Source organism: Scyliorhinus torazame, chromosome 1 (genome assembly GCF_047496885.1).
Source record: "Scyliorhinus torazame isolate Kashiwa2021f chromosome 1, sScyTor2.1, whole genome shotgun sequence".
Lineage (NCBI taxonomy): Eukaryota > Metazoa > Chordata > Chondrichthyes > Carcharhiniformes > Scyliorhinidae > Scyliorhinus > Scyliorhinus torazame.
In genome coordinates this window covers 325908772-326197129 of record NC_092707.1, presented here as the reverse complement: position 1 = coordinate 326197129, position 288358 = coordinate 325908772, and the positions used below count along the sequence as shown (strand labels likewise).

Sequence of the window (288358 nt, the reverse complement as noted above, 5' to 3'; positions counted from 1 at the left end):
AGGGCGTGGAATGCCCTGCCTGCAACAGTAGTGGACTCGCCAACACTAAGGGCATTCAAATGGTCATTGGATAGACACATGGACGATAAGGGAATAGTGTATATGGGCTTTAGAGAGGTTTCATAGGTCGGCGCAACATCGAGGGCCGAAGGGCCTGTACTGTGCTGTAATGTTCTATGCTCTATGCTCGATCTTCAAATTTGCTGATGTCACCACCGTAGTGGGTCGGATTTCAAACAATGACGAGACAGAGTATAGGAATGAGATAGAGAATCTGGTGAACTGGTGCAACGACAATAATCTCTCCCTCAATGTCAACAAAACAAAGGAGATTATCATCGACTTTAGGAAGCGTAGTGGAGAACATGCCCCTGTCTACATCAATGGGAATGAAGTAGAAAGGGTCGAAAGCTTCAGGTTTTTAGGTGTATAGATCACCAACAGCCTGTCCTGGTCCCCCCATGCCGACACTATAGTTAAGAAAGCCCAGCAACGACTCTACTTTCTCATAAGACTGAGGAAATTTGGCATGTCTGCTACGACCCTCACCAACTTCTACAGATGCACCATAGAAAGTATTCTTTCTGGTTGTATCACAGCTTGGTATGGAGCCTGTTCTACCCAAGACCGCAGGAAACTACAAAAGGTCGTCAATGTAGCCCAGTCCATCACGCAAACCAGCCTCCCATCCATTGACTCTATCTATAATTCCCGCTGCCTCAGAAAGGCAGCCAGCATAATTAAGGACCCCACGCACCCTGGACAGACTCTCTTCCACCACCTTCTGTCAGGAAAAAGATACTAAAGTTTGAGGTCACGTACCAACTGACTCACGAACAGCTTCTTCCCTACTGCCATCAGACTTTTGAATGGACCTACCTCGTATTAAGTTGATTCTTTCTCTACACCTTGCTATAACTATAACATTATATTCTGCAGTCTCTCCTTCCTTCCTTATGTACGGTATTCATTGTTTGTACAGCATGCAAGTAGCAATACTTTTCACTGTATACTAATACATGTGACAATAATAAATCAAATCAAATCACAGAGGAATTGGGCTTTTAAAGAGTGGTTCCTGTTGCAGTTAATGTACCTGTCCAATTTCTTCATGGGTGTACTGACCACCATGTGCATCCAGTTAGTCACACCCAGCAGCTGGGGAAAGCCTGCAACCGAGGCAAATCCTGTCACCCCCTATGTCTGTGGAAGCACGTATCTGAAATGAGATAAGTTGCCCCAGCCTGGCATTAAGGACATTGCTGACTTGATGGATGCTCCTGCATGATGCTGACTGTGTAATCCCACAGAGATCGGCTGCAGAGCCCTGGGACAACCTGCTAGCGAGAAAACTGAGGGTCTGTGCCACCTCCAAGATCAAGGTTTTGACTCTGGAGTCAACTTGGCTGCAGTAGGATGCAAAGCTGAGCCACCAGCTCTTGGGACAGATGCAGCCTCCCTAATTTTGCCTCTCGGTCATGTTCAGTTGGGCTATCCTGTTCCTGAAAACCCTTTCATTGAATGACGCCTTCTTGCGGGCTCTCAGCGCCCTGGTTCCTCCTGCCCTCGGACTCCTGCATGTGGAGAATGAAGCATTTCAGTCTGCTCCATCTATGCCTGTGTGTACCGAAGGTGGCCTGATGCAGCACCCAAGACAAAATGAAGATTTGTAAATGGAACAACTGAATGCTGAAGGGTCTGACACTGCAATGGAGGTCAGTCTTTGGCAGGTCTGTAGCTGTGCTGCATGTGGCCTGCAGAACCTCCTCTTTGCACTCTCCCCTGCCTGACATAGGATCACTTGGCCTGTAGGCAGGCTTTGCGGCATTAAAGTTGAGAAATAAGCTGGAAAATACTATGAGGCCGAACCCAATCGGGACTGGCAAACTGAACATGGTACCACCGCTTGTTTGAAAGGCAAAAATCCCAGTTACTCGTGAGTTCGGTCTGTATTTTTGAAGGTATATTATGAGACCAGGAGGAAATTCTGGTCCATTTTTTAAAGGGGGTAGTGACATCTTCCAATCACAGCACTGTCGTAACACACCTTACTGAGCACAGATACAATGCATGTTATGATATTTAGTGATATAATGGTGGCAAAAGCATTTTACATTCATTTTAAGCTCTTAGCGCCTCCAATGCATGGTCCGTAGCTCCACACAGGTGGTGTAAAACCCAACAGCTGCTATGTATGCCCGTTTTCATGAAAATTAACAATCTTACCAGGCTCTCAATCAGCCAACAACACTATCAGTTACCCCCTTCAGAAGAACAGGCAGGTTCTGGGGCCTTCTCCAGAAAATGTCCAAGGGCAGAAACACTGCTTGGGATTCGGGCCTGCCCTTTCTATGGCCATTTGTTCCCCAGTCCTGCCTCAATTTGGTGCAGATTTGGACCATGAAAATCCGGCCCAAAATTATCCAATGGTATGTACATAGGTAAGCGAGTGGGCAAAGATGTGGGGGAATGGGAGGTTATCCATCTACAACTGTTTCAACAATGACTTTCCCTCCAAGAAATGGAGATATCTGCTGATGGCTGCATTATGTTTAATCCCATTTGTGAATCCTCAGGTATTGAAGCAGTCCATGTCCATATGCAGCAAGACCTGAGCAACATTCAGATTAATAATAATATTCATGCCGCACAAATGCCAGACAATGACCATCTCAAACAAGAGAGAAATCAACAATCTCCTTCGGCTTGGGAGAGCTTGACTGCCTTTGAGAGCCAGGTTGAGCAGACCACACTGTGGCTACTGAATATGCGCTCGGACATACACTCCATCACACTAGACAGAGGTACAGTGTAGTACTGACTAGGTGAGAGAGGGGTGAGGCACTTTCCACTTGCCCCTTTGCCTCAAGGAGTTAGGGGGATGCCACTAGGCATCCACTGAGAGGAGGAATACCAGCAAGACACCCTGGGGACTTCCACATCCCCTCACAAGTGACCAAATTGCTTCCAGCAGGTAAGCCTGAAGAGCTTGCTCCTGCACCTGTGCAGGAGACCCCCCTCAATGCAAATTGGCCCTAAAGTGCCCTCTCCACTGCCAATTGGCCTCAAAGAGATGTAAGTGCATTCCAATCACTCAAGCATCGGATTTCACTGCACTTACCTCTCTTTGATGTGGCTAATGTTTATAAACAATGGGGTTTCACCATTTAGGGCACTGAACTGTGAAGCAGTACCAATGGATAAAAGCTGCAGATGGTTTGTAGAAACTGCCAATCACAGACCATTACTGGAAAGCCATGAATGGCTTGCAGCTAACGGATCTGCGGGAACCAGACTCAAGTCATGGCTACTCTCCTTTGAGGAATGGACATATGGAGCTGCAAGGTAAGTGTTGCAGCTATAATGCTTTCCACTGCCCCTGTCTGGACTGCTCTCCAGCTTCCAGACAGGACAAGAATCTCTGTGTGTGTGGGGGTCTGTGTGTTGAGAGGATTCCTTTAGGCAGTGGGTCCCTGTGGGGACTCCCCTATTACTGGGGTCCTTAGGGTTGTCCCCTATTACTGGGGTCCCTAGGGGTGGTTCACCTATTACTGGGGTTCCTGAGGGAATCCCCCCATTACATGGATGCCTGTGGATGTCCCCTATTACAGGAGTCCCTGGGGACTCTCCTATTACAGTGGTCCCTGGGGGGCCCCCATTACAAGGGTCACTGGGGGTGGTCCACCTATTACAGATGTTCTTGAGAAGGTTCCCTATTACAGGGGTCCCTGGGGGAGGGTCTAAGTATTACAGGTGTCTTTGTGGGGAGTCCCCCATTACAGGGTTTGCTGTGGTGGGTCCCCCTATTACAGGTTTCCCTGTGGGAGTCCCCCTATTACAAGGGTCCCTGAGGTGGGCTCTGATCGAGGAGGTGTGGGAAGGCAGTGCATTGTTAGGGGTGGTGAATGGCCCTCGGAAGGCTTGGATGGTCTCTACCAGCGTGGCTCTGACGTGGTTGAACTCGACCAGGCCCACCGCGAGGTCCATCACATCAGGGTCATGCTGGTAAAAATCACGAATGATTGCCGCCCACATGATTCCTGTCCGCGGGGACTGGAGAACCCCGAGGGGCCGGAGCATAGGGCGCCGGTTCCGCTAATTGAATGCAAATGGGTCACAAAGAACTATTTACATTTGTACATCCCCTGCCAGCGTGCATCGTGGACCCGGTTTGGAGCATCGCATTCGGGTTGGCACCCGATGGTGATTCTGATTGTCCCCCAATGCCCAATTCTGGGTCCCATCGGGGAACACATTCCAGGCGCCCCGGGTTGGAGAATCCCGCCCATGATTTCCCATCAGTTTCCGATGATAAGGTTCCAGCGAGATGCCATTTATTATTTCACCTTATCAGTAGTGTAATTACTGATCATCCCAACATAATGACGTTTAAGCCTTGGCAATTATTCTTCAATGTGTGGCTTAGGCACGTATTAGACAACCCATTTACTCACATGCTTTTGAGCCCTCTGAAAATGCTGTCTGTTAGCAGCCACATCACTGCATATCCTGCTGGTGTCCTAATGTGAGATGTGAAGAGGATGCTAAGAGGCCGCAAGGCAGGTTAGACAGTCTATGTGAGTGGCCAGAAACCTGGTAGATGGAGGATGAGTCTCGAAAGTGGGAGGGCTCCACTGTGGTCAGAACAACAGAAAGGCAGTCTTTCCTAGCTATTGTGACAATGGTAAGGGCTGATGGCGAAACAGGCCTGGGTGTCCTCCTTCATGAGTAACTGTCAATTAACATGCAGATTTAGCCAGCAATTATGGAGGCATCTAGAAAGTTGCCTTTATTGCAAGAGGAAGTGAGTACAGGATTAAATAAGTCTGGTTGCAGTTGTCTGGAGGCTTGTGAGGCCACACTTGGAGTACTATGTGTCCTGTTTCCTGTTGGTCTCCTCACTTAGGCAAGACTTCCCATAAAGGAATGACAACCAAAGTTCACCAGAATGATTCCAGGGACTGTGGGATTGTCCTATGAGGTGTGAGAGTGAGAGGATTTGGCCTGTATTCTCCACAGTGCGGGAGAATGAGAGGCAATCTCAGTACAGCATTAAGACCACTTCCAGGGCTCTACAGGGTGAGAGGATATTCCCCCTGGCTGGGGTGTTCAGAGCCAGGCGGCACGGTCTCAGAATAAGAGGTAGGCCATTGACGACTGTGATTTGCATGTATTTTTTCACTCGGAAGGTGTTGAGTGTCTCCATTGGGTCAACCGTCATTTATTATCCTCAACTGATAAATTAGTTTTCTGGGTAATAACAATGCCAGTGGAGATGGAGACAATGACGGAAATTGGTGATGAGCTTGAAGATCAGCTCTGTTTTCAGTGAATGATAGAGCAGACTCAAGGGGCCAAATGGCCTATTCATGCTGCTCTTTACTATGCCCCGATGTCTGCTTGACACAATTCTCTGCAAAGCAACATCTCCATTTGGAGCAGGTGTCGGGTCACATAAGTGCATCCCTGCTGAAAGTAGACTGGATGTGGCTTTCTGTGCAGCATGCAGATGGGCTTGCTGGAGCCAAGGGAGCCAACCTCCTTTATCCTTCCAGGTACCCGAGGCTGCAGCAGTATGCAGTGTCATGCAGGTGCTGCCGTGTGCATTTGGCCGAAGTGGAATATGTTTCAATATAGACTGACCAATGTAAAGTATCACACTGCCAGTGGAGCTAACATGAAACCATTTATTTCAGCCAACAGAACACAACTAGATTGGGGATGACCAAACTCAGGTGGGTGTGGGGGCAACGGACCATCACGAACTCCACTGGTGCAACATCCATCGTGGCAAGTGGTTTTATGCACCTCCGGGTGCTCCAGTTTCCTCCTGCAGTCCAAAGATGTGCAGGTTAGGTATATTGGCCATGATAAAAATTACCCCTTAGTGTTCAAAAGGTTATGTGGGGTTGTTGGGTTACGGGGATCGGGTGGGTTGTGAGCCTAATTATGGTGTTCTTTGAGAGGGTCGGTGTAGACTTTTAGAGTACCCAATTATTTTATTATCCAATTAAGGGGCAATTTAGCATGACCAATCCACCTAACCTGCACATCTTTGGGTTGTGGGGGTGAAACCCACGCAGACACGGGGAGAATGTGCAAATTCCACATGGGCAGTGACCCAGAGCCGGGATTCGAACCCGGGTCCTCAGCGCCGTAGTCCCAGTACTAACCAATGTGCCACGTGCCGGCCTAGGGTCGGTGCAGACGTGATGGGCCGAATGGTATCCATTTGCACTGTAGTGATGCTATGATTCTATGACAGAAGAAAAGAAAAGTCGCCAGGCAAGTGTCCAGGATCCAGCCGTCAGGTTCTTTATGCCAGCTTAAATGTTTGCTGGGGTAATTGTTGGTGCGCCTGACATTGGGGGCATTGCTGGGCTATTCATTCAATGTCCATGTCGCTGCCGGGCCACCAGACGTAGCTCTGGGCGAGCATCTTCATTTTAGACACTCCCTGGTGTCCATTATGGAAGTCTAGTAAAAGCGATGCTTCTCCACTCTCGGGGACCACCACATGGGTGCCCCATAAGGGCACGCCGTCTTCGATGCTTAGTTCTTACATCTTCCCTGGGTAAGCTTCAGTTCCTTGGGCAGAGCCCGGGGCTGGGCCCTATATGGCACCATGTGCCTGACATGGGAGAGCTGTGGGTCGGTCTGGTGCCAGCCGAGATGCGGGATGCTGTGGTCGGTATGAGTCTATGAAATGGAGGGCAGCTATTACCTCATCAGCCCTGGTGGGAGTAGATGGCTTAGTGGGCACTGGTTGGTGGCTCAAAGTGTCCTCATGAAGTATGTGTGTTCCGGAGCGGTGTTCCACTACATAGCCATATGCTGCCAGTAATAATGCCCAGCGGGGGGAGGCTATGGGAGGAATCATACAGCCCTCCTTGAAGAGTTCCAGAAGGAGCTTGTGGTCCATCAGGACGGTGAAGTTGTGCCTGTAGACGTATTGGTGGAATTTTCCTACGCTGAATACCATGGCCAGTCCTTCCTCCACTTGCGCGCACTCTTGCTCTGTGACGGCCAATGTCCTAGATACAAATGCGGTAGGTTGCTCGGAGCCATCTTCCATGACATGGGCTAGGACGGTCCCAACACCATAAGAAGGGTAAAAATGCGTAAGCAATCTCGAAGAGAAAAGCTGCTGTTTTACTCTGGCAAACGCTGCTTGTTGCTCGGCATCCCATGCCCAGAGTTGTCCTTTCTTTAGTAGTTTATGGAGGGAGCCAATGTTGTGGCTAATCCTGGGAGGAACTTTCCATAATAATTGGCCAGCCCAGGAAAGCCCAACATTCCATTGCCCCCCTGCCGACACCAGGGCTTGGTGGATAGCCTGGACCTTTTCCCCCATCAGGGGGATTAAATCAATAGCACTAAACGACATAGGGTCAGATGATGTGGAGTCTGTGTGGGTAGAGTTGAGGAACCAGAAAGGCAAAAAAACCATAATGGGAGTTATGTACAGGCCTCCTAACAGTGGTCAGGACCGGGGGCACAAAATGCACCACAAAATAGAAAGGGCATGTCAGAAAGGCAAGGTCACAGTGATCATGGGGGACTTCAATAGGTGGACTGGGTAAATAATGTTGCCAGTGGACCCAAAGAAAGGGAATTCATTGAATGTTTACAGGAGGGCTTTTTGGAACAGCTTGTGATGGAGCCCACGAGGGAACAGGCCATTCTGGACTTAGTGTTATGTAATGAGCCAGACTTGATAAAAGATCATAAAGTAAGGTAACACTTAGGTGGCAGTGATCATAATATGGTAGAATTCAGTCTGCAATTTGAAAGAAAGAAGGTAGAATCAGATGTAAAGGTGTTACAGTTACATAAAGGTAACTACAGGGGCATGAGGGAGGAACTGACAAAAATCGACTGGGAGCAGAGCCTAGTGGGAAAGACAGTAGAACAGCAATGGCAGGAGTTTCTGGGAGTAATTGAGGACACAGTAAGAGGTTCATCCCAAAGAAAAGAAAGGTTATCAGAGGTGGGATTAGGCAGCCATGGCTGACAAAGGAAGTCAGGGAATGCATCAAAGCAAAAGAGAAAGCCTATAATGTGGCAAAGAGTAGTAGGAAGTCAGAAGATTGGGAAGGCTACAAAAACAAACAGAGGATAACAAATAGAGAAATAAGGAAAGAGAGGATCAAATATGAAGGTAGGCTAGCCAGTAACATTAGGAATGATAGTAAAAGTTTCTTTAAATACATTAAAAACAAACGGGAGGCAAAAGTAGACATTGGGCCTCTCCAAAATGATGCTGGTAATCTAGTGATGGGAGACAAGGAAATAGCTGAGGAACTAAATAAGTACTTTGCGTCAGTCTTCACAGTAGAAGACATGAGTAATATCCCAACAATTCAGGAGAGTCAGGGGGCAGAGTTGAATATGGTAGCCATCACAAAGGAGAAAGTGCTAGAGAAACTAAGAGATCTAAAAATTGATAAATCTCCGGGCCCAGATGGGCTACATCCTAGAGTTCTAAAGGAGATAGCTGAAGAAATAGTGGAGGCGTTAGTTATGATCTTTCAAAAGTCACTGGAGTCAGGGAAAGTCCCAGAGGATTGGAAAATCACTGTTGTAACCCCCCTGTTCAAGAAGGGAACAAGAAAAAAGATGGAACATTATAGGCCAATTAGCCTAACCTTGGTTGTTGGCAAGATTCTAGAATCCATCATTAAGGATGAGATTTCTAAATTCTTGGAAGTGCAGGGTCAGATTAGGACAAGTCAGCATGGATTTAGTAAGGGGAGTTCATGCCTGACAAACCTGTTCGAGTTCTTTGAAGAGATAACAAATAGTTTAGACCAAGGAGAGCCAATGGATGTTACCGATCTTGACTTCCAAAAGGCCTTTGATAAGGTGCCTCACGGGAGACTGCTGAGTAAAATAAAGGCTCATGGTATTCGAGGCAAGGTACTAACATGGATTGACGATTGGCTGTCAGGCAGAAGGCAGAGAGTTGGGATAAAAGGTTCTTTTTCGGAATGGCAACCGGTGACGAGTGGTGTCCCGCAGGTTTCAGTGTTGGGGCCACAGCTGTTCTCTTTATATATTAACGATCTAGATGATGGGACTGGGGGCATTCTGGCTAAGTTTGCCGATGGTACAAAGATAGGTGGAGGGGCAGGTAGTATTAAGGAGGTGTGGAGGCTGCAGAAAGATTTAGACAGTTTAGGAGAGTGGTCCAAGAAATGGCTGATGAAATTCAACGTGGGCAAGTGCGAGGTCTTGCACTTTGGAAAAAAGAATAGAGGCATGGACTATTTTCTAAACGGTGACAAAATTCATAATGCTGAAGTGCAAAGGGACTTGGGAGTCCTAGTCCAGGATTCTCTAAAGGTAAACTTGCAGGTTGAGTCCGTAATTAAGAAAGCAAATGCAATGTTGTCATTTATCTCAAGAGGCTTGGAATATAAAAGCAGGGATGTACTTCTGAAGCTTTATAAAGCACTAGTTAGGTCCCATTTAGGATACTGTGAGCAATTTTGGGCCCCACACCTCAGGAAGGACATACTGGCACTGGAGCGGGTCCAGCGGAGATTCACATGGATGATCCCAGGAATGGTAGGCCTAACATACGATGAACGTCTGAGGTTCCTGGGATTATATTCATTGGAGTTTAGGAGGTTGAGGGGAGATCTAATAGAAACTTACAAGATAATGAATGGCTTAGATAGGGTGGACGTGGGGAAGTTGTTTCCATTAGCAGGGAAGTTTAAGACCCGGGGGCACAGCCTGAGAATAAAAGGGAGTCACTTTAGAACAGAGATGAGGAGAAATTTCTTCAGCCAGAGAGTGGTGGGTCTGTGGAATTCATTGCCACAGAGGGCGGTGGAGGCCGGGACGTTGAGTGTCTTTAAGACAGAAGTTGATAAATTCTTGATTTCTCGAGGAATTAAGGGCTATGGAGAGAGAGCGGGTATATGGAGTTGAAATCAGCCATGATTGAATGGTGGAGTGGACTCGATGGGCCGAATGGCCTTACTTCCGCTCCCAAGTCTTATGGTCTTATGATCAGGTGCAGACCGTGGAGGTCCACGCGGTACCCGAGGCACAACACCTCGGCTCCACGCTTCTCTCGGTGGAGACAGACGCCAGACTCCTCAAAGTGTTATAGCACTTCTGTCAAGTTGAGGAGGTGCTCCTAGTCAAATGACCGGTTATCAACATGTCGTCCAAGTAGACCACCAAGTGTGGTAACCCCCACGATATGTTCTCCGTGATCCTCTGAAATGCTGAGGAGACCTCGAACAGTAGCTGGGTATAATCATAGAGTCCCCGGTTCATGTTGATGGTGACGAATCCTCTTGACTAGGGGGCCAGGACCGGCTGGAGATATACATGAGTCATATGAGTCATATGAGCCAGGGGTAGCACGGTAGCATTGTGGTTAGCACAATTGCTTCACAGCTCCAGGGTCCCAGGTTCGATTCCCGGCTTGGGTCACTGTCTGTGCGGAGTCTGCACGTTCTCCCCATGTGTGCGTGGGTTTCCTCTGGGTGCTCCGGTTTCCTCCCACAGTCCAAAGATGTGTGGGTGAGGTGGATTGGCCATGCTAAATTGTCCTTAGTGTCCAAAAATTGCCCTTAGTGTTGGGTGGGGTAACTGGGTAATGGGGATAGGGTGGAGATGTGGGCTTGGGTAGGGTGCTCTTTCCTAGAGCCAGTGCAGACTCGATGGGCCGACTGGCCTCCTTTTGCACTGTAAATTCTATAATATCTAGCTTGGTGAATGTAAGTCCACCGCTGAGCGTGGCAACAGATCCTCGATCCTGTGGTCTGGAGAATGGTTTACTGTCACTTTATAATCCCCACAGAGATGCCCGACGTATCAGGCTTCATTACAGGTACAACTGGAGCTGCCCAGTCGGAAAAATGTACTGGTCTTATGATCCCCAGGTTCTCCATGCAGTCTAACTCCGCATCTACCTTTGCATGCAAGGCGTAAGGAATAGGGTGGGCGCGGAAATAGCGTGACTGGGCCATGGGATCTACGCTTATTTGGGCTTTGGCCTCCTGATGGTTCCCAAATCTTCCTGTAATATGTTCGGAAATCTGGCCAATATGACTTCAGGGCCATGTGGGTGCATTTGGCAAACCCTCTGCCAGTTTAAGCAGAGGTGCCGGAGCCAGTCGCACCCCAACAGGCTGGGCCCATTCCCATATATAATAACCGGTGGTAAATTTGCTGTTTCGCTGCCGTATTCAATGAGGATAGTGGTCATGCGCCCAATTTCGAGAGCTCCCACGTGTAGATCACTAACCTTGCGTTGGCATCCTGGAGAGTCAGTGGGTGAATCCTGGATCGTATACGGTTGAGGGTGTGTCGACTACTGACAGACACGGTAGCCCCCGTATCGAGTTCCATGAGGGTCGGTGGCCATTCACCTGGAGTGAGATTTGGATGGGTGCAATACTTGGTGCTGCCACACAATGTATTTGTCGTAACTGATTGTCATTGTTCTCCACATAGTGGATCCTGTCATGGGTGGGGTGGTCACACATGGCAGCTGGGTGGGTGGGAGGCTCCTCACCGGGCCTTCTGTGCCCCGGATGTCTGTGTCCCACTGCTATTGCTGCAGGCTGGTAATTATACTCCCAGTCCTCCTGGCCAGGGGAAAAGGTTCGGCGATGTTCCCGGAGCCTGTTCTGGATTCTCGCCCCTTGCCTGTAGGTGTCCTAATCTTGGGGAATGGGTTCTTCGGCCCTAATGGGCTGTGCATGGGGCCTGTTTTGGCACCTTAAACTGAGCACCACCATCCCTGGATTTATTGGACCTTGTTTGGCGCTTTCCCGGGATACCGTTATTTCCACGGCTCTTTGAAGATCTAAATGAGCTTCAGCTATGAGTTTTCTTTGCCTGTCTGCATAGCGGATCCCACATACTAACCGGTCACGTAGTGCTTCACCCAGGGTCTGAGACTCACAGGTCTCAGCTAGCTTTGAGGTGAGCCAGAAATTTGCTGATACCTTCACCTTGAGCCTGGGTGGCCGTGTGGATCTGGAAACAGTGCACTATTAGTGGCGGCGTCGTGTTGATATATATCCCCTACCAAAGCTACCAGGGAGGCGAACATCGGGTATCCAGAGGGTACGGGTGGGTTAGGCGTTTTAGAATGCTGTACCTTCCTCCTCTGCCCAAAAGCTGTCAGCAAGGCTACAGTTTGGCGCTTGTCGCCAATAATCAAGTTCGTGCGGAAGAAGAATTGCAACCTCTCTATATACTGTGCCCAGTCATCTGTACCTGCATTGAGTGGATCTAACTTCCCGATATATGGCAGGGTGATGGCTTTCCATGGGACCTGACAAGTGCTAGATGAGGTAGACCGGGTGCCCAGCAACTGGTGTCGATGGCAGCTCTACTGAATCCTCTTTGCCAGTGTTAGATCCGAGGTAAGCAGCCATGCATAAGCCGTAGGTTAGAGCACAAAGAGATTTATTATTACTTACAATCAATTCCCTGGAGGGTCTCCTTCCCCGAAATGCACCCAGGTATTTGTATACTAGAGGGGCTACACCTGTTAAAGGAAAGTCTCGCCCCTTTACCGGGGATGTTCATATTCGCTGGATGACATGGGAAACCTGATGGTTCCTATCCCATAACCTCCACTGGGGTTATAACAAGGCCCAAGACTGGGTCTGGTGTGGTTAATCCTCCCAGCTAGGATTGTACTGGGAGCGATATGCTGTGTTATGCAGACCTTTGTAAACAGTGTGCATAAATCTATGTTCACTTACCGCCATTAAAGATTTGTTTGGTCTCACATACGAGCTGAATATTCAGTGAGTGAAAACCTTTCCCATTGATGATGCCAGGAAACCCTTAATGCCACATGTGTGCAGTAAATAACCATGAATTTGCAGGAATCCTGTGATTGCAACAAAACCCAACACTCTGGCTGCCTGACTCTCAGGCGCCAAACAGAACTTCATAAAATGATGTACTGTTTTCAAGACGTCTCTTCCCACGCACACTTGTACACGGCAGACTGGGATATCTTGCGCAAGTCCCCAGTGGATCCCTGGAAGAAGTTTATGGCCGCTGTCACCTTTAGAGCCACTGGCATGGGATTGCCTTCCAGGCCTTGTGGATGTAGTTCTTCATTGAGTAGCTGGCAGATGTCATTGACCACATCCCGGGACATCCTAAGATACCTCCGGCATTGTGTCTGGCTCATCCACAGGTAACTGCAATATATAAGATCTTGTGCCAATGGTCACCGTCATATTGGCTGCTGGTTGCCAGCATCCTACGTATCTTGAGATGCTGCTGCTGCGTCTTGTTGCTCTGATCATTGCTGCTCATAGTCTTGGCCCATCCTGTGCCGGTTCCTCCCTTGCTGGAGTATAGCCAGTGGAAGGACAGGGTTATTCAGTACCGTCTTCATGAAGGCCTGAAGTGATCTCTGATCCATTGCATAGTCTTTGCAGCTTTCCCTCCTCCTGTCATCTACCAAGCTCCTCTCATCATCCTTCATCAACACCACGGGCGGGATTTTCCCGCAATTGGCAGGATGGCCCGACGCCGGCGCCAAGAACGGCGCAAACCACTCCGGCATTGGGCCAACCGGAAGTTGCGGAATCCCTCCGCACTTCCGGGGCTAGGCTGGTGCCGGAGGGGTTGGCACCGCGCCATCCGGCGCCGAAGCGAGTTGGCACATGCGCAGAACCATCGGCGTGGTTCCGCGCATGCGCAGACCGGCCGCAGTGTTCCTGTGCATGCGCAGGGGGGTTCTTCTCCGCGCCGGCCATGGCGGAGCCCTACAGAGGCCGACGCGGGAGGAAGGAATGCCCCCTCGGCACAGGCCCGCCCACAGATCAGTGGGCCCTGATCGCAGGCCAGGCCACCGTGCCCCCCCCCATGGGCCGGATTCCCCCGCGCCCCCCCGAGGACTCCACTAGATGGCCTACCAGCCAGTTCCTGCCATGTGGGACCACGTCCATTTCACGCCGGCGGGACTGGCCAGGAACCGATGGCTGCTCAGCCCATCGAGGCCCGGAGAATTGCCGGGGTGGGGGTCACTGCCACGGCCTCCGACCGACATGGTGTAAACCCCGCCCCCGCCTGAAAACCGGCGCCGGAGAATACAGCAGCCGGCGTCGGAGCGGCTGGGCAGGATTCACGCCGCCCCCAGGGGATTCTCTGACCTGGTGGGGGGTCGGAGAATCCCGTCCCACATTCTCATTCATCACCCCCACTTTTAACTTTGACCCTAATTTTATCAGTGTTGAAATGTCTGGTCTCCCTCTTGAATCCATACCCGTCAAAGTGCCCATGCCCCTCCAGACCTTGACTCCTCCTCTTCTCAAGGCCATCTGTACCCTGCCATTCCATGACCCTTCATGAGACCATCCAATACCCTCCCATGACCCTGCAACTACAACCCTACCAGATTCAGCTCTCCCCACTGCCTCATGTCACTGTTGCTCTGTTTTCCAATACCTTCATCGAAAATTTCAAAGACCAAACTTGGACATCAGCAACCAGACTCTTTAGGTACATCTCTCTCCCACACTCACTTCCGAGAAAGCCTCTCTCCCACCCAACAACAGGACAAAGGCATTCACAACATGCTTGCCCTCCCATCCTGTCCCAGACAGTCTGTCTTCCATTCCTGGACACCCTCCTGCTCTGCCATTGATGGTCTGCCTTCCTTCCCTGGACATCGTCCTGCCCTTCCCTGGACAGTCTGCCTTCCTGCCCTGGACACCCTCCCACCCTATCCCGCCGATCCGTGCACCTTTGCCTGTCCCAAGTTTCACCCTTCTCTATTGATCCTGCCCCCCTCAATGAGTCTCCTTGAGCCTTGCTCAGTAGTCTCCATCCTCCATGGTCACCGTCTGTGCCTTTTGACACCCAAACTCAATCGTTGTCTACCATAGGTGAACACTCCTGAAAGCAGACAAGATAGAGACTACTCACTCCAAAGTCCAGGAAAGTGGCTACCTACCACTTCTATATAGCCATGAAGGTGCGTTTTCCACGCTCACGGGTAACTTAATTGGGGGGGGGGGAACTTAATTTGGGCAAGGTGAGGGAGAAGCAGTGGCGTAGTGGTATTGACACTGGACTAGTAATCCATCGACCCAGAGTAATGCTCTGGGGACCCAGGTTTGAATCCCACCCCACGCCAGGTGGTGAAATTTGAATTCAATAATAATCTGGAACCAATGATGGCCATAAAACTATTGTCGATTGTCATAAAAACCCATCTCTCCTTCTCTCTACATTGTGGCAGGACAGCTGAGTTTCACAGCTGAGTGAAATGCCACAAGATCACTCAGTCACCTTGTAAAGACTGGTTTTGTTTTGACTGAAAGATTCCACGGTCCATTCTCGGCTTCTGTGTAAATTATAGTGAATAAAAATCCCTTCCTTCCGCAAGAAGTAGATTTTGATTCAGCAATTGAGGTGTAATGGAAAATGTGAGACAGGTCGGGGTTTTCGAACCACTCAAGGATTTTGGTCAGTGTGGGGTGTTGTTGGTTTTCTGAGAAATAGACTGGTTGTATTGGTTAGTAAATAGCTTGTGCTAGCTTCAACCTGACATAATATATCAATGCAATCAACTAAAGACAGGGAAAGGTTCATAAGTGTGGGCTTGGTTCACACAATCGCTACCTTGCTTTAAAATAAACAGACCAACAATAGGGAAAAGGAAAGTTTGACTCAGATAGATTAGGGGTGTGGTGTTGTGTGCTCTGAGGTACAGATGAACCAACACGGTTGCGATTGGTACAACGCAGTTTTATTCCAACTTGTTATTTACAGATCTGTCTTGGTACTCAGCACGTGGTGACTGAGTGAGTGTCTTGTTAATCAGGTCCTGTCCTTGTCCTTGTCTCCAGATGGACTGTCCATCAGGTGTCGTGTTTCTTGTCTTATACTGTGTCTGCCCTTGTCTGTGATTGGCTGTCGTGTTATGTGTGCTAATTGGTCTGTTGGTCTGTCTATCATGATGTGTGTGTTTGAATATCATGACAAGGGGGATGAAAGTATGTAACATCACTAATTACTTGTCCAGCATTTTGAGCAAATAAGTAATACAGTTAGGTTCCCTGAGGCACCAAAGACTATCGATGCGATCTTCCCAAAAGGGAACAAAGTCCCTAAGAGAGCACGTTTAGCTGTGTGTTTCCCGGCGCTCGCAGTACCGAGAAACACATGGCTATTCAACGTGACTTGCTTTGAATAAGGGACCTGAATGGGGAATGCGCGGCCGAGGCAGCATATAGCCCCGTTTTTTACAATGGGGAGTTCCGCTCAACTCACACGCTGAGTAACCCCGGCCCGATCGCGCACGCATGTGCAAAAATGCCAGCTTGCACCTTAGCAGTGCCAACCTGACACCCTGGTAGTGCTACCCTGGCACTTTGGCAGTGCCAGGATGCCCAGGTGCCACCAGCAGTGCCAGTGCACCACCCTGCCCAGAGAGCATGCAGCTGGGGACTTGCGATCCCTTTAGATACCCCCACGAGTGCTGTTCTGTCTGGTCCCTCTTTGTGGGGACCGGTACCAAACGACGCTTGCCTGAGGCCCACGAGGCGAAGGGATTGAATCCCAAAGCTTACTGCCTCGCTCTACTATGCAGATTTGCCAAAACGTGATCCTGCCCACAATGGACTGGCATTCGCCTTGCAACGTCTCGCGAGATTGCATTGGATCTTGCAAGGCGTTGCAACCTGGGTAGATCCTGGGAACGTGGTCTCCCAGCCATGGTGGGATGCATTTACAGTGTGGCTGGAGGATCGCACCCTGGGGCGGCACACTGTAGCACAGCGGTTAGCGCTGTTGCTTCACAGCGTCAGTGTCCCAGGTTCGATTCTCGCTTGGATCACTGTCTGTGAAGAGTCTGCACGTTCTCCCCGTGTCTGTGTATGTTTACTCCGGGTGCTTCGGTTTCTTCCCACAAGTCCCAAAAGACCTGGGGCTGGATTCTGCGCCACATTTCCATTTCACCCCGCCAGCGGGATGCTCCATTACGCCGGCTGGTCAATGGGGTTTCCCATTGTGGGGTAGCTCCACGCCGTCGGGATACCCCCGGGCTGCCAGCAAAACGGAGCATCCCGTCGGTGGAGAATCCAGCCCGTATTTGCTAGGTAATTTGGACATTCTGAATTCTTCCCCTGTGTACCCGAACAGGAGCCGGGAGATAGTGACTAGGGGATTTTCACAGCAACTTCATTGCAGTGTTAATGTAAGCCTGCTTATGGCAATAATAAAGATTATTATTATTATTGCTTTATGATCGATAGAAGAATTAATTGCCATTTTTGTTAGTTCCTTGTTTTTAGTTACTGAAATGGTCAGATAATGGAGTTAATATTTGTTGGTCATGTAAAAATCAATGGAATAGATTGCTTCTAAAACCACAATTACTTCTTATGGCCTCTGTGCTCTTTGGGAGAATATTGATAGTATGGATTCAAATGTGCTTTATCACATTTCCGACTGTGAATGTTGGATTAATTGGCCTGTGATATACTGGTTTTGTAACCCCTAACCATTAATTTTAGTGGACGGACAATCCTGCAGGACTACTGATCGCTTCACTTGAAATTCTGATTTTGCGTTTCTGTTGTGAGGGACTGAAACCCACATTGTGGGCGTCATTCTCCGACCCCCCCAGCGGGTCGGAGAACGGCCGTTGGCCGCGGTGAATCCCGCCCCCGCCGGTTGCCGAAGTTTCCGATGGGAGAAAAGTCGGCGGGGCGTTAATGGCGCCGCTGACGTCGGAGAATGTCACGGGTGGGCGCAAGGCAGCCGATTTTGGGCCTGCCGATATTCTCCCGTCCGGATGGGCCGAAGTCTAGTCGACATGAAGACGGGTCACGTCGACGTAAATCAAACCTCCTTTTAATCGGCGTAAACCTGTGCTCCAGGTTTACGCCGACCAACGTGGAGGTGGGTGACGGCCTGGGGGGTGGTTAGAGTGGGCTGGGCTCCGGGGGAGTGCCGGGAGGGGGGGTCCGTGCCGGGGAGGAGGATGGGGGGCCCGTGCCGGGGAGGAGGATGGGGGGGTCCATGCCGGGGAGGGCCGGGGAGGAGGATGGGGGGGGTCCGTGCCGGGGAGGAGGATGGGGTCCGTGCCGGGGAGCAAGATGGGGGGCCCGTGCCGGGGTGGAGGATGGGGGGGGTCCGTGCCGGGGAGAGCCGGGGAGGAGGATGGGGGGGGTCCGTGCCGGGGAGGGGATGGGGGGGTGTCCGTGCCGGGGAGGACGATGGGGGGTCCGTGCCGGGGAGGGCCGGGGAGGAGGATGGGGGGGTCCGTGCCGGGGAGTGGGATGGGGGGGGGTCCGTGCCGGGGAGGAGGATGGGGGGGGTCCGTGCCGGGGAGGGGGATGGGGGGGGGTCCGTGCCGGGGAGGAGGCTGGGGTCCGTGCCGGGGAGGAGGATGGGGGGCCCGTGCCGGGGAGGAGGATGGGGTCCGTGCCGGGGAGGAGGATGGGGGGCCCGTGCCGGGGAGGAGGATGGGGTCCGTGCCGGGGAGGAGGATGGGGTCCATGCTGGGGAGGAGGATGGGGGGGTCCGTGCCGGGGAGGGCCGGGGAGGAGGATGGGGCGGTCCGTGCCGGGGAGGGGGATGGGGGGGGTCTGTGCCGGGGAGGAGGATGGGGGGGTCCGTGCCGGGTAGGGGGATGGGGGGGTCCGTGCCGGGGAGGAGGATGGGGGGGTCCGTGCCGGGGAGGAGGATGGGGTCCGTGCCGGGGAGAAGGATGGGGGGGGTCCGTGCCGGGGAGGAGGATGGGGGGCCCGTGCCGGGGAGGAGGATGGGGTCCGTGCCGGGGAGGAGGATGGGGGGCCCGTGCCGGGGTGGAGGATGGGGGGGTCCGTGCCGGGGAGAGCCGGGGAGGAGGATGGGGGGGGTCCGTGCCGGGGAGGGGATGGGGGGGGGTCCGTGCCGGGGAGGAGGATGGGGGGCCCGTGCCGGGGAGGAGGATGGGGTCCGTGCCGGGGAGGAGGATGGGGGTCCCGTGCATGGGAGGAGGATGGGGGGGTCCATGCCGGGGAGGGCCGGGGAGGAGGATGGGGGGGTCCGTGCCGGGGAGGAGGATGGGGTCCGTGCCGGGGAGCAGGATGGGGGGTCCGTGCCGGGGTGGAGGATGGGGGGGTCCGTGCCGGGGAGAGCCGGGGAGGAGGATGGGGGGGGGTCCGTGCCGGGGAGGGGATGGGGGGGGGGTCCGTGCCGGGGAGGACGATGGGGGGTCCGTGCCGGGGAGGGCCGGGGAGGAGGATGGGGGGGTCCGTGCCGGGGAGTGGGATGGGGGGGGGTCCGTGCCGGGGAGGAGGATGGGGGGGGTCCGTGCCGGGGAGGGGGATGGGGGGGGGTCCGTGCCGGGGAGGAGGCTGGGGTCCGTGCCGGGGAGGAGGATGGGGGGCCCGTGCCGGGGAGGAGGATGGGGTCCGTGCCGGGGAGGAGGATGGGGGGCCCGTGCCGGGGAGGAGGATGGGGTCCGTGCCGGGGAGGAGGATGGGGTCCGTGCCGGGGAGCAGGATGGGGGGCCCGTGCCGGGGAGGAGGATGGGGGGCCCGTGCCGGGGAGGAGGATGGGGTCCGTGCCGGGGAGGAGGATGGGGGGCCCGTGCCGGGGAGGAGGATGGGGTCCGTACCGGGGAGGAGGATGGGGTCCGTGCCGGGGAGCAGGATGGGGGGCCCGTGCCGGGGTGGAGGATGGGGGGGGTCCGTGCCGGGGAGAGCCGGGGAGGAGGATGGGGGGGGTCCGTGCCGGGGAGGGGATGGGGGGGGGGTCCGTGCCGGGGAGGACGATGGGGGGTCCGTGCCGGGGAGGGCCGGGGAGGAGGATGGGGGGGTCCGTGCCGGGGAGTGGGATGGGGGGGGGGTCCGTGCCGGGGAGGAGGATGGGGGGGGTCCGTGCCGGGGAGGGGGATGGGGGGGGGTCCGTGCCGGGGAGGAGGCTGGGGTCCGTGCCGGGGAGGAGGATGGGGGGCCCGTGCCGGGGAGGAGGATGGGGTCCGTGCCGGGGAGGAGGATGGGGGGCCCGTGCCGGGGAGGAGGATGGGGTCCGCGCCGGGGAGGAGAATGGGGTCCATGCCGGGGAGGAGGATGGGGGGGTCCGTGCCGGGGAGGGCCGGGGAGGAGGATGGGGCGGTCCGTGCCGGGGAGGGGGATGGGGGGGGTCCGTGCCGGGGAGGAGGATGGGGGGGTCCGTACCGGGTAGGGGGATGGGAGGGTCCGTGCCGGGGAGGAGGATGGGGGGGTCCGTGCCGGGGAGAAGGATGGGGGGGGTCCGTGCCGGGGAGGAGGATGGGGGGCCCGTGCCGGGGAGGAGGATGGGGTCCGTGCCGGGGAGGAGGATGGGGGGCCCGTGCATGGGAGGAGGATGGGGGGGTCCGTGCCGGGGAGGGCCGGGGAGGAGGATGGGGCAGTCCGTGCCGGGGAGGGGGATGGGGGGGGTGGGGTCTGTGCCGGGGAGGAGGATGGGGTGGGTCCGTGCCGGGGAGGGGGATGGGGGGGGGTCCGTGCCGGGGAGGAGGATGGGGGGGGTCCGTGCCGGGGAGGGGGATGGGGGGGGTCCGTGCCGGGGAGGAGGATGGGGGGCCCGTGCCGGGGAGGAGGATGGGGTCCGTGCCGGGGAGGAGGATGGGGTCCGTGCCGGGGAGGAGGATGGGGGGCCCGTGCCGGGGAGGAGGATGGGGGGCCCGTGCCGGGGTGGAGGATGGGGTCCGTGCCGGGGAGGAGGATGGGGGGGCTCCGTGCCGCGGAGGGCCGGGGAGGAAGATGGGGGGGGTCCGTGCCGGGGAGGAGAATGGGGGGGGTCCGTGCCGGGGAGGAGGATGGGGTTCGTGCCGGGGATGTGGATGGGGGGGTCCGTGCCGGGGAGGAGGATGGGGGGGTCCGTGCCGGGGAGGGCGATCGGGGGGGTCCGTGCCGGGGAGGAGGATGGGGGGGTCCGTGCCGGGGAGGAGGATGGGGGGGTCCGTGCCAGGGAGGGGGATGGGGTGGGAATCCGTGCCGGGGAGGAGGATGGGGGGCCTGTGCCGGGGAGGAGGATGGGGTCCGTGCCGGGGAGGAGGATGGGGGGCCCCTGCCGGGGAGGAGGATGGGGGGGTCCGTGCCGGGGAGGAGGATGGGGGGCCTGTGCCGGGGAGGAGGATGGGGTCCGTGCCGGGGAGGAGGATGGGGGGCCCCTGCCGGGGAGGAGGATGGGGGGCCCGTGACGGGGTGGAGGACGGGGTCCGTGCCGGGGAGGAGGATGGGGGGGGGGGGGGGGGTCCGTGCCGGGGAGGGCCGGGGAGGAGGATGGGGGGGGGTCCGTCCCGGGGAGGGGGATGGGGGGGGTCCGTGCCGGGGAGGAGAATGGGGGGGTCCGTGCCGGGGAGGAGGATGGGGGGCCCGTGCCGGGGAGGAGGATGGGGGGGTCCGTGCTGGCGGGGGGGATGGGGGGTAGGTCCGTGCCGGGGAGGAGGATGGGATCCGTGCTGGGGAGGGGGGGGTGCGAGGGCAAGTGAGTTGGTCCACCTGGCCAGGTGCCAGCCTCCAACAGTTGGACCCATGCGGTCCATGCCACCTGGCTGGGGGGAGGAGGGCGTATGGGCAATGATGACATGCTGGCACACCTGTCACCGCGTGGCACTGGCGGGGGACACCCTCTCCCCGTGTCCGTCAAGGTTACGGTGGCCCTGAACCTTTATGCAACGGGGTCATTCCAGGCACCGAGTGGGGACCTGTCCGGCATATCGCAGACATCGGTGCACCGGTGCATCCGGGCACTGACAGACGCCCTATATGCCATGGCGCACCGCTACATCCGCTTCCCTGTGGACCGCGCCAGCCAAGATGCCCAGGCCGTGGGCTTCTCTGCCGTGGCCGGGTTCCCCATGGTCCAGGGCGCGATTGATGGAATGCACGTCGCCGTGCGGCAACCTGCAGATAACAGGGCCGTGTTCACCAATAGGAAGGGGACCTATTCGATGAACATACAGGTGGTCTGCGACCACCGCATGATGATCCTGCACGTCTGCGCCCGTTACCCGGGCAGTGTACACAACTCATACGTGTTGTCGCGGTCATCCATCACCGGCATGTACGAGGGACGCCATCCCCGGCTGAGGGGCTGGTTGCTGGGCGACAGGGGCTACCCATTGCGATCGTGGCTGATGACGCCTATACGGAGGCCACACAATGAGGCGGAGAACAATGATGCCCATGTAGCGACAAGGGGAGTGATCGAGAGGTGCTTTGGCGTGCTGAAGATGTGTTTCAAGTGCCTGGACCTCTCTGGGGGCGCCCTCCAGTATCGGTCAGATAGGGTCGGCCGCATCATTGTGGTGTGCTGCGTCCTGCACAACATAGCCCAGCAAAGGGGCGATGTGCCACAGGCAGAGGAGGGCGGAGTGGAGGAGCAGCAGGAAGAGGCGCAGTCCTCCCCAGATGAGGGGGATGGGGGCAATGGTCAGGGCAGACGGGCTAGACACAGGCGGGTGGCTGTCCACCGTTACCGGCTGGCCCAGCGGGCATGGGACAGGCTGATAGCCGCCCGCTTCACTGACTAGATGGGCGTGGGAATCGGGCAGTACGGCCACAGACCGCACACCATGGCAACAGCCCACCACCCACACCCCCACCCATCCACCCATCCAGCACCCTCACCCCCCTCCCCAACCCCACCCACCCCACCCGCATGCACACCCCCCCCTATTGCCGATCCACCTGCGGCACAGCGGCCGGGCTCACACAGTTGCGGGTGGACGCGTGTCTATTGCGGGCCATGGAGGATGATGACAACCCGCCCTGCGATGAGCTCCTGGCTCCACATCGTTGGACTATGTCTGACCCATGGCCACAGTACCACCATCCACCCGGACCATCCCTGCATGCGGCTGTGACACTGCAGCGCACGGTCCCGTCCTCTGCCCGGGGGGATGTTGATGGCGGCCCAGGTGGATGGGGCAGACTCACCAGGGGCTGAGGTAAGTCCACCCCTCACACACACACTTGCGCTCAGCGTACATGACACCCCCGCACACTTTGGACAGAGCACAAAGGCAGCTTCTGTAGGTGTAACATTGACTTTAATAACCAAAGGAGTTCATGCACGTGCCCTAGCCCCTAAAACTCATCTGTGCCCTGCACCCGTGCCAACTTACTCAGTGTCTAATTGTTTGGCCTTACGGGCCCTTTGACGACGTCTATGTCTACAGGCTATCAGCCTGTCCCGTGCCCACTGGGCCAGCCGGTAACGCACAGCAGAACTGGAGGTGGACTCCTGTGATTCCTGCCCTCTGACACGGGATCCCTTTGGCGGCCGTTTCCTGGGGCGTCCTGGCCTAGATGGGCCAGGCTGCGGCCCGGGCGACTGGGATGGCGAGCTGCCAGCCTGTCCTGCCCGTTGCCCACCCGATGCACCTGGGACGGAAGGGGGGGAGTCCGAGGTGTTGCGGTGTTCCGTGACCTATCCTACAGGGGACCCGGGACGGACCACACCACCTCCTCCTCCCTTGGGGTGCCCGATGGCCCCCAGGCCTCTACATGGGTGGGGGATGCGAACGGACTGGCCATCCGACGCCCCCCTGACATCTGGCGCTGCCAGTCCTGGAGGCCCGTGCTGGTATCGACAGGGGTCTGCAGGTTTGCAGCCATGGAGCCCAGGGGATTGGCAAACGCTGTCTGTGACTGTGCGACGCCGGCTCGCATATGGCCAATGGCACCGATGCCCTCAGCGATGGCCTGCTGAGACTGGGCTATGGCCTGCTGAGACTGGGCCATGGGCTGCTGAGACTGGGCTATGGCCTGCTGAGACTGGGCTATGGCCTGCTGAGACTGGGCTATGGCCTGCTGAGACTGGGCCACGGCCTGCTGAGACTGGGCCATGGTGTTGAGCGCCTCTGCCATCTGGTGCTGGCACTGGCTCATGGCCTCCTGTGAGAGGGCAGCCATGTCCTGGGCCACAGACGCCGCCTGCACGGAAAGCCCCAGGCCTCGCAAACCGTTCCCCATGTCTGACACCGTCGCACCCATTGCCTCCACCACGGATGCCACCCGTGCGGTGTCGGCCTGGGTGGCACGTATGACCGGCACCACTCCCAGCTCCTGGACGCGGGTGGACTCCTCCACCTGCGACTGCAGCCGCCGCAAGCCGGCCGTCACCCTGTTCGCTCGTCTCCGGGTCGGTGGTTGCATCGGATCTATGGGTGGGTGTGGTAACTCCAGGAACCCGGGATCCATCTGGACGGCAGATGTTCGCTTGGGCTGGGCTGCCCTCCGACCGCCCGGCCCCTCTGCTGCTCCTACCTCCACCTGCTGTACCGGGACGGCTGTGTTGTGCGCACCAGTGAGTGTACCAGACGCCTCATCACTAAAGTGCCCAACCGAGGTGACTGTTTCTGTGATGGTGGAGGGTGTTGGTGACAGCAGTGGCGTTGTGTCGTGCTCTTCGTCCCACTCTGAGTCCATGGCACTTTGGGGTGGGGGTTCGTCTCCACCCATCCACTCTGAGTCACTGTCCGGTATTTTGTCTTCCTGGGTAGTGCTGTCCCGGGTAGGGGTGTCCCGGGTAGGGGTGTCCTTGGTAGGGGTGTCCTGGGTAGTGGTGTCCTGGCTCGGCTGTGACGGGGGCCTGTGGCTGCCCCTCTCATCGCTGGGTGGCACACGCCTGCGTCGTCGCACCCGCACGTGACCCCCGTCGTTTCCCTGTTGCTCCAGGTCTCTCCGTCTCCCGTGGTCTCCAAGGGACATACTGCGGGCGTCGCATGCCGGAGGGTCCGGGTCTCTCCGTCTCCCGTGGTGTGCGAGGGGCATCCTGCGGGCGTCGCATGCCGGAGGGTCCGGGTCTCTCCGTCTCCTGTGGTCTCCGAGGGGCATCCTGCGGGCGGTCTGCATCTGCGGGGATGGGTGCCTCGACGTTTGGTCCTGCGATACACAATGAAGCATGCATGGTTAGACATCAGGCAGTGATCAGGTGATATGGGGGAGGGGGATATAGGGGAGGGGGATATGGGGACGGGCTGTCGGTGGCTCACTTGCTAGTACGCCCCCGACCTCTGCATCAGCAACCTCCCGGTCGTCAGGTCCGCCAGCCAGTTCCAAGGCCCTTTCCTCGTGTTCGGTCAGTGGCCTCTCATCAGCGGGCCCTCCTCCAGTCCTCACATGCTCCCTGGTGTTGTGTGCGCGCTTTCTCCTGTGGCGGGGGGGTGGAGGGTGGTGGCAGGGGTAAAAGGCAACAGTGTTAGACAGGTATATGAATGCACGCCATCGGTTGCGCGTGTATTGCAGAGGTTAAGGTTAGGGCTGGATTCACTTGGGGATATGGGGGATATGAGGGAAGTGGATATGGGGGAGGGGGGATATGGGGGAGGGGGGATATGGGGGATACATGGAAGGGGGGATATGGGGGAGGGGGATATGGGGGATATGGGGGAGGGGGGATATGGGGGAGGGGGGATAGGGGGGATATGGGGAGGGGGAATATGGGGGCTATGGGGGAGGGTGGATATAGGGGAGGGGGGATATGGGGGATATGGGGGAGGGTGGTTATGGGGGAGGGAGGATATGGGGGATATGGGGGAGGGGGGTTATGGGGGAGGGGATATGGGGATATGGGGGAGAGGGGATATGGGGGAGGGGGGATATGGGGGAGTGGGGCTATGGGGGAGGGGGGATATGGGGGAGGGGGATATGGGGGATATGGGGAGGGGGGATATGGGGGAGAGGGGGGTATGGGGGAGGGGGGATATGGGGAGGGGGGATATGGGGGATATGGGGAGGGGGGATATGGGGGATGGGGATATGGGGAGGGGGGATATGGGGGATATGGAGAGGGGGGATATGGGGGAGGGGGGATATGCGGTAGGGGGGATATGGGGGTTATGGGGTATATGGGGGAGGGGGGATATGGGGGTGAGGGGATATGGGGAGGGGGGATATGGGGGAGGGGGGATATGGGGGATATGGGGAGGGGGGATATGGGGGAGGGGGGATATGGGGGAGGGGGAATATGGGGGAGGGGGGATATGGGGGATATGGGGAGGGGGATATGGGGGAGGGGGGTATGGGGGATGGGGGATATGGATATCGGGCAGGGGGTGGAGGCTCATCCTGCCTGATCTGACGAGGTCATTCACCTTCTTGTGGCACTGGGTGCCTGTCCGTGGTGTCTTGGCCGCAGCGGTGACGGCCTCTGCCACCTCCCTCTACCGACGCCGGCTGTGGCGTGGGGCAACTCTGCGGCCGTGCCCGGGATACAGGGCCTCCCTCCTCTGCTCCACTGCGTCCAGGAACGCCTCCACATCCCGTGACTGGAACCTCAGGGCTGAGCGGCAGCCGGCTATCCGGTCAGGTGTTCCGGTCGGGTATTCCGGTCGGGTTGGGGCGAGCAGCGCGTCCTTATGAGCCGTCACGCCGTGCGGCGTGTATGACGCTGCACGGCATGAACCACGTGAGCAAGTGCGGATCCCGTCACGTCGCTGCTAGCCCATTTCGGGCCGGAGACTTCGCGACGATTTTTGCGGCGTGACGCAAGTCGGATTTGCGCCGTTTTTTGCGCCAATCGGCGGACTTTGCGCCGATAACGGAGAATTTTGCCCTGTGTCAAATATGTATAAATATGTTTTTATGATTCACGATGACTGCCGAATTAATAGTACAGTTTCATACCATGAACACACAACTGATTCAACCCCCCAGAATCCCCATACAGCAAAGTTCTCACCCTCTTCTCATTCCCCCATTCAAGACCTGTGCCTTGGCAGTTGCAACTTGGCACCTTGCCGTCTGAGGGGTGGCAGAGTGGTAAGTACCTGTCCAACACTTGCTGCCAGTGTCACAAGGGGGGTCCTTCATGGGAGGTGGGGCCAGGAGGGATTGTGTTGGGCTGGAGGGGCTGAGTTTGAGGCTCTTCCCTGTGATGTATCTCCTTTGGCTGCTCCCCCACCTGCAGCCTTTAAGATCATTAACCAGTAACTCAGGATGTGAAAGTTTATGTTTTCCCATACTAAAGTGAAAATATGCTCATCTGTACCCCTATGTCATTTTGACAGTCACTCATTGTCCGGGATTCTCTGTTCTGGAGGCAAAATGCTCCCACCAATGCACTGGTCTCCGCTGGCACTGGAAGTGATGTCCAGTTCCGAATCTCTCTCCTTAACCATGTAAATGTGCATGGAGAAGAGCTCGCTGGAGTCTGCCGGGATCCCGGTATCGGGCCGCCATTTTGAACGGGCAGACAGATCCCGAAGTCTGGCGGTCAGCCTCTCAGTACCTCATAAGCACAAATCCCCAATAATAAAGTGAAAATGTTCTCATCGTCACCCCGAAAGCCTTTCAAAATTCTGTCAGTGTGCCAAGTTTAAAGGTGTGTGAGATGAAGGTGAAAGTTATGCCTTTAAAGTGGTGGAAACTTTTCATTGGCTTATGAAGTATTGAAGGCACAGTGTATGGCTAGGAGGCTGAATGATTTGAACTGGATTGGTCACACTGAAATTCACACTCCATTGCCTGCTAAAAGCATCGTGATGGACAGCTCACTGGAGCTGCAAAGCGATGAATTAGATTGTTTATTTTTATAGCTCTGCGGGGATCCATTATGTCAGAGTAGCAGCTGTTTCTGTAACTACAATTGTTTTGATGTGGAGATGCCGGTGTTGGACAAGGGTGGGCACAGTAAGAAGTCTTACAACACCAGGTTAAAGTCCAACAGATTTGTTTAAAATCACTAGCTTTCGGAGCACAGGAGCAGTGCTCCGAAAGCTAATGATTTTAAACAAACCTGTTGGACTTTAACCTGGTGTTGTAAGACTTCTTACGATTTTTTTAATGAATCTGTCTCTTTGTTCTCAAGTGCTTTGTAGAAAGTGGAAGAGCAGCCCCCACAGCTTTTCTTTCCTCGACAACAAAGAGGTAACTGGCTAACTGTTTCATGGGTTTAAAGGCTGCAGATGGGGAGAGCAGCCAAAGAAGCCCCATCCCAGGGAAGAGCCCCGACCTGTGTCTCTCCAGCCCAGCATAAGACCCTCTGACCCCAACCTCCCAGGAAGGACACCTCTTGGCACCCTTGGGGCTGTTGTTGGGATGGTACTTACCACCTTGCCACCCCTTGGATTAGAAGCTGTCAGGTTGGCACTGCCAAGGGCTGGGGCCTGAAAGGGGGGAATGGGTGGTGGTGCTGAAGGGGGGGGGGGGGGGTCAGGCGGTGGTGAGGTGGGGAAATGAGGGGGCCTGAAGGGGGATCCTGGGGGGGGTGAGATGGGGGAAATAAGGGGGGCTGAAGGAGTGGTCGAGGGGGGTGAGGCGGGAGAATAAGGGGGGTCTGAAGGAGGTGTCTGGAGGGATGAAGGTGGGGCTGAAGGGGGGCCTGAAGGGACTGAATGAGGGTTCTGAGGAGGAGTCTTTACCAGCCATTAAGGTGGGATGGTGACCTGCCTACGATCCGGGATGGGAAGTGGTCACTGCAGCTGCTATGGAAATTGGAGCGTCCTTTAAAAATGGTACTCTGATCTCAGAGGTGCAAGGTTAGGTCCCACCCGGTGCAGCATGGATCCCGGTGGACCACTGATTAGCATGGAAAAGGCAATTTCGACAAAAGGTTTTTCCAAGTGCCTTTGAATGGCACATCAACATTGTTCTCAGCGCCAATGGAAATCACTCTGGTTTTCCCCCTGGTGGAGCACTTTGTTGTGGAATGGGCAATCCTGCCCTTATTCTCTGATATTATGATAAGAAGTGGTCTTAACAGTTGATTTTAGTAGCCTTAGTGTTGGGCTTGGTTTAAGATATATTGACAAGAGAATGTGACTTTATTTATGGCTTCCCTGTATCTGGAAGGAAATGTGCATTTGTTTGTCATGGACTGTAAAGTTCTGGAATTTATGACCCATATATCATGGGCTGTTGCAAAGGTGGGGTGACAGGAGATGAATTGCGTCCGAAAACCAATTGGAGCAGTGAATTTGGACCATCTCCAAAAAGGAAGGGGGAATGGGAGACTGGGGGATAAAAGTTGTGAAATCATAATTTTCGTTGTTTCATGACACCATGGCTCCTGGGGCTGACTCTTCTGGACACAGACCAACATCACTTCAAAGATAAAGACAAAGAAGAGGGACATCGTCTGTGCTGATATCACCAATCATTCCTGGGATCTTGAGAGATGAGAAACTTCTATGTTGTCTTCATTGTTTGCTATTAAGTATATGTAAATTCTTGCTTGATTCATAAATACCAGCTATTTGTACCTTGCAGGTCAAGCACAAGTGAGGATCCTAATGTTAGAAATTAAAAATTTGGACCTTAGAGTCTTTAATTCGGAGGGTTTTATGCGTCAAAACCCTCAACCTTACACTGTTCTGCATCAATTGCATTTAAATGTTTTAATAGCAACTTTGTTCTTTTAACCCTCAGGTTGTCTTTGTTTTCCCCAGCACTGCTTCTGTTTAACTGCATCTAACTGCTTGAGATGTGTGACTTCTCTACTTCTATTATCTGTTTAATCTAATAAATAATAATCTTTATTAGTGTCACAAGTAGGCTTACATTAACACTACAATGAAATTACTGTGAAAGTCCACTAGTCGCCACACGACGGTGCCTGTTCGGGTACACTGAGGGAGATTTCAGAATGTCCAATTCATCGAACAAGCACTTCTTTCAGAACTTGTGGGAGGAAACCGGAGCACCCGGAGGAAACCCACGCAGACAATGTGCAGACTCCGCACAGACAGTGACCCACGCTGGGAATCGAACTCGGGTCCCTGGCTCTATGAAGCAATAGTGCTAACCACTGTGCTACCGTGCCGCCCAACATTTTGCAGCTCTGCACATATTTATTGCTTTCTCCTGCATGAGATCCACTTCTTCCAAAAGCCATTCTTTCAGAGAATCATTTTCAATCTTGCAAACAATTCTATCTTGGATTCTACTTTGGATAAGTGATTTTTCAAGCTCTCCAAATTCGTTCATTTTCTCAGCTCAGTTACGTACTGACTAATGTTGTCACTCCCTTGCATGCACATAAAAAATCTTTCACATGTGGGGCGTCATTCTCCGACCCCCCGCCGGGTCGGAGAATGACCGTTGGCCGCCGTGAATCCCGCCCCCGCCCCCGCCGAAGTCTCCGAAGGGAGAAAAGTCGGCGGTGCGTTAATGGCGCCGCTGCCGCGGAGAATGTCACGGGTCTGCGCAAGGCAGCCAATTTTCGGCCTGCCGATATTCTCCCTTCCGGATGGGCCGAAGTCCCGTCGACGTGATGACCGTTCACGTCGACGTGAATCAAACCTCCTTTTCATCGGCGTGACCCGGTGCTCCAGGCTCACGCCGACCAGCGAGGAGGTGAGTGACGGCCTGGGGGGTTGGCTGTGGGCAGGAAATGGCGTGGCCGCAGACTGATTGCCTGAGGAGAGGTGTGTCTCGGCTTGTGTGTGTGTGCGGCGGGGGGGGGGGGGGGGGGGGGGGCGGTGGTTAGAGTAGGCTGGGCTCCGGGGGAGTGCCGGGAGGGGGTCCGTGCCGGGGTGGAGGTTGGGGGTTGTGGAGGGGGTCCGTGCCGGGGTGGAGGTTGGGGGGGGGGTCCGTGCTGGGGTGGAGGTTGGGGGTTGGGGAGGGGGTCCGTGCCGGGGTGGAGGTTGGGGAGGGGGTCCGTGCCGGGGTGGAGGTTGGGGGTTGTGGAGGGGGTCCGTGCCGGGGTGGAGGTTGGGGAGGGGGTCCGTGCCGGGGTGGAGTTTGGGGAGGGGGTCCGTGCCGGGGTGGAGGTTGGGGGTTGTGGAGGGGGTCCGTGCCGGGGTGGAGGTTGGGGGGGGGTCCGTGCTGGGGTGGAGGTTGGGGGTTGGGGAGGGGGTCCGTGCCGGGGTGGAGGTTGGGGGTTGGGGAGGGGGTCCGTGCCGGGGTGGAGGTTGGGGAGGGGGTCCGTGCCGGGGTGGAGGTTGGGGAGGGGGTCCGTGCCGGGGTGGAGGTTGGGGGTTGTGGAGGGGGTCCGTGCCGGGGTGGAAGTTGGGGGGGGTCCGTGCTAGGGTGGAGGTTGGGGAGGGGGTCCGTGCCGGGGTGGAGGTTGGGGGTTGGGGAGGGGGTCCGTGCCGGGGTGGAGGTTGGGGGGGGGTCCGTGCTGGGGTGGAGGTTGGGGGTTGGGGAGGGGGTCCGTGCCGGGGTGGAGGTTGGGGAGGGGGTCCGTGCCGGGGTGGAGTTTGGGGAGGGGGTCCGTGCCGGGGTGGAGGTTGGGGGTTGTGGAGGGGGTCCGTGCCGGGGTGGAGGTTGGGGAGGGGGTCCGTGCCGGGGTGGGTGATGGGAGGGCAAATGAGTTGGTCCACCTGGCCAGGTGCCAGCCTCCAACAGTTGGACCCATGCGGTCCATGCCACCTGGCTGGGGGGAGGAGGGGATATGGGCAATGATGACATGTCGTCGTTCCCCTCCCCCCCACCAGGCCGTCATGTTTTCAGACCATCCAGCGATGTTGGCCGCCGTGGTGGCAGCCGCTCATGTCTATGTTGCCCTGGATGAGGAGGAGGAGGAGGAGGAGGAGGAGGAGGAGCGTGCCAGAGAGGCGGCGCAGGCTGCCGCAGAGGGGCAGGCGGCAGCCGCCCAGGCTGGAGGGACACCTGACCGACAGGACGAGGAGGGGGAGGAGGACGTCGCGGCCCCACGGCAACGGAGGCACCCGAGGGCGCCCCGTGTGTACCGGCCCCGGCAGTCATACCAGGACCTCACGGACCGGGAATGCAGGAGGAGACTCCGGATTAGCCGGGAAACCGTGGCACACATCTGCCACCTGCTGGCACACCTGTCACCGCGTGGCACTGGCGGGGGACACCCTCTCCCCATGTCCATCAAGGTTACGGTGGCCCTGAACTTTTATGCAACGGGGTCATTCCAGGCACCGAGTGGGGACCTGTCCGGCATATCGCAGACATCGGTGCATCGGTGCATCCGGGCAGTGACAGATGCCCTTTATGCCATGGCGCACCGCTACATCCGCTTCCCCGTGGACCGGGCCAGCCAAGATGCCCGGGCCGTGGGCTTCTCTGCCGTTGCCGGGTTTCCCATGGTCCAGGGCGCGATCGATGGGATGCACGTCGCCGTGCGGCCACCTGCAGATAACAGGGCCGTGTTTACTAATAGGAAGGGGACCTATTCGATGAACATACAGGTGGTCTGCGACCACCGCATGATGATCCTGCACGTCTGCGCCCGTCACCCAGGCAGTGTACACGACCTCATTCGTGTTGTCGCGGTCATCCATCCCCGGCATGTACGAGGGACGCCATCCCCGGCTGAGGGGCTGGTTGCTGGGCGACAGGGGCTACCCATTGCGATCGTGGCTGATGACGCCTACACGGAGGCCACGCAATGAGGCGGAGAACCGCTACAATGATGCCCATGTAGCGACAAGGGGAGTGATCGAGAGGTGCTTTGGCGTGCTGAAGATGCGTTTCAGGTGCCTGGACCTCTCTGGGGGCGCCCTCCAGTATCGGTCAGATAGGGTCGGCCGCATCATTGTGGTGTGCTGCGTCCTGCACAACATAGCCCAGCAGAGGGGCGATGTGCCGCAGGCAGAGGAGGGCGGAGTGGAGGAGCAGCAGGAAGAGGCCCAGTCCTCCCCAGATGAGGGGGATGGGGGCAATGGTCAGGGCAGACGGGGTAGACACAGACGGGTGGCTGTCCACCATTACCGGCTGGCCCAGCGGGCATGGGACAGACTGATAGACGCCCCGCTTCACTGACTAGATGGGCGTGGGAATCGGGTAGTATGGCCACAGACCGCACACCATGACAACAGCCGACCACCCACACCCCCCACCCATCCACCCACCCAGCACCCTCACCCCCCTCCCCAACCCCACACACCCCACCCGCATGCACACCACCACCCCACTCCCAATTGCCGATCCACCGGCGGCACAACGGGCCGGGCTCACCCAGTTGCGGGTGGACGCGTGTCTATCGCAGGCCATGGAGAATGATGACAACCCGCCTCCGATGAGCTCCTGGCTCTACATCGTTGGACTATGTCTGACCCATGGCCACAGTACCACCATCCACCCGGACCATCCCTGCATGCGGCTGTGACACTGCAGCGCACGGTCCCGTCCTCTGCCCGGGGGATGTTGATGGCGGCCCAGGGGGAAGGGGGCAGACTCACCTGGGGCTGAGGTAAGACCACCCCTCACACACACACTTGCGCTCAACGTACATGACACCCCCGCACACTTTGGACAGAGCACAAAGGCAGCTTCGGTAGGTGTAACATTGACTTTAATAACCAAAGGAGTTCATGCACGTGCCCGAGCGCCTAAAACTCAACTGTGCCCTGCACCCGTGCCAACTTACTCAGTGTCTAATTGTTTGGCCTTACGGGCCCTTTGACTACGTCTACGTGGTTCCCCAGACTGTACAGCAGAACTGGAGGTGGACTCCTGTGATTCCTGCCCTCTGACACTGGATCCCTTTGGCGGCCGTTTCCTGGGGCGTCCTGGCCTAGATGGGCCAGGCTGCGGCCCGGGCGACTGGGATGGCGAGCTGCCAGCCTGTCCTGCCCGTTGCCCACCCGATGCACCTGGGACGGAAGGGGGGGAGTCCGAGGTGTCGCAGTGTACCGGGACCACCCCTACAGAGGGAGCCGGGACGGACCACACCACCTCCTCCTCCCTCGGGGTGCCCGATGGCCCCCAGGCCTCTACATGGGTGGGGGATGCGAACGGACTGGCCATCCGACGCGCCCCCGACATCTGGCGCTGCCAGTCCTGGAGGCCCGTGCTGGTATCGACAGGGGTCTGCAGGTTTGCAGCCATGGAGCCCAGGGGGTTGTCGAACCCTGTCTGCGACAGTGCGACGCCAGCTCGCACATGGCCACTGGCGCCGATGCCCTCAGCGATGGCCTGCTGAGACTGGGCCATGGCCTGCAGAGACTGGGCCATGGCCTGCAGAGACTGGGCTATGGCCTGCTGAGACTGGGCCATGGCCTGCTGAGACTGGGCTATGGCGTTGAGCGCCTCTGCCATCTGGCGCTGGCACTGGCTCATGGCCTCCTGTGAGAGGGCAGCCATTTCCTGGGCCACAGACGCCGCCTGCACGGAAGGCCCCAGGCCTCGCAAACCGTTCCCCATGTCTGACACCGTCGCACCCATTGCCTCCACCGCGGACGCCACCCGTGCGGTGTCAGCCTGGGTGGCACGCATGACCGGGACCACTCCCAGCTCCTGGACGCGGGTGGACTCCTCCACCTGCGACCGCAGCCGCCGCAAGCCACCCGTCACCCTATTCGCTCGTCTCCGTGTCGGTGGTTGCATCGGATCTATGTGTGGGTGTGGTAACTGCAGGAACCCGGGATCCATCTGGGCGGCAGATGTTCGCTTGGCCTGGGCTGCCCTCCGACCGCCCGGTCCCTCTGCTGCTCCTACCTCCACCTGCTGTACCGGGACGGCTGTGTTGTGCGCACCAGTGAGTGTACCAGACGCCTCATCACTAAAGTGCCCAACCGTGGTGAGTGTTTCTGCGATGGTGGAGGGTGTTGGTGACAGCAGTGGCGTTGTGTCGTGCTCTTCGTCCCACTCTGAGTCCATGGCACTTTGGGGTGGGGGTTCGTCTCCACCCATCCACTCTGAGTCACTGTCCGGTATTTCGTCTTCCCGGGTAGGGGTGTCCTGGGTAGTGCTGTCCCGGGTAGTGCTGTCCCGGGTAGTGCTGTCCCGGGTAGTGCTGTCCCGGGTAGTGGTGTCCCGGGTAGGGGTGTCCTGGGTAGTGGTGTCCCGGGTAGGGGTGTCCTGGATAGTGGTGTCCTGGGTAGTGGTGTCCTGGCTCGGATGTGACGGGGGCGTGTGGCTGCCCCCCTCATCGCTGGGTGGTCGCTCCCGCACGTGACGGGGGTGTCGTCTCCCTGTTGCTCCAGGTCTCTCCGTCTCCCGTGGTCTCCGAGGGGCATCCTGCGGGCGTCGCATGCTGGAGGGTTCGGGTCTCTCCGTCTCCCGTGGTCTCCGAGGGGCATCCTGCGGGCGTCGCATGCTGGAGGGTTCGGGTCTCTTCGTCTCCCGTGGTCTCCGAGGGGTATCCTGCGGGCGTCGCATGCTGGAGGGTTCGGGTCTCTCCGTCTCCCGTGGTCTCCGAGGGGCATCCTGCGGGCGTCGCATGCTGGAGGGTTCGGGTCTCTCCGTCTCCCGTGGTCTCCGAGGGGCATCCTGCGGGCGTCGCATGCTGGAGGGTGCGGGTCTCTCCGTCTCCCGTGGTCTCCGAGGGGCATCCTGCGGGCGGTCTGCATCTGCGGGGATGGGTGCCTGGACGTATGGTCCTGCGATACACAATGAAGCATGCATGGTTAGACATCAGGCAGTGATCAGGTGATACGGGAGAGGGGGATATAGGGGAGGGGGGATATGGGGACGGGCTGTTGGTGGCTCACTTGATCGTGGGGCCCCGACCTCTGCATCAGCAACCTCCCGGTCCTCAGGTCCGCCAGCCAGTTCCAGGGCCCTTTCCTCGTGTACGGTCAGTGGCCTCTCATCAGCGGGCCCTCCTCCAGTCCTCACATGCTCCCTATTGTTGTGTGCGCGCTTCTCCTGGGGGGGGGGGGGTGGTGGCAGGGGTAAAAGGCAACAGTGTTAGGCAGGTATATGAATGCACGCCATCGGTTGCGCGTGCATTGCAGAGGTTAAGGTTAGGGCTGGATTCACTTGGGGATATGGGGGATATGGGGGAGGGGGGGATATGGGGGAGGGGGGATATGGGGGATATGGGGGAGGGGGGATATGGGGGAGGGGGGATATGGGGGATATGGGGGAGGGGGGATATGTGGGAGGGGGATATGGGGAGGGGGGGATATGGGGAATATGGGGGAGGGGGGATATGGGGGAGGGGGGAATATGGGGGATATGGGGAGGGGGGATATGGGGGAGGGGGGATATGGGGGAGGGGGGAATATGGGGGATATGGGGGAGGGGGGATATGGGGGAGGGGGGATATGGGGGATATGGGGGAGGGGGGATATGTGGGAGGGGGAATATGGGGGAGGGGGGGATATGGGGAATATGGGGGAGGGGGGATATGGGGGATATGGGGGAGGGGGGATATGGGGGAGGGGGGAATATGGGGGATATGGGGGAGGGGGGATATGGGGGATATGGGGGAAGGGGGGATATGGGGAGGGGGGATATGGGGGATATGGGGGAGGGGGGATATTGGGGAGGGGGGATATGGGGGAGGGGGGATATGGGGGAGGGGGGATATGGGGGATATGGGGGAGGAGGGGATATGGGGGAGGGGGGGATATGGGGGAGGGGGGGATTTGGGGGAGAGGGGATATGGGGGATATGGGGGACGCTCACCCTGCCTGCTCTGACGAGGTCGTTCACCTTCTTGTGGCACTGGGTGCCTGTCCGTGGTGTTAGGGCCACAGCGGTGACGGCCTCTGCCACCTCCCTCCACAGACGCCGGCTGTGGCGTGGGGCAACTCTGCGGCCGTGCCCGGGATACAGGGCGTCCCTCCTCTGCTCCACCGCATCCAGGAGCGCCTCCACATCGCGTGACTCGAACCTCGGGGCTGAGCGACGGCCAGCCATCAAGTCGGGTGTTGCGGTCGGCTGTTCCGGTCGGGTGGGGGGGAGCTGCGCGGCCTTATGAGCCGTCACGCCGTGCAGCGCGTATGACGCTGCACGGCGTGAACCACTGCGCAAGCGCGGATCCCGTTACGTCGCTGCTAGCCCATTTCGGGCCGCAGACTATCGGCCCATTTTTATGACGTGACGCAAGTGGGATTTGCGCCGTTTTTTGCGCCGATCGGCGGAGTTTCCGCCGATAACGGAGAATTTCGCCCGTGATATTTTTCTTCAGACTGCAGTACCTTTGAATTTTTCCATTATTCTTTTGTCATTTTGTTTCTCATCATTTTCAAATGTGAAAGTGTTATAAACTTCTAGGGTGGGGTATAGGCAATCAGGGGTGATGGTGATAGTGGCTGGCACAAGTCCATGGTTTCAATGTTTAACAGGGAAAAATATTTCCATTCTTTTCGGCTCCACAGTTAGGTAGATGTTTTTTTAGAAACGTAATTTTTTGGTGGCACTGGTATTTAAATCTATGCTTTTTCATTCCTCCCTAAATGTAGTATCTTAAACTTCTTAAATTATATCTATTACCTGTTGATTGTTTCACCAATCTATGTTCTCCTGAAGTATATTACAGTCCGCCTCAATGTTTGCCAATGCTGTACTTAAATGTAATCAACAAATTTCAAAGTTTTGCTTCCGGGCCCAAATCCAAATCACCTGCATGTATCGAGAACAAAGATAGACCCAGTAGATGACAACTAAAACTGGGGATTTCAGAAGGTCAGAATTAGATGAATGCAGCCGGGTTGCAGGGCTGGAGGAGATCACACAGAAAGGGAGGGGTGAGGCCATGGAGGGATTTGAAAACATGGATTAGAATTTAAAAATGGAGGTGTTGTTTAAATGGGTGCCAATGTAGGTCAGCAACACAAGGGTAATAGGTTAATGGGACTTGGTGCGAGGAAGGGCATGGACTGCAGTTTTGGATAACCACAAGTTTATGAAGGGTAAAATATGGGAGGATGTCCAGGAGTGTATTGAATCAGTGAAGTCTTAGAGATAACAAAATCATGGAAGAGGGTTTCAGCATTAGATCATCAGAGGCAGAAACAGAGTCAGGGAATGGAATTAGGTGGTATTAGCAATGCTGTGGATATGCAGTACAAAGCAAATCATAGAGAACACAGAGCAAAAATTAACCAAGAAGATAGCAGGGCTGAAAATCTGTATTCGTATGAAGAAAGTAGATATTGAGACTCTTCATTGGAGCAGAGAAGGTTGAGAGGAGATTTAATTAAGATTTTCTTGAAATAAAATTATGAAATATTTCATAAAACAAATAGGGAAGATTATTTCCTGTGGAAGGAACTCAGTATCATATGGTTATCAATTTTAAATTGTCACCCAGATTGGGGACCAAAGTTGGAGGATTTGTTTATGACAAGGAGTTGTTGATCACTGAATACTTTTCCAGATTTGTTGACAGGGACCATTGCATCTTTTAAAGGAAGACTGGACAAATATTTGAAGTGGTCCCACAGGGCAATGGAGTAAACAGGGTTCAAGGGATTAGTTTTCCATTTTCCTAGTGATGAACCAGCACCAATTGTACAGAATTCCATCAAAATACGTAGAATATGTAGGACAGAAATGGGCCTTTCAACACAATGAATCTGCACTGGGGTTTCTACCCTGCCTGAACATCGTTCTATCCTTATAACACTTATTGACATAACCATCGATTGCTTTTTCTCTTATATGTTTATTTAGCTTCCCTTGAAATACAGCAATACGATTGTCTGTGTTAGCACGTTTCATATGCTCAACACTCTCTGGCTAAAGAAGTTTGTGCTGAGTTCTCTTTTTTGTTTCTTGGTGGTCATGCATTGATTGTGACCTCTAGTTTCTTCTTTTTCACAAGTAGAAAGACTCTGTGTCCATATTATCAAAACCTTCATCATTTCCAATACCTCTATTAGATCATCCCCTCAGCCTCCTTTTCTTCCCATAGAAAAGAAGAACAGCCTGTTTGTTCTTTCCTGATTTGTTTCACCTTGATGTTCTCATATGATCTATGTCAGTCTTATTTCCACATTCTCCAGAGCCTCAATTTCCCTTTTGAATATGGCGACAAGAAGTGTAAAAGGGCGACAAATGTGAAGTAATCAAGGTTCATATGATAGACCAAACATTTCCTTTTATTTTACAAGATCAATGGTCCAGTTTGTCCAGTTCCACAGGATTCTTATAACTTGTGCTGGGTGTCTCACAAGCTGATAGCTCATGACACTCCCGTACAAATTCTCAAAGTTGGAACGTTGTGCTTGTTGGGTTTGAAGTGCTGACAGGTACTGAATTCAGGTACTTAATTTAGGTACTTTCTTCCTTCTTATCTCTATTAGGCGGGATATCACCCTCCGAGCTCTTAAATTGACAGAATAGGAACATGTGCCCACATTGGGTACATGGGCAATAGATATGTGGGCAGTAACATGACCACTGGTGTCCTACTGCTGCGCAGAGCATTCAGCATGTTACTGACAGAATGAACCTAAATGACAGATGTGATAAGGTTGTAAACAAAATTTGGGATTCTCCGTTGGCTGACACGGAAATCGCGAAACGCAATTGGGCAGAGAATAGGTTCCGACGCCATAATCGCTGCGTGTGCCAATTTGACGCCAAATCGCAATTCTCCGTCACCTCGACAAAGTCATCAATATGGCCCGAAACACATGTACAGTAAACACCCTTTGCATGTCATTAGCGGGCCCGACCCGGTATTCTCCGGGTGTTCCGCGATTCTTCGTCTCCAATGGACCGAATTCCCGACAGTGTTTCACATACGCTTTTAAAAATCATGAAACCGATAGCGTGGCTGATTAGGAAGAGAGAGGAGGCAGGACACAGAAAGGGACGACTGTGGGCTGCCGGGCCGGACATTGGCAGGGCTTGCTGTGGTGGGGGTCCCTGCCAGGGCCGGGGGGGGGGGGGGGGGCGGGGGGGTGGGGGGGGGGGGTTGACGGGAGAAATGGGCCATGTGGCAGGGGTGTCTCCATGGGACTTGGACGGTGCCCCGACATGGACCGCCATTGCTGCAGCCTGCAAGGCAGCCATTTTGCTGCGTACCCCATGGACCACCCACCTTGCCCCCTGACACCAGCCTTAAGGATTCCCCCACCCCCCTCCCCCATCTCCGCACCCCACCCTCCAACATACCACCCAACCAGCCGTAACCCGGCAGCGGGGCATCAGGCGGCCCACCCAAGTGAAATGGCCACTGTAGCCCCAACGGGGGCGGTGGAGTGTACCCCTGGAAAGGGCAGTGCCAACTGATGGTAGCCCTGGCATCAGTGACAGGAGTCAGGGCCAGAGATCCCCACGGTACTGGCCACTGATGGGTCCAAGGGTGCAGGGATGGGGGCGTGGGGGGTGCATGCGGATGCGGAGCCCCAAGTGCCAACAGGGGTTACCATGTATCCCGGTGGACCTGGTTGGGCACGGGGGTATGCACCATGCTAACATGTTGGCCTTTCACCCCCTGCAGACAATAGATATTGGAATTTAACCAGAAATGGTGGCCTTCCTGCTGGTCGCCGCAGCCCTGGGGAATGCCCTGCATCTGTACGAGCTGGCGCTAATCGAGGACGAGGAAGCTGCAGCAGCAGAACAGGACGCATCCATTGAGGATGGAGAGCGAGCCGTCCAACATGCTGAGGAGGAGGAGGTGACTAGAAGGCGCCGCATGAGGCCTCAGTGTTCCGGCAGTGCCTCTCATTCGAAGGCCTGCCAGACTGGGCATGCCATTGACGACTCAGGTTGAGCAGGGAGACAGTGCGACATATCTGCCAGATCTTGGCACACCTGGCACTTCGGGGGTATGGGGGAGGACACCCGCTCCTGGTGGCCGTCAAGGTGACTGTCGCCTGAACGTTTGCGCAACATGGTCCTTCCAGGCACCAAGTGCGGATCTGTCCGGGATCTCACAGGTCTCGCTGCACAGGTGCACTGCGCCATCACGGTGGCCCTATATGCCCAGGCGGCATACATTCACTTCAACATGGACCGAGCCCACCAGGATTCCCGGGCAGCGGGATTCTCCGCCAACGCCGGGATATTCCGGGTCCAGGGGGTGATTGACGGGATACATGTCATCCTACGAGCACCTGCAGATTACAGGCCGTTCTACACAAACCGTGGGGTGCGCAGCAAAATGGCTGCCTTGCAGGCTGCGGTAATGGTGGTCCGTGCCGGGGCAAGAACGTGCAACTGATATGTGACCATCAGCTGCGCATCATGCAGGTCTGCGCACCTGATTCCCGGATTGTGTGCATGACGCCTTCACCCTGGCACGCTCGACCAATCAAGTCTGCTCTTCTGCCAGTCAGCCAATACTCTATCCACGCCAGTATCTTACCCTTTGGATTTCGGCGGGAGCGGTGCGCAAGTGATTTCTGGGAGGTAAGTTTCTCCTTTAAAAACACTTACTTTCACAGGAGCAGGCCATTGGATTTCGGCGGGAGCGGTGCGCAAGTGATTTCTGGGAGGTAGGTTTCTCCTTTAAAAACACTTACCTTCACAGGAGCAGGCCATTGGATTTCGGCGGGAGCGGTGCGCAAGTGATTTCTGGGAGGTAAGTTTCTCCTTTAAAAAACACTTCTTTTCTGTTTTATTTTTTTCGACCCGCGGACTTCTGGGAAGGCCCCCCCCCCCCTCCCCAACCAATAAATTCTGGTGGAGAGGAAACCCGAGACACTACACGTGTAGTGTCTCCCACCCACCCTCCTCCTCTAACCTAATAATAAAATCCATTGGTGTGAGGTAAGTGCCATATTATATTATTATTAGCATTATTATATTATATTATTAGCATTGCGCAGGTCAAGGAGACACAGCCGGAGTGAGAGAGATACTGCACCAAACTACCAAATTCTCACTGTCTGTAAGGTAACCAGGAAAGGTAAGTGGTTAATCTAATTGTGCTGTTTTTCAGTTAAAAGTGCAGGGTAGTGTCTGATTGGCTGAAGCTGCCCCCACCATAAACTTAAATTAAACTAATTAATTAATTAGTGATGGCTGGTCAGGTGATGTGCTTGAGCTGCTTGATGTGGGAGCTGGCAGATCCCATTGCGAGCTGCAGCGGCTACATCTGCAGTAAGTGTTGGCTGCTCGAAGAGCTCCGGCTCAGAGTTGATGATCTGGAGTCTGAGCTTCAAACACTGAGGCACATCTGGGAGGGGGAGACTTACCTGGACACTGTGTTTCAGGAGGCAGTCACACCTGTCAGAGTAAGTAGTTTAAATCCTGCCAGTGGCCAGGGACAGCAGGGTGTGACTGGAAGTCAGGCAGGTAAAGGGAACCAGCAGTCAGGAACTCAGGAGCCTCAGCCCTTGACCCTGTCCAACAGGTATGAGGCACTTGCTCCCTGTGTGGATGGTGAACAGGGTTGCAGGAAGGATGAGTCAGCTGACCAAGGCAGCATGGTTCAGCAGGCCATTCAAGGGGAGGGAGTAAATAGGCAAGTTGTAGTTGTTGGGGATTCTATTATCGGGGGATAGATAGTATCCTTTGTGAGCAGGATAAAGAGTCCCGCATGGTATGTTGCCTGCCCGGTGCTCGGGTGCGGGACATCTCTGACCGGCTTGAAAGGATACTGGAGAGGGAGGGGGAGGATCCAGTTGTTGTGGTCCATGTCGGTACCAACAACATAGGCAAGTCTAGGAAAGAGGACCTGTTTAGAGATTATAAAGAGCTAGGATTCAAATTAAAAAACAGGTCCTCAAGGGTCATAATCTCTGGATTACTGCCCGAGCCACGTGCAAATTGGCATAGGGAGGCAAGAATAAGGGAAGTTAACACGTGGCTGAAAGAGTGGTGTGGGAATGAGGGGTTCCTTTTCATGGGACACTGGCATCAGTTTTGAGACAGGGGGGACCTATACCGTTGGGATGGTCTCCACCTGAACCGAGCTGGGACCAGTGTTCTGGCGAAAAGAGTAAATAGGGTGGTCAATAGGACTTTAAACTAAAGATTGGGGGGGAAGGGAAAGTCAGGGAACCAAGAGGTGAAGTAATCAGCGGGGAGCGTAGCTGCTTAGGAATTTAAAAAAAACACGAACAGACAAAACTCAAGAGTGGTTACGATTGTCCCCATCCCACAAAATATGACACAGTGTATGGAAAGGCTCGGTAAACCAAGGTCCACCACACTAAGAAAACAAAAAGGGACGGTCAATAGAGAATTAAAGGTGTTATATTTAAATGCGCGCAGTGTACGGAACAAGGTAGATGAGCTTGTGGCCCAGATTGTGACTGGCAGGTATGATGTGGTAGGCATCACAGAGATATGGTTGCAGGGGGTTCAGGACTGGCATTTAAACATCCAGGGATTCACAACCTATTGAAAAGACAGAGAGGTGGGCAGAGGGGGCGGGGTTGCCTTGTTAATTAGAAATGAAATTAAATCAATAGCACTAAACGACATAGGGTCGGATGATGTGGAGTCTGTGTGGGTAGAGTTGAGGAACCACAAAGGCAAAAAAACCATAATGGGAGTTATGTACAGGCCTCCTAACAGTGGTCAGGACCAGGGGCACAAAATGCACCACAAAATAGAAAGTGCATGTCAGAAAGGCAAGGTCACAGTGATCATGGGGGACTTTAATATGCAGGTGGACTGGGTAAATAATACTGCCAGTGGACCCAAGGAAAGGGAATTCATTGAATGTTTACAGGAGGGCTTTTTGGAACAGCTTGTGATGGAGCCCACGAGGGAACAGGCCATTCTGGACTTCGTGTTGTGTAATGAGCCAGACTTGATTAAAGATCTTAAAGTAAGGGAGCACTTAGGAGGCAGTGATCATAATATGGTCGAATTCAATCTCCAATTTGAAAGAAAGAAGGTAGAATCAGATGTAAAGGTGTTACAGTTAAATAAAGGTAACTACAGGGGCATGAGGGAGGAACTGACGAAAATCGACTGGGAGCAGAGCCTAGTGGGAAAGACAGTAGAACAGCAATGGCAGGAGTTTCTGGGAGTAATTGAGGACACAGTACAGAGATTCATCCCAAAGAAAAGAAAGGTTATCAGAGGGGGGATTCGGCAGCCATGGCTGACAAAGGAAGTTAGGGAATGCATCAAAGCAAAAGAGAAAGCCTATAATGTGGCAAAGAGTAGTGGGAAGTCAGAAGATTGGGAAGGCTACAAAAACAAACAGAGGATAACAAAGGGAGAGATAAGGAAAGAGAGGATCAAATTTGAAGGTAGGCTAGCCAGTAACATTAGGAATGAAAGTAAAAGTTTCTTTAAATATATTAAAAACAAACGAGAGGCAAAAGTTGACATTGGGCCGCTCCAAAATGACGCTGGTAATTTTGTGATGGGAGACAAGGAAATAGCTGAGGAACTGAATAAGTACTTTGCATCAGTCTTCACAGTAGAAGACATGAGTAATATCCCAACAATTCCGGAGAGTCAGGGGGCAGAGTTGAATATGGTAGCCATCACAAAGGAGAAAGTGCTAGAGAAACTAAGAGGTCTAAAAATTGATAAATCTCCGGGCCCAGGTGGGCTACATCCTAGAGTTCTAAAGGAAATAGCTGAAGAAATAGTGGAGGCGTTGGTTATGATCTTTCAAAAGTCACTGGAGTCAGGGAAAGTGCCAGAGGATTGGAAAATCGCTGTTGTAACCCCCCTGTTCAAGAAGGGAACAAGGAAAAAGATGGAAAATTATAGGCCAATTAGCCTAACCTCGGTTGTTGGCAAGATTCTAGAATCCATTGTTAAGGATGAGATTTCTAAATTCTTGGAAGTGCAGGGTCGGATTAGGACAAGTCAGCATGGATTTAGTAAGGGGAGGTCGTGCCTGACAAACCTGTTAGAGTTCTTTGAACAGATAACAAATAGGTTAGACCAAGGAGAGCCAATGGATGTTATCTATCTTGACTTCCAAAAGGCCTTTGATAAGGTGCCTCACGGGAGACTGCTGAGTAAAATAAGGGCCCATGGTATTCGAGGCAAGGTACTAACATGGATTGACGATTGGCTGTCAGGCAGAAGGCAGAGAGTTGGGATAAAAGGTTCTTTTTCGGAATGGCAACCGGTGACGAGTGGTGTCCCGCAGGGTTCAGTGTTGGGGCCACAGCTGTTCTCTTTACATATTAACGATCTAGATGACGGGACTGAGGGCATTCTGGCTAAGTTTGCCGATGATACAAAGATAGGTGGAGGGGCAGGTAGTATTGAGGAGGTGGGGAGGCTGCAGAAAGATTTAGACAGTTTAGGAGAGTGGTCCAAGAAATGGCTGATGAAATTCAACGTGGGCAAGTGCGAGGTCTTGCACTTTGGAAAAAAGAATAGAGGCGTGGACTATTTTCTAAACGGTGACAAAATTCATAATGCTGAAGTGCAAAGGGGCTTGGGAGACCTAGTCCAGGGTTCTCTAAAGGTAAACTTGCAGGTTGAGTCCATAATTAAGAAAGCAAATGCAATGTTGTCATTCATCTCAAGAGGCTTAGAATATAAAAGCAGGGATGTACTTCTGAAGCTTTATAAAGCATTAGTTCGGCCCCATTTAGAATACTGTGAGCAATTTTGGGCCCCACACCTCAGGAAGGACATACTGGCACTGGAGCGGGTCCAGCGGAGATTCACACGGATGATCCCAGGAATGGTAGGCCTAACATACGATGAACGTCTGAGGATCCTGGGATTATATTCATTGGAGTTCAGGAGGTTGAGGGGAGATCTAATAGAAACTTACAAGATAATGAATGGCTTAGATAGGGTGGATGTAGGGAAGTTGTTTCCATTAGCAGGGGAGACTAGGACCCGGGGGGCACAGCCTTAGAATAAAAGGGAGTCACTTTAGAACAGAGATGAGGATAAATTCCTTCAGCCAGAGAGTGGTGGGTCTGTGGAATTCATTGCCACAGAGGGCGGTGGAGGCCGGGACGTTGAGTGTCTTTAAGACAGAAGTTGATAAATTCTTGATTTCTCGAGGAATTAAGGGCTATGGAGAGAGAGCGGGTAAATGGAGTTGAAATCAGCCATGATTGAATGGTGGAGTGGACTCGATGGGCCGAATGGCCTTACTTCCGCTCCTATGTCTTATGGTCTTAACATCTTGGGCTCTTAACGTATTTATCAGCCTCTTATGCGGCACCTTGTCAAAGGCCTCCTGGAAATCTTAATAGATTATGTCTTCTGGTTTTCCTTTATCCAATTTTCTTGTTATCTCCTCAAAGAATTCTAATAGATTTTTCAGACACGGCCTTCCCTTGACAAAGCTGTGCTGACTCAGTCCTATTTTATCACGCACTTGCAAGTACTGCACAATCTCATCTTCAATAATGGACTCTAAAATCTTACCAATGGCTGAAGTCAGGCTAACCAGCTGTTATGGGCCAAGGTTTAGAAAACTACAAAGTATATTGTGTCGTTCACCTGACATATAAGGTTTGTTGAATTTGGCTAGGATGAACAGAAGAGCCTGCCTTTCAGGTGTTATTCAACAGACTTCATAGGTGCTTTTAATCAAAAAATGAAGCTTTATTCTAAGAACTTAGTTAACATTTGTATTAACATACACAGCAAGAATTTTTTATCAATTACGAACATAAAAAACCACACACAGCTACAGTAACCTATGTATAACCCTGAATGAATTCCCCCTTAACTGTTCCAATTCAATTACAAAATCCAAGTAAAACCAGAAACACCTTTTCAAAGGCGTGGCCTAGCACACAACATTCTCACTGGTACAAGACTTGTTATTGATACTCTGTTCTCCTTTTCAAACAGCAGATTTGAATTCCTTCCAGAAAGCAATTATCTTTTTTAAATTACCAAGTAGTCTGGAAACAGCTTTTAAAATGAAGATAGAGAAAAACACTTCTTTTAACCTGTGCAGGTCAAACCAGTCCAAATTCAAAGTGAAAATAAAACTCACAGAGCCACAGCCCAGTTCCACCCACACAATGACATCACTGAAGCCATGTTCACATTCACAAAGACTGGGAACCTCATTTCAATGTACTTTAAATATTATGAATGCGCCTATCCATCACATGACCCCCTCACTAAATATTCATACACGTTTACAACAGGTTTGGCAAAATGATAATCTGTTGAGGGGATCCCTCTGGGGGCACAAAGGTAAGTATTGCTCCCGGGGAGAGTGGGATATGCCCAGGCACTGCCCCCTGGCACAAGTTGGCACAGCCAGGTTGGTACGTCAGTGGTGGTGATGGGGGAGCCCTGATAATTGTCTCAGAGAGGTGCAGGGAGACCCCCTGATGCCTCTATGATGGGGGCTTGGGGCTGTTAGGTTTAATTGCTGATCTTTCTGGAACCCGGTGCTGGCACTCTGAGGTCCTGACCCACCAGGGTGATGGTGTAAACCCCACCCACTCATTTTCTTTCTTTAAAGAGGCTCAAGATCTGGAGAGAAAACTTGTCTGTGCTACTGGAGAGTGACACATCAGTTTTGCGTCTGGGCCTGACATTTTGCCAAATTCTGGTAAGGTTCTGCCCAATGTTTCAAATCCACATGACAAAGAAGATTCATATGACCTGAGGCGTTAGCTCTGTTTCTCTGCAGGTGCTGCCAGACCTGCTGAAAATTTCCAGCATCTTGTCCACCTTGTGTGTAGGAACAGTGACACAGCATACAAGTAATTTCATGCCTTACATGGACTTGGTGACAAAAGGTGTCATGTTTGTGTGAGGTAACGGATCTTTCCCTTTACCAACACGAAACATGCTGGTTTGAGGGTCAAGAAAGTGTAAGTTTGGCCGCTCTTTTCCATGCTACATTCCATCCCAGTACACAGTATACTGCACCTGAGTCACACAACTTTTAGAAAATCTTGTAAAATAGGTTCAGAACGGATGTGATCCACCCACGGAAAATTCTGCAAAATTAGCGAAAGTAGACGTTGCGCTGTGCAAAGTTAATGGCTGAATATCCTTGAGTGTTAACTTCTTTGAAGCTGTTCCCATTCTGCCATTGTAATTTTGACAGAAACCCTGTTTATGAAGGTAAATCAGTGTTCTCCGTAGATTAGAGCAAGAGAATGAGGCAATCTCATTAAATTCACCCTCCATTATCATCACAGCAGCCTTCACAGCCTAGCCTCCCCCAACATATCGCTCCAGCAGGACTGGGGCCGATGTCCCCTTCTCCAAAATGGGGGCATTAATGCTGATTGCATGGCCCTAACAATGTGCCGGCTGCGATGATCTAACTGAGCGTTATCTAAGGATTGCAGCTTGGACTTTCATGGGACATGTACTACACCATTCCGTGCATTTGATGACTGAACAACTGCTGATGCTCAGTGCGAAGGATGTTAGATGGGGGTGAGTCAATTGTTTGGCGCTGTTTTTATAATACAGTGGCAGTGATTGTTAAGTGTACATATTAGGCAGTACATTTTGAATGCACATTCATATGCAGTGCATTTTCGTTGTGCCGTTTTGAGCAATTGCCAACCACCCGTTTCAATTTGATGAATGTCTGTCTTCATTACAATTATCTCCAGCTGCACCCTGTTGCTATGCCACCTAATATATAAGAGTTTTATTTTACTGTACATGCCACTGAAACTCTGCAGACATTCATATCTGCCAAGTGTTGCTATAAAAAGGATGTTAACATGAATCACGTGACTACATAGACTAGTGTAGTGTGACATCATGGTTTACTGTAAGTGTTGAAGAGGAATTCATAGTCAACATCAAGTTGTGCGAAGAAGTCAAGTTACCAGAATATTCCCTTTTGTAATTCTACTTCTACAAACAGTCATAAGAGCAGTGAAATGTTTAATAAGAGGCCTATAAGTAGAAATTGTTCAAAGCAATTGTTTGCTACATTCTTACATCATTAAACCATGCTTTTTAACTGACTCCAACTGTGTTTCTAGTTATGGATGGAAAGCATTTTATATATGGAGCCCCTGCAGGCAAAGATAAAATGGCCAAAAAAGGTAATGTCACAGAAATCCTCCAAAAAGGACATGTATTGCCTTTGATATGTGGTTCCTCAGCAACAACGGCCATATTAAGTGGTATGATGTTACTGAGAGTGTACACTGAGTATAACCCCATGCCTATTTGTTTGATTTAATTATCTTAATTAATTCTTTCCACATGTTTTTGCTTCTTAATTGTTGTAAATTCTGTCATGGGACTATTTACGACGTCTGATCATCTCCAAAGTAGTTCTCTTTTTGTCTGAAGGGATGGCTATGTATTGCTGCGGTGCTTATGTTATTACTTGAACTTTATTCCAAGTTTCACCCACACGATTTCACCCTATATTTGGGCAGCACGGTAGCATGGTGGTTGGCACAATTACTTCACAGCTCCAGGGTCCCAGGTTCGATTCCCGGCTTGGGTCATTGTCTGTGCGGAGTCTGCACGTTCTCCCCGTGTGTGCGTGGGTTTTCTCCGGGTGCCCCAGTTTCCTCCCACAGTCCAAAGATGTGCAGGTTAGGTGGATTGGCCATGCTAAATTGCCCATAGTGTCTAAAATTGCCCTTAGAGTTGGGTGGGGTTACTGGGTTATGGGGATAGGGTGGAGGTGTGGACCTTGGGTGGGGTGCTCTTTCCAAGAGCCGGTGCAGACTCGATAGGCCGAATGGCCTCCTTCTGCACTGTAAATTCTATGATTCTATGGTGAGGTGCAGTAGAAGGAATATCTTTATAAGTGATTGTTACTCCAGTCCTAATAGTTGTAATACTGTTTCCTTGCTATGTTCAATACATTTGCTAAGTGGATACAACAAAAACTGAAGTGGTTTGAAATGTTTCCATATGCAAAGTATATTCCAGCAGCAAAGTCATGAATCTTGAAATTACTGCCAAAGATTCGACACGAATGTCTCAAACTTACCTTGCCTCTGTTTTAATAAAAGTTTTAAATGGGCTACTTGCATTACAATTGGAAAGGGAGAAATATGATGGAGCATCAAGTGTCCATGCAACCACCCTTACACCAGCTTCCGGGCTATCATGGTTTTATAAATTTGTCTGTTGCAAACTGTCTTTTTACTTAAACTTGTAAAATCTGCAAATCTAGTCCTGCACTGTGAATGATGCATTCCTCTTTTATGCACTTCCTCATATCCCATTTCTTGGGTGAAATTCTCCCGAAACGGCGCGATGTCTGCCGACTGGCGCCCAAAACGGCGCCAATCAGACGGGCATCGTGCCGCCCCAAAGGTGCGGAATGCTCTGCATCTTTGGGGCCGAGCCCCAACACTGAGGGGCTAGGCCGACGCCGGAGGAATTTCCGCCCCGCCAGCTGGCGGAAACGGCCTTTGTTGCCCCGCCAGCTGGCGCGGAAATGACATCTCCGGGCGGCGCATGCACGGGAGCGGCAGCGGCCGCTGACAGTTTCCCACGCATGCGCAGTGGAGGGAGTCTCTTCCGCCTCCGCCATGGTGGAGACCGTGGCGGAGGCGGAAGGGAAAAAGTGCCTCCACGGCACAGGCCCGCCGGCGGATCGGTGGGCCCCGATCGCGGGCCAGGCCACCGTGGGGGCACCCCCCGGGGCCAGATCGCCCCGCGCTCCCCCCAGGACCCCGGAGCCCCCCCACGCCGCCTTGTCCCGCCGTTCAAAAGGTGGTTTAATCCACGCTGGCGGGACAGGCAATTTATCGGCGGGACTTCGGCCCATCCGGGCCGGAGAATCGAGCCAACCGGCGCGGCCCGATTCCCGCCCCCGCCAAATATCCGGTGCCGGAGACTTCGGCAACCGGCGGGGGCGGGATTCATGGCAGCCCCCGGCGATTCTCCAACCCGGCGGGGGGTCGGAGAATCTCGCCCCTTGTTCTGTTCCTTCACCTCAAAGTTATAAATACAACACCCTCCACACAATTACTAGTCAGGGTCAAGGCCACCTCATCGAGAAGAAATTATGTTAATGTACAGCTTTCTATCAGAAAAATATATCTCCAACCTCCCCTACCCTTGACATCAAGACAGTATTTGACCATTGTGGCATCAAGGGACCCTACTGAAATAATGGGAATCAGGGGAAAACTCTCTATATTGGCTGGAGTCATACCTAGCACAAAGAAAATTGATTATGGATTTTGGAGGTCAATCGTCTCAATCCTACGACATTGCGGCAAGAGTTCCTCATGGCAGTGTCCTCAGTCCAACCATTTTAGCTGCTTCATTAGTGAACTTCCCTCTATCATAAGATCAGAAGAACAGATGGTCTCTGATGATTGCACAGAGCTTGGATCCATTAACAACCCCTCAAATAATGAAGTAGTCCATGCCTGGATGCATCAAACCCTCAACAACATGCAGGCTTAAACCAATAAGTGCCAGGGAACATTTGTGCCCTACAAGAGCCAGGCAATGACCATCTCCGACAAAAGAGTGTCTAACCATCTTCCCTTGACAATAAATAGCATCATACTCTAATCGCCCATTATTCACAACCTGAGGATCACCATTGACCAGAAACCTAACTGGAGCAGGCACATAAATACTGGAGCTACAAGAGCAGGCCAGAAGCTGGGTATTTTGTGGTGAATAATTCACCTGCCCTTCATCGTCTGCAAGTTAGGTATTTGATAGAACCCTCTCCGTTTTCTTGGATGAGTCCAATTCTAACACCACTCAAGAAGCTCGATGCCATCCAGAACAAAGCGACCAGCTTGATTGGCACCCCCTCGAGTACTTTAATCATTCACTCTCTCCACCTCTGGTGCCCCCTGGCTGCAGTGTGCACCACGTACATGATGGTCTGCAGCAACTTGTCAGGCTTCTTCTGCAGCACCTCCCATCTGCTGCCTTTATCACTTATAATGACAAAGGCAGCATCATCTGTAAGTTCCCTCTGTGTAACACACCATGTTGACTTGGATAATATCACCATTCCTTCATCAGCACGAGGTCAAAATCAAAATACTCACTCCCTATAAGCATTATGGGAATAAAAAAGGCACTTAATTTCTAACGAACATACATCTTTAACCTTCCTACCCAAATACACTCATCATATATAGCGTGACGAAAGATTGTCACAATAAAAAATTGAATGTGAACTCACATTTGTCTCTTTCTCGTGCCATGGTAACGATGGATTATTAAACACTCCAGTGAGAGAATAGGTTAATTACAAACCACAATAAACAAACAAGATGATTAATTTTACAAATAATATTTGAATGAGTGGAATAATATTTGCACTGAATTTAAATCTGTTTCAGAATTTAAAATATACTACTTCGTGTGGTTTTAGGGGAACAATCTTCCCCAGTCAGTTTGATTAGGTCTTATTTTCATTCCCAAATGATCACAGGGGTGATTTTCCCCAGAAGTGACTTAGGACTGGATTCTCCATTCTGTAAGTGCTCCTACTTTGTGAATCGGGAGGTGATGAGGCTGTCCCGTCTGTGGCAGCCTGTCGTGCCAGCTCGGCTTCCATACTTGTATCCTCCAGGAAACCATCATCATCCTCCTCATCAGGTGAGGTCTGCTGCTTTTCCTCCTCCTCAGGCATGTCGCCCCACTGCTGCTGTGAAGGATGCAACAGGCCACCACGCTGCTCGAGCCCCTCTGAGGGCTATGCAGGACCGCCCCCCCCCATGGCAGTCTAGGCATTGGAAACACATCTTGAGCACACCGATGCACCGCTCGATGACGCCCCTGTTTGCTGCTTGAACGTCGTCATAATGAGTCTCCGAACAGGCATCATTAGCCACGACCACAGAGGGTAACCCTTGTCGCTCACTAGCCAACCCCTCACCCGAGGGAGCACGTCGAAGATGCTGGAAACAAAGAGTGCGCCAGGATTTGTGCGTTGTGCACGCTGCATGTAAATCGAGCACAGACATGCATGATGGTCACACACCATCTGCACATTCATGGAGTGCAAGTCCTTTTTTTTGATGAAGGGCATTCCACGTCGACCGGTGGTCGGAGGGCGAAGTGTGTGTCATCGATCATCGCCTGGACATGCCAGTGATGGTGGCAAATCCTGCTGCCCAGGCATCTTGTTGAGCTTGGACCCAAGTTGAAGGTGATTAAGTCCAATGCTTGGGGTATCCATGAAAGCGCGGATGAGCCTGTATGTGGATATTTGTGAGATCCCACACAGGTTTCCTTCGAGCCCTGGAATAAGCTAGAGACATAAAGGTTCAGGGCAACCATCACTTTACTGGCCATGGGAGCTGGTCCGGTTTCCTGGCTGGGGGTGGGGTGAATGGGGTCTCGGGCGCAGTGGACAGGTTGGGTTTGGAGACATCTGATCCTCAGGGGTGGGTTAACTAATAGTGTCACTCTTGAGGCTTTAACTTTGAGAGTGTCTGTGTGCGAGGGAGGGTTCCTGTCAGCAGTCTCAACAGCCTGGAGCCTGTAGATGCAACTGGGGGGGGGGGATTTAAATGATATATAGAAGTAATGGGGGTCACAGTCAGTGCACCCAAATCCCGAAGGGGACTCCCTGAATCCATGCACTTGCCACCAAGTCATTCCCCGCTACTCGCTGAGGTCCAGGCACACGCACCCCCAGCAAACGCAAAACGGTTTCTTAGCTTCTTGCTCCCTCTCAACGGCCATGGTGCCTGGGTCCCGCTCATGAATCCTTGCATCAATTCAAACCCGTGTGACTCCCAGCTGAGAGGGCTAGAGCATCGGGCTTGCAGCACACTAATGAGGTTAAAATCCATGCAAATCACAGACCTGTTTGGTGTCGCTGGCGGGGGGAGGGGCGTGTAGCTTTCTGCTTCCACCGATGGGGGGGGTGTAGATCGCTGTCTCCGCCAGCGGGGGGCGTGTAGATCGCTGCATGCACCGATGGGATGCGTGTAGCTCACTGCCTGCACTGGTGGGGGCGTGTAGCTCGCTGTCTCCGCCAGCGGGGGGCGTGTAGATCGCTGCATGTACCGATGGGGGTGGGGGGGTGTAGATCGCTGCCTCCGCCATCGGGGGGCATGTAGATCGCTGCATGCACCGATGGTATGCGTGTAGCTCACTGCCTGCACTGGTGGGGGTGTGTAGCTCACTGCCTCAGCCAGGGGGGGGGCGTGTAGATCGCTGCATGCACTGATGGGGGGGTGGAGATCGCTGTCTCCGCCAGCGGGGGGCGTGTAGATCGCTGCATGCACCGATGGGGGGGGGGGTGTAGATCGCTGCCTCCGCCATCGGGGGGCGTGTAGATCGCTGCATGCACCGATGGTATGCGTGTAGCTCACTGCCTGCACTGGTGGGGGTGTGTAGCTCGCTGCCTCAGCCAGCGGGGGGCATGTAGCTCGCTGTCTCCGCCAGCGGGGGGCATGTAGCTTGCTGTCTCCGCCAATGGGGGGCATGCAGCTCGCTGCATCCGCTGATGGAGTTTGTGTAGCTCGCTGCCTCTGCCAGTGGCGAGTGTGTAGCTAGCTGCCTCCATCGAGACGGAGGTATGCCGCTGTGGGGAACGGGCCGGGTGTGGGGTGTGGGCGCGTGGCTGGCCGAGGAGGGGTCATGGCTAGTCGGCGGGGGAGGGGGGCGGGTAGCCCCCTGATCCGGCTGATAACCTGGAATGTAAGGGGACTGAATGGGCCAGTTAAGCGGGCCCGTGTGTTCGCGCACCTGAAGGGGCTCAAGGCGGATGTGGTTATGCTCCAGGAGACACACCTGAAGGTGGCAGACCAGGTAAGACTGAGGAAAGGGTGGGTAGGTCAGGTGTTTCACTCGGGGCTAGATGCAAAAAATCGAGGGGTGGCGATCTTGGTGGGAAAGAAGGTGTCATTCGAGGCGTCGAGCGTTGTGGCAGATACGTAATGGTAAGTGGTAAGCTGCAGGGAGAGAGGGTGGTACTGGTCAATGTGTATGCTCCGAACTGGGACGATGCGGGTTTTATGCGGCGTATGTTGGGTCGGATCCCAGACTTGAAAGTGGGGGGGGCCTGATAATGGGGGGAGACTTTAACACGGTGTTGGATCCGGCACTGGGTCGCTCCAGGTCTAGGACGGGTAGGGTGTTGAGGGGATTTATGGACCAAATGGGAGGGGTGGACCCTTGGAGATTTGCAAGGCTGGGGGCTAGGGAATTTTCATTCTTCTCACATGTCCTTGGGCGACATTCTCCGACCCCCCCGCCGGGTCGGAGAATCGCCGGGGGCTGGCGTGAATCCCGCCCCCGCCGGTTGCCGAAGTCTCCGGCACCGGAGATTCGGCGGGGGCGGGAATCGCTTGGTCCTCAGTGGGTAACTATTATTCTCCACGCCCATCCTGGGGTGCTCCTTGAAGAGGCCAGGGTTGATCAAATGCCCCAGGATGTAGGTATTGTACACACTCCACGGGAAGCGGGCATACACTGGTGATCGCACATGAGCTGTATGTTGAGGGAGTGGAACCCATTTCTGTTAACATAGGGTACTCCCAGATGGTCTGGTTAGCGCAGGGTAACATGCGTGGCATCTAACACCCCCTGGACCTGGGGCATCTCGGCAATGTTGGAGAAACCTGCAGCCTGTGCATCTTGCCCGGCATGGTCCATGTCAAAGATGGTGTAGTTTTAACCCCGGGCATAAAGGGCATCCGTGACCTGCCAGATGTTCCTGTGGGCTGTGGCCTGCATGATGCCACACAGATCCCCGCTCTAGACCTGCAAGGATCCTGAGGCGTAAAGGTTCAGAGCTGCTGTGACCTTGACGGCCACCAGGAGAGGGTGCCCTCCTCCTCCATGTAGAACCAAGTCCGTGAGGACATGGCACAGATGCCGCACTGTCTCCTCATCCGTCATCTATTCGAATGACCAGCGATGCCTGTACACCCTGGGCCATTGCGGGACTCCCCCTCTGGCTCCCTCCCTGGCTAATGGGTGGCTGGATCCTCAGGGTGTGGAACGGGGTCCGGCACATATTCTGCTGCCTCGATCATCTGCTGACGTTGCTGATGCCACCATCTCCATGGTCTATCTGCCAAGGCTACCAACAGCACCGCAAGGGCAAGTTCTGGGTCCAAAATCTCTGCCTTAGTGTGGTGGTATGTATTAGGGGTAATGTGGTACCTGTGAAGCCGAGAGGCTATTGGCTGTCAGGTCCCGGGTCCTGGTTGGATCTGCCGACTTCTGGCTCCGCTCTGAAGGCGGAGTATAAGAGCCTGAGCTTCTCCCCGCAGCCTTATTCTGTTGCTGAGCCGCTGGGGACAAGTCTCGCTTAATAAAGCCTAGATCGGCTTCATCACTTCTCGTCTCGCGTAAGTCATTGTGCGCTACAATTTATTAAGCAAGCTTAAAAGACTATGGAACTCCGGATCGCCCTGGAATGCCTGCGGATCAGCCCCCACGCAGCGAACTCGGCAGCAGTATTCAAACACTGGCAAGCATGCTTTGAAGGCTACCTCCGAACGGCCCCCGGCCGGATCGCAGAAGAGCAGAAAATGCAGGTCCTGCATTCGAGGGTAAGCCCGGAAATTTACTCTCTAATCGAAGACGCAGAGGATTTCCCAACGGCGCTCGCATTGTTGAAGGGAATCTACGTTCGGCCCGTGAACCAGGTCTACGCGCGCCACCAACTCGCGACGAGACAGCAAAGTCCCGGAGAATCGCTAGAGGAATTCTACGTCGCGCTGCTAATTTTGGGACGAGGCTGCAGCTGCCCGACCGTGAATGCGATCGAACACACGGACCTGCTAATTCGTGATGCATTTGTGGCAGGTATGAACTCTCCCCAAATTCGCCAAAGACTTTTAGAAAGAGAGTCGCTAGGACTCTCAGAGGCACGGGCCCTTGCAGCCTCTCTTGATGTGGCCTCACAAAACGCCCGCGCCTACGGCCCCGACCGCGCGGCAGCCCCTTGGGCTCCGTGGACCCCCGTCGCGACCAACTCCCCGGCACCCCCCCTCGAAGGCTTGTGCGGTTAAAGCGCCAGACCATCCCGCGGGGGCCCGCTGCTATTTCTGCAGACAAGCGAAACACCCCTGGCAGCTGTAAAAGCTGCGGCAAAAAGGGACATTACGCGGCAGTGTGCTGGTCCCGGGGGGTCGCCGCAATCCCCGGAGAAGAACGGGGCCAGCACATCCCAAACACCCCCCAATCCCCCCAGTGCCCCATGTGCGACCCGCGGGCGCCGCCATTTTGGGTCCCGGGCACCACAAGGGGAGGATGGGCGCCGCCATCCTGTGACCCCCCAGCCACGTGCGATTCATGGGGGCGGCCATTTTGTCCACCCCCGACCACGTGCGACCCATGGGGCGGCCATTTTGTCCACCCCCGGCCACCTGCGATTCATGGACGCCATCATCTAAGTTGACAACAAAGGACCCCAGCATCGACGGCTCCACGGGGTCCGAAGAAGACGCCGCGACACTACTACCATGACTGGCTTCGGTGACACTGGATCAATCACGGCCCCGGACGCTCCAGACAACGACAACAATGGTGCTGGTCAACGGATACGAGACGCCATGCCTGATCGACTCCGGGAGCACGTAATGTTTTATTCACCCAGACACGGTAAGACGCTGTTTTCTGACCATCTATCCAAGCACGCAAAAGATTTCCCTAGCTGCAGGATCCCATTCCGTAGAGATCAAAGGGTTCTGCATCGCAAACCTAACGGTGCAAGGGAGGGAGTTTAAGAACTGCAGGCTCTACGTCCTGCCCCAACTCTGCGCGCCCACATTACTGGGATTAGACTTCAAATGTAACCTTCAGAGCCTAACATTCCAATTCGGCGGCCCAATACCCCCACTCACTATCTGCAGCCTCGCAACTCTCAAAGTTGAACCGCCGTCCTTGTTTGCAAACCTCACCCCAGATTGCAAACCCGTCGCCACTAGGAGCAGATGGTACAGCGCCCAGGACCGGATATTTATTTGGTCTGAAGTCCAGCGGTTGCTGAAGGAAGGCATAATCCAGGCCAGCAATAGTCCCTGGAGAGCCCAGGTGGTAGTCGTAAAGACCGGGGAGAAGCAAAGGATGGTCATAGACTATAGTCAGACCATCAACAGGTACACGCAGCTAGATGCGTACCCTCTCCCCCGCATATCCGACATGGTCAATCGGATTGCCCAGTATAAGGTTTTTTCCACCGTGGACCTCAAGTCCGCCTACCACCAGCTCCCCATCCGCCCAGGTGACCGCAAGTACACTGCCTTCGAGGCAGACGGGTGTCTATACCACTTCCTAAGGGTCCCATTTGGCATCACGAACAGGGTCTCGGTCTTCCAACGGGAGATGGACCAAATGGTTGACTAGCACGGGTTGCAGGCCACGTTCCCGTATCTCGACAACGTAACCATCTGCGGCCACAATCAGCAGGACCACGACGCCAACCTCCAAAAGTTCCTCCAGACCGCTAACGCCCTGAACCTCACATATAACGAGGTAAAATGCGTTTTTAGCACAAACCGTTTGGCCATCCTGGGATACCGAGTGCGCAATGGAATAATAGGCCCCAACCCCGAACGCATGCGCCCCCTTATGGAATTTCCCCTCCCCCACTGCTCCAAAGCCCTGAAACGCTGCCTGGGCTTCTTTTCATATTACGCCCAGTAGGTCCCCCAGTACGCAGACAAGGCCCGCCCGCTAATACAGTCCACTACCTTCCCCCTGTCGACAGACGCTCGCCAGGCCTTCAGCCGCATCAAAGCGGATATCGCAAAGGCCACGATGCGCGCCATCGACGAGTCCCTCCCCTTCCAGGTCGAGAGTGACGCATCCGATGTAGCTCTGGCGGCCACCCTTAACCAAGCGGGCAGACCCGTGACCTTTTTCTCCCGGACCCACCACGCCTCAGAAATCCGCCACTCCTCAGTGGAAAAGGAAGCCCAAGCCATAGTGGAAGCTGTGCGACATTGGAGGCATTACCTGGCCGGCAGGAGATTCACTCTCCTCACCGACCAACGGTCGGTAGCCTTCATGTTCGATAATGCATAGCGGGGCAAAATTAAGAATGACAAGATCTTAAGGTGGAGGATCGAGCTCTCCACCTTCAATTATGAGATCTTGTATCGTCCTGGAAAGCTGAACGAGCCGTCCGATGCCCTATCCCGCGGCACATGTGCCAACGCACAAATAAACCGCCTCCAAGCCCTCCACGAGCACCTCTGCCACCCGGGGGGGTCACTCAATTCTACCATTTCGTAAAGTCCCGCAACCTCCCCTGCTCTGTGGAGGAGGTCCGTACAGTCACCAGGAACTGCCACATCTGCGCAGAGTGCAAACTGCACTTTTTCAGGCCAGATAGAGCGCACCTGATCAAGGCTTCCCGCCCCTTTGAACGCCTCAGTTTGGATTTCAAAGGGCCCCTCCCCTCCACCGACCGCAACGCATACTTCCTGAACGTGGTGGACGAATACTCCCGTTTCCCCTTCGCCATCCCCTGCCCAGACATGACAGCGGCCACAGTCATTAAAGCCCTTGGCACCATATTCACACTGTTCGGTTGCCCTGCGTATATCCATAGCGACAGGGGGTCCTCCTTCATGAGTGACGAGCTGCGCCAGTTCCTGCTCAGCAAGGGCATAGCCTCGAGCAGGACGACCAGCTACAACCCCCGAGGGAACGGGCAAGTAGAGAGGGAGAACGGCACGGTCTGGAAGACCGTCCTACTGGGCCTACGGTCCAGGGATCTCCCAGTTTCCCGGTGGCAGGAGGTCCTCCCGGACGCTCTCCACTCCATCCGGTCGCTGCTGTGTACCACCACTAACCAAACGCCTCATGAGCGCCTCCTTGTCTTCCCCAGGAAGTCCTCCTCCGGAACGTCGCTGCCGACCTGGCTGGCGGCCCCAGGACCCATCTTGCTCCGGAAACATGTACGAGCACACAAATCGGACCCGTTGGTCGAGAGGGTTCACCTTCTCCACGCGAACCTGCAGTACGCCTATGTGGCGTACCCCAACGGCCGACAGCACACGGTCTCCATGCGGGACCTGGCGCCCGCCGGCAACACACACACCCCCCCGACACCGATCACCCCCTCCCTGCCATCGGTGCGCCCCGCGACCACCCCCTTCCCGGGGGGATCGGTCCTCCTCCCGTGCCCGCCCAGGAACAAACAGCGAAACGCTCCCGGAGATGACAACGCCCGAGCAAGCACCTGCACCACCACCGGGGCTGAGGCGATCAACGAGGAAGACCAGACCGCCCGCTAGACTCGTGGAATCCGCGTGACACCAAGAAAAGCAAGAATGTTGTTGTAACAAAAAAAATTTTTTTTGCTCATATTGTAAATAGTTCTCACAAACTTGTACCCAGTGTAGGGCTAAAGCTGTATTAACAGTCCGAAATTTGTTCCAGGGCCAGCCTTGTAAACCCTTACCACCATGCGAACCACCACCCCGCCGGGTTCTTTTTTAACAAGGGGTGAATATGGTGGTATGTATTCGGGGTAATGCGGTACCTGTGAAGCCGAGAGGCTATTGGCTGTCAGGTCCCGGGTCCTGGTTGGATCTGCCGACTTCTGGCTCAGCCCTGAAGGCGGAGTATAAGAGCCCGAGCTTCTCCCCGCAGCCTTATTCTGTTGCTGAGCTGCTGAGGACAAGTCTCGCTTAATAAAGCCTAGATCGACTTCATCACTTCTTGTCTCGCGTAAGTCATTGTGCGCTACACTTAGCATTTAACATCTGCAATGCACTGGGAGAGGGTGTTAGACTGGTATACAGTTGTGGCTCATACTCCGGGACCCTCCATTCGCCCATCGATCCCCCCCTCCCCCAATCGGAAGGCTCTGCCCACATACACCTGGCCGCTGCGGGACCCCCTCACCAGACCCCAGACCCTGAATGCTGGGCACCCTCTCTGTGACACTGTCCCCTAGCTGTGTCCCATCCCCTGGGTGTTCGGGTGCCGGAGGGTGGCGACTACGGGATTTTCACAGTAAATTCATTGCAATGTTAATGTAAGTCTACATGTGACAATAATAAAGATTATTTCTTATTATTTATTTATGTTGGCTGCTGCGTGTGTGGTGTAGCCTCCTGAAATGTCCAGGCATCGCAGTCTGATTGGGATGCTAGGCAATGACTCCCACATGCCACATGGCCCGTCCACCCACAGGAATCCACTTGGGATGTGTGCAGTGCTCACTTAACCAGATTGCTAATTCCCTACTAGCATTAGCCTCAGGCGCATGGCCTTGGCCTCGGCAGTCAGTGGGGGTTATGGTGGCTACTGAGGCAGACAAGCATGGACAAGGGTTGCCCCCGGAATGGGTACACATGATTCAGGGGTTGGCATGGTGATGACATGAGCGGTTGCCCCACGGTTGGCCCCCCAGCGCCTCCCCCCATGGCACGCCACTCCTGCGGAGGGTCCCATGGCAACCCACTCCTGCGGAGGGACCCCCCACCCCCCCCAGATGAGGATCCCCCACCCCCAGTGACAAGTCCAGTGCCCCGGGGCTCTTTGCCTGTGAGCAAAGATGGCTACCCACCTCATCGGCTATTCCGCCAGGTTCACATTTTTCAAAAGGAGTACTAATCGGTGCCAGCGTGAGCACTTATAATAATAATAATCACTTATTGTCACAAGTAGGCTTCAGTGAAGTTACTGTGAAAAGCCCCTAGTCGCCACATTCCGGCACCTGTTCAGGGAGGCTGGAACGGGAATTGAAGCCGCGCGGCTGGTTTTGTTCTGCATTACAAGGCAGCTGTCTTAGCCCACTGTGCTAAACCAGCCCCATGCCGTGGAGGCTGCTCAATGATGGGAGGCCATTGGATAAGGAGTGGCTCTCCTTAATTAGGACCGAGACCCTGACTTTTCCTACGGGAGTGGGAAGGTTACATCGCAAACATTTTGGCGCCTGGTGCGGTTCTCATTTTCTGCCTCTCCCACTATTCACATGCGTCGTTTCGCTCGAGCGAGAACGCAATGAGGCCGGAGAATTGCGCCTATAGAATTCATTTTGGAGTGGGGCACTAAAGGCACCGGCAAGACCGGCTCCCCAGAGATCAGGGTGTTTTTACAGGGTGCCCTAATTTCAAAGTTGAATTTAAGGTCCCCCACAACCCCCACCCATGGACTTTATCACCCCCGCAGACATGGGCCACACCCACAACACTTGACATTGAGCTGTCTGAAGTTTGTTCTTATAAAACAACAACCTCATTGTTAAACAGTTAATTATTTCCACTAGAATGCATGGGGAGCAAGTCAGTGCTTGAACAAATGTTTCTGCAAATGAGTATTGCCATTAATAGAGTGTCTGTTAACTGAAAAATTACTTGAAAATCTCTATCTAGGAGATGTATTGCCTTGAGCAGTATAATAGATCATTGCACCATGCAATGCCTTGAGACTGGGAGAAGAACAAGGGTTTCAGCTGTCTTTTTTTCAAATGCAGGATAATGTTTTTGCACGGTGCTGATGTCCTGAAAATACATTTGATAAAGTGATATAACAGCATCTATAAGCTATGCTCCCTGCATTTTCATTAACGTTCCATTGATCAGGTTTCTGATGGAACTTTGATGTCTTGTTCCACTCTCTTGACCCCAGCATCTGACTTGTACTTATTGCCATTATTGTCAGATGGGAAAAGCAAAATCATCAATGCCATTGAGATTGCTCCAGTGTCCCCTTGGAGACTGGAACAAGTGACAGTCAAAAAAATTGATACAATTACAAAAGTGCGCAGCCGATGGTAAATTTTTTAAAAATGAGTTTGTAACATAGAAACTGGAGATGTCCATTCAACCCTTTGGGTGCGATTCATATAATTGGGAACAAAGGGCATGATCCAACGGCGATGCTGCACCCGAACAGCAGCTCGCCGCGGCGAAGCGTGGCAGATAATAACCGGGAGACCACACTTCCAGTGTCTACCCGGCTTGCAACGCCTCGCAAGATCCAACGCGATCTCGGGAGACGCTGCGATGTAAATCTTGCCCATTGTGAGTGGGATCACCTTTTGGCAAATCTGTATACTAGAGTGAGACAGCTAGTCCCGCAGTGCCGAGAAACACATGGCGACTCGCATTGTATGAGGGGCTTCAGAGGGGAATGTGCAGCCGAGGCCCCACATAGCCCCGTTTTGTACAGTAGCACCCCTGCTCTCCGAGGCCCCCGACCCTCCCAGCCCAAACTCACTATGGAAGGGTCGCCCCCCCCCCACCCCCATCCCCCACAGCGCACTCTCCCCAATACCCACGCAAGGCCCGCACGGCCCAATCGCACGCGTGCAAAGAAATGTGAGCTTGGCACCTTGGCAGTGCCAACCTGGCATGCTGGCAGTGCCCCCCGAGCACCCTGGCAGCACCTAGCTGGCATCCAGGTGGCACTCCCAGTGTGCCAGGCTGGCACTGGTATGGTGCCTAGGTGGCACCAGGAGTACCAGGGCACCACCTTGCCCAAAGGGAATGCAGCTGGGGCCTGTAAGACCATAACACAGGAGCAGAATTAGGCCACTCGGCCCATCAAGTCAGCTCCATCATTCAATCATAGTTGATATTTTACTCATCCCCATTCGCCCGACTTCTCCCCATAATCCCTGATCCCCTTATTAATCAAGAACCTATTTATCTCTGTCTTAAAGACATTCAGTGATTTGACCTCCACAGCCTTTTGTGGCAAAGAGTTCAACAGATTCACCACCCTCTGGCTGAAGAAATTCCTCCTCATCTCTGTTTTAAAGGATCGTCCCTTTAGTCTGAGATTGTGTCCTCTAGTTTTTCCTACAGTTGGAAACATCCTCGCCACATCCACTCTATCCAGGCCTCGCAGTATACTGTAAGTTTCAATAAGATCTCCCCTCATCCTTCTAAACTCCAACGACTGCAGAGACAGAGTCCTCAACCATTCCTCACACAACAAGCTCTTTATTCCAGGGATCATTCTTGTGAACCTCCTCATTCCAAGGACAGCACATCCTTCCTTTGATACGGGGGCCAAAACTGCTCACAATATTCCAAATGGGGCCTGACCAGAGCCTTATAAAGCCTCAGACGTACATCCCTGGTCTTGTATTCTAGCCCTCTCGACATGAATGCTAACATTGCATTCCAAACTGTCGACTGAACCTGCACGGTAACATTCAGAGAATTGTGAACAAGGACTCCCAAGTCTCTTTGTGCTTCTGATTTCCTGAGCATTTCCCCATTTAGAAAATAGTCCATGCCTCCAGTTCTCCTTCCAAAGTGCATAACCTCACACTTTTCCACATTGTATTCCATCTTCCACTGCATTGCCCACTCTCCTAGCCTGTCCAAGTCCTTCTGCAGCCCGCTTGTTCCCTCAATACTACCTGTCCCTCTACAGATCTTTGTATCATCTGCAAACTTAGCAACAGTGCCTTCAGTTCCTCCTTCCAGATCATTAATGTATATTGTGAAAAGTAGTGGCCCCAGCACAGACCCCTGAGGCACACCACTAGTAACCGGCTGCCATCCTGAAAAAGACCCCTTTATCCCAACTCTCTGCCTTCTGCCAGTCAGCGAATCCTCTATCCATGCCAGGATCTTACCCTTAACACCATGGGCTCTTAACTTATTTAACAGTCTTCTATGCGGCACCTTGTCAAAGGCCTTCTGGAAATCTAAGTAAACCATGTCCACTGGTTCTCCTTTGTCTGACTTCCTTGTTAATCCCTCAAAGAACTCTAACAGATTTTTCAGACATGACCTACCCTCGACGAAGCCGTGCTGACTCAGTCCTATTTTATCATGCACTTCCAAGCACTCTGCAATTTCATCTTTAATAATAAATTCAAAATTCTTACCAATGACCGAAGTCAGGCTAATCGGCCTATAATTTCCCGACTTCTGCCTCCTTGCCTTCTTAAGCAGTGGTGTTACATTAGCCGCTTTCCAGTCCTCTGGGACCCTCCCTGCCTCCAGTGATTCCTGAAAGATCCCCACCAATGCCTCCACAATCTCCTCAGCTATTTATTTTAGAAACCTGGGGTGTAGTCCATCCGGTCCAGGTGAGTTATCCACCTTCAGACCTTTCAGTTTCCCCAGAACCTTCTCTTTAGTGACGGTCACTGCACTCACCTCTGCCCCCTGATTCTCTCTGGCATCCCACTGGTGTCTTCCACCGTGAAGACTGATGCAAAGTAACTATTCAGTTCCTGTGCCATTTCTTTGTTTCCTATTATTACTTCTCCAGCCACATTTTCCAGTGATCCAATGTCTATTTTTGCCTCTCTCTTACCTTTTATATATTGAAAAAAACTCTTCCGATCTTTTGATATTACCAGCTAGTTTGCACTGATATTTCATCTTCTCCCCCTTATTGTTTTTTTAGTTGTCTTCTACTTGTTTTTAAAGGCTTCCCAGTCTTCTGGCATCCCACTAATCCTCACCACTTAGTATGCTTTTTCTTTAGCTTTTATGCATCCCTTGACTTCCCTCGTCAGCCATGGATGCCTTGTCCTCCCCTTAACATGTTTCCTCCTCCTTGGAATGAATTTCTGTTGTGCATCCCGAATAACCCCCCAAAACCTTGCTGTTCCACTGTCTTCCCTGCTAGTACCCTTTTCTAATCAACCCTACCCAGCACCTCCCTCATGTCTTTGTAGTTACCCTTATTTAATTGTAATACCGTTACATCTGATTGTAGCTTCTCCCTCTCAAACTGCAGGGTAAATTCTATCATATTGTGGTCACTGCTCCCTAAGGGTTGCTTCACCATAAGTTCCCTAATCAAGTCTGCCTCATTACACATCACCAAATCCAGGATTGCCTGTTGGTAGTAGGCTCTGTCACAAGCCCTCCCCCGATCCTCCGCCCCGATGGGCCGACTTCCCGACGGCATCGGTCGCATGTCCTCTCAATTTTAGTAAACCTGGCGTAACAACCCGTGGACTGTGTCCAGCACCGCACAGTTGTGGGGGGGGGAGCCGCCCAGCTGGCAGGGGGGGGAGGGCTTCGGCGGGGGCTGGGGGACTGGTGGGGGGTGCCAAGGTGGGTTAGTGGATGGGCAGTTTTTGTCAGGATGGGTGCAAGCACGGCCGCCGACATGTCATACGGTACGGCCGCCGTAGGCTGCCGCTGTGTGCATACGCAACCACGGACCCGACTATTCTGCGTCCGTATCGGCAGGTAAAGCCGGGGGCTTTATGTGGTGTGGCTACTAGCCCCCCACTGGGCGGAGCATCGGTGCAGGGGTGGCGTCGAATTTTTGGTCATAAGACTAGACGCATCTTCCGGACATAGCTGCAGAGTCGGAGAATCCAGCCCTTAGTCTCAGGAATGGAGAATCCAGATCTTGGTGTTGTCTCTCACTATTGGGCAATTTGCCAGTTAAATACTTATAGATGTCACAGGATGACTATAAAAATATAAACTCCACATCTTGCAAAAAGTATTTTGGTAGTTTTTGAGAGATCATGCTGCGCACACACACGTATCCCTTAACAACAACTGCATGTTTTGGCCCAAGAGGTTTCTTTGTTCAAATTCAGTACCACTTAGCAGCTTTTGTCTATCCCATGTCTATTGTTCAAAGGTGACTCCAGACTTTCAGGGCGGGATTTTCTGGCCATTCATGCTGATGGGATCTTCTGGTCCTGTCAATGCTGGCGCTCCGCCGTGGAGGATACAAACAGCAGGAAACCCGATTGACAGCTGGGTCTGTCAATCGGGTGGGATTGACTGGTGGGACTGGTAGATACTGCTGCTGTCCAATAGCGGGCCATCTCTGCCACCGCAGCACACGTGTGCGGGGGAAGGGGGAGGAAGGAGAGAAAATCCCGCCCACACCTTCAAACCATTTGGATTTCAAAGCAAATGCGGAACAATTCAAGGGAAATTTGAAAATAGTTTGACAAGAGAGAGAAATATACTTCCTGTGTTCATTTTGAAAAGACTAAGGAGTGACATTTTATGAATATAAAGTAGTTTCTACCATGAAACCATCAAGCACTCAGCCTTCAAATACACTGATATACTAGATGGCTAGATTCAATGAAAGTGGTATGGGGGGAGGGGGTGGGCCGGGGGCCATGTCATATTTAACAAACAGTTTTATGGGGTGACCATGTTCTTGTTTCCTGCACTTCGGGCCATGTATCCAAGCTGTGATTTTAAACCATGTTATTTTAACTCACTTCCCATGATACCTTAACTCTCTGACATCACGCTGATCTGTTTATATTATAATAATGGGTCTGGGACTCTGAGCACGGTGGCATGCTGTGCTTTTAGTGTTAATTAATTAATCATTATGCCGGCTTGAAAATCACTTAAGGCTTGTTGAAGTAATTCTATTTGTCTTTCAAAGACACATATTCATCTACTTTCGACAATTTTGCCACAAATCTTGCATTGTTTCTTTTAGATTTTTTCAAAAATCTGCATGGAAAAGACTGGAAAATGTCCGCGAACATGAAGAAAATCACTTTCTTGGCCATTCTGGGATTGAGCGCTGGATGGGTCAAAATCTCCTTCAACAAGACTAAAGCTATTATTTTCAGCTTCTGTCAGCAGTTACGTGGCTTTGGTTCTGACTCCATCGACTTCCCTGACTGCCCTCCCAGGCCAAATGCAGTTAAGAGGACTGCAAAATGTTTTTCAGCATTATGCTTACTTTCTATGTTACTATCTGGATTGTCAGCAAGGCATTCTTGCACTTCCAGAACATGACCCCCCCCCCCACTCCTGAAATCCCAATTCACATTTTCAGTATTTTGAGAATTGACTTCGACCATGCTGTCCTCGTTGTCCTCACCATGTCTACCTTGCACAAATTTTAGATAATCCAAAATTCTGCAGCCCAACTTTTCTCCTACTCTAAGACTCAACATCCTTTGACAAAGAATCATCCAGACTCGAAATGTTTGCTCCCTTTTCTCTCCACAGATGCTGTCAGTCCTGTTGAGATTGTCCAGTGTTTTCTGTTTTTATTTCAGATTACAGCAATCGCAGTAATTTGCTTTTATCAACATCCTTGCCTTTGCTAAGCTCTGCTGGCTCTTTATGCCTGAATGAGTAAACTTTGATATTTTTATACTTACCGTAAAATCCTTTCATTGAGTCACTCCAGCTACCTGAGTGTTGTAGCCACCTGAGTTGGCCACTTCCTGACTTAAAATGGAGAACCGCAAAGGCTGAAGGGAAATTCAGCCAACACAGGCAAAAACTAGCAGGTGCAAGATTACTGTGTATTAGACTTGCAGAAACCCAGACAGCATCGATACAAGCAGCCATCTGCATCGTAATGTAGCAGCCATCTACATAGTAATGAGCGATCCTCGGGAACAATCGAAACATTTTGAGGTAAACAGGGCTAAGCCAGACTCCTCGACGGCAGCAGGAGCCAACACAAAAGAGGTTAACGGACACTTAAAGACCGCCCAACGATCAGGGAACAGCTCCAGTATTGGAGAAATCGAACCAAGCGATTGGAACAAAGTCCAATCACTTGAAATCAGGTACGGGGTCCGCCCCGAAGGGCGGGAAGCCCCTGGGGTCTATAAAGTAAGGCCCCCAAGTTCAAATCGTTCTTCTTGACAGGGCCACTCAGCAACGCGAAGCAACCCCTGAGAGTGAACTGTCCGGCGGCCTCCAAGAAAGTAAGTCGCAAGTCAACGCTAGCTACGAGATAGGCGCTCCTAGCTACCAGTCCATACCAGCTTTTGAATCCCGCAGGCTCAGAACCTGAACGAAAGGCCATTTGTTCCCCTGATATGGTGGGCCAGTCCGAAACTAAATATAGGCCTGTTAGTTATAGAAATAGCCTAGAAAGTAGAGTTTATGCATGAGTAGCGATTTACTGTGTATAATAAATGTGTATTGATTTGAATCTTACTAATTGGTGTGTTGAGTTGTTGATCATTACTTGAACTTGAACCTCGTGGCGGTATCATAAAGATACCTGGCGACTCTAGAGCAAAGGTTATAAAACAGAGCCAATTGAACCAACCAAATGTTAGCAACATATTACTGGCGGCATCCTGACGGGACCCGATCTAGAAGTGGCTTAACCATTCCGGGAGAACCCAAAATTTGAATTAGAAATCCAATTGGGAACAGAAAAACCACAAGTGTTCAAGCAGTTCTGATCAATCCTCATAAATCGGAAGTGTGTTAATGCATGCGTAACTAACAGGGTTATAAGGTAAACTGATAGATTTTTGTTGTGACAAAACTGTCGGGAGTTTGTATTCCGGAAAATAGCGAAAGCCGTACCCGTAATTACAGCACCGCCTTAATACCCCTTGTTCCAAATTTCAAGAGAAGCATTCAGATAAGAAAGATAGCAATGCAGGCAATGCAACGCCTCATGAACCCCGAAGAATTCGTGGTCGCAGCGACCAGCAGTAGAGTAGGACAGTGTCCCATTTGGGAAGAGGAAATCAGAAAGTACCTCAAAGGGAAAGGATGGCCCCTTTGGAGCGAATTCTGTGAAAATGAGGAAACAGGTCCCGGGAGTATAGGACATACTTGGTGGGAGAACCTGAGCAAGATTCACAAGAAGAGCTTAGGAAAAGCTCGCAAGCCGATGGCAATCGTGTCCTGTTTGGCACAATTGCGAGGCACAGAGGAGGTCGTTAGGATGCTCCGAAAAGAGATAGAAGGCATACATCGAATGAGCAAGGTTGATGTCAGTGAGGTAGAGAAAGAGAACCTAGAATTAAGAAGGAGGTCAGCAGCAAAAGACGGAGAGGTGGATGATGCCAAGTTGACACACCAGTCTTGTCTGGCACACCTAAGCAGCTTCCAATCCCAGTACGAAAAGGCCTATCAGGACATGCAACGTGCAGTCCTGGTACGAGAGGCAACCGAGAGGCATTGCAGAGGCAGTGTAGTGACCTGAAGGCATCGTTAAGAGCACTCCATGCTGCCACCACAGAGCAAAGACAAAGCTCATTAGACCCCGCAAAGTGCCGGAAGCAGATTGCAGAACTGCAATCTCTGCTTTCAGTTCAAAAAGGATTCCAGGAAACCTTTGGATCACAGCTGGATGAGGAAGACGGCCCTGATTGGGAAGAATTGAGTGAGACAGCGCAGAGATATGTTCAAGGAACATGTGCGCTGGGAAAGCCCCAGAAGAGAAAAGCACCCCAACCCCCCACAGAGCAGATAGTTCAGGCTCCAATGAACCCAGTCAGCACCCACCGCACAGCCACATCGGACAACACGGAATTCCTGTACACCACCCCCTTAACAGTGACCCAATTACGGGACGCATGCGATAAAATCAAACCGTTCCCCCCCACCTCAGACCCCCACCACTTCTTTGCCAGAGTAAAACAGCAGGCTACCATGTACGGCCTGGATGAGCGAGAGCAAGTAAAGCTCACAGTTTTGAGTTTAGACCCTTCGGTCGTAGCAGCCCTTCCCGACCCACAGAATGTAGGAGGAGGCACCCTTGCAGAGATGCATACCGTGATCCTAGACGCGATCGGGTATAACAGGGGTGACCCCGTAGAAGGCCTCAATAAGTGCAGGCAAAAGAAAACCGAGCACCCCACAGCGTTTGCTGGATGCTTGTGGATCCATTTCGTCTCAGTTTTCGGAGACTTAGACCACGCCTCTTTGTCCCCAGACAACATGGCCAAATGGACCCGCACCCTTATCTCCCATGCCACAGAAACAGGACAAAAAGCTTGTGCCAATTATGATCCCTCAGAGGAGGCTCATAATGAGAAAAGGGTCGTAAAAAGATTGTCCCGCACCTGGGAGCAGTCTGTACAAAACAAACCCGCAGTTAGGAAACCCGAGGAACAGCAGGCAGAAGCAGACATCCAAGCGGTGAAAACGCACCAGAACCCCGCATGGGTGAACGAAGGCAGGAACAGCCCCCCACAAAAGCCACAGGAGTGTTACAACTGTGGCCATTTAGGACACTTTGCAAGAGAATGCAATGCCCCACAAAAGCCATAGAGAGCCCAGCAGGCAGGCACTCTGAATAAGAATAGGACAGAGCCCACACATAGTGTGAGCACCCGTTCAGATCAGACGGACCTGAACGGAATGGACTGACGGTGTTCGGGCACCCCTAGTTGGGTCTGCGACACCCTTTGGGATAGGTGCGGCCGGCCAGTAGTTGCAGCAAAGATACAGGGACAGCCCATCGGGTTTCTCTGGGACACAGGAGGTTCCGCACCACAATCCTCCACCATGTTTTAAAAGGACACGTGGCCCACTACAGCCACCATCACCCTCAGCGGCTTTACAGGCCACTCACAGCAGGGACACATCACAGCCCCTGTACCCATTCAAATCGGCAATATCACCACCAAGCACCCCATAGTTTTAGTCGACCTGCCCCACACAGCAGAACACATTTTAGGAATCGATTTTATGAATTCCCACAACCTGTCCTTTGATCCAGTCAAGCAATGTGTTTGGAAAATGGCAAAATCCGCAAGAGCCCCCGCAACGCTCACCATAGGAGAATATGCAAACAAAATTAGCGCAGTAGGCGAATTTTGGTTTGACCCGACCACGATTAGCACGGACAAGCAGGTTAGGGCAGTTCTGCAGAAGCACAGGACAGCATTTGCGGCCCACAAACACGACTGTGGCCGGATGACTGGTTCCGTTCAAATCACAGGACCAGACCCTAGACCCCAAAAGCAATACGGATTTCCCCAAGAGGCAGAGGGAGAAATCGCAAAAGTTATTGACAGCTTATTAGAGCAGGGCGTACTCAGATCAGTAGCCTCCACTAATAATGCCCCGATTTGGACAGTGAGAATGCCCGATGGATCATGGTGACTGACCATCGATTACCGGGAACTCAACAAAGTCACCCCCGCAGCAGCCCCCACGGTAGCCACAAGTCCCGAGACCATGCTCAAACAGGGACTCAACTCACAATACTTTACGGTTTTGGACATCAGTAATGGATTCTGGTCAATTCCATTGGCAAAGGCGTGCCAATACAAATTTGCCTTCATTTTTAAAAATCAGCAGTACCCGTGGTCATGCCTTCCACAAGGATTCCACAACTCCCTCTCCATTTTCCACCGACAGCTGGCTAATGGTTTGTCAAAATTCTCTCGCCCCGAATGTCTGGTCCAGTATGTGGACGACCTATTACTGCAGACAGACACCAAGGCAGAGCACATCGAGCTTCTGGCTGAACTCCTGGAACACCTACAGAAAATTGGTTGTCAAGTCAACCCCAACAAAGCCCAGATTTTGGAAAACAAGGTGATATATTTGGGTACAATTATCACGCACGGTAAACGTGAGATCGAGCATAAAAGGATTGACTCGATTGCCAAATTGCCCCTTCCCCAGAACTTTTCAGCCCTCCGGTCGTTTTTAGGACTGGTTGGCTACTGCCGAAACCATATTGATGGTTTCGCCAGCAAGGCAGCACCCCTCTCAGACCTCCTAAAGAAAGGAGCCCCCTGGGAATGGCTTCTGCAGCATACGGATGCTGTGGACTCTTTGAAAAGAGCACTCATAGCAGTCCCCGCACTACAAGTTCCAGACCCGCTCTCCCCCTATGCGATAGAGGTAGCAAGCACAGACCACACCCTTTCGGCCGTGCTCCTTCAGGAACGGCACGAACAGTTAAGGCCCGCGGCTTATGCCTCCAGATGCTGTGGAGCAGGGATTTTTAGCCTGTGAAAGGCACCTGCTCGCAGCTTTCTGGGCAGTGCAGTATTTTTCTTACATAGCCAGACTAAACCCCATCACAATCCTCACAGAACACACCCCCACCCAACTTTTACTTGACGGACGACTCAAGGACGGTACAGTTAGTCAAATAAGAGCAGCCAGATGAACCCTTCTTTTGCGGGGACGGGACATCACTGTTAAAAGGACCAAGACCCACACTTTCTTAGCAGATAACCTTTGTAAGGTTTTCGGGCAATTCGGCCCTTTTTGGACTGCCCAAGAATAAAACCCAGAGACTATAAACTGACTTTTCAGCCAAGAGAACGTAACCAGATTTCCCAGCAGGCTTGATCCGCTGAGCTGAGTAGGGGCATAGGTATTTACAAAGCCCCCCCTAGGAGCTACAAGGAAGAAGGAGCCAGACAACGAGATAAGATTAACACACAGACAAAGGGGCACAGGAATACACAGGGGGCCTGCCTGCAAGCAGAACAATGGGATGGTCATAGCCCCATGCAGATGTAAATGACTTGGCCTCCACCAGAGTAGAATCCAATTAACACCCCATCAACATAGCAAGGTGAGAATAGCAGCCATCTCCGGAGCAGCTGGAAGACCTCTTGAAAATCTTCACAAGAGAGCTTAACCTTGTTATCCCAAAAAGCAGACTGTCTGGGCTCAGTACATTGCGCTGTAAAAGCCCCTTGAAGATAAGCGGTAGAAAAAACCAAGTTGGAGGCGGACCTGGGGGAGATACTCCAATCTTGACAGAAGCCACCGGCAGGAACTCACTGGGAGGAGGGGGCGGAGTCGGCGCCAAATTCAAATCGCGGACGGTAGAAAAAACCAAGTTGGAGGCGGACCTGGGGGAGATACTCCAATCTTGACAGAAGCCACCGGCAGGAACTCACTGGGAGGAGGGGGCGGAGTCGGCGCCAAATTCAAATCGCGGCAGGTCTGCCTGGCTGGAAGGAGCGGACCTGCGAGGAATACCCGGAAGCAAACAGCTCTGACCGGCTCAAAGGGGGCGGGACCAGCGGGAACTTTAAACTTGGACTGATACAACGCAAAGGAGGAGGAAAACCCGGAAGTCGACAGCTCTGACCGGCTCAAAGGGGGCGGGACCAGCGGGAACTTTAAACCTTACCAATTCAATGCAAAAGGGGCTGGCCGAACACAGGAAAGGGCCAGGTAAAACAATATAAAAGGGGCTGTGTTTCGATTGAGGGTCTCTTGGCTCGACCTCTCCACCTTTGACTTGACCTCTGCAGCCTGTGACCGTAAGTACCCTGCAGCAGCTTGCAAAACTCCCTTGACTTTGATAGTGGTTGAGGCTCTGGGGAAGGGGACTTGATTTGTGTTCTGTGTCATTGCTAAAACTGTGTAACAATAAGATTTTTCGTTGTGTCCGTTATAGTACTTTCTGAATAGACTTAGTTTGTGTTAGAGTTTAAAATTTTATTATAATTTCTTCTGTTTGATGATTTTGACCTGGGTTTTGCAATAAACCTTGATTTGCTGATAATTGGAGTCGTTTAAATTCTTCAATCTCTCACCAGCGATCTCTGACCAAGTCATTGTTAAAATATTCCTCACCTTAATTCCGGGTTCAAGAATCTAGGGTCATCTTGAGCGATTCACTCAGGACAGGCTGCTGGTTAGGTAATAAACAGCAGTGTCCTATTCTCTCTCTTGGGAAAGCTACTCCAGCGAAGTAGGAACCGGGTGGGTGTTGCACCACCGGCAAGAGAGAGAATCACCTGGGCATTGGTAGGGGTCTGGAGATCTGTGTGATATAAGCCTCAGGCTTCCGGTTAGGGATAAACGGCAGGCTTGATTCAGTGCTCTCTTCAGTGGAGGTGTCCCAGTGCGGCATCCCCTGGCCTCTGAAGTTTCAGTGCCAGCTGGAGAGAGACACACACAGATACTCAAACCCCAGATATCGGCCCAGTAGTGGAGTAGCAGAGATGGCACCCTCTACACCTTCAGTACTCAGGCACCCCTCATGAATGTGAAATCATCTCACCACACCACAACACAGGCCCCTTTATTGCGAAAACACCCCCCAGAAAGATAGGTGATCCAATCCAGAGCCCCAAGCACACAGACACGTGCAAACCCATAAGAATATATGTGGATGGATCTTCCACAATATTAGAAGGGAAGCGCATAACAGGATGCGGCATTTATGTCGAGGACGCGCAGGGACGCGCCCTAGAAGAAATAGCAATAAAACTTCCAGGACACTTAGGCGCACAGGCGGCAGAACTAGCAGCTGTGGCGTACATTGTAGAACACCCAGATTCCTTCCCCAGCCCAGCAGACATATACTCGGACAGCCTCTATGTCTGCAATAGCCTTACAGAATTCCTACCCCTGTGGAAAGCAAGAGGATTTGTTTCCGCAGACGGAAAACCCCTCCCCTCAGCCCCATTGCTCCGTCACATTTTAGAACAAGCACAGGGCAGGACTTTTGGAATAGTTAAAGTTCGGAGTCACCATCGTTCCTCCCCCCCGGAAATGTAAAAGCCGACGCACTGGCAAAAGCAGGTTCCAGGCACGGATATTTTTGGACACCCCCCCGAAAGCGCACCAGTGAATGAAGTTCAGGTCTCGCAGATTAATATCGAGGATTTAGTACAGGCCCAGAAGCAGGACAGCAATCTCAGGGAGATTTTAAAAGGAAAATTTAGGGCACCTTACGATAGATTTAAAAATGCTCTGACCACACATGACGGTGTGGTGTTAAAAGACACCCTTTATGTGGTTCCTGAACAGGACAGGAATCAGCTCATTTGTTTGTTGCATGACAGTCATGGACATCAGGGAATTGATCCCACTACAGCCCACCTCAGGCAGCTCTGTTGGTGGCCAAGTTTAAAAGAAGATGTAACTCACTACGTTGAGAATTGCCTTATCTGTGCCCAGAACAATCCGGACAGATACGCAAAGAAAGCTCAACTTAGTCACACCCGCCCCGTTAATGGCCCCTGGACTAACCTCCAGATTGATTTTATAGGACCATTGCCCCCTTGCAGGAATTGTTATAAGTATGTACTCGTTGTGATAGACACGTATACGAAATGGGTAGAAGCATTCCCATCCATAACGAACACGGCAAAGACCACAGCCAAGATTCTAACCCACCACATCTTTATGAGATGGGGACTCCCCCGCAGCATTGAATCCGACCAAGGTTCCCATTTTACGGGACGTGTCATGAAGAACGTCCTCACGATATTTGACATTACCCAAAAATTCCACATCGCATACCAGCCTCAGTCAAATGGTATCGCGGAGCGCATGAATCGGGCCCTAAAAGCTACCCTCCGAAAAATGGTCCAGCAAAACAACACCACTTGGGATTCAGTCCTCCCTTTTGCGCTGATGGTTTTGCAAAATACAGTTTCAATATCTACAGGTTACACCCCACACACTCTCATGACCGGACGCCCCATGAAAGGCACTGAATTTTTATCGGGATTAGATTTGACCAGCCCCGAAGTGATGGCCCTCACACACGAGAAAGCAGTAGAACAACTGGTAGAGAATGTAAAAACGGCTCACCTAGCAGCCGCGGTATGATTAGGCACACAAAAGAAACAGAGCAAGGCCTGTTTCGATAAGATAGTACATGCGACTGAGTTCAGTGTGGGACAGCAAGTCATGCTCTCCATATACAACCCCAGCACATTTCTGTCACCTAAATATTCGGGTCCGTACTCCATTGCGGACAAAGTAAGCCCCTCCGTGTACAAAATTAAGTACCCCAACGGAAAGACTGTGTGGTTCCATATCAACCAGCTTAAGGCATATGGTCACAGTCGAAGCACACACACCACGTCATGCTCGATGCAGCAGACCACGCCCCACCCACAGCCAACGTAACCCTACCGCCCCCAACACGTCCAGCCACGGACTCAACCTCGACTCCACCCCCCAACTCTGGACTCCGCCCCAGAACGCCCACAGACAGTAGCAGCAGCGACAGCGACTGTGACTCAGACAATAGCCACAGCACACCTCCCTACTATCCCCAGGCAACAGGACCCACACCCAGCGAATCTGACCACGATTCGAGTGATCTCTTCCTCATCACATTCCTCAATAAGCCCCACCAAAGACCACTGCCTTATGATTACGACCTCGACTCCGTCCCCACAGAACTAGACACCACCTTTTGGCACCGCGACAACTCATACCGGCTCGTCCGGAATGACGAGATGGACCCATATGCAGCCCTATCAGCCCTGATACATTCCAGAGTATGGCATCCAGAGATTCCAGAGTATGGGAGAAGATGATGACTTTGAGTCTGACTGCCAAAGCGAGAACCCCTTTGCGACCCTGTTCGCAACTGATAACTGAGGTGTTCATATGATGTTTTAAAAAGGAACTGCTTGGGAGAAAACGGTGTCCTTTCTGATGGAACCTGCAGCATGTTTAATGTTGTTTGTAGTGGTAGTGTTAAATGTTGTACGTAAGATCGGAAACATTTTTTCCACGGCCCCACGCCACCATCCTTCTGACGCCCACTGGCAGTCAGACAAACTAGTTTGTCCTGGACGCTAGTTCAGAGAAACTAGTTTGTCCACAGAAACGTGTTAATGTCCCAGAACTTGTCTGTCAACAGAAAAACAGACCCTCATTCGTAACTGCTCTTCTGGTTCGAAGGTAGAACCAATACAGCAACCCCCACGATGACTACATTTTTGCCCGTTCTTGTCGGTTGCTCAGGCAGTGGAGAAACGGCTTGAGACCCACCCTGCCTGGGAACTCCCCCCTCTGGTCAGCTACGCTCGGGTAGAGCACACACGGCATTGGTCGCCGTCCTACCCGGGGATTCCACCCAAATCTTACGCACCTCATTTCGGCACTTTTCGGTCAAAAAGTTTTGTTTTGTTTTCAGGTGACCCTTAGGTTGCCAACCCTATGCTATTTACATCCTCAAACATTTGGATGGTAAATCGCCCACCCTGCGAGACGGCTCGCACTGTTTCAGTATTTTTAAGTGTGTCTTGTCCGGAATACTCGGTTTAAAAAAAAAATGAGGGAGTCACACATGGTGACAAATTGTAAAGGGAGAATTTGCACTGAAGGACAAACATACCAACAGACGAGATATTAAACCAAGATAGTAACAGACACTATGCTTGATCCCACAGAACCCTAGAAGCTCCAGGAAAAGAGACAAAACGAAGAGAAGAGAAGAGAAAGAAGAAGAACCATGAGGACATCCTCCATGTTGCTCATCACCCGAATGAACATTTGGTTGCGCGCGATCGCGGGCCCCCTGACCCAACCCCCCCCCCCCAGCCGTTAATGCGTTAATGATTCACTTCCCCATAGCACCCAGAGCCCAGTCACAAGCGACATCACACCATCTTGGTGTGACAGGTTTATAATCTGGTACTCCCTGTTCTACTTAATAGAATCCCTACTAGTATTGGCGATACTCTGCTGCATCGTGCAGACTATTCATCTGAGGAAATGGTGAAGGAGAGCCCACCGCGCTCGCACCCCGGTATATAGGATAAGATCCCCTATTTTCGGATATGACCAGACCTCCGACCCCTGCGATCTATAATAAAGAACATTCGTTTGCGTTCTTTTTGTGAATAAAGAAATGTGTTTCATGAGCGATTGTACAATCCTGAGCTTGACTACCAAGCCAGGAAAAATGTGAATAATGCTGCTATGATTTTGTTTGTATCATTGAGGAAGTTAGTATGATTGAATGTTTGAGTGAGTGTAGTTTATTGAGGATAGTTAGAGGTACCGTTTTTCTTATTTTGTAATGCAGTCCCTGTTTTGACATAGCGCCACTTAGAATGTTAGTTAAAATTGCATAGTTATGGTCAGTGTAGAGGCCATAGAAGAATGCTCGCCGGGTCAGGGAATGAAGACAACGCAGTTATGTGATCCTTCACGCTTCGCGTTAGGATCACAAGAGGGAGTGTAGCCACCTGAGTTGGCCACTTCCCGACTTAAAATGGAGAACCGCAAAGGCTGAAGGGAAATTCAGCCAACACAGGCAAAGACTAGCAGGTGCAAGCTTACTGTGTATTAGACTCTGCAGAAACCCAGACAGCATCGATACAAGCAGCCACCTGCACAGTAATGTAGCAGCCAGCTACATTGTAATGAGCGATCCCCGGGAACAATCGAAACATTTTGAGGTAAACAAGGCCAAGCCAGACTCCTCAGCACCAGCAGGAGCCAACACAAAAGAGGTTAACGGACACTTAAAGACCGCCCAACGATTAGGGAACAGCTCCAGTATTGGAGAAATCGAACCAAGCGATTGGAACAAAGTCCAATCACTTGAAACCAGGTACGAGGTTCGCCCCGAAGGGCAGGAAGCCCCTGGGGACTATAAAGTAAAGCCCCCAAGTTCAAATCGTTCTTCTTGACAGGGTCACTCAGCAACGCGAAGCAACCCCTGAGAGTGAACTGTCCGGCAGTCTCCAAGAAAGTAAGTCTCAAATCAACACTCGCTACGAGATAGGCGCTCCTAGCTACCAGTCCATACCAGCTTTTGAATCCCGCAGACTCAGAACCCGAACGAAAGGCCATTTGTTCCCCTGACCTGGAGGGCCAGTCCGAAGCTAAGTATAGACCTGTTAGTTATAGAAATAGCCTAGAAAGTAGAGTTTTTGCATGAGTAGTGATTTACTATGTATAATAAATGTGTTTTGATTTGAATCTTACTAATTGGCGTGTTGAGTTATTGATCAGTACTTGAACTTGAACCTCGTGGCGGTATCATAAAGATACCTGGCGACGCTAGAGCAAAGGTTATAAAACAGAGCCAGTTGAACCAACCAAAAGTTAGCAACAGTGTCATTTCCAGCCATGCGTTCCTCCCTATGCTCCCTCGCCTCTTGTGCTAGATTATTGCTTGCTCCCCATTTCCACCACCGCAAGCCAGCCTTTCAGTCACCAAAGTTTGCACCCAAGCCACTCTCTCTTGATGATTCCTCATTGTCTTTAAAAGCTTCCTAGAAAGCCTTCACTTCAATGTTGCCAGCATACAAGCCTCCACTTTAAATTATGTTCCCCTTCCTATGTGTGACACCTTTCCACCTCTTTAAGTGTACCTTTTATTTAATAAAGTATGCTTTTTGTTGTTTTATAGTTGATTTCCTTTGGAAAATGTTAAAATTTTTAAGTAGTGTAAACCTAATTTAAGTAAGCTGATGAGTTCAATTTGGTGTGGAGTGTATCATTTAAAAAAATATTCTTCTTGCATTACGATTTTAGACCAGACCCTACCAGTGACTAAGATAGTGGCCCGAAACCCCAATATTTGAGTTTATTTTGTAAGAATTAGGGAAAGAATGATTCTGTCCAGCAATGATTGCATGAGAAAATAGGGGATTTGGTAGTTCAAAACAAAACTTCATTATGAATACAATGTTAAACTCTTTAACTTCACACCCAAAAAGAACATGCTTACAATTACCCCTTAAACAATCCTATTCAATTCCCCATTAAACAACAAGATAAGGAACATACAGCTCTCAATCCATATTAAAATCAGCAGGGCACAGAATAATACTTGTTTTGCAGAACAGATTTGGGCCCCGGTTAGAACCCCTTCAGACTCTGGCTGAATATCTTCAAATAGCTGCTTCAACTGGGTTGTTTCAGCCTCTTTCTTGTCTTCAGAGAAGACTGCTCTGCTTTACCTATTATTACACGTTTTTTAAAACTATCCTACTGAGAAAGAAAACTGCCGTTCCTTGTGGTCAAAACAAGGGATGCCAAATCAGACTTCAACTCTTCTCCCCAAAAGCTTTTTCAAAAATATCTCTCTCCCTTAGCTCCACCTAGCACTGACATCATCTCCCCAAGCTAAAAAACAAATTCACTTTCCAGCGACTGAAAGCACATTGACTCCCAGGGATTGTCCCCAGTCAAAACATAGTGCATTAGCGCAGACTGAAAAACACATTCCTCTGTCAATTTCACCTTTTGGCTGCTAAAAGTTCCCAGGACCTGCAAAACAGAATCTCTTTTTTGAAACAGGGCCACACGCGAACCCCAGGTTTCTAACCCTGAAATTGCCCAATACATTTTTTATAATCCTATTTTCTGAAAATCCTCCTATCGTCAGACTTGCACTGTGTCAATATACAGGCTGCCACATGCATATCTTAACAACTAGCTGATCGTAAAAATACTTCTAATCCACTATATATTCTGAATTGAATTAAAATGCCTCATTTATGTCTTTAAATTCCATGAGTTTTAATTCAGGTAAACCACAACTGACTACAATCGTGTTAAGGTTTATTATGGTGAGAGTTAGAAGGTGGCCTTGTGACTCAGTGGGTAGCGTGCCTGCCTCTGAGCCAGAAGCTCCAGGTTCGAATCCCATCCCAGGACTTGGTGGCCAAGGAAGGTGCATTCATAACATGGTCAAACAGGTTCAGTGTCAACTTACAAACTCTCCCAAACATGCCAATGGCTGGCGGTAAGAGCAGGAGGGACTCCTGCTATATTAGGCCTTGGTGATAGACTGGTAACCCAGCTATGGAAACAGTCAAAAGTCTGCATTAGTGCACCATTAGGTGTAGGAAGAGAATTGGAATAGTAAGAGTTAATTACTTACATGCACCCATATATTGAAAATATTAATAATACAAAATTATTTGCATCAAATTTCTCCAGCGCAAAGAAGCGATGTGTGAGCTGGGGGCTAAGCATTAAGATTCCACACCATCATTTAAATAATTTTGTGGCAGTCCCAGCATCCAGGCAACATCATGCTGGAAGCACAACAGGGTTATGGGGATTGATTGCCTAGTGCAAGCAACTCTTGACATATTGTTGACCAGCATTTGAAATTGTGCTCTCTTCTCCTGAAGGAAATTGAGCGCAGAAAGGCCCCACGGTTCTCAAGAATAGAAAAGGATCTGTGGCTAAACCGTGGTTTACAAAGAAGAGGCAGACAAGTTAGCAAGAAAAAGCAACATACCTGAGGATTGGGAAGAGTTTAAACTACAGCAAAGGCAGACCAAGGGATTGATTAAGAAGGGGAAAATACAATGTGAAAATATGCCAGTATTAGTGGGGGGGGGGGGACGACAGATATAAGGGGGGGGGACAGATATAAAAACTGACTGTAAAGGTTTCTATCGGTATGTACCCATCCTATCCATGTATTTGTCGAGCTGCCTTTTGAATGCCGTTAATGTATACAACAGGGAACAAAGAAATGGCTGAGGAACTATATTTGTACTTTGCTTCTGTCTTCACAAAGGAAGACATGAATCATGTACTGGAGGTTCTGAGAAACACAAGTTTTAGTGAGCAGCTGCAGGAAATTAGTATTAGTAAAGAAATGGTTTTAGGGAAATGAATGAGATTGAAGGCAACAAATCTTTAGGGCCTGATAATCTTCATCCCAGAGTACTTAAGGAAGTAGCCCGAGAAACAGTAGATCCATGGTGGTCATTTTCCAAAATTCTTTGGGCTCTGGAATGGTTCTTACAGATTGGAGGGTAGCGAATGTAACCCTGCGATTGAAAAGGGAGATAAAACAGGGAACCAGTGAGCCAAACGTCAGTAGTAAAGAAGTTGCTGGGGTCCGTTATCAAGGATTTCATAGCACACCATTTGGAAAGCAGTGGTGTAATCAGACAAAGCCAGCATGGATTTATGGAAGGGAAATCATGCTTGACAAATCTATTGGAATTCTTTGAAGATGTAACTAGTAAAGTTGACCAGGGAGATCCAGTGGATATGGTTTATTTAGACTTTCAGAAGTCTTTCGATAAGGTCTCACATAGCAGAATTCTATGTAAAGTTAAATCACATGGAATTGTGGGTAGTGGCCTGAGATGGATAGAAAGTTGGTTAGCAGACAGGAAGCAGAAAGTTAGAATAAATAGGTATTTTTCCGATTGGCAGGCAGTGACTAGTGGGGTACCGCTAGCCTGTGTTGGATCCCAACTGTTCACATTATATATTAATGATTTGGACGAGGAAACTAAATGTAGTATTTCCAAATTTGCAGATGATACAAAGTTGGGTGGGAGGATGAACTGTGAGGAGGATTCAGAGATCTTCAGCAGGATTTGGACAGGCTGAGTGAGTGGGCATATGCATGGCAGATGCAGTATGACGTGGATAAATGTGAGGTTATCCACTTTGGTAACAAAAGTAGGAAAGCAGATTATTATTTGAATTGGATATAAATTGAGAGTGGTGGACACTCAGCGAGACCTTGGTGTCCTCATGCATCAGTCGCTGAAAGTAAGCGCACAGATGCAGCAAGAAGTAAAGAAAGCAAATGGTATGTTGACCTTCATAGCGAGAGGATTTGAGCATAGGAATAGGGATGTTTTACTAGAATTGTATAGGGCGTTGGTGATGCCACACCTGGAGTACTGTGTGCTGTTTTGGTCTCCTTATCTGAGGAAGAATGTTCTTGCTGTGGAGGGAGTACATCAAAGGTTTACCAGGCTGATTCCTGGGATAGCGGGACTGTCATATGAGGAGAGACTAAATCAGTTAGGATTATATTTATTGGAGTTTAGAAAAATGAAGGGAGATCTGATAGAAACTTATAAAATTCTAACAGGATTAGACAGGGTAGATTCAGAAAGAATGTTCCCGCTGGTGGGGAGTCCAGAACGAGGGGTCATGGTTTGAAGATAAGAGGTAAACCTTTTAGGGCTGAGTGAGCAGAAAATTCTTCACCCAGAGAGTGGTGAATCGGTGGAATTCACTGTTACAAAAAGAAGTTGAGACCAAAACATTATGTAATTTCAAGAAGGAATTAGATATAGCTCTTCGGGCTAAAGGGATCAAGAGGGTAAGGCGGGATCAGGGTATTGAACTCGATGATCAGCCATGATCATAATGAATGGCGAAGCAGGCTCGAAGGGCAAATGACCTCCTCCTGCTTCTATTTTCTATGTATGTTTCTAGGTAAATTGGATGCCCTGATGCAGGAGGTTTGCAATGGAATGTGACACCACTTGGGGGAGAGGGTCACACAGTAAGAAAGAATGCCATTTTCAGTTCTGTTATGGGGCACTGCCCTGGTTGCCATAAAATCCAGTCTTCATGAACCTTCTGCACATTGTGCGAAAGATGCTTTGGAACCACTTTCACATATACAATGCAGGTGGCCCAAAGGTATTATTCCACATACTTAAGCATGACCAATCATATGTATTGATTTTTGCACTCGAGAGATTTGTTAATCTAACTGTGCAGTCATACCACTCACGCCCTCCAGGTTGATAAATTGGAAAGGATTCCTAATGTAAATGTAATTACTTGACAAGAGCAAGAATACATTTGACCAAATACAATCACAATGTACATGATAAGAAGTCTTACAACACCAGATTAAAGTCCAACAGGTTTGTTTCGAATGACTAGCTTTCGGAGCGCTGTTCCTTCCTCAGAGGAAGGAGCCGTGCTCCGAAAGCTAGTCATTCGAAACAAACCTGTTGGACTTTAATCTGGTGTTGTAAGACTTCTTACTGTGCTCACCCCAGTCCAATGCCGGCATCTCCACACAATGTACATGGACTGTGGTTCTGACTGAGCAGGCTGTGACATAGAGCTCTCACTGCAATGCTAATTTCCTTTTTAATAGCTTACTCAGTTTACATACAGCTGTTTGGCTGATGATCTTCCTTTCAGAAAATAAGGTAAGATGTGTTTTGGGGTGGGGTGGGGGGGATGGTTGAGGGATGTGGTGCTGGGGGTTTTGTTCTTTCAGTATGGGCCTGACTCTGTCTGGGTGTGTGCAACAGTAGTGCAAATAAGGAAAGAGGAATTACGTAACACTTCGGCTAAATTTTGGACGTGTTACCCTGGTTATGTTTACTGACGTGTCAGTGCCGACTTTATTCCACTCACACATGGAAAAAGTGCATGCCTGTGGTTAACCTTTATTATAGAAATGAAACCACTTCCGTTTCTATGCTCTGAACACTTAACGAGAATGTACATTTGTGTTGGTGATGCCTATACTGAACTTTGTGAGCCGCTCAGTCTGTCAAGAGAGTGATGGCCTACTGATCAAAAGCAAACATCATCCTCCCACGTTCATGTCTGAGAGTTAGTTATTGAGGAAATTTAAAATAATTTTAAAAAGCTTTCTTACATTTTCCTACTTAAAAATACTTAAAGTATCAATTCCAGGTGGTGCCACTTCCAACTATTCAGACACAAGTGGCAGGATTTTCGTCCCATCAGGATGACCAGGTAGCCCTTTAATAAAATTGTCCAGAATCTGATTCCAGGATTCTCAACCCCATTCCCAGGGTTTCAGATTGCCAGGAGGGCCTTTTAAGGGTGTGGGATTGTTGGGGTCAAAGTCCTGCACCCTGCACTTCCGAGCTGGCCAGCTCCATTGCGGGGATGGGCATTTCCTAGTCCACTGCAATTTTCCTGGAGTTGGGCCAGGTTTTCAAAGAGCTGTGCTTTGTAGCACATCAGAGGTGTGGTGAACCATAGTCTAAATAAGGGGACCTTTTGAAGGGTAAGTTCAAAAGGTCCTCCTCGTGCCCCCATGCCAAGGTCTTCTTCTAGGGAAGTCCCTCAGCATTGAGGATGACTTGGTGGCGAAGTGGCACAGTGGTTAACACTTCTGCCTCTCAGTGCCAGGGATCCGGCCTCAATTCCAGCCTTGGGTAACTGTCTGTGTGGAGTTTGCACATTCTCCCCGTGTCTGCATGGGTTTCCTCCGGGTGCTCCGGTTTCCTCCCACAGTCCAAAGATATGCAGGTTAGGTGGATTGGCCATGATAAATTGCCCCTTCGTGTCCAGAGATGTGCAAGTTAGGTTAAGGGGTTATTGGGATAGGGCGGGGACATGGGCTTGGGTGAAGTGCTGTCAGAGGATCGGGGCAGACTCGATGGGCCAAATGGCCTCCTTCTGCACTGTAAGTATTTTATGATTCTGACTTGCTTCCACTCCGGGGAGGTGGGTTCTGCAATGGTTGAAAAGTCTGATCCTTCGTCTGCAGACTTTGCCACAGGGCTGGCAGGTGGTGCTTCATGAGGTGGGTGGGTGTGAAGCTCTGGATTCTGTGCTCTCCTTCCGCTGTTTGTGCTTGGCCTCCATGTGCTCCACGCTTTGACACTCAAGGTGATTGGAGCCTTAGTCGATGCTTCTTCTTCAGTTTATGTGTTCCAAGGCAAGCGATTCCCACGTGTCGATGGGAGTGTCCTTGCAACATTTCCTCTTCCCTCCCAGTGATTGTTTGCCATTTTGGAGCTCGGGGTAGATCACTTGTTTTGGGATTCTTGTTTCGGGCATGCGGGAAATGTGGCCACATATCGCAGCTGGTCAAGTGTGACCAGTGCCTCGATACTGGGGATATTGGCCTGGGAGAGGACGTCACATTGGTACTCCTATCCTGCCAGTGGATTTTCAGGATTTTGTAGAGGCAGCGTTGGATTTATCTCTCCAAGGATTTGAGGTGCCTGCTGTACATTGTCCCTGTTTCTGATGCAAATAGCAGGGTGAGGACCACGGCTGCTCTGTAGACCATGAGCTTGGTGCTGGGTTTGAGGTCTCAGTCTTTGAATACTCTGTTCCTCAGGTGTCCGAAGACTGCATATTGGAGTCAATGTTGGATTTCATCGTCAATGTCTGCTTGAACCGAGAGGCGGCTCTCTAGGTATGGGAAGTGATCCACATTGTTCAAGGGCTCACCGTGAATCTTGGGGGGCAGTTTTGTGTGGTAGAGCGGACTGGTATAGAACCTTTGTTTTCCGGTTGTTTAATCAGAGGCCGATTCTCTCATACGTCTCGTGAATGTGTCGACTATAGTTTATAGTTTGGCCTCTGGGTGTGCGCACACACAGGTGTCATCTGCATCCTGCATCTCCATGACAGAGGTTGGGGTGGTCCTGGTTCTGGCATGGAGGCATCAGAGATTGGACAGTTTCCTTCTTGTCCGGTAGGTTAGCTCCACTCCAGCGGGGAGCTTCAGGGTGACGGGATGTAGTGTTGCTACAAGAAAGTTGGAGAGGAGTGTTGATGTGATGATGCAGCTCTATTTAACCTCTGTGGTGGCTCTATTGTTGAGGATCATGGCTTGCATGTCATCATGGAGCAGGCGGAGAATGGTGACAATATCCTATGGGCAGCCGATTTGAGGAGGATGATCCACAGTCCCTCAAGTTTGACAGAGCCGAAGGCCTTTGAGAGATCGAAGAAGGCCATGTGCACAGGTTTATGCTGCTTCTGCACTTTTCCTAGATTTGCCACGTGCTGAAAATCACTTCCATTGAGCCACTTGATGGGCGGAAGCCACACTGAGACTCACAGAGGAGTTCTTCAGCCATTAGGTGGAGGCGATTGAGGAGTATCCTCGAGATGATCATTCCCGTGGTGGAGAGTAGGGAAATCCCGCTGTAATTTCCTCAGTCAGACCTGTGTCCTTTCTTGATGATGGTCACTACCTGATGTCAATACATCTCTGAGGGCATCCAACATGGCCTCTTCCTTTCAGGCAAGGGTCATGAGGTTGTGGGTTCCTGTCAAGAGTGCATCTCTGCCACATTTCAGAACTTCTGCGGGAACTCCATCTGTGGGAATTCCATCTGCACCAGAGGCCTAGTTGTTCTTCAGCTGTCGGATAGATTGTTTGACCTCAGGGTGAGCTGGGGTTGCGCTGAGATGGTGGCAGGCAGCCTATTGCAGGATGTTGTCGAGGGCACTTGCATCGAAGGCTGTGTCCCATTTGAGGAGGTCATCGAAGTGCTCTCTCCAGCAGGGGTTGACTGCCTCTCTGTCTTTGAAGAGCACCTCTCCGTTTTTGGCTCTCTGTGGGATGGGGCTTTGGGTACTCGGACCGTAGATGATTTTGATTGTACTGAAGAAGCCGCACACATCATGGTTGTCAGCGAGTTGCTGAGTTTCCTGCGCGCTTTCCAACCACCATCTGTTCTTTAGGTCGCAGGTTCTTTGTTGCACCTCAGACTTCAGTTTCATGTAGGTTTGTTTCCTCTTGTTCGATTTTTGGTGGAGCTGCCAGTTCAGGAACACTTTGCGTTTGCGATCAAGGAGGCCCAGGGCTGGATTCTCCAGTCACCGACACTGAAATCGCGTATGGTGATCGGCCGGAGAATCAAAGTTGCCAACCAAATCGGGGGCAGCGCATCGCGAAAGCGGCGCTGCCCCCTCCAAAGCGGCGTACTCTCCGAATACGACGCGCGATGTATCGACGGCCTCAGGACGTTGCCTGACGCTCCCGACCAGCCGAGTTCCCGACAGTATGGGTCTCTCATGGTCTCACCCGTCGGGAACTCAGCGTGGCGGCTGCGGACTCAGTCCAGCGCCGCCACAGTCGCGCGAGGACCGATCCGCGGGCAGGGGGGACTTTACCATGGGCTGGGCACTGTTGAGGGGTGAGCCGGGGCACGTAGTCCGGTCAAAGGCCATGTTGCACGGTGCAACCGCTGCAGGCTGCCAGCATGCGCATGCGCAGCCATGGACCCTGCAATTCTCCGGGCCATATCGGCGGCTCGAGCAAGGTGCTCTACGCTGCCGGCATGCTAACCCCCAGCTACACGGATGATCGGCTGCCGTTTTGTGCTGAATTTTCAGGCGTAAAACGCCACTGTTCCCACGCCGGCGTGAGGGCATAGCCTCACAATCGGGGAATCCAGCCCCCTGTATCTCCTGATCGTTCTCATTGAACCAGTCTTGGCTTTTCCTGGTTGAGAGCCCGAGCGTCTCCTCGCAGATAATAATAATAATAATCTTTTAATGGCACAAGTAGGCTTACATTAATACTGCAATGAAGTTACTGTGAAAATCGCCTAGTTGCCACACTCTGGGGCCTGTTCGGGTATACAGAGGGAGAATTCAGAATGTCCAAATTACTTAACAGCAAGTCTTTTGGGATTTGTGGGAGGAAACCAGAGCACCCGAAGGAAACCCACGCAAATACGGGGAGAACGTGCAGACGGTGTCCCAAGCCGGGAATCAGACCTGGGACCCTAGCGCTGTGAAACAACAGTGCTAATTACTGTGCCACCGTGCCACACCAGTGCTGACTGTCGTGGCTTTTAAGGCAGACCAGGCGCTGTGGGCATTCCATGGCTCTGGCGCGTTGGTCATCGTCAGATTAACTGTGAGCAGCCGACTGATTAGCTCTTTCTCCTCAGGGTCTTTGAGTCCAGCGACATCGAATCTCCTGCGGCAGAGTTTCTTCTGCCTGTGTCAGATTGGGGCCAGGGTGATGGAGATGGTAGAGCGGATTAGTCGGTAGCCAGTCCAGCAGTCGTCGGTTCCAATCGTGGCGTGGGTGATGCGGACATCTTTGCAATCCCTTGCCTGGACGATGATATGGTCTGGTATCCCCCCACTTTATCCGTGTGGAGTTTGCACAGTCTCACCGTGTCTGCGTTGCTCTCACCCCCACAAACCAAAGATGTGCAGGATTGCCCCCAAATTGGATACATTTTTAAAAAGCACAATTCAAAAGGCTGCCTTTGTGTGCTTCCTGATGGTGAAGTCTGCAATTGGTTGCATGCATGTGGCTCTACAGTCCTCTCTGTGATTGCGGAGTGAACCCACCATTGTAAGGGCTATCACTGAGTCACTGTGCAGTTGGTGTGTAGCCAGACAGGAAACGTATCTTGTTAAATGCTCTCTACCCTGGCACCATCCATAATGTTTTCATGCTGTGACAGTCAGCAATTCCCATTATCTTCAGGCCTCCATTGGTGTGAGGTAAGTACCATATTTTATTATTATTATTTATTTATTTTTTCTAATTTAATTTAGTTGTTAGCCAGATCTTGGTAGAAAGTTAGAGGGGTGGCAGGGAAGGGAGTGCAATGTTCCTCCTGCAGGATGTTTGAGGTGAGGGATGCCGTTAGTGTCCCTGCTGATTTTACATGCAGGAAGTGCTGCCATCTCCAGCTCCTCCAAGACCGAGTTAGGGAACTGGAGCTGGAGTTGGAAGAACTTCGGATCATTCGGGAGGCAGAGGGGGTCATAGATAGCAGCTTTAGGGAATTAGTTACACCAAAGATTGGAGATAGATGACTAACTGTAAGAGGGACTGGGAAGAAGCAGTCAGTGCAGGGATCCCCTGCGGTCGTTCCCCTGAGAAACAAGTATACCGCTTTGGATACTTGTGGGGGGGGGGACTTACCAGGGGTAAGCCATGGGGTACGGGCCTCTGGCACGGAGTCTGTCCCTGTTGCTCAGAAGGGAAGGGGGGAGAGGAGCAGAGCATTAGTAATTGGGGACTCGATAGTCAGGGGCACAGATAGGAGATTTTGTGGGAGCGTGAGAGACTCACGTTTGGTATGTTGCCTCCCAGGTACAAGGGTATGTGATGTCTCGGATCGTGTTTTCCGGGTCCTTAAGGGGGAGGGGGAGCAGCCTCAAGTCGTGGTCCACATTGGCACTAACGACATAGGTAGGAAAGGGGACAAGGATGTCAGGCAGGCTTTCAGGGAGCTAGGATGGAAGCTCAGAACTAGAACAAACAGAGTTGTTATCTCTGGGTTGTTGCCCGTGCCACGTGATAGTGAGATGAGGAATAGGGAGAGAGAGCAATTAAACACGTGGCTACAGGGATGGTGCAGGCGGGAGGGATTCAGATTTCTGGATAACTGGGGCTCTTTCTGGGGAAGGTGGGACCTCTACAGACAGGATGGTCTACATCTGAACCTGAGGGGCACAAATATCCTCGGGGGGAGATTTGTTAGTGCTCTTTGGGGGGGTTTAAACTAATGCAGCAGGGGCGTGGGAACCTGGATTGTAGTTTTAGGGTAAGGGAGAATGAGAGTATAGAGGTCAGGAGCACAGATTTGACGTCGCAGGAGGGGGCCAGTGTTCAGGTAGGTGGTTTAAAGTGTGTCTATTTCAATGCCAGGAGTATACGAAATAAGGTAGGGGAACTGGCAGCATGGGTTGGTACCTGGGACTTCGATGTTGTGGCCATTTCGGAGACATGGATAGAGCAGGGACAGGAATGGATGTTGCAGGTTCCGGGGTTTAAGTGTTTTAGTAAGCTCAGAGAAAGAGGCAAAAGAGGGGGAGGTGTGGCGCTGCTAGTCAAGAGCAGTATTACAGTGGCGGAGAGGATGCTAGATGGGGACTCATCTTCCGGGGTAGTATGGGCTGAGGTTAGAAACAGGAAAGGAGAGGTCACCCTGTTGGGAGTTTTCTATAGGCCTCCAAATAGTTCTAGGGTTGTAGAGGAAAGGATGGCGAGGATGATCCTGGATAATATCATGATATTCAAACACACACATCATGATAGACACACCAACAGACAAATCAGAACACACAACACCACAACCAATCACAGAAAGATATAAAAGCACAAACACGACAACTGATGGTCAGTATTAGCTGGAGAGGAGGACCAGGACAGACCTGCTACACGACACACTCAGGGAGACAGCACGTGCAGAGTATCCAGAACGAACTGTAGATAAGAGTTAAAATAAAAATAGAGTTGTACCACATACAACTGTGTTGGCTCATCTGTGCACCAGAGAACCCAACACCACATGGTACAGGAGTGGATCGATACCTGCCGGCATACCTCAGTGTACAGAGACAACCAGCAGTGCCCAGGCAAAATGATAGAGCTCCCGGTTCCGCAGCCGCTCCAGTGCCACGGCGATCTCCGCGAAAACTGGCGGCGATTCCGGCAAGTGTTCGAATTGTTCCTGGTGGCAGCTGAACTCCAAGACCTGGATGATAGCGAAAAAATTGAATTTCTCCTCACCATCGCCGGTGCAAGGGCAAGAGAAATATTCACAAGGTTCAGGTTCTTCAGGAGGCAGCAAAGGTACGATTACCAGGCAGTCCTGGACAAATTCTCCAAGTACTGTGAAGAAAACGCAATCCAATCGGCAAGTAAAGGTAAGAAAAGTGGCAGTACGCACCTCGTGGCCGGGATCCCGGAGCCCGAATTCCTAGAGGCCGAAATCCTGGGCCTGAGAGAGGGCTGGGTCGAGGTCAGCGGCCATCTTGCTAAAGGTATCACGCTAGCACAGTTGCGCGAGCAGTGCGCAGAACCGGAAGTTTCGTTTGCGCATGCGCGAGATGCTGCGCATGCGCAGTCAAGAAAACGGCCATCGGTAAAGGAACAGCAATCTGAGCATGCGCAGTCGCTTCCTACGTGCTACATACCGAGCGTCAGGATGTCAGAGGCCCCAGACCGCACCAATTTAAAGGGGAAACGACCCAAATCCAATTTAAAAGGGAAACGTCCCAAATCATAAAAACAAAAATCTGTTAAAGCTGTAAAACAACCTTCCCTCACCTGGAATGACAGCACATTGCCGCAAATTGACCCAGGAGATGAATTTGACCTCCGAAGAACCCTCCGACAAGCAGTTACCTACGCACAAGCCGATGATTCCGACCTCGAATACTTCGATGATGATCTTTACAGTGTTTCCGGACCTCGCGAGCCCAATGGTCCTATACGACTATGACTCGGACGAACCTTTCGTGTTGCACATTGGCGGCCCCCACATTGAATCCGACGCAGATGCGGATTCATTTTTCGGATTTGAGGATCTTCAACCCAGCAGATATGACGTCCCAACTTATCAGTACCGGATGATGCTGCAGCCTGAAATTAACAGACAGGGAGTGGTGCAAGCACACGGAGAGCGCCCTGCTGCCACACAGAGCGTGGTCCACGGCCCGCTCAACGTTCCCGACTCTATGAAAGAAGACATGCAAGACTCCAGAGCGCAGTCCTTGCATGAACCAGAAGTGACTCCAGTGTCACAAGCCTCCACAGAGAGCTCGTGGACAGACTCCACAATTGCAGAAACGCAAGACTCCAATGTGCGGTCCTTGCAGGAACAAGACCATGAGGGTCTAGCAACCTCTCCTGACCAACCAGCGGCAGACGATGCAAGTCTGCCATGCTCACGTGAACAGCAAGAAGGCTATAACAGCCTACCATGCTCCACTACACAGCAGCATGACCATGACGGTCTCTCATACTACAATGAAGGGCACAGCGCTGAAGACTGTTCCAGCCTAACTGAAGACAAGCCAAAGGAGTCGCCTCTTCCAAGCCCGAAGAAAAAAGGTTTATGCGCTGACCTTCAGGATCATTATAGCCGAACAGAGATTAATAATGCTGCACGGTCACAGAAGGATGCTGAGGATTTGCTAAAGAAATTAATTGAATGTTTAACTTGCAAGGAGCAGACTGAGAATTGCCAGTGTTTTAGTACGGATCGAAAAAATGGACAAGACATTGATCCTCAGGTAATGGAAATAACACAACCTGAATCATATCTACAGCAGGGACACATGTCTCCCTTCAACACAACGCCGCAAAGTCCCAACTTCGAAGACCAGCAGTTAGTCAGTAATGACTCTTCAAACCTTGAGGGGAACATTAATTGCATTGAACCTATACACGCTCCACTGATAAATGAGCAGAACATTGGAGCAAGAATCCCGAGGACACCGACATCGAGTAGCCAGATAACGAATTTAAAACCCGCAGCAGTTTCAAGTGAACCAAGTGTGCTTTCCACTAATGGTGAAGATGCAGATAAGGTCGACCCGATTATCCATTGTACCACACTAACCCCAGTGATTAAGCAGTTATGTATGGGGAGTATAATGTGGGCAATTGAGAACAGTAAAAGAGAGACTGTGACCATGCCAGTCCCAGCAAAATCAGACCCAGAGACCATGAAGGCATGTACATTAGACAAAGATACATATGAGGTACCTGAGAAGAAAAGTGAAACGGAATGTTCTTTGGAAAATAGTACAATGTCGATAGAAACATTGGATCCTATATTCGAGACCATACATATGGGAGAATTTGGGGGTAATAAACAAGGTTCTGCAATGTCTGGGGGAAGATTTAAAATTCCAAAGAAGAAAAGCCCAAATGAAGGACAACGGCAGACAATGACAGTCCACCGACATGGTGTGCACCACCAGATGAAAACTCTGACAATTTACCCAACCCTAGTGAACAGCAAGCTGCTAATGAGGATCTATCCACGGGATGTGAGACGAGTGACGACAGCATCCCACTTCCCATGCAAAAGGTGCAAGGTGACAGACCTCGCCTAGTGCGTACCGTGGCACTCGGCGATCACGGTGGGGCCACTGATGACTGCGGTGGCGGCGCACCGCTTCCACCCTCGATGGCTCGAGCCTCTCCACTGGTCGGTGCATTCCTGCATGTTCCGACTCAAGAAGTGCAGCTTCAGGGAATCTCGGCTGCCTCCAGTGAACCTGTTGGGACTCCGGACGGGGAGCATCGACGGAAGGCAGACCGGACTCCAGATGGGGAGCAGCCAAGCGCCGACTCTGATTCGCGCACGCCAGACCTTGCTCCGGACGGGCGGTGTCGCGGCCTCGGTGATGGCACGCTCAGGGTGACGGCGGATGCCACGGCAACAGGGAATGGATCGCGTGGCAGTCCCACTGGGTCGGCAGTGGCGACCAGCACCGGCGGTCCAAGACGGACACACCAATTCGCGCCATCGCCAGACGTTGATGCGAGCAACAATTCTCTCTCCAAGGCGACATGCTTCGACGTTTCTCTGTGGAGTCGCCCTTCCGGCACAGCAGGTGGCCGGAACCAGCGTGCACGGTCTCGGCCAACTTCCACATCTGGCACAGTCATCGCCTTGCATGATATGAGTGATGGTGCTTCTTCGATGGCAACGACCCATCGGCTACAAGATGCCGTCCACCACAAACATAAAAAGAAAAAAGACTCCACCTTGTTCCTGGCATGCAGGGCGGATTGATTGGTGCGTAGGCGCAATTAGCGAGCTTTGCGCCGCCTTCCACGCTCGCAACTGAACCGTACGCACACGCCGGATCCTCCACTGGTTCCCAAGGATGACTTTGTGGAGATGCCACGGATCATGCCCCTTCCATCGCCACCAGAACCAAACCACAGCCAAGGCAACACTAACAAAGATGTTGAATGTTATATTTGCACGAATGAAAAACCAAGCACTGCACGAAGTACAACAAATGGTAAAGTAGAGACTTCGGCAACAGCATCACCTCCAACAGTCCAAGGTGAACCAGTGTGACCCCAAATCTCCACAGCTGAACCGGCTTGAGGACCAGCCTATTCTTGAGGCGGTCACCCATTAGACTGGACTTATAACGCTGTTCATACGTTCAAAAAGTCAAACACTTCTGTATTATAACCTGTTGTTGTTTATCATTCCAGATATTGTCTGACCGGACCACTGTTCAAGTTTTTTTTTCTCGCATTCATGTTTTGTTATGGTACAACCTTGTTAGTGTGACGCACCCGACATCGCCCCATGTAAATAGTTACGTCATATACACACACTGTACACAACACACACACACACTCTTAGATGCACTCACGACACGATTATATTTATAACCACGTAGGCACATGTCTTTGTAAAAAGGGGGGATATCATGATATTCAAACACACACATCATGATAGACACACCAACAGACAAATCAGAACACACAACACCACAACCAATCACAGAAAGATATAAAAGCACAAACACGACACCTGGTGGTCAGTATTAGCTGGAGAGGAGGACCAGGACAGACCTGCTACACGACACACTCAGGGAGACAGCACGTGCAGAGTATCCAGAACGAACTGTAGATAAGAGTTAAAATAAAAATAGAGTTGTACCACATACAACTGTGTTGGCTCATCTGTACACCAGAGAACCCAACACCACAGATAAGAGCGAAAGTAACAGGGTAGTTATTATGGGAGACTTTAACTTTCCAAATATTGACTGGAAAAGATATAGTTCGAGTACATTAGATGGGTCGTTTTTTGTACAGTGTGTGCAGGAGGGTTTCCTGACACAATATGTTGACAGGCCAACAATAGGCGAGGCCACGATGGATTTGGTTTTGGGTAATGAATCAGGCCAGGTGTTGGATTTGGAGGTAGGAGAGCACTTTGGGGACAGTGACCACAATTCGTTGACGTTTACGTTAATGATGGAAAGGGATAAGTATACACCGCAGGGCAAGAGTTATAGCTGGGGGAAGGGCGATTATGATGCCATTAGACGTGACTTGGGGGGGATAAGGTGGAGAAGTAGGCTGCAAGTGTTGGGCACACTAGATAAGTGGAGCTTGTTCAAGGATCAACTACTGCGTGTTCTTGATAAGTATGTACCGGTCAGGCAGGGAGGAAGGCGTAGAGCGAGGGAACCGTGGTTTACCAAAGAAGTGGAATCTCTTGTTAAGAGGAAGAAGGAGGCCTATGTGAAGATGAGGTGTGAAGTTTCAGTTGGGGCGATGGATAGTTACAAGGTAGCAAGGAAGGATCTAAAGAGAGAGCTAAGACGAGCAAGGAGGGGACATGAGAAGTATTTGGCAGGTAGGATCAATGAAAACCCAAAATCTTTCTATAGGTATGTCAGGAATAAGCGAATGACTAGGGATAGAGTAGGACCAGTCAAGGACAGGGATGGGAAGTTGTGCGTGGAGTCTGAAGAGATACTAAATGAATATTTTTCGTCAGTATTCACTCTGGAAAAAGATAATGTTGTGGAGGAGAATGCTGAGACCCAGGCTATTAGAATAGATGGCATTGAGGTACGTAGGGCAGAGGTGTTGGCAATTCTGGACAGGCTGAAAACAGATAAGTCCCCGGGGCCTGATGGGATTTATCCTAGGATTCTCTGGGAAGCCAGGGAAGAGATTGCTGGACCTTTGGCTTTGATTTTTATGTCATCATTGGCTACAGGAATAGTGCCAGAGGACTGGAGGACAAGCAAATGTGGTCCCTTTGTTCAAAAAGGAGAGCAGAGACAACCCCGGCAACTATAGACCGGTGAGCCTCACGTCTGTAGTGGGTAAAGTCTTGGAGGGGATTATAAGAGACAAGATTTACAATCATCTAGATAGGAATAATATGATCAGGAATAGTCAGCATGGCTTTGTGAAGGGTAGGTCATGCCTCACAAACCTTATCGAGTTCTTTGAGAAGGTGACTGAACAGGTAGACGAGGGTAGAGCAGTTGATGTGGTGTATATGGATTTCAGTAAAGCGTTTGATAAGGTTCCCCATGGTAGGCTATTGCAGAAAATACGGAGGCTGGAGATTGAGGGAGATTTAGAGATGTGGATCAGAAATTGGCTAGCTGAAAGAAGACTGGTGGTTAATGGGAAATGTTCAGAATGGAGTTCAGTTACAAGTGGCGTACCACAAGGATCTGTTCTGGGGCCGTTGCTGTTTGTCATTTTTATCAATGACCTAGAGGAGGGCGCAGAAGGGTGGGTGAGTAAATTTGCAGACGATACTAAAGTCGGTGATGTTGTCGACAGTGTGGAAGGATGTAGCAGGTTACAGAGGGATATAGATAAGCTGCAGAGCTGGGCTGAGAGGTGGCAAATGGTCTTTAATGTAGAGAAGTGTGAGGTGATTCACTTTGGAAGGAATAACAGGAATGCGGAATATTTGGCTAATGGTAAAGTTCTTGGAAGCGTGGATGAGCAGAGGGATCTAGGTGTCCATGTACATAGATCCCTGAAAGTTGCCACCCAGGTTGATAGGGTTGTGAAGAAGGCCTATGGAGTGTTGGCCTTTATTGGTAGAGGGATTGAGTTCCGGAGTCAGGAGGTCATGTTGCAGCTGTACAAAACTCTGGTACGGCCGCATTTGGAGTATTGCGTACAGTTCTGGTCACCGCATTATAGGAAGGACGTGGAAGCTTTGGAGCGGGTGCAGAGGAGATTTACCAGGATGTTGCCTGGTATGGAGGGAAAATCTTATGAGGAAAGGCTGATGGACTTGAGGTTGTTTTCGTTGGAGAGAAGAAGGTTAAGAGGAGACTTAATAGAGGCATACAAAATGATCAGGGGGTTAGATAGGGTGGACAGTGAGAGCCTTCTCCCGCGGATGGAAATGGCTGGCACGAGGGGACATAGCTTTAAACTGAGGGGTAATAGATATAGGACAGAGGTCAGAGGTAGGTTCTTTACACAAAGAGTAGTGAGGCCGTGGAATGCCCTACCTGCAACAGTAGTGAACTCGCCAACATTGAGGGCATTTAAAAGTTTATTGGATAAACATATGGATGATAATGGCATAGTGTAGGTTAGATGGCTTTTGTTTCGGTGCAACATCGTGGGCCGAAGGGCCTGTACTGCGCTGTATCGTTCTATGTTCTATGTTCTAAAGCAGAAATGGTTGCTCAACTTCAAAGGACTACACCCTCCACATGTGACTCATGATTCTATTCTGCCATTCCGCCACGCAGAGTCATAGGACCTTCAGTGAAATCCATGGAGGTACCTGCAACACCATTGAGTCACTCATTTAGTTCCTGAGCTGCTTATATTCCTCAGCAAGGATCTCTATCTGCAGCACACTTAATCATTGTCTTTGTGCTTGTGGTGGATATGCTACATCATCCACAAACTGAAAATTATGAGGTCCTGGTCACCATCTCCTGGGACTTGGGGCTGCCTTGGGAGTTGGAAAAGGAGAAGGAAGAAGCAAGGAGACCTTGTGGAATTGGAATGAGGAGGAGAGACTGCGTAGTGAGGCTTTGCTTCAGTTAAAAGGATCTTCCCCACCCATGGCATGGATCCACCATCCCTTTACATTACATCTATTTTACACTCCTCATCACAAAATCCCCTTGCCTTATATTGCTTAATAATGACCAACAGCCAAAGCCTTCGCCCAACAAGTTTATTCAACAGTAAATCAATAATACAAGAAAGCCTAGGAGTAATAACCCTGCATTCTGTCATGTTGGTGCCTGCTGTACAACCCCTGTGTTGTCCACTCCAATGGCTGCAGCATTGCTGTTGAAGGTGGTTGCTTTTCACTGTGGGAACTGCAGATTGTCTTGCAGGACACTCTTGATCAGCTATGCATCTGAAAGGCCCAGTTATATCTGCACCACCTTGGCATGGTAAACACACTGGACTGGCTGACTGAGCGGCAACAGCAAGAGAGCTGGCAAGTGGGCAGTGGTGGGAGCACAAATGCAGTTATTCTGAAATAGGTGTTGTGCTCCACAGAGGCACTGCCATTCCACAGAGCGACACCTCAGCAATCCTAGTTATCTCCTGGTGCACAGATTGCTCTACTGCTGTGACAATCTGCCTGCCCCGTTGAACACTGAAATCCACATTCACGAAGGCAGCTGCTTGTGCCTTGATGGCAGTAGCCTGAATCTGCATACTGTTACAACTTGAATTCATTTGAACGAAGATTTATGGAGTTCACTTGTTTGCAATAAACCCCCCAGTTGTAAATCCCACCAGGTTCCAAGACATGGCTGGAAAGAACGCTGATGATGCATTCAGAAAGTTTATTCATCATTAAAAAGGTAACAAGTCAGAAAGATAAAAATCAAAGTGTTAATCAACAGTAATTAGCAGTTGTTAACAGTAAGAGGAGGAAACGTAACTTGAACAATTGAACAGACTTCTCACCATCCTTCTCAGACCAGGACGGGAAGTGATGACACCAATAACATGTAACGCCAACAACTCTCAACACCTCTCCCTAAACACCCCTCTCTACAAATATGGCTTCTCGAGACACCTTTTTTTTAATATATGAAGATTTTGAAAGCCCACCTTAGTCATTTGTTGGCGAATAGCCAATTGGTCGATAACTTGTCAATAATGAAATAAGAGTTACCTCATTGATTTTTAGCAAATTATACACGCTGTCTCAACTTTAGGACAATGCTTCTTCTTAAGCGATATCTCTTATCTTTGAGGTGGCCTAAGTGTCGACCAATAATTGGTTAACATAGCTGTCTGTTATTTAAAGTTGAGAATAGGAGCCTATTCATTCCTTCCATCAAAGTCAAACAAGTCATCTATTCTTTTTTCTTTGTCCATCTGGGAAGGGTATGTCTTATAATTCTCATGGTATTTTAAGGATTTGAGTTAATATTCAAGTCTTAATATTGCTTATACAATTATAAAAATTGTAAACTTATGTGTTCCAGATTACATTATCAAACATATCTATTCATGAATTACTTATTCTTTAATTGTCTCACATTTAAAGTTGTCTACTTAACTAATGTGGCTGATTTCCAATATTGTAGGTTTAGGTTTTTTTAATGGCTTTTGTCAATTTAGCAAAAAACGCTCAGTAACATATTAATTAAAACTACAAAATTATAGTCACAATAAAACTATTGATTTTCTACCAACATTACCAGTAGCCAGGGATTTCATGTCCTCTGTCTGAGTTTCACTTGTGACACTGATACATTTGGAGACCTCCACCTGTGCAACAGTGGAAGCTGAGAAAGCAGCCAGCAAAGACCTTACCATGGGTCAGTCTGGCAGTGCTGATCTGGTATTGCTCATTTCTTCCATGATGGAAAGGTGGGGCTCCAAGCTTTGCACAATGCCCTCTGTCACGTTGGATTGAGAATTCTCCATGCTCCAAGCCAGTGACTGGGGCCTATCTGATAGGCCTGTCAATACACCAAGCACCTCCATGTGCATGCCCATCAGTGTTTCTTTTATAACCCGCTCAAATGAGCTCTTCATCTGTGTCCTGGGTTGCACAACTGGTCCATGACCTTTCACTCCACAGAGTTTGCACACATGCCTACTTCTCCACTTGACCTATTACAGCTCATTCAGTGCCTACTGCAGAGGGCACGTTGGCACAGAAATTGAATTTGGGGCTGTGCAGGAAGGGGTAGAAGCGAGGTGGGTAGGTGAATCTTGTGGCTTACCTCATTTCCAATGGGCTTGGGCATTCCTTACACTCAAAAATTAGGGTGAATTTGTTCACCACCTGTTTATACCTTGAATTTAAATAACATATTTTAATAAACCACACAGAAGCATTTCTTGTTACATTGGTGTAAAGTGATCAATTTCTTAGTTAACTCAAAAATATTAAAAGCTTTAAAAATGATGGTTCCTCATAATCTATTATTGATTTAGATATTTCAAGTCTAATCTAACTGTACAAAAAATTGTGGAGTGTTCTCCTGGATGATTTATTTCAATGAACAATATAAACCAAGTACAAAGTCTTACAACACCAGGTTAAAGTCCAACAGGTTTGTTTCGATGTCACTAGCTTTCGGAGCGCTGCTCCTTCCTCAGGTGAATGAAGAGAATATAAACCAAAGCATTGGATTTGGCATCAGCCAGGTTATTTTTTATCTTGTTAAACTGATGCTGCACACATAGTTTTTGTTATAGTTGTCTTTGTTTCATTTCAATATGTTGACATTTCATTCTGTCCCTGTGAGAGCTGGCCCCACTTACCTCTTATTTTATGCTGTCTCTTTGTCTTCTTGACCCTCATTTCCATGGAATGATGAGTTTTAAAATATTAAATTCTGCACACATCTTAATTCCAGGCGATTCTGGGGTGAATTCTCTGCCGGAGGGATTCTCCATTCCGCTGGCAGCGTATCCCCGCCTGTGAGTTTCCCGGGGGTGTGGGGTGGCCACAATGGGAAATCTCATTGGCCAGTGGCGGGAACGGAGAATCCCGCTGCCGGCGATGGTACGCCATCGAGGAACACGCGGCTGGGGAGAGATACTAGCCATGTACACTTGCAGCTCACGTGAATAGGAGAGGCATAAAGAAAATCACAGCTGGTGGAACTCTGGAAAGGCACAGTGGGATATCAGAATCTCAGTTAGTTGAGCTTGGGGAGCTGATGTGATGTAATTGTAGTTCATTGCTCAATGTAGATGCTCGTCAAAAGTGTTTCAAGATCAATGTTGCAAGAGTGTCCTCTGTAGAATATAGAAGGCTAAGGGGATATTTGAAAGGAGTGTTTGGGTTTAGATAGTGTAAGAAAGATAAAATGCTCCCACTGGCCAAAGTATTGAAATAAGGGGGCACAGAATTCAGGTGACTGGCAAACTAAAGCAGAGGTGACATGATAAAATTGTGTATGCAACGAGTGGTTCGGGTTTGGAACGCACTGTCAGATAGGATGGCAGGTATAGATTTAATACTAGTCTTCAAAATGGAATTGGATAAATACTTGAGGAGGGAAAAATGTAAGTACATTCTTTGCCCATCCCTCCTGGCTTAGATGAAGCATGCATAATGGGCAGCACGGTAGCACTGTGGATAGCACAATTGCTTCACAGCTCCAGGGTCCCAGGTTCGATTCCGGCTTGGGTCACTGTCTGTGCGGAGTCTGCACGTCCTCCCCGTGTGTGCGTGGGTTTCCTCCGGGTGCTCCGATTTCCTCCCACAGTCCAAAGATGTGCAGGTTAGGTAGATTGGCCATGATAAATTGCCCTTAGTGGCCAAAATTGCCCTTAGTATTGGGATTGTTACTGGGTTATGGGGTTAGGGTGGAGGTGTTTACCTTGGGTAGCGTGCTCTTTCCAAGAGCCGGTGCAGACTCGATGGGCCGAATGGCCTCCTTCTGCACTGTAAATTCTATGATAATCTATGATAATGTGCAACTATGAACAGCTACCTGCATGGATTCTGGAATAAACCAACAGTATTTAAGAGTTAACATTCTCCATAGGATCACATGAAATTACATCACGGACACATAACCTTCTTATAAGGTCTCACATTTGCAACACCATCATTAACGTTTCAGAGGTCAGAACCAAAAGCGAGGGCAGCAAGCTGGTGCATTGGTTGACATTGCTGACTCACGGCACAAAGGACCCGGATATGCCCCGGTGCACTGTCTGTGTGGAGTTTGCACATTCTCCCCATGTCTACGTGGGTCTCACCCCCTGATATGCCATCAATAAACACACGATGAGTGATGAGTGTAACTGAGGCTTTAATACTCTAAACAGCAAGGCTCCTGCCTCTGGATTCGAACTGGGTCTGGAGGCGGAGACTTGCCACCTTTATACATAAGCCCGAGGGGAAGAGCCACAGGCGGAGCCAGCCTGGACAAGCCCAGACATGTACAACACAACACAATGCCATACAATACAATACAGTGGTTTGCCACATTCACCCCCTGTTTAAAAAAAGAGTCCAGCGGGGGTGAAGTGGTCTTAAAGGTCACGTCTGTCGGGGGCTTTGACCTTCCGCCGTGATAGCCTCAGTCCCGGCTGTAGTGTGGGCACCGGTGTTGAGACCTGCGCATCCGGGAGCGTGTTGTCTTCTTCTTCACCCAGATGTTGAGTCGGTGAAGGGGGGGGGGGGGGGTGGTGTATGGGCAGAGGTGGTGGTGATTGTCGCCGATGGGCCTGCAGGTGCTAGTTTGGGAGGCTGCGGAGCGGTCCCAAGATGGCGGCCCCCATGAGTCGTGTGTGGCGGGTGGCATCGGCGATGGCGTCCAAGATGGTGGCCCTCATGGGTCGCGCATGGTGGGTGGCAGCGGTAATGGCGTCCAAGATGGTCCCCATGGGTCGTGCATGGTGGTTGGAGGATGCGTTAAAGATGGCGGCCCCCATGGGTTGCATGTGGCGGCCGAAATTGAAGATGGCAGTGAAGATGGCAGCGCCCACGGGTCGCACATGGCGGGTGGCGCGGCAGCTGGGCGCGGCCCCGACAGGCAGCAGGCAATGTTGCTGGGCCTAGAAGATTTAGGGGGAGATCAGGCCTGGCAGGCTTTTGCAAAGTGGTCCTTCCTCCCACCCCATTGCAAGTTGTGTTCCGTGCCGGGCAGCGTTGTCTGGGGTGATTACTCTGGCCGCAAAAGTAGCATCTCGGGCCTCCGGCGTTGGCGGGCCGCTGCACGGCACAGACTTGCGTCGCACCCGGGTCAGTTGATGGCTGTGCCCACAAGGCCCACGAGGGTGCCGCGCGGTCAGAGGTGTAGGCCCCCATGTTCTGGGAGGCCACCTGCAGCGAGTTGGAGAGTTGCACTGTCTCTGGGAGGCCGAATGTCCCCCCTTCTCGTAATCGCTGGCGGATACAGTTTGATTTCATGTCCGCGACAGAAGCGTCCCTGATCAGTAGCTCCGCGTGCTGGGTAGCCGATATCGCCCGGCAGTCACAGTTCCGGCAGAGTATACGCAAGGCACGCAGGAGTTCTGCAAGTGATTCCCAGGGCGTTGCCGTCTCGTGGCGAGGAGGTGCCTAGCATACACCTCATTAACGGATTTCATGTATTGTCCCTTCAGCAGCGTTACTGCTTCCGTGTACGAGGGGGCGTCCCTGATGAGGACAAAGACTCTTGGGCTCACCCGTGCGTGGAGGATCTGCTTCTTCTGGAGGTCTGTGAAGTCTTCGGTGAAGGATGCGGGATGCGCTTCGAAGCAGCTTAGCCAGTGTTCAAAAGTCTCTGTGGCGTTGGCTGCCTGTGGGTCTAGCTCCAAGCGATCAGGCTTGAGTAATAAGTTCATCTTTAGAAGTTTAGTGTATTTTATCAAATGCCATCAATAAACACATGATGAGTGATGAACGTAACTGAGGCTTTAATACACTAAACAGCAAGCTTCCGGCCTCTTGACCCGAACTGGGTCGGAGGCGGAGACTTGCCACCTTTATACATAAGTCCGAGGGGAAGAGCCACATGCGGAGCCAGCCTGGACAAGCCCAGGCATGTACAACACAACACAATGCCATACAATACAACACAGTGGTTTACCACACCCCCACACCTCAAAGATGTGCAGGGTAGGTGGATTGGCCACGCTAAATTGCCCCTTAATTGGAAAAAAAAAGAATTGGGTACTTTAAATTTATTTTTAAAAAAGAACCAAAAGTTGATCCCTGCCCTTCTGACTGCCCTTCTACACAAACATTACCCATGGCAACCAATTAAGGATGTTGCCTCCAGGGACCTGCTCGGCTTCACCTGTTTTCAGGAGCGCTGTCAGTAAGATCCCCGCGACATCTCCGACCTGTCCGTAAATGGTGAAGTAAGTGATTGCTGCTCGGCAGGTAACTACTTCCCTTGTTCAGCTGCCTCTGGCAAAATTGGCCAGAAGCCCAGTGGCTGACCTGCTGTGACATTCTCAAAATTTCCCCCATCATCTGCTCCCCAAACTGCCAATCCACAGCTGGTGAGATTCTGCCCTTGATGGCCAAAGTCACTTTTACAATCACTGGCAGTGCCGTCCTTGCCCATTGCTATGGCTGCAGGTTTTTCTGGAAGTGCCAGACTTCAGTGAGCACCTCCTCTGTGAAACATCAAAATCACACACATGGGGTAGGTGATCTGTGCCCCAAAGTCCCTGTGTGAATATAGCCCTCCCCCAAATGTCCTTCACTATCTCAAATCTTCCTCAGGCAATTTGTCCATCTCTGTGCCACCTAAGTTTAATCTCCCTGTCACGCTGGAGGTCAGGGTGTATGGAAACTACAGAAACCAATGACTGGGAGCACATGATCTGAGCAGAATGCTTGAAGCGAGAATAAAACCCCTCACTCTGTATCGCACCACTCACTTTGGACTCCACCAACCATAAATAACCATGCAATGGGGAGAATCTTTTTGTTTTAATTCACTGATTAGCTTACTTTAATCTTAATTGTTTTAATTGGTGACGTACGCATTGTCATTGTGCTTATGATTCACTGTAATCAACATCAAAATAAACGTTTTGTTGGATCTAATATTGGGTCACAACATTATTATGGAAAAAACGACACTCCTGTCCAGCAGCACCCTGGTTTGGTGAGTAAATCTTCTTGAGTGTATTTATTACAATGCAGATAATTCCTTTATCTGCAGCAGTAATTTAATATCTCCCTATCATGACATGCAGTGCAGGACTGTGATTCGACTGTCATTCCCGGAGCTTACCTCAGCAACTTTAACCTAATTTTTAATGATTTGTGTTGTTTACTGCACTTGGCTTTTCATTTATTCTCTGGCCTCAGCTATCATCACCAATCATTGAGATTTATTTCACTCATTAGATAGTGATTCTTGTTTACTGAAGTGACTTATAATCCAAGACACTCTGTTTTGTCGTTCTTGTTTGGAAACAACTCGCTTATCTTCTGGTTCAAATTCTATTCATTTCTGTGTTGAATATTCTCAATGACCTAATATCCATGGTTCTGCTTTGATGGGCCGAATGGCCTCTTTCTGCACTGTACGGATTCTATGATTCTGGAAAATTCCAAAAGATTCAATAAGAATTTTTTTCTTACCTCAGCTGCGAACAGCCAATCCTTTTTTTTCTGATTTGTGACCACTAGTTCTTGACTAGTCAGCCAGGGCAAACATCCTCCCAGCATCTGCCCTGTCAATTCCTTAGGGACCTTTCTTGTTTCAATTTGATCAGCTCTCATTCTTTTAAATTCTCAAGAATTTGGGGTCTAGTATTTACAATAAAATATTTATTTATTATGTTCAAGTATTTCATAAGTAAAATTATGATTCCATATTTTATATATAAATCATGTAATTAAAAATAAAAGTTAACGGAATAAAAGTTTTTTTTTAAGAAACGGCTGCTGATCTGGGTTTCTGAAATGTGGAATTTGTCTGTTTATAAATGATCCTTCTCCACCTTTCTTTGTTCAATTCTTCCTATTCCATCTGCTTTCACTGGCTGAGTGGCCTGCTCATACCATTCTAACTGGCTGGTAAGTTTGGCCTGAGGTGACTTCTCTTACATTGCTTCTCTCTCCAATTGGAAAATCACTCAACCTCAGTTTCAGTATCTTTTCTGAAAGTTATAGATTTGCTAGAAATGAAATCATGGCCGGGATTCTCCGAGCCCGCGCTGGGTCGGAGAATCGCTGTTGACGCTGAAAATTCCCGCCATGCCACCCCCAACGCCGGGACGCGATTCTCTGGCGACCGGAGAATCGGCGCCAGTCGTGCATGCGCGGTCGACGCGGCACCGATCGGGGGCTGTTGAAGGCGGCTCCCCCGGCGATTCTCTGCAGTCGACTGGCCGAGTTCCCGCCGAGTTCCACCGCCGTGGTTCACATATGGTACCACCCGGCGGGAGCTCGGACCCGTGGCCATGATAGCTGTCCTGGTGGGGTGGCGGGGGATCAGACACCGGGGGGGCCTCCACGATGGGCAGGCCCGTGATCGGGGTCTATCGATGGCGGGCCCGGGCGATCTGGGGGGGGGGGGTGGACTACGTTCTTCCGCGCGGGCCCGCTGTGTCGCTACGCCATGTAACGTGGTGCTGGCACTAAAAGACCATCACGCGCCTGCGCAGACCCGCACCGGCAGTGCAGGGCCGCTGGGCCAAGAGGCCCGTTGACGCCGCCGTGAAATACTCCAGTGTTTACTCCGGCATCAACATTTCGCCGGGATTTTGGAGAATCCCGGCCCATGAATCTGACCCACATTCCTAACAAAGTGTTATGTTTGGGTGCCACGTATTAAGGTTAAAATGTGTTTGTTTTCTGTTCTTTTTCCCCTTGTTTAAGAATAACAAACCTTTACATTTATCAATAAATGATTTGAGGACGTCGCATGGGCTGGAGGTGGGCCTAAAAAAGGGGATGGCTGATCGGCGGAGGGGGGAGGCCCCCCAACTTGGCTGATCATCTGGAATGTTCGAGGGTTAAATGGGCCGGTAAAAAGGGCACATGTGTTTGTGCATCTTAGGGGATTGAAGGCGGATGTGGTAATGTTGCAGGAGACACACCTTAGAGTAACTGACCAGATTAGATTGAGGAAAGGCTGGGTCAGTCAGGTCTTTCACTCGGGACTAGACTCAAAGACTAGAGGGGTCACAATCCTGATCAATAAGCGGGTGGTGTTTCAGGCGGGTAGAATAGTTTCAGATGTGGGAGGTCAGTACATTATCGTCAGTGGGATGCTAGAGGGGGTGCAGGTGGTATTAGTAAATGTGTATGCGCCAAATTGGGACGATGTGGAGTTTATAAAGAGGATGCTGGGGAAGATACCGGACCTGGACTCGCACAGGTTAGTCATGGGAGGGGACTTCAACACAGTTATGGACCCTGGCTTGGACCGGTCAAGCTCGAAAACGGTGCCAGCAATGGCAAAGGAACTAAGAGGGTTCATGGAGATGATGGGTGGGGGGGGGGGGGGGGGGGGGGGGGGGGGGGGGGGTGGAATCCATGGAGATTTGGGCAGCCGAGGGTGAAGGAGTTCTCCTTCTACTCACACGTGCATAAAGTGTATTCCCGGTTGATTTCTTTATTTTGAGCACGGCCTTGCTGGCAGGGGTGGTGGACACGGGGTACTCGGCGATCACAATCTCAGACCATGCTCCGCACTGGGTTGACCTGCAGGTTAGTAAAGACAGTAACCAGCGCCCGCACTGGTGGTTGGATGTGGGATTTTTGGCGGATGAAGGGGTGTGCGAGCGGCTGAGGAAATGTATTCAGAGCTACCTGCAGGTCAATGACACGGGGGAAATTTCAGCAACGGTGGTGTGGGAAGTACTGAAGGCGGTGGTCAGGGGGGAGCTGATCTTGATCCGGGCCATAGGGAGAAGGTGGACAGGGCAGAGACAGATTGATAGGAGGTATGCGGAGACCCCAGAGGCAGGGCTTTTAAGGGAATGGTGGAGGTTACAGGTGGAGTTTAGCTAGCTGACCACAGGGAGGGCGGTGGAGAAGTTGAGAAAGGCGAGGGGGTGATCTATGAGCATGGAGAGAAGGCCAGCAGAATGCTTGCACAGCAGCTTATGAAGAGGGAGGCAGCTAGGGAGATAGGGAAAGTAAAAGACGGAGATGGGAACCTGGTTGGTGATTCAGTAGGGGTGAATAAGGCATTTAGGGATTTCTACAGCAGGATGTACAGATTGGAACTCCCTACGGGGACTGAATTTCCCAAAGGTGGAGGGGGAGTGGGTATAAGGGCTGGGAGTCCCAATTGGGTTGGAGGAGATAGTGGAGAGCTTGAAGGCCATGCAGGCGGGTAAGGCCCCAGGTCCGGACGGGTACCCAGTGGAGTTTTATAAAAGGTTCTCGGGGATATTGGGGCCGGTGTTGTTGAGGATGTTCAATGAGGCAAGAGAAAGAGGGGTGTTGCCCCCGATGATGTCACAGGCAACGATTTCGCTGATTCTTATGCGGGACAAGAACCCGGAGCTGTGTGGGTCCTACAGGCCGATATCCCTGTTGAATGTAGATGCCAAGTTGCTGGCCAAAATCTTGTCCTCCAGGATCGAGGATTGTGTTCCGGACGTTATTGGGGAAGACCAGAAGGGGTTTGTTGAGGGCAGGCAGTTGGTGGCCAATGTAAGAAGGCTGTTAAATGTGATCATGATGCCCCCGGAAGGTAGGGACGTGGAGGTAGTGATCGCAATGGATGCAGAAAAGGCTTTTGATCGGGTAGAATAGGACTATCTGTGGGAGGTACTGAGACGGTTCAGATTTGGGTGGGGCTTTATCGACTGGGTCAGGTTACTGTATCAGGCTCCTGTGGCAAGTGTACGGACGAATAGGACAACATCGGACTATTTTACACTGCACCGGGGGATGAGACAGGGATGCCCCCTCTCCCCACTGTTGTTTGCGTTGGCTATAGAGCCGTTGGCAATTGCTCTGAGAGCCTCGAGGGACTGGAGAGGACTGGTCAGAGTGGAGTGGAGCACAGAGTTTCGCTCTATGTGGATGACCTGCTTCTGTACGTTTCGGACCCAATAGAGGGGATAGAAGAAATCATGAGGGCTCTAGGTGAATTTGGCCGGTTTTCGGGGTATAAGCTTAATATGGGAAAGAGTGAGATGTTTGTGGTCCAGGTGAGGGGACAGGAGAGGCGAATGGGAGAGCTGCCGTTTAGGTTAGTACAAGGAAGCTTTAGGTATCTAGGCATCCAAGTGGTGCGGGAATGGGACCGGCAGCATAAATTGAATCTGGTCCGGCTGGTGGCCAAATGAAGGACGATTTTCGGAGATGGGACGCGCTTCCGTTGTCTCTGGCTGGGAGGGTGCAAACGGTGAAGATGACGGTCGTCCCGAGATTCCTATTTGTATTTCAGTGTCTGCCCATCTTTATTCTGCGGTCCTTTTTTAAGTGGGTCAACAGAGTGATCACAGGCTTCGTCTGGGTGGGCAAGTAAGGAAGGTAATGCTTGAGCGGAGTCGGGGACAGGGCGGGCTGGCGCTGCCAAATTTTAGCAACTATTACTGGGCGGCTAATATAGCCATGATCAGGAAGTGGGTGATGGGGGAGGGGTCGGCATGGGTGTGTATGGAGGCGGCTTCATGTAAGGGCACCAGTCTGGGGGCGTTGGTAACTGCGCCTCTGCCGTTCCCGCCGGCGCGGTACTCCACCAGTCCAATGGTAGTGGCGGCCCTGAGAGTTTGGGGCCAGTGGAGGTGACATGTGGGAGCAGTGGGAGCATCGGTCTGGGCCCCGATCTGTGATAATCACTGGTTTGCCCTGGGGAGTATGGACGGGGGGTCCCGGTTATGGCGGAGAGCGGGGATTGAGAGGATGGGGGATATGTTCATAGAGGGGAGCTTTCCGAGTATGAGGGCATTGGAGGAAAAGTTTGTGTCGGCGAGGGGAAACAAATTCAGGTATCTGCAGGTGCGGGACTTCTTTCGTAAACAGGTGTCAAACTTCCCGCTCCTACCACTAAGGGGGATTCAGGACAGGGTAGTTTCCAGAGGGTGGGTAGGAAAAGGGAGCGTCTCGGATATTTATAAGGAGCTTATGGGGTTGGAGGAGACGCAGACCGAGGAGCTGAAGCGCAAGTGGGAGGAGGAGGAGCTGGGAGGTGAGATAGAGGATAGCCTAATAGTCTATGGGCAGACGCGTTGAGTAGAGTCAACATGTCTGCAACATGTGCCAGGCTCAGCCTGATACAATTTAAGGAGTTCATCGGGCTCACATGACAGTGGCCCGGATGAGCAGATTCTTTGGGGTGGAGGACAGGTGTGCAAAATGTGCGGGAGGACCAGCGAACCATGTCCACATGTTCTGGGCATGTCCAAAGCTTAGGGGATTTTGGCAGGGGTTTGCGGACGTCATGTCCACGGTGTTAACAACAAAGGTGGCACTGAGTCCAGGGGCGAGATTCTCTGACCCCCCGCCGGGTCGGAGAATCGCCGGGGGCTGGCGTGAATCCCACCCCCGCCAGTTGCCGAATTCTCCGGCACCGGATATTCGGCGGGGGCGGGAATCGGCCGCACCGGTTGGCGGCCACCCCCCACGATTCTCCGGCCCGGATGGGCCGAAGTCCCGCTGCTGAAATGCCTGTCCCGCCGGCGTAGATTAAACCACTTACCTTACCGGCGGGACAAGGCGGCGCGGGCGGGCTCCGGGGTCCTGGGGGGGGGGGGGTGCGGGGTGATTTGGCCCCGGGGGGGTGCCCCCACGGTGGCCTGGCCCGCGATCGGGGCCCACCAATCCGCGGGCGGGCCTGTGCCTTGGGGGCACTCTTTTCCTTTCGCCTTCGCCACGGTCTCCACCATGGCGGAGGCGGAAGAGACTCCCTCCACTGCGCATGCGCGGGAATGCCGTTAGTGGCCGCTAACGCTCCCACGCATGCGCCGGCCGGAGATGTCATTTCCACGCCAGCTGGCGGGGCACCAAAGGCCTTTCCCGCCAGCTGGCGGGGCGGAAATTCGTCCGGCGCGGGCCTAGCCCCTTAAGGTTGGGGCTCGGCCCCCCAAGATGCGGAGCATTCCGCACCTTTGGGGTGGCGCGATGCCCGACTGATTTGCGCTGTTTTGGGCGCCAGTCGGCGGACATCGCGCCGATACCGGAGAATTTCGCCCCAGAGGTGGCGTTTTCCGGGGTGTCAGAGGACCCGGGAATCCAGGAGGAGAAAGAGGCAGACGTTCTGGCCTTTGCTTCCCTGGTAGCCCAGAGACGGATACTATTGAGGGACTCAAAGCCCCCGAAGTCGGAGACCTGGCTATCGGACATGGCTAGCTTTCTCTGTTTGGAGAAAATCAAGTTCACCTTGAGAGGGTCACTGTTAGGGTTCACCCGGAGGTGACAACCGTTCGTCGACTTCTTTGCGGGAAATTTTTGCACTATGTTTATGGTTCCATGTTTATTGTTTATTTTGTTGTTGTTACTATACCAAAAATACTTTAATAAAATGTTTATTAAAAAAAAAATGATTTGAGGTTTCTTGGCTATGGCTAAACATGGATATGTGTTAGAGAACAATGGACCAAAGTATAAAAAAGTTTCTGAATGAGTGAAAATGAGGAATGTGAACTGCCGTCCTTCAGTAATTTATGAATCACCAATTTAAAATACTAAACGAAGGCTGTATATACTCATATTTCGTACCTATTTTTGGTAAACGATTTAGAACATCCTTTGGAAGTAAAATGGTTAAATGGACATTTTATTTAACTATCTTTTATTTAGCTGCATTTGAATGAGATTCCAATTCTCTGAATAATATATTTCATATTCAAACATAATTTTGCATTGTATTAATTGGTTTCTATTTAATTAGTGCATAGTTCGGAAAATATTTTCCAGGGGTGGCAGGGCGGCTCAGTGGTAAACACTGCTGCCTCACAGCACCAGGGACTCTCAGGTTCAATGCCAGCCTTGGGTCACTGTCTGTGTGGAGTTTGCATGTTCTCCCCGTGTCTACGTCGGTTTCCTCCGGGTGCTCCGGTTTCCTCGCACAGTCCAAAAATGTACAGGTTAGATGGATTGGCCAAGCTAAATTGCCCTTAGTGTCCAGGAATATGCGGGTTGTGGTAGTATGTATTGGGTTGTGCGCTACACGGGTTAAGTGGGGTTACGGGATAGGGCAGGGGGGAGAGGAGTCTAGTTATGTGCCCTTTCAGATGGTCAGTGCAAACTCGATGGGCTGAATGGCCTCCTTCTGTACTGTAGGGATTCTATGAGTTATAATGAGGCTGCTCAGTGGACTGGTCCATATTTAAGAACTCAGCGACCAACTTAAATGAATATGCCACCACTGTCACAGACTCCATCAGGAAACCATGGCCCAATCGCGAAATCGACTCCCTACTGAAGGACAGGTCTGAGGCATTCAAGCCAGGCGACCCAAACCTATACAAGAAATCCAGGTACAACCTCTTCTTTTAAAAAAAATAAATTTAGCATAGCCAATTATTTTTCTTTTCCAATTAAGGGGTGTAGCGCACAAAGACTCCCGAGAGACAAATAGAGGTGAAGTCGATGAGGCTTTATTAAGCGTGACTCGTTCCCCGCAGTTCAGCAACAGACTGGAGCTGCGGGGAGAATTCCTGGTTCTTATACTCCGCCTTCAGGGCGGAGCTAGAGATCAACAGCCAACCAGGACCCGGGATCTGTCAGCCAATGACATCACGGCTTCACAGTCCCACATGACCCCTAATGCGTACTACCACGAGGGGCAATTTAGCATGGTCAATCCACCTAACCAGCACATCTTTGGGTTGTGGGGGTGAAACCCACACAGACATGTGGAGAATGTGCAAACTCCACACGGACAGTGACCCAGGACCGGGATTCGAATCCGGGGCCTCAGCGACGCAGTCCCAGTGCTAACCACTGTGCCACATGCCGCCCCAGGTTCAGCCTCTTCAAAGCCAACCGAGATGCCAAAAGAGAATATCAGACCAAGCTAGAGTCACAGACTAGCGTTACAGACTCTCGACGGCTTTGGCAAGGCCGAAACAACATAATGGGCTTCAAAGCGAAGTCGAGCAGTATCTCCAGCAGCGCACCCCTCCCTAATGAACTCAATGCATTCTATGCTCGGTTCGAGCAGGAAACAAACGAGCCGCTGTCGAGTGCCCCAGCAGCCCATAACACGCACATACCCACCATCACAGCTTCCGAAGTCAGATCGGCCTTCCTGAAAGTAAACCCTCAGAAGGCGTCGGTCTGGAAAGGATCCCTGGTCGTGCACTCAGAGCCTGCACGGACCAGCTGACAGATGTGTTCGCGGACATCTTTAACCAGTCTCTACACCGCTCCGAGGTCCTCACCTGTTTCAAAAAGACCACCAGCATACCGGTGCCAAAGAAGAACCAGGCAATGTGCCTCAATGACTACAGTCCGGTGGCCCTGGCTTCGTAATGAAATGTTTCGCGAGGTTGGTCATGAAGGGCATCAGCTCCATACTCCCAAAACGCCTTGATCCACAGCCATTCGCATACTGCCGCAACCGGTCCGCAGCAGACGCCATCTCCCTGGCCCTACATGCATTCCTAGAGCATCTCGACAAAAAGAAGTGATGCACTATCAATTACGACGAGACGAGAGTAGAGAGTAATCGAGGCTTTATTACACAGAGATGTGTGGCCTCCTACAGCTGTTGCCGAAATAGCTGCAGTTCGGAGAGCACACACATTTATACTCCACCTACTGGGCGGAGCCAGCAGGCAGGGAACTACCCCCGTAACTGTAGTACAGGGGCCTTACTGAAATACCCTCGTATGCAGTGCAATATATACAATATAATACAACAGTGGTGACTACCACAAGGTCCTACATCAGACTCCTATTTATTGACTACAGCTCCACCTTCAACACCATAATCACAGCTAAGCTCATATCAAAGCTCCAAAAACTAGGACTTGGCTCCTCACTCTGCAACTGGATCCTCGACTTTCTGATCCACAGATCACAATCAGTAAGAATAAACAACAACACCTCCTTCACAATAGGCCTCAATACTTAGCCCCCTACTCTACTCCCTGTACACACACGACTGCGAGGCAAAATTTGGTTCCAACTCCATCTACACGTTTGCTGACAATAGGACCATAGTGGGCCGGATCTCGAATAATGAAGAGTCAGAGTACAGGAGGGAGATAGAGAACCTAGTGGAGTGTGCAGCGACAACAATCTCTCCCTCAATGCCAGCAAAACTAAAGAGCTTGTCATTGTCATTGGAGGGATACAAGATAGCCAGGAGGGAACTGAAGAAAGGGATTAGGAGAGCTAAGAGAGGGCATGAACAATCTTTGGCGGGTAGGATCAAGGAAAACCCCAAGGCCTTTTACACATATGTGAGAAATATGAGAATGACTAGAGCGAGGGTAGGTCCGATCAAGGACAGTAGCGGGAGATTGTGTATTGAGTCTGAAGAGATAGGAGAGGTCTTGAACGAGTACTTTTCTTCTGTATTTACAAATGAGAGGGGCGATATTGTTGGAGAGGACAGTGTGAAACAGATTGGTAAGCTCGAGGAAATACTTGTTAGGAAGGAAGATGTGTTGGGCATTTTGAAAAACTTGAGGATAGACAAGTCCCCCGGGCCTGACGGGATATATCCAAGGATTCTATGGGAAGCAAGAGATGAAATTGCAGAGCCGTTGGCAATGATCTTTTCGTCCTCACTGTCAACAGGGGTGGTACCAGGGGATTGGAGAGTGGCGAATGTCGTGCCCCTGTTCAAAAAAGGGACTAGGGATAACCCTGGGAATTACAGGCCAGTTAGTCTTACTTCGGTGGTAGGCAAAGTAATGGAAAGGGTACTGAAGGATAGGATTTCTGAGCATCTGGAAAGACACTGCTTGATTAGGGATAGTCAGCACGGATTTGTGAGGGGTAGGTCTTGCCTTACAAATCTTATTGAATTCTTTGAGGAGGTGACCAAGCATGTGGATGAAGGTAAAGCAGTGGATGTAGTGTACATGGATTTTAGTAAGGCATTTGATAAAGTTCCCCATGGTAGGCTTATGCAGAAAGTAAGGAGGCATGGGATAGTGGGAAATTTGGCCAGTTGGATAACGAACTGGCTAACCGATAGAAGTCAGAGAGTGGTGGTGGATGGCAAATATTCAGCCTGGATCCCAGTTACCAGTGGTGTACCGCAGGGATCAGTTCTGGGTCCTCTGCTGTTTGTGATTTTCATTAATGACTTGGATGAGGGAGTTGAAGGGTGGGTCAGTAAATTTGCAGATGATATGAAGATTGGTGGAGTTGTGGATAGTAAGGAGGGCAGTTGTCGGCTGCAAAGAGACATAGATAGGATGCAGAGCTGGGCTGAGAAGTGGCAGATGGAGTTTAACCCTGAAAAGTGTGAGGTTGTCCATTTTGGAAGGACAAATATGAATGCGGAATACAGGGTTAACGGTAGAGTTCTTGGCAATGTGGAGGAGCAGAGAGATCTTGGGGTCTATGTTCATACATCTTTGAAAGTTGCCACTCAAGTGGATAGAGCTGTGAAGAAGGCCTATGGTGTGCTCGCGTTCATTAACAGAGGGATTGAATTTAAGAGCCGTGAGGTGATGATGCAGCTGTACAAAACTTTGGTAAGGCCACATTTGGAGTACTGTGTACAGTTCTGGTCGCCTCATTTTAGGAAGGATGTGGAAGCTTTGGAAAAGGTGCAAAGAAGATTTACCAGGATGTTGCCTGGAATGGAGAGTAGGTCTTACGAGGAAAGGTTGAGGGTGCTAGGCCTTTTCTCATTAGAACGGAGAAGGATGAGGGGCGACTTGATAGAGGTTTATAAGATGATCAGGGGAATAGATAGAGTAGACAGTCAGAGACTTTTTCCCCGGGTGGAACAAACCATTACAAGGGGACATAAATTTAAGGTGAAAGGTGGAAGATATAGGAGGGATATCAGAGGTAGGTTCTTTACCCAGAGAGTAGTGGGGGCATGGAATGCACTGCCTGTGGAAGTAGTTGAGTCGGAAACATTAGGGACCTTCAAGCAGCTATTGGATAGGTACATGGATTACGGTTAAATGATATAGTGTAGATTTATTTGTTCTCAAGGGCAGCACGGTAGCATTGTGGATAGCACAATTGCTTCACAGCTCCAGGGTCCCAGGTTCAATTCCGGCTTGGGTCACTGACTGTGCGGAGTCTGCACGTCCTCCCCGTGTCTGCGTGGGTTTCCTCCGGGTGCTCCGGTTTCCTCCCACAATCCAAAGATGTGCAGGTTAGGTGAATTGGCCAATGATAAATTGCCCTTAATGTCCAAATTGCCCTTGGTGTTGGGTGAAGGTGTTGAGTTTGGGTAGGGTGCTCTTTCCAAGAGCCGGTGCAGACTCAAAGGGCCGAATGGCCTCCTTCTGCACTGTAAATTCAATGATAATCTATGATTAATCTAGGACAAAGGTTCGGCACAACATCGTGGGCCGAAGGGCCTGTTCTGTGCTGTATTTTCTATGTTTCTATGTTTCTATGTTTTGACGTCAGGAAGCAAGGTACTGTACACACCCCTGTCAGCATCAACGGGCGCGAGGTGCAGATGATTAGCAGCTTCAAATTCCTTGGGTTACACATCCAAAAATCTGTCCTGGTCCACCCACGTCGACGCTCCGACAAAGAAAGCACAACAGCGCCTATACTTCTCAGGAAACTAAGGAAATTCGGCATCATGTCGGATAATAGCACCGCGTTTACTAGTTCGGAGTTTGCAGATTTTTTGAAGCAAAATGGGGTCCATCATTTCTGCACCCCACCTTATCACCCATCCTCAAATGGGTTGGCAGAACGTGCCTGTGGTAGTCTGTGTAGAGGTATTACGGTATCTGGTAATGCTGGAACACCATTGGTGGAAACTGTATGCTTTCTATTGATTAGGATGTATGGTAGCTCCACCCTGCAAGGCAGGGTATAAGAACCCGTGCCGTCCCAGCAGTCTTCATTCTGTACCTGAGCTGCTGGGGGAAACATCTAGCTTATTAAAGCCTTCAGTTGGACTACAACCTCGCTTTAGTGGTCATTGATCGTGCATCAGTGCCCGACAGACATTCACACTCGGGATAAGAAAACAGATCACGGGCTCACCAGAAACCCGCCTCGCCTGTTTCCTGTTCTACAATAGTATGACGCCACACGCTATCACCGGGGTGACGCCCGTGGAGCTTTTGCTAGGTTGTCACTTGCGCACGTGATGGAGCCTTGTTTCGCCGGACATCGGGGATAAGATCCGTGACAAGCTGGAGCGAAGCGATCCTGCCCTGGGAGAGAGTTCACTGCTGGCGACTCCGCTGGCGACTCCGCTTACATCCGGAATTTTACTGAAGGGGCGTTATGGGTTCCGGGAATGATCAGAAAACCAAACTTTTCTACATCCTGAGACTTCACAGCCCTACATTTGAGGAACACACTTCATTTTGCACAAAAAATTAATCATGCCTTATGATGACGATAATTTAAAGGGCACCTGTGTCTTGTACGATAGAAATGGGCTTTGCAGAATTTTTGTGAGGAATTTTTAAAATTCTGACATACTGAGAACTTCAGGTGTGTAGGGGGAGGGGGGCAGTAATATGTGAGAAACCTGGAAGTCTGAGTGTTTCCACAGGCTGTGGATATTTAATTCCAGAGTGTGAGTGTTTCATCATTGACTGATACCCTGCCAGAGTTCTGCTTAGCCTCTAGTCTAGTGGGGAGTGCTCCAGAGAAGGCTGCAGTAGCATGTCGGTCTGATGTCAGGGCTGAGGCAAGGTGCTTGAACTCAGGCGGAGTTCAATGTCTCCATGGGGTATCCGATCCCAGGATTCTTTCGTCCTTAACCTCAGGGGTGGGAGGCAGGATCTGATCCCAAGGGTTATCAGAACCTCGACCCTGGTCGATAGGGTCTGATCTGCGATCCTGGTAGCGCAGTCCAAAGGGATTACTTTTGTAGGGGGTTGTCTGATGTTGGGAGTGATGCACGATCAATTACACAAAGACGAGAGTAGGATGTAATCGAGGCTTTATTATTGAGATGTGTGGCCTCCTACAGCAGCTGACGAAATGGCTGCTGTACTGGGAGCACACATATTTATACTCCACCTACTGGGCGGAACCAGCAGGCAGGGATCTACCCCTGAACCTGTAGTACAGGGGCCTTACCGTAAAGCACCTATATCAGCATCCTATATACACAATATATACATCAGTGGTGACTACCACAGGGAGGGAGCTGGCACTTGCTCCACTTGGCCCATAAGGAAGCTCTCCGCACCTTGCTGCAGATTCTGGGTTTCCCAAGGCCCAGGAAACGTGGCCATCCACAGTTAAACCTACAGAGGAGATTTAATTAGAAGCTGCTTGGACACCAATATATTTAAAATGTCAACCCAATTTCTGGGAGCAGGCTAGCTCCCCATCCCTCTTTCTAACTGATTATAACCTGGAAGTCAGATTTGAATTCCCACCATGCATCTTAATTCTCTATTTAACTGTTTACAGCCACACAACCCCACCTGCTCCCCTGTCTTAAAGTTCCCTCCTTTGAGGGGCAATTTACATTTCATGGATGAACACAATGTCTATTATTTACATTAATTCAAGTGTTTGAAAAGTCTGCAAGTAGCATCATTGCAGCATGTTTGCCTAGTGTCCCTTTATTAATAAATTTCCTGGAACCTTTGGAAACAAACTTATGTGCACCCGCCATATTAATGTAGGTACATATTTTCAGCAATATAGAGGTAATTAACATTATATTTGTCCAAAGATTGAATAAGCCCTATGATCAGCTACAAAACTACGGTAAATGTAACAGAATCCTTTATATACCGATAATATAGTACCTTTCTATTCCGAATAAGCATTAATTCAAAATTAGTCAGAGAGAAATGTCTAAATTATTTTTGTCTTGTACACTATAAACATTTGTGTCTTATCAATGGATTTGATTCAGACATCCATCAGTTTGATTCTATCTTTTGAAGTCCATCTACAGAAATTAATGTGTTTGAAGCTTTTTCATAATGCAACTAAAACATTACCACTTAAACACAGTCATTGGAGTAAACAACATTCTATTCTAAGAATATAGTTTAGTGTGTGCTGGGGAAAGTGTAATACCACGAGTGTCGATTTCCAGCAATCACATTCATTTATACAGCCACATCATTCTATATTTTGACAGAAATAGAAACACTTCATGTCTGTCACCAAACTTTTAAAAATGAAAATGGAAACCAATGATTTGTTTTCTGCCTGTTTCACCCAAGGAATTTGAGAGAACCCGGAGGGTACGTGTGTTGCAAAGAATTTGAGGAAAAGATTGTGAGAGTTCTCTCTTTCCTCCCACACAATTTTATTTCCCCTATCTCCTTGCTACCTTGAGGTTGCTTGGGACTAGTTTTATAGATAACACTTCACCCATTTTTAAATTGTGAGTCTTGAGCAATATATTATTCAATCTAGGGCTGAGAAACATCAGTCGTGTCGAGTCTGAATCTGTTCTCAGTAAACACACACGGAAAGGTACTTCCAACAGACATCGCCGAAGAAGATTTAACAGTGGAAATCCTGACTAACTGTTCCCCTCCTTACATATGCGATAGAGGCTAACTATGGACCCTGGCTGATGTGACTGGAACAAGGCTCGAATATGACAGAACAGTGTATAGCCTGGCCCTTTCACATTGGAATTGAAGTACAATGAGTTTTTACTTTATTGTTTGTGGTGGACCACTGTAATAGGAGATGTAAGGTAGGACCTGCACTACAGGTTCACCGGGAGCTCCTGCCGGCTGGCTCCGCCCACGGAGAACTGTATAAATATGTATGACCTCCAGTGCCCTGCCATTTCGCCAGCTGCAGCAGGAGGCCACACATCTGACTGTAATAAAGCCACAGTTGTACCCGACTTCAGTGTTTGTGCAATTGATCGTGCATCAATTTATTACAGTCAGATTTTCCACAGAATGGATATCAGAATTAAGCCCGATCGCCTGCAGCTGGATCCGCACTCGCCCGACGCCAGGAAAGACTTTACTCACTGGTTAGCATGTTTCGAGGCTTACATCAACGCGGTGGACCCTGCGCCAACGGAGGCTCAGAAGATAAATGTCCTGTACTCCAGACTGAGCTCCAGCATGTTCCCTTTGATCCAAGACGCCACGAATTACACAAAAGCAATGGAACTCCTCAAAGAACACGACGCGCAGAAGACGAACATGCTCATCGCCAGGCATGTACTTGCCACCCGCTCGCAACTACCTGGTGAGTCCATCGAAGACTTCTGGTGGGCCCTAATTCCACTCGTCCGGGACTGTGACTGTCAGGCCGTCACGGCAGCTGAACACTCGAATCTCCTCATGTGCGCTGCCCACCCTTCTACTCCTTCCTACCCCTCCTGGACCCCGCCGACGACCTCCTCAGCCGGGGCCCTGCCTTCGCAATACGCCTACGCCGCACGCGAATCCACGCACCCCGGGCTCCCCACTGCTACTTCTGCGGTCAGCAGAAGCACCCCCGCCAACACTGCCCGGCCCGCATTGCCGTTTGTAAAGCCTACAGTAAAAAGGGCCACTTCGCGGCTCTGTGCCAGGCCCACGCAGTCGCTGCGATTGCGCCCGCTATCGCCCCCTCCCCCACGCCAGACGCACAATGGGAGCCACCATCTTCTCCTCCTGGGTCCATGTGCGACCAATGGGCAGCACCATCTTGTCCCGACCCCGCAATGTGGGCACCATGGGCACCGCCATCTTGGCCCGACCCCGCAATGTGTGCACCATGGGCGCCGCCATCTTGTCGCCCACAGGGTCTCCGGACATCCCAACATCAGAACCGCACACGCTCGCCACCCGAAGCATCAGATGGCTACCCGCAGCTCGCTTTGATGACGGTGGACCAATCTCGCCCGCACAACCTGGTCACCGTGTCGATGACGGTTAAAATCAACGGCCACTCGACCTCGTGCCTGCTGGACTCCGGGAGCACCAAAAGCTTTGCTCACTCAGATACGGTAAGGCGCTGCTCCCTCGCGGTCCACCCTGCCAAACAAAGGATCTCCCTAGCCTCCGGAACTCACTCCGTCCCGATCCAAGGCTTTTGTACAGTCACCCTCACGGTCCAGGGCGTAGAATTTAGTAACTTCTGCCTCTATGTCCTTCCTAATCTCTGCGCTGCACTCCTGTTGGGCCTGGACTTCCAGTGCAACCTCCAGAGCCTCACCCTCAAATTCGGCGGGCTCTTGCGGCCTCGCGACCCTCAAGGTTGATCCCCCCTCCCTTTTTGCCAATATAACTATGGATTGCAAGCCCGTTGCCCATTGGTACAGCACCCAGGACAAGACCTTCATCAGGTCCGAAGTCCAACGGCTGCTTAAGGAGGGTATTATCGAGGCCAGCAACAGCCCCTGGAGAGCCCAAGTGGTAGTGGTTAAAACTGGGGAGACACACAGGATGGTCGTGGACTACAGTCAGACCATCAATCGGCACACGCAGCTCGACGCGTACCCTCTCCCACACATATCTGATATGGTCAATCAGATTGCGCAGTACCGTGTCTTCTCAACAATTGATCTGAAATCCGCCTACCACCAGCTCCCCATCCGGAAGTCGGACCGGCCATACACTGCCTTCGAGGCGGACGGTCGCCTCTACCACTTCCTTAGGTTCCCTTTCGGTGTCACAAATGGGGTCTCGGTCTTCCAAAGAGAGATGGACCGAATGGTCGACCAGTACGGTTTGCGGGCCACCTTTCCATACTTAGATAATGCCACCATCTGCGGCCGTGACCAGCAGGACCACGATGCCAACCTCGATAAATTCCTCCGCACTGCCACTCTTCTCAACCTGACCTTCAACAAAGAGAAATGTGTGTTCAGCACAACCCGGTTAGCCATTCTTGGCTATATAGCCCAAAATGGACATCTGGGGCCCGACCCCGAGCGCATGCGCCCCCTCATGGAACTTTCCTTCCCCCACTGCCCTAAGGCCCTCAAACGCTGCCTGGGGTTCTTTTCCTACTACGCTCAGTGGGTCCCAAACTATGCAGACTAGGCCCGCCCACTCATTCAGTCCACCCAATTCCCCCTTGCGGCCGAGGCACAATATGCTTTTGCCCGTATCAGAGCAGACATCGCCAAGGCCGGGATGCGCGCAGTGGACGAGTCACTGCTTTTCCAAGTAGAAAGCGACGCTTCAGACGTCGCCCTTGCTGCCACTCTAAACCAGGCAGGCAGACCCGTGGCATTCTTTTCCCGCACCCTTCATGCCTCTGAAATTCGCCACTCATCCGCCGAGAAGGAGGCCCAAGCTAACGTTGAAGCGGTGCGGAATTGGAGGCATTACCTGGCCAGTAAGAGATTCACTCTCCTTACGGACCAACGGTCAGTAGCCTTCATGTTCAATAACACACAGCGGGGCAAGATCAAAAATGATAAAATCTTGCGGTGGAGAATCGAGCTCTCCACCTATAATTACGAGATCTTGTATCGCCCCGGTAAACTCTACGAGCCCCCGGCGCCCTCTCCCGAGGTACATGTGCCAGCGCACAAGTGGACCAACTCCGGGCCCTACACGACAGCCTTTGTCACTCGGGGGTCACTCGATTGTACCATCTGGTCAAAGCTCGCAAACTGCCCAACTCCATCGAGGAAGTAAGGACAGTCACCAGGGACTGCCAGGTCTGTGTGGAGTGCAAGCCGCACTTCTACCGGCCGGACCGTGCGCACCTGATGAAGGCTTCCCGCCCCTTTCAACGCCTCAACGTGGATTTCAAAGGGCTCCTCCCCTCCACCGACCGTAACATGTACATTCTCAGTGTGGTCAATGAGTCCTCTAGATTCCCCTTCGCCATCCCATGCCCCGATATGACGTCTGCCACCGTCATCAAGGCCCTCAGCACCATCTTCGCTCTGTTCGGTTTCCCCGCCTACATCCACAGCGACAGGGGAGCCTCATTCATGAGCGATGAGCTGTGTCAGTTCCTGCTCAGCAGGGGTATAGCCTCCAGCAGGACGACCAGCTATAACCCCCGGGGAAACGGGCAAGTAGAACGGGAGAATGGGACGGTTTGGAGGGCCGTCCAGCTGGCCCTACGGTCCAGGAACCTCCCAGCCTCTCACTGGCAGGAGGTCCTCCCTGACGCTCTGCACTCCATCCGGTCACTATTGTGCACCGCCACTAATAACACACCCCATGAACGTGCTTTTACCTTCCCCAGGAAGTCCACATCTGGGGTGTCGCTCCCAACTTGGCTCGCTGCTCCAGGACCGGTCCTTCTCCGTAGGCACATCAGACTCCACAAGGTGGACCCCTTGGTGGACAGGGTTCACCTGCTCCACGCCAACCCTCAATATGCCTACGTTGAGTTCCCCGACGGCCGCCAAGATACTGTCTCACTCAGGGACCTGGCACCGTCAGGTTCCACCCCAACACACTTCCCCACCAATGCGCCCCGCCCCACCTCCCACCGCGCCGCCAATATTGACCTCACCAGACCACCGCCCCCTCCCCTTTTCCACACAAGAGGGCGAAGAGGACTTCGGTACGCTCCCGGAGTTCCCCGATGACTGGCCAGCATCAGCACCGCCACCACCGCCATCGGTGCCACCTCCACCACCGCCAGCACCGACTTCGCCGCCACCGTTATGCCGCTCCCAACGAAGCACCATAGCACCGGACCGGCTGAACCTTTGACGGACACCGGACCGTCAACTTGGACTTTTCTTTCCCTACCACTGTACGTAATTGCACTAATTGTATATAGTTTCACGTCACCCCCGCCGGACTCATTTTTAACGGGGTGAATGTGGTGGACCACTGTAATAGGAGATGTAAGGTAGGACCTGCACTACAGGTTCACCGGTAGCTCCTGCCGGCTGGCTCCGCCCACGGAGAACTGTATAAATATGCATGACCTCCAGTGCCCCGCCATTTCGCCAGCTGCAGCAGGAGGCCTCGCGTCTGACTGTAATAAAGCCACAGCTGTGCCCAACTTTAGTCTTTGTGCAATTGATCGGGCATCATTGTTGTTATCACTTAACTTCAAAACTCTTGGGCTGGATTCACCAATTGGGAGACAAAGGGCTGATGCCGGCGTGGGAACTGTGGCGATTTAAGACGGAGAAATCTGTGCCGCACCCTCACCGATGAGGGGCTAGCAGCTGCACCGAGTAAAAATCCCGGCTCCCACGGCAAAAACGCTGGAAAATGGCCGGGTTCGTGGCCACGCATGCGCATGGCGAATGACCTGCAGCGGTCGCGCCGTAAAACATGGTGCTGGCCAAGCGCGGACCTAACCTACCAAATACTCCCCCCCCCGCAACTCTCTGGCCACCCCACCAGTGCCCCCCAGTCCTTCCGGAAGCCCCCCCAGCCAGCAGCACGGCTCCCGGCTGACTATGGCGGCGGTGGACAGAGTTGCAGCTGTCACGCCAGGTTCCCGACCGCTGAGACCACAAGTGAACTGTACTTTCTGGAACTCCACTCATCGGCGGTGGTGAATCGCTGAGGCCCAGGAAAATAGATGGTCAGGCCCGCTAATGATATGCCAACAGTGCCTAAACACCACGCGGCAAGCAACGCATTTGCACCATTTTCAGGGTGTCAGAGGATACCGATTTGGCGTCAAACTTACCGCAATTCTGGCATTGGAGACTATTATCCACCCAATTGTGTTACGCGATTTCGGCGTCAGTCAATGGTGAATCCCGCTCCTCATATCTAATGGGGAAAATCAGCTCAGAACTCAGGTTTAAACAATGGAGATGTCGACTGGGAAATTCCTCAGAGATACTCCTGCTCTGCTCGCTTTACTGTGCAAGAGAAACTGGGCTGGATTCTCTGATTCTGTGGATATTTCCGAAGGATCCGTCCTATGGCCAGAGTGTCGGCACCACCCCCGCACCTATCCTCCAACTGGTGGGGGGCTAGCAGCCGTGCAGCGCAAATCCCGCGGCTTGACCTGCAGATACAGCCAGAGAATGGCCGGATCCATGGCCGCGCATGCGAACGGTGGCGGGCTGTAACACCGCGCCGTGCAACATGGCGGCGGTCACACGCGAACCCGGCCTGCCAAAACTGCCCCCCTGAAACCAGCCTCGCCTCCCCTGGACCAGCCCTCCACCAGTCTCCCCAGCCACCGCCGAAGCTCCCCCCTGCCAGAAAATGGCTGCCCCCCCCCCCCCCCCCCCCCCCCCCCAACTGTGGCGGCACTGGACTCAGTCCACAGCCGCCACGCAAGATCTCTGGACTCGGCCCATCCCCGAGTACACCATTTTTGTGGGGGGCGGAGCATCGCAAAAACGCACTGCCCCGAATTCCGCCGTGAACGTGGATTCTCCGGCCGATCGCCGAACGCAATTTCGGCATCGACAATCGGAGAATCCAGCCCACTGTGTTAACGCATGTGTGGAAAACAATGGCCTGTATCTCATGGTCCATGATGTAGCAAAGGTGTATTCTGCTGACTGCATTTAAAACTACCTCAAGACTATTATCTGTAAGATCAATAGGCAGAAATCTTTGGTTCCTCATCCATAAAATTGGTGGATTTGCAAGTGAGGTTGCCCATATAATACCCCAGGTGGCCTTCCTGCCATCCTTTTGTCCATCCCAGCCTGTCCATAATTTTACGGTGAGATGGGGAAAAACGCAAAGCCAGATCAGCCCACCCTCACCCCATTTGAGGCTTGTAAATGGTCAATAATTGGCCATGTACGTGCCACTTCTGCCTGACTTCACGGGCGTCATTCTCCGACCCACCGCCGGGTCGGAGAATGGGCGTTGGACGCCGTGAATCCCGCCCCCGCCCCCGCCGAAGTCTCCGAAGGGAGAAAAGTCGGCGGGGCATTAATGGCGCCGCTGCCGCGGAGAATGTCACGGGTCTGCGCAAGGCAGCCGATTTTCGGCCTGCCGATATTCTCCCTTCCGGATGGGCCGAAGTCCCGTCGACGTGATGACCGTTCACGTCGACGTGAATCAAACCTCCTTTTCATCGGCGTGACCCGGTGCTCCAGGCTCACGCCGACCAGCGAGGAGGTGAGTGACGGCCTGGGGGGTTGGCTCTGGGCAGGAAATGGCGTGGCCGCAGACTGATTGCGTGAGGAGAGGTGTGTCTCGGCTTGTGTGTGTGTGCGGCGGGGGGGGGGTTAGAGTAGGCTGGGCTCCGGGGGAGTGCCGAGAGGGGGTCCGTGCCGGGGTGGAGGTTGGGGGGGGTCCGTGCCGGGGTGGAGGTTGGGGGGTGGGGGGGGGTTCGTGCCGGGGTGGAGGTTGGGGGTTGGGGGGGGGGCCGTGCTGGGGTGGAGGTTGGGGGTTGGGGGGGGTCCGTGCTGGGGTGGAGGTTGGGGAGGGGGTCCGTGCCGGGGTGGAGGTTGGGGGGGGTCCGTGCTGGGGTGGAGGTTGGGGGTTGGGGGGGGGTCCGTGCTGGGGCGGAGGTTGGGGAGGGGGTCCGTGCCGGGGTGGAGGTTGGGGGGGGGGTCCGTGCTGGGGTGGAGGTTGGGGGTTGGGGGGGGGTCCGTGCTGGGGTGGAGGTTGGGGAGGGGGTCCGTGCTGGGGTGGAGGTTGGGGGGGGTCCGTGCTGGGGTGGAGGTTGGGGGTTGGGGGGGGTCCGTGCTGGGGTGGAGGTTGGGGAGGGGGTCCGTGCCGGGGTGGAGGTTGGGGGGGGGGTCCGTGCTGGGGTGGAGGTTGGGGGGGGGGTCCGTGCTAGGGTGGAGGTTGGGGGTTGGGGGGGGTCCGTGCTGGGGTGGAGGTTGGGGAGGGGGTCCGTGCCGGGGTGGAGGTTGGGGGGGGGGGTCCGTGCTGGGGTGGAGGTCGGGGGGGGGTCCGTGCTGGGGTGGAGGTTGGGGGTTGGGGGGGGTCCGTGCTGGGGTGGAGGTTGGGGGTTGGGGAGGGGGTCCGTGCCGGGGTGGGTGATGGGAGGGCAAATGAGTTGGTCCACCTGGCCAGGTGCCAGCCTCCAACAGTTGGACCCATGCGGTTCATGCCACCTGGCTGGGGGGAGGAGGGGATATGGGCAATGATGACATGTCGTCGTTCCCCTCCCCCCCACCAGGCCGTCATGTTTTCAGACCATCCAGCGATGTTGGCCGCCGTGGTGGCAGCCGCTCATGTCTATGTTGCCCTGGATGAGGAGGAGGAGGAGGAGGAGGAGGAGCGTGCCAGAGAGGCGGCGCAGGCTGCCGCAGAGGGGCAGGCGGCAGCCGCCCAGGCTGGAGGGACACTTGACCGACAGGACGAGGAGGGGGAGGAGGACGTCGCGGCCCCACGGCAACGGAGGCACCCGAGGGCGCCCCGTGTGTACCGGCCCCGGCAGTCATACCAGGACCTCACGGACCGGGAATGCAGGAGGAGACTCCGGATGAGCCGGGAAACCGTGGCACACATCTGCCACCTGCTGGCACACCTGTCACCGCGTGGCACTGGCGGGGGACACCCTCTCCCCGTGTCCGTCAAGGTTACGGTGGCCCTGAACTTTTATGCAACGGGGTCATTCCAGGCACCGAGTGGGGACCTGTCCGGCATATCGCAGACATCGGTGCATCGGTGCATCCGGGCAGTGACAGATGCCCTTTATGCCATGGCGCACCGCTACATCCGCTTCCCCGTGGACCGGGCCAGCCAAGATGCCCGGGCCGTGGGCTTCTCTGCCGTTGCCGGGTTCCCCATGGTCCAGGGCGCGATCGATGTGATGCACGTCGCCGTGCGGCCACCTGCAGAGAACAGGGCCGTGTTCACTAATAGGAAGGGGACCTATTCAATGAACGTACAGGTGGTCTGCGACCACCGCATGATGATCCTGCACGTCTGCGCCCGTCACCCAGGCAGTGTACACGACTCATTCGTGTTGTCGCGGTCATCCATCCCCGGCATGTACGAGGGACGCCATCCCTGGCTGAGGGGCTGGTTGCTGGGCGACAGGGGCTACCCATTGCGATCGTGGCTGATGACGCCTATATGGAGGCCACGCAATGAGGCGGAGAACCGCTACAATGATGCCCATGTAGCGACAAGGGGAGTGATCGAGAGGTGCTTTGGCGTGCTGAAGATGCGTTTCAGGTGCCTGGACCTCTCTGGGGGCGCCCTCCAGTATCGGTCAGATAGGGTCGGCCGCATCATTGTGGTGTGCTGCGTCCTGCACAACATAGCCCAGCTGAGGGGCGATGTGCCGCAGGCAGAGGAGGGCGGAGTGGAGGAGCAGCAGGAAGAGGCCCAGTCCTCCCCAGATGAGGGGGATGGGGGCAATGGTCAGGGCAGACGGGGTAGACACAGGCGGATGCCTGTCCACCGTTACCGGCTGGCCCAGCGGGCACGGGACAGACTGATAGACGCCCGCTTCACTGACTAGATGGGCGTGGGAATCGGGTAGTATGCCACAGACCGCACACCATGACAACAGCCGACCACCCACACCCCCCATCCATCCACCCACCCAGCACCCTCACCCCCCTCCCCAACCCCACACACCCCACCCGCATACACACCCCCCCCAATTGCCGATCCACCGGCGGCACAACGGGCCGGGCTCACCCAGTTGCGGGTGGACGCGTGTCTATCGCAGGCCATGGAGGATGATGACAACCCGCCTCCGATGAGCTCCTGGCTCTACATCGTTGGACTATGTCTGACCCATGGCCACAGTACCACCATCCACCCGGACCATCCCTGCATGCGGCTGTGACACTGCAGCGCATGGTCCCGTCCTCTGCCCGGGGGATGTTGATGGCGGCCAAGGGGGAAGGGGGCAGACTCACCTGGGGCTGAGGTAAGACCACCCGTCACACACACACTTGCGATCAACGTACATGACACGCCCGCACACTTTGGACAGAGCACAAAGGCAGCTTCGGTCGGTGTAACATTGACTTTAATAACCAAAGGAGTTCATGCACGTGCCCTAGCCCCTAAAACTCATCTGTGCCCTGCACCCGTGCCAACTTACTCAGTGTCTAATTGTTTGGCCTTACGGGCCCTTTGACTACGTCTACGTGGTTCCCCAGACGGTACAGCAGAACTGGAGGTGGACTCCTGTAATTCCTGCCCTCTGACACTGGATCCCTTTGGCGGCCGTTTCCTGGGGCGTCCTGGCCCAGATGGGCCAGGCTGCGGCCTGGGCGACTGGGATGGCGAGCTGCCAGCCTGTACTGCCCGTTGCCCACCCGATGCACCTGGGGCGGAAGGGGGGGAGTCCGAGGTGTCGCGGTGTACCGGGACCTCCCCTACAGAGGGAGCCGGGACGGACCACACCACCTCCTCCTCCCTCAGGGTGCCCGATGGCCCCCAGGCCTCTACATGGGTGGGGGATGCGAACGGACTGGCCATCCGACGCGCCCCCGACATCTGGCGCTGCCAGTCCTGGAGGCCCGTGCTGGTATCGACAGGGGTCTGCAGGTTTGCAGCCATGGAGCCCAGGGGGTTGTCGAACCCTGTCTGTGACAGTGCGACGCCGGCTCGCACATGGCCACTGGCGCCGATGCCCTCAGCGATGGCCTGCTGAGACTGGGCCATGGCCTGCAGAGACTGGGCCATGGCCTGCAGAGACTGGGCTATGGCCTGCTGAGACTGGGCCATGGCCTGCTGAGACTGGGCTATGGCGTTGAGCGCCTCTGCCATCTGGCGCTGGCATTGGCTCATGGCCTCCTGTGAGAGGGCAGCCATTTCCTGGGCCACAGACGCCGCCTGCACGGAAGGCCCCAGGCCTCGCAAACCGTTCCCCATGTCTGACACCGTCGCACCCATTTCCTCCACCGCGGACGCCACCCGTGCGGTGTCAGCCTGGGTGGCACGCATGACCGGGACCACTCCCAGCTCCTGGACGCGGGTGGAATCCTCCACCTGCGACCGCAGCCGCCGCAAGCCACCCGTCACCCTATTCGCTCATCTCCGTGTCGGTGGTTGCATCGGATCTATGTGTGGGTGTGGTAACTGCAGGAACCCGGGATCCATCTGGGCGGCAGATGTTCGCTTGGCCTGGGCTGCCCTCCGACCGCCCGGTCCCTCTGCTGCTCCTACCTCCACCTGCTGTACCGGGACGGCTGTGTTGTGCGCACCAGTGAGTGTACCAGACGCCTCATCACTAAAGTGCCCAACCGTGGTGAGTGTTTCTGCGATGGTGGAGGGTGTTGGTGACAGCAGTGGCGTTGTGTCGTGCTCTTCGTCCCACTCTGAGTCCATGGCACTTTGGGGTGGGGGTTCGTCTCCACCCATCCACTCTGAGTCACTGTCCGGTATTTCGTCTTCCCGGGTAGGGGTGTCCTGGGTAGTGCTGTCCCGGGTAGTGCTGTCCCGGGTAGTGCTGTCCCGGGTAGTGCTGTCCCGGGTAGTGCTGTCCCGGGTAGGGGTGTCCTGGGTAGTGGTGTCCCGGGTAGGGGTGTCCTGGGTAGTGGTGTCCCGGGTAGGGGTGTCCTGGATAGTGGTGTCCTGGGTAGTGGTGTCCTGGCTCGGATGTGACGGGGGCCTGTGGCTGCCCCCCTCATCGCTGGGTGGTCGCTCCCGCACGTGACGGGGGTGTCGTCTCCCTGTTGCTCCAGGTCTCTCCGTCTCCCGTGGTGTGCGAGGGGCATCCTGCGGGCGTCGCATGCTGGAGGGTCCGGATCTCTCCGCCTCCCGTGGTCTCCGAGGGGCATCCTGCGGGCGTCGTATGCTGGAGGGTCCGGGTCTCTCCGTCTCCCGTGGTGTGCGAGGGGCATCCTGCGGGCGTCGCATGCTGGAGGGTCCGGGTCTCTCCGTCTCCCGTGGTGTCCGAGGGGCATCCTGCGGGCGTCGCATGCTGGAGGGTGCGGGTCTCTCCGTCTCCTGTGGTCTCCGAGGGGCATCCTGCGGGCGTCGCATGCTGGAGGGTGCGGGTCTCTCCGTCTCCTGTGGTCTCCGAGGGGCATCCTGCGGCCGGTGTGCATCTGCGGGGATGGGTGCCTGGACGTTTGGTCCTGCGATACACAATGAAGCATGCATGGTTAGACATCAGGCAGTGATCAGGTGATACGGGGGAGGGGGATATAGGGGAGGGGGGATATGGGGACGGGCTGTTGGTGGCTCACTTGCTCGTGGGGCCCCGACCTCTGCATCAGCAACCTCCCGGTCCACAGGTCCGCCAGCCAGTTCCAGGGCCCTTTCCTCGTGTACGGTCAGTGGCCTCTCATCAGCGGGCCCTCCTCCAGTCCTCACATGCTCCCTATTGTTGTGTGCGCGCTTCTCCTGTGGGGGGGGGGGTGGCAGGGGTAAAAGGCAACAGTGTTAGGCAGGTATATGAATGCACGCCATCGGTTGCGCGTGCATTGCAGAGGTTAAGGTTAGGGCTGGATTCACTTGGGGATATGGGGGAGGGGGGATATGGGGGAGGGGGGGATATGGGGGAGGGGAGATATGGGGGAGGGGGGGATATGGGGGATATGGGGGAGGGGGGATATGGGGGAGGGGGGATATGGGGGATATGGGGAGGGGGATATGGGGGAGGGGGGATATGGGGATATGGGGGAGGGGGGGATAAGGGGGAGGGGGGATATGGGGAGGGTGGGATATGGGGGAGGGGGATATGGGGGATATGGGGGAGGGGGGATATGGGGGAGGGGGGGATATGGGGAGGGGGATATGGGGAGGGGGGATATGGGGGAGGGGGATATGGGGGAGGGGGGATATGGGGGAGGGGGGATATGGGGAGGGGGGATATGGGGGATATGGGGGGGATATGGGGGATATGGGGGAGGGGGGATATGGGGGATATGGGGGAGTGGGGTATATGGGGGAGGGGGGATATGGGGGAGGGCGGATATGGGGGAGGGGGGATATGGGGGATATGGGGGAGGGGGGAATATGGGGGAGGGGGGATATGGGGAATATGGGGGAGGGGGGATATGGGGGATATGGGGGGGGGGATATGGGGGAGGGGGGATATGGGGGAGGGGGGGTATGGGGGATATGGGGGGGGATATGGGGGAGGGGGGATATGGGGGATATGGGCGAGGGGGATATGGGGGAGGGGGATATGGTGGAGGGGGGATATTGGGGATATGGGGGATGGGGGATATGGGGGAGGGGGGATATGGGGGATATGGGGGAGGGGGAATATGGGGGAGGGGGGCTATGGGGGAGTGGGGATATGGGGGAGGGGGGATATGGGGGAGGGTGGATATGGGGGATATGGGGGAGGGGGGGATATGGGGGACGGGGGATATGGGGGAGGGGGGATATGGGGGATATGGGGGAGGGGGGATATGGGGGAGGGGGGATATGGCGGATATGCGGGAGGGGGGATATGGGGGAGCGGGGGATATGGGGGAGGGGGGATATGGGGGAGGGGGGATATGGTGGAGGGGGGATATGGGGGATATGGGGGAGGGGGTATATGGGGGAGGGGGGATATGTGGGAGGGGGGTATGGGGGATATGGGGGAGGGGGGATATGGGGGAGGGGGATATGGGGGAGGGGGTGATATGGGGGATATGGGGGAGGGGGGATATGGGGAGGGGGGGATATGGGGGAGGCTCACCCTGCCTGCTCTGACTAGGTCGTTCACCTTCTTGTGGCACTGGGTGCCTGTCCGTGGTGTTAGGGCCACAGCGGTGACGGCCTCTGCCACTTCCCTCCACAGACGCCGGCCGTGGCGTGGGGCAACTCTGCGGCCGTGCCCGGGATACAGGGCGTCCCTCCTCTGCTCCACCGCGTCCAGGAGCGCCTCCACATCGCGTGACTCGAACCTCGGGGCTGAGCGACGGCTAGCCATCCAGTCGGGTGTTGCGGTCGGGTGTTGCGGTCGGGTGGGGTGGGAGCTGCGCGGCCTTATGAGCCGTCACGCCGTGCAGCGCGTATGACGCTGCACGGCGTGAACCATTGCGCAAGTGCGGATCCCGTCACGTCGCTGCTAGCCCATTTCGGGCCGGAGACTATCGGCCCATTTTTATGACGTGATGCAAGTGGGATTTGCGCCGTTTTTTGCGCCGATCGGCGGACTTTCCGCCGATAATGGAGAATTTCGCCCCACATCTTTGGCCAATGGGATAAAATCGGTGATGTGCGGTACGGGGTGGGTGAAGCCCGGTAGAGGCATCGAGAGGGAAAGAGAAGGCGAGTGGGCATTGTATTGACTTAGACCAGGCCTTTGCGATTGGCTGACCAATTACAATACGGGTTTCCTGATTAGTGGCCCAATCAGGGAACCCCTTTCTCTATATATAACAGGGAGTGTCAGATCCTCCGCACTCCCAGTGTAGACAGCAAGCTGAATGCACCTGGTTGTTCTGCTGTGGCTTTTGTAAATGAAAGGATTTCTGGTAAAGGGACTTCTGCCTCCATGGACCTATTACAGGCACCTTCATTACTGACATCCTTTTCAGGTCAGGGCCTGTCCCCCTTATGCTTTCTCCCTCCAGCCTTCTCCCCGACCTCCTCGCTGTGCCCCTCCTGCTCTGCCACAAGAGCCTGCACCTACCTGTTCCTGTGGCCACTACTCCCAGTAGTGCTACTGGGACCCAGGCATTCAGATTGGTTGGCTGCTCTGGGCAAGAATTCCTCCTAAATGAGGGTGGGAATCCTGCCTTCAGCCAATTAATGCTCCTTGGTGTGTTAAATGGCTGCCGGACAGTCGGCATTGACGGGAGTGTGTTCCCTATCAAATTTCCGTGTGTCGGAGCAGGAAACTCTGCCATCTGAAAATTCCTGCCCAATGTGTCCTGATGGGTCAAATCCTGAAAATTCCCTCTCTTCCACCCTCATCTAATCACTACAAAACATAAAATAAATTTGGCATTAACCTAAATTGTTTATAACTGATGGGAATCCAAAATGTCAGCTCAGTACCATTTCCTGCATCTTTGGTGGTGGTGCTTCAGCAGAGCTAACTCTATTAATGTTGTGTATGAATGGTCAAGATAATGAGAAGTACTGCTCCGAATTACAGAGAACTGTACTGATATATAGGATTCAAATTCAATTTTATAGATCATTGTTAATAGCTCTGTCAGGAAAACATAATTACTTTGAAGGGATCTAAATTTGTTAAATATTAGAAATAAGATGGCTTTAAGAGGATTTAATTGAGTGTTTCTGAGTAAGGAAGAGTAAACCGATAGTTAGATTTTTGCTGGACAAAGGTGGGAGATTTGGCTCTGTTGTGCTTAGCAAAGTTACAACCTGAAAATTAAAGTCTGGCAGAAGCATCAAGGCGTTGCTTAGCAACTGGGGGCCCTTTTAAGGCAGGAAGGCTTTTTGTGTTAAGATTTTAGCTGGTATTGCAGATGAAGATAGGATGCCAGGGGTTGGCCATCTCTCAGGTCTGCCAGAAGAAAGCTGAACATGGCAAGGGTGCTGCAAAGAGGCAAACTTCACAAAGTGCCATATTAAGTCCAGACAACCAGGAAATTGGGACAGCAAGCATGTTTAGGAAGGTTGAAGTTAAGGGAACAAAGACCAAGAAGCTGAACAAGGTACTGTTGAGGGGAATTCAAGAGACAAGCAGATACGTTTTTGGAGTTAAAGAGACAGCTGCAGTAACCAGATTTCAAGTGAGAAAGCAGACTTCAGAGGTAAACCAAAGGTTTGGTGCTATCTGAACATAATCTGTGAATCGATAGTTAAAGCAACTGTGAAGACAAAGGAATGCTGAAGGGAGAGACGTAAAGCTTGGAAATAAATCCTTGATGGAAGCAGTTGTGTGAAAGGATTGTTTAAAAGAAGATTTGAAAGTGTGTCTTTCTGAAATCACACATGTGGAAGCCAGATTTCAGAGAGGTAAGGTGGTTCATGGTATAAGGATCATCTAAGAAGATTTTTATGAGAAATTCACCCGGGTTCAGAGTTGATTGGGTCTGACCACAGCCAGGGCCTGTGTGTTACTGAGTCCATTATCGCCTAAGATATACTGTGTAACCTGTGTTAACTAAACAATCTGTGTAAATTTGTGAAACTAAGGGAGAGTAAAGGAGCATTGCATTATTATCAATCTTGCCATGTTTAATAAATGTGTGTTGAAAAACTAATTAGCAGTCCTGTGACTCTGTTCCTCCGCATTTCCCCCCCAAAAGTAAATGTTACGGTCTATTTTGCCAGGGTTCTAATTTCAAAAGTTCTTTTGCAGGCAGTTTCATAAAGCAAAACCAATTATCAGCAAAATTGATGGTGCTTTCATCACAATCGTAATTTAACTGTTAAAATTTGGGGAAGGGCAGGTTTTTAATTAATAAGAATAATTATGATCTGCTTCTGATCTTGAATTTAAAATCAAATATTAATAATTTCTTTAAACAATTTGGTGAGGTACTTGTGACAGTATATGAGCATTATCATTATTTTTGCCACAAAGTTGTTTTAATGTGTGACAAAAATTAATTGAAAATGTTCAGTTGTGGTGGTAAAGTGTGATTCTTGTGTCAGATCTTCCTATTGTGAAAGATTTGATCTCCTCCCATTTTTTGGGCCTCCCAATTTAGGTCTCAGCATCTGTTCAGACACCCCATCACCACTATAGGGTAAATCTAGCATAAGATATGGCATAGCAGGTGTAGCCTTGGTCAGATGAACCAAACTGATCTTCAAATCCACACTGGTTCATCTATTTATGTTTTGCCCCACTACAATTCCTGGAAATGATTCATCACAGTAACTTTGATATTTATGGACCGTGACATTTAAATCGCCAGAAATCCTTAAATAATAAAATTGATAGCCATCCACAAACCATGGTAAAAAATTTGTAGACTAAAATATATCTTTATTGAAATCGATTCACTTTCATGAAAAGTTTGGGAAGTATTTTCTGTTTGTTTTCAAATACTCAAAATAATTACATGAACCCTGCTACTTGGTTGTTGGGCCAAAAATATCATGCAGCATTTCTGTCTCTTGTTTCTCTCTGAAATGTGTTATCTTGGCACAGCTGGTAGCAATCTTGTTTAAATATAGTTAAAACATTTTTTTAAACTTTATTCTAAACTTTTCATTACAGCTGACAACATAATTTTCCCCTCAGAACAGGAAGATTCTTTTATTCCAAATCATTGTTCGCGTGTTTATGTCATTCATAAAGGATTGCTTATTTGTTCTGGTAAACTATAAATGTACATAGCTGACGCTAATCGCATCAGATACTTAGTTTTTTTTAGAACATAGAGATTACTGAATAGTAAAATATCTTGGACCATCTAGTTCACTTCCATTATCCTGGCAGTCACGTGATAAAATGGTCAGTTGTTGGCCAATCATACCAGTCAATCTCTACCGATTCGTCCACAAGAGACATGGAAATGGGCAAGATTCTCCCGTCTACGCACGGCGTGTTTCTTGGCAAAGGGAGGTGGCCAGCTGTTGACCTATAGCGGGATCTTTCACCACTGTCAATGGGATTTTGCATTGAACCTACCCCACGCTGCTAGGAAAACCCATGGGGGCGGGGGTGGGGGTGGGGGTGGGGGGGTGGGGTGGTGGGGGGTGGTGGTGGGGGGGGTGGGGGTGGGGGTGGGGGGGTGGGGGTGGTGGGGGGGTGGGGGGGTGGTGGGGGGGTGGGGGTGGGGGGGTGGGGTGGGGGGGGGGTGCTGCGCCACCGGTGGGACCGGAAGATCCTGCTGACGTGAACAGCCAGCAGATTTGGCCCGATATTAAGGAAAACTCCAGTGATGGAAAGCTTTGGGAACCATCGTTCCAATGATGTCTCCCCCCCCCCCCCCCCCACCCCCGCACCACTCACACACACACATGCCACACTGATTGTGTCTTAAATTATTTAATTCCACTTCACTTTGGTGTTGATCACAAAAAGAAATAAAAGCAGGGGATGTTGAGAATTTGGTGGGAAGAGATTCAAACTTTCAGCAGTGGAGAGTGGAGGAACTCAAGGCGGCAGGTGGGGGCACAGGTTACTGCCGACACGATTATTACTGACATGAAGTGAACAATGGAGAAATGTAAAATATATAATGTCAAATAAAACTGCCGTACACATTTTCAAATCATGAAATATTATATATATAGCGAAAAACCGCACTGACCTCCTCAGAAGACAAACATGGGACACAACCGACAGAATACCCTTCGTCGTCCAGTACTTCCCCGGAGCGGAGAAACTACGTCATCTTCTTCACAGCCTTCAACACGTCATTGATGACGATGAACATCTTGCCAAGGTCATCCCCACACCCCCACTACTTGCCTTCAAACAACCGCGCAACCTCAAACGAACCATTGTTTGCAGCAAACTACCCAGTCTTCAGAACAGTGACCACGACACCACACAACCCTGTCATGGCAATCTCTGCAAGACGTGCCAGATCATCGACATGGATACCACTATTACACGTGAGAACACCATCCACCAGGTACGTGGTACGTTCTTGTGCGACTCGGCCAACGTTGTCTACCTCATACGCTGCAGGAAAGGATGTCCCGAAGCGTGGTACATTGGCGAGACCATGCAGACGCTGCGACAACGAATGAACGGACATCGCGCAACAATCACCAGGCAGGAATGTTCCCTTCCAGTCGGAGAACACTTCAGCAGTCAAGGGCATTCAGCCTCTGATCTCCGGGTAAGCGTTCTCCAAGGTGGCCTTCAGGACGAGTGACAACGCAGAATCGCCGAGCAGAAACTTATAGCCAAGTTCCGCACACATGAGTGCGGCCTCAACCGGGACCTGGGATTCATGTCACATTACATTCATCCCCCACCATCTGGCCTGCGAAATCCTACCAACTGTCCTGGCTTGATGTAATTCACACCTCTTTAACCTGGGGTTACCCCATCTCTGGATCTGTAAAGATTTAATCACCTGCTAATGGTTGCATTCCAAGCATTGTTTGGCATCTTTGAATTTGTCTATATATGTGTTTCTGGAACATACCTCTTCATTCACCTGAGGAAGGAGCAGCGCTCCGAAAGCTAGTGACATCGAAACAAACCTGTTGGACTTTAACCTGGTGTTCTAAGACTTCGTACTGTGCTCACCCCAGTCCAACGCCGGCATCTCCACATCATGAAATATTATCACACTGCTCTATGGGAATGGAAAAGAAAGTTTAGAATTAAGTTGCACAAGTTGCTGTTAAACCTACCATGGAATCTTATGAAGGTGATGGGGGCCATGGCCACTATAGCAAAATATTTATATGGCTGATTCAGATTAGTTTCTGTTCAATGGTAATCCCCATGAGGTTGATACTGGGGATTTGGTGATAGGAATACCATTCAATGCCAAGAGGAGATGGCTAGTTTCTCTTTTGTTGGAGGTGCTTTTGTGGCACAAATGTTATTTGCCACATACCAATCCAATGTTCTCCAGGCCTTGCTGCATATGGCGATGAACTGCTTCCATATCTGAAAAGCTGCGATTGGTGCTGAACATTATCCCAGCATCAATGAACATCCCCACTTCTGATCTTATGACGGGGGAAAGGTCATTGATGAACCAGCTGAAATTGGATGGGCCAAGGGCACTACCCTGAGGAACTCCAAACGCGATGTCCTGAGACTGAGATGATTGACCCCCAACAACCACAACCATCTTCTTTTGTGCTAGCCAATGGAGCGTTTTCCTCCTGATTCCCATTGACTCCAGTTTTGCTTGGGATCCTTGATGCCACGCTTGGTCAAAGGCTGCCTTGATGTCAAGGGCAGTCACTCACCTTCCCTAATCACAAATCACTATCAACCACTGCAGAAAGGTGCACACAAGGTATTTGAAGATCAAATGTTGCTTCACAGCCCCAGGGTCCCAGGTTCGATTCCTGGCTTGGGTCACTGTCTGTGCGGAATCTGCACGCTCTCCTCATGTCTGTGGGGGTTTCCTCCAAAGTCCCAAAAGACCTGCTTATTCGGTGAATTGGACATTCTTTATTGTCCCTCAGTGGACCCCAACAGGCACTGTAGTTGTGGTGACTAGAGGATTTTCACAGTAAACTTTAATGCACAATCAACAAACTCACAAACAGGTTCAGAGGGCAATGCTACATTTGTGAAGCTAAAGATGGAGCAACAAATACCCATGCAGAAACTTGTGTTGATGCACAGTTCTCCTTGCCACACATAAGATAAAGATGCGCTTCATTCACACACCATTTATTTTCAAAATATTCTGGCCGATCATGTTTAGACAACATTTTTTTGCCTTTTTTAGTCTTCACATTTGACAGAATCTTCCTAACGTTCAATTTAATTTAATTGCTTTTAATAATTCTGAAAGAGATACATTTGAATCAATGGGCGGGACTTTCCTCATCCTCCACGGCATGCTCCTCAGCGGCAGAGGGCGGCTCTCCAGTGGCCGCTTGCGGGATCTCCTGGTCCGTCCATTGTCAACAGGATTTTCCATTGAACGCACCCTTCACCAACGTGAAACCCAGGGCAGGAGTGCACCATCAGCAGGACTGTAAGATTCCGCTAGCATTAGTGGCTAGAAAATCCTGCCGAACATGTCCATCGTCATTTAAAAACTCTGAACAGGGTTTTCTGACCCCACCCACAGCCAGGATCGACCGGTCCTTTGGAAAGTCAATCTCCCACAGCGAGTCCCACCATGACGGAGAGTGAAAATCCCAGCCTCTGTTACAATGCTACCTTTTGAAAAGGTTAGTAAAAAAAAAGTGGCTCCTGTCTTGTTTAGGCATTAAGATCCCTGTAAAAGCCAATGACTTTATAAATTATATTTCCAGGAACTGACTAAAAGGATCACACAAGAAGATTTCAAGTTTTAAGAATCATTTTGGAACAAACTAAAATCAAAACTCTAAACACTATCCAGTAGGCAAATTATACTCTAAACGACAGACAAGAAATTCCCCATTTAGCTTTCAGCATGACAGGGTTATGCTGTCCCCTACGTGGGCACTTTAGGCTTCTGGAACAATCCAAAGTTATTCTCAATTCCAAAGATTTGCTTCCATTTCTTTCCCAGCTGGGTTCATCCAAATCCTGGAACTGACTTCCATTGTGTGGGTTACACTGGAGATTCCTTCCCTCTAGCTCATGTGAGGCAAATCTTCAAGAATTCTTTAAATCCTCACAAACACAGTTTCTTCAATCTGAGCTTGAGCATTTTCACTGTTTCATCATAGAATTGGGTATCTCTGTCTTCTTGGTCTCTCTCACTCTGATTCTTGAAGACTGATGTATATCTGATAGTTTCAGGGATATCTTATAAACCCCACGGCCTGATCCTACAATTTTTCCCCTCTTAAAGCCCATCTCCACAGCAATGTGAATCACGTAGGCACTGTATCCAGGTAAAAATGCTAATAAGCTATCTTTTAGAATCCAACTCTATCTTGGAATGCTAATGAGCTATCCTCTAGAACCCAACTCTATCTTGGAATTAAGCAGCTGACATAACGTTTAACTATTTTGAAAGCCTGACATTCCCAAAATCTCTCTGTGAGATTTGGAAACTAATTGTCTACCACAGTCATCACAGATGTCCTTGCCACTGTCCACAGGTGTGACCACATTGCACCTTTCCCCAGTAAGTCAACTTGGGGGTCCCATTTAACCTTTAACGCCCATGCTACCCAGGTTTGTTGTCAGGTAAAATTCAGAACATGTCACATGACCCCCTTCATTCATCCATTTTACCTTGAACTAGAGAGACTGTCCCAAAACATAAACTTCATATTCAGAACATACTAACATAGCATAACCTTAATGCAGGCAGGTGAACATATGTATAATATTCAACATTGCTTCATTGTTAATCATTGTGACTGACAAGTCACGTTTGTCTTTTCCTTCATTTTACCATGACTAATGCTACAGTCGGGTCAGTGAGTCTCATTTGATTCATCTCTCACTATCATAGAATTCCTACAGGAAGCCATTCTGCCCATCAAGCCTGCACCGACCCTCCAAAAGAGAAAATTAGAGTACCCAATTCATTTTCTTCCCAATTAAGGGCAATTTAGATTACCAATCCACCTACCCTGCACATCTTTGGTTTGTGAGGGTGAGACACACGAAGACATGGGGAGAATGTGCAAGCTCCACACGGACAGTGACCTGGGGCCAGGATCGAACCTGGGTCCTCAATGCTGTGAGGTAGCAGTGCTAACCACTGTGCCACCGTGCCACGCTCCCATAACCCTACCTAACCTTTAGACACTAAGGGGTAATTTAGCATTGACAATTCACTCAACCTGCACATCTTTGGACTGTGGCAGGAAACCGGAGCACCCGGAAGAAACCCATGCAGACACAGGGGAGAGTGTACAAACTCAACACAGACAGTAACCCAAGCGCGGAATCGAAACCGGTTCTCTGGCTCTGTGAGGCAGCAGTGCTAACCACTGTGTCACCCAAATGCCTTCTCTTAACTCAAAGAAGGTTCGGTTATGGAAACTCACAGTATATCTGTAAATCCCAGGTTTGTGCAACACATATTGGGCTGGGATTTGCCAGAGTGGGGAACCACTTGTCATGCCCAGTTAGTTAGACTTTTTCATTGTTAAAAATGTTTTACATTGGAAGTGTGAGCAGATAATGAGGGAAACTTTGGTGGACAACTGGGCCAGTGCGGATTAGTTCTTTGCAACAGACAGAAATCTGCACCTGAGGAACATAAATAATGTGAGAAGAGGAATGAAACTTATTGTCTGAATAGCATATTATAAGAAAGAAAATCATCAATTTTTGGAAAGAACATTTGGAAGCTTATTTTCAATAAAATGAGGCCAATTAAATTTCACTGAAAAAATATCTGCTGCAAGAATAAAATGGAGCAAATGCCTGATAGAAAGTGATGTCAACTTGTTCCTGATTTGTGGCTCATGCTGATGTGCTGTCTTAAATATTTTTGTGGCTGGATTAATGATTATGCACAAGGGCAGCTCTAGTATTAATTCTGAGCAAAATTTCAACGTGAGTTATTAATTAGCCCAATTGCTTCCTACTGATGTGTCAAAAGTCAAGTCGGGTGAAAATGTGCTCTGACGCACCAGTTGTTTGAGTGCCATGAGGCCCTTAAGTGACTAGAACAGGGTCAACAACACGTGTTCAGACTGCAGTTGGGAAGTGCACCGAGTGCGTGATTTGTAAAGAGCATCGTATGGACGTGCAGGTAATGACTGCCGGCAGCATGCAGAGAAGGCAGCCCATGACAGCAATAAGTGTGCACATGCTGATTTGACACCACAGCTGCCATTTTGGAGCTCCCCACTACAACCTATTCTCTCTTTTAACCGTGCACTGCTGAACATGCATTCAATGATATGCTATAGATCATAAACTACTCATAGGTTGGTTGCTGGATTTTTTTCTTCTGGCATAAATCGTGTGCTTTTTTTCACATTTGTTGAAAGTTTCAATAATTTTCTGGGAGTGTTCTGCCTGTTGCCCAAGCACTTTTTGGTGACTTACACCTTAATGTAAAAAAACAGTTACTTCCAGATATGGGTGGTCTGGCTTGGCTTCCTTTTCCAGAAAAGATTCATGGGAATGGTTCCTGGGATCAGCAACTTCAATTGTGAAGATAGACTGGAGAAATTGGGGCTGTGTAGCTGTGAGAAAAGAAGGCTGAGATGAGATACCAACATACAAAAAAGAAGCAGGAGTAGGCCTTTTGGACTCTAGAGCCTGCTCTGTCATTCAATAAGATCGGTTAAACATGATTTCTCTTTCACATAACCATGTTGACTCTTTCCGATTACCTTGAGTATTTCTGAGTGTTGAACTATAATCTCCTTAATGATCGATTCTCACATCTTCCCGACCACAAATGCCAAATTAACTGGCCTGAGTTTCCGGTTTTCTGTCTCCCTCCCTTATTAATTGGAGATGTCACATTTGCTACTTTCCAGTCTGATGGAACTTTTCCAGAATCTAGCTAATTTTGGAAAATTAACACCAACACAGCCACTACTTCAATAAACAGCTCTTAAGACCCTAGGATTAAATCCATCATGACTCTGAGGCCTGTCAGGCCACAGCCCCTTCTGTTTTCTCCCTACTGCTTCCCTAGTGATTGTAATTTCACCAATTTCCACCTCCTGATTTACAACTATTACTGGAATATTTTTGTATCCTCTACAGCGAAGGCAGAAGCAAAACATTTGTTTGTTTCATCTGCTTTTTCCTTATCATCTACTATTATCTCCCCATTGTTACTCTCTAGAGGACCAACACTCACTTCAGTTATTCCTTTCCTTTTTAAATACCTGTAGAAAACCTTGCTATCCATTTTTACATTTGCAGTTAGATTCCCCTCATACACTAATTTAGTTTTTCTGATTAACCTTTTAATCATTCTCTGTTGTTTTTTATATTCTGACCAATCATCTGACCTGTCACTCATCTTTGCGCAGTTATATGCTTTTTCCTTAAACTTGATGGGTGGGAGTCTCCCATCCGCCCGCCGTGAGTTTTCTCGGCATTGTGCACTCGCCAGCAGTGGAATTCTCCGTTCCCGCCACCTGCCATTGGGATTTGCCATTGTGGCCTCCCCACGCCGCTGGGAAACCCACAGGTGTAGGTGCGCTCCAGAGGAATGGAGAGTCCCGCTCAGTACTTTCTTTCGCTTTTTTAGTTAACCACGGATGATGGTTAGCATTTTTCTTTAAAGTAGGAATATAGTTACTCTGACTATTTTGAAATACCCAATTAAAAATCTGCTACAGCTTCTCTATTGATCTATCCTTTAGCCTTATATCCCCATTCACCATTCATGCACCTAGCTCAGCTTTCATGCCCACAAAGCTGCCCTGATTTAAGTTTAATATATTAGTCTTAGACCCAGTCTGCTCCGTTTCAAACTGGTTATAAAATGTCATCATATTGTGGTCGCAGCTACTTATATATGCCTTAACTCTGAGGTCATTAATTCATCCTGTCACATCATACAACCTTAATATAATCTGCTCGCTGGATGGTTCCAGAACGTGTTGCTGTAAGAAACTAACTCAATAACATTCGACAAACTCCTCATCCTCTTTACTACTGCCAATCTGATTTTTCCAGGTAATATGCAGATTAAAATCACCCATGATTATTGTCATCCTTTTATCACAAACCCTTGTTTAATTTGATAGAAGTAAAAATTATGAGGGGTCTGGACAGAGTAGATAGGGAGAAACTGTCCCCACTCATGAAAGGATCGAGTACGAGAGGACGCAGATGTAAAGTAATTAGTAATCTGTGTGATAGGAGCAAATATATTTTCAAGCAGTGGGTGGTTACAGTTTGAAATGTTCTGCCTGAGGGTGTGGTGGAGGCAGTTCAACTGAAGCATTCAAAAAGGGAATTAGACTGTTAGTTGAAAAGAATATGCAGGGTGATGGGGGTGGGTGGGAGGCAGCAGGATAGAACTAGGTGAGTTGCTCATTCAATAGGGGCTGTTTTGGTTTCTATTGCCAAGTGGTCTCTATCTGCATCCTAACACTTCTGTGATTCCCTTGGTATTGAACATAATGGGGGAATGGGCAGTGGCCTTCCAGGTTGAGTTGCTAGAAGAGGGAGGAAGCATTTCTTTGCGCCCTCAAGCGAACTGGCACCTGTGTTATCCTTTTGCCCAGTCCTGGCTCCAATTCATCCTCGCATCCCACCAAGCTACGGTAGCATCCAAAGCATGGAACTTACCTCCATACTATACTGGAAATTAACTGCAGTGCCAGTGTCTGAATTGATGGCTTTGATTGTGAAATCAAATGACGGTGTCCATTCGTCCCCACTGACTGTGCTTCTTCCACCACTGACTGGGGACATTTAAGGCCTTGAGTATCTGAACTGAAAAAGGGCTGAGCGGTTGTGTTGTGGTGAGGTAAGTGGAGAAACTAAGAAGTGTGTGCTTTCATCATCTGCAGCTTGTATGCCACAAAAGACTGTGGGATAAGGCAGAAATGAGATGAGAGAAAGAGGATTGCGTATCCTCAACAATTTAAAAAAATAAATTAATTTAGAGTGTCCAATTAATTTTTTCCAATTAAGGGGCAATTTAGAGTGGCCAATCCACCTACCCTTCACATCTTTGGGTTGTGGGGGTGAGACCCACGCAGACACAGGGAGAATGTGCAAACTCCACACGGACAGTGACCCAGAGCCGGGATCGAACCTGGGACCTCGGCGCCGTGAGGCTGTAGTGCTAACCACTGCGCCACCGTGCTGCCCTTCTATTATCAACAATGGTTTCAGCCTCACTGGTGACCATGGCTTCAGCAATGGCTCTTCCCAAAATGACCGGAACGGTCGTCTGCATGAGAGTCGGTACATGCAGGCAGATCTCTTCTTATTAAATGATGCCACTTCCTGTTGTGCGCCACTTTCTCCTGCAAGAAAGTGGGAAGCATGCCAACAAGTATGATGTAATATTTTTCTGGATGATGTGACTGTCATGGTTGTAAAGTTGCCGCCATGTGATTTAATTGAGCTTTACATTTGAGGTTTGTAATGGTGCGAAGTGTGCAAGGCTGAGGTAAAGCATTTGAATGTAAGATATGTGACTGACTGACAAAGAATTTTGATAACTGAATGATGGTGGTGTAATGAATTGAGCAGGTTAGTGGCGCAGTTGGTACTAAAGGGCTTTTATAGATGCATTTACTCACCTTATTAATTTATATGAGGTCATTAAAATTGTTCCTGAACTACATCTTGGTCTCTGGGGCTGGAGGTCTGGCATTGATTATCACGGTCACTGCTCCAAGGGATATTGTGATGCAGAGAAAACTGGGGCGCGATTCTCCCAGCCCCGCGCCGGGCCGGAGAATCGCCGTAACCGCGCCACGCCGCCCTGACGCCGGCGCGCGATTCTCCGAGGTGAGGAGAATCAGCGCCATTTGCGCTGGCGCATTTGACACGCCGCCAGTCGTGGGACGCTGTCCGTGGCTGGGCCGCTGATTCTATGGCCCAGATGGGCCGAGCAGCCGCGCGGAAACGGCAGAGTCCCGCCGGCGCTGTTCACCTCTGCTCACAGCCGGCGGGAACTCTGCCCGAAGGGTCGGGGGGGCGGCCTGTGATGCGGGTAAAAGCGCTCCTTCACCGGGGGGGGCCTCCGATGGGGTCTGGCTCGCGATCGGGGCCCACCAATCGGTGGGCCGGCCTTTCCCCCCCCCTGGGCCTACTTTGTTGCGCGGCCGGCCCCTGAACCCCCACGCCATGTTGTGTTGGGGCTGGTCCGCTGAAGAAGTCCCCCATGCATGCGCGGGTTGTCGTGGCGCCACTGTGCATGCGCAGGTTGGCGCGGCGCCCATTTGGCGCCGGGAAGGGAGGCTGGAGCGGCGCCGCTCCAGCGCCGTGCGGCCAGGATCGGTAGTCCCCGCGCCCGTTTCGAGCGGTTGTGAAACACGACGGCGTTCACGATGGCGTGAACACTTAGTCTCTATTTCGGAGAATCGCACCCCTGGTCTCCAGCAGCCACAACTATCTTCCCCTGTGCTGGCATAAATGTAGACAGTGCAGAGTTCTTCCCCTGATTCCACTTAGTTTCAAATGTATTATAACTCCTTGATGGCACACTTGGTCAAATGATGCCTTGATATCAGGTGTAGGCTACTGATATATAAGTGCCACTTGATAGCACTGTTGATCACACCTGCTATCACTTTGCTGATGACTAAGAGCAGACTGATGTGGTGGTAACTCACTGGATTGATTTTGAACATGTTTTTTTGTGAACTGGATTTACCTGGTCAATTTTCCACTTTGTCAGTGTTGTGGGTGCTACTGGAACAGCTTGGCTGGAGACGCAACAAGTTCTAGAGCACAGGATTCCGGTACTATAGTTGAGATGTTAACAGGGCCCATTGCTTTTGCTGTATCCAATGCCCTCATTGTTTTCTTGTTATCATATAGAGTGAATTGAATTGGCTGAAGACTGGTAACTATGCTGGTGGGGACCTCAGGAAGAGGTCAAGGTGAATCATCTACTTGGCACTTCTGGTTGAAAATGCTTCAGCTTTGACTTCAGCATTGACATGCCGGGCTCCACGATCATTAAGAAGGGGGGTGTCCATGAAACTGCCTCCTCTTTTTTGTTGTTTAATTGCCCACCACTATTCATGACTGGGTTTTGACAGGACTGCAGAGCTTCAATTTGATATGCTGAGGTGTGAGTTTACAAATTGTGGTGAAGTACAAAAAATTCTGTTGCTGACAGTCCACAGTGCCACATTAATGGTTGCTTTCCAATTGGGATTGATTGAAAAACTGTAAATGTGACACCACCATTCTAGAAAGGAGGGAGACAGAAAGCAGGAAACTATGGGCCAGCCAGCCTAATATCTGCCATTGCAAAAACGCTAGAATCCATTATTAAAGAGATATTAGAATGACATTTAGAAAATCATAATATAATCAAACGGAGTTTTGAAAGGGAAATCATGTTGACAAACTTATTACTGTTCTTTGAGGATGTAAGATGCAAAATGGATTCAGGGGAGTCTAGATGTAGATGTGGTGTCTTTGAATTTCCAGAAATCATTTGATAAGATGCTACGTCAAAGGCTACTCTCAAAACAAGGGCTCATGGTATATGGGGTAGCGTATTGACATAGATAGAGGATTGGTGAGCTGACAGGAAACAGAAGTTAGGAATAAATGGCTATTTTTCAGGTTGGCAAACTGTAACTAGAGGAGTCCCACAGGGATCAGTGCCAGGACCTCAACTATTCCAATCTACATCAATAACTTGGATGACATGACTGACATATGGGTTCCTAAATGTGTTGATGGCACAAAGGTAGCCTGGAAATTATGTTCTGAAGAATGCAATATGTGTGCAAAAAGGATGTAGATAGGTTAAGCGAGTGGGCAAAAAATTTGAGTAGAAGGTTGGAAAATGCAAACTTGTCCACGTTGGCAGGAAGAATAGAAATCAATATGTTATTTAAACCGAGAGAGATCGCAGAACTCTGCTGTACAAATGGATCTAGGTGTCCTGGCACATGAATCTCAAAAGGTTAGTATCCAGATACAGCAGTGATCAGGAAGGCAAAAGGAATTTTGTTTATTGCAAAGAGAATGGAATATAAAAGTAAGGAGGTTTTGGTACAGCTGTACAGGATTCTGTTGAGACCACACCTGGAGTACTGTGTACAGTTTTCATCGACTGACTTAAGAAAGGATATAATTGCATTAGCAGCTCAGATAAGGTTCACTTGACTGATTCCTGGGATTAAGAGGTTATCTTATGGGGAAAGGTTGGACAGAGGACTGTGTGTATTGGAGTTTAGTAGGATAAGATAAACATGTAAGATTCCGAGGGGTCTTGACAGGTTGGATGCTGAGAGGATGTTTCCCTTTCTGGGAGAGACGAGAACTAATAATAACAATAATAATAATATTTATTAGTGTCACAAGTAGGCTTACATTTACACTGCAATGAAGTTACTGTGAAGGACACAGTTTAAAAATAAGGGGTCTCCCATTTAAGATTGGGATGAGGAGAATTATTTTCTATCAGAGGGTTGATACTTAGTGGAATTCTCTTCCCCAGAGAGCAGTGGAGGCAGTGTCATTGAATATTTTTAAGGCTGAGTTAGGTAGATTCTTGATTGACAAAGAAGTCAAAGGGTTTGGAGGGTGTTATATTACTATTTTGTAATATATATATATATATATTACTCTTTCTGTCTAGTCGAGTTGTTGAAATACAGACGTAGTCTTCCAGTGATGACAAAATAATTTAAAGAGTTATATAAAATAAACCAGTGAGTTCTTTTACTTCAATACTGAACAAGTAAACAAACAAATAATTATAGAGTAAACTATTAAGTAAGATAATGCTATATAATAAGACCTATAACTTCTGTCTCAAGCTGTTTCCCTTCTGTACTCTCTGCACGCCTAACACACTCTCCTCTAGGAAAGAGCGGGAAAATCTTTTTATAGGTCTTAGTAGTGTGGCCATCTAGTGTTCATTTGCCTGTACTTGCTTAACATTACTTGATCATGTATTACTACATACAGAAATCACGACAGAGGGTAGACAGGAAAGTGAAATTGAGGCCATGATCAGATCAGTTATGATCTTGTCAAAAGGTGGAGCAGGAGCGGGGGAGCAAATGCCCTACCCCTGCTCTGAATTTTTATGTTTGCATGTTTGTGTGGGTGGGATTTGTCGGCCACACACCAGTGGGCGAGATGGGAAAACATTTTCATCTTCCGCCAGCAAAGGTGTCTGCCGGTTTCGGGCCCGAAATGTCCCGGTTTATGTTAGTTCAGAGAGTGACCTAATTATTTTACAGAGTGATTGAAAACTTGGGAAAAAGAAACTGAATTCATTGGTAAATATCAGTTGCCGTGGAGAAACATGGCAACTTAAATAAAATAGAAAACTGGGACTGCGTAATTTTAGTGCCGAGTTTAAGTTTTCTGTTACCATGTTTTTCTCCGCACTGAAAAGTCACTGTTCAAAAATCCAATTGGCTTTATGACCAGCTCTGTAAATCATGTTTTATCCAAAATCATTTAAGCACTTTCCTGTTGGATTTTGCAAAACTTGCTCCAAAAGAAAAATCGTCAAAGTGATTATGCTTAGCCTGTGATCAGGATTTCCTGAAGAATATTGCAGGAGAGGCTGGGATTTTATCACTCAACAGCTCATCCAAATTGTCATTTTAAAAGTCAGCACCATATTGAAAGCTTAAGTGACGTGAATCACAATTGCTTTTCATTTTTCATACAGCATAGGAGCTTTGCTGTGAAGGTGTGAGAATGACACTCTCTTATTCAGTTTCCATCTGTGGGTTACGTCTGATTTGATACATGTTCTCATTGTGACTCAACATGAAAGAAAGAGCAAACCACGTATGCGTGGATATCATAATAAGCCCCTAAAGTTCATTTTGACTCTGGCTTACCAATAATACTGTGCCAGATGTGGTATGTGATATGTGGTCTCAGTAACATGGCTTCCTCTAGCAGCGGTTTTCCATTGCGTAGTTTCAAAAACATTAACACTTTATCCTGAAGTCAGACAAAATGAGCTTTACCAAAATCTGCAAAAGTAAACTATTTGCAATCTAATGAACTAAGCAAAATATTCAATTCCTAATTCAATTGTAATTAGCTCTAAATGTGTCTGTGTTTTTCCTCTTTTTGTGACATATTGCACCATTTGCATTTTGAGTCACATACAGTAGGTTCAGTATGAACTGGAAGAGGTGGGGACATTTTCGAAGTGGATGTGGGAGTTTTCACCTTTTTCTCTTCTGTTATTTCTTTCATATTTTGCAAAACGTTTTTTCTCCAGAATTAACTTTGGATTGGTGGGTAAGGGGCAGAGAAGTTATTGATATGCATAATTATCCTTCCTTGTTGGAAAGCCCATGTTATTCGATCTATCCCTGTAGATTTGGCAACTTTGGGAAGGCTAATTTTATTGGTTATCTCTACTCGCCCTGAGGTCGTGGTGCCTTGATGTTAGGGGACATAGTTAATTCACTTCTCTGATAATTGGTCAGGTTAGATGAATCTTTTTTTGTGCACAGTTCTACTGGAACAGCTTGGCTAGGGGAGCAACCATTTTTAGTTTTCGGATCTTCAGTATTAAAATTAGTTTCATCCGGTAGATAAGTCTCCTGAGCTGGATGGGATTTACCCAAGAATACTGAGGGAAGCAAGGGAGGAAATTGTTGGGCCTTGGCTGACATCTTTGTATCCTCATTGGCTAGCTGTGAGATCCCAGAGGACTGGAGAATAGCTAATATGGTACCGCTGTTTAAGAAAGGTGGCAGGAATAATCCTGGAAACTATGGGCCGTGAGCCTCACACCGGTAGTAGGTAAATTATTGGAAAGAATTGTCAGGGACAGGATTTATACCTATTTGGAAGCAAATGGACTCACTAGCGATAGTTAGCATGGTTTTGTGAAGAGGAGGTCGTGCCTCACTTACTTGATTGAGTTTTTTGAGGAGGTAACAAAGGGGATTGATGAGTGGATGTTGTTTACATGGACTTTAGTAAAGTCTTTGACAAGGTGCCTCATGGCAGACTGGTACAAAAGGTGAAGTCACACGGGATCAAAGGTGAGGTGGTAAGATGGATACAGAACTGGCTCGGTCACAGAAGGCAAAGGGTAACAGTAGAAGGGGGTTTTTCTGAATGGAAGGTTGTGAATAAATCACCTGGACCAGATGGACTACACCCCAGGTTTCTAAAAGAGACAGCTGAGGAGATTGTGGAGGCATTGGTGGTGATCTTTCAGGAATCACTGGATGCAGGAAGGGTTCCAGAGGACTGGAAAGTGTAACACCGCTGTTTAAGAAGGGAGGGAGGCAGAAGATGGGAAATTATAGGCCGGTTAGCCTGACTTTGGTCATTGGTAAGATTTTAGAGTTCATTATTAAAGATGAGATCGCTGAGTGCTTGGAAGTGCATAATAAAATAGGACTGAGTCAGCGTGGCTTTGTCAAAGGGAGGTCATGTCTGACAAATCTGTTCGACTTCTTTGAGGAGGTAACAAGGAAGTTAGACAACGGAGAACCAGTGGACATGATTTATTTAGATTTCCAGAAGGCCTTTGACAAGGTGCCGCATAGGAGACTTAAATAAGTTAAGAGCCCATGGTGTTAAGGATGAGATCCTGAAATGGATAGAGGATTGGCTGACTGGCAGAAGGTGGTGAGCGGGGATTAAGGGGTATTTTTCAGGATGGCAGCCGGTGACTAGTGGTGTACCTCAGGGGTCGGTGCTGGGACCACAACTTTTCACAATATACATTAATGACCTGGAAGAAGGAACTGAAATGAAATGAAATGAAAATCACTTATTGTCACAAGTAGGCTTCAATGAAGTTACTGTGAAAAGCCCCTAGTCGCCACATTCCGGTGCCTGTTTGGGGTGGCTGTTACGGGAATTGAACCGTGCTGCTGGCCTGCGAGGGACAGGTAGTATTGAGGAAGCAGGGGGGCTGCAGAAGGACTTGGACAGGCTAGGAGAGAGGGCAAAGAAGTGGCAGAAGGAATACAATGTGGAAGAGTGTGAAGTTATGCACTTTGGAAGGAGGAATGGAGGCATAGCCTATTTTCTAAATGGAGAAATGCTTAGGAAATCATAAGCACAAAGGGACTTGGGAGTCCTTGTTCATGATTCTCTTAAGGTTAACATACAGGTTCAATCAGTAGTTAGGAAGGCAAATGCAATGTTAGCATTCACCTTGAGAGGGCTAGAGTAGAAGACCAGGGATGTACTTCTGAGGCTGTATAAGGCTCTTGTCAGATCCTATTTGGAGTATTGTGAGCAGCTTTGGGCCCTATACTGAAGGAAGGATGTGCTGGCCTTGGAAAGGGTCCAAAGTAAGTTCACAAGAATGATCCATGGAATGAAGAGCTTGTCATATGAGGAATGGTTGAGGCCTCTGAGTCTGTACTCGTTGGTGTTTCGAAGGATGAGGGGGATTTCATTGAAACTAACAGGATACTGCAAGGCCTGTATAGAGTGGATGTGGAGAGGATGTTTCCACTTGTAGGAAAAACTAGAACCAGAGAACACAATCTCGGACTAAAGGGATGATCCTTTAAAACAGAGGTGAGGAGGAATTTCTTCAGCCAGAGGGTGGTGAATCTGTGGAACTCTTTGGCGCAGAAGGCTGTGGCGGCCAAATCACTGAGTGTCTTTAAGACAAGGATAGATAGGTTTATGATTAATAAGGGGATCAGGGGCAATGGGGAGAAGCCAGGAGAATGGGGATGAGAAAAATATCAGCCATGATTGAATGGCGGAGCAGACTTGATGGACCGAGTGCCCTAATTCTGCTGCTATGTCTTATGGTGACTAGTGGTGTTCCACAGGGATCTGTGCTGGGGCCTCTGTTGCTTGTAGTGCCCATAAACAATTTGGAGAAAAATGTAGCTGGTCTGATTAGTAAGTTTGCAAATGACAGCAAGGTTGGTGGAGTGGCAGATAGTATTGAGGATTGTCAGAGGATACAGCAGGACATAAATAGGTTGGAGAATTGGGCAGAGAAATGGCAAATAGAGTTTAATCCGGACAAATGTGAGGTAATGCTAACAGATAGATCTAACATAGAGGGGAAATAAACCGTAAATGGCAAAACTCTTAGGAATATAGAAAGTCAGAGAGATCTGGGCGTGCAGGTCCACAGATGTTTGAAGGTGGTAACACAAATGGACAAGGTAGTCAAGAAAGCATATGGAATGCTTGCCTTCATTGGACGGGGCACTGAGTAAAGATACTGGCAAGTCATGCTGCAGTTGTATAGAATCTTGATAATACCGCACTTGGAATATTGCCCACAATTCTGGTCGCCACACTACCAGAAGGATGTGGAGACTATGGAGAGGTTGCAGAGGAGGTTTACCAGGATGTTATCTGGTCTGGAGGGTGTTAGCTATATGGTGAGGCTGAATAGACTTGGACTGTTTTCGTTAGAAAGACAGAGGTTGAGGGGTGACCTGATAGAGGTCTACAAGATTATGAGGGGCATGGATCGAGTGTAGGGACAGGCACTCTTTCCCAGGGTGGAGGGGTCAATCACCAGGGGGCATAGGTTTAAGGCCCGTTGGGCAAAGTTTAGAGGAGATGTGCGAGGCAGGTTTTTTACTCCAAGGTGGTGAGTGCCTGGTACGCGTTGCCAGGGGAGGTTGTGGAAGCAGATACATTAACGGCATTCAAAAGGCATCTTGACAAACACATGGATAGGATGGGTATAGAGAGATACGGCAAAAGGAAGTGCTGAAGGTTTTGGCAAAGGTTGGTATCATAACCGGCTTAGAGGGCCAAAGGACCTGACCTGAGGCAGAGAACGATCATCCACTTGGCATCTTATCTGAAAACACTTGAAAATACTTCAGGCTTGGTTTTTCCACTCAGTTCTTGGGGAGCATGAGGATGGAGATAGTCATTGAGTTTCTTCTTCCTGTTGGTTGCCTGGTTGTCCATCACCATTTTCCACAGTGGGCCTACAGAGATTTGTTCTGATGATGGGAATGTTTAGCTATCTCCATGGCCTGCTTTTCAGTGTTTAGCATGCAGTCAGCCCTGTTTAGGTTTAGTAGCTTCATACCTAATTGTAAGGCCCGCATAGTGCTGTTTCAGACAATAGTTTTGCATTCTGCATAAAATCATGGTTTTGCATCCTGTTGTGATGACGATAGAGAACAGTAGGGGCACGTTGGGCCTTGAGGTTACAGATAATGATGGTGTAATAACAGGAATTCCAGGTGACCATCAATGGATAACCGCACCAAGCAGTTTATTCAGAAGCAAAATCTATTTTACAGGAAGTATACAGGGACATTACAATACCAGCCAGCGACTCCACCTCTTCTCCTAGACTGGATCTGTTCTGCAGGTTTTAAAAGCCCCCACCCTGCTGGAATCACACCTACTTTGCCCTGCTAGGCTGGATGTCATGTGGGCTCTGATGTTTGACACGCCCTTGGTCGGGGAGGCCTCGTGACCCCTGATGTTCGTCGCAACAAGTGGTATACAATTCCAATGCTGCTGATGGCCCACAGCAGCTTATTGATGCCTAGTGTTGGGCATGGTGACTGTGGACTAAGTGGGCACGTGATGATGTGGTTATTTAAGAGGTCACATGATGGAAGTGCATGAGTTCTCCCTGGGGCATGGGAAGTGTACAAACATGGATTCGTTGCTCAGCTAGTGAGTAATGTATTGTTTGTTACAAGTCCTTGGTCGCCGGTCTTTGTGAAACCAGCTTTTCTACATGGTGTCAGGCGATAGTAATATGGCACAAGGTGTTAGGAAAATTACAGTTGCTTTAAAGGATTATATTTGTATTGGTAAACATTAGAAATAAGGTAGACTTTTAAATGGGGCTAATTTGATGTTTCTGTGCAAGGGTAAAACCTAGAGTTAGATTCAGGCTGGACAAAGATGTTTGTAGATGTGGCGGTTGGTTCAGTTCCAACGGTATCTGTATTGTGTTTAGAAAGGGCTACGACGTAGGGCAGCATGGTGGAGCAGTGGTTAGCACTGCTGCCTCACGGCGTCGACGTCCCAGGTTCGATCCAGGCTCTGGGTCACTGTCTGTGTGGTGTTTGCACATTCGACCCGTGTTTGCATGGGTTTCGCCCCCACAACCCAAAGATGTGCAGGGTAGGTGGCTTGGTCACACTAAATTGCCCCTTAATTGGAAAAAAATGAATTGGGTACTCTAAATTTATTAAAAAATGGAAAGGGCTATGGCGTGAAGAATAAATAAGCCAGCAGTGGGTGCTTAGCAACTGAGGCCTTGTAGTGTAGGGAAGATTTTAAGTTTTAGTTTAGCTCACCTGATAGGTAGTGAAAGATAAGGCAACTCTCACAGCTCTGCTAGAAGCAGTTGGTTTTAGAAGGAAGGAACATATCTCTCAGCCTTGCTAGAAGAAAAGCCATACTATGGAGTAATGGTTAAAAAAACAGATGTCGGAAACCTGAAGTTCAGCTAGTTAAGGAAACTAGACAAATGAAGAGAGGTTTCCAAGAAGTCTGAAGTTAACAGAAGAGTAAACCGGGAACCAGAACAGATTATTGTTTCGTAAAATCACAGAGAGTTGAAAAGGTATTGGAGCTTGAGAGGCCAAAAAGAGGTCTGCAGCAGTGCTAAAGTTTGTGAGAAATTATTACACTTAGGGAGACATTATTTTAAATAATTGTGGAAATCGGTAGCTGGACCTTGACCGGCTGCAATGTAGCTTTTGTCAAAGAAAAATTGCTGCAATTTCGATCTGCAGCATTTTTGTGAAGTGATTCCAATTTCCCAATTTGTTGCAATGTTTACCATATGCCGAACAAGCTGCTCTGTTCTGAAGGTGATGGCCACCACAGTTAGGACAGAAAACAGCCCTTAAGAGAAAGGAAACTTGAAGGGAGGGGTTTAAAATTTGAAAGCAAAACCTCAATAGAACCAGTGGGGAGGCAAAGCGTAATTTAAAAGAAGATTTAAAAGTGTGGTGTTTGAAAGTGGAATTTGAAATCACTTGCGTGGAAGCCAGAGATCTGTGAGACAAGGTGGCTCATGGTATAAGAATTATCTGGAGGGATTTTCAGAAGAAATCCACAGACATTCACTTGGGTTCAGAGAGCAGTGTTTCTTAGGTCCGCAATTCCTACTGCCCAGGTTCTTCAGGAGTCCAAACGCAAAACCAATGTGAATGGTGCCCTCATGGAACGGTGATTCAGTGGTACAATATGAAATATAAAGCCCACAGACTCATCTCTAACATCAGGATCCAGATCAAATGCACCATGACAAATTTGAGGCGATGCACAGCGATAGCCTCGGACGGTGCCCAAGATGTATGAAACTACCGCCCCCTACTGCAGGTATCGGAACCAGCACCAGCAGGTGCCACACTAACTCCCCCTCCCCCTTCAATCAGCCTACAAATCAAGCATCCTACATTATTGGTAATGGAGACCCTTCCGGGCGCCTAAGCCCAAGCCCTGCATCCATTGGGCACGCCAATGGAACACCCCAGATCATCCATGCTGAGGACACTAGCCCGACAAACACCTAGAGCACAGCCAATTGGCAAAATCAAATACAAGGTCAAGGACTATGTAACAAACTAGTTTACATCTGGCCTTCGTATTTCTTCTTTACATAACAAAACAGGGGCGGGGAAGGAGACATGATGGGCGATGCAACAGGTCAGTCCATGTCTCGTCCTATGTAAATAATTAAGCACTGTTAGCCTGTTCAATCTGTATGTTATACAACAGTTTGTACACAATTAACATTTGCATACACTATTATATCTTAGTACCACTGGTTGTCCCAGCTTAAACAGGAAGATGGAGACCGAGTGGTCATGTGATGCTGTGATGATGCGGCTATTTAGAGGTCACGTGTCAGGAACATAGGAGTTCTTCCCGGAGCGCGGGTAGAGCACAAGCATGGAGTAGCTGCTCATTTAGTGAATAAAGTATTGTTTATTTCAAATCCTTGGTTGCCAGTCTTTGGGAATCCAACACTTCTCCAGTGACTACTTAGCATGGACGAACAGCACAATGGGATGTAATAGCACTGTAGGGATGAGATTGTCTGCACATCAACAGTTATTTATATGAATGCTATTTTGGGCAGTTGTACCTCCTCCTTCTTCATATTAGTTCCATCAGAGTCTGGCAGCTGCATCTTAAGGGCTCGGAAAGTCAGGTCAGTGATGAATCCATTTTTGGTAGACCCTGAGGCCCCCATTTAAAGCACAATCTGTCCCCATGATGCCCTCACAGCTTCTTCCAAAAGAGATTCAGCTTGGAGGAACACAGATTTGTAAGTTGAAGGGGGGTTTATATTTGGTGGTCAGCAGGGAGATTCTTTGACTTCAAACTTTGTATCCTGATGATCTCTATTTCTGTGCCCTCCCCCACCCATGCATTTCTGCATGAACTAAACCATTCATGTCTGAAACTTTGTGGTGATCCTAACTCCACCTGCCTGCTAAATGTTCCCAAGTTGTTTACCCTCCCGCCTCCCCAAGAGGCACCTGAATCCTGGTGTCCATGATTTCCGTATCAGCAGGCAATGGCACTTACCCAAAGCCGGCATTATCCATCTATACATTACATGCAAGATCCCAATGAGGTCATTTGGATCCAACGACAATTTTAACTTAGGCTAACCATGTAGAGCAAGAATTATTAATGCATTTGTTTCAATTGCATTATTTAAAATAAAAACAGTCGACTCGATCCTTTTCTTTCTAATTGATTAGAAAATAATTTATACAAAGATTAAGGGTGCCATTTAATGGAGAAATTGCTCAGTGTCAATTTGGGAGCGATTAGGGGGGTGTTTCTCAACGGCCGCATTGGCGAGATTGTAGCCCATATTTACGGCACGTAGAGCTGAAAATGAGCCCCCAAGAGCTTCTCACTATCATTGGCTGTCTCGCCATCTGATTCGCCAGACTCGTACCTCAGTGTCTCACTGCTAACGAAGGGGGAGCTGCTTTTAAACACCACCTCACCACTCACTCCCAGACAACACACAAGCATGGTAGAGTTGCTGCTTGCTTTGGGAATTCGACCTGGACAGGCTTCTCGATGTTGTGAATGAGAGACGGGACATCCTGTTCCCCCGAGGCGGTCGGAGGACCAGCTGCAGGGTCAGCAATGCCGCCTGGGAGGCAGTTGCGGCTGTCAGTGCGGGCAGCATGACCAGGAGGATCGTCGTCCAATGTTGGAAGAAGACCAACGACCTCTGCCGAGCTGTAAGGGTAAGTTACCACCTCTCTCCTGGCATCAGTTACACCTGCCATCCTGCAAATTCCCAACCTCCCCAAATCACTGGCTGACACTTCGCACCCTCCCCACATCCGATCTTCATGCTTGTTCCTCACAGCATCCCCTGGCACCCACCTGCACAACCCCTTCATGTCTAGTTGCGGTGCCCTCACCTGCCATCTGCTATAGACCCCCCCCCCCCCCCGACCCATCAAGCATGTGCTCAAAATGCCCTCTTTTTGATCATGCAGGAGAAAATAGCCCATGATAAGCATGAAAGGACCAAGATGGGGGGCGCAGAGTCTCAGAGATCCGTGTCCTCATCTCCTATAAGGAATGGGCCCTCGTGAAATTGCAGGGTTGTCCGAGGAGTGAGCAGTCACCGACAGTGAGATTGATCTATGCCGCAGAGGTGAGGATCCACTGCCCCTTCACTCAGATGACCTGTCTCAAGTGAATTATTCATGTCAGGCAAAATGATCCTTCCCTCTCACTGACCACATGTCCATTCTCTCTCAGGGTCTCCATCTGATGGGGCCAGGCCATCTGGAGTCATCACCCCCCCCGCCACTCAAGAGACCACCATGGAGGAGAGCTCCGGGGAGACCACCATTGAGGTGGCACAGCTATCACCCCCATCTTCACCAGCACAGAGACACACACATTGGTGGGTGACATTACTGGATTGACTTCTGGGCCACAATCTGGTGAGGACCCCACAGGTGCTGATGCACATCATGTGGAGGTAGGAACATCCAAGGGAGACAGCAGTCGGAGGTCTGCAGGATCCCAGGACTCAGCTGAGTCCCAGTCAGATGCCGAGCCTCTGGACAAGGTTATCCCAGAGCTGATGCAGATGCTAGGACACGTCCGGGAGATTCAGGAGGGGATGTTAGCGAAGTGGCGTGGCTCAGTCTGTGACGATCATGGCTGAGAGCCTCGACATCATGTCCCCGTCGCGGAGGGACGTGTCCGAAATGCAGGAGGACATTGCCGAGGCGCTCCGGAGCATGTCCCAGTCGCGAGGGACGTGTCCGAAATGCAGGCGGACATTGCCGAGGCGTTCCGGAGCATGTCCCAGCCGCGAGGGACGTGTCCGAAATGCAGGCGGACATTGCCGAGGCGCTCCGGAGCATGTCCCAGTTGCGAGGGACGTGTTCCAGACACAGGTGGGCACTGCTGAGGCACTGCAGAGCATGGCCCAGTCACTGAGGTTCATCATTGAGGTCATTGACACCATGGTGCAGACACTGGGGAGCCTCCAGGACTGGCAGAGCCAGATGGCTCAGCGGCCTCCGGAGTCAGCTCCAGCTGCTGCTCCATCCCATGGAGACCCACCATCAGTGAGGAGGAACCTCTGGAGACCAATCCGGGCCTGTCACCAAGGTGATGACGGTGGTCTCCAGTCCTTCCAAATCCCACTCCTCCTTACACCGTCGCATCTCCAGGACAGCGGGCAGAACCAAGTGGCATGGCAATGCCAGTGAGACCAGTAAGTCAACTGCGGCCCCACAGCTCCAGGCCCTCAAGAGGACATTCGCCAAGGGCACTGAAGGCCGCAGGGTACAGAAAGCAACGGGCTGCCTCCTCCTCTGATGTGCATCCTGGGGACACATCCAGATGTAGATCAAGAAGAGAGAGGATCACTGAGTGGGAACTGGGGGGGGGGGGTGGAGAGTGGAGAGTCACTATCTATAGTTAGGGGGAATGGAAATATCAAATATTCAAAATAAAAACATAGAATTAACAGTGCAGAAGGAGGCCATTCGGCCCATCGAGTCTGCACCGGCTCTTAGAAAGAGCACCCTACCCAAGGTCAACACCTCCACTCTATCCCCATAACCCAGTAACCCCACCCAACACTAAGGGCAATTTTGGACACTAGGGGCAATTTATCATGGCCAATCCACCTAACTTGCACATCTTTGGACTGTGGGGGGAAACTGGAGCACTTGGAGGAAACCCACGCACACACGGGGAGGATGTGCAGACTCCGCACAGACAGTGACCCAAGCCGGAATCGAACCTGGGACCCTGGAGCTGTAAAGCAATTGTGCTATCCACAATGCTACCGTGCTGCCCTGTAACCTCAAAGATGATGCCAGTAAGACCTGTAAAACATGTAACACCTGACACATGTGAAGCCTCTGTCATGTTAATATTCACAGTGGGACTGCCTGCACACCCATCCCCTGTTGCCCTCTACAACCCCCCTACCCCCCAATCCCTCCTGCCGGGCTCAGTGGTCCAAGATCAAATGGCCCCGATGCAGACCCAGTTCAGAGGATGGGTGTGAGCGCGCTATCAGCAGAAAGACAGGAGTCAGACTTTAGCAGATCTTCAGGAGCACCAGAGCTAACCTCACAGCGCGTGATCATCACTCTCCTGCCTTGTATATAGGGCCGCTGACAGTGCCGACACAGACCCATCACCCTGGGGTGAAGTTACAGAGACCCTGGGAGTATGGAACACGGTAGTCAGGTGGGGAGGTTGGTACTGGGAGGTGGGCTAGGGAATGACAGGGGATGGGGAGGAAGGAAGGGAAAGGGGAGTAGGAAGGAGGTGAATGTGGGTGGGGGGGGGGGGGGATGGGGAGGAGGAAGGAGAGAAATGAAGGGAAGGAGGGGAATGGGGGGGGGGGGACAGGGTGAGATCATGGACAAAACCTTGTCAATGAGAATCTGGTGAGGATGAGGGCATACTGGACCCACACCACCGCCTGTCCTCCATCTTCCAGCTCTTCCTGCGGCATTTCCCCAGGCTCGTCCTCCATCACCTTCTGGTCTGCCTCTTTCTCCTCCGATGAGGTCGCATATCCCTCCTCCTCCTCCACCTGCATGCCGCCCCACTGCTGTGCCAGGTTGTGGAGGTCACAGCAGACCACTACAAAGCAGGAGTCCTGCGCCACCAGAGTAGTCCAGGCATCGGAACCGCATTTTGAATAGTCCGGTGCACCACTCAATAACAGCACAGGTGGCAACATGGGCCTCATTATAGAGGCCTACGCCTCAGAATCCGGCCTCTACACTGGCATCATCAGAAAGGACCTCAGTGGGTTTGCCTTATCTGCCAAGATCCAACCCGTCATCCCAGGTGGGTCCTTGAAGATGCTGGGGATCTCCGAGTGTCCCAGGATGTAGCTGTCATGCACACTCCCTGAGAAGCATGCACACACGTGCATGATACGGAGGAGGTTATCGTGAACAACCTGAATATTCAGGGTGTGGAACCCCTTCATGTGAAGGCCTTGGTGTGCGCAAGGCACCATGCGTGCCATCAATTACCCCCTGAACCTGATGGTGGAGATTACTGCAGCCCAGGCATCCTGGTGTGTCTGGTCCAGCACAAAGTCAATAAAGTCTGATGCCTGGGTAAAGAGGGCATCCTGGATGCTCTTGTGGGCTTTAGCTTGTGAAATACCTCACAAATCCCCGCTGAGAAAATGAGAGAGACTGACAATCAGTTAGGGCTTCTACCCCAGGACCCTGAAATCCCCCGGGCCTAACCCCACCCTTGTGTGCCCTGCCATCTCTCAGAGTGCCATCCAACAAGCCAGTTGTGCTGGAAAACCTCACTCTGCACACTCACTCCCTGCCACAGCAGGAGCCCCTAGACCTCAGACCCCTGTCGGGAATGTTAGGAAGACCGTGTTCAGCTGCCCTCCCCTGATCCACACACTCAACCTTGGGCCATGAGGATATCCCCAGTACTGATGCCTAGCTCTTGATGATTGATTGTTGGCTGCTGACTCTATGGTGCTGACATTTGTTCAGGCAAACTGTTCAGGCTTCAAAGTTGATTGAATTGAAATCGTCTGAGACATGGTAAGTGTCCCCACGAGCATCCACTTGAGAACTGTGAAGCAGTGTCACATCTAACTCGGCTAATTCCTCATTTGAAATATTTTTCAGATGTGAAGCTAGAGGCTGCTCACAGTGAAAGAGAGATGAAGTGACCGTCAGCATATAATGAAGACCAGGGCTCTGCCCTGGGAATGTAGGACAGACAGGCAGCAGCTGTAGCTGCCCCTGTTATGGATATGCACAATATTTAAAGATGGCTTGAAGGCCACACAGACAAATAGCCCCTCAGCCTACTGCCCCCTCCCCCTCTTCCTCCCCGACCCAGGGGCGATCCCCCCCTTCAACCCCCCCCCCCCCACCTCCGAGACAACAACTCCAGTGCCCTTCAGCTGCGTGCATAATAATGGAAATAGCTACCCACCGCCTCAGCTCCCCTCAGCAGTACTAGCACCACCTTCACGATTTTAAAAAGGAGTACTAAACAGCGCCCATGTGATTTCTCACTGGGGAGCTGGCTAATTCCTGGGAAGCCGTTACATTTGACTTTAATGTCACGAATGCATTGGAAATTAATGCAAATTGGCGTCAATGAAATGCTCGCCATATTTGGGCGAGGTCCGGAACTCGTCATTGGGGCGGGCCGGTTAGATGGCATTTTGCCTTTCCCGCTGTTTAACAGGCGAACCAAGATCCGTACCGGGCACAACGGAATGGTTAAATTGCACCCTTAAACTATGAAATCAAAGGGAATCAGACACTATAAGCCGAAAAAATGTTATTTAAAAAGGTTTGGTTTAGTGTGTCAGACTTGGCGACAGTATCACCGAAGACAATGATACAATAATTTAAATAATTGTCAAGTAGAGAAATAAAAAATGCAGGAAAGTGCAGAATGTTATACAAATTAAGCCAGAGATGACCTTTCCTAATATTCTTGGGTGAATGATTAATATGTTTGTCTGATTTCAGCACAGATGTCAAACCATTAATATCAATTAGATTAATTTTGTTAGGTATAATTATGCTAATCATGTCAGCCATTCATCCTAGGCTGTTCAGTTCAAGGGACAGTTGAGTTGATGGTTGCTCCTTTGTGACGTAAAATAAGAGAAGTCAATCAAAAAATTCATGGGCGCGATTTGCCAGCCTTGGTGCCCGGCTTGGTGTCGCGACAAGGCCGTAGAATCTCACGAAAGGCCTCTTGTGAGATTCATGACGCTTGAATTGTCTTGTGATGTTCAACCAAACTTCTCTTGGCCACATTCTGCGAGATCCGGATCAGCATATTTAAATGAGCCATCAGGCCTGAAAAGGGGGGCGCTCGGCGACCCCATAGTGTGGTGTCCTCACTTGGGGCAGCATGGGGTAATGCCCATGTGTGTGGGGGGTGACATTGTCTGTGGTGAGGGGTGTGGGGGTCCCTCAAGATTGACATCTCACATAGAGATTGGGGCACTCTTTCAAAATGGCGGCCCAGTCTCTGAGGAGCCGGTCTCGCCGGCGACTTCAGCTCCCCATTGCTGAACAAATTTTGAAGTGTGGGTTGGACCAGGGAGAAACTCTGAGACTACGGGTGAGATTCTCCGATTGCCGACCCTGAAATTGTATTTGGCGACCGGCCGGCGAATCCGTTTACATGCCATAATCGGGGGCGGTGCAGCTTTTCAGATGCTACGCCCCCTCAAAAAAGGCGTCATCGCTGAGTACGCTGCATGCCGTCAGGAAACGACGACCTCAGGAAATGAAAATGAATGAAAATCGGTTATTGTCACAAGTAGGCTTCAAATGAAGTTACTGTGAAAAGTCCCTAGTCGCCACATTCAGGCGCCTGTTCGGGAAGGCTGGTATGGGAATTGAACCGTGCTGCTGGCCTGCCTTGGTCTGCTTTAAAAGCCAGCTCTTTAGCACTGTGCTAAACCATCACCTGAGGCCTGTCAAGATGCTCCGCCGTCGATGGGTCGACTTACCGATAGCGTGGGGCACGTGTTCTGTCACCTTTCGTGAACCTGGTGTGGTGGCTGCGGTCAGAGCTGCCACAGTCGGGGGGGAGGGGAGGGGGGGGGGTGGAGCCGTTCCGCTGGCGGGGGGGCTTCGGCAGGGGCTGGGGAGACTGGTGTGGGGTGGTCCATGAGTGGTAAGGGGGATTACAGAGGTGCATTATCTGGCAGGCCGGGTACACGCGCGGCCGGTGCCAGGCGTGGATGCCACAGGGGGCTTTACGTGACGTGGCTGCTATATCCCACCGGGCGGAGCATCAGTGTGGATCGACCTTTAGGGTCGCAAGGCCGCACACAGTAAGGGGTAGTAGGGGCCTGCCGAATTTCAGGGTTAGGCTCTGGAGGTTACACTGGAAGTCCAGGCCGAGTAGTCGGGCAGCGCAGAGATTAGGGAGGACGTAGAGGCGGAAGCCGCTGACTTCTACGCCCTGGACCGTGAGTGTGACTGTACAATACCCCGGATCGCCACGGAATGGGATCCGGAGGCCAGGTAGATTCTTTGATTGGCGGGGTGTACCGCGAGGGAGCAGCGCCTTACCGTATCCGGGTGGATGAAGCTTTCGGTGCTCCCGGAGTCCAGCAGGTAAGAGGTCACGTGTCCGGCGATTTTAACGCTGTTCGATGCGGTGGCCAGGTTGTGCGGACGAGACTGGTCGATGGTCACTGAGGCGAGTCGTGGTTGGTCGTCGCTGGTGTTGGATGATGGGGTGCCCGGAGGGCACGGGCCCTGGAACGCTGGTGGTGCCCATGTGCCATGCGGGAGACAAGATGGCAACGCCTGAAGATCTTGAGGAGGACAAAATGGCGGCGCCCATGGGCTGCACGTGGCGGGGGTTGAACAAGATGGCGGCACCCATGGGCCGCACGTGTTGCGTGGATGGGAAGAGGGCAGCCCCCACTGGCCGCGCTTGGTCTGAGGAGGAGAAGATGGCGGCGCCCACTGTCGCGTGTAGTGTGAGGGGGAGAAGATGGTGGCGCCCACTGGCCGCACATGGTCCGGGGGGGTGAAGATTGTGGCGCCCATTGTGCGTAAACGAGGGGGGTGGGGGCGATAGCGGCGACTGCGCGGGCCTGGCACACCACGGCGAAGTGCCCCTTCTTACCGCAAGCCTTACAAAGGGCAGCGCGGTCCGGGCAGCATTGGCGGGGGTGTTTTTGCTGGCCGCAAAAGTAACATCGGGGACCCCCAGGGTTAGCTGGCTGGCGCGTGGCGCAGGCATATTGGCTGGGTAAGGCCCCCGCTGGGGTGGCCGTCTCTGGAGTCCACGATGCGTAGGAGGGTTGGGCCGCGAGGCTGGGGGTGTAGGCCTGAATATTGCGCAAGGCGACCGTCATAGAATGCGCTAGCTTCTTTGTCTCTGCGAGATCGAGCGTGGCCCCTTCTAAAAATCGCTGGCATATGAGGTCCGACCCAATCCCTGTAACAAAAGCGTCCCGCATAAGGAGGTTAGAATGTTTAGTGGCCGCAACTGCCTGACAGTCACAGTCCCGGACTAGTGGGATTAGGGCCCGCCAGAAGTCTTCTATGGACTTACCAGGGAGCTGAAAGCGAGTGGCGAGTACGTGCCTGGCGAAGAGCGTGTTCGTCCGCTGGGCGTAATTTTCTTTAAATAGCGCCATGGCTTCGTTGTAGTTCGGCGCGTCCTGGATCAGCGGAGCTCAACCTCCAGTACAGTATCTGTATTTTCTGAGCCTCCGGAACAGGGTCTGGTGCAGACCTGATGTACGCCTCTAAAGAAGCTAGCCAGTGCTGAAAGTCCTTTTTGGCGTTGCTTGATTGCGGATCCAGCTGCAGGCGATCCGGCTTGATACGGAGGTCCATCTTCTGAAAATCCTAGAGCAATAAATTGATGCACGATCAATTGCACAAAGACGAGAGTTCAATACAACTGAGGCTTTATTGCTCTAAGATGTGTGGCCTCCCACAGCAGCTGGTGAAATGGCTGCTGCACGGAGGACACACATATTTATACTCCGTCTACTGGGTGGAGCCAGCAGGCAGGGACTACCACCGTACCTGTAGTACAGGTCCTACCGTACATCCCCTAATATAGGTGCAACAGTGGCTTACCACAATGCCGTACATCAAAACTTACACTGGTCGGCAGTGGACTCCGCCACACTATACAAAGTCAATGTCATTTGAATCTTTAAGAAAGGTGGGTGAATCTATCACTAGCTTCCAGAGGGAGAAACAGATAAGTTTTTGGAGGTGCTCATTTGCATATCATTGGTTCCAGAATTTGATATGCAACTTGTGTAAAATGGCTGAGTTCCCAGATATTTTCCATGCAGTCGTTTTACAATTGCTTTTCAGCCAATATTCCTGAGAGACAACAGATAAGTATAAAATGGCTTCTCTCATTTTTCTAGTAAATTCTTACAATGCATTTCCAACCAATTTCTTGATTATATTTTGGCAGCCATGTGATCAGACATCATTGCCCTGAGGGCAGGGTGGCAGGAGCCTAAAGAAGGACTCAGACCTTCAGGATGTTTGAAGCCAGGTTGGGTCCAGAGGGGCTGGTTTAGCACACTGTGCTAAATCGCTGGCTTTGAAATCAGACCAAGGCAGGCCAGCAGCACGGTTCAATTCCCGTACCAGCCTCCCCGAACAGGCGCCGGAATGTGGCGACTAGGGGCTTTTCACAGTAACTGCATTTGAAGCCTACTTGTGACAATAAGTGGTTTTCATTTCATTTCAGGAGGCACAGCCCTGGATCTGCAACTCATAGGCCAGGACTATCAATCTGCCATCTGTAGGGAGATGACATTGGCACTGACTGCCAAATCTCCATTTCCTGGAGAATAGAATACTGCTGAAAGAAGTTGAACAACTTAAACAGCATGTGCAAGTAGACCCTCTGGATGAGACATTAACCTAAGGCCCCATTTTCCCTTTTCTGTCGAGAAAAAGAGGAAGTGAAAGAACTCAGCTCCTTTTGATGTGGTGAGGAGTTGAAAATCATAGCAAGAGTGTTTATAAACATCAATGCATTCAGGCGTGAATGGAAAGATAAATAAACAAACCCCCTAAGCAGCTGTGCCTGGACCAAGAAAACTGTCAATCACTGGCGAGTAAAACTATTGCTCTGTGAAATTGAATAGAAGATTTGCAATTCAAAGGTTGTCAAAGGATTTTAAACCCTTTGAAGTGTACTTGGCTTTTGAGGAAGCCTATGACACTAGTAACAACTCCTGCTTTAAACACGTTTGCCTGAAGGAGCAGGTGTTAAGGAAGGGTAAGTGAAAATTAAGTTACTTTACTGCCGGGACTGCTCTTCAGATTTCAGACAGGGCTGACTGATGGGGGTCTCTGATGGTGGTCTCTGATGGGGGTCTCCGTTGAAAGTTTTGATGAGGCGTCTGATGGGGGAGCCTGATGTGGGTCTGGCAGGGTCTGTGAGGCAGGGTCGGGTCACCCCCATTCGTGCATGATGTTGGGGGGGGGGGGTCACCTGTTCTATCCATGGTGGGAGGGAGGATGCCCGTACTCGTCAGTGGGGGTTGGAGGGTGGGCAGAATTTGCATTGTGGGCAGGAAGGGGCCTGCCGTTGGGCCTCAGTATTAGGCTGCCTGCACAAAATGGCAGCCCGATACCTGGATTCTGACAGAATCTGTTGAGTTCTCCCCCATGCATAAATTAGTATGGTAAAGAAGGGAGATTCGCACACTGGGCCCCGTAGTGCCAGAGGAGATCAGCTGTGTTTCTCTGCTGGCGGAAGGACTTAAGCTCCAGAACGGAGAATCCAGGCATTTTCTTGTATGCAATAGTATATTTATTGATGTGGAACAACAAATCAAGGTGAATTTCTGATCTAAAATTGGCTGTGCCGATCCTGAGTTCCTTACGAACGAATTGGCTGAAAAATTAGTCTTTGGAGATGCTATTTTTGGCAAACCGAAATGGAATTTTAAAAAGATAACCTCCCCGCAAAATAAATCGTGGGAATAAGGAAACAGAGGAAAAGGCAAATCAAAGATTTTAAATTCAAACAACTACTAGGAAATTGTTAGAAAAAGTAATATAAAAATGAAATTAATAGTAAAGAATAGTTTGGCAGCACGGTAGCACCAGTGGCTAGCAGTGTGGCTTAACAGCGCCAAGGTCCAAGGTTCGATTCCCCGCTGGGTCACTGTCTGTGCGGAGTCTGCACGTTCTCCCCGTGTCTGCGTGGGTTTCCTCCGGGTGCTCCAGTTTCCTCCCACAGTCCAAAGACATGCAGGTTAGGTGGATTGGCCATGCTAAATTGCCCTTAGTGTCCAAAAAGGTTAGGAGGGGTTATTGGGTTATGGGGATAGAGTGGAAGTGGGTCGGTGCAGACACGATGGGCCGAATGGCCTCCTTCTGCACTGTATGTTCTATGTTCTATGAAAGAAAGTGAAATTAAACTAGCATGAAAATAGGTAACAGTAAGTGTTTGTGAAGTTTTAGGCTTTCTAAATGTAAAAGTTTTGAATGGTTTAGGGTCAATAGCAATGTAGTAAAGCTATCCCTGATTTTTCAGTACTATAATTTATTTTCGATCAATGTAATATTTTCAGTGTCAAAGAACTTGGATTGAAAACATACAGAAGCCTTTTGCTTCTCCACTGAGTGATCTTAGGATTGAAACATTCCCTGCGATCCTCAATGTACCTCTTGCTGATCAGATTTTTAATGTTTAACACTTCTCTCACAGGCATTTGATGTTCACTTGCTGTAGATATCTTTCATTTTCATGAATTTATAATTAAACTGCTGTACCTTATGCCCTGGTACTCTACAGGCATAGGTCAGAATTGGCTTGCAATGTATTTAATATATAAATTAAGATGTGATAGTCTAATTTATTTTTAAAAAAATATCTAATTTTCTCTAATGATTAAATATACTTACACAAACTATTCCAGATAGACTGCAGCTTATTTACAGCTGGGCTTTGCCCAAGGCAGCTTACAATAATAAAGTACAGGACATAAATCAAGGAGACACTGCTATTTGCATTTCTTTCTGCTTAACTCATTGATGCAGTAATTTCAAAATGAATTTTCATCTTTTATTGAAAGGTTTTGAGGTTGACTTCTGACTTTAATCCCACTGAGTGTGCAAAACATGAGATTTTCCTTTAACATATAAATGAGGTCATTCCACAGTTCATTTTCTTGCAGACTGCATTCCTTTGTTGTCCTGACTAGTAGCTGTGTGATGTGCTTATATTTTTTCATCAATGTAGGTAATTAAATTTCTGTCTAGATTGCCATACTACAGAAGCAGGATGTATATTGCAGCTGACAAAGTGGTAAACTATATACACTCTGGACCACCACCTTGAGAGGCTTATGTGCTCTGTTTAGTACTTGAAAACTCCTTGCTTTTTGCCCTGGTGGTAAGGTTGGGGTGAGGTTTCAGGCAAACTGCAGTCCAGAAACTCCTCAATGGCAGATGGTTTGGAAAATGATGGCATACCATTAAACAAAGTTAGGTGCAGCCTTCTACTAAGTTCTACTTTCCAAATCCTGTGGTGATGGAGAATTGACGACAGGAACAGGGTTGTGAACCTGGGAGTCCTTAGTTAAGAATTTGCTCATAGGCAACAGATGCATGAAGATCATTGAATGCATGTGTTGGGTCAGAGGTGTCTTTGGGCAGCAGCATCTCTGACTAAGAATTCCTCTTCAGGGTCCCCTTTGCTCACTCCAAATGAGGTGGCTCGAGAAAGCGTGCTCTAAAAATAGGTTGTCCCGCTTTCTCCTACTGGGGAACCACACCCTGTGGGATCACCATCATAAGGGGCAGCATGGTAGCCTTGTGGTTAGCACAGTCGCTTCACAGCTCCAGGGACCCAGGTTCAATTCCCGGCTTGGGTCACTGTCTGTGTGGAGTCTGCACTTTCTCCCCATGTCTGCATGGGTTTTCTCCGGGTGCTCCAGTTTCCTCCCACAGTCCAAAGACGTGCAGATTAGGTGGATTGGCCATGCTAAGTTGACCTTAGTGTCCAAAAAAAAGGTGAGGTGGGGTTACTGCGTTACGGGGATAGGGTGAAGGTGTGGGCTTGGGTAAGGTGCTCTTTCCAAGGGCCGGTGCAGACTTGATGGGCCGAAAGGCCTCCTTCTGCACTGTAAATTCTATGACTATGACTTAACGGTCAAAGAAAGGAACCCCAAAATTTTACAACAAGGAATGTTTGCAATCGGATCACTGAACTATCACTGAACTATCAAGGCTCCAAGTTAACATTGCTGCCTTGAGTGAGGCCCACCTTGTTGCAGAGGGGCTGCTGAAGGAACAAGCAGGGAGTATTAATGTAGCGCACAAAGACTCCGAGAGACGAATGGAGTGAAGTCGATGAGGCTTTATTAAGCGTGACTGTTCCCCCGCAGTTCAGTAGTAGACTGCCTGCGGGGGAGGACTCCTGGTACTTATACTCCGCCTTCAGGGCGGAGCTAGAGGTCAACGTCCAACCAGGACCCGGGATCTGTCAGCCAATGACATCACGGCTTCACAGTCCCACATGACCCCTAATGCATACTACCACATTCACCCCTTGTTAAAAATGAACTTGGCGGGTTGATGCTTCGCATGGTGGTAAGGGTTTACAAGGCTGGTCCTGGGAGGAAAACTTTCGCATGTTATTACAGTATGTACAAGGTTTTTTTTGTTTCGAACTATTTACAGTAATCGTCAGGAAAAGACAAAATGTTCTCGTTAAAAGTCCACATATTGTACTGTTAGATCGACGCCACGAGTCGGTCGGGTGGTCTGGTCGTCCGTGTCGATCGCCTCGGCCCCGGTGATGGTGGTGGTGCTTGTTCCGGTGTTGCCGTCTCCGGGAGCCTTACGGTTTCAGCTTGGGCTTCATTCCTGGTCGGGCCTGGGAGGAGGACCGATCCTCCTGGGAAGGGGGCGGTCGCGGGGTGCGGCGGTGGCAGGAAGGGGGGGGTTGGGTGATTGGTGTCGGGGGGGTGTGTGTGTTGCCGGCGGGCGCCAGATCTCGCAGGGAGACCGTGTCCTGTCGGCCGTCGGGGTACTCCACGTAAGCGTACTGCGGGTTCGCGTGAAGGAGGTGAACCCTTTCGACCAACGGGTCCGACTTGTGTGCCCGCACATGTTTTCGGAGCAAGATGGGTCCTGGGGCCGCCAGCCACGTCGGCAGCGACGTTCCAGAGGAGGACTTCCTGGGGAAGATAAGGAGGCGCTCATGAGGCGTTTGGTTAGTGCTAGTACACAGTAGTGACCGGATGGAGTGGAGGGCGTCCGGGAGGACCTCCTGCCACCGTGAAACTGGGAGGTCCCTGGACCGTGGGGCCAGTAGGACGGCCTTCCAGACCGTGCCGTTCTCCCTCTCTACTTGCCCGTTCCCCCGGGGGTTGTAGCTGGTCGTCCTGCTCGAGGCTATACCGTTGCTGAGCAGGAACTGGCGCAGCTCGTCACTCATGAAGGAGGACCCCCTGTCGCTGTGGACGTGTGCGGGGCAACCGAACAGTGTGAATATGGTGTTCAGGGCTTTAATGACTGTGGCCGCGGTCATGTCAGAGCAGGGGATGGCGAATGGGAAGCGGGAGTACTCGTCCACCACATTAAGGAAGTATATGTTGCGGTCGGTGGAGGGGAGGGGTCCTTTGAAATCCAGACTAAGGCGTTCAAAGGGGCGGGAAGCCTTAATCAGGTGCGCACCATCCGGCCTGAAAAAATGCGGTTTGCACTCTGCGCAGATGTGGCAGTTCCTTGTGACTGTACGGACCTCCTCTAAAGAGTATGGGAGGTTGCGGGACTTAATAAAGTGGTAGAACCGAGTGACCCCGGGGTGGCAGAGGTCCTCGTGGAGGGTTTGGAGGCGGTTAATTTGTACGTTGGCACATGTGCCGCGGGATAGGGCATCGGACGGCTCGTTCAGCTTTCCGGGACGATACAAGATCTCGTAGTTGAAGGTGGAGAGCTCGATCCTCCACCTTAAGATCTTGGCGTTTTTGATTTTGCCCCGCTGTGCATTATCGAACATGAAGGCTACCGACCGTTGGTCCGTGAGGAGAGTGAATCTCCTGCCGGCCAGGTAATGGCTCCAATGTCGCACAGCTTCCACTATGGCTTGGGCTTCCTTTTCCACTGAGGAGTGGCGGATTTCTGAAGCGTGGAGGGTTCGGGAGAAAAAGGCCACGGGTCTGCCCGCTTGGTTAAGGGTGGCCGCTAGAGCTACGTCGGAGGCGTCGCTCTCGACCTGGAAGGGGAGGGATTCGTCGATGGCGCGCATCGTGGCCTTTGCGATATCCGCTTTGATGCGGCTGAAGGCCTGGCAAGCCTCTGTCGACAGAGGGAAGGTCGTGGTCTGTATAAGGGGGCGGGCCTTGTCTGCGTACTGCTCTTACAGATCGCTGCGCGGGCCGGGCAGCGCTGCCGGGGGTGTTTCGCCTGGCCGCAGAAATAGGCAGCGGGCTCCCCCGGTGCGACGTGGCGTTTGGACCGCGCAAGCCTGTGGCGTGTCCGGGGGGGGGGGGGGGGTGGGTTTGTCGCGACGGGTGCGTACGGAGCCCAATGGGCTGCCGCGCGGTCGGGGCCGTAGGCGCAGGTATTTCGCGTGGCCACGTCTAGGGAGGCTGCTAGGGCCCGTGCCTCTGAGAGTCCTAGCAACTCTTTTTCTAGAAGTCTTTGGCGGATTTGGGAGGAGTTCATACCTGCCACAAAAGCATCGCGCATTAACATGTCCGTGTGTTCATTTGCGTTCACCGGCGGGCAGCTGCAGGCCCGTCCCAAAATTAGTAGCGCGGCGTAGAATTCATCTATCGATTCTCCGGGACTTTGCCGTCTCGTTGCGAGTTGATAGCGAGCGTAGATCTGGTTTACTGGGCGAACATAGAGACTTTTTAGTGCTGCGAACGCCGTCTGGAAATCCTCTGCGTCTTCGATGAGAGAGAAAATCTCCGTGCTTAACCTTGAGTGCAGGACCTGTAGTTTTTGGTCTTCTGTGACCCGGCCGGTGGCCGTTCTGAGGTAGGCCTCGAAACAAGTCTGCCAGTGCTTGAAAGCTGCTGCTGCGTTCACTGCGTGGGGGCTGATCCTCAGGCATTCCGGGATGATCCTGAGCTCCATAGTCCTTTAGGCACGCTTAATAAATTATAGCGCACAAAGACTCCGAGAGACGAATAGAGTGAAGTCGATGAGGCTTTATTAAGCGTGACTGTTCCCCCGCAGTTCAGTAGTAGACTGCCTGCGGGGGAGGACTCCAGGTACTTATACTCCGCCTTCAGGGCGGAGCTAGAGGTCAACGTCCAACCAGGACCCGGGATCTGTCAGCCAATGACATCACGGCTTCACAGTCCCACATGACCCCTAATGCATACTACCACAACTAATTCTACTGGAAAGGAAAGGCTGACAGTAATATTCGTGTCTACGGATTTGGTGTTACCATTCAGAATAGGATCTTGGCTGCAATGCCAAAACTCCCCAATTGTACAATGGAAAGAGTCATGGCATCTCACCTATAGCTCAGCTATAATCATCGTGCCACTGTCATCAGCGCCTATGCCCCGATCGTTGACTCCACTGAAAATGTTTTTATTTTATTTTTCCAATTAAGGGGCAATTTAGAGAACCGAATCCACCTACCCTGCGAATCTTTGGGTTGTAGGGTGAGACCCACGCAGACACGGGGAGAATGTGCAAACTCCACATGGAGAGTGACCTGGACCGGGATCGCACCCGGGTCCTCGGCGCCATGAGGCAGTAGTGCTAACCACTGCGCCACCGTGCCACCCTTACTCCGCTGAAAGTTTTTGAGGAAAAGTTTTATTCGGACTTTAATGAAGTCCTTAACTGCCATCCCATAAGAAGAAAAGATTATCTTTCTGGGGGAACTTTAATGCCAGCCATGGTTGACCATGAATCCGATGTCAGGAGAGGAATCACTGGGAAAAATGGCATGGCACAAACCAGTGCAGGTGTTGTTCTCCTGCTGACAAAATATGTTCAGCACAGCCAAATTATTACAAACACCCTCTCCGGCTAGAAGGACAAATGCAAAACCACACGAGAAACGGTGCCAAGCATGATCGTGTGTTAGCCCCCATACTATTTATAATGTACTTAACAGTGGCTGTTCATCTCATAAAAGGTCATCCACTCTCTGGCATGAGTATCAAATACCGCCTCGATGGAACACTCTTTAACCTTAGCCACCTCCGTGTCAAAGCTAAACTGACCACCATAGGCATACATTATCTTCAGTCTGCAAATAACTGCAGTGCAGTAGCTCACTCTGCAGCAGATTTTCAACAGCTCTTGAACTCTTCAATTCTGCATTTAGGAGACTTGATTTGTCTTTGAATGTTGCCAGAACGAAGCTCAGACCTGGGGCGGGATTCTCCCCTACCCGGCGGGGCGGGAGGTTCCGGCATAATGGAATGGCGAGAACCACTCCGGCGTCGGACCGCTCCAAAGGTGCGGACGTCACCTTGAGGGGCTAGGCCCACGCCGGAGTGGTTTGCGCTCCACCGGCTGCCGGGAAAGGCCTTTGGCGCCATGCCAGCCGGGGCCGAAAGGTCTATGCTGGGCGATGCGGGTTGGTGCATGCGCGGGAGCGTCAGCGGCTGCTGGCGTCATCCCCGCGCATGCGCTGGGGAGGGGGTCTCTTCCGCCTCTGCCATAGTGAAGACCATGGCGAAGGCGTAAGAAAAAGAGTGCCCCCACGGCACAGGCCCACCCGCGTATTGGTGGGCCCCGATCGCGGGCCAGGCCACCGGGGCCAGATCGCCCCGCGCCCCCCCCCCCCCCCCCCCCCCCCCCCCCAGGACCCCGAAGCCTGCCTGCGCCGCGTTGTCCCGCAATTCAAAAGGTGGTTTAATCCACACTGGTGGGACAGGCATTCCAGCAGCGGGACTGCGGCCTATCGCGGGCCGGAGAATCGGCGGGGGTGGGCCCGCTGACCGGCGCGATTCCCGCCCCGCCGACCGGCGCGGCGCTATTCCCGCCCCCGCTGAATCTCTGGTGGCGGAGACTTCGGGACACGGCGGAGGCGGGATTCATGCCAGCCCCCGGCGATTCTCCGACCTGGCGTGGGGTCGGAGAATCCCGCCCATGGTGAGCACTTCCCATACCTTGGCAACCAACTCTTTCAAATGGTAGCCATTGACAAGGAGATCCAGAATCAACTGCGACATCGCAGCCTTTTTGAAACTACTGCAGTAAGTGTTTGACATCAAAAACTACTGCAAAGCCATCAAGAATCCGAGTGCACAGAGCGATTATCATCATCACACTCCTATATTTCAGTGAGGCCTGGACTGTGTGCCAGCAATATGTAAGAGTGCCAGAGACCTTTCATCAGCACTGTATCTGCAGCATCCTCAGGATTCCAGAGGAAGACCGTCGAACAAATCCTAGTGTCCTTCTGGAAGCCAGCAAACAAGCATTCAGGCAAGAAACTCCTGCAAAATCAGCTATGATGGATTAGTCACAATGTCCAGATGGCGAACAAAGCATCTCCCCTGCCAGGTCCTGTTTTCCCAGGGTAGAACAAAGAAGACACTTCAAAGGCATTCTGAAACTCTCCTTGAAGTGTGGCAGCTTTGACATTAATGACTGGAAGGAGTTTGCTGTCAAATGTTCAAAATGGCGACAGCGTGTCACTCAAACTGCATCAGAGTAGTGAGGCCGTGGAATGCCCTACCTGCTACAGTAGTGAACTCGCCAACATTGAGGGCATTTAAAAGTTTATTGGATAAACATATGGATGATAATGGTATAGTGTAGGTTAGATGGCTTTTGTTTCGGTGCAACATCGTGGGCCGAAGGGCCTGTACTGCGCTGTATTGTTCTATGTTCTATGTTCTATGTTCTATGTTTTGAGTCCAAATGCCTTAATGGTGAGGGAGAGGCAGCAGAGAAGGAAAGAAAATGGACAAATCTCGTACTCTGGATCTCACTGCCTCATGGGACAGCAGCCTCCTGCCCCATGTGGGCAATGATCTGTGGGTCGAGAATTGGCCTATTAGTCATATAAAGATTGATGGCAGAAACTCGCAACCCTGAATGGACGCTATCGGTGAGCTGAAGGGCAGCCAAAGAAACATATTGACGGGACTCTCCGTAGCCCGACTCCGAAATCGGGAAGGGTGGTTGTGAGGAGAATCGCTCCCGATGCCGGAATCGGGGCAGATACCAGTGTGGCGCCGCCCCCTCCAAATCGGCATCATTGGGACGCGCGCCGCACGCAGTCGCAACCCTGTTGGTATGTCATTAGCCGGCCAACCCGTGATGCTCCGCCTCTGATGGGCCGAGTTCTCGACGGTGAGGACCACACGTGGTCCCAGATGTCGGGAGCCTGGCGTGCTGGCTGCGGAGAGAGAGAGAGTGAGCATGTGGACAGTGTCCAGCGCCGCCACACTCGGCCGAGATTCCTGCCGCTGGCCGGGGGCTTCCGCCAGGGCTGGGGGGAGTGGTGGGTGGTGGCCAGGAGGTGGGCTGTGGGGTCGGGTGGGCCAGCACGCGGTCCAGCATGGCCGGCGCCATCTTTTCCGGCACGACCGGTGCTTGTGTGGGGGGTGTAGGTGAACACGCGGCTGCAGCTTGTCAGCCCTGCGCATATGCAACACGGGACCCGTCGATTCTCCAACTGTTTTCCGCGCGTTCTGCGGGTGTTTCACGCTTCGCCGGTGCTCGCCCCTCACCGGCAGTGGAATCGGTCGGATTTCACGCCGATTTTCCCGTCGTGAAATGCCCCGGATCATCTAGTGCCGTCAGGACTTAGCCTGAGGAATGGAGAATCCAGCCCATTGTTGCTTGTATTTAATAAATATTGCAGTAAACTCAGAGATACATTTAACAAGGCAATTGAAATCCAATACGGGTGATATTGGGGAAAAAAATCCCTTTGACCACTGAGCGAACCACAGACCACACCCTTTTCCTACAGTTAATCTTCCTGCATGAGTTATTCATTAACCTTTGTCACCGGTTCCACTTTTAAATCATGTTTTATGTGCAGCTTTCAAAACATATGTTTCCTTTTTTTCATCATAAAGTAATTATCCATTTACAGCTTCTATTCATGGAACTGTATTATCAGTTTTCTTTTAAATGTTATGCTTAGCTGGGCATTGCCTGTTCCCCTATGGTCTCATGAAATAATTATACTTTGTACAGTGTTTGTTTCTCATACATCTCAAAGGAGCAAAACAAAAAGCAGCAATTAACCCCAGCAGGGGGTGACCATGGAGAATAGGTTAGCAAGAATTAGCGAGCAGATGTTAACAATACTTGTTTAAGATTGTCAGCTCAGTGCACTGAAATTTGTCACATGGACATTTTTACATGTATTAAATATGAGCTCCTGTAACTGCCACAAAACCTCTCTGGGGCCATTTTTATTCCCGATCATATTGAACAGCCAATCCACCAGACTTCAGACTGTTAGTATTATGAAAACCTCCATATATTATACTTGTTATAAGTATGTAACGTACAAGACCCCACGATGGCATTTTCGGGCATCCTTATATCACATGGCCAAAATTCAAATGGACTGAATGAGCTTTGGGGCTGGAATCCAAAACAAAAATCCATTTTGCGGTACAAGGCCCAGAAAAACCAGATTCCCGAGAATGCTGATAAAATAGTTATTACAGGAAAGATCCTCGCGATTTTCCACAGGGGCATAGATGTCTCAGATTTATTTCAAATCCTAGTATGCTGGGTGTCACAGAAGGATAAATAAATAAAGTTTCCCGTGTGTATAGTACCATTCACAACCCCATGATGTCCCAAAGTGCTTTACGGCTAATGAATTACATTTGAAGTATAGGATAAACAAAGAGAATGAGGGTAGGTGTAGGCCATTTGGACCCTCAAACCTGTTCCGCCATTCAATATGGTCCTCTAGGAAAGGTTGGGCGAGATCTCCCGGCCTCGTTGCACCCAAAAAGCAGCGCAGCGCGATCTCGCGAGACATTGCAATGTGAATCCCACCCATTGTGGGTGGCATCACTTTCTGGCAACTCTGCATATGAGAGTGAGACAGCTCATTTCGTTCTAATTGGCAACCCCGAGATCTAACCAAGGTGTGGGATCTAACCCCCTCGTCTTGGAGAATTCGGACAGGTGCCGTTTAGTGTTGGCCTTCACAAATTGGGACCAGATGTAACAGCAATTGTGGGGGTCTCCCTGGGGACCAGAGGCCCCCAGGTGCTTGCCCTCTGGGCACTGCTGGCACTGTTGATGCTACCTGGGCACTCTGGCACTGCTAGGGTGCCCATGTGGCATTGTCAGCTGGTAGAGGTACTGCCAGACTGGCACTGCTAAAGTGTCAATCTAGAATTTGTTGTACAACGGGATCAAGCCGGGGGGTTCCCTGCATGGGCGCGAGGGTCTGCGGACCCCCCTTATAGGTGGATTGGGGCTTGGGAGATTGGGGTCATGTTTGGGATGCCATTTAAAAAGGGCGTCCTGATATCTCTCTGCACTGAGGGGTTCCTGCAAGCAGAGCTCCTCAGTGCAGAAACCGGGATTCAGTTCAGTCTTGGCTGGGCATTCCCCGCTAAGGCTCCCGATCTACCTGAACGGCCGTTCTAGTGCGGTGTTTCTCTGCTCTGAGCGCCGGAAAACACCCGCCTAATCGTGTGCTATGGGACTCTGCTGCCATTTGGGTAGATTGCACCCTCGAAGTGTAATTTCAAGCAGGTTTGGCTGGAATCTATCTTTAAGATCCAGAAATCTACCTATTTCTTTCTTCAATATAGTCAGTGACTTGGCCTCCATAACCTTCTGTGGTAGAGAATTCCACAGGTTCACTACCCTTTGAGTAGTCACTGTTGCAATGTAGGAAGCATTGCAGCTAATTTGTGCACATCATGCTCCCAGCATGTCATTACAACCAGGTAGTCCGTATTTATGTATGTTAATCAAGGGATAAATATTGGCCTGCATATCTGTGAGAGCTTCTCTGCTCTTCTTCAAAATAGCATTGTGGGATCCTTCACATCCACCTGAAAGGAGACAGGCATTAGTTTAATAGCCCCAGTGGTAGAATGTCAGCTTTTATTTTTCTTCACAAGTCCTGTAGCGGGACTTGAACACACAACCTGCAGATTGAAAGGCAAGAGAGCTATCAACTGGGCCACAACTGATGCAAATAAATGGTGACAAGTCAAGATTGGATTAACTTTGAATCAGAAAATATTTCTGTACTCCTATTATGGAATAGAATAAGTATACAATAGTGTACCAGTGCTTTAAGGAAGTAAGATTCTGTGAATTACCAGTGAATAAATTCATGTAACCTCATATGTTGCAGTGGAATGCAATTATTACTTGTTCCAATGTGGTGAAACAATAAATTTCCACTCTGGTCAGAAATTGAACCAATTATATTGTGTGCCGCTGGAATGCAATGATGTTTTGGTATCATCAATTACATACAAGAACACAAAATATTTTATCCAGCTACATTGGATATTTTATGGGAGATTAATTGTCTTGGAAAACAATTGGTAGTCTACATTGCTTCATAATTCAGATCATTTAAAATAAAATGCAACCCTTCATTAAAAGACTCAGTCATAGACTAGCAACACTGATATAAAAGCTGAATGCCAGAGGTGAGGCGAGAGTGACTGCCCTTGACATCAAGGCAGCATTTGACTGAGTATGGCATTAAGGACCCCAAGCTAAACTGAAGTCAATGGGAATCAGGGGGAAGACTCTCCACTGGTTTGAATCATACCTGGCTCAAAGGAAGATGGTTGTGGTGCTGGAGTTCTATCATCTCAGCTCCAGGACATCACTGCAGGGGTTCCTCAGAGTAGTCTGAGGCCCAACCATCTTCAGCTGCGTCATCAATGACTTCCCTTCCATCATAAGGTCAGAAGTGGGATGTTTGAGGATGACTGCATAATGTTCAGCACCATTTGAGACTCCTCAGATAATGAAGCAGTCCAGGTCCAAATGCAGGAATACCTGAACAGTATCTTGGCTTGGGCTGACAAGTAGAAAGTTATATTTGTGCCACATAAGTGCCAGGCAATGACCATCTCCTACAAGAGAAGAGCTAACCATTGCCCCTTGACATTCAATGGCATTATCATTGTTGAATCCCCCACAATAAACATTGATCAGAAACTAAATTGGACGAGCCACATTAATACTCTGGCTACCAGAACAGTTCAAAAGCTGGGAATCCTCTGGCGAGTAACTCACCTCCTGCCCCCCTCAAAGACTCTCCACCATCTCCAAGCCACAATTAAGGAGTGTAATGGAATACTTACGACTTGCCTGGATGAGTGCAGCTCCAACAACACTCAAGAAGCTTGACACCATCCAGGACAAAGCACCCCGCTTGATTGCTACCCCTTTCACAAACATTCAATCCCTATACCACCGACGAACAGTGGTAGCTGCACTGCAGGAACTTGTCAATGTTCTTTAGGTAGCATTTCCAAACCCATGGCCACTATCATCGAGAAGGACAAGAACAGCAGATACCTGGGAACGCCACTACCGGGAGGTTCCCCTACAAGTCACTCACCACCATGACTTGGAAATATATTGCCGTTCCTTCACTGTCGCTAGGTCAAAACCCTGGAACCCTCTCCTGAACAGCACTGTGGGTGTAACTACACCTCCGGGACTGCAGTGGTTCAAGAAGACAACTCAACACCATCTTCTGAAGGGCAACTAGGGATGGACAATAAATGCTGGCCTAACCAGAGACGCCATATCCCAGAAATAAATTTGTAAAAAACTCCAACACTAGAGAGAGAGGGACCTCGTTTCTCATGAGAACAGCGTGAACCAGGTTAATAGACTCAAACAGGTTGATATTAAGAAGGAAGATGTGCTGGAAATTTTGAAAAGCATCATGATAGATAAGTCCCCTGGGCCTGACGGGATATACCCAAGATTCCTACGGGAAGCGAGGGAAGAGATTGCTGCGCCGTTGGCAATGTTCTTTGCGTCCTCACTCTCCACTGGAGTAGTACCGGATGATTGGAGGGAAGCGAATGTTGTTCCCCTGTTCAAGAAAGGGAATAGGGAAATCCCTGGGAATTACAGGCCAGTCAGTCTTAGTCTGTGGTGAGCAAAATATTGGAAAGATTCTGAGAGATAGTTGGAAAGAATCTGAGAGATAGGGGGCGGGATTCTCCGACCCCGGGCCAGGTCGGAGAATCGCTGGGGGGGGGGGTGTGGCGCGATTCACGCGACGCCACTCCGACGCCGGTCCACCGATTCTCCAGTGACCGGAGAATCGCCGCCATGGGTGCCGGCGCGGCGCCAGTCGGCAGCGCCGTTCACAAGTGGTCCTACCCGGCGGGACCTCGGCATTCATCCTGCGGGAGGCGGCCTGGTGGGGGGGGGGGGGGAGAGGGGATCCGACCCCGGGGGGGCCTCCACTGTGGCCTGGCCCGCGATCGGGGCCTACCAATCAGCGGGCCGGCTTCTCCTTGTGGAGGCCTATGTTCCTCTGCGCCGGCCCCCATAGCTCTCCACCATGTTGCGTTGGGGCCGGCGCGGAGAAGGAAACTAGTGCGCATGTGTGAGTTCGCGCCGGCTGAAGCACGCATGCACAAACCCGAGGCGCACATTTGACGCCGGTATCAGCAACTGGAGCAGCGTGAGTCGCTCCAGTGCCATGCTGGCCCCCTGCAGGGCACAGGATCGCTGCTCCTAGGCACCTGTTGGTGCCGTCGTACAACCCGATGGCGTTTACGACGGCGTCAACACTTAGCCTCAGGATCAGAGAATCCCACCCAAGATTTATGATTATTTAGAAAAACATTGTTTAATTAAAGATAGTCAGCATGGCTTTGTGAGGGGCAGGTCATGCCTCACAAGCCTCATTGAATTCTTTGAGGATGTGACGAGACACATTGATGAAGGTCGGGCAGTGGATGTGGTGTATATGGGTTTCAGTAAAGCATTTGATAAGGTTCCCCATGGTAGGCTCATTCAGAAAGTTAGGGGGCATGGGATACAGGTTTTTATAAATGACTTGGATGAGGAAGTGGAAGGGTGGGTTATTAAGTTTGCCGATGACACAAAGTTTGGGGGAGTTGTAGATAGTGTTGAGGGCTGTTGCAGGTTACAACAGGACATTGACAGGATGCAGAGCTGGGCTGTGAAGTGGCAGATGGAGTTCAACTGAGATAAATGTGAAGTGATTCATTTTGGAAGGTCTAATTTGAATGCAGAATACAGGGCTAAAGGCAGGATTCTTGGAAGTGTGGAGGAACAGAGGGATCTTGGGGATCCACATACATAGATCCCTCAAACTTGCCACCCAGGTTGATAGGGTTGTTAAGAAGGCACATGGTGTGTTGGCTTTCATTAACAGGGGGATTGAGTTTAAGAGCCACGAGGTTTTGCTGTAACTTTATAAAACCCTTGTTAGACCACACTTGGAATATTGTGTCCAGTTCTGGTCGCCTCATTATAGGAAGGATGTGGATGCTTTGGAGAAGATGCAGAGGAGATTTACCAGGATGCTGTATGGACTGGAGGGCATTTCTTATTAAGAAAGGTTGAGGGAGCTAGGGCTTTTCTCACTGGAGTGAAAAAGGAAGAGAGGTAACTTGATAGAGGTGTCCAAGGTGATGAGAGGCATGGATAGAGTGGATAGCCAGAGACTTTTCCCCAGGGTAGAAATGGCTGTCACGAGGGCACTGTTATGGGCCAGGGTTTAGAGAACCCCAAAGTTTATCATGGAGTTCCCCTGACCCACAATTTTTAATAGATTGTGGTATGGGGAGCACACAGCCCACTCTACAGGTATGGTACAGCAGAAATGGAAAAGTATTTTTTAAAGTAAAACAATGTTTATTCTATTAACTCAAGTTAATCTTTTTCAGACAAACAGTGAACATCTTAGCAACCATCAATTCAAATACAACCCCCAAAGAATACAACACTAAGTAATCCTTTAAGCTTTCCTTTTAACATCCAGAAGACTTTTAAAAAAACCTTTAAAACAGAAGCACATCAGGTTAAAGTCACTACTGAGAGCAGTTATTAGTTTTAAATCACCAAAGGATCAATTTACAGTCTTTATATTACAGAGAGAGAGACGCATGCACCTTCTGGCTGTGACTGCAGCTTCCAGCTCTGAAAAACGAAACTAAAACACACCCTGCAGCAAACAGCCTAGAATGAAAGTAAAAAGCTGACAGACAGCCCAGCTCCACCCACACTCTGACATCACTGATAAACACCCATTTCTTAAAGGTAAATTTCTTAAACGCCCATTTCTTAAAGGTGCTCTCACATGACAGGACATAATTTTAAGGTGATTGAAGGAAGGTATAGGGGAGATGTCAGAGGTAGTTTCTTTACACAGGGAATGGTCAGTGTGTGGAATGCACTGCCAGCAGAGGTGGTGGAGTCAGAGTCAGTAGGGACATTTAAGCGACTCTTGGACAGGCACATGGACAGCAGTAAATTGAAGGAATGTAGGTTAGGGTGATCTTCGATTAGGATAAATAGTCGGCACAACATCGTGGGCCGAAGGGCCTGTACTGTGCTGTACTGTTCTATATTCTAATAGACAAAGGCAATTTTGCTTTGTAGAGTTCTCATGGGCAGGTTAGGTTTAATGCTCTTACATTTTACAAATCAAACATATCTCTGGAACCACTTGTGGCACAGGTTGCACATTGTTCATGTTGTCTCTGCTCATGGATTACTTCTCCAATATAAACTTCCCTAAAAGCATCTTTCAAAGCTACTGTTGTGTGGTTTCCTAAAACATACTGAGAAACGTTTAGTTAATACAGAGCAGTTTCTATGAATTGGCACTGAAAGCATGACAACATTGCTGCCATATCCTGTCAACTGGCACTAAAAATATTTTTCTAATTTAATATGGTCCATATTTTTCCAATGTATTTTGAATTCATGAGATTTGGGCTGACAAGGCCAGCATTTGTTATCCATCTCTAATTGCCCGTGAGAACGTGGTTGTGAGCTATCATCCTGAACCATTTCAGTCCTTGTGATGAAGGCTCTTCCTAAATTCTGTGAGGTAAAAGGTTTCAGGAATTTGATCCAGGAATTTTGAAGAAAAAGCGATATAGTTCCAAGTATACATTGTAGCGTGTAGCTTTGATGAAAACCTGAAAGTGGTGGTGCTCCCAAGCACTTGTCCTTGTTCTTCGAGTCTGTAGAGATTGTGGATTTGGAAGGAGCTTCCAAAGAAGCCTTGGTGAGTTGCTGTAGTGCATCTTACATGTGGTACAGACTGCAGTTACGTTGCACTGGTGGTGGAGGGAGAAAATGTTTACGGATCTATTCACTACAATTAATTTTACTCATGCCGATCGTTCAAACTTCCATTGAGACTTCTATACTTCCAATTTTATAACTGGAAATTAATTGTGCATTAATTTCTGAAACACTGAAAAATGCTTACCGATTTATTGTTGATAATGGACACATCACTTTGAGTGCAACACAAGAATTTATATTGAAAATTGATGAGGTCACAAAGACCTTCACAATCAGTAAATTATTCTTGGATGAGCTGCTGCTGACGTAGTAGAGGCAACACAGTAGTCAACAATCCATTGAACAGTTCATGTGTTTTTGACACTGTGACGACCTTTGGCCCAGAAGCATCACAGTAACGAAAATTTGTAATTGTTGCAATATTTCTAGGTAATCTGTAATTGTTTTTAAGAATGTTTGAAAGCGAATTTTAAGAAATTGCATTAATTGTTAATGTATCAATTGTAATTTTTCTGGATAATATGAAATACTGACCTGAAGACACTTGACCTGGATGCAGTACCAACAGGAAGGTTAGACTAGGGGCCATGAGGCTGACAAACACAAAGGAGACCTTGAGGTAGAAATTGATCAGCACACAGATGCAAACACAAAGAAATGTTGCATCAGGGCACAATGATCAAATTCCTGGTGTGTTTAGGAGTAAATCAAGCTCTGTACAACAAGATCAGTTTTCTGCTTGACTGTAAGAAAACAATTTGAGAAACTCTTGGGGAAGTGATGTACAACTGAGCTAAAAGGGATTAAATCTTAAAAGCTGCATTAATAGCTCAGGCATGCTAAAGAGCTGAGAGTTTGTATCAGGGGACCAGATTGTGAACTGGGTATTATTGGTTGGAGGGTTTAAAGGGAGCTCTGGAAAGCCGCACCATCAGGACTGATAAGACCAAAGCGGGAGATGGTTCGTAGATGTGGGGTGGGATTCTCCTTCCCAGATGCCAATTTCATAATCTGTAATCAGGCGGAGAATCCCTTTTGACGCCAAAATCGGTGGCGGCGCCTATTTGACGCAGGTTTCGTAAAAACCCTCCAAAACCTGCCCTCCAAAACGGCGTAATCACGGCGCATGCCGCCCACTGTTGGGGCGGGCTCAGCGCTTCACCCAAAGGCCCTCCCCCGATGTGCTGCCCCCGATGGGCTGAGGTCACGACAATCTCAGCTGTGCGGGAACCGGCGTGGTGGCTCCGCACTGTATCCAGCGCCGCTACAGTCGGGCGGGAGCCTTGCTGCTGGTCGGGGCGGGGGGGGGGGGGGGGGGGCTTCTGCGAGGGCTTGAGGGACTGGTGGAGGGGTGGCCAGGGGGTGGTCAGGGGGACACTATCTGGCAGTTCAGGTCCGTGCACGACCGGTGCCATGTTTTACGGCGCGACCGCTGCAGGTTGTCACTGTGCGCATGCGCTGCCAAGGATTCGGTATTTCGACGATCATTTATTTTGTGGAGGCCGGGAGTTTTACGTGGCGCGGCTGCTAGCCCCTCACTGGTCGCAGGATTGGTGAGGGGGCGCCACCGATTGTTTTCCACGTAACACGCCACGGATCCTCCGCACGTAGCCTCAGAATTGGAGAGTCTGGCCCGTGAGCTTTATCAGTGTTAATACTATTTGGGGACCTCTCATGAAACAGTGATGCTGGTAAATACAACTTGAGGGCTGAGTGGAAAAGTGAGAAATGCTGCGTACTGGAGGACGAATTGAAAAGACTGTGAGATTGCACATAACGCCACATTAATGCAGCATGCAATGCGGATGTTTGTGGTTGCATAGAACGTATTTTTGTTGTATCAATTATTTAAAGTGAAAATTACCTTTTTATTTGACATATAATTTGGTGTTAATTCATGTGTAAATTGCATTGGTTTTGATTTGTGTCCAAATAAAAGAGGCAAAAAATGGAATTGTGTTGGTTATTTCTTCATTTGGAAGTAATTCAATAAATGTGGTTATTTAAGTTTACAGTTCCCCCATGGGGATTGCAATAATAATGTTGATGCTGGAAATATTATTCGTTAAGTCAAGAAGAAAAATCCCTCCTCTGTTTTAAATAATTACTGGCACTGTTTTTTACCCATCCACCTGAGGAGGCCGACATGATTCAACACTTAATTGAAAGACACCAGCTGGGATTTTCCCACCTGCTTGCGGAGGGCTTTTCCACGGCAGATGCCACTGGCTGCTGATGGGATCTTCCTGTCCTTCTGAAGTCTATGGCCTTTGGCCCGAATTGCTACCTCTGCCATGGGGAATACCTGCTGCAGCGGGGTTGACTTCAGTAGGGCTGAAAGATCTCGCTGGCTGGAATAGCTGGAAAATCCTGACCACCATTTCCAACAATGAAGCAATCCCTCATTATTGGAGCACTGTCATTTTAGATTATCTGCTCTGAGACCTCCAGTGGGTCTTGAACCCAGAAATGAGAGTGATTTTAAATAATCCAACCTGATGAAATTAAATAGAATAACTTCATACAGCTAATAATAAACAGTACACCAGGGATAACAGGAATGCTAGAAAGCTGAAATAACAAAACATACTGTGCAAAGATTCCTGCCGTATTAGATTCTTCCAGAGATCCAGATCAGTAAGTTTGGATTAATACTGTAGTAGTCAAAATATTAGACTATAAATCACTTGCACACTCACTGCTCTTCATGTGTAGCCATCAACAGACCTGGTGCCCCATGCATTCTCTGGTTCGATTCCTAATAAGGACACAAACACCTGAGTACTAACACAGGCAGCATCCCCATGCATGGGTGGACGGGAACAGAAATTTAGTTTGAAAAGCCTAGAAAGAAAGAGAATGGACAGGAAAGATGCAAATAGAGTGAAGAAATTTCCTCCCTGTGTTCTCTTTTCTGTCTCTTTCAGCGCACCTACTTCAGTTGAGCAAGTGGCACAGAATCATCAACTGTACTAAACTATGGCCAGACGCTGAGGAGTGATTTTGAGTAGCTTGTTTATATTTTCCTCTCCTTGTTTGGAGAGTTAACCCTGAGTACATGCTACTTGGTTTTATGATTGTCAACAAAACATTACTCACACCCGGCGACCAGTGTTTGGCAGATCGAGATAAACCTTGTCTGCTAGCGCTACACTGCATGGCAGCATTTAAACAATAATCTGAGATAAAAGAGCTGCAAACAGCACTTTCTGGTTTTTTTATAACAACAATACCCATTTGCATTTATATAGCACCTTTAACATTGGAAACTGTCCCAAGATTACACAGGAAAGTTATTAGACAGAATTTGACACCAGGTCACAAAAAGAAAATGCAAGGACAGGCGGTTAATTGCTTGGTCAAATTTTCAAGTGAGCATTAGAGGAGAAGATAAATGTAGAAAGTGGGGTGGGGGGGGGGGGGGGGGGTGAGGCGGAGGTGGGGGGATGTTTAGAAAGGGAACACTAGAGCTGTGGGCTTAAGCGTCTGAAGACATGGGTGCCAATGATGGAGCGATGAAAACTGGGGTATGTACAGGTTTAGAGGGGCACCCAGATTTTGGAGGCTGAAAGTTACTTAAAATATGAGGTCGTAGTCGCAAAGGCTGAGCAAAAGCAGTTTAATTTAGTGACTCTCTCGCACACACCAATAGTTGGAATGTTCGTGGACTGTCAACAAGAAACAATTGGTTTAAAGCTTGCAGATTTTTGAGGAAAGAATTAAGGCTGCTAAATCACTAAGAGATGGTGGTTAATGAAGAACTGAAAGTTTCTGGTGTTTTATTGCTGGTAACACTTCATTTCCTCACAGCTTGCCTCTTTGTAGAATCAGATGTTGAAGAAATACCCAAAAGATTTAAACAGAGTGTCCTTCAGAGTTTCTCGACATTCCACAGGAAAAGTACTAAAGATGATATATGGCAATATTATAAACAATAAATTTTGTGCATGCTTTCTCCTCATTATCATTCATGTATGACAGCACAGCAAAATGAAGTGGTATAAAAATCTGTATTATAAATTACGCTGGTAAATAAACCATCCCTGATATGCACAAGATGTAAAATGTAGATGAAAGTGTGACTTCTAACTTACATCTCACTTCATCTGTTACCGAATCTCAGTAAATACCTAATAGCTAAACAGAGCAATGTAAATTACTGAAAAAATAAGTTGCAGGAGTTTGGTCACTTACAATCATTTCAAATAAATGAATACTTCAACTGTAAATTTTTATAGCGCAACCCTTACACTAACTCCTGCCTGAAACATTTCCGTACATCTGCTCCAATGGATTCATTAGAGGAGATTTTCCTCACTATGTTCAGCATATTTCTAGAGTGTAATTGGCTCTAGTTACTTTTTGTAACAGGAATATGGGACATAAGGGGCGAGATTCTCCGTTGGCCGACAGCGAAATCGCGAAACGCAATTTGGCGGAGAATCGGTTCCGACGCCGAAATCGCGGCAGGCGGCGATTTGACGCAAAATTGCGATTCTCCATCACCTCGACAGCAGCGCCAATGCCATTCAGGAATGCACTTACAGTAAACACCGTTTCTCCGGGGCCTGCGCGATTCTCCTCCTCCGATGGGCTGAGTTCCCGACAGTGCGGTTCACTTGTGCTTTCAAAAGTCGTGAAACTGGCGAGGTGGCTGCTGAGGGAGAGATAGCGAGAAGGTAGGACATGGAGAGGAGTGACCTTGGGCTGTCGGGCCGGGCACTAGCCAGGCTGGCTGGGTGGGGGGTTGGGGTGTGACAGCGTGACGGGGGAACACACCAAGAGGTCGGGGTGACACCCCATGGGATTGGGGCGATGTCCAGTCGTGGATCGATATTGCCGCAGCCTTCAAGGCAGCCATCTTACTGCGCACCCATTGACCACGCACACTGGCGCCTGATTCTGCAGAGTGACACCAACCGTATGGGTGCCCACAACCCTCTCCACCTACTGCCATCCCCCCTCCTCCCACCTGGCCATCACCAGCCGGTGGTTCACCCAGGGCAAAGCTCACAGTAGATTCTAAGGGATCCACGGTGCCTACCCCCTGGAGGGAGCAGTGCCAACCAATGGTACCCCTGGCATCAGAGATGGGCGCCAGGGCCACAGGCCCCCATGGTGCCTGCCACCAGCGGGGCCAGGGGGTGGTGATGGGGGGCATGTGGGGGCGGATTCCACAGTGCAAACTAGGGCCACCATGTAGCCCGGTGGACCTGGTTGGGCACGGGTGTATACACCATGCTAACATGTCAGCCTTTCACCCCTTCAGACAATGGATATTGCAATTCAGACAGCAACGGTAGCTTTCCTGCTGGTTGCCGCAGCCCTGGGGGATGCCCGATGGCTGTACCAGTGGACGCTGCTCGAGGAGGAGAAAGCTGCAGCAGCAGAGTGGGCAGCAGCAGAGTGAGCAGCAGCCCAGGATCGAGGGTCAGCTGCCCAACAGGCCGAGGAGGAGGAGGTGCCAAGGAGGCGCTGCAAGAGGCCTTGTCTGTACCGGCAGAGCCTGTCATTTGAGGACCTGTCGGTCTGGGCATGCCGTTGAAGACTCCGGCTGAGCAGAGAGACAGTGCGACATATGAGACAGTGCAGCACGGTAGCATTGTGGATAGCACAGTTGCTTTACAGCTCCACGGTCCCAGGTTCGAGTCCGGCTTGGGTCACTGTAGTCCACAAAAGATCAGCCATGATCTCATTGAATGGCTCGAGGGGCCAGATGGCCTACTCCTGCTCCTAGTTCTTATGTTCTTATGTTCTTATATCTGCCAGACGATGGCACACCTGGCACCACGGGGGAATGGGGGAGGACATCTGCTCACACGGTGGCCGTCAAGGTGATGGTCGCCCTGAACTTCTATGCCACAGAGTCCTTGCAGGTGCCGAGTGAGGACCAGTCCAGGATCTCATAGACATCGGTGCACAGGAGCATCTGTGGTGTCACAGAGACCCTATATGTCCAGGCGGCTCAATACATCCATTTCAATGTGGACTGAGACCACCAAGATGCCTGGGCAGCAGGGTTTGACGCCATCGCTGAGATGCCTCGGGTCCAGGGGCTGATCAACGGGATGCATGTCCCCCAAGGGGATAACAGACCGATGTACACAAATTGAAAGGGGCTCCACTCGATGAACGTGGAGCTGATATGTGACCATCAGATGCACATCATTCACGTCTGTGCCCGGCACCAAGGCAGTGTGCATGACACCTTCATCTTGGCACACTTGGTGATTCCTGACACGTTTGAGACCCCCCCCCCACTGGCTGGGGGGTTGGCTCCTGGGCACCAGGAGTTATCCACTGCAGTCGCGGCTGGTAACCTATCCGGAGGCCACAAACCAACACAGAGACCCACTACAATGAAGCCCATACAGCAGCCAGGAGCATGATCAAGTGGAGCGTCGGCCTCCTGAAAAAGCACTTCAGGTGCCTGGACCGCTCTGGAGGGGCCCTCCAGTATGATGCTGAGACGAACGTTCACATTGTGGCAGCCTGCGCGTCCTCCACAAGATTGCACAGCAGAGGGACGATGGGTTGGAGGAGGAGGAGCTGTAGGCCTTGTCTGACAAGGAGGATGCGGGGGAGGGTGAGAGTGAGCAGGACGGGAGGCCGCACGATGTGTGCACCAAGGCCAACGTGCACGGGACGCTCTGATCTCCTCCAGGTTCACCGTCTAGGGGGGACACACCGCATCCTAATCCCACACTCCCCTCCCACCCCCCTACCCTCCGGCCAGCCCTCCCTCCCCCTCCCCAGCTGCAACTCCCTCCGTGATATATACCTGCCACACTGTGGGGTGGGGGCCTATGTTGGCAGTAGCACCAGGTCTGGTCCATGGGATGGAGAATGATGACAACCCACTTTGCGATGAGCTCTGGTGCTCCACGTCATTTGACAATGTCTGTGTCCTGCCCATGGTAGCACTTTCCAGGGTCCACCTGGGTGGCCCCTGCATGCGGGCTGGTCATTCCATCACACAGTCCCATCGGATCGCTGGGGTGGCGGTGGTGGGCCACTTCCTTCTGCATCTGTGCCACGTTGGCCAGCGCATGGGCAATGCCACCGACGCTCCCAGCCTGCTGTGACTGGGCCACGCTCAGGTGCGCTGTTGTGATTTCCAGGTGGTTCTGGGACCTGGTCCAGTGTGAGCCGGCAACCCTGTCCTGGACCTCGGCTAGCACCTGCATAGAATGCCCAGGCATTGAACATGCTGATCCATAGCCAAAACCGTCGCCCCTCAAGGACTCTACAATGGGCACCACCCGTGCAATGTTGGCCTGGGTGGCATGCATGGTCGGCACCACCTCCTGCTCCTGTTGGACTCCTCCAACTTCACCTGCAGGTACTGGATGCTCACTGACAACTCCTTACGTAGTCCCTGAAAATGACAGTGTCAGAGAGTCTGATGCATGCATCATAGGGGTGGGTAGCTGGTGACCTCAGTGGCCAGGGCACCCGGCCATGGCGGCCAATATGGGTAGCGACCGGCATGTGGGGCAGGGTGGGGGTTTGGCCATCCTCCTGGTGGGGTGGGGGGTGGGAGGTTCATGGGTGTGTGGGACGGGGGTAGGTGCCAGGGATACAGTGCTGCCTACTCAACCTGGCCACCCTGAGGAGGTTGTGCAGTTTTTTCCGGCACTGCTAGCCCATCCGGAAAGTGTTGCCCACAGCGCTCGGGGCCCCTGTCACCTGCGCCCAGAACATGCCGCACGCCATTGGGATGGCCTCAGGACGTTACCTGAAGGCCCTCCCCTGATGCTCTGCCCCCCCCCCCCCAATGGGTCAAGCGTGGCGGCTGCAGTTTGTGTCCAGCGGCACCAACAGTCGGGCAGGAGCCGTGGTATCGGCCGGGGGGTTTCGACGAAAGCTAGGGGGACTGGTGGGGGCTGCGAGGAGGTGGTCATGGGGTCAGTATCTGGCAGGTGGGGACCGCGCACGGCTGGCGCCATGTTGTACGGCTGCATGCAGGTCGTCGCCGTGCGCATGCGCGGCCACAGATCCGGCAATTCTCCAGGCGTTTGTTTTGGGAAGGCCGTGCGTTTTACGTGGTGTGGCTGCTAGCCCCTCACCGGTCAGAGAATGGGTGCTGGGGCCGTGCAGATTTTTCCCACATAAAACATAACGGATCCTCCGGACATAGCCCCAAATTCGGAGAATGCAGCCCTTCGTTTCAGAAACGGAGAATCCCGCCCAAGCTATTTCAGTTTGAAAATTGCAATGAGGCTGCCATATGCTCCATTGGTGCCTGCAACAAAGACAAAGCTTCCCTGATGTTACCACAAATGAGAAGTGTGGAATCAATAGTCCTTGTTAGCTGCCCTCAGAGCTGGGGCATAGGTCCAACATTCCTCCAATATTCCTCTTCCCTATTGAATGCACATGAACTCCGGGTCCTCCGTCTTGGAAGTCACAGGCAGTCCTTTCCTCTATCTCCATTGGGAAGTTGGCATATCTTCACCTACTTCTTATTCCTGTTGCTCCAGTGAATCACCTAATCCTTACTAATTCTATATAACTCCCCCAGGTGAACAAATAAAAATCATTGCAAGAGAGAAAGACTTTTTTACGCAGTGACTTCGACATTTCAAATCACATCACAGCTGGTGAAGTATTTTTGAAATATACTTACTGTTGTGAAGCAGGGAATACAGCACTTAATTTGCGAGCATTTCACCATTAAGGAAAAGCTGGTCAAGTGAAAATCTGGACTATTTTTCTTTCTCTCTTTTTGGTATCTTTGTGAAATGACCTTTTCCTTGTTTGAGTCCAGAAATGTTGAGCTTGAACCTGACCTCCAATCAGGAGCTATTTCCTCTCCCTAACCATTCACTGAGCTCAATGAACTCACTAATAATAATATAATAATAATAATCTTTAGTGTCACAAGTAGGCTTACATTAACACTAATGAAGTTACTGTGAAAAGCCCCTAGTCGCCACATTCCAGCGCCTGTTCAGATACACAGAGGGAGAATTCAGAATGTCCAATTCACCAAACAGCACGTTTTTGGGGACTTGTGGGAGGAAGCCCACGCAGACAGGGGGAGAACGTGCAGACTCCACACAGACAATGACCCAAGCCGGGAATCGAACCAGATACCCTGGATCAGTGCTATCCACTGTTCTACCGTGCTGCCCTGTTGAACTACAGTTCAAACTGGAGAGCTGTCTATTGTGTATGGCGGTGTCGCTGACTTCCTGAAGAGACTATTGCCTCTAAAATATAGCACGTGTAAAATTATTTTTAGCGGTATTGCTAATGAGATAGAGGTTAGATTGTTGATCAGGAAGTTTGACATGGATTGTAAAACCACCATGTTATCTTGCACATGCTATTTTCTGCTAAAATCCAGAATGCAATGTATCAAAATAGGTTATTTATCAACACCAAACAAATGTGTTTTGCTGCGAACACATGTGAAATGGAATATATGGTTTGCAGTCCACTATTGGTCTAAATTGCTATTGGCATTGTTAAACACGCAGGCCATCTGACCATAATCATTCACTTCCCTCATTAAACTGCAGACAATATTACATAAATGCCTGAAAAATGCCATGGGTCTGCGTAAACTGTATTCAATGCAAATTGATTTCAGGTCAGTAATTGCGAAAGATTCAGATGTATTAGTTAAGCGCACAGGCAGTAAACAGACTAATGTTGCAGGCTAAGTTCTGGATACAGTTTATGAGTGCTTCCTTTCAACACAGATACCACACACATTGGGCATGGTTTAATGGCCGCGTCGCGCTTAAGCAAGAGCGTGACGAGGCTGTTGAGTCACGAGAGAGGCCAAAATCAAGAACTGCGCCGGGAGTCGATCTGTTTACGATCTAACCGGATCGCTCCCATTGGCAAAATCAGGGTCTCGCCTTAGCATAGCAGGAAACCAATAATCTCCATTTACTCAATCTCCATATAATTAACGTGAGTGACCCCCCCCATATCGAATGGCCTCCCACGATCTAACCGCCTCCCCAGCAAATGGTCACCTGGGTGCCGATTAGTATTCCTTTTTAAAAACGTGAAGCGGGCGGAAGGGCTGCAGCGGGGACCCGAGGTGGTGAAGAGACATCTTTGCTCCCAGGCACAGAGCCCAGGGACACTGGGGTTGTTGTCCTGGGGCTCGGAGGGGAGTAGAGGAGCCACCAGAGCGTCAGCCAACAGCAGGGGTGGGGTGAGGTGGGAGAAAGGTGTCTCAGCACCCACGGATCCGCCATGCCAACACCTGGACCGTGTGGTTCCATTCAGCGGGCAACCTCAGCCCCTGAACGCCGACCCCAATGACCACCCAGAATTCCCACTGACCATGGAGACCTCTGGCCGCACGGCTGAAGGCAACAGCTAATTGGGAATTGGCAATCATAGTTAAGTTTAAGTGAGCACTTGACTCATAAAGTGGATGCCCATGGATAGGCATGCCATGTAGCAAGTGGGAGTCATTGCCCAGCATCCGAATCAGACCGGACCAGGAGGGACTGAAGGACGAGCCCAGAGAGGACGCACAGGACGAACCAGAGGATGGAGTACAGGTGGTAGTAGTGAGGGTCCAGCAAGCTCAGAGGGCAAGGGGGGGGAGAGGAGGAGGGAGTGGTGAGGAGAGTGGGAGGGAGAGGTGAGGCGAGCCGGAGGGAGTGGTGAGGAGAGTCAGAGGGAGTGGTGAGGAGAGCAGGAGGGAGTGGTGAGGAGAGGAGGAGGGAGTGGTGAGGAGAGCAGGAGGGAGTGGTGAGGAGAGTCAGAGGGAGTGGTGAGGAGAGCAGGAGGGAGTGGTGAGGAGAGTCAGAGGGAGTGGGGAGGAGAGCAGGAGGGAGTGGTGAGGAGAGTCAGAGGGAGTGGTGAGGAGAGCAGGAGGGAGTGGTGAGGAGAGCAGGAGGGAGTGGTGAGGAGAGTCAGAGGGAGTGGGGAGGAGAGCAGGAGGGAGTGGTGAGGAGAGTCAGAGGGAGTGGTGAGGAGAGCAGGAGGGAGTGGTGAGGAGAGTCAGAGGGAGTGGTGAGGAGAGCGGGAGGGGCTGGTGAGGAGAGCAGGAGGGAGTGGTGAGGAGAGTCAGAGGGAGTGGTGAGGAGAGCAGGAGGGAGTGGTGAGGAGAGGAGGAGGGAGTGGTGAGGAGAGTCAGAGGGAGTGGGGAGAAGAGCAGGAGGGAGTGGTGAGGAGAGCAGGAGGGAGTGGGGAGGAGAGTCAGAGGGAGTGGTGAGGAGAGCAGGAGGGAGTGGGGAGGAGAGCAGGAGGGAGTGGGGAGGAGAGTCAGATTGAGTGGTGAGGAGAGCAGGAGGGAGAGGTGAGGAGAGCAGGAGGGAGAGGTGAGGAGAGTCAGAGGGAGTGGTGAGGAGAGCAGGAAGGAGTGGTGAGGAGAGCAGGAGGGAGAGGTGAGGAGAGTCAGAGGGAGTGGTGAGGAGAGCGGGAGGGAGTGCTGAGGAGAGCAGGAGGGAGTGGTGAGGAGAGCAGGAGGGAGAGGTGAGGAGAGTCAGAGGGAGTTGTGAGGAGAGTCAGAGGGAGAGGTGAGGAGAGCGGAAGGGAGTGGTGAGGAGAGTCAGAGGGAGTGGGGAGGAGAGTCAGAGGGAGTGGGGAGGAGAGTCAGAGGGAGTGGGGAGGAGAGTCAGAGGGAGTGGGGAGGAGAGCGGAAGGGAGTGGTGAGGAGAGCAGGAGGGAGTGGGGAGGAGAGCAGGAGGGAGTGGTGAGAAGAGCAGGAGGGAGTGGGGAGGGGAGCAGGAGGGAGTGGGGAGGGGAGCAGGAGGGAGTGGTGAGAAGAGCAGGAGGGAGTGGGGAGGAGAGCAGGAGGGAGTGGTGAGGAGAGTCAGAGGGAGTGGTGAGGAGAGCAGGAGGGAGTGGTGAGGAGAGCAGGAGGGAGTGGTGAGAAGAGCAGGAGGGAGTGGGGAGGAGAGCAGGAGGGAGTGGTGAGGAGAGCAGGAGGGAGTGGTGAGGAGAGCAGGAGGGAGTGGTGAGGAGAGCAGGAGGGAGTGGTGAGGAGAGCAGGAGGGAGTGGTGAGGAGAGCAGGAGGGAGTGGGGAGGAGAGCAGGAGGGAGTGGTGAGAAGAGCAGGAGGGAGTGGGGAGGAGAGCAGGAGGGAGTGGTGAGGAGAGTCAGAGGGAGTGGTGAGGAGAGCAGGAGGGAGTGGTGAGGAGAGCAGGAGGGAGAGGTGAGGAGAGCAGGAGGGAGTGGTGAGGAGAGCAGGAGGGAGTGGTGAGAAGAGCAGGAGGGAGTGGGGAGGAGAGCAGGAGGGAGTGGTGAGGAGAGCAGGAGGGAGTGGTGAGGAGAGCAGGAGGGAGTGGTGAGGAGAGCAGGAGGGAGTGGGGAGGAGAGCAGGAGGGAGTGGTGAGGAGAGCGGAAGGGAGTTGTGAGGAGAGCAGGAGGGAGTGGTGAGGAGAGTCAGAGGGAGTGGTGAGGAGAGCAGGAGGGAGTGGGGAGGAGAGCAGGAGGGAGAGGTGAGGAGAGCGGAAGGGAGTGGTGAGGAGAGCGGGAGGGAGTGGGGAGGAGAGCGGGAAGGAGAGGTGAGGAGAGCAGGAGGGAGTGGTGAGGAGAGCAGGAGGGAGAGGTGAGGAGAGCGGAAGGAAGTGGTGAGGAGAGTCAGAGGGAGTGGTGAGGAGAGCGGAAGGGAGAGGTGAGGAGAGCGGAAGGAAGTGGTGAGGAGAGCGGGAGGGAGAGGTGAGGAGAGCAGGAGGGAGTGGTGAGGAGAGCAGGAGGGAGTGGGGAGGAGAGCAGAAGGGAGTGGTGAGGAGAGCAGGAGGGAGAGGTGAGGAGAGCGGGAGGGAGTGGTGAGAAGAGCAGAAGGGAGTGGTGAGGAGAGCGGGAGGGAGAGGTGAGGAGAGCAGGAGGGAGAGGTGAGGAGAGCGGGAGGGAGAGGTGAGGAGAGCAGGAGGGAGTGGTGAGGAGAGCGGGAGGAAGAGGTGAGGAGAGCGGGAGGGAGTGGTGAGGAGAGCAGGAGGGAATAGTGAGGAGAGTCAGAGGGAGAGGTGAGGAGAGTCAGAGGGAGAGGTGAGGAGAGTCAGAGGGAGAGGTGAGTAGAGCGGGAGGGTGTTGTGAGGAGAGTAGGAGGGAGTGGTGAGGAGAGTCAGAGGGAGTGGTGAGGAGAGCGGAAGGGAGAGGTGAGAAGAGCAGAAGGGAGAGGTGAGGAGAGCGGGAGGAAGAGGTGAGGAGAGCGGGAGGGAGTGGTGAGAAGAGCAGAAGGGAGAGGTGAGGAGAGCGGGAGGGAGTGGTGAGGGGAGCAGGAGGGAGTGGTAAGAAGAGCGGGAGGGAGTGGTGAGGGGAGCAGGAGGGAGAGGTGAGGAGAGCGGGAGGGAGTGGTGAGGGGAGCAGGAGGGAGTGGTGAGAAGAGCGGGAGGGAGTGGTGAGGAGAGCAGGAGGGAGTGGTGAGAAGAGCAGAAGGGAGTGGTGAGGAGAGCGGGAGGAAGAGGTGAGGAGAGCGGGAGGGAGTGGTGAGAAGAGCAGAAGGGAGAGGTGAGGAGAGCGGGAGGGAGAGGTGAGGAGAGCAGGAGGGAATAGTGAGGAGAGTCAGAGGGAGAGGTGAGGAGAGTCAGAGGGAGAGGTGAGGAGAGTCAGAGGGAGAGGTGAGTAGAGCGGGAGGGTGTTGTGAGGAGAGTAGGAGGGAGTGGTGAGGAGAGCAGGAGGGAGTGGTGAGGGGAGCAGGAGGGAGAGGTGAGGAGAGCAGGAGGGATTGGTGAGGGGAGCAGGAGGGAATAGTGAGGAGAGTCGGAGGGAGATGTGAGGAGAGCAGGAGGGAGAGGTGAGGAGAGTGGGAAAAAGCGGTGAGTCGCCACACTATCAGAAGGATGTGGAGGTTTTGAGAGGGTGCAGAGGAGGTTTACCAGGATGTTGCCTGGTCTGGTACGCGGAGAGGCTGAATAGACTCGGACTGTTTTCATTAGAAAGACGGTGGTTGAGGGGTGACCTGATAGGGGCCGACATGTTTATGAGGAACATGGATACAGTTGATGGGCAGCACTCTTTCGCAGGGTGGAGGCTTAGGTTGAAGGTCTGTGGGCCAAAGTTTAGAGGAGATGTGCGAGGCAGGTTTTTTACACAGAGAGTAGGGGAAGCAGTGAGGGGAGCAGGAGGAAGCGGTGAGGAGAGTAGGGGAAGCAGTGAGGGGAGCAGGAGGAAGCGGTGAGGAGAGTAGGGGAAGCAGTGAGGGGAGGAGGAGGAAGTGGTGAGGAGAGTAGGGGAAGCAGTGAGGGGAGGACGAGGAAGTGGTGAGGAGAGTAGGGGAAGCAGTGAGGGGAGGAGGAGGGAATAGTGAGGAGGGTTGGGGAAGCAGTGAGGGGAGCAGGAGGAAGTGGTGAGGAGAGTAGGGGAAGCAGTGAGGGAGGAGGAGGAAGTGGTGAGGAGAGCAGGGGAAGAAGTGAGGGGAGGAGGAGGAAGTGGTGAGGAGAGTAGGGGAAGCAGTGAGGGAGGAGGAGGAAGCGGTGAGGAGAGTAGGGGAAGCAATGAGGGGAGGAGGAGGGAGTGGTGAGGAGAGTAGGGGAAGCAGTGAGGGGAGCAGGAGGAAGTGGTGAGGAGAGTAGGGGAAGCAGTGAGGGGAGGAGGAGGAAGTGGTGAGGAGAGTAGGGGAAGCAGTAAGGGGAGCAGGAAGAAGCGGTGAGGAGAGTAGGGGAAGCAGTGAGGGGAGGAGGAGGAAGTGGTGAGGAGAGTAGGGGAAGCAGTGAGGGGAGGAGGGAGTGGTGAGGAGAGTAGGGGAAGCAGTGAGGGGAGCAGGAGGGAGTGGTGAGGAGAGTAGGGGAAGCAGTGAGGGGAGCAGGTGGGAGTGGTGAGGAGAGTAGGGGAAGCAGTGAGGGGAGCAGGAGGGAGTGGTGAGGAGAGTAGTAGAAGCAGTGAGGGGAGGAGGAAGTGGTGAGGAGAGTTGGGGAAGAAGTGAGGGCAGCAGGAGCTGGTGGTGAGGAGAGTAGGGAAAGCAGTGAGGGGAGGAGGAAGTGGTGAGGAGAGTAGAGGAAGCAGTTAGGGGAGCAGGAGGAGGTGGTGAGAAGAGTAGGGAAAGCAGTGAGGTGAGGAGGAGGAAGTGGTGAGGAGAGATGGGGAAGCAGTGAGTGGGGGAGGAGGGAGTGGTGAGGAGAGTAGGGGAAGCAGTGAGGGGAGGAGGAAGTGGTGAGGAGAGTAGGGGAAGCAGTGAGGGGAGCAGGAGGAAGTGGTGAGGAGAGTAGGGGAAGCAGTGAGGGGAGCAGGAGGAAGCGGTGAGGAGAGTAGGGGAAGCAGTGAGGGGAGCAGGAGGAAGCGGTGAGTAGAGTAGGGGAAGCAGTGAGGGGAGGAGGAGGAAGCGGTGAGGAGAGATGGGGAAGCAGCGAGGGGAGCAGGAGGAAGTGGTGAGGAGAGTAGGGGAAGCAGTGAGGGGAGCAGGAGGAAGTGGTGAGGAGAGTAGTGGAAGCAGTGAGGGGAGCAGAAGGAAGTCGTGAGGAGAGTAGGGGAAGCAGTGAGGGGAGCAGGAGGAAGTGGTGAGGAGAGTAGGGGAAGCAGTGAGGGGAGCAGGAGGAGGGGGTGAGGAGAGTAGGGGAAGCAGTGAGGGGAGGAGGAGGAAGTGGTGAGGAGAGTAGGGGAAGCAGTGAGGGGGGCAGGAGGAAGTGGTGAGGAGAGTAGGGGAAGTAGTGAAGAGAGTAGTAGAAGCAGTGAGGGGAGGAGGGAGCGGTGAGGAGAGTAGGTGGAAGCAGTGAGGGGAGGAGGAGGAAGTGGTGAGGAGAGTAGGGGAAGCAGTGAGGGGGGCAGGAGGAAGTTGTGAGGAGAGTAGGGGAAGCAGTGAGGGAAAGAGGAGGCAGCGGTGAGGAGAGTAGGGGAAGCAGTGAGGGGAGCAGGAGGAAGTGGTGAGGAGAGTAGGGGAAGCAGTGAGGTGAGGAGGAGGAAGTGGTGACGAGAGTAGGGGAAGCAGTGAGGGGAGGAGGGAGTGGTGAGGAGAGTAGGGGAAGCAGTGAGGGGAGCAGGAGGAAGCAGTGAGTAGAGTAGGGGAAGCAGTGAGGGGAGCAGGAGGAAGCGGTGAGTAGAGTAGGGGAAGCAGTGAGGGGAGCAGGAGGAAGTGGTGAGGAGAGTACTGGAAGCAGTGAGGGGAGGAGGAGGAAGTGGTGAGGAGAGTAGGGGAAGCAGTGAGGGGAGCAGGAGGAAGCGGTGAGTAGAGTAGGGGAAGCAGTGAGGGGAGGAGGAGGAAGTGGTGAGGGGAGTAGGGGAAGCAGTGAGGGAGGAGGAGGAAGCGGTGAGGAGAGTAGAGGAAGCAGTGAGGGGAGGAGGAAGTGGTGAGGAGAGTAGGGGAAGCAGTGAGGGGAGCAGGAGGAAGCGGTGAGTAGAGTAGGGGAAGCAGTGAGGGGAGCAGGAGGAAGTGGTGAGGAGAGTAGGGGAAGCAGTGAGGGGAGGAGGAGGAAGTGGTGAGGAGAGTAGGGGAAGCAGTGAGGTGAGGAGGAGGAAGTGGTGAGGAGAGTAGGGGAAGCAGTGAGGGGAGGAGGGAGTGGTGAGGAGAGTAGGGGAAGCAGTAAGGGGAGGAGGAGGAAGTGGTGAGGAGAGTAGGGGAAGCAGTGAGGGGAGCAGGTGGAAGTGGTGAGGAGAGTAGGGGAAGCAGTGAGGGGAGCAGGTGGAAGTGGTGAGGAGAGTAGGGGAAGCAGTAAGGGGAGGAGGAGGAAGTGTTGAGGAGAGTAGGGGAAGCAGTGAGGTGAGGAGGAGGAAGTAGTGACAAGAGTAGGTGAAGCAGTGAGTGGAGGAGGAGGGAGTGGTGAGGTGTGTAGGGGAAGCAGTGAGGGGAGGAGGAAGTGGTGAGGAGAGTAGGGGAAGCAGTGAGGGGAGGAGGTGGAAGTGGTGAGGAGAGTAGGGGAAGCAGTGAGAATAGGGGAAGCAGTGAGGGGAGGAGGAGGAAGTGGTGAGGAGAGTAGGGGAAGCAGTGAGGGGAGGAGGTGGAAGTGGTGAGGAGAGTAGGGGAAGCAGTGAGGGGAGGAGGAGGAAGTGGTGAGGAGAGTAGGGGAAGCAGTCAGGTGAGGAGGAGGAAGTGGTGAGGAGAGTAGGGGAAGCAGTGAGGGGAGGAGGGAGTGGTGAGGAGAGTAGGGGAAGCAGTGAGGGGAGGAGGGAGTGGTGAGGAGAGTAGGGGAAGCAGTGAGGGGAGCAGGAGGAAGCAGTGAGTAGAGTAGGGGAAGCAGTGAGGTGAGGAGGAGGAAGTGGTGAGGAGAGTAGGGGAAGCAGTGAGGGGAGGAGGGAGTGGTGAGGAGAGTAGGGGAAGCAGTGAGTGGAGGAGGGAGTGGTGAGGAGAGTAGGGGAAGCAGTCAGGTGAGGAGGAGGAAGTGGTGAGGAGAGTAGGGGAAGCAGTGAGGGGAGGAGGGAATGGTGAGGAGAGTAGGGGAAGCAGTGAGGGGAGGAGGGAGTGGTGAGGAGAGTAGGGGAAGCAGTGAGGGGAGCAGGAGGAAGCAGTGAGTAGAGTAGGGGAAGCAGTGAGGTGAGGAGGAGGAAGTGGTGAGGAGAGTAGGGGAAGCAGTGAGGGGAGGAGGGAGTGGTGAGGAGAGTAGGGGAAGCAGTGAGTGGAGGAGGGAGTGGTGAGGAGAGTAGGGGAAGCAGTGAGGGGAGGAGGAAGTGGTGAGGAGAGTCGGGGAAGCAGTGAGGGGAGCAGGAGGGAGTGGTGAGGAGAGTACGGGAAGCAGTGAGGGGAGGAGGAGAAAGTGGTGAGGAGAGTAGGGGAAGCAGTGAGGGGAGGAGGAGGAAGTGGTGAGGAGAGTAGGGGAAGCAGTGAGGGGAGGAGGAGGAAGTGGTGAGGAGAGTAGGGGAAGCAGTGAGGGGAGCAGGTGGAAGTGGTGAGGAGAGTAGGGGAAGCAGTGAGGGGAGGAGGAGGAAGTGGTGAGGAGAGTAGGGGAAGCAGTGAAGGGAGCAGGAGGGAGTGGTGAGGAGAGTAGGGGAAGCAGTGAGGGGAGCAGGAGGGAGTGGTGAGGAGAGTAGTACAAGCAGTGAGGGGAGGAGGAGGGAGTGGTGAGGAGAGTAGGGGATGCAGTGAAGGGAGCAGGAGGGAGTGGTGAGGAGAGTAGGGGAAGCAGTGAGGGGAGCAGGAGGGAGTGGTGAGGAGAGTAGTACAAGCAGTGAGGGGAGGAGGAGGGAGTGGTGAGGAGAGTAGGGGAAACAGTGAGGGGAGCAGGAGGGAGTGGTGAGGAGAGTAGTAGAAGCAGTGAGGGGAGGAGGAAGCGGTGAGTAGAGTAGGGGAAGCAGTGAGGGGAGGAGGAGGAAGTGGTGAGGGGAGTAGGGGAAGCAGTGAGGGGAGGAGGAGGGAGTGGTGAGGAGAGTAGGGGAAGCAGTGAGTGGAGGAGGAAGCGGGGAGGAGTGTAGGGGAAGCAGTGATGTGAGGAGGAGGAAGCGGTGAGGAGAATAGGGGAAGCAGTGAGGGGAGGAGGAGGGAGTGGTGAGGAGAGTAGGGGAAGCAGTGAGTGGAGGAGGAAGTGGTGTGGAGAGTACGGGAAGCAGTGAGGGCAGCAGGAGGGAGTGGTGAGGAGAGTAGGGGAAGCAGTGAGGGGAGGAGGAGGAAGTAGTGAGGAGAGTAGGGGAAGCAGTGAGGGGAGGAGGAGGAAGTGGTGAGTAGAGTAGGGGAAGCAGTGAGGGGAGGAGGAGGGAGTGGTGAGGAGAGTAGGGGAAGCAGTGAGGGGAGAAGGAGGAAGTGGTGAGGAGAGTAGGGTGTGGTCGTATGTATTAGGGGTAATACGGTACACCACGTGTCGACAGGCTATTGGTGGAGGGATGCCAGGTCTGATAGGATCTGCCACCTACTGGACTCCACCCAGAAATGCCGGTATAAGAACCCAGTTTTTCCCTCCATTTCCCTCAGCAGTTGCATTCTGTAACCACGCTGCTGTGGATATAGTTCTGCTTAATAAAGCCTTCAATTGACATTACCTCAACCTGCCTCGCGTCATATTGACGGTGCTACATAGGGGAAGCAGTGAGGGGAGGAGGAGGAAGTGGAGAGGAGAGTAGGGGAAGCAGTGAGGGGAGCAGGAGGAAGCGGTGAGGAGAGTAGGGGAAGCAGTGAGGGGAGCAGGAGGAAGTCGTGAGTGTCATACTATGCACCAGTATATAATGGTGCAGACACACACACACTGATGGACACACAGCAAGACCAATCAACACACCACAGCCAATCACCAGTTAGAGCACACTTACTATAAAGACAGGGGGCATCAGAGTTCCGCTTATTCGGGATGCAGCCTCCTACAAGGACAGAGCTTACAGCACAGATCCTCACCATGTGCTGAGTGCATTGACTGGTTCGGACAGGCAAAGGTCTTTAGTTTAATCTAACATCGTGTTAACCCACAGTGAAAGTATGTTCAACAGTTTCTAACTTAATTAAAGAGTGTTGCACTATTTTAACTGTTGGTGGCCTGTATGTGTTCCATGGATCCAGAGCACCCAATACAACATGATACTAGGAGTTGAGGGATATTAGAACTTCTTAGACCTACCTGCAAGTGATCTGCCTTCCACCAGCATACAGTCATCCTGCAAAATGGACAGCGTCCGCCCCCCGCCGCCGCCCCTCCGCATCACCAGTAACCTGGGAGCCAACTGGAAGATATTCAAACAATGCTTCCAGCTCTACCTGCAAACCACAGACCGGGAGGATGCCTCGGAGACCAAGAAGATCGGCCTCTTCCTATCCACGGCCGGGGAACATGCCATCCACATTTTCAATTCTCTCACCTATCGTGTTGGGTGTTCTGGTCTACAAACAGGTTAACGCGGCTGGAGGTGGTGTAACTCTATTTTATTAACAACTCAACTGTAATAACATACTGTAAGCCTGGGTACGTGCATTACCAGCTTATCTGTGGACCCTGTCCTATCACTATCTAGGTGAGGCACTCAGCACATGGTGAATGTCTGAGAGGCAGGCTGTGAGCTCTGTGCTCTGAGCTGGCTGCTGCTAGAATGAGCGGGAACTCTGGTGTCCCCTGTCTTTATAGTGCGTGTGCTCTCACTGGTGATTGGCTGCGATGTTGTGTATGCTCGTTGGTCCTACTGTATGTCCATCAGTGTGTCAGTGTGTGTGTGATTGCACCATGATATACTGATGTCTATCATGACATCCCCCCTTTTCGCAAAGAACATGTGCCTACATGAGAATAAATAAAGTGTAGTGAGTGTGTCTGATCATTGTGTGCAATATTTATATCAATATGTACATGTGGCTATGCTATATACACGGGAAGGTGCCAGGTGCAGAGGAAAACTGTGTTACACAAAGAACGAAACAAATGCTATTGCCAAACGATGAAAAACTCTTAAACAGTACGGCAGAACAAGTCAGTGAGTCCAATAGTGCAAGGTTTATAAATCAAGTCTTTGGGGTGGGTGATAAATTCGGGTTGACCGCCTCAAGGGTGGTTCAGGATCCACCGGCTGAGGAAAGGGTTGAGTGAGGAGGAGGCAGTGTATCCAGAAGCTCAACAAAGCCCATGTCAGGGACAAGAGGAGGGCGTGGCACCGGTGCAGAATTTCGTAGCGAACGTGGAACCAGACGAAGGGCACGCCGATTGCGGCGGCGAATGGAGCCATCAGGCAAACGAACCAGAAACGAGCGGGGAGCCACCTGTTCTAAGAACCTCAGCGGTTGCCGACCAGCCACCCTCCAGAAGATGTATGCGGACATGATCTCCAGGCACCAGGGCAGGAAGATCAGTTGCCCGAGCATCATGAGCCGCCTTGTGTTGCTCACGCTCTTGTTGCATCCGCCGAAGTACCGGAGCATGGTCGAGGTCTGGGATGTGAATGGATGGCACAGTGGTCTTGAGGGTGCGACCCATAAGCAGTAGGGCCGGCGATAGGCCCGTGGACAGTGGGGCCAAGCGATAGGCCAGCAAGGCGAGGCAGAAGTCAGATCCTGCATCAGCAGCCTTGCAGAGGGGCCTTTTTACAATGTGGACACCCTTCTGTGCTTTGCCATTTGACTGAGGGTGCAGGGGACTGGACATCACGTGTGCAAAGTTGTGTGCACTAGCGAAGGAAGACCATTCCTGACTCGCGAAGCAGGGGCCATTGTCTGACATCACGGTGAGCGGAATGCCGTGGCGAGGAAAGGAGTCCTTACAGGCCCGGATAACAGCCGATGACGTGGTGTCGTGCAGGTGTATGACCTCAGGATAGCTGGAAAAGTAGTCAATGATGATGATGTAGTCCCTGCCGAGCGCATGGAACAGGTCCATGCCCACCTTCGACCAGGGGTACGTGACCAACTCATGGGGCTGAAGGATCTCACGTGGTTGTGCCAGCTGGAACCGCTGACAGGTGCAGCAATTGAGCACAGTGTTGGCAATGTCGTCATTTATTCCCGGCCAGTACACAGCCTCTCGGGCCCTCCGTCGGCACTTCGCAACGCCGAGATGGCCTTTGTGCAGCTGTTCTAAGACAAGTGGGATCACAATATGGTCCAGCTTCAGGAGGACACCATCCACGACTGCCAAGTCGTCCCGAATGTTGTAAAACTGTGGGCATTGTCCCTTGAGCCACCCGTCCGTCATGTGGCGCATCACACGTTGCAGAAGGGGGTCAGCCGCAGTCTCACGCCGAATGTGGGCAAGGCGTTCGTCAGTGGCCGGCAGATTGGCAGAAGTGAAGGCTACATGTGCGTCGACTTGGCCAACGAACCCCTTTGGGTCGGACGGCGTGTCGACTGCCCTGGACAGAGCGTCTGCTATGATCAGGTCCTTACCCGGGGTGTATACAAGTTGGAAGTCGTACCTCCGGAGTTTGAGCAGAATGCGTTGGAGGCAAGGGGTCATGTCATTGAGGTCCTTTTGGATGATGCCAACCAGCAGGCGATGGTTGGTCTCCACAGTGAACTGGGGAAGGCCATACACACAGTTGTGGAACTTGTCAATACCAGTCAACAGGCCTAGGCACTCCTTCTCAATTTGCGCATAGCGCTGCTCTGTGGGGGTCATGGCACGTGACGCATAGGCGACAGGGGCCCATGATGAGGCATCATCTCATTGCAGGAGGACAGCCCCAATGCCGGATTGGCTGGCGTCAGCAGGATCGAAAAACGCCAGTACTGGGGCGGTGGTCAGCTTGACCTTGAGCTCCTCCCATTCACGCTGGTGGGTGGGAAGCCACTGGAATTCAGTTGTCTTCCTGACAAGGTGCCGGAGAGCTGTGGTGTGGGAAGCGAGGTTAGGGATGAATTTTCCCAGGAGGTTGACCATTCCTAGAAAGCACAGCACCACCTTGTCTGACGGCTGCTGCATGGCCGTGATGGCTGCCATCTTGTCGGCATCCGGCCGCACACCCAACCGGGAGATGTGGTCTCCCAAGAACTTGAGCTCGGTTTGGCCAAACAAACATTTGGCTCTGTTAAGGCGCAGGCCCTGGTCCAGTATCCGTTGAAAGACGCGTTGGAGGCGACTGATATGCTCCTGCGGCGTGGTAGACCAAATAATGATATCGTCCACATAGACGCGCACGCCTTCGATGCCCTCCAATATCTGTTCCATGATGCGATGGAAAACTTCAGAGGTCGATATGATTCCAAATGGCATTCTATTGTAGCAGTATTTGCCAAATGGAGTGTTGAAGGTACACAGCTTCCTGCTGGACTGATCCAATTGAATCTGCCAGAAGCCCTTTGAGGCATCAAGCTTGGTGAATATTTTTGCCTGAGCCATCTCGCACGTGATCTCCTCACGTTTGGGTATAGGGTAATGTTCCCTCATTATATTACGATTTAAGTCTTTCGGATCAATACAGATCCGGAGCTCGCCGGAAGTCTTCTTGACGCACACCATGGAGCTGACCCATGCAGTTGGCTCCGTCACCCGGGAAAGCACTCCTTGGTCCTGAAGGTCCTGCAGCTGCTGCTTGAGGCGGTCCTTGAGGGGTGCTGGGACTCTGCAAGGTTCATGAACTACTGGGGTGGCATCCTGTTTGAGCAGGATTTTGTATGTGTAGGGCAGTGTACCCATGCCCTCGAAAGCATCCTGGTTGTGAGAGAGGATTGAGTTTAGTTGCACCCTGAATTCCGTATCTTGGAAGTCAGGCGCACCTTCTGGAGAGAGAGAGTGTACTCGCTGAATGAGGTGGAGGAGTTTGCACGCCTGTGCGCCTAGCAGAGAGTCCTTTGAAGAGCCCACGATCTCGAAGGGTAGGATGGCTTTACGCGAGTTGTGCGTCACTTCGAGTTGGCACGACCCCGTGGCGGGGATGATGTTGCCATTATAGTTGACCAGTTGACAGATGGATGGAAGAATTGCTGGCTTGACCCTCAGGGTTTGAAATGCTGACCATGCGAGGAGATTTGCGGAAGCACCAGTGTCCAGGCGGGATGTGATCTGGGATCGGTTGACCGTCAGGGTGGCACACCACGCGTCATCTGGATCAATGCTGTGCACCGACAGCGGCTGGTGCATTCGACTCGGGGACAGCTAATTCTTGTTGATGACAGCAATGCAGAAAGGCTCCCTGTCCTCAGTGTCACTGGTCTGTATGATGTCAGGATCAGACTCGGTGAACATGGGTAGAATTGCCCGAACATTTCTGCGAGGCTGGTTAAACTGTTGCGAGTTGGCAGGCTGAGGTGCTCGACAGCAGGCAGCATAGTGGCCAAGCCTGCCACAGCGTGGGCATTGCCGCTTTAAATGGGCGGAGCCACAGTTGCTGCATATCATGACATCAGTGCGTTCGTTGCGCCACCATGCATGCGCGGTGCGGTCTTGCGTAGTGCGCACCTGCGCATCGCGTTCCTCCGCGTCAACGTCCCCGCTTTTGGCGCGTACAAGCGCGGGATGCCTCGGAAAGCGCACAAAACGGCCGCCCTCCTCCAGGCCGCGGGCCGGGAGGTACTCGATCTTCTGGACTCGCTCTGCCTCGTGGAGCCCCTGCCACGCCGTTTCAGCCACCTGGATGTGTGAGTACCGGCTGGTGGCGTTCTCATGCAGGACGCAGGTCTTGATGGCCGTCGCTAAGGTGAGTTGCTTGATTTTAAGGAGCTGCTGGCGCAGGGTGTCCGTCATGACCCCGAAAACTATCTGGTCGCGTATCATGGAGTCAGAGGTGGGCCCATAGCCGCAGGACTGCACGAGGAGGCAGAGGTGCATTAAATAAGACTGGAAAGGCTCGTCCTTACCCTGCAGGCGCTGCTGGAACAGGTACCTTTCGAAGCTTTCGTTGACTTCAACACTGAAGTGTTCATCAAATTTTAGGAGCACCGTCTTGTATTTGGTTTCGTCCTCGCCGTCCGCGAATGTAAGGGAGTTAAAGATGTGGATGGCGTGTTGCCCTGCCGTGGAGAGAAGAAGGGCAATCTTCCTGGTGTCCGATGCATTCTCCCTGTCTGTGGCCTCTAGGAAGAGCTGGAAGCGCTGTTTAAAAAGCTTCCAATTCACCCCGAGATTGCCAGCGATGCGTAGCGGCGGCGGGTTGATGTTCTCCATGCTGCAGGATGGCGAATTGCCTGTAAGTTGCAGGTAGGTCTCACAGCGGCTAGTATGCGTCCACTTCTGGAACCATGTCGTGTTGGGTGTTCTGGTTTACCAACAGGTCAACACGGCTGGACATGGTGTAACTCTATTTTATTAACAACTCAACTGTAATAATATACTGTAAGCTGCATTACCAGCTTATCTGTGGACCCTGTCCTATCACTATCTAGGTGAAGCACTCAGCACATAGTGAATGTCTGAGAGGCAGGCTGTGAGCTCTGTGCTCCGAGCTGGCTGCTGCTAGAATGAGCGGGAACTCTCCTGTCCCCTGTCTTTATAGTGTGTGTGCTCTCACTGGTGATTGGCTGCGATGTTGTGTATGCTGGTTGGTCCTGCTGTATGTCCATCAGTGTGTCAGTGTGTGTGTGATTGCACCATGATATGCTGATGTATATCATGACATCAACTTTGCTGATGATGAAGATGAATCAAAATTCAAGACGGTCCTCCTCAAGTTTGACACTCACTGCAACATCGAGGTGAATGAAAGTTTCGAGTGCTCTGTATTCCATCAGCGTTTACAGGGTAAGGATGAACCTTTCCACTCCTTTCTCACCCACCTCCGCATCCTTGCGCAGTCCTGTAATTACGGGCCCACTTCTGACTCCATGATACGCGACCAGATCGTTTTCGGTGTTCAGTAGGACCTCATACGCCAGCAGCTCCTCAAGGTAAAGCAGCACACCCTGGCGACCGCTATTGAGACCTGCGTGCTACACGAACACGCCACTAGTCGGTATTCCCACATCCAAGCGGCTGAAACGGCGCGGCAAGGTCCCCACGAGGCAGAAAGGGTCCAAGCGGTCGAGCAATTCCAGGGCCTCAGCCTGGATGAGGGCGGCCATTTCGCACACTTTTCGCAGACTCCTGCGCCTGTGCGCAGCGAGCGAGGGGACGGCGACGTCGCCGAACGTTCTGCGCAGGCGCGCACCACGTACGACCGCACCGCGCAGTGAACGTACTGACGCTACAACGTGCGGCAACTGTGGCTCTGCCCACTTAAAGCGGCAAGGCCCTGCCAAATTCCGACACTGCCTGAGATGTGGCAAACTTGGCCACGATGCTACTTTATGCAGATCAGCTCGGCCTGCCAATTCGTTTCGCTTCAGCCAGCCTCGCAGGAATGTCCGGGCCATTCACCCCACGGTCACCGAGTCCGATTCGGACCGACTACCCGATATTGACACTGAGGACCCGGAGGCACCTTTTCGAATCGGTATCGTTACAAAAAGCAGGGTTTCTCCGAAGCAAAGAATCCAGCCTCTATCGGAATACAGCATCGATACAGACGATGAGTGTGTGCCACCCTTACGGTCAACCGGTCCCAAATACGATTCCGCATGGACACTGGTGCCTCCGCCAATCTCATTGCGTGGTCTGACCTCCAAAGCCTTTGTGTCAAACCAGCCATCCTCCCATCAGCCTGCCAGCTATTGGATTACAATGGCAATGCCATTGCTGCCAGCGGCTCGTGTCAGCTCGAAGTGACGCACAAGTCACGCAAAGCCATCCTTCCCTTTGAAATCGTGGGCTCCTCGAAAGCCTCCCTCCTTGGTGCGCAGGCATGCAAGCTGTTGAACCTAGTTCAGAGAGTTCACTCTCTCTCTCCTGCTGACGCGTCTGCCTTTCAGGACAGCGACTTCAGGGCGCAGCTCGATGCCATTATCAACCAGTACCACAAAGTCTTCGAGGGCATGGGCACGCTCCCGTACACCTACAAGATTTTATTAAAACTGAATGCCACGCCTGTGGTGCACGCACCTTGCAGGATCCCAGCACCCCTTAAGGACTGCCTCAAGCAGCAGCTGCAGGACCTCCAGAACCAAGGAGTGATTTCCAAAGTCACGGAAGCGACCGACTGGGTCAGTTCCAATGCTATGTGTAAAAAAGCCTTCCGGCGAATTGAGAATTTGCATTGATCCCAAGGATCTAAATCGCAATATCATGAGGGAGCATTATCCAATTCCCAAGCGCGAAGATCTCACATGTGAGATGGCTCGCGCCAAGCTCTTCACCAAACTCGACACCTCAAAAGGATTCTGGCAAATCCAGCTCGATAAATACAGCAGGAAACTTTGCACATTTAATACCCGCTTTGGCAGATATTGTTACAACAGGATGCTGTTCGGGATCATATCTGCATCAGAAGTGTTCCATAGGGTTATGGAACAAATAATGGAAGGCATTGAAGGTGTTCGTGTCTATGTCGACGACATAATCATTTGGTCCTCCACCCCGCAGGAGCATGTTAGTCGCCTCCAGCGCGTATTCAAATGTATACATGAGCATGGCCTCCGCCTCAACAGGGCCAAATGCTCTTTTGGTCAGACGGAACTCAAGTTCCTCCCAATTGGGTGTGCAGCCGGATGCGGACAAGGTAGCTGCCATCACAGCTATGAAAACACCAGAGGCCAAGAAGGCGGTCCTCCGATTTCTGGGCATGGTCAATTTTTTAGGGAAATTTATCCCTAACCTCGCCTCTCATACCACGGCTCTCAGGAACCTGGTCAGGAAGACGACAGACTTCCAATGGCTCCCTGTCCACGAGCACGAATGGAGAGAACACAAAGCAAAACTGACCACGGCCCCGGTCTTAGCTTTCTTTGATCCAGCAAAGGAGACCAAAATTTCGACCGATGCCAGTCAATCCGGCATTGGGGCAGTGCTCCTTCAACGTGAAGAGGCCTCATCGTGGGCCCCCGTTGCATATGCGTCACGTGCGATGACCCCCACGGAGCAGCGCTACATGCAGATAGAAAAGGAGTGCCTGTGCCTTCTGACCAGTTTCACTATTATGTCTACGAACTTCCTCAATGCACCGACGAGACCGACCATCGCCCGCTGGTCAATATAATACAGAAAGACTTGAACGAGATGATGCCTCCAGCGTATTCTTCTCAAGCTCCGGCGATATGACTTCCAGCTGGTATACACCCCAGGCAAAGACCTCATCATTGCTTACGCTCTCTCCAGGACAGTCAACACTCCATGTGACCCAGCGGGGTTTGTCTGCCAGGTTGACGCCCATGTGGCATTCGCGGCCTCCAATCTACCTGCCACGGATGAACGCCTCGTCCAAATTCGCTGCGAGACGGCGGCTGACCCCTTGCTACAGCTTGTCATGCGCCACCTAACCGATGGGTGGCTCAAGGGCCAATGCCCTCAGTTCTATAATGTCAGAGATGATCTGGCGGTAGTAGATGGGGTTCTTCTAAAACTGGACCACATTGTCATCCCGCATAGCATGCGCCAACTTGTCCTGGAGCAACTACACGAGGGCCACCTTGGCGTGCAAAAGTGCCGCCGACGGGCCCGAGAGGCAGTGTACTGGCCCGGCATTAATGAAGACATAGCCAACACAGTGCTCAACTGCCCCACTTGTCAGCGCTTCCAGCCGGCCCAACCACGTGAGACCCTGCAGCCCCATGAGTTGGTCACGTCACCATGGACCAAGGTGGGCATCGACCTATTCCACGCGTTGGGTAGAGACTGTGTCCTGATCGCGGACTACTTTTCGAATTAACCGGAGGTGATACGGTTGCACGACATCACCTCGTCTGCTGTCATTCGCGCATGCAAAGAAACATTTGGTCGACACGGCATCCCGCTCACGGTTATGTCAGACAATGGCCCCTGCTTCGCCAGCCAGGAATGGTCCAACTTTGCCAGGCGGTACAATTTTGCCCATGTGACATCCAGTCCCCTGGGTCCGATTTCCACCTTGCCTTGCTGGCCTATCGCTCCGCCCCGCTGTCCACTGGCCTGTCGCCAGCCCAGTTACTCATGGATCATACCCTGAGGACGACGGTGCCATCCATCCATGTCCCAGACCTCGACCACTTTCCGGTCCTTCGCCGGATGCAGCTGTCTCGTGCACAGCACAAGGCGGCTCATGACTCCCGTGCAGCTGATCTCCCTGCTCTGACTCCAGATGACAATGTCCGCATCCAACTTCCGGATGGGGGCTGGTCTGCAACCGCTGTTGTCCTTCGGCAGGTGGCTCCCCACTCGTTCCTGTTGTTCTTCGTCTACCGGATGGCTCTATTCTGCGCCGCAATCGACGCGCCCTTCGTCCCGTTCCACGCTCGCCAAGTGATCCTCCACTGTCGCCTCGCCCTCTTACTGACCCTGCCACGGAGTATGCAGAGCTCCCTTTCACTCTGCCTCCCCCTGACTCTGACGCAGTCCAGCCCGCTCCTGAACCGGCGGCTCTTGACCCACCCTTGAGGCGGTCAACCAGAATTCGTCGCCCACCTCAGAGACTTAATTTATGAACTTTGCGGACTTATAGACTCTGAATTGTTTTGTTGCTTTGTTTGATCGTTTCCTTGGTTTGTATATAGTGTTGATCTTGTTATTCTTGTTGCATACTGCTTCTCTGCACCAGGCACCTTCCCATGTAAATAGCTTAGTTCTCATGTACGTCGTCCTGTAAATATGTCTTCACACCCCACACGTAGTTAGGAACATTCTCACCACACATTATTTATTGCCACACACATACATTCTTTTATAAAAGCGGGGATGTCATAATATATACCAGTATATCATGGTGCAGATAGACACACACTGATGGACACACAGCAAGACTAATCACCAGTTAGAGCACACTCACTATAAAGACAGGAGGCATCAGAGTTCCCGCTCATTCCAGATGCAGCCTCCTACAAGGACAGAGCTTACAGCTTACAGCACAGATCCTCACCATGTGCTGAGTGCATAGGCTGGTTCGGACAGGCAAAGGACTTTGGTTTGATCTAACATCGTGTTAACCCACAGTGAAAGTATGTTCAACAGTTTCTAACTTAATAAAATAGTGTTGCACTATTTTAACTGTTGGTGGCCTGTATGTGTTCCACGGATCCAGAGCACCCAACACATCAGTGAGGAGAGTAGGGGAAGCAGTGAGGGGAGGAGGAGGAAGTGGTGAGGAGAGTAGGGGAAGCAGTGAGGGGAGCAGGAAGAAGTGGTGAGGAGGGTAGGGGAAGCAGTGAGGGGAGGAGGAGGAAGTGGTGAGGAGAGAAGGGGAAGCAGTGAGGAGAGCAGGAGGAAGCGGTGAGGAGAGTAGGGGAAGCAGTGAGGGGAGCAGGAGGGAGTGGTGAGGAGAGTAGGGGAAGCAGTGAGGGGAGGAGGTGGAAGTGGTGAGGAGAGTAGGGGAAGCAGTGAGGGGAGCAGGAGGGAGTGGTGGGGAGAGTAGGGGAAGCAGTGAGGGGAGGAGGAGGAAGCGGTGAGGAGAGTAGGGGAAGCAGTGAGGGAAGCAGGAGGAAGCGGTGAGGAGAGTAGGGGAAGCAGTGAGGGGAGCAGGAGGAAGTGGTGAGGAGAGTAGGGGAAGCAGTGAGGGAAGCAGGAGGAAGCGGTGAGGAGAGTAGGGGAAGCAGTGAGGGGAGCAGGAGGAAGTGGTAAGGAGAGTAGGGGAAGCAGTGAGGGGAGGAGGAGGAAGTGGTGAGGAGAGTAGGGGAAGCAGTGAGGGGAGCAGGAGGAATTGGTGAAGAGAGTAGGGGAAGCAGTGAGAGGAGCAGCAGGAAGTGGTGAGGAGAGTAGGGGAAGCAGTGAGGGGAGCAGGAGGGAGTGGTGAGGGGAGTAGGGGAAGCAGTGAGGGGAGGAGGAGGAAGTGGTGAGGAGAGTAGGGGAAGCAGTTAGGGGAGCAGGAGGGAGTGGTGAGGAGAGTAGGGGAAGCAGTGAGGGGAGGAGGTGGAAGTGGTGAGGAGAGTAGGGGAGGCAGTGAGGGGAGCAGGAGGAAGTGGTGAGGAGAGTAGGGGAAGCAGTGAGGGGAGGAGGAGGAAGTGGTGAGGAGAGTAGGGGAAGCAGTGAGGGGAGGAGGAGGAATTGGTGAAGAGAGTAGGGGAAGCAGTGAGGGGAGGAGGAAGTGGTGAGGAGAGTAGGGGAAGCAGTGAGGGAAAGAGGAGGAAGCGGTGAGGAGAGATGGGGAAGCAGCGAGGGGAGCAGCAGGAAGTGGTGAGGATAGTAGGGGAAGCAGTGAGGGGAGCAGGAGGAAGTAGTGAGGAGAGTGAGGGGTAGTGGTGAGGGGAATGTGAGGAAAGCAGTAAAGGAGCAGGAGGGAACAGAGAGTAGTGAGGAGAGGGGGGTGATAAGTGGTGGGAGGAGCAGGAGGGGGTGGGGGATGCAAGCCAGCAGGGAATCGGCACTGGAAAAGCAGCAGGCAGCTGGAAGAATCAATGGAACAGAGAGCGGAAAGCCGGAAAGGGTGGAAGGAAAGCAGAGAAGGAAATGGGAAGGAGTGGAGAATGTGAACCAACAGAAAGGCTGTGGTGAACCACTGTAATCTGAGATGTAAGGTAGGACCTGCACTGCAGGTTCGTCGGTTGCTCCTGCCGGCTGGCTCCGCCCACGGAGAACTGTATAAATATGCATGACCTCCAGTGCCCTGCCATTTCGCCAGCTGCAGCAGGAGGCCACGCATCTGACTGTAATAAAGTCACAGTTGTACCCAACTTTAGTCTTTGTGCAATTGATCGTGCATCAAAGGCGTCACGGGGAAAGCAGAAGGAAGGAAGGGGACGGCAACCGGCCATGGAAAATGGCTGTGATTTATTTGCCCTTCACAAGTTCAGCACCTCTCAATTTAGAATGCCAAAGGATGGCTGCTGGGAACAAAGACTAACTCTGTCCTAATTGGCTTATGTCGCCCATTTACAACCCCGCTATGCCTAAATAGTCCGTATAGAACCAGAGCCATCTTACTGTGAACAGAATCATTGAGCTATACGGCTCCTATATCACTATAAGAGTCCTAAAGCAAAGGTTTTGATGCCGATGAGGGTTTAGAGGTTGCCTGAATATGCATCAGATGGACTGTCATGCAGAATTATATTATATAGCATTACACAGTATTACCTCAAATTTATGGGACCGAAACATCCCATTCTGTCCAGCATGCTTGTGCCCAAATTTATATTCCAATTGAGCCTTTTTCTACCTTTTCATATAACATATTCTTTTATTCCATTTAACCTCATGCACCTTGCCTTAAATGCATCTGTACAATTCACTAGAACTCCTCCATGTGAAGTCCCATATTCAAATCAATTCCCTATGAGATTTATTAGTAACTATATTACATTTGTATTTATGGCCCCTAATTCGGGTCATGTTTGCAAGTGGAAACACCTACCCTAATTGTGACATCTTTTGGCCTCCACAATATAGCTGCCGAGAGAGAAGTACCGGTAGACAAAGACAGAGAAGAGAGGTGGATTCCTCATCTGCTGAGGAACTGCTGTCTGAGGGTAAGTCCACACATAAGAGAGAAGAAGCTGCACCAGGCCTTGCAGTGCATGATGCATTGAACAAATTACACAACAGTTCAGCTGAATTGCACAGTCCTCTGCTCTGATCACTGAAACCAACCCTTCATCCTGCATTCTGTAACATTGAAATAATTATACCAATACACACATTCACGACTACCAGAAAATGTTGACTCATTAGCATCTTAATGAACACACTGAAAATTAAGGTGTCAAAGTAATTTAAATGTTCACGTCAGCCAAACACTAGCAATTGCTTCAGACAATTCGTCATCCAAATGTCAACTCAAATTACTTATTTAAAATAAAATTTGTTCACTCCACCGTGTCTACCAACTGCTCCCACCGTGGTGTCAGCAGAACTGGTAGGAGGCTGCTGTTGGGATCCCTGAGATGCTCTTGCTTGGTGTTCTCTGGGAGTCCGAGTCTGTAATAAAATGGCTGCAGTGACCCTGGAGGTGGGCATTTGGTCCAAAGTAGATTGCAGAGTAGAAATGCTACAGAGCATTCCTCCAACATGCTGGAAGTGGACCTGACAATATTTCTTACATGGCTTTCCAAAGTCTTTGACAGGCTTTCCACGACTTCATACAATCATATGCCTCAGGTAATTTTCTTTCCATAAAGGAGTCACAGGGGTAGAAGTGAGTGAGATCACACTCACTGACCTATCCCTGCCACCAGCTCCTGCTCACTTGCATTGAGTGTTTTCCGAGTGTCAGGTGCCTCAAACTTGTCATCTGCCCACCAGGTTTCCAGTCTCCGTGCTGTTGACTGCGGAGCACGTATTGCATGATTGTGGGTAATGAATGATTCCTCAGAAGGTGGCCTGAGGTGTCTTCTTCAGAAGATTGCAGATCAGATTCTTGCTGCTAAGATGAACGTGGAAAAGAGAAGAGAGAGGCAAGAGTCAGGTTGCATTTGCACAGGCAGAGCTTAACCACATCGGTTCATGTTTTAACGTTGTCAGAAGGTGCATTTAGAGTTTGGCCTGCTAAAATATGCAGCTGACTGGCACAGAGAGATAAGCTTTTGCTAATCCAGCAGGGCAAAATGAACTATTAGGGCATTGGCTTTCAGGGTTATATAAAAATGGAAAAAACCAGCCTCTAATTACACATTTATCTTGACAAATGTGATTTCTGAATCAAATTGGCATGTTTAATCATCAACAGTGCCCTGATGTAGTGCAGGAGCAGTTGGCTCAGATCTGATTATTGAGTTTATGACAAAAGTTGACTTGGTTCCATTTTCATCACTATTCACATCAATTTGGAACCAGCTTGACACTAGAAAACCCCTGCTCCCTGCCTCTCCCGAGGGCTGTCCATCAGCTGGTCTTTAGACAACTAGCAAGTAGAAAGTTAAGCCATTGGTAGTGAGACAACAGGGGCGGGATTCTCCTGCAATCGGCGGGGCGGGCCATAGTGGCGCCAAAGAGTGGCGTGAGCCACTCTGGCGTTGGGCCGCCCGGAAGGTGCGGAATCCTCCGCACTTCCGGGAGCTAGGCCGGTGCTGGAGTGGTTGGTGCCACGGCAACCGGCGATGAAGTGCCACCGCCGGCCGGCGCGAGTTGGCGCATGCGCAGAACCACTGGTGTGGTTCCTGCGCATGCGCAGGGGGTTTCTTCTCCGCGCCGGCCATCGCGGAGCCTTACAGAGGCCGGCACGGAGGGAAAGAGTTCCCTCACGGCAGAGGCCCGTCCGCACATCGGTGGGCCCTGATCGCGGGCCAGGCCACCGTGGGGCCTCCCCGGGGCCGGATCCCTCCGCTCCCCCCCCAAGGACTCCACAAGCCGCCCTCCAAGCCAGGTCCCGCCGGTATCGGGGCCCGGAGAATCGCCGAGGGGGGCCACTGCCAACGGCCCCCGACTGGCGTGGCGCGATCCCAGCCCCAGCTCAAAAACTGGCGCCGGAGAATTCGGCAGCCGGCATCGGAGCGGCGGGGTGGGATTCACGGCGCTCCCCGGCGATTCCACGACCCGGCGGGAGGTCGCAGAATCCCGCCCCAGGTGCCTGTTCATAAGTGACATAGTAAGCAGCAACTCTCATCGCATTGATAATATTCTCCTCACTGCAGCATGGGCGCACACTCGCTGGAGCTGCTCAGCTTTAGTAATTTTGGGTTGTGCCGTTCACAATGTGATATGTTTTACAATGCATTTGTATCTGAAAGGCATAATATTAAAAAAAACCAGGCAGCATTTCAGGGCCTTGGAGCACTGGGGGAGGGGAAACTCCATGAGGGGGTGCATGCGTTCGGGATCTGGGCCTATAACTTCATCATGCACTACGTGGCCGAGGATGGCTAGACGGTCGGTGCTGAACACGCATTTGTCCTTGTTGTAGGTTAGATTAAGGATTTTTGCAGTATGGAGGAATTTTTGGAGGTTGGTGTCGTGGTCCTGCTGGTCGTGGCCGCAGATGGTGACGTTATCGAGGTACGGAAACGTGTCCCGGAAACCGTACCGGTCAACCATTCGGTCCATCTCCCGTTGGAAGACCGAGACTCCATTTGTGACACCAAAGGGAACCCTTAGGAAGTGGTAGAGCTGCCCATCTGCTTTGAATGCAGTGTATTTGCGGTTGCTAGGGCGGATGGGGAGCTGGTGGTAGGCGGATTTTAGATTCACCGTGGAAAAGATCTTGTATTGTGCAATCTGATTGACCAGATCAGATATGCGGGGGAGAGGGTACGCGTCGAGCTGCGTATACCAGTTGATGGTCTGACTATAATCGATGACCATCCTATGCTTCTCCCCGGTCTTTACAACCACTACTTGAGCTCTCCAGGGACTGTTGCTAGCCTCGATAATACCTTCCTTCAGTAACCGCTGGACTTCCGACCTAATGAAGGTCCGGTCCTGGGCACTGTACTGTCTGCTCCTGGTGGCGACGGGTTTGCAATCCGGGGTGAGGTTCGCAAAAAGGGAAGGTGGGTCGACCTTGAGGGTCGCGAGGCTGCAGACAGTGAGGGGGGGTATAGGGCTGCCGAATTTAAAAGTTAAACTCTGGAGGTTACATTGGAAATCTAACCCTAGGAGCGTGGTAGCGCAGAGGTGAGGGAGGACGTAGAGGCGGAAATTTTTTAATTCCCTTCCCTGGGTCGTGAGGTTCACTACGCAGAACTCTTTGATCTCTACAGAGTGAGACCCGGAGCCCAGGGAGATTTTTTGATTAACTGGGTGTATGGGAAGAGAACAGCACCTTACCGTGTTGGGTTGTATGAAGCTCTCTGTGTTCCCAGAATCGATCAGGCAGGATGTATTGTGCCCATTGATGAGCACGGTCGTCGTCGCGGTCGAGAGCGTTCGGGGCTGAGACTGGCCCAGGGTCACCGAGGCAAGTCGTGGCAAAAGTTGGAGGTTTTCCTCGGGCGGTGTGTGGTCATCCAAATCGGGGTCCTGAGACTCCAGCAAAGATGGCGGCGCCCACCGATCGCACATAGCTGGGGGTGTGCAAGATGGCGGCGTCCATTCGTCGCACATAGTCCCTGGGGAACAAAATGGCGGCGCCCGGGGCCCGCACATGGCTCTGGAACAGGAAGATGGCGGCGCCCGCTGGCAGCACGTGGCTTGTGGAGAGAGTTGCGGTGATGGTCCCGGTTCGCCCCCAGAGACCGCGGCGACCGCCCGGGCCTGGCATACCGCCACGAAATGGCCCTTTTTGCCGCACCCTTTGCAGGTGGAGGAGCGGTCCGGGCAGCGCTGCCGGGGGTGCTTGGCCTGCCTGCAAAAATAGCAGCGGGGCCCCCCGGGATTGCCTGGTAGTCCCGCAGCACAAGTTTGTGGGGGGATGGAGGATGCATCGGAGTCGGCCGCGGGGGGGTTTCACGCTGCCCAAGGAGCCGCCGCGTGGTCGGGTACATAAGCGCGGGCGTTTCGGGAGGCCACATCCAGGGAGCTAGCAAGGGCCCGTGCCTCCTTGAGGCCTAGTGTCTCTTTTTCCAGCAGCCGCTGGCGGATTTGGGAGGACAGCATACCTGCAACGATTGCGTCTCGGATCAAAAGTTCTGTGTGGTCGCTGGCTGAAACCTGTGGGCAGCCACAGTTCCTCCCTAACACCAGGGGCGCACGGTAGAATTCCTCCAGCAATTCCCTGGGGATTTGTCGCCTCATCGCTAGCAGATGTCAGGGGTAGACCTGGTTTACTGGGCGAATATAGTGTCCTTTCAGCAGGGTCATTGCGGCCTCAAAATCGTCCACATCCTCGATGGGGGTGTAGATCTCTGGGTTCACCCTCGAGTGGAGAAATTGCAGTTTCTGGTCCACAGTAGGTGCAGTCGTGGCTGTCCTCAGGTACCCTTTGAAGCACGCCAGCCAGTGTTTGATGGTTGCCGCTGAGTTTGCCGCATGGAGGCTGAGTTGCAGACACTCCGGCTTGATTCGGAGCTCCATTCTTTAAAATCTAGTCCAATAAATTGATGCTTGATCAATAACTCCAGAAGTGAGATTGGGTGACAATTGAAGGCTTTATTGGACTAGATGTTTCCCCCAGCAGCGCAGGTACAGAATGCAGCTGCTAGGGAGACACAGGCTCTTATACTCCGCCTTACTGGGCGGAACCAGCAGGCAGGCTTCACCAATGATATTGCTGTCCCAGGTACCTCCCACACCAATGGTCTTACAGCATCAACCTGGGTACCGTAATACCCCTAATACCGACTACCACACGCCTCATCAACTGCTTCATCAAAGTTATCATATGAGTAGCGTTGGCAGAGACACAACTCCTCTGTGAGGCTGACGACCCCTTCAGGGCACTATGTGACCGTAGGCGTAGCCCAAATTGGCCAGCACACAGCCCAGGTTAATCCTGCCCAAACGCCGGCCACGCTAGTGTCTGATTTGCTGGGGTCGGAATTCGCGTTCAGAACCTGACAAGCTGGAGCAGCTTTTAAGCGCTCCACTCAGCACAGACTGTCATTCCTGCCGAGAAGATGGCTGCAAAAGGAGCAGCTCCAAGGTTCCTGGAGCCTGGGATTGACTGAATGCTGGACGCCATTCTTCCCCAGGTGGGGAGACTCAAGCTCGCCATTCTAGACAAAGCCAGGGATGAGGTGGCAGAGGCTGAATGTTGCCAGCCTCACCAGGCAGACTGGTACTCAGTGCCGTAAGAAGATGAACAAACTCCTTCGAGCAGCTTGGGTGAGTAACAGAATGCCCCTCGCATTACTCCTGTCCCTCTGACCACACATCTGCCTCCAATCTCCGATAAAACCCCATCCATCATCTCACTATATCCTTTGTGTGTCCCCAAGGATAAAGTGGCCCATGATCGCCAGGAGCACCAGAGGAATGGGTCCACATGCCCCTCTGGGGAAAGGGCCCTGCAAATTTCAGGGGAGGATGAGGAGAGGGCAATGGCAGCAATGGAGTTCAGCATACTCCAAATAAGTGAGAGTCCAGTGCAATGCAGATGTCCCTATAGCAAGTGAGTCACCTCTCTCCCAAAGGCCAGTCCTTCCCAAGGTCTCACCCCATGGGTGGGATTCACCATTGGCTGATGCCGGAATCGGGAAACCCGATTGGGCAGAGAATCAGTTTTGACGCTGAAATGGGGGCGGGCGGCAGTTTTATGCCAAATCGCAATTCTCCGGAGCCTCGACAGCGGCGTCTATGCATTCCACTCTGCAGGTACAGTAAACACCCGGGTCGGGATTCTCCGACCCCCCGCCGGCTCGGAGAATCCCCGGGGCGGTGTGTGAATCCCGCCCCGCTGCTCCGACGCCGGCTGCCGTACTCTCCAGCACCGGTCGGGGGCCGTTGGCAGCCCCCCCCCCCCCACCCCCCCGCAATTCTCCGCGCCCCGATGGGCCGAGCTGCCGTCGGTGTTTCTGGTGTGAATTGGACATGGTCCCACACGACGGGACCTGGCTGATTGGCCGGCTGGTGTGGTTCTCGGGGGGAGAGGGGGGTGCCAGTGGATCCGGCCCCGGGGGGGGGGGGGGGGGGCCCGTACGGTGGCCTGGCCCGCGATCAGGGCCCACTGATCTGCGGGCGGGCCAGTGCCGTGGGGGCACTTCTTCCTTCTGCGCCGGACACTGTCGGGCTCCACCATGGCCGGCGCGGTGAAGACACTCCCCTGCGCATGCGCTAGAATATGCCGGCCGGTCTGCGCATGCATGGAACCACGCCGGCGGTTCTGCGCATGCGCTAACTCGTGCCGGCCTTTTGGTGCCGGTTGGCGCGGCGCCAACCCCTTCGGCGCCAGCCTAGCCCCCGGCAGTGTGGAGGATTTCGCAACTTCCTGTCGGCCCGACGCCGGAGTTGTCCGCGCCGCTTTTTACGCCGGTGTCGGGCCATCGCGGAGATTCGGGAGAATCCCGCGCCTAATATCAATAGTGGGCCTGACCCGGTATCCTCCGGGGCCTCCACGATTCTCCGCCTCCAATGGGCGAATTTCAGGCAGCAAGGTTCACTTGTGCTTCTAAAAATCATGGGCTGGATTCTCCGATTCTGGGGCTTTGTCCAAAATGGCCAAAATGGCCATTGATTCCCCGTTTTGCTGGGGACCAGCAGGACGGCAACTTAGAGCACGCGACTCTAGCTGCCGATAAGCCCTGGAGAATTGCCGGGTCCGGCCTGCGAAATAGTCCCCCCTTCAACTGGCACGTGCCAAGCCAGTGACGCCCACATCTCGTGAAGAAATTTTTTAAAAAATTCTACTCTTCCATGGCCCTCCCAATCTTCTAACTGTTACTGTCCAGTCAGCGGGTATACATCGTGGACCTTTGGAGGGAGAAGGGAAGTTGTGGTAGTAGGAAGGACTGGAAGGAAGGGATGAGAGGCTCAGGGGGAAGTTGGGTGTTATGTGTGTGGCCTGGAGGAGGGTGGGGGAGGGGGTGGGTGGTTGAAGTAGCTGCGGGGCGGGGTGGGGTGGGAAGAGGTGGGTCAGAGCAGCTGAGCTGCCACTGTCCAGGTCTCATAGTTGCCAAATGTGGAGATGATGAGGTTGTCCCATGTGTGGCGGCCCTGGATCACATGTTGGGCAGCCTGCCGTGTCAGCTCTGACTCCCCATATGGGTCTTCCAGGGAACCAATCCTCGTCCTCCTTGTCAGATGAGGCCTGCCATTCTTCCTCCTTCTCCAGTATGTCAGCCCACTGTTGCACAATGTTATGAAGTACGCAGCAGGCCGCCACCATGCTCGAGATCCTCTGGGAGCTATATTGGAGACCCCTGCCAGAACGGTCTAGTCATCGGGTACACATCTTGAGGACGCCATTGCACCACTCCTGATTGCTGCATGGACGTCGTTGTAGTGGTTCTCTGCCTTGGTCTAGTGCCTGCGCACAGGTGTCATTAGCCATGACCCAGTGGGTAACCCTTGTTGAGGGGAACAAGCTGAGTCCACGCACTTGCCATCAAGTTGTTCTCTGCTACTCTGAGGTCACAATTTGCTTACCATCTTGCTCCCCTCAATGGCAATGGTGCCTGGATCACGCTTGTAAATACCTGCACCAAACATGCCCAAGTGACTCCCAGCTGAGAGGCCGGAGAATCAAAGGGAGATGGAGATTCAAGCTTCCGGACTGTTAATTACAATCTATGTTTTTTTCAAAAAATGTGTTCATGGGATATGGGCGATGCTGGCCGCCCATCCCTAACTGCCCTTTAACTGAGGGCATTTAAGTGTCAGCTACATTGCTGTGAGTCTGGACCAGGTAAGGACGGCAGATTTCCTTCCCTAAAGGACACCAGTGAACCAGGTGGGTTTTTAAGCCAACGGTTGTCATTAGAATTTTAATTTCAAATGTTATTGTATTCAAATTTCACCATTTGTCGTGGTGTATTTTGATCCCAGGTGCCCAGACATTACCCGTGTCCAGTGACAACACCACTACGTCACCACTTTCTAGCATGAAGACAGCTACAAGATATTTTTTCAAAGCCAAGTCACTGACTCTCAAACTGAATGTGAAATTCTGCCATGTGATCATTACTCTTCCCCAGAGAATCCTTTACCATAAGATCATGGTGCGATGGGAATGTCATAATACGAATAATCCCAAGGCGCAGGTTCACAGTCAAAGCCCACGACAACAGCTGATGGAATTTAAATTCCATTGATTAATAAAGGATTTGGAATTGAAAGCTTGTCTCAGTAATGGTAACTATGAAACCATCATCAATTAAAACCCAGCTGATTGACAAATGTCTTTTAGGGAAGGAAAACTACCATCCTTACTCTGGCCTACATGTGATTCCAGGCTCACAACAATGTGGTTGACTTTTAACTGCTCTCAAGGGCAATTAGGGATGGGCAAAAGATTCTGCCCTTGCTAGTGCCACCCACAACCCATGAAAGAATAAAAATAAGTCATGTTTAATTACACATGACCAGATCCAAAGTATCCTGCTCCCATGATAGTTCCACAAAAATCCCACTAGCAGTTTTACATACTGATATAGAACAAAAACAAAGAAAATTACAGCACAGGAACAGGCCCTACGGCTCTCCCAGCCTGCGCCGATATGACTCAACAATTAGGACAGATGTCCTTTGAAGTCTCCCTTCGATATGTTTGGGATGTCCTGTTGAGCTCTAAATCGAACAAATTAATAAGGGAACTGCAGAAATTTAAAAATCGGGCCATTTCCCACAGCTGAGTCTACAAGTGGACCCCATATCTGTTAGGTGAGAGGTTGTATGGCTCCTTTCGCCCAATGTACTGCCCGCTTAAAAGACTCCAAATTGGGTTGATGTTTCATGCCCTGGGAGCCCCCTCATCTGGAGCGACCACTTCTGACACTGGTGGACTTGTTTGGGATGGGTGAAGATATTGTTTAGAAATAAAGTTCCCCAGAAACTAGATGCTGAAGATGGTAGTCTGGATCCCAGCCTTGTTCCTAAGGTTTATGCTGCAATCCGTATTGTCTTTCATCAAGATAATACTTAAAAACTGAAATTGAAACTCAGACCACAGATATAACAGGAAAAAAAATCAGGCTGGTTTTGGGGGCGTTTAGCGGGCTGTTCTCAGCACCGGGAATGACCCCTCTATTAAATGGGACTCTGTTTCTTTTTCGGGCCTTGGCGAAGAAAGCCCCGATGAGGCTGCACTTACATCCATTTCCATTTTCTCGACCCCCAACCGTCATGTGGCGCATCACACGCTGTAGAAGGGGGTCGGCCGCAGTCTTTCGGCGAATACGGGTCAAACTGGAGTCGCCAGCTGGCAGATTTGCCGATGTGAAAGCCACCTGCGCCTCGACCTGACATACGAACCCCTCCACATCTGGCGGCGTGCTCACTGCTCTGGATAGGGCATCCGCAACGATGAGTTCCTTCCCTGGGGTGTAGACCAGTTGGAAGTCGTACCTCCTGAGTTTAAGTAGGGAGCACTGAAGGCGAGGGGTCATCTCGTTCAGGTCCTTGTTTATTATGCTGACCAGGGGGCGGTGGTCAGTTCCGACAGTGAACCGGGGAAGACCATATACATAATCATGGAATTTGTCCAAACCGGTTAGCAAGCCCAGGCACTCCTTTTCGATCTGCGCGTAGCGCTGCTCTGTGGGGGTCATGGCTTGCGATGCATAGGCAACTGGGGCCCATGATGCCGTGTCATCCCGCTGCAGGAGCACTGCTCCAATGCCGGATTGGCTGGCATCAGTCGAGATTTTGGTGGCACGAGACGTGTCAAAGAACAGCAACCGGTGCAGTGGTGAGCTTGAGTTTGAGCTCCTCCCATTCCAGCTGGTGTGTGTGTTGCCACTGGAACTCTGTGGACTTTTTGACGAGGTGGCGCAGAGCCGTCGTGTGGGAGGCAAGGTTGGGAATGAACTTCCCCAGGAAGTTGACCATGCCAAGGAAGCGTAGCACTGCTTTCTTGTCGGCCGGCTGTGGCATGGCTGTCGGCCGGCTGTGGCATGGCTGTGATGGCTCTCACCTTTTCTGCATCCTGACGGACCACTGACCGGGAGATATGGTCCTCCAGGAACTTCAACTCGGTCTGGCCAAAGGAACACTTGGCTCGGTTGAGGCGCAGGCCATTTTCCCGTATGCGGGCAAAAACGTGTTGGAGACGATATATGTGCTCCTGTTGTGTTGTGGACCAGATGATGACGTCGTCCACATATACGCGCAACCCTTCGATGCCTTCCATCATCTGCTCCAGGATCCTATGAAAGACCTCGGATGCCGAGATGATGCCAAATGGCATCCGGTTGTAGCAGAACCTGCCGAAAGGGGTGTTGAAGGTGCATAGCTTTTGGCTGGAGGGATCGAGTTGGATCTGCCAAAACCCCTTAGAAGCATCCAGTTTCGTAAATATTTTCGCCCTGGCCATTTCACTGGTGATCTCCTCCCGTTTGGGTATGGGATAATGTTCCCTCATGATATTATTATTGAGGTCTTTGGGGTCAATACAGATGCGGAGCTCGCTGGAGGGCTTCTTGACACACACCATGGAGCTGACCCACGGCGTGGGCTCCGTGACCCTGGATAGGACCCCTTGGTCCTGGAGATCCTGCAGCTGCTGCTTGAGGCGGTCTTTAAGTGGCGCAGGAACGCTGCAAGGTGCGTGAATGACCGGGATGGCGTCCGGTTTGAGGCGAATTCGGTAGGTGTATGGCAGTGTTCCCATGCCCTCGAATGCCTCCTGGTTGTGGGCGAGGAGCAATTGGAGCTGTGCGTTGAACTTTGCATCCGGGAAGTCAGATGTGCCATCTGGAGAGAGAGAGAGTGGATTCGTTGCACAAGGTGGAGAGCCTTGCATGCCTGTGCGCCCAGCAGGGTGTCCTTCGATGAGCCGACTATCTCGAACGAGAGTGTGGCCGTGTGTGTGTTGTGTGTCACCTGGAGCTGGCAGGATCCCATAGCCGGGATAACGTTTCCGTTGTCGTCGACCATCCTGCACCGGGACGGCCGGATTGGTGGTCTGACCTTCATGGCGTAGAAGGCTGACCATGCTATGAGGTTGGCGGAGGCGCCGGTGTCCAGGCGGAAAGTGATCGGCGATCGGTTGACCGTCAGGGTGGCACACCATTCATCACCCGGATTGATTGTGTTGACCCGGTTCCCATCAATGACCGCAACCCGGAAGGTGTCTTGGTCATCTGTGTCATCGGTTTGGATGTCGTAATGTGGAGGCTGAATGGTCCGCACGTTCCTGCGAGGTTGTCGGAGATGCGGAAGATCAACAGGTTGAGCCGCTCGACAGTAAGCAGCGTAGTGGCCCACCTTGCCACAGCATAGGCATTGTTGGGTTTTTGCGGGACATTGCCCTTTTAAATGTGCAGCTCCACAGTTGCCGCACGTTGTGACGTCATGGCGTTCGTTACGCCACTGCGTATGCGCAGTTCGGTCTTGCGTCGAGTGCGCCTGCGCATCACGTCCCTCAGTGTTGCTGTAGGTTTTGGTGCGCACAAGCGCGGGAGGCCTCGGAAAACGCGCGAAACGGCCGCCCTCGTCCGGGCTGCGGGAAACTCGATCGCCTGGACCCGTTCGGCCTTGTGGGGCACCTGGCTCGCCGATCCGGTCGTGTAGGACCCCCTCCGCGCCGATTCGGTCGCCTGAAATTGGGCATAGCGGCCAGTCGCGTTCTCGTGCAGGACACAGGCTTCAACTGCAGATGCTAAGGTCAGGCCTTTTATTTTTAGAAGCTGCAGGCGTAGGCTGCCGGAGGCAACCCCAAAAACGATCTGGTCCCGGATCATGGACTCTGAGGTGGTGTCGTAACCGCAGGACTTCGCGAGTATGCGGAGATGCGTCAGGAAGGACTGAAAGAGCTCATCCTTACCTTGCAGGCGCTGCTGGAAGACATACCTCTCAAAGTTCTCGTTGACCTCAATGTTGAAGTGTTGGTCGAGCTTGAGGAGGACCGTGTCATATTTAGATTTGTCCTCACCTTCCGCGAACACCAGGGAGTTGTAAACATGGATGGCATGCTGACCTGCGGTGGTGAGGAAGATGGCGATCTTCCTTTTGTCCGAGGCGCCCTGTTTTTCGTTGTCTCCCATAAAGAGTCGAAGCGCTGCTTGAACAGCGTCCAATTTATGCCAAGGTTCCCAGCGACTTGCAACGGCTGCAGTGTGTTGACGGTGTCCATGGCGCAGGATGGCAGATTTGTGGGTAGGTTTTGATTCACTTCTGATACCATGAAGTGTTGGGTGCCCTGAGATACAGACAAACCAACACGGTTGCGATTGGTACAACGCAGTTTTATTCCTTTAAGCTATTTATATAACAAACTTGGTACTCAGCACGTGGTGACTGTGTGAGTGTCTGGCTTTGAGGTCCTTGCCCTGTGCCATCTCCTGATGGACTGCCCAGGAAGTGTTGTGTTTCTTGTTTTGTACTGTGTATGCTCTTGTCTGTGATTGGCTGTCGTGTTATGTGTGCTAATTGGTCCGTTGCTCTGTCTATCATTATGTATGTGTGTATGTGCTGTGTTGTTCACTTGACACCCCCCCTCCTCCCCGTGCCTCAACTTGCTGACTAGGGGGTTGTAGAACATTCCTCACTCCACCTCATAAGGGCACGGCACCCCTGGGCCTAATCCTTGCTCTGGGCAGTTGGGCGCCTTGACACTGCCAGTGTGGCACCATGGATGTGCCCTTGCCAGCCTGGTAGTGTCACATGGGCACCATGGCAGTGCCACTGGGTGGCAGTGCCAAATTGCTCAGGTAGCATAAGGGGTGCCAGGGCACCACCCTGCCCAGAGCCCAACCACCCGGATGCCTCCAATCACCTTGGAACCCCGCTAAATGCCATCACGCCTGGTCCACATTTGTGGAAGCCAGTGCTAAACGGCGGGGTCTCCAGGCATGGGCATTCAATCTCGCTCCTTGGGAGTCTCCGGCCAAGATATATTTAAGTGAAGCTAACTGCTCACTCAAATATGCACATCTGCATTCCAAACAGTGAGAGCGAGAATCCAGATTGCGACATCACGCGAGATCTCCTTAATTCTCGCGAGGCATCCCAAGCATTTTAAATCTCACAAGAGGTCTCTCGTGAGATGGAAATGTCTCGATGCGCTAATCCTTTTATAAATCACTCGCACATAAATTCTTTGGTTTCCTCATGATGGGCCAATTGGTCCATGGGCCACGTTGCTTCCATGTTGCATGGTTCAAATTAAATTCATTAATCTGTTGAAGGAATATTTATCTCAGACCATTGAAATATTCTCTTCAAATCAGTAGAACTGGAAGAAAGACAATCTCACGTCCCATTCATGTTATGCTTTACTAGTTTTGCTTTCATTAAAACAGGAATACTTTCAAAAGCTGTCTTTAAATATTTAATTTGTGCCATTCAGCATCTAATTACTTTATCACTGGATAAACCATGACATCATGTTTACCTGTGAAGATGAACAGCTCCACAGGACACTTTCCATTTGTTTGATTGAGCACAAGGATTCCCTTCTGTGCCTTCTATGGGATTAGGTTGTGCATCGCTGTAGCTTGGCAGCAACTGACAAAACAATGAAAGGGATTTGAAAACTATTGCCTTTCTTGGTCATTCTCACAATTTGTGCTTTTAAATATTTTTTACATTTCCTTTCCCATTGTGCTGAACATAATGCTGCACATCATGTTAAAACAACTTAGTGATCCCAAACCTCTCTTCTGGAACAGTGGTTTCTAGCAATTGTCTTACTCATGGTAGATTAGGTAGTGAACGATACAAAAATTAAGCAGATCAATTACTCTCCACAATGTAGATTTGCCTGCTGTTTTGGCACAGGTGTAAGTAAGTGCAGGAAAGAAAATATCCAGTACCTCAGGAATGGTCCTTTTTTATTCATTCAAGGGTTGCGGCTTCACTGGCTAGGCTAGTATTTATTGTCCATCCCTAATTTCCCTTGAGAAGGTGGTGAGCAACCTTCTTGAACTGCGGAATCCCCGAGGTATAGATATGCTTAGGAAAGGAGTTCCAGGATTTTAACCCAGCAACAGCGAAGAAACAGCCGTATATTTCCAAGTCAGGATGATGAGTGACTTGGGGGGTAAATTCAAGGTGGCGGTGTTTCCCAGGTATCTGCCACTCTTGCCATTCTAGATGGACGTGGTCGTGGGTTTGGAAGGTGCTGTTGAAGAAGTCTTGGTGAGTTCCTACGGTACATCTTGTAGATGGTACACACTGTTGCCACTGTGCGTTGGTGGTAGAGGGAGTGAATGTTTGTGGATGGGGTGCCAATGAACAACAAAGAACAAAGAAATGTACAGCACAGGAACAGGCCCTTCGACCCTCCAAGCCCGTGCCGACCATGCTGCCCGACTAAACTACACTCTTCTACACTTCCTGGGTCCGTATCCTTCTATTCCCATCCTATTCATGTATTTGTCAAGATGCCCCTTAAATGTCACTACCGTCCCTGCTTCCACCACCTCCTCCGGTAGCGAGTTCCAGGCACCCACTACCCTCTGCGTAAAAAACTTGCCTCGTACATCTACTCTAAACCTTGCCCCTCTCACCTTAAACCTATGCCCCCTAGTAATTGACCCCTCTACCCTGGGGAAAAGCCTCTGACTATCCACTCTGTCTATGCCCCTCATAATTTTGTATACCTCTATCAGGTCTCCCCTCAACCTCCTTCGTTCCAGTGAGAACAAACCGAGTTTATTCAACCGCTCCTCATAGCTAATGCCCTCCATACCAGGCAACATTCTGGTAAATCTCTTCTGCACCCTCTCTAAAGTGTGCTGCTTTGTCCTGGATGGTGCCAAGCTTCTTGAGTGTTATTGGAGCTGCGCTGATCCAGGCAAGTGGAGAGAATTCCATCACACTCCTGACTTGTGCCTTGTTAATGGTGTCATGATATGCAGGCACACACACACACACACTCATAATGATATACAGACAAGCAGCTAATGGACACAGAGAACAGGACACGACCAATAAGCAGGCAGGACACTCAGGGCTGGGATCTGACTATAAAAGACACAAGGCACTCACACTCTGCCTCTTTCCACTGATGAACATCTAGAGACTCAGTCAAGGGTGTTGTTACAATCTCACACCTCCACCACGTGGCTAAGAGCTAGTCTGGTTCAGTCAGACAGAGTAGCCACACTTAAGTTAGCAGAGAGTCGAACTCACAGAGAACTGTGCTAACTGTGCTATTAGTTCAATAAACCTGATTGAACTAACTTATCTTTCTGATCTAACCTGCATCCAGTTGCAGCCAGTGTCAGACCAGTGTACCTAACACGACAGATGGTGGGCAGGCTTTGGGCAGTCAGGAGGTGAGTTACCCAGCATGAGTTAATTATTTTCAATGAAACCAGATTCAAGTAATGTGAAAAATGGACATTCCATTTTTTTTATTCTTGCCTGTCCAGCATGCTATCGCTGCATATTTTCCATCCTGTACACGCACAGCATCATGGTGACATACTTATTACCAAGTTGCTAATGTATGCCTCTGGCAACCAATTCAAAAGTGGTATATATGGAGATCTCATAACATCAGCCCACTCAGTCACCATTCATACATCTCTTGGAAAGAATTTAAAGACAGTGGAGGAAGAATAAGCAATTGTCACTTGTGGTATGTCATTCTTGGGAAGTCTGCAACCATACATCAAGTCCACATTACTATTTGAGATACAAGGCTGGTGCCAGTACAGAATTGGAGGGTATTCCACAGACAGGAGAAGGGATGTGAGCAGGTTACTTTGCATTTGCTATGCCTCTGATTCTCTAATATACTGTTTGGAAGAAAAGAGTGCTGGCATCAGACCCTGAGAAGTTCACTGGAAATACCAATGCCAAATACTCATTGCATAATCCAGCTTACTATTGGTCATAATCTAACTCATGCATCACCCAGCATTACTCATGGTGAATCAAAGCCTAAGTTCCAACAGCAACCGAATTTTCTATATCCAATGTGCCCTGTAACAGGATTCCTCTCTCTTACTCTTCTCACCACTCAGCAGACCATGTACTGTGTGAATATATATGTTCAAGGGGTGTGGGCATTGCAGGCAAGGCCAGCATTTAATGCCCACCCATATTTTCCCTGGAGAATGTGGTGGAGAGCACCATCCTGAACTGTGACAGTCTGTGTATGAAATGAAATGAAAATCGCTTATTGTCACAAGTAGGCTTCAATTAAGTTACTGTGAAAAGCCCCTAGTCGCCACATTCCGGCACCTGTTCAGGGAGGCTGTTACGTGAATTGAACCGTGCTGCTGGCCTGCCTTGGTCTGCTTTCAAAGCCAGCGATTTAGCCCTGTGCTAGGTGCACCCACTGTGCTGTTAGGTAAGAAGTTCCAGGATTTTAGGATTTTGAGCCAATGATGCTGAAGGAGCAGCAATATGTTTCCAAGGCAGAATGGTGTGTGACTTTGAGGGAAATTTGCAAATGTTTGGTGTTTCTATGTACCTGCTGCCCTTGTTATTCTAAGTGGTGGCAATCACAGATTTAGAGGTGTTGTTGAAGAAGCCTTGATGAGCTCCATCATGTCAGTGATACACACAGCAGCCATGTTCACTGGTGATGGAGGGAGTGAATGTTTTAGGCCTCTCCATCTCTCTCTGTCCTCTCTGTTTCAACAGGATCTTTCTCCATCCCCTCCAACAGGATATCTTCCATTTCTCATCACACAGTTAATGATTTATATCCTTATCTTTGGTCAGCATGAATCTACAAGCAGAATAGAATCACAGAATCCGGACAGTGCAGAAGGAGGCCATTTGGCTCATCAAGTCTGTACTGACCCTACGAAAGACCACCCTACTTGGGTGCAATTCCTCACCCTATTTAGCCCAGGATATAACCCTGTTTTGATGGCAGTTCAAGTGGAGGTGTTGCTGCATGAGGAGTTAAATCAAATTTATTCTGAACCAACTTGAACAGTAGAAAGATTTAAAGGAAGCAGCAGATTTGGTTAGTTTACACCCCTTAAGATGTAATGCTTATTTCAAACAACTATGATTAGCACTGTTGCTTCACAGCTCCAGGGTCCCAGGTTCGATTCCCAGCTTGGGTCACTGCTTGTACAGAGTCTGCATATTCTCCCCGTGTCTTCATGGGTTTTCTCCGGATGCTCCGGTTTCCTTCCACAGTCCAAAGATGTGCAGGTTAGGTGGATTGGCCATGCTAAAATTGCCCTTAGTGTCCAAACGAAAAGGTTAGGTGGGGTTACTGGGTTATGGGGATAGGGTGGAATTATGGGCTTAACTGCAGTGCTCTTTCCAAGGGCCGGTACAGACTCGATGGGCCGAATGGCCTCTTTCTGCAATGTAAATTCTATGATTCTATGATTCTAACTGTCTCATAACTCTCAACGTTCTTATTGTTGTGGTTTTAGAATGATACAAATGCCCCAAACACTCATAAGTGATTGTGAAAACACAATGGTTATTTAAACATGCAAACATATATACATGGATGGAAAGCTTGAAGACATCATCAGCAGGGCTGTGTGTGCTGTATTTGTTCACAGGCCAAAGTGGTACTGACTGGATCTCATGACACACTTCCCTTCTGGTGATGTTATTCTTCTATCTCTTAAACACATACTACAGCAGTTAATAGAGGCATTATTAGTTTGGATCAGGTTACTACACTTTGTATTTTTTTCTTAATAGTTATCTTGGACTTAGCTTTGAATAACTTGGCCATCCAAGGGGCAAAGATGCAGATGTCCAAAGAATTGAAGGGAGCTTCATGACAAGAGAAGAGGTGTGAGCAGATTGTTTGCCCTCGGGGATTGTATAGAAATTTCTCATGACTATATTTTGGCTCATTCGTTATAAGGCAGCCTTTTACTTTGAGGTGTCAACTGTGGATCAGTTGGGAGCACACCCAACTTGAAGGCAGAAGGTTGTGGATTCGGGGCAGCACGGTGGCACAGTGGTTAGCATTGCTGCCTCACAGCGCCGAGGTCCCAGGTTCGATCCCGGCTCTGGGACACTGTCTGTGTGGAGTTTGCACATTCTCCCCGTGTTTGCGTGGGTTTCATCCCACAACCCAAAGATGAGCAGGGGAGGTGGATTGGCCACCCTAAATTGCCCCTTAATTGGAAAAAAATCAATTGGGTGCTCTAAATTTTAAAAAAAAGGTTGTGGATTCAAGTCCACTCCAGAGACCTGAGCACAAAATCAAAGTTGACATGCCTGTGCAGTACAGAGGGAGTGCTCCATTGTCCAAATTGCCATCTCTCCAATGAACTATGAAATGAAGGGCTAGTCTGCCTTCTCAGGTGGTTGTAAAAGATTCCATGGTGCAATTTGAAGGAGTTTCCTTGGAATATTAACCAACATATCTTCCTCTAACAACATCAATAAAACATATAATCTGGTTATTATTATATTGCCTTCTATGGGAGCTTGCTGTACTCTAATTGCTGCTGCATTTCCTGTACCATAACAGTAACTACGTATCAAAGTGCTTTTGGATATCTTGAAATGCTGTGAAAATTTTCAAATAAATGCAAGACTTTCATTTGGTCGTAGGATAAACTCTTTATTAGACATTAGCTTATGCTACAATGTAATTACACAGTAAACAAATCTGCAAATAGAGGACATGAGGCATTGAAGATTTCTAGTAGTTATGGTTAGTTTAGAAGTTAACTAGCCTTTGGTTTGTGTTTGTATTCATTCAGAAGGATGTGGACTTGGCAGATTAAGTCAGCATTTATTGTCCATTCTTTATTGACTTTGAGATACAGCTGAGTTGCTTGCCATTTCAAAGGACGCTGAATAACCAACAACATTTGTGCATACAGGCCACAGTGGGTAAGGATGGTAGATTTTCTTAAAGCATATCAGTGAACCAGACATCCGAGCATGCCTCCTTGCCTTTTCCCATGATTGATGCCCCTCAAGCTATATAACCATTTGTTTCGCTCCAATAGATAACACAGGAAGCAGGTTAATTTGAACAGCAGTAATTTTTCCTCTTACCAACTGTCTCCAAACAGAAAGGAGTTTTCATTTGTTTCCCTCTTTATGTACGGTGGCATATTCCCCAGCTCCTCGGTTTTGGTGCGATCTAGTGTTCTATTAATAACCTCACAGCATGCACTCAAAATGAGGCAGGAGGGTTAAAATATTGCCTCCTTGCATTCATACAGTAAAAGAGGAATAGAGAAAATAATGATTTACAGTGCGGAGATCACAGAGAAAAAAATATAGGCCAGAATTCTCCGACCATTCGCTGGCAGCAGGATTCTCTGGTCCAACTGGCAGCGCACAGTTGGGTTTTCCGGTGGTGTGGCATCACTTCAATGAGAATTCCCATTTACAGTGGCAGGAACAGAGAATCCCACCGCCAGCAAACAGCGTGCCATCGCCCGCTGTCCAGTAACACATGGCTGGAAGGCCCATGAATCCCACCTGTTGTTTGATGTGGGTTCCAGAACCCAGAATCAATGAGGTATTCCTTCATGGAGGTCAGTTGGTTGGTATACAAAGCTGTACAATTCACTTTTCGAGTGGTGTTGACTTCACATGGTGGAATAGGCATGCAGAGACGGATCAGCCTCGTAGGCAATGGATTCCAGTAAAAGCAATGGTAATGGGGCAAAGTGTTAAAACAGAGCCAGAGCACCTGGTCAGTGAGGCTCTGAGTCAGACTTTGCAGTTCAACAAGGCAATATCACTGGTTCCACAAGTCAGGAACCATCTTTCATAAATCCCACATTTCCACCTTGTCTTTGACAAGGGACATGTATTTATCATCTGGGTCCCAACGATTGTCTCAACAATTAAGAATTGAAAGGAAGTTTGCAGTGTCCTTTTTCTTAGCAGGTGAGCAGACTCCTGTCGGCCAGCCTGGGTTCTGAAATGTAGATAGTTGACTGCTGAATAGTTCTCTTTGAATTTGGTCTGTGCAGCTCACAGGGTCATTAGTGGCTTTTCAGGGATAACAAGGTGTGACCTTCTGCAATATTGCCAGATTGCTTCTTTCGTTCGGGGTCACTGACAGATATAGATTCTGCCATTTTAGGTCTTTGTTCAGTCTGAACTTATTGGAGATAGTTGTGAGTATATCTCTGTGTATTTTTTAAAAATAAATTTAGACCCAATTCATTTTTTTCCAATTAAGGGGCAATTTAGCGAGGCCAATCCACCTACCCTGCACATCTTTGGGTTGTGGGGGTGAAACCCACACAGACACGGGGAGAATGAGCAAACGCCACACAGACAGTGACCAGGGCCGGGATGGAACCTGGGACCTCGACACTGTGAAGCTGCAGTTCTAACTACTGCGCCATCATGCTGCCCAGTCTCTATATATTTTAAAAGAACAACAAATGGGGTGATTCTCTCACAAATGTCTATGGTTCTTTGTGAACTTTGCCTGATTGATTGATGCTTTTTTGACAATCGATAATTTTTTGGCCACCGTTACCGGAATTAGCTTATTTTTCAAGATTAATTTAATTCAATTAATTCAGTTTTTTTAAACTGAATTTCATTCCTCAGCTTCTGTTGTAGTATTATAAACTTATTCTCCAAATCATTAGCCAGGCTCCTGGACTACTTGCCCAGTAAAAAATTCACCATGCTACTGTACCTTACTGGCTACATCAGCCACTCTGTGTCCCTTCCTGCCTGCCCCTGGTAAAAAGTGAACAGGCAACACTTAAGTGCAGCCCAGGATTTAGAATGCCTCAGGCCAGTGAATGCATTCTGTACTTGCCCTGACCCCATCGTCTAAAGCCCCATGTGGATAATATTGACCTCAAAAATTGGGTTGGGGTGAAGGAAATTTAAATATGTGTCTTCTCCCTTAAACACAAAAACAGCGACTAACAAGTCAAATACAAAAGATGCTAATTGTTGAAGAGAATGGCTCGACCTTTACCTCCATTACCTGGCGAGATGTAATGCCTATATTCTGAGAGTTTGTCTATCAAGACCAAATTGGACATTTTCCATGTATGGATTGATTATGAATCTGATATGTAGTATTACAGAAAGCAGGAAATAAACTCAAAAAATCTTCATCGATGATGAAAAATGTTACCTTAGGTTCATCCATCACACAAAACCCTCAGTCCTTTCATTAGCTTCTGCTATAGAGCTAGAGATATTCTTATGGGATTAAAAAAGACAAACCTCTGGCCTGTCACACCTGCCATTAGACTGTTAAGGTCCTGCATAAATCTCTGTCATGTTTATAGATCTGTCACTGCAAATAGAAAATAGGATATATTTTAATTCATTCAACTGAGATTGTGCATTGAGATGATCAGATTCGGAATTACTGTACCATGAAATGGGACAAGTTTAATTTGATTTGTTGGGATAAATATCAATTGGTCAAATTTGAGCAAATCTCCATTTCAAGTGCAAATTCAGACTCGTCCTAAGGTTATCCAGCATTGAGCTGATGTGTGACTGTATAGATCTGCCACACTTGCGATGATGTAATCTGCCACACTTCAATAGTCTCTGTCCCTGAGTCTCATGTGAGAAGATGTTGAAGGAAACTGGTGCTTACAGTTTAATTGACAGCATTAAGTTTCCTCGAATGGATGAATACTTATTTATCCATTATCATCTCGGCAATGGAATAGCTGCAATCGTCAGCCTGAATTATTTAAGCTTATTTTGAAAATAATATTATCAGAGCTTTGCTGGAAATGTGTTCTGTAGTTCTGAGATATTTGAATGTGAGTATATCATCTATTATGAATCAAAAAGGATCTAATGCAAATTAGCCCTTGTAAATGCACAGTTCTCCCGATGATCTCCTCTCTTTGACTTTGGAATTCTTATTGATAAAGGCGTCTTTTTTTTAAAGCATTATTGGCTGCACCACCATAGCCTGGTCTGTGGATTTGCATTCACATTTTTCCTGCAGAGATTAGTCCAGCAGGTTCAGGCAAAAATTAGACAATGGAACTCTCACATGTTGCTGCTTGAAGAGGTATTGCAAGATGATACTGAATCATATTCCATGTTGCTTGCATAATCATTGTGGATCAATTGGAAGTAAGTGACATCAAAACAACTAATTGAAAACTAGTAGTGCTGGTATTTCACAATTGTACCTCAACAAGAGAGAAGTGGACTTCTTCCAGTTATCACAGTAAGAAGACTTACAACACCAGGTTAAAGTCCAACAGGTTTGTTTCAAATCACTAGCTTTCGGAGCGCAGCTCCTTCCTCAGGTGAATCCATTACTGTGCTCACCCCAGTCCAACGCTGGCATCTCCACATCATTTCTTCCAGTTAAATAGAGAAAAGCAGAGACTTCCGGTGACGGCGGGCGGGAGGCAGCCGCACAATGGAGGGCTCCTGTTCAGGAACGGCATTTCCGGGGCTCTAAGCCCAGTCCCAGGGTCCACAGAGGCGGCAAAAGCAGAAAGAAACAGTGAAGGCACAGTGAAGAAAAATGTCGAGGGTAAGCAAAAAATCATCCGTAAAGAAAACAGCTGAAGGTCCGTCGGGGAGTGGAAAGGTCACCGCGGAATCACCAAGGAAAATGGAGGCTGGAGCACCAGTGGAGGCCGCATTGCTTACGGCTGAAGAAATAAAGAAATAAGTAAAGTGATGGCTGCGGTATTCGAAAGGCAGTTTACAAGATACATGGAGACAATGAGGAAGGAGATGAGAGAGGTTTTGAGTGCGCTGGTGGAGGAGGCGATTTCCCCGGTGATGATGGCGGTGGCGAGCGCAGTGGCGGGGGTGCGAGAGCAAGGGGAGGCGCTGAAGGAAGTGGAGGAGACATTATTGCAGCACGGTGATCAACTTGCCTCGATGGGGATGGAGATGCGGAAGGTGGTGGACATTAACAAGGATCTGCGAGGAAAAATGGAAGATCTGGAAAACAGATCCAGGCGACAGAATTTGAGGATTGTGGGGCTGCCCGAAGGAGTTGAAGGACCGAGGCCGATTGAGTATTTTGCCGCGATGCTGGCGAAACTATTGGGGGAGGGGGAGGATCCCTCCCGATATGAACTGGATCGGGCTCATCGGTCGTGGAGGCCTGTACCAATGGCGAGTGAGCCGCCAAGGGCAGTGACTCTGTGCTTCCGTAGGTACAGTGTGAAGGAGAAGGTCCTGAGCTGGGCCAAGCAGAAGCGGGTGGTGCAGTGGGCTGGAGCTGGTATACGTGTATACCAGGACTTTACGGTGGAGCTGGCGAGGAGGCGGGCTGCCTTCAACCGGGTGAAGAAGGCACTGTACATTAGCAAGGTGCAGTGCGGCATTGTATATCCAGTGAAGCTGAGGGTGACTTACAAGCTCAGGGACTTTTATTTTGGAACGGCGGAAGCAGCGGAGGAGTTTGCGAAGGCAGAAGGACTGTGGCAGAACAGAGAAATTGAGAAATGGCCATGTGCCGATGTGACCTCATGACTGACTGTATTTTCTTCTTTTTTTGTTTCACTGCATGCGGGTGTATGGGCTAAAGGAGCCAATGTTGTATATATTTGGACAAGGGAAGTGATGGGACTCTTTGGGGTGTAGGTGGATATGCGGGGTTTGTGTGCTAAAAGGGGATTTCTGGGCTTTCCTAGGGCCGGGCAAGGGGGAAAGGGACCTGGCGGGGGCCTCCACACTGGCCGGTTTAAGCTGGCCAGTGAACGGGAGTGAGGTGGGGGGTGGGGCTGCGGCCATCGGAGCCCGGCACAACAGGGTCCGAGTGGTCTAGCCGGGGTGGAAAGTTGGGGGGAAGGAACCGAGGTTGGGGGGAGGAGTTTTACAAGAGGCAGTGGACGGGAGGAGTTGGAGACTGGGGGGGGGGGGGGGGGGAGTGTACAACTCTTGGGTCTCATGTATGGTACTCTTTCAGAGGTTGGATGGCATTGAGTGGTGGGGGGGGGGGGGGAGGGGGGGGGGGGAGTGGACTCTATAGGTCAATGGTGACCATGGGCGGTCCCGGACTCCTTTTTCTTTTTCTCCTTTATTTTTTGTTGCCACCGTGGGAGGGTTTGTTTTATTGGATGCACATATTGACAGGTGGGCCGTTGTTTGGGGTGGTGGGAGGATGCGATCGTTGGTATTGTTAAGAGGATTGATTTTGTATTTGTTACCGTTTACTGTTTGTGGGTGGGGTGTAATTTTTGAAGGAAAATGTGAAAATGGAGAATAAAAACATTTTTTTTTTTAAATAGAGAAAGGCAGGTAATTTTCATTTTCTAAAAATATTTCTCTTAACAGGACAACACTGCAAATGCAATATGCACAGAACTGAAGTACATGTTTCTCAAATATTCACACAGGAATTTTACTAATCAGTGGGACCGGTTTAGCTCAGTTGACTAGACAGCAGGCTTGTGATCCATAGCGGGGCCAACAACATGAGCTCAATTCCCATACCGGCTGGGGTTATTCATGAAGGCCCTTCCTTCTCAACCTTGCCCCTCGCCTGAAGTGTGGTGATCCTCAGGTTAAATCACCACCAGTCAGCTCTCCCCCTCAAAGGGGAAAGTAGCCTATGGGCATCTGGAACTATGGCGACTTTACTTTTGCCTATGAGGGATTAGCCTTGTTAGTTGTGATAACACTTCACGCTTCTGAACTCTCAAGTGCCTATTCGAAGAAACAGTTGCCCTGTTTGAGAGCATGGTTAGTGGACTGGATGTTCTTCAACCTTTCATGCCTGAACAGTGTGCCTGAACTCTGAGAGTCAGCACCATAGAGGCAGCTGCCAACAATCAAACATTAAAGAGCAGGGCTTCACCACTGAGGATCCTCTCATGGCTGAAGAGTAAATGTCTGGATGAGCAGAGGGCAGCTGGGCACGGCTTCCCGAATGATAAAGAAAGTAAACCCCAGAAAGAGGAACACCGGGATCAGACAAGGACTAGCAACGTACACTTTTGCCAAAAGGATACCAGAGACAGAACAGCATAACTGCATAAAAAAACAAGACACTGTCGCCCCAGGGGAGCCCAAGCCTCAAGAAGGAGGACAATCTGGAAATCTCAACATAAGACCACTTGGAGGAGGGTGTCCTATTCCTGCATCCAGCCGAAGCTCCAGCTGAAGGAGAACTCTAACAGTCCTGGACTGAAGCACTCAGATTCACATTCAGGCCCTGCAGCCAACAGGATAACATCTCCCCAGTGGCACCACCTCAAAAAGAAGAGCAGTCCAGAAGCCCCTCAAAAGGGGACAACACGGGCGAGGGTAACCTCCTCCACAACCAAACATACCATCCGCCTGACCCATGTAAACACAGTTACTACTGCTCTAACCTACTCAATCAAGTGACTACCATGTCGCTACCCGCACAGCCAAATAAATATAAGACAACCTGAGAAAGGTTAGATATCTGAGTATTAACCGACCACGCTTGGCAGTGCACCAGTAAATACTTCTCCCTACTCCAACAATGCCCGAGGCGCAAACCACAGCAATAAATCGGAATCCATTCTTCCCCAGGATACATGTTCTATCTGTATCCTCATAGGAGACAAACAAGGATTTCATAATCCCAAAATAACAAAAGTACTAAAGAAAAACACAACAGTAATAGCTCTAACAGAGGCTTTTCCTCACCCACAATGAGGACGTGTAAGGCAATACCAATCACCTCTATACCAAACCCTCTACCCGCCATCCTGCTGTGGCACTACTCATCTGCAAATAAAGTGAAGGGTACCTGAAAAGTATACTCCCTCAGTATAACAGCAAGGATTACACACATTAAAACAACTAGGTAAATACTGCACTAGTCACTTGCTGTACTATTCTATGTTCTATTGTAACCAGCATGGCAATATAACAGGATAAAAGGCAACAAAAGCCTCTGTGCTCATATCTCATACACCTATGTTAGGATAAGAATCAATAACACAAAATCAAGAGTAAAATCATAAGGGAACAACGTGCAGAACTAATGATGAACTGCAGGATAATATAACCATTCATGGAGCTCGGAAAGGTCAAAGCCATGACAGGATCATTGAGCAATATCCAGAATCCATCCAGAGTTTCATCAAAGCCCCTGCACCTTTGCCATGTCATCGTCTTGAAGCCCTGGTAATGTAAAATCTAGGTTCTGGCGACTGTCGAGAACCTGTTGCGTTCGGCCACCTCCAATCCTTCTCAACGAACATCGATGACAAGACAACGTAAGACCAGTGGTCAGAACCCTCAACCAACCCCAGGCTCTGAAGACCAGATACAATGTGCTCCATTGAACTCAAAACACCCAGGGCGGGAGTCTCCAGCCGTGTCTGCCCGGCAACTGGAAATTCCCGCCCGAGGTCAATGCACCTTTACATGGTCTGCATCCCGCCTGTGGCGGTCTTGCAGTGGGCGGGGCAGAAGAATCCACCCCCAGCCTTCAAATTGAGATTGTGAAAGCATGGCAGCCAGTTCTCAAATTTGGCTGGTATTCATCCCCAGCTCACCTCAGGAGACCGCGCACATGGATCTCCTTCTTTGGCCCCCATCTCCCCAAATCAACCAGGATTTTCGAGATACCATGCGGCAGGATTTCTAGGGATTGATGGTGAGCCCCCACTAAGGAGACTGCCTTATTGACTATCAGGATTCTGTTCTCTGCTTCTCTCATTCTCTTTAGGATATCTCACAGTTCATTAATGTGGGCATCAATAACCTGTGCCAGGAAGCCGAGACCGTCATCCATAACTTTACTCACAATGGCAGCCATCTTCTCAGCACAATCAAACAAGGATTTTCTTGACTTAAGTCGGCTCCACATTGCCAAAATTCAGCCAGGACCTTCCATATCACAGAACATAAGCACCAGGATTAAATAATTATGGGCTGTGTATAGGATTTTAAAAAAAGGATTAATTGATGAGTAGCGTCAGAGCTCACGAAAATGCAGCCACTACCGTGCTTACATCACCAGGGACACAGTTTAAAAGTAAAAGGCCTCCTTTTTACATTGGAGATTAGGAAACATTATTGTTAGTCCGTGAGCTCTCTTCCCAAGAAAGCAGTGGAGGCTGGGTCATTGAATTTATTCAAGGATGAGTTATGTAAATTTTTGATGGACAAATAGGTTGGAATATCTTGGCCAAGGCCAGTCTTCCAATAACAAACTCCTTTATTGCAGTAATGGAAAAGGTGATTGCTATGGCTTACAACACGTGTCCAAGCCCAGGGACCTATATAGGTGCCGGTCCGGGTTGGAACAGTGGATGTTAAGCACCCACCATACAGTCCCTATTGGGTGAGCTGCCGCCCGCTTAATAGGGGAATTCATATTCCACAAAGCCCACGGAGAGATCTATTGACAAAACTCCTTGTCCCTCGTGGACATCGCAACAGGAGTCAATGGTCATGAGGGAGTGTCAGGAAGCTGTAGCTGAGACCACAACCAGATCAACCATGGTCCTATTGATTGGAGTAACAAGTTTAAAGGGTCAAATGGCCTACTCCTGCTCCTAAGTCCTATGCTCTTATTCCTGACTAGACTAAGTGCTTGCTATGGGCGGACCTACAAAGAGTGAAATATGAAGCATAAAACATCAACGTCGGAACAGGAGACCAATTAGCACTAAAAGTGGATTCCCCCATAATTTGTCAGTGTCAGGCTTTGACTGAAAACCAACCTGTATCTCTCCAGATGCACAGCCGAGTATCAGAGCAGATCTTGAGACACTCTGACAAAAACAATCAGGGGCGTGGTTTGCACCATTACTCTGGCAGGGCAGGAACTTGTGGAGCCCAGAGATCAGGGTGTGATCATTAAAGGGCCGATCAGAATTGGCATTAAATTCTCCCAAGCCACCCCCTGCCCCAGCATAAAGGTATCAAAGACTTATAGCACAAAATCGCCCACTTTGAGTCTTCCTTTATTCAATGAGATCATGGCTGATCCTATTTTGCTCCATAATCTCTTCATACTTTCAGCTAGTAGAAATCTCTTAACCTCAGTTTTCAAATAATCAATTCATCAACTCAACTGGATGCAACTCAAGTCATTCTCCATCTGGACAAAACACCTACTGTGGACTATCGCAGTAATTCAAATATCTAGACAACAATACTTAACTAAAGGTTCTACCCTCAGCCATCCAAAGGGTGATCTGGGATCCATAAAGAAAACCACTGTTCCCTTAATTCTGAAATGGAAATTCAACCCATTAATAAAAACCACCACGAAGAATGAAGTCTCTAGAGGCAAGAGAATACTACTAGAAATAATTCCGGATGTGTTGTTAACATATTTCCATGATATAATTCTGCCCATTATTTAAAGAGTGGTGTCAACCTATTTAACTTAAATGGGTTAATGATATTTTGAAATAACAGTTCGAGGAACACCATGCTAACTCACTAAATGCTTGTTTACAAACTTTTTAAAAATAAATTTAGAGTACCCAATTTCTTTTTCCAATTAAGTGGCAATTTAGCGTGGCCAATCCACCTATCCTGCACATCTTTGGGTTGTGGGGGTGAAACCCACGCAAACACGGGGAGAATGTGCAAACTCCACACAGACAGTGACCCTGAGCCGGGATCGAACCTGGGACCTCGGCGCCGTGAGGCGACAATGCTAACTACTGCACCACCATACTGCTTGTTTCCAAGTTTTGATTCTTCCTGTGACCAATTTCCATCGTATTATTGTCCCACGTATAAATAGAATGGCAGTAGGGTGAAAATCCCTTCCAAAAATGCCCACTTATCGCCAGAGGTCCACCTTTTCCGAATTTTGAGTGGACTATAATTAAGCTAGCTATCGTCTTCCCAAAAACAAGCAGGGGCCTAATCCATATGCAAATAGGGTCAATTGGCATTGTCATTCCCCAAACCCTTTTTGTCTCAACTCATGTTGCCACCACCTCTTTCTGGGCCAAGCCACTAACTGGGAGCAGTACAAGCCTGGAAGCAGGCCATTACTAGTTGCATTTAAAAGAATTCTTACCTGTTCTCAGCCAAAATGCTGTAAATATTTGGGGGAAATCGTTCTGGTTTTGGGATTGTGACTTCTGGTTAATTTAATGGTAAATGTTTATTGATATTGCTGTCTAACCTTCTGGACACTTGAGGGGATTTCAGCAGCTTTTTTGCTTCATGCGAATTCTTCTGATGTTTCCACGGCCCAGAGGAAGAACAGTAGCAGCAGGAGAAGGAGAATAGTTACTGCTCTAAGATGACTAAATAGAAAGAAGATGCACTCGTGACAATTCTTACCCTTTCCAAAAGGCCCCCAGCGTGGTTGCCAGCAGCTGATTTGGCATGCCATTGGCCGCCGATGGGATTATCCGGTCCAGCGGATATGTACAGAATTTTGTGTGGCTCGCGACTGGGGGACTTGCTGCAGGGGCGTCACCTTCAGCGAAATTAGAAGGTCCCGCCTGCAGGGAGGGCCAGAAAATCCTGCCCATTCCGTCCCTGCACTTCTCTGTGGAATAGTGGTTGTAAAATTGTGCTCTTCAAGAGGCACTGCCACTTAGCTCCTACTGGAAGAAGTAAAACCAACTACTTCAGCATGCGCTGCATTGCACCTTGCACCCAGGATCACTGCAACCTGACTTTTTGTTTGCTCCCAGCTCCTTTCAGGCTGCCAAAGAAACATCAGTAATAGAAAAGTCAGTCACAGCTCATGTTTGCATTAGGCAGGCAACGAATGGCATGCTTACTAAAAGGGATATTTTCATCACCTACCCCATGGAAATAGATCTCAGAGTTCACACTGACTTCCCCCATGCACAGGACATCAATGACGACACAGTGGCACAGCCGTTACCACTGCTGCCTCACAGCGTCAGGGACCCAAGTTCAATTCCAAACTTGGATGACGGCTGTCTGTGTGGAGTTTGTACATTGTCCCCGTGTCTGCGTGGGTTTTCTCCGGCTGCTCTGGTTTTCTCCCACAGTCCAAAGATGTGCAAGTTAGGTGAATTGGCCATGCTAAATTTCCCCTTGGTGTCCAAAGGTTAGGTTGGGTTATGGGGATGGGGTGGGCCTGCGGGGTTACTCTTTCAGAGAGTCGATGTAGACTTGATGGACTGAATGGCCTCCTTCTGCACTGTAGGGATTCTATGACTGTCCACACAACTCCTCATCTACTACATTAACATAGTATATAAGCAACACTTCAGATACCAATTGCCGATCTCCCAAGTCCTATGCAGCTACCATCCAGCTAAAATCCAACTTTTGCTCTTCTATTTTTGTCACCAATATTTAAGTGGCTGCTTTACTTTTGATAATTGCTGCCGCAATTCGGCCTCCTCACTGTGTGAACCTAGTAGCAAGCTGGAAGTGCATTTGGATGATTAAGATCAGGGTAATCTTGAAGTACATTTATACAACACTTCTCACGATCTCAGGATATCCCAAATTATCTTACAGCCAATGATACACTTTTGCAGTGTAGTCACTGCAGTAAACACAGCAGCCAATTTAAACACAGCACGATCCCACAATCAGCAATGGTGAGGAGATTTTGGCTGGCAGACAAATGTTGGCTAAAACACGAGAAGAGCGCCCTTGATCTCCTTTGAAATAGTGCTATGGAATCTTATGTGTTCACCTTACAGGACAGGAATGTTTCAATGTCCCATCTAAAGGACAGCGTCTCCAACAATGCTAACTCCTTCACTGGAATGTCTGCATAGGTTTTGTCCTGAAGTTCAGTAACTTCAGAGCAAAAACTATGCAGACACTCCAGTTCAGGAGTTAGAACACAAAGCCACAATGTTCTGACACAGGGGAGAGTGTCACCACTGAGCCACTGCTGATAGCGTACGCAATTAGTACACAATTGGTCAAGCTTAGCTCGAGCAAGTAGACAACTCCTTTCTGCCTCTGCAGACATTGTGGAAATTCCATGTCATAGGTTCTAATTTTAGCCTTGAAATTACTGTTTTGGTAAGAGCCTTGCACTCCAGCAATGTCAGGATTGTTTATCGCACTACTTTACTATATCCATTTACCAACTCGTAACAAAACTGCTGTAAGAAGAATATTTATTTTTAGTACTATTGCACTCAATTCATGCAGAACAGCAATTAACGTGGCAGATTGGGTAATTAAAAGGGAAGTGCCCCATGTTGCTGTGGTGATACATCACTGGTGCAATGTGTTAACTTCTCAGACGGAACAGTCATTAAGGAAGAGACTCCAATGAGAAAATGGTAGATTTTGCTTAAAGGGATTCAGCTTCCCTCACTTTTTGTATGTTGCATATATGGTGATGATATAAAGATATTCTCTGCTATGCTACCCCTTGTGATCAGCAAGGTAGCACAGTGGTTAGCACATTTGCTTCACAGCTCCAGGGTCCCAGGTTCGATTCCTGAATTTGGTCACTGTCTGTGCGGAGTCTGTACATTCTCCCCGTGTCTGCGTGGGTTTCCTCCGGGTGCTCCGGTTTCCTCCCATCAGTCCCGAAAGACGAGCTGTTAGGTAATTTGGACATTCTGAATTCTCCCTCAGTGTACCAGAACATGCGCCAGAATGTGGCAACTAGGGACTTTTCACAGTAACTTCATTGCAACGTTAATGTAAGCCTACTTGTGACAATGAAGATTATTATTCTTCTTGACAAAGGAGGATTGGGAAAAGCAATTAAGGGCTGCCTGTGAAGTCATGAAGAATACATAGTTGCCATCTGGACACAGTAGGTCTTCCTTTTCAGATATATTAAATATTCCGTTGATCCCGAGAGCAATGCTGTCAGTAGACTTAAACTCCTGGCAGGGTCACCCATGACAGTAAGGTCGGAGGGGAGGAACCAAAGTGCAATCCAAAACATGTCCTCAGCAACGGGTCAGACGGAAGATACTCGTATGGTATTAACGGCTGTGATGGCAGATGAAGGCTGCAGCAGTAGGGAAATCTGCAGTTGTTGAAGTTCCCATGCCACTGGAACTGGACCTACTCTCTGTCAAGTACCATGTGACTGCTGATTTGCAATGATATACCCAAGTTCAAAGTTGTCCCTCACATGTGTCTACCTAGAGGAAACCAGCACACCCCCCACACAGACAAACCCTGCCATGATCGGCAAGAGGTGTCAAGGACAGGACTGTGAGATCTGTAAGTCCCTAGCTTTAGGCCGGCATGGAGGCGGTGGAGTTTGATTCAATCATCACGCTCTTGGAATAGGAACAGGGGATGGTTTTGGCCGATTTCTTCTGGAGTGAGCAGCCCTCTTCAGGATCTACTCTGCTCACCTTGCATGGGACAAGGTATTGAAAAGGTGCCCTAAAAATATTATGTTCTGGTATCCAACCTGACTGGTAAACCACACCCAGCAGGCTCATCTCCCTGCGATCAGAAAATCAAAGTTAAACTGAATTTCAGAACCTAGATAGTACGAACCATCATGGATGATGAACCAAACAATCAACCGGAGTGGAAACTGCCCTTGTTGCCCATGAACTCAGGCAATTCAACATTGGCGTCACTGCCCTGCACGAGACCTGCAGAGCAGGCGAAGAGCAGCTGAGGGATGATGGAGGTGGTCACACCTTCTTCTGGAGAGGAAAACCCGAGGATCAGCCCAGGACACATGGAATTTGATTCGTCATCAAGAATAAACTTGTTAATCGACTCTCAGAGCTCCCTGTCAGCATCAATGAGTGCCTCACGACCCTCCATACACAACTTGCTGGTTTAGCTCAGTGGGCTAGACAGCTGGTTTGTGATGCAGAATAAGGCCAGCAGCATGGGTTCATTTCCCAGACCGGCTGAGGTTATTCATGAAGGTTCGCCTTCTCAACCTTACTCCTCGCTTGAGGTTTGGTGATCCTCCATTTAAACCGCCACCAATCAGCTCTCCTCATAGGGGAAAGCAGCCAATGGTCATCTGGGACTTTGGGAATTACAACTCCAACTTGCCAAATGTGTAGAATACCAGCTTGTCATGACTAACTTGTCATAACTAACATACTGTTCCACCACAAAGTCTTCCTGGAGACATCCACGATCAAAGCACTGGCATAACACTTTATCGTCCGATCCCGAGACAAAAGGGATGCCCTCATCACTGAAGCGATGACCAGTGCAGATGATTGCTGTACACACCACTGGCACCACCAGCTCATCCACTCCTCTATGTCCATCAAAGTCCACCTGAAGCAGCAGAAGCTGAAGAAACAGCTCAGAAAAAAGATCAACATTGAGCAGCTTTAGGAGCCAAGCATCCTACTGAACCTCCAACAATGTCTTCTGCAAAATTCCCAAAGTTGTAATGGAGTGGAGGAAAGCTGGAAAGAGCTTAAGACAGACTTCATCTCAAGTTGCGAAGAAACCACCGGCTAAAAGATCAAGAAACACCAAGACTGGTTCGACGAGAATGACCACAACATCCAAGTCCTAATCAACAAGAAGGGGAAAGTTCTCTGCACCTGCCAAATTGATCTAACCAGCAAGGCAAAGGGGAGAGCTCACTAATCAGCAAAGGCAAAGGTACGACAACGAAGTAGGGAAATCAAGAACCAATGGTGGACTGAGAAAGCTAAGGAGCTGCAACTTCTCACTGACAAGCACGATACCCGGGGCTTCTTCAGGGCCACTAAAGCAATATACGGACCCAACACCCTAGGCCTCAAACTGGTGCGGAGGAAGGACGGTGCTCTTTGAGAGACAGATCAAACACCAGCCTTCGATGGAGAGAACACTTCAAAGAACTCCCAAGCCATGATACAATCATAGATGAGAATCTGGTTGAGAAAATCCCCCAACTCCCCATCAAAGATGATCTTGGGCTCCCACCTAGAGTGCATGAACTCAAAGCCGCCATTAAGCACATGAAGAAAGGAAAAGCTGTAGGAGTGGACGGGATTCCAGAGGAGATTTTCAAACTTGGAGGAGAAGAGATCACCCATCATCTCCATCAGATAGTCCTGAAAATCTGAGACAGAGAAGTAATTCTTGCCATCCTCAGGGATCCTGTCATTGCCACCATCTATAAAAAGGAAATAAAGTAGACTGTGGGAACTACCAAGGAATCTCCCTCCTACACTCCATTGCCGAGAAGACCATCGCCTGCGTCCTCGCTCGCCGCTTTCTCCCAGTCTCTGAGGGAATCATTACGGAAAGCCAGTGTGGCTTCCAACAAAACCATGGAACAGTGGACAACATTTTCACTGCTCGACAACTTCAAGAGGAAATCCAGAAGTAACATCAACCACTCTACATGCCTTCAACGATCTGACCAAGGCTTTTGACTCAGTCAATTGGGAAGTGCTATGGAAGACCCTGTCAAAGACCAGCTGTCCAGGGAAATTCATCAACATCCACTGGCTCCTCCACAACAAGATGTCGGTGACAGTCCTCACCAACAGAAATAAGACAGAAACCTTCAAGGTCAAGACTGGGGCCAAGTAGGGATGTGTCATCACCCCCACTCTTTTCTCCATCTTCATTACCACCGTCCTTCACCCTGTCAAGAACAAGATTCCCATTGGAGTGGACATGGTCTACAGGATGGAGGAAAACTTTTCAACTTCAACCGGTTGAAATCCAAGACGAAAACAGCATGACATCACTCACGGAACTTCAGTGGGCGGTTGACATTGTTATTTCCACTCTCTCAGAAGAGAATCTCCAAGCCATGCTTTACACCTTTGCGGAAGCATACCAAAGAATAGGCCTGAGCCCTGACTTCAAGAAAACTCAAGTTCTTTACCAACCCATCCCAAGGCAAGATCCAGTCTCTCCCTTCATCAGGATGATTGGTGCAACGCTACCAAACATGGAACATTCTCCCTACCTGGGAATCCCCCTCTCATCTAAGGCTGACATCGATTCGCAGATCTAACACCCTATCCAATCCATGAGCACCGCCTTTGGACGCTGAAGGACGAGCTGAAGGACGAGAACCTTTGATGACCACAATATTCATGTTGACACTAAGATCCTTGTGTACAAGGCAGTTGTCCTCCCAACTCTTCTATATGGCTCAGAAATTTGGTCTACATACAAATGCCACCTCAAGGCCCTGGAGATGTACCATCAATGCTGTCTGAGATGGCTTCTCCACATAAGCTGGGAGGACAGACATACTAACATCAATGTCTTTAAGGAGCCAAAAACACCAGCATCTAGGCCATGATAATCCAAAACCAACTCTGCTGGGCTGGCCATGTGCTTAGGATGTCAAAGTCCCGACTGCCAAAGCAATTCTTCTTCACCCAGCTCAAGGAACACTCCCGAACAAGAGGAGAAGAAAGGAAGAATTTCAAAGACACCCTGAAGGCCTACCAGGAGACTTCCTCAGTAGAGACCATCTTGGAGGAACCTCCTGATTGAAGGGACACAATTCTTCGAGGACACCCAATGTCGAGGAGGCCCGGGAAAGGAGCCAGAGAAAGGAATACCAGCGATCTAGAGCCCAAGGATCGACCTACCTCCCAGAAACACCTGCCAAGTGTGCGGTCAAAGATACTGCTCTACGGTCAGGCTCATCAGCCACGCAAGGGCCCACAGAACCTATGACCAGTAACATGGAGCTTCTTAGGTGGACAATGATCACCAAAGAGGAAGAAGAAGGTGCAGTCCTTCAGTGATCAGTAATCTAAAATTGGCTCAAGGTTAACAAAATAAAACTAGAGCAGGAATGTGACTGTGTCTGCTTCTTTCCCCCAAAATTGTGGACTAACTGACAATGTAAAAAAGCCATGCAAGCTCCCTACTTGAATTAGTGTGTGACCCCTGTCTGAAATGCATGTAGGGCTCGGATTTGGACACCCAGAGGGACAGAACTTTGTGCACTACCGTAGCAACATAAGCATTTAAGGCAATGTGACCAATTGGAGGGTAAAAATAATTGGATTATTCATAATAATCAGCAAATTCCATTGGTAAGTAACAATTACAAAGTAACCCAGCCAGGTGAATTCCAAATTCATTCTAATGAAGCATTTGTTCTAATGGCACTGTTACATGCCTGTACCATTCGTATTGTGTGCTACACCCATTTGGATTTGTTCCACTGAAAATAGTGTTGGGATCCTATTGATTTCACAGCACCCTGAATGAAATACTTTAATGAAGTTGTCACCTGTAGCAGGCTGGCAGCTGGATTGCCCTACTGAAAGCCTGGAACTAAGTGGGAGCGAGGTGCTGAGTACAAGATCACAACTTTCAGGTTGCCGTTCCCTTGGGTAGAACAAGTTAAAATTGATTGTATTGGGTTGAAAGTGTCAAAATGGTGAGATTGGAGATGGAAATGTGGACCAAGAAGTCGAATTACAATAATTACATATAATCAGGAGCATAGTTGCTCAGCCATAATGCCAGTTTGATTTTTAACATTAGATAACTTTAAAAGCTTGAACATCCTTGGTCATACTACCTTTGGGTGATTGTCCCTTTAAGAGCCACACAGCAGAATTAGGGCCACACAGGTCATGTGATCTTTACTCTGCTGTGTCAACAATCACCACAATCTACTTGGGGAGGGCAGGATTCTCCATCCCGCCAGCCCCGTTTTCCAGCAACGTGCCCTGTCGGCAGTGAGATCCTCCGTTCCAGCAGACAGCCAATGGAAATCCGGGGGTGTGGGTGCGCTGCCGGTGAAGCAGAGGATCCCACCGAAGGAGAATACTGCTGGAGGGATTTCACATTATTCATGATCAGCAGTTCACAGGGAGATATTAGTGAAGCATTCTGTGCCCTTCTTCCTGTCCTTCCAAAGCCAGTTAAGTGATGACCGGTAAGCAAAGCTTGAAAAACAAATGGCTCCGAAGGACTAAAGGAATTTGGCCTCACTTTACAGTTGCTATTTCTGCTTGCTTAAATTTGATAGATGACTTTGTTTATCTTTGTCCAGCTTGTTCAAGGTTGCCTTCACATGTAAAATCATCAATATCTCAATAATGTACTGCATTTAGTTAATATTTACTTCCTTGCACTTCAGAGTGCACTTGCTTGTAGTGGAGATTTCCTGGAAGCCTAAAGCAGCGTTCAGTATAGGCCCCTCACAATGATGGGACATGATGGATGTTGAGGTTAGGGATGGGTGTGTGAATACTCTAGGACATGTCAGCATAATGAAGGAGGAAGTGTTGGATACCTTAAAATGGAGTAAGGTAGACAAATCTCCTGGGCCGAATGGGATATATCACAGGTTACTGTGGGAGGCAAGAGAGTAAATAGCTGGGGCCTTAACAGATATCTTTGCATCATCTTTGGCCACAGGCAAGGTTCCAGAGGACTGGAGAATAGCCAACGTTGTCCTTTTGCTTAAGAAGGGAAGCGGGAATAATCCAGGTTATTATTGACCGGTGAGTCTGACGTCAGCGGTGGGCAAGCTGTTGGAGACGATACTGAGGGACAGGATTTATTTATATTTGGAAGTGAATGGATTTGTTAGTGTTAAGCAACATGGTTTTGTGCAGAGAAGGTCAGGTCTTACCAACTTGATAGAGTTTTTTCGAGGAGGTGACAAAATTAATTGATGAGGGAAAGGCTTTGGATAGCGTCTACATGGACTTTAGTAAGGTGTTTGACAGGGCACCTCATGGCAAACTGGTACAAAAGGTAGAGTCGCATGGGATTCAGGGTGTGCTAGCTAGATGGATAAAGAACTGGCTTGGCAACACGAGGCAGAGAGGAGCAGTGGAAGGGAGTTTTTCAGAATGGAGATCGGTGTTCCACAGGGTTCAGTGCTCGGACCACTGTTGGTCATAATATTTATAAATGATCTGGACAAACATGTAGATGGTCTGATTACAAGTTTGCAGATGGCACCAAGATAGGTGGAGTTGGAGATAGAGAAGGGACTGTCAGAGAATACCACAGAATATAGATATATTGAAGATTTGGGCAGAGAAATGGCAGGTGGAGTTCAATCCAGACAAGTGTATGGTGATGCATTTTGGAAGATACAATTCAGGTGTGAATTATATAGTAAATGTCAGAACCCTTAGGAGCATTGATATACAGAGGGATCTGGGCGTTCAGGTCCTTAGTTCCATGAAAGTGGCAATGCAGGTGGATAAGGTGGTCAAGAAGGCATATGGCATGCTTGCCTTCATTGGCAAGGGCATTGAGTACAAGATTTGGCAAGTCAAGTTACAATTGTGTCAAACTTTAGCCAGGCTACATTTATAATATTGAGTGCAGTTTTGTTGGCCACACTCCCAGAAGTACATGGATCCTTTGGAGAGTGTGCAAAGAAGTTTTACCAGGATGTTGCCTGGTCTGGAGGGTGTTAGGTATGAGGAGAGGTTGAATAAACTCGGATTGTTTTCGTTGGAAATACGGAGGGTGAGGGGAGACCTGATTGAGGTTTACAAAATTACAAGATAAATCAGAGGTATGGACAGGATGAATAATCAGAAACCTTTTTCCAGGGTGGAAGATTGAATATGAAGGGGGTACAGGTTCAAGGTGAGAGGGGAAAGGTTTAGGGGAGATGTGCGGGAGAAGTTTTTCACGCAGAGGGCGGTGGGTGCCTGGAATGCATTGCCAGTGGAGGTGGTGGAGGGAGGCACGATAGCAACGTTTAAGATGCATCTTGTAGACACATGAAAGGGTGGGGAATGGAGGGATACAGATCATTTGGGCAATAAGTAGTAGCTCTAAATAAGGAATCTGGATTGGCGCAGGTTTGATGGGCCAAAGGGCCTGTTCCTGTGCTGAAATGTTCTTTGTTCTTTGTTCTTTGATAGCCACATCAACTAATCTCCTTGTATAATTCTAGGTAAGTCAGTGGTTAGCACTGCTGCCTCACGGCGCCGAGGTCCCAGGTTCAATCCCGACTCTGGGTCACTGTCCGTGTGGAGTTTGCACATTCTCCCCGTGTTTGCGTGGGTTTTGCCCCCACAACCCAAAGATGTGCAGGGCAGGTGGATTGGCCATGCTAAATTGCCCCTTAATTGGAAAAAATGAATTGGGTACTCTAAATTTATCAAATAAAAAGAATTCTAGATAAGTGTCCCCCTAGCTGTATGTGCACTTGGAGGATAATAGTTGAAATCCTTTTCTGGAACACTCCTTTTCTCGTCTTCCTCAAAATCTGTAAATAAATCTTCCTATTAGGGTTATTCCCTCATGGGAGAAATTCACCTTTCAGCTATCTACTTTGTGCTTAAAGGCCCATGTGACCTAATGTTCATACCTTATGTACCGTGCCCTGAGAAGGAGTTGCCAACTATGGACTTACATTGGTTCATGACAATGCTTGGAAAGGTGCTGCAGTGATTTATCACTGCCACTTGCACTATGGTTGACCAGGAAGCTCTCCTGCTCTTACCACCTGCCATCAGGGAGAGATTTACAGGCTGGTAATCAACCTGTTGGCCACATTACGAATGTATCATCCATGGCCATTAGGTCCTGAAGTAGGACTTGAAACCGAAACCTTCGGCCCAGAGGTTGGGACGGTACCATTACACCACTTGCAGGTGGAAAGCTATTTAGCTGTACAAATTAGAGTCCTCTGCTGGTTGTAAGAAATGAGGGGGTGAAAAGATAAGTAAAACATATATTTTCTGGGGCCAGGAGAAGCAGATTTGTTTTTTGAGAATAATTTAGCCTGCTGATTCTTGCTACAGCTGACCTGCCCAACCTACCTTCTGGTGCTGTCTGTGTTGTTCCCTGGGCCTTCCTATTATTACAGTGTCCAGAGCTAGTGAGCTGGAGTGGAATATATGTTTGTTGTTTGCGGCTTGTTGGCAACCCAACATTGGCTGGGCCTCATATCAACACTATTGGGCACTGTGGATTTCATGCCCACTGCCAGCCGCAGTCGGAATTCTTCCTACATTGTTTCAACATCTCGGTGAAAACCCAAAAAGTTTATTCCGAAATGATGCACTAACCTCCATCAGCATCTGCACAGGTAATAAATAAATTCCTGCAAAAAATAAATCCTGCAGGAAAACAGTTCAATAGCAGAATACAAAGTCATCAATTAAAGCTGTATTGTGCCACATCAAACTACTTAGAATTCCAAAGCAGAATGTAGCAACCTGATTTATATGAGCAAAATATATACAAAGTGCATTACCTGCATCCAAAACAAGAAATTGTATAGATATCCTTGCAGCTGGCATAATTAGATATAAAATGAAACTCTTGTTGTTTTCATTAGGAACTGCCTCTGTCCATTATCCATTCAATCACTGCTCATATTTCCAGTCAGTAATATCCCATCAACACATCACTTACAGAATCACAGTGCAGCTCAGGAGGAGGCCATTTGGCCCATCATGCGTGTGGCCTCTCAGAATGAGCAATTTACCTGGTACCACATTCTCCCCATAGCCTTGCGCATTCTTCCTTTTCAGATAGCAATCCAAGTCTTTCTTGAATTCCTCATTTTAACCTGCCTCCATCACACTCTCAGGCAGCACATAACAAATCCTGCCATTCGCTGCGTGAGGACTTTTTTCCTCATGTTTCAATTGCTTCTTTTGCCAATTACATTAAATCCGTGCCCTCCCTCCCACGATATGGATGATATGGATGATAATGGCATAGTGTAGGTTAGATGGCTTTTGTTTCGGTGCAACATCGTGGGCCGAAGGGCCTGTACTGCGCTGTATTGTTCTATGTTCTATGATTCTTCCACCAATAGGGAATTGGTCCAATTTCCCAATCTGATCTGTCCAGATCCCACATGATTTTGAATACTTCGATTAAATCTCTCACCCTTCTCTCCTCCAAGGAAAAGAGGCCCAACCTGAATTTAAATGCAATTGAATAGAATTTTACTGGGCAGTTTGTGTTCTATCAACATTGGGTGGGAGTCACAGACCTTCAGAGTCCCAGCTGGTTAAAGGTTAACAAAACAAGGCTTCATTGATGTTTCAGCACACCAGCCATTCTGCAAAGTAATGCGTGCTCAGAGAGTGGGGAATAAAAGCCATGAACAGTGTATGGTAGAGGACCTCGAAGGCTGTAAGACCATAAGACATGGGACTATAAGTAGGCCATTTGGCCCATCAAGGCTGCTCCACCATTCAATGAGATCATGACTGATCTGATATAATCCTCAAATCCACTTTCCCCCCTTATCCCATTAACCCTTAATTCCCTTACTGATTAAAAATTGGTCGATCTCAGCCTTGAACATACTTAATGACCCAGCCTCAACAGCACTCTGTGGTAAAGAGCTCCACAGAAACATTACCCTCTGAGAGAAGACATTCCTTCACATTACCGGGCAGCACGGTAGCACAAGTGGATTGCACTGTGGCTTCACAGCGCCAAGCTCCCAGGTTCGATTCCCCGCTGGGTCACTGTCTGTGCGGAATCTGCACGTTCTCCCCGTGTCTGCGTGGGTTTCCTCCGGGTGCTCCGGTTTCCTCCCACAGTCCAAAGACATGTAGGTTAGGTGGATTGACCATGATAAATTGCCCTTAGTGACCACAAAGGTGAGGAGGGTTTATTGGGTTACGGGGATAGGGTGGAAGTGAGGGCTTAAGTGGGTCAGTGCAGACTTGATGGGCCGAATGGCCTCCTTCTGCACTGAATGTTCTATGATCTGTCTTAAATGGGTGCCTCCCTACTCTACGATTATGCCCTCTGGTCCTAGTCTCTCCCACAAGGGAAAACAACCTCTCAGCATCGACACTGCCAAGTCCCCTGAGAATCCTATATGTCTCAATAAGGTCACCTCTCATTCTTCTAAACTCCAATGAGTACAGGCCCAATCCACTGAACCTCTACTCCATAAGAAAATCTATCCATACCCATGATAAACCTATTGAGTTTTCTCTGGACAGCTTCCAATGCCAGTATCTTTCCTCAGATAAGGGGACCAAAACTGTGCACAGAATTCCAGAGTTCCTTCACCAACAGGTTGGGGCAGTGTAAGGATGCCATCACCAGTGGGGAAAGGGGTGATGCAGGGGTGCCAGCAAAAATGATTTGGAGTTGTGTAAATGTGCCATTAATAGTGGGTGGGTGGGGTGTGACAGCAAACATGGTTGGAGTTGTTCTACGAAGGACACAGAGGGGCAGTAACACTTGACCCCAACTGAGTAGCAAGAGAAATGTTTTGGGGGAGATGGACTGCAAAGGTAGCACCAGAGAGGGTGAGAGACCACCTGGCCAGGGTTCAATCGGTCTCTTTAGCCCACAGGTAAGGAGGAGGAGCAGCCCAAAGGAAGATCCATGGACCACTGGTTCCACAGTCAGAATGGCAGGAACAGCAAGAGGGTTAGCCTCCAGGTGGGAATGCCAGAGGAGTGCACATAGTGGTGTGACAACAATTTGCCATTTGAAGAGGGGCCTATCTACAGGAGAGAGTCTACTGGGCGCAGATTCTTTGTACCTGTGTCAGACTACTGCTTAACCTGACAACATTTGGAAAAAGCTGCTGCTCAGCTCAAATCTCCCAGAAAAACTAAAAATTAAACTGCCTACTGCAGATCTGACTCCTCCCATTAATTATATCATCTTTATCCCACTTAGATCCCCTGACCTGCTTACCTAAGTCTAAACCCAATGTTTCAAATTATCTACTCTCCAGGGAATCTCCAGCAATCATAACAAAATTACATTCAGCCTCTCTTTATAACATATTGGGTTTGCAAGGAATGGTGATCTCACTTTTACAACATCTAAATTGCACCTTCTGGAGTTACACCTGAACTGAAGCATTAAAATACATTACTGTAACAGATATAACATTCAATATATATTACAATTTCTTGCATTCTTCACACATGCAAGATCCAAAGAGGAATATAGTATGGAGGACTTATCCTTGCAAAGAGAAGAAGGTCATTGATTATTTTCTGGCTTTGCAGCCAAGTTCACAGGCTGATCCCACCGCTGACGACCTCCTCTGCAATCTCCAGCAAAGTTTTCTTGGCCAGGTGGGAGAATTTTTTCTTGCTGTCCCTTGGAAAGAGGACTCCCTGTCTTGCCTGCGGGAAACATGCAGGGAGACAATGCTAAAATGTGGGGACACACAGTGTCTTCCATCTGGCATGGTTGTAGCAGCCTCACAGACCACTCCTTGGGGTTTGAGTCCCAAGGAGTCCAGAGGGGTCTTCAGCAATGTTGCTGAGTCATCGTCAACAACATGGGCGCAGTAGAGGAAGGGCTAGCCCCAGCACCTATCTTTGAGTCAGGTGACGCACCATGGTGCCGATTTGCCTGCCTCTGCTCAACGATTGAATGGGCTCCACCCCTCCAGGGCATGACTTGATTTTACGCCAAATGATTCCTTTGCTCAGATGCATGGGAATTATCAGAAGCAACATCTGTTTCCAGTGCCACAACCATGATCCGCACCATCCAAATAAAATTGCCTGCGCTTGTCGAAAAATCCTTGAAGATGCTGAATGGAAATTGCACACAGGTAAGGGTCATACACTTGAAAGTTGACTGAAGAGTGAAACATAGAGCTTCTCAATATATCATTCCTCGTTTATATAGCCATTCAAATCTCAGATGAATCCTTTCGGTATAAAACTAAATACACAGCTATATTCTATTTTAGGTCATTATTCTCCATTAGTGATGCTTTGAAAATGTTATTTGGCACCAGTTCTGCAGAGTTTCAAATTACAAGTGCACGGCATGTTTGAAATGCATCAACTAACACAAATGATTTTTCTTCATACATGGAGGTGCTGTACTTTAAAGAACGTGGCCTTTCTAACAGTTGGAGTGTATTCAACGGCAGTGCACATAAACTAATAAATCCTTCAAGACCTCACTGAAAAATAACTTAAGCTTCAATGGGACAAATTCTGCACCCAATGTAGCCAATAACTCTGTAAAGTCTGACTGCTGAATGGGCTGAATGTTCAGTCAAGGTTGTAAATAGCAATTGCAATTTGTCACCAGAGGGAAAGACTTATTTGTTGGAATAAGTTGCCAATTGTTGTTTGCAGTCAAAGACTGTGATAAAATTTAGTTTGGAAAAACAATAATTGTCTTATATATAGGTGCAACTCCCACCTGAAAGAAGAGAGATAGACTGAAGGAAACTGGGAATGAAAAATTAGAAAGAGGAAGAGAAGGAAAATAGAGTGAAGCAGATAATAAAGAACAACACTTCGGGCTCAATTTAATGCAGGGGCTATTGGGCATGGAACATCTCTGCCCATATTAAACTCAACCCAAATTATTGTCTCTTATCGTCATCCAGTTTGCTCTCTTTTCCTTCTCTTCCTCTCCATGTGCAATTTTTTTTGAAAATGTTTTTATTAAAGTTTTAACATTTATGACAAAATTACAAAAAATACAAACAATAACCCTTGACTAGACGCAAACAATCAGAACCCCAAAAATAACCCTTCAACCCAAGGAACAAGACCTCCTCCCAACCCCCCGCCCCCAGCGTATTCGTCCCTTCCCCTCACCCATTTTTTACACACACATCCCCCACCTTAACAGATAACAGTGACCAACTCTCTGAAGTGCAATATGAATGGCCGCCATCTCCGTTTTAACCCTTCAATTGACCCCCTCACGGTGTATTTGCCCTTCTTGTCCATCAAGTCCCCTAAACATGCCAAATCACACGGTGGCATTGCTAGTCTCCAACCCAGCAGGATCCGCCTTCACACCACCAACGAGGCAAAGGGAAGGACAGCCACCCCTGCACCCGTTCGCAACTCCGACGCATCCAAAACTCCAAAAATAGCCACCAAAAGGACAGGGCTCTAGCTTAATACATAAGATCGCAAACATGCCCAGCAACAACAGACGCAACTGAGCCGCGAACTACTAATAAAATTCCACCGGGAACCCATCCGACACCAGTGCCTTCCCTGCCTGCATGTGCCTCATGCTTTCTGAATCTCCTCCAGGCCTAGCAGTGCTTCCAGCCCCTCCCACAATTCCTCCCCACCTTGGGAAACTCCAAACTTCCCAAGACCTCCGCCATTCCCCGTCAGTCCTCCGGCAGTTCCGACCTATACAACCTCCTCCCCTCCAAATTCCTAACCTGAATAATCTCCCTGGCTGCCTCCAGTCGCCTTAATTGGTGAGCCAAGAGATGGCTACCCCTTCTCCCCATACTCATACACCATCCCTTTTGCCTGCCTCAGTCCGTGGACAGGAAGTCAAACTGCATTTGCAGTTTTTCCTGCACACCAAAAGTTCCGGGGTAGGGTCCCTTACATGTCCCTTGCAGGGTGGCACGGTAGCACAGTGGGTAGCACTGTTGCTTCACAGCTCCAGGGTCCCAGGATCAATTCCCGGCTTGGGTCACTCCTGTGTACCCGAACAGGAGTCTGCACGTTCTCCCTGTGTCTGCGTGGGTTTCCTCCGGGTACTCCGGTTTCCTCCCACATGTCCCGAAAGGTATGCTGTTAGCTCATTTGGACATTCTGAATTCTCCCTCTGTGTACCCGAACAGGCACTAGAATGTGGCGACTCGGGGCTTTTTGCAGTAACTTTATTGCAGTGTTAATGTAAGCTTACTTGTTACATTAAAGATCATTATTATTATACCTACGATCCACTCCGAGGATCTCATCCACCAATTTCTGTGGCCCCTTCCTTTCCTCCCTGTCCACATGTGCCTTGTATGCCATAATCTCTCCTCTGATCACCGTCTTCAGTGCCTCCCACAAAATCGAGGGCAAGACCATCCTGTTCTAGTTAGAGCTACATACTGAAGTACGGCCCTCAAAATCCTTTCACAAAAACCCAGATCCGATAACAGCCCTATGTCTAATGGCTATCCTCCTGCGACGCTCCTGCCCGACCACCAACACCAGGTCCACTCAGTGCGGGGCATGGTCGGAAATAACCACCCCAGTGTCCGTCTCGTAATTCAAAAATCAAACCTGTGTACCCGAACAGGAGCCGGAGTGTGGCGGCTAGGGGATTTTCACAGTAACTTTATTGCAATGTTAATGTAAGTCTATTTGTGACAATAATAAAGATTATTATTATTGTCCTCAAATACACCTTGTGTATCAAAGCAAAAAAACGAGAACTCCGGGCTGGATTCTCCGATTTTGAGTCTATATCCGGCATGTGTCAAGTCTTACAATGTAAAAGTCGGCGCCGCCCCCGCACCGAGGCACCGCCGGCGTTCTCAACAGAACGGCCGGAGAATTGCCAGGTCCGTGGCCGCGTATGTGTACGGCGGCGATCTGCAGCGGTCGTGCCATACAACATGACACTGGCCACGTGCCGACCCGGCCTGCCTGACAGTGCCCCACTGTAAACTCCCTCGCCACCCCCGAACCATCCCCCACCAGTCACCTCAGGCCCCGCAGTAGCCCCCCTGGCCAGCGGAACGGCTCCCCCCCTGACTGTGGCGGTGCTGTACACAGTCCATAGCTGCCACGCGGATTTGTCAAAACCTCTGACCACAAGTGATTCATGCTGTCAGGAAGTCAGCCCATCGGGGGCGGAGCATCGGGGGAGGGCCGTCAGGTGATGTTCTGAGGCCGTCCCAACGTTGAGCGGCGTACTCACCGATGACGCCGTTTTGGGTGGGGGGGGGAGAGCATCGGAAAATAGGCGCCACCCCGATTTCGGTGTCAAAAGGGATTCTCCACCCAATCGCCAAATGCGATTTCGCCGTTGACAATCGGAGAATTCCGGCCTCCTTCTCTCCAGGATGCGAAACCACCACGGATTTGCCCCCTGCCCATCTCTTCCATAAACGCAGACAATACCTTTGCCATCCTCACTGGAACCAATGACTTCGGCCTGGAGTGGTCCACCATCGGATCCCACTTACAGTTCAAATCACCCCCCATAATCAATTGGTGGGTGTCCTCTAGCCAGCAACTGCCTCATAAACGATGTATCCTCCCAATTCGGGGTGTACATGTTCACTAGGACCACTGAGTTTCCCTCTCTTGTACCTGCACCCACCATGTACTGTCCCCCCGATCAACTATGACCCTCTCCGCCCAGAACTGGACCCTCCTATTGATTAAAATCTCCACCTCCGGGCCCTACTATCAAAGCCTGAGTGAAACACCTGGCTCATCCAGGCTTTCCAGAGCCGAGTCTGGTCCTGGAGACCCACAAATGGATCTCTTGTAAAAACATCACGTCGGCTCCCAAACTCTTTAAATGCCAAAAAACCTTTGCCCTTGTTATGGGTTTCCCAGGCACCGCACATTCCAGGGGACCAACCCTGTCGGAGGCCTCTCACCCACTCCCCCTCGAGTCAGCCATTACCACCGTGACATGTTATATCTTCATCACCAGTTCCTAGGCCCCAGGCCTTCCTAAAGTGGCCACCTGCCCGACCCAATGGGTGAGACGAAGAAGCTCCCCAGGTCACTGTTATTTCCCCACTCCTCCCCATATCTCCTCCATCAACCTCACCCCACCCCCGAACTGGCAGATTCCTGCCACCTCGTCTAGCCACCACCCCCTCCCAAATAAAACATTCTAAACTCATCGAGCCACACCAAACTGGCCCAACAAGTCGCAGCCCCTCCCCCCATTCTACTCCTGTTCCCTGACCTACCCCTTAGTGCTAGCAAGGTACCCCTGCCCTCCCCAGAGTCCTGCCCAAAAACAACCACAAAAGACCAAAAACACCATCACCCTAGCCCATACTCACTTGTCCAAATCCCAACATCCTTACAATGCTCCTCTTTCCCCTCCAATTACCAGATCAATCCATCCGCTTTACCATCCCCCATGACCCCTGATTTATAGTCCCCATGACCCTGGTCTCCAGAAAAATTCCCCCATCCATCTCCGAGAAAAAGAAGAACAAAGACATAACACACTATATTGCAATCTTTACAACTAATCCCACCCGACTTTCACACACACAATCACACCAGCCTCCTCAAGCCAGTCACAATCCTTTACCCTTGATGAAGGCCTCCACCTGCTCCAGCGTGTCAAAGCAGTGAACATTCGATTCCGTTGTACTCTCAGCCTTGCTGGATTCACTACCCCAATCCGCACACCCTTGTTGTACAGTACCGCCTTCGCCTTATTAAAGGCTGCCTACCGCTTCGCCAGCCAATGTCCTCATAAATGGGTACCATGTGGCCGTCCCAGTCAATGCTCCAATTCTTCTTGGCCCACTCCAGAACCCGCTCCTTTCCGTGAAAACTGTGAAAGCGGACGATCACTGTCCATGGTGGTTCATTCTGCTGCAGCTTCTGCCGCAGTGCCCGATGAGCCCTGTCCAAGGGGAGAACACTTCATTCGCTCCCCCCCCCGCCACCACCAACCACGAGAACCTCTCTGCAAAATATCCAGTTGCCTCAGGCCCTCCACTCCCTCCGACAAACCCACCACTCTGAGATTCAGGTGCCTCGATCTGTTCTCCAGATCTTCAACTTTAGCCTACAGGCCCTTATTACTCTCCGCCACAAGCAGTATTTCTGCTTCCAACTAGGCAAGCTAATCCACATGCCTAGACAAGGCCTCCTTCACGCCCTTCAGTGTCTCCCCATGCTCCCTCACAGCTTTGGCAGTCTTGTCCAGCTGCTCTCGTATTGGGCATAACGCCTCCTCAAGGCTGGCTTTAAACGACTCTTTAATTTCCTCTCCTTGTCGCTTAACTTGCCCATCCATCTGCTTTCCAACCTTCTCCAATTCCTGCGCCATCACCCTCGCCAGCATCTTTGACGTGATGCGTGCGGCTGCCTCTGCCATCTTTCTTCCCTGGGATTCCTTTCTCAGGCTACCAGCCGGGGGTTTCTTTTCCATGGCCTTTTTTGCTGAGCATTTTTACATTCCTCTGTCAACTATCCATTATACACACATACCTACTGGGTTGGAACACAAAATCTACCAGAAAACCAGGGAAAAGGGATCAAAATTCAAGGACCCTGGCAGGTGCCACCTTTCGTGCAACCTTTCTCACATGCTGTCACCGGAGGTCTTCCATATGTATTCTTAACAACTTGCCGTACGATCTTGAACGATTTTTGAATATATAATCCCAAGTCCTTTTGCATCTGCTTCTGGCTTATTTGTGTCAGCATCACAAACACATTCCAGGAGATCACTGCACGAGATCCTCAGGGTAATGTCTTCAGATCAATCTTCTTCAGCTACTTCATCAATGACCTTCCTTCCATCAGAATGTGAGAAGTGGGGATGGTTACTGATTATTGCACAATGTTCAGCACCATTTGCAACTCCTCAGTTACTGAAGCACTCCGTTTCCAGCAAGACCTGGACAATATTCAGAATTGGACTGATAAGTGGCAAGTAACATTCATTCTGGTACACAAGCAACAGATAATGACTATTTCCAACAAGAGAGAACCCAATCATCTCCCCGTGACACTCAATGGCATTACCATCACCGAATCCCCACCATCAACATTCTGAAGGTTACCATTGACCAGAAACTGAACTGGACCAGCCATATAAATACTGTGTCTACAAGAGCAAGTCAGAGGTTGGAAAATATACAGAGTATAACTCACTGCCTGGCTCCTCAAAGCATGTCCACCATTTACTAATCTGGGGCGTCATTCTCCGACCCCCGCCGGGTCGGAGAATGGCCGTTGGCCGCCGTGAATCCCGCCCCCGCACCCGCCGAAGTCTCCGGTACCGGAGATTGGGCGGGGGTGGGAATCGGGCCTCGCCAGTTGGCGGGACCCCCTGCTCAATTCTCCGGCCCGGATGGGCCGAAGTCCCGCCCAGAAATTGCCTGTCCCGCCGGCGTAAATCAAAGCTGGTATTTACCGGCGGGACCAGGCGGCGTGGGCGGGCTCCGGGGTCCTGGTGGGGGCGCGGGGCGATCTGACCCCGGGGGGTGCCCCCACGGTGGCCTGGCCCGCGATCGGTGCCCACCGATCCGCAGGCGGCCCTGTGCCGCGGGGCACTCTTTCCCTTCCAAGGATGTGACATGGGTATATTTCACATGCTGGTTCAAGCATTATTAACTTTGGATCACGTCAATCTTATTTATATCCTTCGCCATATAATGATTCCACGCACAAATTGCGTCTTCCACGATTTGACGAACAAATGCTTGGTAAGCTAAAACTCTGATATTTTTGTTGCAATACCAAAGATTCCTCCTCATAAATCCAAGAATTGTGTTTCCTTTGAGCGTTCCCTGCTGAATGTGAAATCCCCATCGAAGAATGGTTTTAACATGGACCCCTAGGTATGGTTGTGTATCTATCTGTTGGAGAATTTAATTACAAAAATTCTCGAAATCTATTGGTGGATCTATTTTGTTGGTGATACACATGATATATCGTTTTTTGGCATTGAATACCATCTTCTATTGGTCCTGTCTTTTTCACAATTCTAGAAGATTATCTTGCAGTTAATTGAAATGACCTTCAGTTATTCCTGATGCATAAACCATACAGTCATCTGCAAATAGTCAAATCCTACTTTTTGAACTTGCTGGAATGTTGTTGTACATCAAGGAGAGTAAAGGTCCTAATACACATCCTTGGAGCATCTCTAGGAGAGGATGATTCTCCATCACATAACCAGTCATAGAATCGTAGAATTTACAGTGCAGAAGATGGCCATTTGGCCCATCGAGTCTGCGCCAGGTCTTGAAAAGAGCACCCGACTTAAGCCCATGCCTCCACCCTATCCCTGTAACCCAGTTATCCCACCTTTTCTGGACACTAAGGGCAATGTTTCATGGCCAATCCACCTAACCTGCACATCTTTGGACTGTGGGAGGAAACCGGAACACCCGGAGGAAACCCACTCAGACACGGGGAGAACGTGCAGACTCCAAGCTGGGAATCGACCCTGGGACCTGGAGCTGTGCAGCGACTGTGCTAGCCACTGTGCTGCCATGCTGGCCTCAATGTTTTTGTCTTCTGTTGGTAAGGAAGTGACAGATCCAATTTAATAATGTCCCCCAAATTCCATAGTAGTTGAGTTTGGACAAGAGAATTTCATGATGAACTTTGTCAAAGGGCTTTTAAGAATTTTAGTTGCCATGTGAGTAGTTTCATCTCTCTTAAGACTTGAAGGTAGGTCATCAACAATCTGTAGAAGCTGAGTTACAGTAGATCTTTTTGCCCACAAATCACTCTGACTATCTGCTAGGATATTGCTCCCCTTCTTTTGAATCCACTTCAAAATAAATTTGAGATTATGCAACATGTCTTATACAAAGATATACCAGATTAGACTCAGGATATCAAGCATCTTGACTTTTTAAAGATGGACACTGAGTGCAAAGACAAGAAAGTTCCGCCAAAGCTTCACAAATCACTGGTTAGGCTGGAGCATTGATACAATCTGGCACCACTCTTCAGGAAAGATGTCAAAGCTGTGGAGAGCGTGCACTGGAGGTCTATAAGAATGATATTAGGGATGAGGGCCTTCAGTTATGTCAACAGATTGGAGAAATTGAGTTTTCTTCTTCTCAAAACAGAGAAGGTTAAGGAGATAAATGGTAGAGGCTAATGGCGGGGGTGGTGGAGACAGGGGAGTGTGGTTTCAGCATAGATTAAAAAAATGCGGGGTTAACGTTGCACTCCAGAATGATCTTGGATTTGTGAGAAATTTAGAAAGGTGCAAAAAGGAGCTGATAGTGTTTTACGTGGCTCAGGTGAGCCCAAGTGTCTATATTAGTTATTCTCCTTATCTGTTCAAGTCTGTGTCCCTTGTGTTTAAGGGTGTGGAGATGAGGACTGTACCTGGGTGAATGGCCAGGCTGAGATGTATTATTGTTTTAATGGGGACCACAATATCAGACATTGAGGTGAATCTGTGCTTGAACAGATCAATAGCTGCATAAATGTTGTGGTGAACAGGCGAGCAAAGGCTAGACTGTTGGGATTTTGAAAATACAGTTAGGAGTGAATTGGGGGAGCATTTATTTTCTCCAGAGGTGGTCATAGAATAAATACTTGGGAAATACAAGGGAATGCTGAGTGATGTATGATACAAGGAAATGATCAGAGGCGAGTATACCTGTGGTTGATACTTTGGCAGTATAAGTCCTCAAGTCAATGTAACATGACAACATTTCAGATTTATGCACTAGTCTCAGAAATTAGATGACTGTCAGACTAATTGCTAACAAATTGTTGTTTTCTTTCAGGTGAATAGTTCTTTGCACATTAGTTGCCACACTGTAGAGGAACAGGGCTGAAAAAGGTACATTTGGATCATCACAACTCCAGACAATAGATAGTGAGCAAGGCAATGAAAACCTTTTAAATACTTTCCGTCAGTGCAAGGGGTTGGGGGAGGGTCACATGGCCCAAAGCTATAACATCACACATAACGCACAAGTCTAACAACACAAAACTGGGGGGGGAATTGTGCGTTGTGAGGAAGATGCAAAGAGGCTTCAAGATGATTTAGACAAGTTGTACACTGTTCTGTGAAAAACAGAAAGGAAGAATATTAATTAAATGGTGATCTATTGGGAAGGGTGGCTGTACAAGGGATCTGGGGTCCTTGTTCACCAATGAAAATGGAGAGGTAGGTACAAGAAGCAATTAGGAAGGCAAATGGTTTGGTGACTTTCATTGCAAGAGGATTTAAGTTCAGAAGTAGAGATGTCTTACTGCAGTTATACAGGGCCTTGGTGAGAGCACACTTGGAGTATTGCACACAGGTTTGGCCTCCCTACCTAAGAAAGGATATACTTTGGGGCAGCATGGAGGCACAGTGGTTAGCATTGCTGCTGCACGGCGTTGAGGTCCCAGGTTCGATCCCGGTCCTGGGTCACTGACCATGTGGAGTTTGCACCTTTTCCCTGTGTTTGCATGGGTTTCACCTGCACAACCCAAAAATGTGCAGTATAGGTGGATTGGCCACACTAAATTACCCCCTAATTGGAAAAAATTAATTGGGTACTCTAAAATTTAAAAAAAAGAAAGGATATACTTACCAGAGAGGGAGTGTAGCAGAGGTTAATTAGGCTGATAACAGGGTTGGCAGAATGGTCCCATGAAGAGAGGTTGGTTCAACTGGCCTGTGTTCACAAGAGTTCAGAAGGATGAGAGAAGATCTGATTGAAACATATAACATTCTAACAGGGATAGACAGACTAGATGTGGTCAGGATGTTTTCCTTGGTTGGGGAATCCAAAACCAGTGTCAGGATACAGGGTAGAATATCTGGACTGAGATGAGGAAAACTGTCTTCACTCAAAGGGTAGCGAACCTGTCGAATTCTCTACTACTGAAAGCTGTGGATGACAAACGTCTAAATGTATTCAAGAAAGAGATAGATTATTAAAATGTTTTTAATGGCATCAAGGGGTATGGGCAGAAAGCGGGAATGTGGCATTGAGATAGAGGATCAGCCATGACCTTACTGAATGGCAGAGCAGGCTCCAAGGCCCGAATGGCTTACTCCTGCTCCTAGTACCTCGTTTCTATGTTTTTATAACTGTCGCTTGGTAGTAGGGAACTTGAATATTCTTGGAAAGAGAAACATGTTGCTGAAACATTTCATCTTGCTCTCATCAATACAAGTAAATACAAGTACATCAAACATCAAATGATGCTACCATTACTCCAAAACGATGCTCAGCCGATCACACAATTGAGCAACGTCATGTATGAATTGTTAAGGCACGGCTGATGGCAAATCCCAAGCTGTTCAAATTCCACAAGGGAAACGTGAAATAATTACCCTCACATTTGCGTTTGCAATTTGTATATATAATGAGCAGAGCTTTTGAAATCCAGAAAAGTCCCTGACAGCTTGTGATGAATTCATTGTAGAGTGAATGTTTATTAAGAAATTGGGAAAAAAAACCAATAAAACAAAATAGAATTATACTTAAATAAGACAATGGCTTCACACAGTACCAATTCTTTAAAACCGTCCCAAACAATGTTAATTTAACTACCTTCAGAGTTAACTTTCCCCATTTGCTCAGCAATACCTTATAGAATTTAAGATCAATAAAAGTCTAATAAGTTTTACCACATAGTGCCTTTAATTTCTGTTTGGGTGCCCTTTGAGGTTAACAGCAGTTGGCTTTTTGGTTTCATTCCTGCTGCTTGCTGAGAGTTTGACCAGCTATTCCTTCTGTCTGATGACATCTATAAACAGCCACCTTCATAGGTTTCCGTATTTCCTTAAATATGCTATTTCCCTTTGATCTCTCCATGGTCTCATTATGTCCATTTAGAACTGTTCTCTCCCAGAATTGATTAATTTAATCACTTTAATTTAGCTTTTAGAATTTGAAAGAAAATCAAACTTATTCTGTCTGTACTTTACCAATGACTCCTTTCTTTCACACCCTGCATAACTTCTCCTTTGAATCACAATGACCCATTCCAAACTATTCCTGTTCTGTGACAATCCTTATAAATTACCTTATATAAGCATATGTTCGAAGTCCTGATAGGCCCATTATCATATCAAAACCCCAGTTTAAATTCACACAATCATTCAGTCCCTTGCTTTAATAATAATAATCTTTATTACTGTCACAAGTAGGCTTACATTAACAGTGCAATGACGTTACTGTGAAAAGCCCCTAGTCGCCATACTCCGGCGCTTGTTCGGGTACACTGAGGGTGTACACTGAAGTCAGATTGTCCAATGTACCTAACATCATGGACTGGATTCTCTGCACCCCGACGCCAAAATCGTGTTCAGCACCCGGGTGGAGAATCCAGTTTCTCGCCTGAAATTGGGACCAGCGCAGGTTCCCCGATTCTCCGCCCCCCGAAAAGCGGCGTATTCAGGGAGTACATCGCAGCTAGTATCCCTCACCTGCAGCCATTGCTTGAGGCCCACCCCACTATTCTCCGCCCCCGACCGGCAGAAGTCCTGACGGCGTATTTCTAATGTGGTCCTGCCGTTCGGGATACACGCGACTCAGGGCAATCGGGGACACTGGGCGGGATTCTCTGACCCCACGCCGGGTCGGAGAATCGCCGGGGGGGAGGGGGGGAGGGGGGTGGTGCGCTTCAGCCGATGCTGCTCCGACGCCGGTCCGCTGATTCTACGGTCACCGGCCACCCCCCGCTCTACTCCGCCCCCCCCTCCCCCCAACCGGCGATTCTCTGTGCACGATGGGTCGAGTGCCCGCCGAGATAGGCCGAGTCCCGCCGGCGCCGTTCACGTGTGGTCCTACTCGGTGGGACCTCGGCATTCATGTTGCGGGAGGTGGCCTGGTGGGGAGGGGGGAGGGGATCCGACCCTGGAGGGGGCGGCTGCCACGGTGGCCTGGCCCGCAATCAGGGTCTACCGAACGGTGGGCAGGCTTATTCTGGTGGGGGCCTATGTTCCTCCGCGTTGGGCCCCTGTAGCTCTCTGCCATGTTGCATCGGGACTGGCGCGGAGAAGGCAATCGATGAGCATGCGCGAACTCGCGCGGGCCTAGCGCGCATGCATGGACCTGCAGCGCCCGTTCTGATGCCGGTACCGGCAGCTGGAGTAGCGTGAGGCTCTCCAGTGTTGTGCTGGCCCCCTGTGTGGTGCAGGATCGCAGCTCCTAGGGGCCTGTTGACGCCATCGTAAAACGTGATGTCGTTTACGACGGCGCCAACACTTAGCCTCAGGGTCAGAGAATCCCGCCCACTATTTCCAGGTCCGGGGTCTGAGACTGCAATGGAGCACTTCGTGGCCGCTGGAGGCCACCACCGTGCGCGTGCACAGCCTCTGACCCGGAAGTGCGGGGTGCCGTATCGGCAGCTGCAAGCTTTATGACAGCTACCTGCTAGCCCCCTCCAAGGCTGTGAAGCTGTGGCCTTTTGAAACCAGTTTTTCTGGCATAAAAGACCACAGTTTTCACAATGGCGTGGGGACATAGTCCCAGAAATGGAGAATGCAGCCCCATGCCTTTTTGGGACTTGTGGGAGGAAACCGGAGCACTCGGAGGAAACCCACGTAGACATTGGGAGAACATGCAGACTGCCACAGACAGAGGTCCAAGCCGGGAATTGAACCTGGGACCCTGGCGCTGTGAAGCAACAGTGCTAACCACTGTTTTCCATCCCACCCAACTTAACACTCACATGTCCCAACAGTTTAAAAATATGATAAGATTATTACCAACCGAAAAATATTACAATTTCTTTGGTTTTCCTGACAGGTTTTCTTGGCACAATGGAATACCAGGTATTTAGGAAGTATGTCCCAGTGATTGGCTGGTCAAGTCAAACAACGTGTTCCTCCAGCAGTTTATAATAGAAGGTGTATTGTCCATACTCAACTAGCCCACACTTGCTAAACCCAGAACAAAATAGCGACTGTTGGACATGATTCCCGATTGGACAGCACTTGCTGAACAACCCAGAGTGTCCTATCCATATTAAGATAATCAGTTGAGTTCATAACATGGCCCATTTAAATGCAGCACAAAAAAGGAAAATGTTCAAACCTTGGGTTCCTTTTGAATTCACTGGAAGCATGTAATCCCCCATTGTATTTTCCATGACAATGCCCTGGCCAATCAGAGTTGACTTGCCAAGAATCAGAAACCTTTTCTCCAGTAGAATAAATTGTTGGGATCATTTGAAATTTGATGTTCTTGTGTTTGTCCTGATTAATGCATGATGAAAATCTTCAGCAGCATGTCCCACTTTCAGAAATATTCAAGTGCATAATTTAAATGCTGTAAATATCAATAATGGACTTAGTCATTAGTACCTTGTTACGATACCTGTCGATGCTATAACTGGATGGGAAGATCAAAAGATTGTAACTTTTTTCAATTAAATGTGCAGGAACAGAGTCACAGAACCCGTTAATTAGCTACAAGAAAAAAACATTTATTTAGCCTATTGGTTAAGATCAGTCATCAGATCAGGTGCAATGTCGGTTCTTGTCAGCTTGGATCTTGTACGTCATAGAAATTTCATAGAAATTACAGTGCAGAAGGAGGCCATTCAGCCCATCGAGTCTGCACCGGCTCTTGGAAAGAGCACCCTACCAAGGTCCACACCCCCATCCTATCCCCATAACACATCAGCCGCACCCAACACTTTTGACATTTTGGACACTAAGGGCAATTTAGCATGGCCAATCCACCTACCCTGCATATCTTTGGACTGTGGGAGGAAACCGGAGCACCCGGAGGAAACCCACGCAGACACGGGGAGAATGTGCAGACTCCACACAGACAGTGACCCAAGCCGGGAATCGAACCTGGGACCCTGGAGCTGTGAAGCAATTGTGCTATCCACAATGCTACCGTGCTGTCTTTCTTTTAGGGATCATGCACTGGATTCCATGGAATTTGAATTGGTTTGTGCGGCAAGCAAGGAGATGGATTAAAGGTTTGCCCTGTTCCTCTGCACATTGGCTTTGTAACTTTAAGAAAGGAATAACATTTTATAAAAAGTTAAACATGAAAGGGTGAATTCTCCACCAGTGGAATTCTCCGTTCCGCTGGCAGTGCACCACCGCCCATGGGTTTCCTGGCGGCATTGAGTGGGACATCCCTTTGGCCGGTGGGGGAAACAGAGAATACCTCTGCCAGCGGCGGCATGACACCGAGGATCACGCGGCTGAGGAGGCCTCATAGCTCCAGGGATCTAGGTTCAATTTCGGCCTTAGGTGACTGTCTGTGTGGAGTTTGCACTTTCTCCCCATATCTGCATGGGTTTCCTTTGAGTGTTCACAGTCCAAAGATGTGTAGGTTAGGTGGATTGGCAATGCCAAATTGCCCCTTAGTGTCCAAAAAGGTTAGGTGGGGTAACTGGGTTATGGGGATTGGGTGGAGGCATGGGCTTAAGTAAAGTGCTCTTTCCAAGGGCTGGTGCAGACTCAATGGGCCGAATGGCCTCCTTCTATACTGTAAATTCTATGATTCTACAATTTGCCTTCTCTCTCACTACCAATCTCCAACTGAAATCAAATTAGCTAACCTAAAACTTAAAAGCTTTTCTGCTTTACAACACCCCAGTTTCTAAGCAGCGCTACATGCTTATGCCTTTTATTTATTCTTCATGCCTCTTTAAGCACAATAGAAACACAGTTGGAACTTAACCAACCCCCACACATACAAACATCTTTGTCCAGCGTGAATCTAACTATAGGTTTACCCTACCAGCATAGAAGCATTAAATTAAACACACTTAAAACTGTACCTTCTTTCTGATGATTACCAATAAAATCTAATTCCCTTAAAACCTATTGGATAGGTGCTCATATAGAATTTTACAGTACAGAAGGAGGCCATTCGGCCCATCGAGGCTGCACCGGCCCTTGGAAAGAGCAGCCTATTTAACCCCGCACTTCCACTCTATTCCTGTAACCCAGTAACCCCACCTAACCTTTTTTTTGTACACTAACGGCAATTTAGCATGGCCAATCCACCTAACCTGCACATCTTTGGACTGTGGGAGGAAACCGGAGCACCCGGAGGAAACCCACGCAGATACGGGGAGAACGTGCAGACTCCACACAGACAGTAACCCAGCCGGGAATTGAACCTGGGACCCTGGAGCTACCCATAGTGGTAGTATCTGTGCTACCCACTGTGCTACCGTGCTGCCATATAAATAAATAAAATAAATAATCGCTTATATACATAAGCTCCATTTGCCCATAAGGTTGCCATGTTAATGTTACTCCACATTAATTCCCATTTCATGGCATGCATTTGCATCATCGACCTCTGTCTCCTGACCATCAATGCGTGACACCTAATGCGCCCAGATCAGCGTCGGGCGCAACGCGACGGGGAAATCATGCCCCCAGTTCGTAAAGAGACTATCCCCCCACATTAAGAGTAGATTATCTTTCCCCAAAAGAACATGGGCCATCACAGTAGTTTTTGTCCTTGATTCTTGTCCTTGATTCCCGTACCAGCCTCCCCGAACAGGCGCCGGACTGTGGCGACTAGGGGTTTTTCACAGTAACTTCATTTGAAGCCTACTTGTGACAATAAGCGATTTTCATTTCATTTTCATTTTTCATTTCATTGAACTTTCTTCCTGAGCTTTTCTGCATTGCGGCCTCCTCCTCTCCTTCAAAAGCGACTTGAGCCACCTTTCTCTACTATTACTCATTATAGATTTTCCCTATAAAATGGCATGAGATATTTTACTATGTTAAAGCCTCTATGTAAATACAAATTGTTTCTTTGGATGCTGGAGAGGAATTTCCCAGAATATCTTCCTTCTGAATTGGTCGAGAATTTTAAATTGCTTTTGGAATCAACCGATTCACCTTGGAAACTGGCATTCTTACCTGGAGTTCAATACTTCTGGAGATTCCCTTTACAACAGTCTTTAGTTCTCTGAAAGCATATGGTCAATTTCCTGACATCCAGAGCAGAATCCTTGGTTGGTGGTTCCTCTTGTATCATCATCTTCCTATTGCTGAAGGCGAATTGAGGGAACTCTATCATACGTCCCTCCATATCCTTCCTGGCAACATCAATCTATGAAAATTACAGCATCACTCAAAATTCTGGCTTTCTTCCATCCAGTAGCGCATTTTCAATTAATTACACTTTTTGATGACACCATTCATATTATTGTCATGTTATTCAAACACACACACCATGATAGATAGACCAACAATTAGTACACATAACACGAAAGCCAATCACAGACAAGAGCAGACACAGTATAAGACAAGAAACACGACACCTGGTGGACAGTCCATCTGGAGACAGGACAAGGCCAGGACCTCATTAACAAGACACTCACACAGTCACCACGTGCTGAGTACCAAGACAGATCTGTAAATAACTAGTTGGAATAAAACTGCGTTGTACCAATCGCAACCGTGTTGGTTCATCTGTACCTCAGAGCACACAACACCACAATTACCATGACAATCGATCCCGAATTATGTACAGACATGTTGGACTTTTAAATAAGACATGTGTTTTTACAAGCACAAACTGACTGAGACTGTAAAGTAATCACTTGATGGAATTCCTACGTGGATTAGATTTGATCAACTAGTCCAGAGAGAACGGTTTGACGCATCGTTTATTAGACAGGTCCATTTCAAAGGAAGAGATGCAATGCAAAAACTGAACTGTAATCTCTTGCAGAGATAATGAAAGCTGATTAGCATCTCAGTAGGAACTATCTCCTGAGAGTTATACCCCAGACATTTTTTATCCCCTTCCAGGAATACACAAGAAAAGCAGTTAAAAACCAACTGCAATTGCAGTCTCTCTCTGCTAGACTGGTGTTCTACTTCCAATTTGATGCACGATCAATTACACAAAGATGAGAGTAGGATGTAATCGAGGCTTTATTACACTGAGATGTGTGGCCTCCTGCAGCAGCTGACGAAATGGCTGCTGTACTGGGAGCACACCTATTTATACTCCGCCTACTGGGCGGAGCCAGCAGGCAGGGATCTACCCCCATACCTGTAGTACAGGGGCCTTACCGTAAAGCACCTACGTCAACATCCTATATATACACAATATATACATCAGTGGTGACTACCACATTCACCCCCTGTTAAAAATGAGTCCGGCGGGGGTGATGGAGAACTATATACAGAAAGTTGTGTTTTAAAAGTACAGATAATATTACAAATTCAGGCGGTCCGGTGCCTTGATCTTTCGTTGAGAGCGCCGCAGTGCTGATGGCGACTCTGGCGGCGGCTTGGTCTTCGGTGACTCCGGGAGCATGTTGAAATCCTCTTCATCCCCGGGTGTGAGCAAGGGGAGGACGGATTGTCCTGGAGCGGGGGCTGTGGTGGGGTGCACCGGGGGAAGGGATGGTGGTGCCGGGTCGGAGGGGGATGTGTGTGTGGAACCAGCTGGTGCCAGGTCCCTGAGGGAGACTGTGTCTTGGCGGCCGTCGGGGTTCGCTACGTAGGCGTACTGCGGGTTGGCGTGAAGTAGCTGTACCCTCTCAACCAACGGGTCCACCTTGTGGAGTTGAATGTGTCTACAAAACAGAACGGGTCCCAGAGCTGCCAGCCATGTCGGGAGCGAAACCCCAGAGGAGAACTTGCTAGGGAAGGCGAAGAGACGTTCATGGGGGGTTTCATTAGTCGCAGTGCACAGGAGCGACCGGATAGAGTGAAGTGCATCGGGGAGGACCTCCTGCCAGTGGGAGGCAGGGAGATTTCTGGACCGTAGAGCCAGTTGGACGGCCCTCCAGACCGTCCCATTCTCCCTCTCCACTTGCCCGTTTCCCTTGGGGTTGTAGCACGTCATCCTGCTCGAGGCAATGCCCCTGTTGAGCAGGTACTGGCGCAGCTCATCACTCATGAATGAGGATCCCCCATTGCTGTGGACGTAGGCGGGGAAGTCGAACATAGCGAAGATGGTGTTGAGGGCTTTGATGACGGTGGCAGACGTCATGTCGGGGCCTGGGACGGCAAAGGGGAACCGGAAATATTCATCGACCACACTGAGAAAGTACGTGTTGCGGTCGGTGGAGGGGAGGGGCCCTTTGAAGTCCACGCTGAGGCGTTCAAAGGGGCGGGAGGCCTTCACCAGGTGCGCACAGTCTGGCCGGTAGAAGTGAGGTTTACACTCCGCGCAGACCTGGCCGTCTCGGGTGATCGCCCTGACTTCCTCGATGGAGTAGGGCAGGTTGTGGGCCTTGATGAAATGATAAAAACGTGTGACCCCTGGGTGACAGAGGTTGTCGTGCAGGGTCCGGAGTCGATTTACTTGTGCGCTGGCACATGTACCTCGGGACAGGGCATCAGGGGGCTCGTTGAGCTTACTGGGGCGATACAAAATCTCCTAATCCTCCACCTCAAGATTTTATTGTTTTTGACCTTGCCCTGCTGTGTGTTATTAAACATGAAGGCAACCGATTGATGGTCAGTCAGTAGATTGAATCTCCTGCCGGCCAGGTAATGCCTCCAATGCTGCACAGCTTCAACGATGACTTGGGCCTCTTTTCCGACGGAGGAGTGCCGAATTTCTGAGGCATGGAGGGTGCGGGAAAAGAATGCCACGGGCCTGCCTGCCTGGTTGAGGGTGGCGGCCAGAGCGACGTCTGATGCATCGCTCTCGACTTGGAAGGGGAGCGTCTCGTCGACTGCGTGCATCGCGGCCTTGGCGATGTCGACGTTGATATGGTTGAAGGCCTGGTGAGCCTCGGCCGTCAGAGGAAAAACAGTGGATTGAATGAGTGGACGGGCCTTGTCCGCATAGTTTGGGACCCACTGGGCGTAATACAAAAAGAACCACAGGCAACGTTTGAAGGCCTTGGGGCAGTGGGGGAGGGGGAGTTCCATGAGGGGGCACATGTGATCGGGGTCGGGCCCCAGAACTCCGCTCTGGACCACATAGCCGAGGATGGCTAAGCGGTTTGTGCTGAACACGCACTTCTCCTTGTTATAAATGAGGTTGAGGAGAGTGGCCGCGTGGAGAAATTTGGCAAGGTTAGCGTCATGGTCCTGCTCATCGTGGCCGCAGATGGTGACGTTTTCCAGGTACGGGAAGGTGGCCCGCAGCCCGTACCGGTCGACCATTCGGTCCATCTCCCGTTGGAAGACCGAGACCCCATTGGTGACGCCGAAGGGAACCCTAAGAAAGTGGTAAAGGCGGCCATCTGCCTCGAAGGCAGTGTATGGGTGGTCCGCCTTGCGGATGGGGAGCTGGTGGTAGGCAGATTTCAGGTCCACTGTCGAGAAGACCCGGTACTGTGCAATCCGATTGACCATATCAGATATGCGTGGGAGGGGGTACATGTTGAGCTGCGTGTACCGATTGATGGTCTGACTGTAGTCACTGACCATCCTGTTTTTCTCCCCAGTTTTGACCACTACCACTTGAGCTCTCCAAGGGCTGTTGCTGGCCTCGATAATGCCTTCCCGAAGCAGCCGCTGGAGTTCAGACCTGATGAAGGTCCTGTCCTGGGCGCTGCTGCTGGTGGCGACGGGTTTGCAATCCGGGGTTAGGTTTGCAAAAAGGGAAGGTGGGTCGACCTTAAGGGTCGTGAGGCCGCATACAGTAAGGGGTGGTAAGGGCCCGCCAAATTTCAGGGTTAGTCTCTGGAGGTTGCACTGGAAGTCCAGGCCGAGTAGCAAGGCAGCGCAGAGGTTGGGGAGGACGTAGAGGCGGAAATCCGCTGAACTCCATGCCCTAGACATTGAGAGTGGCGATGCAGTAACCCCGGATCGCCACGGACTGGGATCTGGAGGCCATGGAGATTCTCTGATTAGCGGGGTGTACCGTGAGGGAGCAGCGCCTTACCGTATCGGGGTGAATGATGCTCTCAGTGCTCCCGGAGACTAGCAGGCAGGAGATCTCGTGCCCGTTGACCTTCACTTTAGTTGAAGCAGTTGCGAGGTTGTGTGGTCGAGACTGGTCAATCATAACCGATGCAAGATGCAGCTGGTCATTGGCGGTTGCAGGCGATGAGCGGCCGGATGAGGTGCCCGACGGGCATGGGTCCTGAGTCGGGTAAGATGGCATCTCCCACAGGCCGCACGTGTCCTGGGGAAAGCAAGATGGCAGCGCCCGTTGGTCCTGGGATGAACAAGATGGCGGCGCCCACGGGCTGCACATGTTGAGAGTCAAGCAAGATGGCGGCGTCCACTGGCCGCACGTGGTCCTAGGAGGGGTAGATGGCGACGCCCACTGGCTGCACATGGAGGGTGCCGGGACAATAGCGGCGATTGAGCGGGCCTGGCACGCTGCAGCAAAATGCCCCTTCTTGCCACAGGCCTTGCAGAGGGCGCTCCATGCTGGGCAGTGCTGTCGGGGGTGTTTTGACTGACCACAGAAGTAGCATTTAGGCCCCCCGTGGTTGGTTGGCTGCCGCGCGGCACAGGCGTAAGATTGGTTGAGGGCGGTCGCTGATGGGGTCCATGATGGGGCAGTCGTCTGTGGAGTCCACGATGCACAGGGGGGTGGGTCGCGCGGTCGGGGGCATAGGCCTGAATGTTGCGTGATGCGACCGTAAGTGAAAGCGCTAGTTTTTTGGTCATCGCGAGGTCGAGCGTGGCCCCCTCTAAGAGGCGCTGGCGGATGTAGTCAGACCCTATGTCCGTAACAAATACATCTCTCATTAGCAAATTCGAGTGTTCTGTGCCCGAAACGGCCTGACAGTCATAGTCTCTAACTAGCGGGAGCAGGGCGCGCCAGAAATCTTCCACCGACTCACCAGGAAGTTGACACCATGTGGACAGGAGGTGCCTGCCGTAGAGTGTGTTAGTCCGCTGAGCGTAGTTTTCCTTCAGTAGCGCCATGGCCTCTGCGTAGGTCGGCGCGTCCTGGGCAAGTGGAAAGACATTGGAGCTCAGCCGCGTGGAAAGGATCTGGAGCTTCTGTATTCTGGAATTTCATCTGGCGCAGACCCGATGTACGCTTCAAAACAGGCTAGCCAATGTTCAAAGTCCTTTTTTGGCATTGTCTGCTTGAGGATGCAGCTGCAGGCGATCCGGCTTGATGCGGAGGTGCATCTTCTGAAAAACTCAGTGTAATAAATTGATGCACGATCAATTACACAAAGTCGAGAGTAGGATGTAATCAGGACTTTATTACACTGAGATGTGTGGCCTCCTACAGCAGCTGACGAAATGGCTGCTGAATGGGAGCACACATATTTATACTCCGCCTACTGGGCGGAGCCAGCAGGCATGGATCTACCCCCGTACCTGTAGTACAGGGGCCTTACCGTAAAGCACCAAAATCAGCATCCTATATATGCAATATATACATCAGTGGTGACTACCACATACTTTGTTGGTATGTGCTGGTTTCACAGCTGAAGAACATTCAATAGGCATCCCTACAGGTAAAAGTACAGTCTCTCTCTCTCTCTGATTGCTGGAAGCAAGTCAGAAAGGTCACAGTCTACGAGGAAGCAGAACAACCCCACTCAACTAACTTTGCAGAACCAGGAATCTCCAAACCAACTGCTCAACTACCAAAGTCAACACTACCGGAATCACCCAAAGCAATGGCTGCAATGTTTCACCATCTACTCTTCACAGACAAGCCAAAGATAGATTTGTATATCCTTTGAACTTTTATTTTTGGACTCACTTCCCGTGTGTATGAGAGTTACGTTTTATTATTTTCTGCTCACATTTTTGTAACTAATAAAATCACTCTTTCTTCAACTCAAAAGCATATGGTAAAATTGGTTCTTGTCAAAATACAAATACATTTGGACTGGGAAAAGGTACACACAAGGGAAGGGATTTTTTAAAATTAACCTTGTTGTGACCAACAAAGGGGGTTGAATAAAGAAGGGGAGCCAGTTCCTCCCTCCTCACCCGGGAGCATAACAATTTGATAGTCTCCCATCCCGAATCGTAACAAAGAGTGGGACCTCACCGAACAACTGGTTGTAACAACATTAACATTCATCTTAACTCTGCCATTTAAAGGTGAACCTCTCTCCAGTCCTGAACAATACAAACAAGGAACGTTCAGATTTGAAATGCACAAAGTCAAGTGGAAGTGTTAATTGAACATTGTGAACATCATCCTTGCTTGACCATGATTGCTCAGTTCATTATTTGATATAGAATTTAGCACTAATAATTTATTGCCAGATAACTGACTGAAAGTTCCAGGATCGTTACCGGATCGCTGCCAATCTACATTGTACGAAGACAGCTTCTGTTGGCTAATCAAAGAGCACACAGAATAATTTCAAGTCTGGAACATCTTTCTCCCTCTCACTGAAGTTGGGAGTATCAGTTGTAAGATAGTCCTTACCTTTTAGTGAAAAGGGTACAGATTAAAGTGGAATAAAATGAAATTTGTTAATAACATTTTCATTCCGCGTAAGATCACACTAAAAATGTACACAATAGAATACGAATATCTGGCAGATGAAAGGAGTAAACTGGATATTTGTGAATAACATAGGATTATAATTTGTTTGAGAAGTTCAAATGGTCATCAGATACTTTCGAACCATTTTCTGAATCCAAGGTCAGATTACGCCCTTGCGCTTGTATCTGCATTTTTTGGCCAATTATATATGCTGTGCATGCTGTTCCCTGCAACCTGCAGGGAAATAAAAATTGGTCACATTTCAATTCAAATCATGTAGTACATATGCTATTATGTACAATAGAACTTCAGTAGACATCACACAAACGTGCTGTTGAACAGAACTGTTAGATAATATTAACTAATCGAATACCAGCACGGTAGGACAAGTGAATAGCACTGTGGCTTCACAGCGCCAGGGTCCCAGGTTCGATTCCCCGCTGGGTCACTGTCTGTGCAGAGTCTACACGTTCTCCCCATGTCTGCGTGAGTTTACTCCGGGTGCTCCGGTTTCCTCCCACAGTCCAAAGATGTGCAGGTTAGGTTGATTGGCCATGATAAATTGCCCTTAGAGACCAAAAAGGTTAGGAGGGGTTATTGGGTTACGGGGATAGGGTGGAAGTGAGGGCTTAAGTGGGTCGGTGCAGACCCGAAGGGCCGAATGGCCTCCTTCTGCACTGTATGTTCTATGTTCTATATACAAGTTGTTGCCTGTCTTGAATCTCATTTATTAATAAATGGGGTACATCCTATAAAATAAATGATAGGTTACCCCTATTTTTGACCCACTTGTGGTGTTCTTTGTGATTCTTGTTATCAGAATGGATGTTGTAGTGTTCACAAAGACCACAGATGCTAAGTTCATTAACAAAGCTAACATTTATTTACACTACTTATTCAAGCTCGACCTATAGTAAACAATAATCAAGTAATCTACAATCTACACTCGACTAACACTAGTCTCTACATTCTATCTATAACTGTACTCTGACCTCTCTCACTACTTCTATGCTGTCCTGTCCAACCTTCGCCCAGAAGTCTGTGAGTCAGTGCTTTATAGAGTTCTGCATCTAGCTCCATCTAGTGGTTAACTATGATATGCCATTAACCCTTTGTATTCTGAACATTTCCCATGGTGTCACATGGTGTCGTCTTTCTGGATCCAGCATGTTGAAGGTGGTAGTAGTACTCTGGTAAGTTGTAAAGGCCTTACATAATCTCAGTGAAAGAGGGAGCCTTGCTGTGGTCAGCCCCAGGCGATTATGTGCTGATAGCATCGTCCCAACTAAGGTTCTCAGTGGGAGACTTTTGATTGACCTTCGAGCACTCCTGTCCGTTTCAGGTTTCTTGCTGCCTTTACAATACTGGGAGGGAGATTCCTCTTGCACTGCTGATACCCCGTCTGAAAGCAGGGATCCCACTGGGATCTCATTTGCCTGATAAGTATCTTGGGATGTGTTTGCATTGTTAAAGGTGCAATTAGGTTTTTAGGAGCCCACCAGGCATGTGCATTAAGGCCCAACCCATTAAAGTTGACCAGCGCTATGATGGATACGGGGAGGGCAGATGAAAGTTGGCACTCCACCCTAAAGTAGAATGTTACCCCTCCCCTCGAAATGTTGCTAAGCTATTTGACAATGGAGGTACCACGCTTGACAGGCCTTGTTGAGACACAATGATCACACCTACGCATTTTTCAGCAGGGTTAATTGAAAATGATGGTTAATGGCCACCTTCATTGATGTTTCCTTTCACAAACCCAGGCGTCTGAACCAAAGAGTAGCACTGTTACTGGGGCTCCAGGTAAATCAATATAATCCCCAGCCTCCAGCACTTGTCTAGTTTAATTAACAATAGATTTAATGGTAGAAAGGATTCCAATCACCCAATAAATAAGGTAAGTGGCAGTTGTGAGAGTGTCATTTCCTTGATTTACATTATTCAGAACAATAGAATATTTTAATAAACAAATGTAGACAAGTGCTGCAGGAGGATAGATAGAATGTCACTTTTGATACCATTGAATATAGTCTGGGTATGACTAGAAAGTAGATCGTGGGCGGGATTCTCCATCCAGCGACGCCGGAATCATGAAATATGCTCGGGTGAAGAATTTAGCGTCAGCCAAAAATCGAGGTTGATGCCGTGCATCAAACGGAATGCCATACTCTGGTCCCTCGACAGTGGCGTGAATGAGTTCTATGCCACACACTGGCGTGGACATTCAAATTATACAGTAAAGGCCATTGGCTTATCATTAATGAGCCCAACCCAACATTTTCCAGACCGTCCGCGATGCTCCACCTCCTCCAGGTAGAATTACCGATGACGAGGTTCACTTGTGATATTTCAAATCGGAAAACAGATGTTGTGGCTGCTGAGGGTACAGGAGGGGGTACAAACAGTGTCCAACATCGCTATAGTGTGCTGACTGTTGTGCCGCTGGCCGGGGGGTGTCGTGTTAGATACACTGGTATAACACTGGCTGCAACTGGATGCAGCATAGATCAAAAAGATACTCCAGACCTTGAAATTAGTTCAATCAGGTTTATTGAACCAGCAGCACAGTTAGCACAGTTCTCTGTGAGTTCGACTCTCTGCTAACTTAAGTGTGGTTACTCTGTCTGACTGAACCAGACTAGCTCTTAGTCACGTGGTGGGGGTGGTAGATTGTAACAACACCTTTGACTGACTCTCCAGATGTTCATCAGTGGAAAGAGGCGAAGTGTGAGTGCCTCATGTCTTTTAAAGTGAGATCCCACCCCTGAGTGTCTTGCCTGCTTATTGGTCATGTCCTGTTCTCTGCGTCCATTAGCTGCCTGTCTGTATATCATTATGTGTGTGTCCGCATATCATGACAGGGGGCGTCTGCCAGGGCCGGGGGGGCGGGGGGCTACTAGCGGGGGACAGCTAGGAGGTGGATCATGGAGTCGGGGTGGCCGGGCACGGACCACCATTGCCGCAGCCCTGCATGTCAGCCATGCAGCTGCACATGCTGCTGACTGCCCACTGGGAGCTTAGAGCCACGGGTTGCATTGGTGTCCCCCCAGGCCACCTCCCTAGGTACCTTCTGGCCCCAGCCGACACAACAACGGTATGGGTGTGCTCCAGCGCAACCAGTGCCATCCTCTTGGCTGGGATGAGGGTCTGCATGTACTGGAATTGCGCGAGTTCCATGTGGCATCAGTGCTAGCCCCTAAACAAGACCTGAATCGCTCTGGGAATGAGACCGCTTTCATCCACGCGGAACACTCGTGATTCAGTCCTGGCGCCAGTACTTAGTCTCTCAAATGGAGAATTATGCTGCATGCCCCCTTACTACACCTGGATTTAAAGGTCACCCTCCAGAATTTTAGGAATTCTAAGAGGAAATTTAAAAAATGAGAATATAATTTCCAATAACAGCAATGACTTACACATTAATCACATCGCATCTGAATCTCACAGGAACTGAATGAAGCATGTGATCTAATTATCCTTTGCTATCTCCTTGACAGAAAAAAGTATTGTCTGAAGCTCATTGATGGTTCTATTTAGACTTAAGCAACAAATTATAATGTAGCTCCATTTGCAAAGATCACGCTAGATTGTGTCATTTCCCTTTTGTATTTACTTATTTTAATATTTATTACTGTCTACTCGATAATTCTTTCCAAAACGCCACCTTATTATCTATTCAGCAAGGCAGCTCACTTGCCATTTCTGTTTCATAGTTTATCACTTGTGTCGTAGAGTTTGTTTGTGTTCATTCTTTTCCTCCTTTTATTTAGCTGATGACAAACTATCAATGGCATTTCAGTCTTAAAGTGACAAGCAGCATTTAACAGGGCTCAGTTTTTAAGGAAAACTGTTTAGTAAACCTTTTTCAAAGGAGGAGAGCAAAGTTGAAGAAAAACGATATATTATTTGAAGATGTGATAATTTTGTAGTCAAGTGACACAATTACGCTACTTGATGGATTGTACATCATGGTAATTTGTAAAAAGTGTTTACCAAACATTTCTGACCTGGGCAGTGTTCCTTTGAATGCTGTTTATTGGAGTTTAGGTTAATAGCCATTCCTTAACATGTAGAGAGATCTCTCTATATTGTAGAAGAATCACAACTTCTCCATTTGGAGAAGGAGGCCATTCGGTCCATTTGCCAGGGGCTGGGTTAGCACAGTGGGCTAAAGAGCTAGCTTGTAAAGCAGAACAAGGCCAGCAGCGCGGGTTCAATTCCCGCACCAGCCTCCCCGAACAGGCTCCGGAATGTGGCAACTAGGGGCTTTTCACAGTAACTTCATTTGAAGCCTGCTTGTGGCAATAAACGATTTTCATTTCATTTCATTGAGTCTGTGCCAACCCCTTGAAAGAGCACTTAGGCCCACTCCCCATTTCCCCATAACCCCACCTAACATGCACATCCTTAGACACAAAGGGGCAATTTAGTATGGCCAATCCGCCGAACCTGCACATCTTTGGACAATAAGGGGTAATTTAGCATGGCCAATCCACCTAACCTGCACATCTTTTGACTGTGGGAGGAAACCGGAGCACCCAGAGGAAACCCACACAGACAGAGGGAGAAAGTACAAACTCCACAGACAGTCACCCAAGGTCAGAATTGAACCAGGATCCCTGGCACTGTGAGGCAGCAGTGCTAACCATTGAATTGAATTTGATTTATTGTCACATGTACCGAGGTACAGTGAAAAGTATTGTTCTGCGTAGTCCAGACAGATCATTCCATACATGAAAAAAACATAGGACATGCATAAATACATGGGCACAGGCTTCAGGTGAAGCATATGGAATGTAGTACTGCTCAGTAGAGAAGATGTGTGAAGAGATCAGATCAGTCCGTAAGCGGGTCATTCAGGAGTCTGGTAATAGTGGGGAAGAAGCTGTTTTTGAACCTAAGAAGCTGTTTTTGAACCCACTCTGCCACCCTGCCACCCTAGGTTAAGTCCATGGCAAAAAGTTGGCAGATGGAACATGATTTTCAAGAATGCAAACTTGTCCACTTTTGTAGGAAGAATATGAAAAATAATAGGCTATTTAAATTGAAAGAGATTACAGAACTCAGCAGTACAGTAGATTTCAAGTGTGCTGGTATATGAGTAGCAAAAAGAGAGTATGCAGTTACAGCAAGTGATTAAGAAGGCAATGGGGTATTTGTGTTTATCGGAATATAAAAGTAGGGAAGTTTTACTGCAGCGGTACAGAGCATTGGTGAGATCATGGGCACGATTTTCCAACCGTTTTGTGCCTGGTACTAATCCGGGCACATCTGGTGAGTCACAGGGGAGGCCCAAGTCGAGATTCACACTGTAATTGAACCCAGGTCCCTGGTGCTGTGAGGCAGCATTGCTAACCACTGTGCCACCATGCCGTCCTGCACCTTCTTGTGCCTTGCCGCCATGTAGCCAGCACATCTTCCACCATTGAGAGGATTGTCCTGGCTTCTCCCCTGCCCTTTGTCAGACGGAAAGTGTTGTGTTTTATTCCTCAAAGATATGCAGCGATTACCCCAGATTCTGTGTCTGACCCAGCATTTTATTTACCATACCTTTAACCCGCCTGTATTCTCATACCTCCAGCTGCTTGCTTTCAGCTTATTTTCTCTTTCTCAGTCACTACACTCATGCTTGACCAGCAACACTGAGAACAGTTAACAGGCACACACAAACAAACTCCAACCAATTGAACAATTCAAGGCGACATCTTCTGTCCCTTGGAAAACTAAAATACCTTATTTTAAATATAATCTGAAACAATGCGCATATGTACGTCGAGTCAGTTCTGAGAATTCAGCTTGTCAGTTTTCTCTGAGGACCGAAATAGTCTCTGAGATATAGTGATTGCAGGTGACAGCACTGAGATGCACCCACTTGAGGCTGCGTTTCTTCACGATCACCGCAATGAGGCGGATGATCAACATCACTGTTGCTCATCAGATCAGAAAAGAAAATGTATCCTTACAATGACCCTGCTTGAAACATCCTGGTCTGTTCTTCATCAAGTATCTTGCATTACACTTTGTGTTGTCATCCGACAGATAAGCCTTGGTATCGTAGATACCCATGACCTGTTTGGTCCTGACAGAGATTATGCAAGCTGTGGTTGCAATTTGCCCATTTGGCGCAAACCCAATTTCCTTCTTCAAATCGGCATCTCCTTTCAAGTAGCACGCTTTCGCTTTGCCTTGCTGCTATACGATTTCTTCTGCTTTTGCTCTGTCATTCTCTTTGGATAGAAGTGATGGCTTAAGAATGGTCAGAATCATGTGAAAGTTACAAACTGTCGTACGTTCAGCTGGTGACTTTCTTTTTTTAAAAACATTTTTTTATTCTCCTCCTTTTTCACATTTTCTCCCACATTTACATCCATCAACAATAAACAATAATCAGCAAGATATGTCAGTCCCCATAATAACAACGATCCCATCTACCCACCAACCCCCAAACCTCAACCCGCATGTTTACACAAACAAATGGCAAAAAGGAATCAGGGATTACCCGTAGTCACCCTTAATCTCACACAGCTCTCCACCCCCCCCCCACCCGCCCGCACCCCCCCCCCCCCCCCCCCCCCCACCGCAGGTCTCCAGCTCCTCCTGTCCACTGCCTCTTGTAAAACTCCTCCTCCCAACCTCGGTTCCTTCCCCCCAACTTTCCACCCCGGCTAGACCACTCGGACCCTGTCCTGCCAGGCTCCGATGGCCGCAGCCCCTCCCCCCATCTCACTCCCGTTCACTGGCCGGCTTAAACCGGCCAGCGTGGAGGCCCCTGCCCGGGTCCCTATCCTACTTGCCCGGCCCTAGGAAAACCCAAAGTTCCCCTTTTAGCACACAAACCCCGCATATCCACCTACACCCCAAAGAACACTCATTTCGAGTGAAAGTCCCGTCCCTTCCCTTGTCCAAATACACACCATATTGGCTCCTTTAATCTCTACACCCGCGCACAGCGACACAAAAAAGAAGAAAATACAGTCATCAGGTTACATCGGCACATGGCCATTCCTCAATTTGTCAGTTCTGCCACAGTCCTTCTGCCCTCGCAAACTCCTCCGCTGCTTCCGCCGTTCCAAAATAAAAGTCCCTGAGCTTGTAAGTCACCCTCAGCTTCGCTGGATATACAATGCCGCACCGCACCTTGCTAATGTACAGTGCCCTCTTCACCCGGTTGAAGGCAGCCCGCCTCCTCGCCAGCTCCACCGTAAAGTCCTGGTATACACGTATACCAGCTCCAGCCCACTGCACCACCCGCTTCTGCTTGGCCCAGCTCAGGACCTTCTCCTTCACCCTGTACCTACGGAAGCACAGAGTCACTGCCCTTGGCAGCTCACTCGCCTTTGGTACAGGCCTCCACGACCGATGAGCCCGATCCAGTTCATATCGGGAGGGATCCTCCCCCTCCCCCAATAATTTTGCCAGCATCGCGGCAAAGTACTCAGTCGGCTTCGGTCCTTCAACTCCTTCAGGCAGCCCCACAATCCTCAAATTCTGTCACCTGGATCTGTTTTCCAGGTCTTCCATTTTTCCTCGCAGATTCTTCTTAGTGTCCATCACCTTCCACATCTCTTTCCCCATCGAGGCAAGTTGATCACCGTGCTGCAATAACGTCTCCTTCACTTCCTTCAGCGCCTCCCCTTGCTCTCGCACCTCCGCCACTGCGCTCGCCACCTCCGTCCTCACCGGGGAAACCGCCTCCTCCACCAGCACACTCAAAAGCTCCCTCATCTCCTTCCTCACCATCTCCATGCATTTCGCAATCTGCGCCAACTGCTTTTCAAATTCCGCAGCCATCACCTTAGTTATTTCTTCAGCCGTAAGCAGTGCGGCCTTCCCTGGTGCTCCAGCCTCCATTTTTCCTGGTGACCCCGCTGTGACCTTTCCACTCCCCGACAGACCTCCAGCTGTGTTTTTTTCGGCCGTTTTCTTGCTCACCCTCAACATTTTTCTTTGTTCCT

The 288358-nt window shown here is 50.4% G+C and overlaps 1 long non-coding RNA gene across 1 annotated transcript; it reads left to right on the top strand.

Annotated features, from left to right (window-relative positions):
* Positions 1–83491: 83491 nt before the first annotated feature.
* LOC140393731 (uncharacterized) lies at positions 83492–233371 on the top strand. The gene is made up of 4 exons (XR_011935767.1): positions 83492–83622; positions 214988–215067; positions 230220–230286; positions 232640–233371. It is a non-coding gene; the product is annotated as an uncharacterized lncRNA (long non-coding RNA).
* Positions 233372–288358: the final 54987 nt, after the last annotated feature.